The sequence below is a fragment of the Leptonotus elevatus genome, chromosome 8 (genome assembly GCF_054856555.1).
Source record: "Leptonotus elevatus isolate MCC_2025b chromosome 8, RoL_Lele_1.0, whole genome shotgun sequence".
Classification (NCBI taxonomy): Eukaryota; Metazoa; Chordata; class Actinopteri; order Syngnathiformes; family Syngnathidae; genus Leptonotus; species Leptonotus elevatus.
The window spans coordinates 12,779,325-13,064,427 of NC_141246.1; the positions used below are offsets into that span (position 1 = coordinate 12,779,325).

General features: G+C 40.4%; 16 protein-coding genes and 1 long non-coding RNA gene across 48 annotated transcripts; 9 read left to right on the forward strand and 8 right to left on the reverse strand.

Moving 5' to 3' along the window:
* Positions 1–10,276: 10,276 nt before the first annotated feature.
* Positions 10,277–23,421, forward strand: lcorl (ligand dependent nuclear receptor corepressor-like). 6 transcript variants are annotated; one of them, XM_086082894.1, is made up of 8 exons: positions 10,277–10,418; positions 11,450–11,515; positions 11,999–12,087; positions 12,185–12,311; positions 12,604–12,828; positions 13,012–13,099; positions 18,241–23,180; positions 23,274–23,421. In XM_086082894.1, the coding sequence occupies exons 1-8, from the start codon at positions 10,325–10,327 to the stop codon at positions 23,279–23,281; spliced, it is 5,637 nt and encodes a 1,878-aa protein (XP_085939020.1). In that variant the 5' UTR covers positions 10,277–10,324; the 3' UTR covers positions 23,282–23,421. The 6 variants fall into 6 exon arrangements, with proteins under 6 accessions (XP_085939020.1, XP_085939019.1, XP_085939021.1 ...); XM_086082893.1 differs by having other exon boundaries at positions 23,270–23,417; XM_086082895.1 differs by having other exon boundaries at positions 13,015–13,099; positions 23,270–23,417.
* Positions 23,422–25,449: 2,028 nt separating this feature from the next.
* ncapg (non-SMC condensin I complex, subunit G) lies at positions 25,450–34,850 on the reverse strand. Of its 2 annotated transcripts, none has more exons than XM_086083827.1 (22): positions 34,779–34,850; positions 34,386–34,499; positions 34,038–34,271; positions 33,238–33,466; positions 32,767–32,912; positions 32,594–32,678; positions 32,316–32,508; positions 32,102–32,251; positions 31,860–31,997; positions 31,630–31,753; positions 30,968–31,057; positions 30,481–30,669; positions 30,125–30,235; positions 29,879–29,998; positions 28,508–28,768; positions 26,839–27,020; positions 26,593–26,758; positions 26,328–26,495; positions 26,155–26,269; positions 25,926–25,973; positions 25,790–25,859; positions 25,450–25,715 (listed from the first exon to the last, which is right to left on the reverse strand). In XM_086083827.1, the coding sequence occupies exons 2-22, from the start codon at positions 34,491–34,493 to the stop codon at positions 25,586–25,588; spliced, it is 3,057 nt and encodes a 1,018-aa protein (XP_085939953.1). In that variant the 5' UTR covers positions 34,494–34,499; positions 34,779–34,850; the 3' UTR covers positions 25,450–25,585. The 2 variants fall into 2 exon arrangements, with proteins under 2 accessions (XP_085939953.1, XP_085939952.1); XM_086083826.1 differs by having other exon boundaries at positions 25,450–25,718.
* Positions 34,851–37,421: 2,571 nt separating this feature from the next.
* fam184b (family with sequence similarity 184 member B) lies at positions 37,422–69,076 on the forward strand. 2 transcript variants are annotated; one of them, XM_086082690.1, is made up of 18 exons: positions 37,422–38,034; positions 46,613–46,801; positions 48,460–49,101; positions 51,409–51,544; positions 53,025–53,173; positions 54,098–54,643; positions 55,966–56,073; positions 56,428–56,726; positions 57,238–57,382; positions 58,480–58,599; positions 59,870–60,002; positions 60,220–60,350; positions 60,442–60,557; positions 61,866–62,261; positions 62,341–62,455; positions 63,377–63,484; positions 66,009–66,379; positions 68,211–69,076. In XM_086082690.1, the coding sequence occupies exons 1-18, from the start codon at positions 37,885–37,887 to the stop codon at positions 68,281–68,283; spliced, it is 3,927 nt and encodes a 1,308-aa protein (XP_085938816.1). In that variant the 5' UTR covers positions 37,422–37,884; the 3' UTR covers positions 68,284–69,076. The 2 variants fall into 2 exon arrangements, with proteins under 2 accessions (XP_085938816.1, XP_085938817.1); XM_086082691.1 differs by having other exon boundaries at positions 61,896–62,261.
* On the reverse strand, positions 67,265–81,522 carry haspin (histone H3 associated protein kinase). 4 transcript variants are annotated; one of them, XM_086082693.1, is made up of 17 exons: positions 81,249–81,522; positions 78,263–78,379; positions 77,562–77,687; positions 76,932–77,060; positions 74,364–76,116; positions 74,016–74,145; positions 73,875–73,927; positions 73,608–73,793; positions 73,139–73,224; positions 72,953–73,015; positions 72,775–72,866; positions 72,056–72,135; positions 71,788–71,876; positions 71,263–71,405; positions 71,049–71,151; positions 70,522–70,726; positions 67,265–67,897 (listed from the first exon to the last, which is right to left on the reverse strand). In XM_086082693.1, exons 1-16 carry the CDS (start codon positions 81,401–81,403, stop codon positions 70,534–70,536), a joined length of 3,498 nt encoding a protein of 1,165 aa, XP_085938819.1. In that variant the 5' UTR covers positions 81,404–81,522; the 3' UTR covers positions 67,265–67,897; positions 70,522–70,533. The 4 variants fall into 4 exon arrangements, with proteins under 4 accessions (XP_085938819.1, XP_085938820.1, XP_085938818.1 ...); XM_086082694.1 differs by lacking the exon at positions 67,265–67,897 and having other exon boundaries at positions 70,296–70,726; positions 76,932–77,057; XM_086082692.1 differs by lacking the exon at positions 67,265–67,897 and having other exon boundaries at positions 70,296–70,726.
* Positions 81,523–83,374: 1,852 nt separating this feature from the next.
* apbb2b (amyloid beta (A4) precursor protein-binding, family B, member 2b) lies at positions 83,375–134,465 on the forward strand. 3 transcript variants are annotated; one of them, XM_086082468.1, is made up of 18 exons: positions 83,375–83,471; positions 98,179–98,282; positions 100,585–100,652; positions 103,413–104,397; positions 112,395–112,642; positions 114,482–114,607; positions 115,141–115,212; positions 115,518–115,568; positions 118,286–118,371; positions 118,681–118,741; positions 120,198–120,344; positions 120,482–120,609; positions 125,098–125,212; positions 126,018–126,105; positions 126,210–126,290; positions 126,900–127,015; positions 127,198–127,377; positions 129,436–134,465. In XM_086082468.1, exons 4-18 carry the CDS (start codon positions 103,431–103,433, stop codon positions 129,604–129,606), a joined length of 2,637 nt encoding a protein of 878 aa, XP_085938594.1. In that variant the 5' UTR covers positions 83,375–83,471; positions 98,179–98,282; positions 100,585–100,652; positions 103,413–103,430; the 3' UTR covers positions 129,607–134,465. The 3 variants fall into 3 exon arrangements, with proteins under 3 accessions (XP_085938594.1, XP_085938595.1, XP_085938596.1); XM_086082469.1 differs by having other exon boundaries at positions 112,398–112,642; XM_086082470.1 differs by lacking the exon at positions 115,518–115,568.
* LOC147169814 (uncharacterized) lies at positions 121,374–123,973 on the reverse strand. Its single transcript, XR_015095791.1, has 3 exons — positions 123,859–123,973; positions 122,678–122,737; positions 121,374–122,612 (listed from the first exon to the last, which is right to left on the reverse strand). It is a non-coding gene; the product is annotated as an uncharacterized LOC147169814 (long non-coding RNA).
* A 537-nt stretch (positions 134,466–135,002) lies between the features above and the next one.
* On the reverse strand, positions 135,003–155,815 carry LOC147169815 (protein NSUN7-like). Its single transcript, XM_086082077.1, has 15 exons — positions 155,728–155,815; positions 148,824–148,987; positions 147,760–147,960; positions 147,583–147,657; positions 147,329–147,499; positions 146,323–146,381; positions 144,574–144,713; positions 144,344–144,496; positions 144,059–144,242; positions 141,965–142,181; positions 141,743–141,886; positions 141,212–141,313; positions 140,455–140,572; positions 137,793–137,913; positions 135,003–136,514 (listed from the first exon to the last, which is right to left on the reverse strand). The coding sequence occupies exons 4-15, from the start codon at positions 147,617–147,619 to the stop codon at positions 135,798–135,800; spliced, it is 2,163 nt and encodes a 720-aa protein (XP_085938203.1). The 5' UTR covers positions 147,620–147,657; positions 147,760–147,960; positions 148,824–148,987; positions 155,728–155,815; the 3' UTR covers positions 135,003–135,797.
* rbm47 (RNA binding motif protein 47) lies at positions 153,387–186,201 on the forward strand. 16 transcript variants are annotated; one of them, XM_086082079.1, is made up of 9 exons: positions 153,387–153,509; positions 156,046–156,171; positions 156,741–156,891; positions 174,555–175,422; positions 175,504–175,831; positions 176,125–176,148; positions 177,564–177,773; positions 181,378–181,568; positions 183,488–186,201. In XM_086082079.1, the coding sequence occupies exons 4-9, from the start codon at positions 174,586–174,588 to the stop codon at positions 183,734–183,736; spliced, it is 1,839 nt and encodes a 612-aa protein (XP_085938205.1). In that variant the 5' UTR covers positions 153,387–153,509; positions 156,046–156,171; positions 156,741–156,891; positions 174,555–174,585; the 3' UTR covers positions 183,737–186,201. The 16 variants fall into 16 exon arrangements, with proteins under 16 accessions (XP_085938205.1, XP_085938207.1, XP_085938211.1 ...); XM_086082081.1 differs by lacking the exon at positions 156,046–156,171; XM_086082085.1 differs by lacking the exon at positions 153,387–153,509 and having other exon boundaries at positions 155,994–156,171; positions 177,567–177,773.
* Positions 186,202–188,289: 2,088 nt separating this feature from the next.
* zfp91 (ZFP91 zinc finger protein, atypical E3 ubiquitin ligase) lies at positions 188,290–194,770 on the forward strand. 2 transcript variants are annotated; one of them, XM_086083265.1, is made up of 12 exons: positions 188,290–189,136; positions 189,329–189,369; positions 190,329–190,445; positions 190,675–190,705; positions 190,787–190,903; positions 190,995–191,093; positions 191,178–191,360; positions 191,436–191,486; positions 191,635–191,713; positions 192,649–192,763; positions 192,868–192,967; positions 193,051–194,770. In XM_086083265.1, the coding sequence occupies exons 1-12, from the start codon at positions 188,727–188,729 to the stop codon at positions 193,967–193,969; spliced, it is 2,262 nt and encodes a 753-aa protein (XP_085939391.1). In that variant the 5' UTR covers positions 188,290–188,726; the 3' UTR covers positions 193,970–194,770. The 2 variants fall into 2 exon arrangements, with proteins under 2 accessions (XP_085939391.1, XP_085939390.1); XM_086083264.1 differs by having other exon boundaries at positions 188,291–189,136; positions 190,675–190,714; positions 193,051–194,769.
* On the reverse strand, positions 192,014–196,443 carry LOC147169818 (uncharacterized). Its single transcript, XM_086083266.1, has 2 exons — positions 195,652–196,443; positions 192,014–195,476 (listed from the first exon to the last, which is right to left on the reverse strand). Exons 1-2 carry the CDS (start codon positions 195,732–195,734, stop codon positions 194,843–194,845), a joined length of 717 nt encoding a protein of 238 aa, XP_085939392.1. The 5' UTR covers positions 195,735–196,443; the 3' UTR covers positions 192,014–194,842.
* A 95-nt stretch (positions 196,444–196,538) lies between these two features.
* Positions 196,539–206,219, forward strand: cntf (ciliary neurotrophic factor). The gene is made up of 3 exons (XM_086083891.1): positions 196,539–197,050; positions 199,788–200,102; positions 201,026–206,219. Exons 1-3 carry the CDS (start codon positions 196,931–196,933, stop codon positions 201,182–201,184), a joined length of 594 nt encoding a protein of 197 aa, XP_085940017.1. The 5' UTR covers positions 196,539–196,930; the 3' UTR covers positions 201,185–206,219.
* A 4,534-nt stretch (positions 206,220–210,753) lies between these two features.
* On the forward strand, positions 210,754–229,281 carry LOC147169820 (uncharacterized). The gene is made up of 9 exons (XM_086083506.1): positions 210,754–211,148; positions 217,725–217,819; positions 218,074–218,155; positions 220,571–220,922; positions 223,563–223,634; positions 223,835–224,862; positions 226,285–227,111; positions 227,503–227,733; positions 227,837–229,281. Exons 1-9 carry the CDS (start codon positions 211,054–211,056, stop codon positions 228,088–228,090), a joined length of 3,036 nt encoding a protein of 1,011 aa, XP_085939632.1. The 5' UTR covers positions 210,754–211,053; the 3' UTR covers positions 228,091–229,281.
* Positions 229,282–232,353: 3,072 nt separating this feature from the next.
* ankrd49 (ankyrin repeat domain 49) lies at positions 232,354–239,701 on the reverse strand. 3 transcript variants are annotated; one of them, XM_086084006.1, is made up of 3 exons: positions 239,654–239,701; positions 238,623–238,848; positions 232,354–238,100 (listed from the first exon to the last, which is right to left on the reverse strand). In XM_086084006.1, the coding sequence occupies exons 2-3, from the start codon at positions 238,836–238,838 to the stop codon at positions 237,624–237,626; spliced, it is 693 nt and encodes a 230-aa protein (XP_085940132.1). In that variant the 5' UTR covers positions 238,839–238,848; positions 239,654–239,701; the 3' UTR covers positions 232,354–237,623. The 3 variants fall into 3 exon arrangements, with proteins under 3 accessions (XP_085940132.1, XP_085940133.1, XP_085940135.1); XM_086084007.1 differs by lacking the exon at positions 239,654–239,701 and adding an exon at positions 239,493–239,647; XM_086084009.1 differs by lacking the exon at positions 239,654–239,701 and adding an exon at positions 239,147–239,449.
* Positions 239,702–248,593: 8,892 nt separating this feature from the next.
* On the forward strand, positions 248,594–262,527 carry LOC147169822 (G protein-coupled receptor 83-like). Its single transcript, XM_086082050.1, is given in 4 exon segments — positions 248,594–248,992; positions 256,538–256,663; positions 258,876–259,009; positions 261,798–262,527. Coding segments are annotated over 4 exon segments (1,389 nt in total).
* A 12,046-nt stretch (positions 262,528–274,573) lies between these two features.
* On the forward strand, positions 274,574–277,101 carry cdk2ap2 (cyclin dependent kinase 2 associated protein 2). The gene is made up of 5 exons (XM_086083692.1): positions 274,574–274,655; positions 275,310–275,465; positions 275,773–275,864; positions 276,141–276,261; positions 276,585–277,101. The coding sequence occupies exons 2-5, from the start codon at positions 275,411–275,413 to the stop codon at positions 276,650–276,652; spliced, it is 336 nt and encodes a 111-aa protein (XP_085939818.1). The 5' UTR covers positions 274,574–274,655; positions 275,310–275,410; the 3' UTR covers positions 276,653–277,101.
* Positions 277,102–277,187: 86 nt separating this feature from the next.
* On the reverse strand, positions 277,188–281,044 carry aip (aryl hydrocarbon receptor interacting protein). Its single transcript, XM_086083691.1, has 7 exons — positions 280,904–281,044; positions 279,947–280,129; positions 279,681–279,869; positions 278,652–278,828; positions 278,429–278,570; positions 277,922–278,151; positions 277,188–277,837 (listed from the first exon to the last, which is right to left on the reverse strand). The coding sequence occupies exons 1-7, from the start codon at positions 281,000–281,002 to the stop codon at positions 277,832–277,834; spliced, it is 1,026 nt and encodes a 341-aa protein (XP_085939817.1). The 5' UTR covers positions 281,003–281,044; the 3' UTR covers positions 277,188–277,831.
* A 512-nt stretch (positions 281,045–281,556) lies between these two features.
* tmem134 (transmembrane protein 134) lies at positions 281,557–284,684 on the reverse strand. 2 transcript variants are annotated; one of them, XM_086082951.1, is made up of 8 exons: positions 284,433–284,684; positions 283,870–284,126; positions 283,713–283,780; positions 283,492–283,578; positions 283,326–283,402; positions 283,128–283,172; positions 282,222–282,275; positions 281,557–282,109 (listed from the first exon to the last, which is right to left on the reverse strand). In XM_086082951.1, exons 2-8 carry the CDS (start codon positions 284,080–284,082, stop codon positions 282,027–282,029), a joined length of 627 nt encoding a protein of 208 aa, XP_085939077.1. In that variant the 5' UTR covers positions 284,083–284,126; positions 284,433–284,684; the 3' UTR covers positions 281,557–282,026. The 2 variants fall into 2 exon arrangements, with proteins under 2 accessions (XP_085939077.1, XP_085939076.1); XM_086082950.1 differs by having other exon boundaries at positions 284,429–284,684.
* Positions 284,685–285,103: the final 419 nt, after the last annotated feature.

Genomic DNA, 285,103 nt, shown 5'->3' on the forward strand with positions numbered 1-285,103 from the left:
AATGTTCACATATTTCACACTTTCCTATTACAGAAAGGATGAGGTCATTTAACTTAAAGTGCAAACATTTGGCTTCAAGTAATGAGTTCGTGAGAAACATAATAGTTGTAGAGTATATTTTTTTTATGTGTGTGTGCAAAACCAGATCTTGAGATGGGCCTCACTGCAATCTCTGCTCAACTCTTCAAGAAATTGCTACAATTCAAGGTTAACAATTAACTTTATGTCTTTATTTTTACGCTAACGTGGCCAAGGCACTTCAGAAAAATGGCCGATCATAAATTGCCTTTCCTCGACAACTCTACACAGAATAAAGGTAGAGTACTTTTGGGTAAATCATTTTGTCAACTACTGCTTCCAAGCTCCAATGATTGAACCATATGTCCTAGCTTACTATTCTTTTGCTAAATCCTTTTCAACCTGTATTCATTTGAATACACTACAAAGACAGAACATTTAGTGTTCAAACTGATGAACTTTTTCTTTGGCATGGATGAGTTTGGTGAGGAAGAATTTGACTTGAGCCCGGATCTTAATCCCATGACACACCTTTTTTGGTAACCAACAATAGAGATTTTCTTGCAAGTCGGACATCAGTGACCTCTTCTGAAGGAAAAGACAAAAATAATCCCACAGCCACAACCATGTTTAGAAAGATTTTGTATTCTGAAACCCTATAGATTATAGTACAGTATAGCCCATCCTTACAGGATGTCACGCAACAAAAACATCACTTGTCACACATACACATACAAGCAATAACGCTACACATGCTCATATACTGTTTGTGACAGAATAATCTCCAGAGACCTTCTTCTCGCTTCCTCTGGTGAAAGCATAATGTTGCTCTTTAACTGACACATACATCTACACAGAGACACGCCAGGCTTGGTTATTGCAGTCCTTCCTGGATCTCACTTCCTGGTATTCACCAATGTGTGAAATGACACTGCCTGTATTAAGTTCACACACATTCCTGCTGGCCTGGCATTGCTTTGCAACATAATATAGTAGCTCATTTCCAGCTGCAATGCCTTTTCAGTATTTTCACATTATTTTTAATACGCCATAGATACGAAGTTATGAACCAGAGAGGTCTTACAGTATATTCAACTAGTGATTAACTTGTCAACGCGTAGAGGTTGGATAAGAGGAAAGTGCCATGCCGCAGTCTATTAACCAGGAAAACGCTCCGAGCCAATCACGAGCGATGAGTCTATCCGCCATGCACTCCTAACCAATTAGATGAAACATCTGTGCGTGCATGGATGAGCTTGACTGTGTGAGAGCGCAAACGTGGGTGTGTAAGTCATAATCGATTTATTGTAAGAAAATTCTCCTTTCCCTCCCTGCGGTATCTCATTGTTGGCCCGGACTAAGGTAGAATTTATTTTGGCGGTTCTGGTGTTCCCACACACACACACAAAGACACACACATAAATAACGAGTGTGAAGACTGTTTCATCAGAACAGAGGAGAGAATGGGCAAAGCATTGTTGGCATGTGGGTTCGATTCGACGGGCCTGCCGAGCTTTATAACCATTGTTTTTAAATATAGAGCAAATGTGGGTTAAAAATTTGACATATACTGTATAAGTAATGCCTGTTGGTCACTGAAGAAGCAAGAAACGTAGTGTTATTCCCCATAAGCATACGGACGTTTGGGTTATCATTTTTAAATATTGCTGTTTTAAGGCTCCAAAATGGAGTTCTTACTTAAACGACAAAACTGAGTACACATTAAGTTTTCTGATTCTGATCTTGAATTGGGGTTGATTTAAGTCACATCAGGTGTCACAACCAGAAGCAATTGGCAGCTCCCAACCATCGGAATCATTTTGAGCGTGTTTGCCGTGACAGTGATCTTGCACAGCTGAAGCAGAGCTGGTTCTTATGTGACATACACAATTTGCACTTACCTTGCGGGACAAAGATACGGGACCAGTAACAACACCCAAATGTCAAATGTGTTTTACAACTCACGTCTTACACAAAGTGATGGACACTGTTCTCGGAGCACTCCAGTAAGTGTGAGTTGTTGTCAGTGGCAACCTCTCTCTCTCACCTTTCTCTCAGCAGATACCGTCCTTGAATGCTTTTGTAGGTGCATTATCTGAATACCATATTTCCTCAAATAGTGCCAAGACCTTTATTTTCTACGCTGAGGGTTGCCAAGTCTTTATTGGAAGCAGATTTCTATTAGAGGTGGCAAAGATTATTTTCCTTTTCCTTCAGTTGTATAAGAATATGTTCTCATGTTGTAGCACAAAGCCACCTTTTTGATCCTCTGCCATATTTGGGGTGCCAAGGAAAAGAGGAATGCTGGCACCGCAGAAACAAATTGAGAAAAGTGTGAGTGTGAAATCACGGTGGCACGATGTATTTTTCCCTCTGACACCTGTAGTAAAATCCACTCTTTTAGTAGATTATATTCATTATTAATATACAGATTTAAGCAAAAACTTCTCAGGTTTCTTATGTGGAGGGGACATGGGTCTTGTGAAACTGCTACCAAATACTGTATGAGGTCCTATGTTAAAATATAACTTGATCTGTTACGATGTTTTTGATTGAAATAGCTTTTGATTTCAGAAAACATAACCTAATGCTGCAAGTTTAATAAATTACTATTTTCAGTTCTTTACGACCTATAACATGTCTTGAAAACTGCTGTGGATAGTAATTTGAAAGGCAAAGTAGTTTGTTTTACACAATCAAAGACACAACACCTACAAGCAAGCATCAACAAACAAACAACATTCACAAGAAAAGCAGAGGAAAAACAAGCTTACAAAAAATTACTAAAAGAACATAAATTGACAACGTAAAAACACATTGAGAAAACGTTACAAGCATTTAGGAGTAAAGAAATAAGAGATTTCTAAATAATTAAAAGAATAAATACGATTTAAAAATGTTTCGTTTTTAACCTGGATTTAAAAGCATTTACACTCGGGACTGACTTCATTTCTTTTGGCAATTTATTCCATTTGTGTGCAACCTAACAGCTAAATGCAGCGTCACCATGTTTACTTAGAACTCTGGGTTTCACTACTTGACCCAAGTCTGCAAGCCTAAGAGCCCTACTTGTTTTATATTCAATCAGCATTTATTTCATGTAATCAGGACCCAAACCATTCAGTGATTTATAGACCCGTGGCAGAATTTTGAAATGTATTCTACAGCTGACTGTGAGCCAATGTAAAGCCTTTAGTACTATTGGAGTGATGTGTTCTGATCTCTTTTGCTTTGGTCAGAACCGGAGCTGCGGCGTTCTGAATGAACTGCAACTGTCTGATGGTACAGTACATTTTAACTACATTTTTGAAAAAATAAAAATAAAATACTGTTATCATCGGGAGGTTCGTTTAAAAACATTAACAAGTTATTCTGTTCATGAGTTAGTTGACAATTATGATACGAGCCATTTTCACAGATTATTTCATAAAAAATCAGGGGAAAAAAACATTATTTGCATAATAATCTGGAATGCTGTGCGTGTAAAAGTGAGTCATGTATGAATCAGTGATATTTCAGGCATACCGGCAGATGCCCGGTGGGCCGGCATCTTTTGGGGCCGATGCAGTGCTTTTTAGTTATTATTTTTCCTCCATTTTACCACAAGAGACTAGCCCACAATTTAGAGGGACTGGTCCATTAAGCCATTTTCAATATAGACACCAAACCAAACCAACATCAGTCAAAATATCAGTGGCAGAACAATGCGTTAGACAGGTATGGTCAGGTGGCGGGCCGGGCCGGTGGGCATAAGTCAAAATGCCAGGGCCGATTTTTTTGGTGCCAGTCCAGCCCTGCATATCGGTACTCAGAAATATTGTGTGCAAAGGTGAACAGTTCGGTGCTGGTCTACAGAAGAACAGGACATAAAGACCTTAGACTTTACTTGTAAAGTAAATTTATAAGGTTGTGAATTCAACCTGTTTTTGCCACATCTGCCACCAAATATTATTGACCTTGAGCCATGATTAATCCCTTTACCAACTGTGTAGATTGTCAGAGTTCATGGGTAGGGAACAGGGAACATGATACGAATCAAGCCAACCCAATTCTCACATTTATAAGTAATTCTAAGCAAAGTAGTGGCAAACTTATTCCAACTTATTAATCATACTTACAATAAGCAGACTTGCTGAAAGAAAACAGCAAGTTTAACAGATACCCGGCAATGTGGCTTTATTGAACTTTGCTACTGAGTGCACTTGACCTTGCATGTGTTTTCAGTTTGGCTATTTCCTCTCGTCTCTCCCTCCCCCATGCTCCCTAGGGCGAGGTCTGGCCCCGTGCACCCTCACTTAAAAATGGCCCCACCTCCATAGTCATACAGCGTACCTTCAACACCTCCCGTGTGCGTGTGAGATCACAGTCAAGTGCATTATTGTGTGGAGAAATAATGATAATCCTCCATAGTCCCCCTGTGCCTCATAAGCCCACCGAGCTCCTTTTCACCATTAACGTCCAGAACACACGTCAGCCTGAGCCCTCCGGCTTACCTTCAGACTGACCAGATTCACAAATGACAGACAGCTTAGAGAGCGAGCGAGAATGGGGGCAGTCGAAAACCAGCTTGACGCAGCTGAAGGTATGAAACGCCTTTAGATCTGCGAACAAATTCAGGTTGGATTTGTAACTTAATATGCCGTATTTCCGGGGGTAAATTAATACTTATATCCCATTATTGCACACTTTGGTGTTGTAAAATAGTGGCCTTCGTGCAAACATCCTGAATACTGGATGGATTAGCCCACACTCTAGACTATAGACAGTTTGGCTCCAATAAATTCATGATAACTCATTGAATTCTTTAGCGATTTTGACACAGGTTGGTTCGTTACAAACATCAGACATGAAATGATGATACAAGTCATTTTATAATCAGGGCTTTCAAATACAGACCATTGCGGGACTTGCTCAACACGGCAGCCACTCACTATGCCGATGGCCGCTTGCTTGATTAGTGCGTGCTTTGCTTCCTCTTTCTAAATCATCACGTAGCTTTTCAAAATGTCTTGGCGCAGCTTGGAAACTTGGTGCACTGTTGGTGTTTTGAACTAACAACTGGGGGAAAGCCCCCAGTTACCCAATTAGGTCAAAATCACCAAAGAAGAGTGTTGTCAAAAGAACATCAGGTATGATTTCATGTAACATTAAAGGTAACATGAGGTAACATAGAATAGTTCAAGAGACTGGTATATTCTGGCATCTTATTTAGGGCTTTGGCCAGATGATCCTTCCTGAATTCTGCCAAGCAAAGAGGGGGCTTTTCTTGGTTGGGATAATAAAAGGGTATCTGCATAATGGCCAAAATCCAGCAGTGGTCCCCAAGATCTTACTGTAGTGTACTCTACATACTACACTCATCAAAAAACACTCATGTGATCATTTCATTTATTTTTCTTTCTTTTCATGTTTCTCTCCCCTAAGTTTATTTCATAAAATGAGTGCCAAACTTTCCAATTGAGTGAAATAAGTCGTTTTTGGAAAACTCATTTAAATGGCCCAGCTCAAAGGGCGAAGGGCGTCTGCATCATGTCAGAAACTAAACTCTAAAGGATTCACTTGCCAAAAACACAATGAGACTTTGGACGCTCTTCAGTGTGCCGTGACTGAGGTTACACTCCAGTAAAAAAGCTTATTTTGATTTGCTAGATGTACAAATGATTAAACACGCTGGTTCCAAGTATTAGCACAAATAGCATACATAATCCATCAAATGTCATCGATCAACACCTTTTTATAAATAAAATAAAAAAAACTGCCAAACCCCTGCTGTAATCCTGAGGCTTTCACTTTACTGCCTCATTTTTCAAATTTATTTTGCTGCATCTGATTAAACATGATCCACACTGCTTTCTACACACCACAGTGAATTACATTTAACTGGGACGCTTATTTGGGTGCATGGCAGAGGGGGTGAACACATCAGCAAGGCGCCTATAATATGTGAAAAAAAAAATACTAATTGAAAGCAGAATAACACAAATAGAAATGTGAGCTTGAGGGTTTCATTATGAGCCAGTTTAATTGTTAAATTGGGCAATAAAAGCTCTCTACTAATGCCACAAAATCCTGTTTAGATTAAATGTGTGAGGTGTTTCTTTTATGGTATAGGGAGCTCTGGTTCTAATCATTTTAAAATCCAATGGAATGCACCTGTAAATGGAATTAAATTAAACACCCCTTCCTGACAGGCTTCAAACAAGCAGGCCAGTTAAAGCCCCAGAACGAATTGTTGCGTGGTGCTGACAAACAGGGATTTGCTGAGCTAAATAAAATGGATGTTTACGTCGTTGGGTTGTTCATATTGACACAATTAATCCTGTAATGATAGGTCATAATTACTTCATTCTTGTTGGATGACAGCAAAACCGAAAAGTCAAAATGTCTTACAAAGAGGTTCTGAGAAAAAAACTCTTGAGGTTGGGATAAAAAAAAAAAAACTTGATGACAAGCAACCAGACGAGCACTAGTGGTTAGCAGGTCTGCCTCACATTTCTGAGGTTCTGGGTTCAAATCTCAGTTCTGACCTTCCTGTGTGGAGCTTTCATGTTCTTTCCGTGCTTGTAAGGGTTCACTAAATACTCAAAATTGTACAAGTTAGTGTGGCTGGATATTGGTCGATTAAGTACTTACTGATATGTGCTCTTGTCACTTGCGACAATGGTGTATCCCACCTCTCACCCAAAGTCAGCGGTGATAGGCTCCATCTTATCTGCGACCCTAATCAAGACAAGCAATAAAGAAAATGAATAGATATTAGTTTTAGCAAATGCGTAACATTTGAATCACAATTAAGAAAAGTTGCCTTTAGTGCTCGTGTAGGAAATTGTATTGAAATATGAACAAATTTGAATGGGGTTTATTTAGCAATCTGATTTGACAAGGCAGTGAAAATGAGAAAACTTCAAATATGTTGCTACTGTTTCGCACTTTTAAACTACATAACAAGATCCATGTGTGTGCGCGCGAGTGCAAACAAGCACACACACACATACACTACTGGGTGCCTCTGCACCCAACCAGGACTAAGTGGAGTTTGCAATGAGTTATGGTATCGAGGTGTTAAATGTTCCTCTGGGCTGCAGCAGAAGCAGTTGATGGACCGCCACTATGGTACTATATAGCTGTCCTTTTTTTGTTGTGTTTTGCCTTAGTTGATATGAGCATGTGCACGTTTTGCCTATGTGACCCCCTAACCCCTCTTTACACAGGGTACAACAGCAGCATGGTTCTCAGCACTGCCATTTTTCATTACCATCTCCACGGTGAGGCCCCTCTTCGCCCTTGTTGAAACAAACCCCCACTTACTAGCCAACTTTGCACAACTCATGCCCTTTAATGAACCTTTCCCTGGCTGTATTCTCTCATGAAATTTATTTTTAAACCTACCTAGGTGATGTTAGGGAAACATGTTACAAGCCCTATTGAAAAGAGTGACAAACATGTTCTGTGCACATCATCAGACCTCGTTACAATATTGCCTATTAGAGATACAACCTATGAGCATCTTAAGTGATCTGCTGCCCCCATGTGGTTGTTTTACCCACTAGCAAGTAAGTTATTTCTGCACATTGAAAGCAGGCAGACATTAGATTCATGCATCACTTACAAAAAATGTGTTTTTGTTTACATCCATTCATCCATCCATCCATTCTCAATTAACGTTAAATAAATCCAACCATTTCATATAGCGCTTGTCCTCGGTCAGTGGACCAGAACTCCTTCAAAGTCGTCTGGAAGTCTTTCTCCATGACCTGACCAAACTCCTCCCACGCCAATTTGCCTCGGTGACCAGACCACCAAAGCTGCATTCCACTTGGCCAGCCAGTACCCACCAGCTGCCTCCGGAGTTCCACAGGCAAAAAAGGTGCAAAAGTACACCTTCTTCAGCTTGGGTTGGTGCCAGCACAAACACGGTACAGCCATCACCTTAGCTACAACTCTTGTGGGCCGAGTGATGGCTTGACTCGACTTACTTGAAATTTAGTGGATATGAAGTTAAGACTTGAGACTTACTTGCGACTTGTTTGGTGTGTGACTGTGACTTACACCTCCACCCCCCCCCCTTTCTGGTCTTTCCTAAAAATAATGCTCTCTATACTTGGTGCTCCTCAAATTTAATACAGCAGAGGCAGCAAGTCGATAAATTGGCCTAAAAAATGCAGTATAGGAGGAGCTCTAGTGATCTCTGGGCCATTTTAGGATGACCCCTGACCCCACTTTGAAGGTGCACAGCTGTTTGGGTCATGTCCAAACCAACTCACACACAACAGAAAATACTCATTGAACATACTGTAATGAAGAACACATCAAGTAGATAGCTGATACTAAGGCGTGAATGTTGGGCATATGGTCAAATACTTTTACACAAATAGATTTTTCAGGTAGGCTATCTGTACTTTACTTAAGTAATTATTCTTCTTCTAATGTATTTTTACTTTTTCTCCTATATTTGAAAACAGATATCTGTACTTTTCACTTTTTTTTTCAATCTCACTGAATGACGATTGAATTGAATTGAATTGAATTGAATTTGAATTGAAATGTTTATTTTGAATATTTCAACATTTTCAATACATGAATAAGTGACAATAATCAACGAAAGAAAAGAAAACAGGTAATATTAAATAAAAAAATCAATTACAATTCGAAAAGGAGTGAGAAGAAGTAAAACTTATTTACTCACACCTTTTCTCCTTAAGTAAATAACATAACTTCCGTCCTTCTCTTACATACACACAATATGTGAATTAATACATGTTAACATCCACCCATAGCCTAATACATTCGTTTAACATCACATGAACAGTCCCACTTATAAATCTACTACTTCAGTCTATTTACACAATATAAACGTAAAAAAAAAAAAAAAGCAGTCAAACTAACCAAAAGAAGGAGAGAGAAAAACACAAACAAAAAAAGTAGTAACCCCCAAAAAATAATAAGACAATTATCCCAACTCACCTAGTAAGTGACCACTCCTTCCGCATCCTCATATTGTTTGAAAATCCTATTTTTATACTGTATTTTAAACTGTCTCATATTTGTACACCGTTTCAACTCCCCACTAAATCCCTTGAGTAGCCTCACCCCGCATACTGATAAACAAAAATTCTTTCTTAGGTTCTTTAAAATCACAATGCCTCCGTATATTGTAACACTCATTATGGTTCTTAAACAACTGTTGAATATTCTGTGATAGTAACATTGGCGACGCGCCTTGGAAAGAATGGGACTAGAGAGGCATAAGGGCGTTCAGATTTTGATTAATTGAAATCCTGAGGTCTTAGAAGGCACAAAAAAATTACAGAAGCAACATAATCTTTTATCAGTGCAGTCAGACGGGGTTCACACTTCAGACTTACATATGAATAGACTGTCAATGCCGCTTATTCGCCGTTGGAAGAAGTGAAGCCAACGGTGGCCATCTTACGTTGTCATTCACTAAGGCCGCCTGACGTGAATACATTCATTTCTCCATGGTATTTTCACGTTATTGTCTGCCAACGAAGAAAATTCCACCGTATGGGAGAAGCCCTACGTGTGCATTTTTATTGCTAAGAAAAACACTTAATATTCTCTTAGGTACATCACAGGGTGCTATTCAAAGATGAATCTGCTTTATGTTGTCAAAGCCATCAACAATCAAGTGAGCCCATCAGGATAAAAAAAAAATGCTAAACTGCTAAATGTAAACCTAACCTCTGTGAGTCACAATTCAGTGGCTTTCATGACTCCATACATGGATCCTAGCGCAAAACACGCATTGATACCAGTGTTTTCAGCAAAAAATAAATCAAATCAAATCAAATGAACAGAAGTGGTCAGTAAAAGTAGCAACGTAAGACGGCTGCCCTCTGGCTTCAGCAGCAAAGGTCCTATTGACAGTCCATTCATCAAGTCATAACTTTTTGGGGCCCTAAACGACTAGTTACGCCTTTACTAAAAAAAACACACACAAAAAAACAACAGCTTACAGCGTTTAAAATTAATTATCATTCTCATCTAGGGAAAAAATATTATATAGGTTTTTATTATTATTATGTTTATTATTATTATTATTATTATTATATGAATGAAAACAGTTCGACATCCTGACCCCAGGATCAAATGGCTTGCGTCTGTCTCCTCCAAGTGACGATGTGTAAGAATGCAGCTGTGAGAAGAAGCCACCTACCTCACTCCGGAGCTTGCCTTTTCGGTCCGGGAGGCTCCGTCCACTTCTGTTTTTTTTTTTTTTTTTTTTTTTTTTTTTTAATAAACACAGTCGACGTAGGGACGGAGAGAGGGAGGGGAATGACGCAGAATGGCGGCTGTGCCGTGCTCCAAGTGCACGGCAGAAAGAAAGGGCTTTCGGCGGGAACTTGACTCTTGGCGATACAAGCTGATACACTGCGTCGGTATGATTCGCGTGTTGTTTGCTTTCTTCGAAATAAATAAATTAATTAATTGACCGCACGGAGCGCTAGTCTGACATTGTTTGCGCCACCCGGCGATGTTACTCGGTAGCTAGTAACTAGCTGGCTAGCTATGTGGCTAGCTAGCAAGCTAGCGCCAACTAGGTGGGCAGCCTAAACTGACTGGCTAAGATGTACCAGCTGGCTAGTTGACACTCTTTGTGCCTCCCTCAATAACGTCCTTAACACGACTTGTTTTCGACCTGGTAATGTATTTCAGAGAGCACGTTACACGGAGCTTAAAGGTGTGTCGTAAAATATGCCATTAGCTGTATGTAATTGGTACTTGAAACAGTATGCACATGCAATTAGAATCGCGAACACCCTGCTAATATTAAGGCACTTTGGGGGAGGGGATGATGGCTGAGATAAAGCAGCCAAGATATACTCGTTGCATGAGAAGAATATACACTTAAATAGTTGTTCTTGGCTTGTAGCGTTTTTTTTAAGAAGTTGGCAATGCTGCACCGCACGTACATTGCCTGTTAACCGTTTTCGTACTTTTATGTGTTGAAGAATCAATAGCCTAAATATGCCAAATTTAAAAATGTTTGATAAACGTTGATGGTATTGATGTGGACATGGCTTCATTGTTTACCTGTAACCAGGGCTGGATGGACTGGCCATCTGACATACAGGGCAGATGCCTGGCGGGCCGGTGTCTTTTGGGGCCGATGTGGTGCTATTCAATTATTATTTTCCTCCATTTTCCCCCCGAGAGACCCACCCACAATTTAGAAGGAGCAGCCAATTAATCCATTTACAATACAGAGAGCAAAATGAACCAATAAACATCAGCGGTCGAGCTACGTGGTAGCCAAGGGTGGTCAGGAATTGGCAAGCCTAAGTCAAAATGCCAGGGCCGATTTATTTGTGCCAGTGCAGCCCTGCCTGTGACTGAAAACTAGCAGTAGAGTTGCACCAGATGTAAGTTTGACAGAGTGAATTTAGTGTACCATGTTTTTGTCTTGCAGGGTTCGAAAGCATCCTGGAGGGAATATATGGTTCCATGCTGACAAGAGACCTTAATTTATTTGATGGTGAGTTGCCCCACCCCCCAAAAATGCTAACTTGTTTTTTGACAATATTGCGGGCAAATGTGGTTGGCACACTCTTGTTATCCACCAAAGAAAAATACACACTTGACATGTTCAAATGGATTATAGACATGAAAGGGTTGAAAGAGGAGGGGCTTGCGTTGTAAACAGTTTTTTGCGGAGAGTAAAAGGAACATGTCAGAAAATTATTTACTACGAGTAATACATCTTTGTTCATCATCAATGTATAGCGGTCAAAGTTAATGCTCTTCCACTAGATGGCAGAAAATGCATCATTACACTTGTCAGTAAATTGAGCAGAGCTTATCATTATATTTTTTGTGACATTTTTGTTTGGTGGTGTGCCAAGACATTTTTTGAAATGTATGTGCAGTTGCTCAATAAAGGTCGAGAAACACTGTATAGATGGTTCAATACAGGTCTTGGATCTTTTGTTAATTTATTTTTTGTTGTCATTCCTTTCAGACTGTGAACCTGAAGAGCTGGTTGACTGGTCTCCAGAGGCAAACTGCTCTCACTGCTCATTGTGCAACCTTCCTCTGGACAAACTTGGTGTAAGAACTGGATTGGAGTCTTGTTCATAACTTATTATCCAAGTCGTGCGCTGTCATACAACATTTTCCACACCTTTTTTTTGTTTTTGTTTTACAGGAACGAGCACCTTCAACTACATCGCCCCTCTCCTCCCCATCTGATTTCTCTCCATGTCAAGCTCCAACCATCTCTGAGAGCAGCCAGACAGCTCACAAGTTCCTTCAAGCTGTGTTCCACAAGAAAGGCGAGTCTGATGAGTTTTAAGTTTGGACAAACCATCTCATTCAATAGTTAGAGAAAGAAATTTGCCAAATTTTTGTTTATATTCAGTCGGTGCCTTTGGATTTAGACCAACAATGGTGCTGACATGTCATCGGCATTTAAAAGACAGCAGTTTGACTTCTGAAATTTTGTGTGACTTAACTAGCATATTTTAGGGCGAATTCTGAATCGTTTCTTTAGGGACATCTGAATGATCCTGGAATGGCGGCAACATTTTAATGTAATCAATTTGGATTTTCATTCCCTTTTGTCAGATGTGCCTCTGTGCTGTGATGCCAATATTCCTCGGATTGCAGAAGAACTGATGAAGAAAATGATACACCAGTTCGCCATGGAGTATGCATCCAAGTGCCTACTCCACACCACGTCTATGGATGTTACAACAAGGACCTCCTCGCCTTTATCTGGAACACCAGATGCCCCTTTGGACCTGACCTTAAACCGAACTCCGGGAGAAACCGAAAGAGAATCTGATACAGGTTAGTGGCAATCTTTAAAAATCAAACTTATGTTGTGATTGTGGGTGTCATTTTAAAATTTTGGATTCTGTGTCTTTTGACGTGTGCTATCAAACCCACACTGCTTTGTGTGTGTGCATATTTATATATTATCCTATCATAGTAATTTGTGACTAAATCAATTGAATTTGAATTATCCTGCAGCAGATGGTGTGCTCGACCTTTCCAAAAAGAACAGCGCCGCCACCTCAACACATTCATCAACATTGTCATCTAACGTCAAAGCCTCAGGGTAAGAAGTTAATTATAAATCACACTACTTGTTTCTGCTAAATTGATGGTATTGGAGAGAAAAAAACAGTGGAAGCTGTGCTCTTATTTCACAACTATGTAAATACACAGATTTTACATAAGGGTATTTTGTTGATTTCTACTATTTTTAAAACCAAGTGAGATCTTATGGTTGTGCAGCTAATAATGTTAACGATAAGTCGATTGTTGAATGGTATCTTTGTTTGGCTGTCCCATGGCCCATTGAATTTTTAGTAGCCTATGTGAATTTTGGTTAAGTGGGGTTGACTCTTCTATCTCTTGAGCGGTAACGTCACAGCATTGGCACCGTATTTGAAATAATGCCAAAAGCCCAGGATTGTACACTGATGAGGGTTGCATTACAGTTTCCTATCATGAATTTATTTTATTTTCAACCGATCCACTCACGAATCCGATTACTCCACGTAATGTGTACATAAGACTGTCACAGAAGGATAACAAAACTGCAGCAGTTGTTTGTGAGTAACGCCAGCCATTCACAGACTGTCCCACCTGGACGTGAAGAGGCTTTATCGCAACACACTGCGTATGTGTGTAAGAGACGCACAACGGTGTGCGTGAGTGTCCAGACAGACAGACAGACAGACAGGCATGCAATAACAGGCAGTGATGTTACCAACAAGGCATAAAGGAGTGGACCCCTCGCTCTGCACCCCCTTCTACCTAATGCCCAAATCACACCCTCTCCATCATCACCATCCTGACCCTGCTGTTTGGTCCTCCCATCCCTAGGAGGCAGATCAGGCAGAAGGAGTACATTGAGAGGAGCTTGGAGCTGTCTGAGGGGCTGCTGTCCAAGGCCTTGAAGGACATACGCTCAGGAAGGCTGCAAGAGCAGCGTGCTGCATTGCTATATGGAATTCCCCTTCACACCCTGAGGCAAGGCCTGGAAGACTGGTCAGAAGGAAGGTTAGCAGCGCTGCACCCAGCGTCGCAAAGCAACAGAGATTTCAGGGAGGAAATGACGTCCTACAGCATGATGTCATCGATGCTTGGCGGCGAAGCCCGCCTCGTCCTGCAGAAGGTGGCGGCATGGGCTGAGCGGGCTGAAATTGGAGGCGATGCAGAGGAGAACGGAGAGCTCAGTTTCTCTCCGGCCTCACTTCATTTTTATAAGCCAAGCGGTCTACTGAGGACCCTCCCCCACTCTTTTCCCCAGCTCAGGGATGCTCTCCAGCTCTCTCCAAGTCCCACTCCCAGTCTTGAGGCCCCCACACCCCTTCGTATCCCTCAGGTCCGTTCCATGACCAATCACAGCAGGTTAGCCCCAGCAGAGATTCACAATGCTACCGAAAACCGCCGTACCTCACCAACGGAAGGCGCTGCCAATTTACTGACAACTACTGCCAGACCTCCGTCTTATTTCAAAGTCAGATCACCTTTCCTGGCACATGGCTGCACAGGAAGTGCCAACCAGTCACCTCTTCGCCAGGTACAACGCAGCTCCTCATTGGATGATTCCGAGGAAGGAGCAGACCGCCGCGACAAAGACAAGCAGCCGAGAAAGAAACGTGGACGATACCGCCAGTATGACCACGAACTGATGGAGGAAGCCATCACCATGGTGATTGCCGGCCGCATGAGCATATCGAAGGCCCAAGGAGTTTATGGGGTACCCCACAGCACACTGGAATACAAAGTCAAAGAGCGCACTGGAACACTGAAAAATCCACCCAAGAAGAAATCTGCCAGTTTTTTCTCACCCAATTCCACTTCGTCTGATTCCGGAACCATTAGCGGTTCCGCAAACTCAGGGACTATTGCCTCACCTGCTGCTGCGAAAATGTTCTAGACAAAGAAACACGTCCAGAACCCACCACCTCTTACAGATGTTTTCTTGGGATCTTGTTAAAACACAACACATGCCTTTACAAATATATGGTTATATTATTCAGGTTAAACTGTGAGTCTGTTTTTGATAGTCATACTTTGTGCTGTGTTTCTGCAATTTGGTCCTGGACTTGAATGTGGTGGGGAATTTTTCAAGAGGCGTTTGTCCACAACGGCTTGTGTCAACATAATTCAAGGATTTTTCATTTGAGGAAATGAATTTTATATGTTAAGACAATTGTCAAAAAAGCTATTTACGGTGGAATAGATTTTTGGTTTTAGTTCTGACATACATTTTGATTCTGACACTTCTATGTTTTCTATTTCTCAGAAGTCTTGTCCAATCACTTGAAATGCTGTTCTTAAAGGTCTTCTTGGTTATGGTATTCTGGGTCCTAAACCACAAATCAACAAAATACGACCTTAGATTTCCCAGGATCAAATGACTGAAACACAGTAACGGTAAAAAGATGACTCCAGTGTGGGTTAGCTGTTCAGAAATTAGGTTCTTCAGGTTGGACTTAATTCTTAAAAGTCCTTGTTAATGAAGCAATGATGATTGTCATTTGCAGCTTTCTATCTCTCTGGGTACCTGACCAAGGCCATTGAAGTGACTTAGAGCCATCATAACAATAAACTCTCATTGTAATTATTGTTATACACCTCTGCAAACAGGAAGATTGTATATTGCTAACTACTGTGATTAGCTATTTTAATGTGAGCTGTTGTTGAATAGAATGGTGTAAAAAAGAAAAGAAAAGAGAAAAAAAGCCATGTGTTGTCCTTAGTTTTTGGTTCTTTATTTGTAGTGGGAATGCATTTGTGTAGCATGTTTTCAAATGTGCACTGACAAGCTTGGGTACTATGTTATTCTGTATGTGTATTGTTTAAAAATGTTTTATGACCTCAGATATTTACTAATGTTGCTACTGTAGCTGCATTACTGTACAACCTCCTACATGACTGCTGCTTAAAATGTCTATTTTACGGGACCATTTGTTCCATAAAAGCGTTCAGTTTAGTTCAACAATGATGATTGAGAGATGGCATGGAAAGACAAAATGATTTTATGTGTACTGCGTGTAAATCAATAGCGCTAATGGTTGATTGTGATGCTGGGCTGGGCTTGACTCATTGTAAAGGGGCCCCACAGGCTTTTTTCTGTCTTGGAAATGGTTTCACTGAAATGCCGGTTATTTTTTTCTCTCTCTCGTCTTGTCTGTCCTTGAGATGGACTGACCTCCAACAACCACACCAACAGTGCTAATACCAAAGCAGCAGTTCAGTTCAGGGTTACCAACAAGCTGTTTCTTAAATGTCTATTTGATGTGATGTCAGCGTGCACGCCTCTCTTATCTAACCTCATTGCCACATATACCTCTGAACATCATTTGCCTACAGCCCAGTGTCAGGTTTCTTTCACCGCCGTCTGTGTCAAGGGGTATGAACTGGTTCTTTGTCTCAAGGAACGAGGTATACATTTATTCCCGTTTTTGACACATTTTTAAAGGTTTTATTGGGCACTGTGGCATTTACAGATCTGCCTTGTTTTTGTAACTGTAGATTTACATTCTTGTTCATCTTTGTATGTGCTTTGAATTTGAAGTTAAGCCTGATCAAATAATACTCTTGATACTGAATATATCCACTTCTGAATGTTTTTGATGTTTCTTCAACATCAACAGTACCGCAACAAGATTGCTTGCTACTATATGAACAACTTTGTTTGTAAACGAGCCTAAACTCGTCTTGAGAAACGGAAAGCTGAGTGATTTAATTGCAGTGTATTTGAGATCACTAGATTATTTCCCCCTTGCCTCCTGGTAAATATTAGAATCATAACAGATTTCTGCCAGTTATGCATACATGTTATTGCCCTATGGGTTATTCAAATCATGTCTCTGGAAAATTATATTGCGTGGTACAGGATAATTTGTGGTGTTTCAAAGCTGAGTTTGCTTGTTGTACTTGTTAATTTGTAATCGAGCACTTAAATGCAATGTAAAATGTGTATTGTGGAAAATGCATGAATGCTTTTAAATGTTAAGCCGCTGTATTTAATTTAATCCCAAAACGACACACGTGAATGTTGTGATTTAGTGATTGAGTGATTAGTAGAACATCAAAAGGAACAATGTGGCAACAATCTTCGAAAGAAATAGACAACTTGCAAGTCCAGCATGCTCTGTGGTTGTCACGGTAAAGCTTAATTTTTGTGAAAGATTGGAGCCACTATCATGCCGTTGAGTACATAATTCTCTTGTTTTAATTTCACTGTACTATTTGGCTTTTTTTCACTATAGTGTCATAATTAATCAAATCGGTCTTAAAAAAATACTGGTAATTTGTAACAATGGCATTGTACCTCGGCTTCATAAAGTGCTGTGCTGAATTTATTAGTGCGTCACTGACATGGTTGAAGGTCTGGATTTAAACTCCACCTAAGATTTTGGAAATGGTATCAAATTTCAAACATGTTATTATTTGTGTTGTTTATTGTGAAATCTTTGTCATGACCTAATTTAACTGTTGACTTGAACATTAATTACTTTGTTGATCGGTTAAGATTGTTAGTGAAAGTGCTGTTCAAAAGAAAAGAGGTTTGAGCGTTTCTACAATCATTCCTGCTGTGTTTAGCAGAATGTTAATTTGCCTTCTGCAACTCAATAAAACAGCTCTTAACAAACTGCCAACTTGTCATAAATGTTTACCTTTTCAATTTGGTAGTAGGTCTGGTCATCGTGTGATACATTTGTGGGACATTTAAACCTCTTTGCATCTAATTGATGGTTTGACAACTTGTGTTCTTTAGAAAGATATATATATATATTTTTTTTTTAAATCAAGCGCAGTTAAATGCGGGAAAATGCTTTTGAAGTATACTATGCAAAGCTGTACCATCCGTTATTGATTGACAAGTTGTTGGCTTTTTTGAAAAATTGAATTTTAAAGTGTAAAAAAAAAGCTGGTTGAGGAAATTAGTTGGATGTTATTGAAATTTTCCCGGAAATAATATACTCGATGTGCAGAAATGTTTAATATAAACTAGAGCTTAACAGATTTTAACAAAAAAGTGATTGTTTTATTTATATATACTTTAATAGGATGATTAATCTGTTCTCAATTTTAACCCGCAAATATTGGAATTGGCATCGGCCCCTAGAAACATAGTCAGACTTCATACAAGTGGGTACAAATCCTTTATTAATCAGAACGTGACTCATCCAAGAGATCAGACTACTAACTCATTCCTTTGTATTTTGCCCCTAGCTGCCCATCTACTTCAGATAAAGAAGAATTGGGAGATTTAAAGCAACGGAAGCCTCACCAGCAATCTGCACTAGGTGTTGTCCTTAGCTCGCTCTGCCTAGCACATTGTTCCTTACTCTACCAGATGCTGAAGTTGGCACACAAGGAAAATTTGCTCCTTACCCCTGCCCACAAACCCATTCCAACAGAAACGCACTGCTGTCATTGTGGATTACATACACCTGACGTTGTCCCCAAGTGTAAATCCCGAAACAGCGATACATTAGACCCTCCGTCTGATTGTGGTCTTCAAGGCTGCAGAAGCACACCGTGCCGTCCCAGAGACTTGCATTTAAACGGGTGTAAAAGTGTAGCCCCTCTGGACCCAAACAGCTGCTGTATGAAAAGATGTAGGGTAAACAATTACGCTCTGATTTGCCCTAAGAGACTCCAATGTACTTGTAGTCATGGTCTACCAGCAAATAACATCAACGACCTAATGTGCTCTATTGGTCCTTGCGCTTCAGTCCACTGTAAGCAACATCCACACCCTTATTTATGTGTTACAAACCACACCTGTGTGACCCATCGCAAGAAAACAACAGGAGAATGTGAACCCCCTCCTCCTGTTTTGCGAAGAGAGCGGAGCTTGTCTCTTCGACCCCTTTCTCCAATCTTCTCAGATGTTGATATAACCGATGACCTGCCACCTTCCCTCCTTCACCATCAGCAAGAGGAAGAAGCTGCCCACGTGGTTAATGATCATCCAGGACAGCACATTGTCGATGGAGCAAAAACACCGGAACTTGAGTCTTGGACTCCAAGAAATAGTCATGCTGAGAATAACACAAGTGGTGGGACATTACTGCAGGATGTTGTGAACCGCTTCAGTGAGAAACTTGATACCATCAGACCTCCAGAGAAGGATCCAGCTCTGCCCTCGTCACCCATTGATGTTCCTGAACAGGAGCAGCTACAGTCCACCTCAACCAGCCAGAACTTGAAATTTCCTGCCGATGCCCTTCTGACTGAAATTATCACCACCGTGCTTCATACACGCAGTGCCAGCGACTATAACATCAGTGAGCTGTTTCATCGACATGATGACAAAGAGCCCAAGTTACCGAATACGCGCTTGCGTCGTCGCCAGGAAGTGCTTGCTGCCATGGCGACGCCTGCTGATGGTGCTACGAGTCGAAGGCAAAGCTTGCAAATTAAACGAGAGCTCGCAATGCTTGACGTGCCAAACAATAGAAAAAAGTCACCACAGGCGAAGGGATCGCAATTAAAAGATGGCAACGCTGCTGTTAATACAGGTAGCGCTTCGTTGGACTCAAATGTGGTGGCTGAAGAAGAAAACGAAACAGAGTTAAATATGGACTGTCAAAGCGTTACGGGGGTACCGCTCAATATTATCACTCGTGAGCGTAACGTAAATGAAGACAAAGATGATGAGACTGAGAGACAAAGGAAAAGAGGAATATCCATACATGAAGAAGACCCAAACCAAACAATGTCCCATGACCTGCAAAGCAAATTTTGCAATTATTGTTCTCAAGATGGCAGTGAGCAGTCACAGGTGAGGACTCAGTGTGACCAACATTGCCAAAAGGACAAGGTTAGTGCAATATATGATCCCATGATTCTTGAAAACGCCCCGTCAGTACAAAGCTGTGGCACTGATGGGTGTGATAACGGACCAGTTGATGATCAAAGCCATACTGCGATTACAGATGATCATCCAGTCAAAAAATCCCCCTCCAATGAGTCAAGGAGGTCACGGAGAAACATTGTCCCGCCCCAACGCTTCTCCTCTTACGTCACAGAAACCAGGAAAGCCTTCTTTGCAGCTTGTTTCTCTGAAAATATATTTAACCAGAGAACTAATAATGTTTTCACGGCTACCACCTCAGATGCCTTATTAAAGAAATTAGATGTTAAGGATGCGCAGCTTGAATCAAAAACCAAAACATCTAATCTGCCAGACACATTTGCATCAATCCGTAGAGAAGAAAACAGTCCATCTCTTACAGAATCAAAAGAACAAAGTCCGGACGTGACACAAGCTCTAGCGGTCAAAGAAATTGGCTGCGCTGACAAACCTTCAGAGAACACACAACCATATCCAAAAAGCCTATCGGTCTCAAACACTGATTCAAAAACGTTCCAATACGAAAATGTCAGGGTTACTACAAGGTCTGCTACTTGTGCTAAGAATTCTTGCATCTCTCCAGTCCAGTACACAAGCCCAATTAAGTTAATGTTTGTATCACCATTAAATGATAAAGAAGGTATCGTATATAGTCTCAAGTCAGCAAGGTCTAGCTCGAATGCACAAACGGATGAACCCTTTGACCCATGCAAAGAGTCCTCCTGGGCAGGGACACCCGAGAAGAAGCAAAGCCAGATGACTGAAGGTGCTATGCCGCACATCAGGCTTAATCGCAAATCCACTACCTCACCTTTTAAATATGCAGGGCCCTCCACAAAGTCTTGTCCTCCAGCCAAGCAACCTCTCTCACCCCCTCGGTCTCATTCTCCCCCAATGTTGCGTCCCTCACCCGTCAAGTTGTATTCCTCATCACCGGAGTCCGCTTCTTCACCATCAGCGTCTGCTCCACTTGAGTCAAGTTCTTCACCAGCTAAGTCCCTCTCCTCATCACCCCAGTCATCGGGAAAATGTACATCTTCACCTAAGTCTTCCTCCCCTAAAATAGGGTCTAAGAGGTCAGGTGATGTTACGCCACCGAAGAATCAATTCGGAACGGTCGGCCGATCACCGGGTGAATTGCAGTCACTCGATGAAATCTCTCCCCTGAAAAGACGTCCGGGCCGGCCAAAGAAGCTGGGGCCACATCTGGAGCAAAAAGTGAAGAGACCGATTGGTCGACCACGTAAACAGATGTCTGATCATGCAGCAACAGGGAAAAGCGCGGCAACTATTCCTACGGAGACGGAAGAAAAAATCAACAAGAACCTCAAAATAACTGTTGTCTATGGCCGTTCAAGAAAAAACAAGCGAATAGTTTCCGAGAGCTTTGATCAGCTCCAAACAGAATTCCGAGATGCCTGTCGAGCAGTAGGTCTTAAAAACGACTTGAGCGGGACACAAAACTCTCAAATCATTATAGATAATCCCAAACGGAGTTCACCAGAATTTCCTGAGGTGTTACATTGTGCCAACCCTGTCAAAGAGGCTGCACAGCACCTCGGCAAGATTAAATGCCCGAAAACAGAGAAGGCTTTACCATCAAGGAAACCAGGTAGACCAGCTAAAGTGAAAATCTCTGGAATCTCCGTCACCGTTACTACTGTGTCACCAAAGCAACGAAAAATTTTGATTGAGAGAGATTCTCCCGATAAACAAAGGAACAAGAAAGCACTTCTGCCGGAATTTCAAAGTACCAAAGAGGCCAAGACAGTTAGCTGCCCATCAGTTAGCGAAAATTTTCAATTTCAACCGGAGGAACAAAGAGAATCTGAGAGTAAAAACAGTAACCAAGTGCTCCATCAGCCTTTAGCTGTGCGTCATTCCAAAAGAGTAAGCAAGCCCTCTATCTACTTTTTGCACGCCGTTGCCACCGCCACAACTCGGACATATAGTCACAGTAATGCACTGTTACGGCGCTCCAAACAACTTCTGCTGAACAAGGCCTGCAATAAAAGAAAACAAGAAAAACAAAATCCGGCCGTCAACAGGCACTGCTGCGATCAGAAGAGGAAGAACATCTCTCATGATTTGGCTCGAGTAGCTGGTGTTTCTTTAGACTCGATCTTTGCTCCAAAGGAGACGCTCCGTTGGTGGGCGGCATCAGCCGAACAACAGCCCTTGAACCAAGAGCTTGCCAGACGCATTCAGCTCATGTCGGACACTTGGGTCTCAGACCCTGTGGAGAACCAGAACGTAGACGTCCGATTCAAAGTCGAAGGAACCGGTTCATCCGTCGCCAAGTCCAAACATTCTTCCTTGGTCCAAACGCTGTTCAACTGTCCTCCTACTAAACCCAGATCCTGCAGCATGCAGCAGCTCGGCTCCTGGTTTATAGAGACCACAGAGACGCAGTCACTGGATATTGTCAAGAAGACGAGCTCTTGTAATCGATATGAAGTCATGCACTTCCCTCGCTCCGCCAACAAACAAGGGGTCAAGTGCCAAAGTCCTCGGGCGGAACGACTGAGCAGACATCTCAAGAAGTTTGCCAAAACATTGCCAAAGGGCCCTGTCCAATATGAAAAGGCTAGAAAAAGGTTGAGGAAGATTCAACGAGCTCAGTCAATTCGTAACATTAGGCAGCGACTCTTGGCTCACAAGAGTGTCAAGCGTATCCTCAGCCAAGGAACCAGAAAGTGGCAGCGCCTAAGCAAATACCAGACCACACTACTTCAAGTAAAGAGACACTTCCTGACCCAAAAAGAAAGGACGCGTGCAAAGAAAGAAAGAAACACTCAAGTGACCGCATGCGGACCAAAACTGGAAGCATTGAAATCGGTTAAAGATGAGTTTCCTGAAGGTTCGGGGAACAATTCTAAGGCCCGATCTGAGGAGCCTGTGGCTGCACCCAAAGAGCAGAACATCTGCTCTAAAACCTGGAGTCCTGAAACCCTGAAGGAATGCCGGGTATGTTTGAAGAAGATCAACACCCCAGATAACAAATCAGCAGAGGAGTGGGACTCTTATACCGTGACACTGGATAAGTCGGCCTCTGCGTTTGTGTTTGCTGGAAAGGACAGACAACTGGTAGAAGTTGTTCAAGCTGTGAAACGAAAACGGCACACAAATGGCATGGCTGCGCCTACAAAACGGGCAGATTCTGCTTGTAAATCACTCCAGAAGCTGGATGGAACGCCTTTGGGGAGGCAGAAGGACAAATGTGAGTTTTCTGAACCACCACCTGCAAAAAAGTTGCGACAATCGCGGATGAAGGGCCTAAGTGGACCAAAGTGGTGCGACTTTGTGCTTGGTAACTACCTCCTTTCCTTTACCGAATCCCACTTTACAGAATTGTGAAACAACCCTAAATCATCTGGAATTGTGTTTCTTCTCTGGCAGGAAGATAGATGACGCACAAGGCCTCCCTCCGTCCTCCGCGGGAACCGGACTGTGCTGTTTTGTGGTGCCTTTGGACACTGAGCTGACCGTGTGGACTGACCATTACGCTACGGTGCAGTCTTTCCCTCAGCAATTATGTAGCAGTCTAACTTAAGAAAAAGCTTTGATGTTGCACTATTTTTATATGTAGACTTTTTGAAAATACTTTTTTCTTTTGATAAAACATGCCTTGTCTGAAGAGCTGAAAGTAGGACAAAGGTGAACTGCATCATTGAGAGCACTCTGCCCTAGAAATACCTCATCAAGGTCTCCCTCCTCCAACATACCTGAATCAAATAATAATCAGGCTCATTACTGTGATGAGTAAGGTGTGTTAGAGGGGGGAGACATGGAAAACCGGCTGGATAGGGGCTCTCGAGGACTTGACATGGAGACCCGTGGTCTAAACCTTTTACCGGCATGTTTCTTGATGGCAAGTTACAAATTAGAATAGGAATGAACTATTCCTCTCTAATTAGTAGGTCTTGCCATCAGAAAACATAATTGACACAAACTTGATGAAGGAATTGGCATCATGCAGTTGTTTTTTCCTTGCATAGATATTTGTCCCCTTTTGTTATGATATAAAGTGTTTTTGTCACACAGCATTTACTGTCCCAAATGCGACACTGCCAGCATCAGTACTTCTTGCACTAGCCCCTTTGAGATTCGGAATCCCGCTTTTCAGATTCCTCCCCCATATTTTGCACGTCCTACGTTCTATTATCAACACCTACTGTACAGCTAGAGCAGCGTTTCCCAACTTTTATTGAGCCGAGGCTTTTATTTCAAATCGGAAATTTTTCTTCATGGAAAAATCTCTTTTTTGTGTATAATAATAACAAATAAAATAATTGACATTGGATAGTTGCCCACGGCACACACTGGTTGGGAATCACTGAACTAGAGAATCTTATTTTGGTGCAATACAAACCCAGATGTTTTTTTTTTCTTCTTTCTTTCTATCAGAATATAGTCATTATTTTATTACTGACAGATGGATGTACACAATGCCCTGGGATGTCACTTCAGTTGACTAGACTAGGGATGGGCATTGGAATTCGAAATACATTTCCTAGAATAAATAAAATAATTTAAATGTGATGGAAGAAGTGAGCTCCTTTTTCAATGTCAGTGTTGAGTAGAATGCTGCCTCGAGCGGTTGCCCGTGTTGTAGTTCAACTTGTTATAGTGAATATGTTGCTTCGATGGCAGCTAATTGAGACTAAATCAACTAGCACAACTCCATTTGGAACACGTTTCACAAATTCTTAATGTTATTTCAGTATGCCCATCCCTGAACATGAAAGTTTTAGATCCCAAACTAAGGCAGAGAAATACTATTTTTTTTTCTTCATAGCATTAAATATTTTGTTTGAATTTACAGTTTAAGATGTTGGTCTTTCAAGTTTCTGTTCATTTTGCCTTGATTGCAGCATGAGACTTTTACAGAGACTAGCAAGGCCCACTGTGCTTTTCCTCCAATATGAATGACTGATTAACACTAATCTTGGATGGAAGTCAAATTTGTCCCCTTATAGTCAGTCGCTTTATCAAAGTGTTTATTTGTTTTTCTTTTGTAAAAAAAAAAAAAATGTGTGCCTGACTACCCAAGTATTCTCTGTGGTCATTTTATGGTGTTGACCCATTTAGGGGGGGGGGGGGGGGGGGTGTTCAACTAGCCCACTCAAAAAAAATGGTGCTAAACTTCTGTTGTATGTTTTCTTGTGGTTTTATACTGTTCTTTACAGATGCAACTGTGTTGGGCGGAATAAAGGTGTTTTTGTCTAATTCCCAGTGAGCGTCTTGATTAAAATCATGATATACAGCACAATTATAGTCAACTTGGCATACATTCCAGCACCAACTGCAAAAGGTCAAAGTCTAAAATGTTCATTATTTTATATAGCCTTTTTTTATTGCATTTTGATCTTTTGGTTTCAATAGATAACCTAAATTCAAAGCATAATCAACAAAAATCACTATAAATTGCAGAGTTCCACAATATAGCATGGATTTATGTTATTCATTAAACCAAATAAAGTTGTAAAGTGGAAATGAGGCTAGCAAGGGGGGGGGGGGCAGTGAATATTTAAACATACTCTTTTTGATATCTCAAAACTAAAATAAAGGAGGCAATCTACATTGATCAGACCTTTATTGTTAAAAGAGTACAAACTTACCAAATACAAGCAATATGAATATAAAATGTGGCTTACTGTTTTTTGGGATATGTTGGGGAAATATTTGCACAGAAGCGAATTTGAGGGATAATTATTAAGACGACAAATTGGCCTCTTGGTTGAGGAGGGGATTGAGATCCAGTTTTGTCTTCTCTATAGCTGCAGTCTTGGCCCTACGCGAAGGTCGCACTGTAGGAACCGAGTCGGGAACATTTTCTCCATCGCTGCTTTCAAAAGAAAACAGGGAAATATAAAAGAGGTTGATTTGATTATATGAAGAAATAAAGTCAAGTCTCACCTTTCCTCAGAAGACTCGGCCCTCTTGCTTGGCTTCCTGCCTCCTTTGGTTGTGGAGGCCTTCCTTTGACCTGCACGCACGCTCACGTTACAATGCTGAGTGGATGGAAGTTGTGTGAAATGACAGCCTGCATTACCTCTTTTGCTTCTCTTGGCTGACTTTGACGGCTCGTCTGCTACAGTTTCTGTAGAAACAACAAAGCTCGATGAGTCCGTGCCCTTTATTTGCTGCGTGGTACGGCATTTTTCCAAATCCGCTTATCAACATGTTGGTAATAAAACCATAATCCTCTTACGAGAAGAATTGTCATAAACATCACGTGCGCACATAGTGGAGACAAAACGTTTGTGTTTTTCATGTTGTACCGTCCGCGTTGACATCCAGCGGCTGCAGCGCGGACGCGCTGTGGAGCTCTTTCGAATCTCCCATTTGAGAAAGCATCTTCTCCAAAGCGCGGAGACACACGCGGTCCTTCACCACCTGAGGAAGCAGCACGGGTTGGAAGTGGAAACTTTGGGAAGAAGTTGATGTACCGTACCTGGACGAGCTGCTGCAACAGGGACAGCAGGTCCTTCTTGACGGTCTCGTCCCTGCTCATCTCCAGGTAGCTCAGGGTCTTGGCATAGAGGCGCACCTCGGGGGCGGTCGGGTCCCGCAGCATCTCACCGCACATGCGCACCGCCAAGTAGTCGTGGATGCTCACTTCCTGATGACCACAGGACAGGGAATGGATGATTACGACTGAAGAAAGCAGCGCACATCTGTTCTGGCTGACGAGTTAGTGTGTGTGTGTGTGCGCTGACCTCGGTGTTGGCAGAAGGCTTCACGAGGACACTTGGACGGGTCAGTTCCACGAAGAGCTCCACCACGTTGTTCACGTCAACCTCGGCCAATGGCGAAGTGGCAGGGGCGTTCATCAGAGTATGCACGGTTGGAAGGAAACTCTCCTCCACAACTTCCTGGTGGGCCCTAAAACAAAAAGGTCGTCAAAAACCAAATGGTAAAAAAGTGAGGTCATATGAAAATCGAGGTGGCGATTCTTTCCCGACCTGCTCTCACGGGCATAGAGCTGGAAAAAGACACCCAGGCAGTGGCGGAGACGGATGTCGTCCTCAGTGACCGGGTTGTACCACAGCAGAACCAGCCGTGACAGGATCTTGGCACTGGACATGCGTCCCGTGTACATCAGTTTGGCCAGACCCTCAGCCGCCTCCGTGCGCAGTTCCGACACCTGCATGTGACATTTAGGAGCGCGTGTTGCGTTTACATGCTAAATATAACATCATCTTAATTTGAAATATCCTACTTTCTTGACAGTTGTAAACGCATGTCACAATTTTCTTTACTTTCCCCTTTTGCCTTAAGAATTCCCAAACGTTTACTGTTGTGTGCCAAAAGCCAAATCACTGAAAGGTGTTGGTCCCGAATACATTCAAGGAATTCTAATAGTAATAAAATATAAACCCAGTAGGGCTATGAGGTCTGCAGACTCGGGTCAGTGAACTCATTTGCTCCCAAAAACGTATAAATATGTTCTATTTTAAATGTTTTAAGTGTTCCAAAGACGTTTTTTTACGCTAGAGCATACAGAAGGCTTTGATGCAGCCTCTCAACCGTAAAGAACGGTTGAAGAAATGTTAGTTATTACACAAATGGACAGCAGAGCAAAAGAGATCAACCCAGGCCATGTTGAAAAAAAAGCTCATTTACTCACATTTTTAAATAGATTTGTGAATAATGATGAAACTTAGCTATATTCTAATGCTAATTGCTGCAAAATGGAAATAGATACAAATGTACTTTTTTCCTGATGAAAAAAAAGAGACTAATCTTTCTTTTGGTAGGTTCCATGTTTTTATAGCAATAGAACAAATTATTCGGTGGGCCTTGCAAAAATCAGACAAAATCCAGTAACCAGTTTATGCCAGTTATCAGGAAATTCATTGAATGCTTTTTAAGCCGTTTTAAGGCAACTTGAAACTTATTTAGTGCCCATGTCGTACTGCATACACACACACACATATACATAGTATATCCCTCTATGCACATACTGTTTGTATACTAAGGCTGTCAGGCATTACAATTTTTAATGACTGCATGAGTTCCATATAACTCGCTGTTAACCGCAAATTAATCGCACGTTATATCTGTTCTAAATTTACAATAAAATACTTTCTTCAAGTTTTTCATACTTGTTAACATAAAATTGGTCAACTATGGTTACCAAATACAAATGTGGTTGTACACCTTTTGGTCATTTTATATTAATTCATAGCTATAAAAAAAAAAAAACATCCTAAACAATCAAAAGGAGTGTGAAACAATGAGTTAGATTTGTGTTGTGGTAATATTCTAGTAATTGTCATTGTAAATTACAATCAGTCACCATTCCCCACAAATACATATACATTTTTTAATCACATAAATGTGTTATAGTGACTGTTTTGCACAACACTGTATGTAAAATAAAGCATGAATAAAAATGTTTTTGCATCAATTATATTTAACATTGTAACGCCTCTAGACATCATATTCAATTGTTTTTAATGCCATTTATGATCTTAACGTTAACAAAATCCATTTAATGACTTTTAATTGATTTTTCTTTATGACCCACAGAAATTCCGGTGAAGCAAATAGTGTTACCCGGTGTATGAAAGGCGATATGTAAATACAGTTGAAAGAATATGGCAAGTTATGACACGTGTGCACGCTGACCTCATTGTCCAGGAGCTCTGACAGCATCACCAAAATGCTCTGAGCGGTGTCCTCCCCCTTGGCTTCAGCCTGTGTCGCTGCTTTCCCCCCCTCCTCCTCCTCCTCCTCCTCCTCCTCCTCCTCTCGGTCCGGTGATCCCGGCAGCAGAGTCTTCTGACCGCTGCCAGTTTCAGAGAGCAGCTGGAAGCCGAACAGCAGGAGCAGGTCGATGACTGCTCGCAGAGCGCAGATGCGAATCTTGACCTCGTCGAGCTGAGCGATCTAAAAAGTGACAATAGATGGATTTTTTTTTGTAGCCTCTTTTAAACGTATTCACTGCCATCGACAGCAATAGACGTCAAAATGTAATTTGAACTATTTCTATTAGTTAAGCTTTTATTTTATTTTTTTTACATTTTTGTTAAGGACTATGAAAGCCTAGATTTTTTTTTTGTACATTTAGAACAGATATCAAATTTGTTATTAATTGCGAGTTAACTTGTGAAGTCATGCGATTTGATAGGATTACAAATTTTAAATCGCCTGATGCCCCTAATTTTTAACAATCTTTTCTTTTTTTTCTTGGGGAAATTTTTGATAAAAAAAATTTGAAGAAAAGATTATTAAAAATTAGCGATTACAATTTTTTATTGTAATTAATCACATGACTGCACTAGTTAACTCGCGATTAATCACAAATTTTATATCTGTTCTAATACAATTTAAAAAAAATAGGTATTCATACTCTTGTTAACAAAAGGAACAAAAGGAAAATTGTTAAACTAATAAAATAGTTCAAATGAATTTTTATTTTTTTTACATTTTTTTTACATTTTTGTTAAGGACTATGAAAGCCTAGATTTTTTTTTTGTACATTTAGAACAGATATCAAATTTGTTATTAATTGCGAGTTAACTTGTGAAGTCATGCGATTTGATAGGATTACAAATTTTAAATCGCCTGATGCCCCTAATTTTTAACAATCTTTTCTTTTTTTTCTTGGGGAAATTTTTGATAAAAAAAATTTGAAGAAAAGATTATTAAAAATTAGCGATTACAATTTTTTATTGTAATTAATCACATGACTGCACTAGTTAACTCGCGATTAATCACAAATTTTATATCTGTTCTAATACAATTTAAAAAAAATAGGTATTCATACTCTTGTTAACAAAAGGAACAAAAGGAAAATTGTTAAACTAATAAAATAGTTCAAATGAATTTTTGACGTCTATAGCCGTCGATGGCAGTGAATGGGTTAACATGGATCCGATTTTTAACTGCCTAAAACTGAGCCACAAATGGAAAATTTACTTTTTCCATTGTTTGTCTACAAATACAGCGGTATACCTTGACTTACGAGTACTCCAAAATTTGAAGCATCAACATTACCTGTAGCAGAAGGACCATGTGGGTGTTGGCAAGCGCTTTGCTGTGTAGCGCGCATGTACCCAAACATACCACAGCCATACTGCGGACAGTAGGCTGAGCACTTGCGATGCTTGGCAGGATCTGGCGGGAAAACAAGTCAGTTCAACCAGCAATCTATAAAGCTAATGAAAACTGCTCACGTCACCATTTATAAAGATAACAGCCATACATTCATCTAAGCTACGCACGCTAGAGACTCGTTCATACCAGTGAGGACATTAAGGCGCTAATTGTGGGGTTGATTCGATTCTTCATGTTCATCTGCTTGAGCAGCTCAGCGCACATCGTCAGACACCTCAGCAGAGTCTCGGGGTCGTTCTACACAACAAAACAAACAAAATGCAACCATAAAGTTGAGTTGAGTACTGTTTATCCGCGTTGTCACTTGCTCTTCATGCCCCGTGCGCTGATTCGCGAGCTAGCAGCCGATCACAGTGATCAAATGCCCCCGACGCCCGGCACCGATTCAACATGTCGAGTTTGCTGGAAACGCCCCCATGTCTGGGGAAGTGCAGTATATAACTGGAGACGCAGCCTAAGGTGGTGTCCCACACATCAAGTACCTTCTCAGTGCGGATCTCATTGTCGGCTGGCTGGGCACTCGCTGCGAACTCCTGGAGGACCTTGTTGCGCTCATTCTCCAGCTCTGTGATGGACTCCTTCAACTCGGCAGCGCGGCCAAAGTCCTGAGCAGTGATGCACTCCTCGAGGGCTTGCTTAGCCTCCAGGACTCGCACCTTCACTTCTGCTAGCTAAATGGGAGATGGAGGAGCAAGGAGAACAGGCACATGTAGCAGATGGGAGCAAAGGATGCTCATTGAGATTAAGATGCAAGGAAGGAGTATAAATCCTGAGAGGCTCTCACTGATGGAAAATAAAAAATAAATAAAAAAAATACTTTCTGTTTATTCGAGCAGACGGAAAGCAGCTCTGCATACACAGTATATCCAACTTTAATCAGTCAGACACACTTTGCCTGTTCAAATAAACGACAGCCATCTGCCGGGTGGCGACAGAACATTTGGAGGAGGATTGTCGGGATGTTCCCACCTGAACCTGCTGGCGACGGCTGGCGTTCTCGTCCACCGGTTGACTCACTTCCGTGATTGGCGCCCGCACGTCCGAGATTATTTCTGCCACCTGTAGACAAGCAATCAAATTAAGATGTACTCGTAGTGTGAAACACCATATTGCATTTCTTGACAGTGATAATAGTGTTAGGCAGTTGTTGCTATGTGAGAATCCTATTGTTGTTACCAGAAAGATTAACTTATGTAAAATGAATGCATAACGTCATAACAACATATGCCGAACTGGCCACAGCAATAGGTACAACTGCAAAGTTCCAATATAAGAGTTGAGTCCAAAATTTGCACGTCTCGCTACTTGACTGGATTCCCTTGGTGTTTTGAAGGTATTTTGTATAATTTCTACACTATGTTGTAGAGCTGAGGAATACGACCTTAAAATGAAACAACAAAAAAACACAATATTATTTTAATAAATTTTACACCGAAAATGTTTTTCTTCTTGGGGGAAGCTTTGTAGGCCTGGTGGACTGCCAGGCTTCACCCCACCCCCACCAACGATTAATAATAACCACCGCATGTTGCCGGAGATTTCTACACCGTGCCTGGTTTATAGGAGGTATATAAATAAATTTGACTTGCCTTAACAATGTGGCCAATATGTATGACAGAAATGTATCTTACGATCTGAATGCGTCGCTGGTCATCGGGCACAAGTGTTAGGAGCTTCTCAGTGAGCAAGAAGACAAGCGAGGAGGGCGTCTGTGGCAGGGCCAACATCTCCTGAAGCACAGCCAGAACACGTTTCCTGAAAAGATGAACTGATATTAGTCTAGAAACAACAAGCTACCCCAGCTTTCAAACAGTTTCACCCAAAGACTAAATGCAGGATTCTGCTGAGCGGCCTCTCTTACCTACCACCTTCCTCGGTGTCCAAGCAGCCAATGAGATGGATGAGCTGCTGAGAGATGAAATCCTTGGTCATAACCAACTCCAGCTGGGTCAAGTCTGCTCTCTGCTCCTCCGACAGCATCGGAAGCACCTTCAGATACCTGCACCGTGTCGGAGTGGACATTTACAAAAGCAACAGCTGCTACCCCCACAGCTGGTCATCACACGCAATTAAAGATGAATTTTAAAATATATTATCTCATACTCATAGAGGTAGTCGGCGTAAGTGGCAGCATCGGGCAACACCCGCTCCAGCATTTCGTCGCCATCGTTGCCTTTTTCTTTGATGAACTTGCATAGAGCGCGCCAGTAAAGCGCATTCTCGCAAGTCAGCGACTCCACTGGGATCAGTTTCCTGTTCAAACACACAGACATTCAATCGCCAATTCAAAAGGCGGAAAGGAACCTGACAAGCGTACCTGCTATTCAACTCCATTCTGTTTTTCAGCAGCTCATCAGTGTCCATGCCTTTGAAAAGGGCATTCAGCATATCCAAAGCCGTTTGGGCACAATTCTCCACATCGAGCCTGTGGAGAAGCTCCATCACATTTCCATCCAGTCGAAGAAGCCAGGCAGGCAGTAGTTCGAAGCACACCACCTCTTTTACTCCTTCTACAACACATGCAACCAGTCGGGCATCTTTTCTTTTTCTTTTTATGAAGCTACAATTGCTTTAGCAGGCTGAAACCATTGTTACCTGACGTGTTGTGGAGTCCCTGCTCCAGCACGCTCACTCTCTGTGCAATGGACAGAGCTCTAACATGGACCTTGTCAGCAAGAACCTTTAAAAGAAAAGTCACACATTTCACAGATGAAAAATATATTACAATGTAGCAAAGCGCTAACACACACAACTGCGTTGGTTTTTACCTTGTAGGCTAGTTTGCGGACATTTTCTTTCACGTCACGGGTGCGTTTGAGTACTCTTGGGAGGGTGTGAGGAGACATTGCAATGCAGGAGAGGACAGCCCGGCGCACCTCAGGATTGGTGTCATTTTCCAGAATCAGCATGAAAGCTGGACAGAGAAGAGAGAGAAAAACTGTACTATGAGAAACTGCCCTGGGCAAAGGGGGTTTAGATTGATTGTTTCACCTCAATAATGACAAAATGTAACTTGAATGTTGTATTTGTCATTGTGTTTTACGTTCTTGTGTAATCCTGCTATCGGTCTCATATCTGTTAAATACCAAGCCAATTCCAAGCCAAGATTTTTTAGAGTGTCTTCTGTAAATGACACATATCAGATTACAAGACTACTTATGAATTATACTATTCTGTCCTTCAGACAGGTGTCTGTACACATGACTAAGAAGACCATCTGCTCCACGGGGAATACACACCATTGATAGTGGGACAATCAGGATCGCTTGGCTGCTGCAGTCGGGTCATGGCTAAGGCGGCCTGGATGCGCACATTGGAAAACTTGTCAGTGACACGGATCAGCATGGCTTGATGGATGCGGTCGAAGAGGTCGTCGTCGATCTGGGCGTTCTCTGCCATGCTGCCAAGCAGCTTGTTGATGAGCTGGCACACGCGGAAGCGCACTGCGTGGCTGTTTGCCTTATGAGACTGAGAGGATAGACAAAAGATGGAGAACACATTAGCTCGCACAAAAGACAAAAACATGCATGTTGGGGAAAGATTATGGGTGTAGTAGTACACAGATGAATGAATTAGACTTGTGACTCATAAATCCAATCATTTTCTATTGGACTTGTTATCAACAGGGCGTGCTAGAGCCTATATTTTTTTTAGGCAATATCAAGCACTTTTATCAAACTCAGTCCTCGAGGGCCGGAGTCCTGCAGGTTTTGGATGTTTTCCCTGCTCCAACGAAGCTGATTCCAATCAACAAGATCGTTATAATCTTTACGCAGAGCTTGCTGATGAGCTGATCATATTATCAGCTGTGTTGGAGAAGAAACGTACAAAACCTGCAGGACTCCGGCCCTCGGGGATCGTGTGCCCACCCCTGCGCTATAGGCATGTGTTTTCAAAACGACACAAATGAACCAATTTAAACACATCGGAGACAGTATGTGAAATTGTTCAAATGTAGGCCTTATCAATCTAAAGAGTATATACAGCACATATGCACCTTAAAGCAATGTTTCATACAAGTGCATAACAGTAAATGTACCTCCAGCAAGAAGTTGAAAAGGAAACTCAAAAATGGATGATCATCATCATCATCATCCTCCTCCTCTTCTTCTTCCTTTTCTTCTCCATCAGCTTTAGGTGGAGACTGGAAACTTGTGGCAAATCTCGTCGCGAATTCAATGACATTTTCCACGGCGGGCTCACGCTTGTAGACAATCATGGCATGTTTCAGGTAGCTGACAAACTCTTCGTGGAACAAGGTCTTGTCCTCCAGCTAATAAACACAGAAATGAGGGACGTTTGTGAAACAGAATAGACAATGGTAAATAGTCATATATTTATTCGAAATTGCCAGGGGGGTAAAAAAAAAAGTTTTGCTGGTTCTCACTTTGTTGTAGCGGTTCTTCAGGCTCGCCACCAGCTTCGCCTTGTTGCTATGGCCCTTCTGGGCGCACTGAAACGCCTCCTTGACATCTATTTCGTTGTCCACGGCCATATTTTCCTTGAAAGGGGACAACACCGAGCGTTCAATTCCAGTCAAGTGTGTGCACAATCTTCTCTCTGTTAACCCCCGGTGAGTTTTGTTGTCAGTGGTTTCCTCCCTAGTGTATCGTTAGCAAATGCAGCAAAGCTATTCTCCGGAGAGAGAAAAAACAACGTAGCCTATCTGCGTGTAAATAAATTCGTGCCGACGAGACGCTACAAAATCATTTTCAACATAATGAAACAATTAAGTTTATATTGCCATTGTATATCGATATTTTTAAGTAAGGTAAATTACCTTTTTCCCAGTTGTTTGTCGACACTGCCGCCTGTTTTCAAACCCCAACAACCGTTGCAGTCTCGCGAGAGGAAAGCGAATTCTCGGAGTAATATTGTGCCCACAGCTTTGTCTCGCAGGAGTACATGTGGCGCCGAGCTTCCATTTGTTTTTGTTTTTTTTGCAACCGTTAGGCCTCTCTAAAACTGTTTCGTTTCCAATGTTTCCTACTTTCTTTCTTCTTCTTTTTTTAGCTATTTTTTGTAGATGTTGCACAGGTCACGACATTATAGGTACACTTGCACAATATAATGCTGCCAGATATGAATTATTATTGTTACTGTAGGTCAGTAGATACAGCTACATTCAATCATACTGATTTATTTATTTATTATTAGTAGTCGTTTATTTAAATTCTCACTACATTTATACAGTTTGTTGTCTTGTTTTTATTTTGCATCATTTTACTTTGCTATCTACTGCTAGGTCGGCTCTACAAATGATCATCTGTTCTCAGTTTCCTTAACTGGATAAATAAAAGTAAACACATTTTATTATACTGCTTGTGTACGTATGTGTTACTTTTTTTGTAATGCTGCTGTGATATTATTTTGGATACATGAATTTGGGGATGAGTGAATTAAGTCGCTATTTAGCTGTCCGTGTACATACCAATTAAAAACTGCATTCTCTCCAACCAGCAAAGTAACAATTTCTGTCTTTGTAAAGAAAACATTTTAAGACAACTGAAAATATAATACACATTTAAAATCCAGTTGTTATGACAATTAGTGTGTGTGCTGTGGTAGTAAAAGTCTGACTATAGCTTTACTATTGTCTCACTTGATTGGTTGGTTTGCTTTTCTGTTTATTTGTTATCTCAAAATGACACACATTACAATTTCACAAATCTCCATTGGACGACTAATCAGTATTTTTGTTTGTGTCCCAGGCCAAAACTGCATAGAGGTCACACGAAAGACTGCATACCCAAGAGAGTGCACAATATTTGTGCAAACGTCAGCCCTCCATCTCTGGAAATCAATTCAGTAGATTGCAGAATTTCTGTTTGCATTTGACCTCACAGTTGTTTGGGATTTTCAGGGTTTAGATTAGATTATTTGATTAAAATGAATAAGGGCTATACTTTATCCCCTTTAGTTCTTAAGCTCCTCTCTCATAAACTATAAAGGGATGTGTAAAAATAGGCCAAAAGAATTGCTGACCATCAAAATGTTTTTCAAAAAAGGGTAAATTTTATGGAAAATGTGTGGATGTTTGAAAACAAAGAGTTGGGTTTTTGGAATGGCTGCCGACTCTTCAAGTGTGAAATTAAAAATTAACCAAATTATTCAACTAAGTACATCGTTTATCGGCCTCTATTGATTTTATTTTTATTTCTGAAAATATGTATGCGCGTGAGACATTCTGCACTTCCAACTCACTTTTACGAAACCGTGAGGCTAATTTACATAATGACTGGCCCCACACATTGTTTCTCCTCCAATGATTTGTCAGCTTGGCTGGTTGTAGTTCCAGAGAGAAAGAGTCACTTTCAAAGTGGTGGCCAAAACACAATCTTTTCAAAAAACAAAAGATTTAAGCAGAGCTGTGTCCATCTGCCACATAGACACACGAACGTCCCATGGCCCCAAAAAAAGAGCCGGAAAGCGCATTAATACTTACTAGTGATGTCCAGCAAGGTCGTCATGGTAATGAAAGCTATAGTCACCTTTGGCCCAACAGTTTTGCTACGGATAGACCAATTATCGCCAGGTCGACCGATATTCAGCATTTTACGAATATCAGCATCGGACATTTTGAAGAATCATACGGCCGATAATAAATCCAGTTTAATAAAAAAAAAAAGAAGAAGTGTTAACTTCAGGGAACTAATTATTAACATTTTCAGACATGCTGCTGACCCAGAGAACTTTCTGCACCTTCTGTTTTTGTTTGAAATTAAAAATAAAATATGTGAAATTTTATATTCAAGATATTTAAAAATTTTGGAAAACTTTATTTCCTGTAGAAAACGATAGGGAGCTATTTACTTAAGTTTTATTTAACTTTTGAAGACATGCTACTGCCCCTGGGAGATCCCTGAACTTTTTGTTAGATTTTTAAAACATAGGGGTTTTTTTACTCCAATATTTTGCAAACCCTTAAAGTTGTTCAATAAACAAATGCTTACATTTTCAAAAAATGTAAGAGCTGGAGTTTGTATTTTTATATTTATTTATTTTGATGCCAGCATTTACCCTTTTAGTGAGAATGAATATCGGCTCCTTGACTACTAATAATCGGTATGGGCCCTGAATTTAAAAAACACTTTTTTCCTACATCTTATTACAGCAAGCAGGTATGTATATGAAATAATATCTCCAGTGAGTCTTGACATGTTTTTTGGCATGTTATTAGATATTTATTTGGAACTGCTCCAGCTGATTAAATGTCATATGACTGCCTTTGACTAATTCGTTAACATTTTAAATGAAAACATATCTAGACTATTCTTGTCAAAGCACACCTGAAATAACAATGATTTGTAGTCGTAAATACAGTAGTGCTTACTGATGGAGTGCCCCCACCCTTCGGTGATGGACAGTGATACAGCAGCGGCGGCGGTAGGGGCGGGGCTGCACTGCAGCAGTAAACCTCCGCCTGCCTGTGCCTCCGCTCATGTTCGGCGGGTTACGCACGCCCCTCTCCGCCCCTCCGCTCGGAGAGACAGGTGGTTGGCGTCCAGTGCCTCCATCCTCCCGCTGCCGAGAGTAACAAATATCTGCTGGCACCCAGGCAAGGCTCGCTCGCAGCGAGCGCGTCCCCGATGGACTTCCAGCGTGTGACCTCCGCGATCGCCGGTAGGAGGACGACCGGAGCCGGAGTCGGGGGCCGCAACCGGAACGCTCCACGCGGAGAACCCCGCCGATCTACTCCCAAATGTTTTCCACACAATCCCACCGGCTGCCGTTCACGGGAGGGGGCCTACCGACGAAGGAATGACATGCACGAGTGAAAAGTTGACACGATTTAGGTGGGGTTCTGCGTTTGACTGGCGGCGGGATCATTTGTGATTATCCTCCGGGCTTGGAAGTTGTTCCCAGGAGGGAAGGCGGCTGTCATAATGGCTTCGGGCCCCGGGAAAGCTATACAGACCCCCGGGCCGGGCTCTGTCGTGAACGGGAATGCGGCAGAGTTCCAGAACGTCGAGCAGGAGCAGTGCGACTTCCAGATGCACAACAAAATGTGCAAGAAGATCGCTCAGCTCACCAAGGTAGGTGGAACGTGACCGGACGAACCTGAAAGCAGCGCCGCTTCTCTGGAACATCTACACTTGAGGTGCAGCTGTCACCGTCGTGTCTTTCGTGTGCGTTTAACAAAAAAAACAAAAAACGTAATTAAAACGTGCAAAGAAATTACATGCAGTGTAAATGACACCACGTTACATGGAAATTAATGAGAGATTAGAATAAGAGCGCCAACAATTCGAGATGATTGAAAGCTGATACACTTGCAATTAAAGGAAAGCTCTATTGAATTACAATTGATTTACATACTACTCTCAATGCGTGACAGCCCACCCCCAAGTTCATCTTTGATTTGATATTTGTCTCAGATTGGGCAAATTGTAAACCTTTTGTGGTAGCACAGTGTATTGTAGCACATTTTCTTCACAGTGTTGGGGTTTTGGGTTAATTTGGCTCTCGTTTTTTTTGCATGTTTTCGTCTTCCTTCTTTCCCTAAAACATGCATGTTTTAGATGTTTCCGCCTACCAACACACCTGAATCTAAAGATCAGGATCACTATCAGGCATGCTGATGAGCTGATTATATGACTCAGGTGTGCTAGTTGGCGGAAACATCTCAAACCTGCAGGGCTCCGGACCTCGAGGACCGGAATTGGTGAACCCTGCACGAGTAGCCTTTTGATTGAATCTGGCTCTCTTCACTTTGAATTCACAAAGTATGCACCCATGCACCTTAAGGAAGTGCTCTAGGACGCCGACTCCCATCACTCAACTCTATATTTATAGAGCCGTTTTCTTAAAATGGAATCCAGGAGCAGCAGATACAATGAAAACTGCAGAGGCCCCAAAATAGAACCCTGTGGAACACCACAATCTACATGTGAATTCATATTGCACATATTCGTCCGACCACCTTCTTTTTTTGCTCGACATAGTTACTATGAAGGGATTACAACAACCAAGAAATCACGCGACGTACCATCACAACAGTCAAAAGGTAACTACTGAGCACACCAAAGCACAAAATCATCAAGAATAGCCTCTAGCTCACTTAACTCATTCACTGCCATTGACGGCTATAGACGTCCAAAATTCATTAGAACTATTTCTATTAGTTGTTTTTTTTAAATTAACTTTTTTAAAGTATTTTTTTTGTTGAGTATGAAAACCTAGAAAAAATATTGTACATTTAGAACAGATATAAAATTTATGATTAATCGTGAGTTAACTAGTGAAGTCATGCCATTAATTACGAAAAATATTAATCGCCTGACGCTCCTAATTTTTAATAATCTTTTCTTCTTTTTTTAAAAGTAATTTTTTTTCACATAAAAAAAAATTAAGAGAAGATTATTAAATTAGGGTCGTCAGGCGATTATTTTTTTAAAATCATAATTAATCGCATGACTTCACTAGTTAACACAATTAATTACAAATTTGATATCTGTTTAAATGTACAATAAAAAAATGTTTCTAGGTTTTCATACTCTTGTTAACAAAAAAAATTAAACTAATAGATATAGTTCAAATGAATTTTGGACGTCTATGGCTGTCAATGGCAGTGATTAATGAGAAAGCACTATAGGAACTGTATAGATTACCTTCTCTAAAAGTCCAAATCTTACATACATCTTACCTTGACTCTCTTTAGCTGGTGCAACTCATAAAGTATTGAGTGTGTTAATCATCGTCTTATTATAACTTTCAGCCATTTATTAGCAGCAACACATGCAGTGTGTGCATATAAATGAACCCAAAGTGCTTCTCGCAGCAGTATTCCCGTGTTACATATCTTTCTAGGCTTCTCAGTGCTGCACAGGGACCCCCGCGCGTGAGCTCTTCACAATAGTGCTTAGACAAGCAGGGCATGACCCACTGTTAGATGAGCGGTGACGATTACTGATGACGATGCAGTCGCCGTCCTCCCTCGTTGATTCACCTCCGCCTGTTGGGGGAGGGGGGAGCGGGGGGTTGTCAAGGAGCATGTGCTCTTTAGTAACATACCGTATGCGGCTTGTGTTTGCAAAGATGTCCGATGTGTGTGTGTGTGTGTGTGTGTGTGTGTGTGTGTGTGTGTGTGTGTGTGTGTGTGTGTGTGTGTGTGTGTGTGTGTGCGCGCATGGTATATGCATGGAGGTGACACAAAGGACGGGTCAGCTCTTGTGTCTGGACTTGTTAAGGATGTTTGACGTTTATCAAGAGTCAGACCATGGGTCAGCAAATGTTCCTGTCGAAAGAGCCATTTTAGGCCAAATAAATAAATAAATAATGTGGAGATGCAAAACATTTGAACATTGTGATGAAGGAAACGGTGTGTTAGTGTTAGTCAAACGTACTGAGGGCCCAAGAGCTCATTGGGGCTGCACCAACAACACGTTTTATTTATTTATTTATTTGTAATTTTTCATTCTTCATACATTTTTAGACTTCTGCCTTTTTGTCAAATTTCTGACATTTTGGTCAATTTTATATAATAGACCTTAATATATAATGTTTTATATTATGGTCTTTTTTTTTTTTTGCCTCTTTCCATTTTTTTATGTTATATTGCATTTTTGTTTGCTTTTTTTTGGGCAATTTTGTGGACATTTTATGGTACATTTGTGCATTTCCTCTTCCTTTTTGATAGTTTTATGTAGTGTTGTTCCGATACCGATACCAGTATCGGCAGAGGCCCTGATACTGCATTAAAACAGTGGCATTGTAAGCACTAACAAGTAACATGCTGATACCATTATCTCCGATGCTAATATAGGACTTTGGATGCAGCATCTTGTTTCTTGCTTGTGCTCGACATTCACTGATGTGTGACGTGTTCACTGCATTCCAAGCCAAGATATCCTATTGGCCCTTGAATGCTCTGAACCAATGGCAGGGCAGCTTTTTCATGATGAAAAAAAACCCTAGGTATCGGTACGGTATTGGCATCGGCCGATACTGTAAAACTGGGTATCGGAATAGGGGGCCAAAAAACAATATCAGGACAACACAAATTTTATGATCACTTTTTGGACATTTAGTTTTAGTTTTTTACTTTTTCATCTACCATTTGTCTCTCTTTCTGACAATTTAAAAATGTGGAGTGATTTTTTTTTTGTGGAATATTTAATAAAAAAAAATATTTAATGAATTCATCATGAATTCATTTAAAGAATATTTTATCCAAAAGGTAAAAATTAATTTCTTAAAAAATTCTAAATTTGTTTTAGAGATCCACAGGAGAAGGGACTAAAGAGCCACATGTGGCTCCAGAGCCGCCGGTTGCAGACCCGTGGTCATGCCTATCTGCTCCGTCTTGTTTCTGTGGACAAAAGTATGAGGACACATGGCCAAATTAACTGGATGGTTGGATGTTACGTGTTTGAGGGATGCTCAGCTTTAGTCAGGTCTTCCATACCTGGACCGTGCTTTGTGTGCTTTAAACTGAAAAAGGGCCTTCCCCAATCCGTATTGTCCCACAAGTCTTGTTAAACTGCGGAATCAAGAGTCAAAGGGATGCAAGGGGTCTACTGTAATCCAACCCCTTGACATCTGACCTAAAGTATTAATTTATGGGGTTGTAAGTGGATTGCAACAGGAAATGGGGTCAGCACTAGTAACCCTATATATTTAATAACTTGTACTTAAAGTACCTCTTCACGTCTTCTCGGCCAATCACAGATTCACACAACCCCCCCCCACCCCCCCCTCCTCTTCATCCTCTGCCTGCTCCGGTGTGTGCCCTGGTTGAATGGATGCTGCTAAAGATAAACCAAGAGTGTGTTTACGTGCCGCAACAAGCCAATGGGAAGAAAGTGCAAATTGAGTGCGCCGGGGCAGCTGTTGTGGATGTTCACAGGAAGTCTTTTCTTGTGCAAGCGCGCGCACACAATGATTTAAAGTCACAATTTTACACCATTACTCGACATCAAAATAGAAGCACATTCTTGTGGGGTGTGTGTTCACAGCAACATTTTGATTGGCAGATCTAATTTTGTCTACGTGATGTGCTGTTCTTATCCAGCTTGCACTGTCAAAGTGGGTCCTGCTTTGTAATCCAGCCGCACACTCATGTGAGTGGAGGTGTGTACGTGCGAGTGCGTGTGGGAGGCGAGCTGATGCAAGCGAGAGAGTGCATCTTTCTGTCTAACCTCCTCTCTTTTTTTTTTTTTGCAACAGCTTTTCACTCAGCTGCGCTGCTTGATACTATGCACAGAATTTTAATTAAATGCTTTGCTGAGTTGCTGACTATAAAGTTGATGTCAGTAAATACAGCCACTACTGCCCTGTGAGGCTACACAAGTACATAAAATGGCTGGCTAACCGCTACTTGCTAACCTCTTGCGCATCCAAAAAATTTGTTTTAGCTTCCTAGTTTTCATCATTTTAAACCATGTTCATAGAGGTTTCCTGTTTGTGCTCCATTACTTGGTGCTTACGACAGTCGTTTTATATTTTTGACCTCGAGGTTTTCATACAAATAATCATTGTGATTATGACGTTGCTATTGCATTAGCATTAGCATATTACTACAGATGTGTTTTGCTAGATGAAAATTGGCTTGCTGTGTAACAATGCGCAGGGTGGCGCCTCCTTGTTTTTGTTGCGCTTATGCAAAACTGACATCGATGAAGCCTACTATTTTTGTTTTCCTATTACTAAAGGAAGCCTGTAGACTTTCACTTCCTTTGTTGTTCTCCAGTTTTTGCTATTCAGCTGCCACCGCGCGACACTGTGAGCAACCAATAAGAGAACGCAAAAATGCTGACGTTATCGTGATCCAGCTCGCTGGACCTTTGAGCATCAGTTTGAGGTCTGATTGACGTCTCAGCACATGGAGGCTGAAATCTGATTGGACCAAAAATAAATACAAATCCAGTATTCACATACCCGTACTGGACGTAGCGCAGCAAAGACAAATACTTTAAAATAAAGAGAAGAGACTGTTGGAACTAAATACAATTTCATGGAACAAATATTGGAATTTAGATTGTAAATGTTGGTCACAGCTTCTGATTAGTGTTTAGGCCACCAGAGAAGGTCTTGCTGGCCTTGGCCATCCAACACCAGTGCAGTGTTTTCTTGTTACCCTCAGTTTCCTTTCAGATAAAATTCACCTCCTACAAGTAGGTAGAGGTGACCTACTATTTTTCAATGCAGCGAGGGTTTGTTGAATTGGAAAACAGTCCACCCCAACTAGAGAAAAGCAGAGCAGAGCTAAACTGGAACTGCCAAGTGGAAAAACAAAATTGATTGCACTTGTCTGTGTAGATTCTCAGTCAGCCTTCTCATGGTAATCCGCAATGGCAGTTGGAGCTTTTTCGGTTTTATCTCAAACCAAGTGTCCAAAATGTTGGCAAATATGATGTCATGCATGTTGCATGTTAATAGCAGTCTAGTCACGTATAAAACATACAGCATATTGAGTCGAGACAATTCCAGCTGACTACAGTAGGATGGAAAGCAGACAATTATGATTGGGTCATAGGTCACTGTCTTTTGGGTTGGGCCATGGGGCCATTGTGTTATTATGATGTTGGTGTTCAAAGTGGAAGTCAACCGCAAACATTTCTTGACAATAATGTTATATGTGACCTCACTAGTCTAAACATGACATTCTGGTTATAATATTACATTTGTGGAATATGAAGCAAAATCTAGCCATTTTTATCCGTCTCAGGGGGCGGCCATTTTGCCACTTGCTGTGGACTGAAGATGACGTCAATGTTGCTCAGGACTCAGCATCAACCAATTCGATTGGTTGCTACCTGAGACCTGATCAACTGTGTTATCATCTTCAGTCGACAGCAAGTGGCAAAATGGCCGCCCCCTGAGATGGAAAAAATTGGCTGAATTTTGCTGCTTGACTCGTATTCCACTAACGCAATATTAACCAGAATATCATATTTAGACTGTTTAAGCGCAACTAAACCATGTTTGCCATGATGATGATGACCCGAGCAACATTGATGTCATCTTCAGTCGACAGCAAGTGGCAAAATGGCCGCCCGCTGAGATGGATAAAAATGGCTGGATTTTGCTGCTTAACTCATATTAAACTAACACAATATCAACCAGAAAACAATATTTAGACTAGTGGGGCTGCATAGAACATATTATTGTCCCCCCAAAATGGGGGAGGGGTTGACTTCCCCTTTAATGGTTATGCAGTTATTATGCTCATGCAGGTCAGTGGGTCATTGTGTTTTGGATGTATTATGCTTCTGCTGTCACTATATCCCTTGTGATGATAATGTGACGATGATGATGATGTTTTAGCTGTATTAGACACTCTTTATTTGGCAAGTTTTATACAAGTTACTATGTTCCTGTGAGTCAACAATGCTACCACTTCAGCCACTCACAAAGTGCTGCCCAGTGAACCAAATATTCCTAAATAAAATATGGAAGTTGCTGTAACATTATGGGAGGAGCATATGGGATTTAATGTTCTGGTGTGCTGCGCTGTGCTGCTAAATTGTCCTCATTCCAGCCTTTTCTCTCAGCTCATTGCGCTCATTTTCAAAAAAAGAAAAAGGAAAAAAAGTGAGGCCGAGGAGGACATCCAAGCACAGCGTGATTCCCCCTCTTCCCTCGGAGCCTGCCCTCGATACAGCCCCTTTCATGCCTCTCGGTCCAACTCGCAGCGCGTGAGCCAAAGTTCTTGCACCGTGACATGATTGGATATAAGTGTTAGGCTGACAGGAACGTGAGACGGGGAGCTTTGCCACATGTCACATCTGTCATTGATATCACAGGCGAAAAGCAATGCACAGTGCATTGAAGGTGGACTGACACACACACACGCACATATTGACACACATGGGGGGGAATGTCCTGCTGTGTGCCGCAGACAGAGCGGCGTCTGCGTAAAACATGAGCCCGTGTGTCCCCCCTCTGCACACTCCCGTGCACACTCACCTCTGAGAGTGTGTAAGTGAGACACTGTGGGCTCAGCGGTAAAGTGAATAAGAAGCAGGCCATATTTCATCAGTTAGTCACAGTCTATATGGGGAAGAGTGAGATGGACGTTATTATGCTCATGCTTGTGCACCATTCCCACTAATGCTTATACAATTTTAAAAGTGACTCTCAGTTGTTTTTTTGCTTAAAACAGGGGCATCAAACAATTATTATTTTTTGCGGGCTTATCGTAGTCATGTTTTTATTCGGAAGGGCATTATGAACTTTGAAACTATATAAATGTATAATTGCCTAATATTATCACATACACAAAATAAATCTGGCTCCTGTGCTTTGAGTTTAACACCTATGGCTTTGTGATGATGAAGTTGTCAGTTGCTATGGTGTCGTTGTTTCCCTTATGATGTTGTCAGTTGCTATGCAGGTCCTATGTGCCTTGTGATTATGTCACTAGCTATGCAGTTGCTATGTCCCTTTTGAGAAAGTTGTCAGTTACCATGCTGTTGCCATGTCCCTTATGATGATGAAGTTGTCAGGTGCTATCCAGTGGCTATGTAACTTGTGAGGATGATGTTGTCAGTTGCTGTGCAGTTTCTATATCCCTTGTGATGATTATGTCAGTTGCTATGCTCTTGCTGTGTGCCATTTGATAAGGTTGTCAGTTGCGATGCAGTGCTATGTTTCTTGTGATGATGAAGTTGTCAGTTTCTATGCTGTCACTGTTCCTTGTGATGATGTTGTCAGTTGCTATACAGTTGCTATGGTTCTGTAATGGTCACTTTTATTTTGTCTCATAACCCTTGTTTTGTTATACAGTATAGATATTTATTCTGTCATATAGAATTGCATATAAATTGAATTATATATATATATATATGTATATAAAGACTGTTTCCCACCTCCCTTTTCTGGGTTTGGGTCCTAATTCCGTACCTCACGTGACATTTTCCACATTTTTGTGTAGCCCTTTCACATTTTGATCTGTGTTTTGTTTGGTTAGGTCGCAGTTGTCATGTGTCCGTGTTGTCTTCATACCAGTCCACTTGTGTCTTCCAATCAACACCCTCTGCCCCTTGTGTCATGTCCAGGTGTGTGTCATTGTCTTGGATCAATCGTTTGCGTTTCAGAGTTTGTCAGGCGCCCTGTCCTTGCCCTAGTTTGCCTAGTGTGTTTTGGTTTGTTACTTTGTATCTGCTTTTGGTCTTTTGTTAGTGTTCAAAGTTCCTTGTTTTTCTTTTGGTTTTTCTTTTGGAAATAAATCCCTTTTTCTTTGACATCCTGCATTTGTGTGCTCAACCTCCACACACGCGACAGTTAGGCCATTAAAATATTAATACTCAGTGCCCTAAGTATTTTGCACATAAAGCATGTTAATGATCACGTTCCAATATGTAAAAGACTTCAGAGCCAACTTTGGGTCACTTTTGCTGCACACAATTGCAATTTTTTTACATGAGGAAAATTCTGTGTCTCAACTTGTCTCTGTAACATATGATGGGCATTCCGCCAGAAAATTTGCTAAACCTGGTGGTGTGGGCAACAATATCCTGGCAGGCCGCCATGTTTATAAGACACTGGGGGAAACCCTGACATTATGACCGTAGTGAACTAACTGAATTACATTATATCAACAGATGCATTCACTTCCTTAAAAGCCAAATCACCACCAACTTTAATCAGTGTGTTGTTGATCCCCTCCAGGTGATTTATTCCCTCAACATGAAGAACGAGGAGCAGGAGGCGGCCCTGCAGGCCTTGAACCACGCCCATGACAAGGAGCTGCACCGCATCCTGATGGAGACGTGTCAAGAGGGGGAGGGGGAGGTGCTGAGGACACGACTCCTCCAGCTGCAGGAGTCTCTGGATGAGCAGCAGAGGGTCGGAGCGCAGGTACGCGCACGCGTATGTGTGTGTGTGTGTGTGTGTGTGTGTCCTTGAGCCCGGGTGTGTGTAATGACCTCGCCAACCTTATCCCATAATAATGAGCCAACCTCCTTTCAAGGCCATGCTGTTTTTCTGTAAAATGAATGCGCTGGCATGAGAGCTGCAAATGAAACTCGCATCCAGCAAGCCCCACTGTAATCAAAGCGGTGCAAACCGCATGGTACTTAGCCCATTCGTCATGTGCAATTTGCATAATGTGCCTCAATAAAACATACACATTAATCATATATAACTGCATTATTCTAGCATGAGCTTCAGGTTTTGGTGAAAGTCGTTGTAGGCCCTTTTTTTCACATGCAAATTGTGGCTCAAAATATGTGGGATAAACACGCTCTTCATTAGCTACTCATGCACGGTCTAATAAGCGCTAATACCTTTTATCCCCAAAAAATCTGCCATTACAATGTTATCTAGAAATGCATGGTCATAAATGAAAACCAATTGCTTAACAAACACCCAGTCTTAAAAACAAGAGACCCGCCAGCATCATGAAAGGATTTATTGCAGCATTAATGAATTATATAATTAATAATTCATTAAATTAATCCTGTTCAAGATTACTTTTACAAGATTACTAACTTTTTAATACCGAAATTTGAGCCAACTCGCTCGGCTTCTCTTGAAGTCAGAAATGCATCAAGCATAACATCGACCATAATTTCGTCTGGCCAGAAATGCAAATAAATACTACATTTTGACCTATAATAATAATAATAATAATAATAAAAATTTACTTTAATAATACTTTACTTCAAAACAAAATTTGAATTAGGGCAGCAAGTAATGATTATTTAATAATTGATTAATCTTTCGATTATTTAGTCTGTTAATCGATGAATCAGATTAGGAAAAAAAAGTGTTTTAATTTCTGTCTATTTACAAAAAACAGGCTTTTTTTCAATTTGACAGTGCAAAATAATGCACTAAAAAAAAATTCTAATGATTTTTTTTCTCATGATTTATTTACTGGTTTGGTTGGTATTATGTCACAAAGTTGGCTAAAATATTGATCATTGCTTTTCTAAATTTAAAGCAGATGTTTGCAATGCTCTCATAGAGAAGTAAAGAAATCCGACAATATTTACTGTTGAGAGGTTGGAATTTTGAGGATTTGGGCAATTGTAGGTCCCTGAAGTAAAATAAAATAAAATTAAAATAATAAAATTTTTAATAAAATATAAAACCCTTGATCAAAAAGAATCACCATTTAATTTTGTTATCAATTACCTCTAATTTGAATATTAATAGATAGTGAATTGAATTTCAGTTAATCAGGTTCTACATACTGGTGTCATTACTTGACAGCAGCGTAAACAAATATTTCAGTAATTAGCGAAACCGGTGGTGGTCTAATACATTTGTTAAGCACTGTATTATTGTATATGTTATGTAAAAGTAGCATTTAAGTGTTTTTAACTCCTGCTTCAATGCCAGTGTCTTGTTTCAACAGTACCTGCCCAAACAGTGCACTCAAACATGATTAATCGACAGTTGACAAAATCTCAAAGATCGTTCACTTTCCTAATTCCTACTTTTGTAAAGGCAGAACCTTTGCAGCTCATTAGATTGTACCGTGTGTGACATCCTGCCACCTTTGCCTCCAGGTACAAGCCGACTTTCAGTTCTTCCGCATGCAGTCGGAGGAGAGGGAGCGCGAAACCGAAGCCGAACTGAGACGAGATTTTGAGGAGAGGCTCCAGGCGGCAGAGGAGGAGCTTCGAGAGGCCAAGTCCCAGATCAGCGCCGCTCAGGAGGAAAACCTGCGATTGAGCAAACAGCTGGAAGAGGCCGAGGAGATGGTCCGAGACCTGAGCACCGAACGCCAGCTGAGGCAGAGCGCTGATGAGGACGAGAAGAAAGGCACCGAGGGCAAAGGTGAAGATGACGGCAAAGAGACAGAGGAGGAGTCCGAGAGAATGAAAGGGCTTTTGGAGGAGGTGAACACGATGAAGGAGGAAAGGGATCAAAGAGAGGAGGAGAGGAGGCGAGCAGCGGATGCGGAAAAAGAGCAATGGGAGCAAAAGATCAACCGGCTTGGAGAGGAGAAGGAAGAAATGAGGACGAAGATGGAGGCCGAATGGCGGGAGGAGCAGCGCAGGTGGGGGGAGAAAGAGGAGGAGGAGAAGAAAGGAATGCACAGCGCTTTAAGAGAACGAGTGAAAAGGGCCGAGGCCGAGCTGGAGAGCCATTTGGAGAGGCAGGCGGAGAGCAAACGGAGCACCGTCAAACTGCAGGAGCGCATTCAGGTGCAAGCCCGTCACTTCTTGTTCATATAACGTCAGCGGACAAAACTTTAGCGGATCCAGTACGAATGGTGAAAAATTGAGGAAATGTGATTATCTTTACAACGCTGTATGTGCTAATGACGACTTTGATAGATGAGTGGTTCTCAACCCTGGTCCTCGGGGACCCCTATCCAGCCTGTTCTCCATGTCTCCTTCAGCCAACACAGGTGAGGATCCTTATCAGGCTCCTCCAAAGCTGGCTCGATTAACTGTTCATTTCAATCACCTGTGTTAGCTGAGGGAGACATGGGAAACGGGCTGGATTAGGGTCTTCAAGGACCGAGGTTGAGAACCACTGTGATAGATTACATACAGTACGTATCCTGCCAGTGTGTAATGTTGGAAAATCCCATTTTTAATGATACAATCTCAAAATGCAGGCCGATTTGTCTTTCTTTCTTGTTATAAAAGAGACAGTGAACGTCTGTGTATATTAGGGATGGGATTTTATCGTGTTAATTACGATTAATTGATGACAAATAATGCATTAAAAAAAGCATTTTAATCATAGCTTGCGTTCCAAACAACCCTTAGTTCTAGAGGGGTCAACATTAATCACTTAATTCATGTATCACATTATTGGACAACTATTTTAATAATCGAGTCATCGTTTAGTCATTATTTAACTTAAAATGGTCCAAATCCTCTGATTTCAACCTTTCAACAATGCATATTCTCTGAAAGTAGACTGATTATCTTTTGTGTTCAATCAAAATAAGACATTTGCAAACTTCTGCTTTTACTTGAGAAACAATGTCCGCACCAGTAACTGAATCCGTTACGAAAAAGTTGGTGAGTATAATATCAATCTGTCTCATGTGATATTTCTTGATTGAAGTTGAATGTTTTTTTTATTATTATTATTATTTTATTTCATTATTTTAAAGTCACTATACATACAATACCAAATAGTATTTTGTATTATTTAGTATTTGACTAATTTGAACTAAACAACAATAATTGGATAATGAACTTTAATCGGGAAAAATGGTTGAATTACACTTTCATGCAAAAATAAAATTGTATCCAATTATTTGATTAATTGTTGGAACAATTGATTGATTATAATTTCTGGACTTTAAGGCGCACCTGACTATAAGCCGCACTAGCTAAATTTGGGGAATACTTGAGTTTGTTGCACATACAAGTCGCACCCGACTGTAAACCGCAAGTTTTCTAATGTTACCGCATCGTTGGTTTGTGTTACTTTCTTTTCCATAATGAGGTCGCAAATTGTCTCGCTCCCGTTCTGTCTCTCCAACTGTATTTGGGCTCACTTGGTTTGCTTTGCTTTGCCGGACGCTCTTGCACTTCCTTTATAGTGTGAACTGATGGATAAGCCGCACCTTTGTATTAGCTGCAGGGTCGAATGAAAGTGGAAAAAGTAGCGGCTTATAGTCCAGAAATTACTGTAATCGGTGGAACAATTGATCAAATAATCAATTCTAAAAAATATTCCATATACCGATAGCCTATTTGCCATTGCTCCCATTGCCCTTTACACCAATTACACTGATGGACACATCAGAGCTCGGCTAATGACTACCAAAATAGAGGAATCGACCACTTGGCTGTGACATTGAAAACAAAACAAACTACCTGATGGAAACCTTGTTAAAAGTGTGGTTTTGTGCAAATTGTGCAAAAATGAGCTTGCATCCCACTGGAGCGCTTTTGTTGAATATGATCTCAATGCACGTTTTTTTTTTTACTATAGTCAGAACGGATTAAGTAGAAAGGAACGCTTGATTTGCTCACTGAGAAATCCCACACGACCGTTTATTATGAGCGTGTTCTCGGACTTATTGCGATGATGTCTTGATTCCTAATATATCTTGCCAAATTGTAACTATATTTCATAGTCTAGAGTGTCACAGCCGCTGTAACAGTAACAAGTTGATGTTTATGCCGCAGCCTAGCGTCTCTGATGTTGCCAGCTAATGACCGTCGCTCGAGTTTCCCCGGTTGATGGAGACGGGAGAACTTGCTCGTCTAACCACAGGCTGTGCTCGCTGAGTGCTGCTTCCGCTGTCAGCTCCGTCCTAATGAGTAGTTTGCGAAAAATGGTATCGTTGCAGTATTTGGACCCCCCGCCGAAACGAGGCACACAGCTGACATAATCCCGTAAAGGGGACCATTAAAGTCTGCAGCTGGGCTACATAGCTAGAAATGTTTACTTGCTTGCTTTTTAGCCGTTTCACTGCATCTGCATTATATTTGTCAAACTTTCTCCTCTCCTCTCCTCTCCACTCCTCTGTCCATTCCTAGAACCTGGAGGAAGAGCTGGAACTGGATGGTAAGCGCGTGTCGGAGGCCGAGAGCACGGCCAAACGGGCAGAGGAGGAGCTGGCTGTGGCCAAAGAGAGGCTACTGCTGCAAGAGGATGAACTGCAGACGCGAGCAGGTAGTTAATGAGACTTCCATCACATGCTACATTTACATTTGTTCATTTGGCACTTGTCCTTAAGAAACCGAGCAAATTTGATGTATTGACTGTGACATAAGCGCCAGGCTTATTCCAACACTGCGGCGCTAAGGGGGTGATGACGTTTGTAGCGGAAAGAGAAGCTCCATTTGTCAAGCTTAAGCTTAAGGCCGTTCGCTGACATCCAAGCATTAATGTCTTGAAGACATGCAGGGATGTGTCTCTCCAATTGATTGTCAGAAAGGAGCAGAGGATGAAGTTGGGGAAAGGCCATTGCATAGTTCAATATTTTTGTGAAAGACTTAAGGAGCACTTACAGGGACCAGATCAAGCCCACATCTTAAGATGATGAGCTTGATAACCTTTGAACTAGACAATTAATGAGAGCTGTGGAGACTAAAGGTCCTGTAAGGTGACTAAACAGACAGACAATAAAACCTGAACTGCCTAAAAGCACTGTTTTTGGCAGTACAATGACATACGTTAGCTATTACTGTAGGAATTTGTAAGTGATTTTGGTTATTATCAAGAAAAACAATGGCAAATGCTGAAGTATCAGCTCTTAAACCAAAGTCTGAGCTATTTTTGTTGTCATTATTAGATTTGTCCAAACAAATGCAGGGTCAGTTGTGCCAGGGATTTAAACTAACTAATAACTGAAAAAGTTGGGTCAGTCCAATTTGGGTTACTTTTTTGACCCAACTGTTTTTAGAGCGTGTAAGAGCATACTAGTGATACTCGGCCAGTATAAATATTATACAGTGTTTCTCAACTCTGTGAACAAGAAGTCCAACAAAAACACAAAGAAAGGGAAAAAAAACACAACCTCGTACTTTCATTCATCCTTGTCCAAACGTGCCCATATTGAGATTCTATCAGTGGGCGAAGGATTGAGCCTTGAGGAACACCTGATATGTTGGTACACTGAGAAAAATAGGCAAGGTTTAAACATTTTCACGGGCCAAAAAAGGGTATAAGTGAAGTGTACAAAAAGCATTGATTTATAGGTAGGCTACCACCTCAATCACAAACTATTGTACCTCTACAAAATAAGATCCACTTTTTTACTGAGTGTGAAGGTTCTGAATAGTTAATAAGGATGAACAAAACTTCCACAACAAAAACGTAAAGATACAAAATCTCCTGTTTTTATGCTCTTATTGAGATTGTTTCAGTGGGCCAAGGATTGAGCCCTGAGGAGCACCTGGCTTGTGGGTCCATTGAGAAAAACAGGGAAACGAGTATAGTAGGAATTCATTCATTCACGTATGTATCCGGAATGACTGGTTATTAGACTCCAAGGCAAGGTTCAACATTTTCCAGGGGCCAAAATGGTACAAGTATGCTTTGTCAAGTGTCCTGCTGCCTTTTATTGGCTAACCTGACTTCTACCCAGTCTTTTGGAATGGCAATTTTCAGTGATGTTTGTAATGTGTGTATTATTCTGTGTGGGCTTTAGAAGAGCTGCTGAATGTGGGCTGCAAGGTGTGTGCGTGCGCTGACGTGGAGGACCTGAAGAGCCAGCTGAGTCGTCTGCAGAGCAGAAACAGAGAGTTGGAGCTTCAGACGAGCGGCAGGAATAACGACCATGCACGCCAGATCCGCCAGGTAACACGCATCCTGCAGAATGTCTGTTTTGTTCATTTTCTGTAGCGCTTAACATGAATTCATTGTATGGGTGGGAACATTTGAAGCAACTGGGAAATCTTATAAAGGCTGAACCGGCAATATAATTCTGGACAGTGCTGGTGATAATGTACTCACTGTCTTAATAGCGAAAGTGAGGTAAACTTTCATTCTTCTTCACAATCTTCTACAACTAAGACCTAAGCACAAAAAAATGCAAATCATTCAGACCCAAACATTTTTTTTATGTTAGAGCATGCAGAAGGCTTTGATGCAGCTTCTGACCTGAAGAGGTCGCTTAAAGCAATGGTAGTTAATACAAAACATGGCCAGCAGGTGGCAGCAGAGTATAAGAGATCAACCAGGGCCATGTTGCCACAAGCACTTTTCCCCAGTGTTTTCAACAGTTTTGGGAATAGTGATGAAACTTAGCTATATTCTCATGCTAATTGCTGCAAAACGGAAACAGATACCAATATACTTTTTCCCCTGAAAACAGCCGTAAAACAGGCGGGAGCGAAGGGTTTTTTTTCAGTGAAAATGGCTGGGAGTGAATGAGTTGACATCCAAGAGACAAATAAGCATTAATGTGAACATGTTAAATTTAATTTTATTTTATCCTGTAGTTTCTGACTGTCTTCACAAAGCAAGGTTAATTCAAATTGGATTTGATTCAATTACTATAAAGCATAGTAGATTAACCGTTTTAAATTGAACAACAAAAGTGGATTTTCATCTAAACTTAATGGAAACATTATTGGAAGAATACCTATGTTTAAAAAAAATTAAAAAATCATTGAAAAAAAAAATGCTCGGCTCTCTTGTTGTTACTTTGTATTTCTGAATTATTGTATTGGAAAGTTTATGCAGGCGTACCTAATGAAGAGTCTGACTGATGTATTTCAGCACGCGGAGGCCCTGTCCAGTCTGCGTTCCGAGATGGTGAGGGCTCAGACAGAAGAGCTGCGTCGCATCCAAAAACATGCAGATGAAGAGCGGGACAAACTGCAGAGGGAGATGGACAAGGAGCGAGAGAGCCTACAGAGGGAAAGAGAGCAAGAAAAGAGCCATCTGGAGAAAGAGCGAAACCGACTGCGGCGGGAGCGAGATGAGGAGAAGGAGGCCATGCGGAAGGAGGCCGAGGGAGTCAGGGAGCACGTGAGGAGGGAAAAGGAGGAGGAGGTGGAGCGCCTGCGCAAGGAGCTGGACGTGGAGAGGGTCCGCGTCCGCGCTCAGTTGGACAAGCGCTTCGAGCAGGTGGAGGCGCAGAGGGCGGGTCTGCAGCAGAAGCTGGAGGAGGAGAAAAGAAGGCTGGTGGAGAAGGCGGAGGAGGACAGGAGGCGGCTGAAGGAGCAGGTGCGCAAGGCCATTGAGGAGGTGATGCGGAGACATGCGGCTGAACTACACGGCGTCCAAGAAGCTCTTAACTCGGAGAAGAAGACCAACCAGGAGGTCAGACTTCTTCTTTTTTTGTCACATGACACAATGGGACTGATTTACAAAAAGATTGAGCAATATAGCTGAAGAAGGGGGGAAAAGCAGCATATAGCGATGCAATCTGAAATCATTCAAGGGCTGACTTACAGGCAATCACAAGAAGGAGTCATGCCATATCGCCTGTGACATAATATAATATAATATATCCAATTCCCGTGACTCAGGGCAAGTTAAATCAAATAAAACATTGCTTTTATGAGGTTTCTGGCTTCCCCCAAATGACGGGTTCTTTAACATAGTAATTGTTTGTCTTCCACTAACACTTCCTATTCCATCCCTTCCAACTTCATTGTGTGCTTGCAGTGCTCTCCCAAATTTTCCATGGTGAAAAACGTCGGAACTACCTAAATCGTTAACAACACTTTTTAAATACGCCGTACTTTTAAACCTGTTCCTGACAGCAGCACACAATCTAGCACCCAGCTTCATTGCACAGTGTACATACAGCTCAGCAGCCATTGAGCAACGACTATTTGGAAACTTACTAAATCAGGCCCCCCCAAAAAAAATATTTATACCCTGGCCAAATTTTGACTGAAAGTAAAATTGTATTTATCGTTTCACTGAAATGAAACCTTTTTACTTTCTTTCTTTCTTTTTACATTCTGAAATTGACTGATTTATTGCAATCTTCTATCATCAATGCTCTAAAAGAATCTAGAGTGGGTAGTTTTACTTTTTGTGTTATCTTAACGTTTAAAACGTAGAGGTAAAAATAAATGAACAAACAAACCAAGAAATTTAAAAAAAGATTTGTAAGTCAAATATGTTTAAAAATATATATATTTTGATTAAAAAATGCCATTTCTTATTTTATATTGTTTATAATTAACTGGAGTATAATTAATTAGACAATTATTTAATAAGCAAATAAAAATTTATGTAAAATAGTTTTTTATGTTTTTGTTATTTATAATTAACCAGTAAACAAATTATTTAATTAGATAAATTAATAGAACATGCAGAAATAATAATAATAATGTTAATAATAAAAATAACAATAAATGGAACTTTTTTCAAAATGTATGAAAAGTAAAAACTACATTAACAAGTCTGCCACAATGCCACAATACAAGGTATGGTGAAAGATACAAATCAAAAAAAAAAAAAAGTAATTCAATTTTCTTTTTATTTTCTTCTATTATTTATTTTGTATTTGTTTAGTTTTTCTTCTATTATTGTTATTTTTACATTTAGAAATAGGCCAAAAGCTTCAAGTAGCATGTCATCTTTTTCATTCTTTAACAAAATATATTTTTCTCTGATGTTTTTTCAAGGTATGTGCACATCTAGAAGAGGAGAGGAGAAGAAATGGGGAGCTTCTGGACAGGCTGGAGAGGGAGAGACAAGAAAATGAGATTAAACTTAAAGATGCAGACAATGAGGTAAAGTGCGCATTATTATTATTATTATTATTATTATTATTATTATTATTATTATTATTACTACTACTATCAGAATGGAACTACAAAATTCGGCACTGAAATTTTACGATTCGGCACTGGAGACACATTTTGGGGAATGCATCCGTATAGTCACATCAATTCTCAATGGAAACTAAGATTTAGGATGGTGGACAGATTTAGTCTATTTCCATTACTACACCCCCCCCCCCCAATTTTTTTTTAGTTTTTTTAATCAGACCTCCCCAAATTGCAAATTTTCCCCAATTGTGCGCCGGTCTGGAATGTAGCACCCAACAAATAACTGACTCATCCAGCAGCCACACGTCTGTTCAGATCTTTCGTTTGAAGACGGCCGTGCATCATCAAGAAGAGAAGGACAAAGTAGCGCCAGAGACATCGTCCCCGTGCGGACCGCAGTACTCCCGCCTGCAGGAGGACCTGCAGCAGACCCAGAACCGCCTGACGCGCATGCGGGACGAGGCGGAGAAGCAGCGGGAAAGACAACAGAGAGACATCGCTTCCCTCAAAGCAGACAAGCACCGGCTAGAGGAGAAGATTTTGGAACAGAGTCGGCTGAACGCGGAGAGGAACCTTTTAGAACAGAGCCAACGCAACGCTGAGGAACGTATCAGGTAGCGGAACAAAACCAGGCCTGCTTTGGCTGCCATCATCATAGTTGAAATAAATACAGAGGGTATAAAGAAAGCATAAAATGCAACAAATGAGTATTAATTTTACATTTTAATCATCAGTGTCTCCTTTTGGTGATTATATCTCTTTATATTTGATTCTGGATGTGATTATTGTTATTATTATAGCCCAATAAAACAATGGGACACTGCAGTAATGAACAAAGGAGGATAATAAAGAACACCTTCTCGTTACATTTTGTGTAATTACTGTGAAAAGGTCAACTGGATAGAAAAAAATAAATAAATCAGACTACGAACCTCATGTATTATTTATTTAGTTTTGTGGTAATATGTACAGTGCTTTGTGACCGCTCCAAAAATAAAGTTGAGCCGAATGGAGTGGCAAGTGGTTGTAATTCCTCTACGACGCAAAAGTTCCACTTGGCTGTCAGTTAGCAAGTATTTCCTGTCTACTTTGCACTGACGCACCTGTGTTGCCGTGCTCCTCCAGGGCCGAGTGCGAGGATCGCCTCAGGGCGGAGTTCCGGATCGAGATGAATGCCGCCGTGGCCGAGAGCGAGCAGAGGTGGCAGAACCAGGAGCAGGAGTTGCAAACACAGATCGCCGAGCTGCAGAGTCAGCTCGATGAGCTGCAGGTGAGCCCACTTCACGGATGTCCCCGAACGCCACTGCAGCCAATGTGATTTTTGCCTTTGGCCTCATTCGGAGCCCATAGATTGACTCCTGCAATGACTACAAAGTAATCTAAATGTACACTTTTCAAATTTTATTTTTCTGAGCTGGTCACTGTATAATCTACATAGTGTTTTACGTCATTTTGCGATGACAATCACACAATGGCAACATCATTTAGCAATTTCTACTTACAAACAGACCCACCCTTAGCAACATCCTTTATTTGTTGGCAACACTGAAGATCAGAGACATACTGCATATTTTCTATTTTTTAACTCATTCACTGCCATAAATTCATTTAACTATTTCTATTAGCTTAACATTTTTTTCCACTTGTGTTAACGAGAGAATGAAAACCTAGAATTTTTTTTATTGTACATTTATAACAGATATCAAATTTGTGATTAATCATGAGTTAACTCCTGAGGTCATGCAATTAATTACAATTTAAAAAAAAATCGCCTGACGCCCCTAATGTTTAATAATTTTTTATTTTCTTTTTTAATCTTTTCTTTACAAAAATGTACTAGTGAAGTCATGCAATTAATTACAGTTAAAAAAATGTTTTATTGCATGACGCCCCCAATTTAAAAAGATACAAAAAAATTAAAAAATATTTTATTTTATTTTTTAAATAATAAAACTAACTACAATTACAAATTGTAATCGCCTGACGCCCCTCGTTTTTTAATATTTTTTTCTTTTCTTTTTTTAAAGAAAATTTTAATCGCCTAATCCCCCTAATGTTTAATAATCTTTTTTCTTTTATCTTTTATTTTTAAAGAAAATATTAAAAAAAAAAGTTAATCATAATTAATCGCATGACTTCACTTCATGATTAATCACAAATTTGATATCTGTTCTTAATGTACAATATTTTTTCTCTAGGTTTTCATACTCTTGTTAACAAAAGTGGAATTTTTTTTTTAACTAATAGAAATAGTTCTAATGAATTTTTGACGTCTATAGCCGCCAATGGCAGTGAATGAGTTAATTTCCTGGAGACATCAAGTCCTCGTGTCTCATTCCTGATATCCTTATTTTTCTCGCCACACAGACGGAGACAAAGAAGGGAGTACCTGAAGACGATCCCCATGGCAACGTTGAGTTTGACAAGCTCAGGAAGGAGGTCCTGGAGACCAAGGAGATTAACAAGAAGCTGAGGGAGCTGCTGCAGGTACTTGCACACGTCACATAAGCGTCCAGAGTTTCCAATCTCACACCACATCACCAAACAAAAATGTTACACAAAGTATATACTGTACTGTGGTTGCCTGTATGTGCCACAAGATGGCATCAAAGAGAAAAGATTAAAGCCTCGTTTCCACCGATGGTATTTTCCCTACTCTACACCAAAAAGTAGAGAATGAATATTGCAGCAACCAGAAGACTCAGACTGCATTCAATAATGTTAAAAAGGTTTGCGCCTCCTCTGTTTGGAGGCCATTGTTGTTCTTTCTTTCATCGTTAATGGCAGCTGCTTTCCCGGGGTGGTGGTTTGCGCAGCTGCACATTGATGACGACACGTCTCGAACCAATCATTTGCCTCCAAAATAATTACGTCACGCTTTGGAACTGAGATCTTTTTTTTTTTAGAACCGCAAAGGAGGAGGTACCAGAAAAAGCGAGTAGAGTCGGTGGATTTGTTGGTGGGGCTTAATTGAAGCTCCTCAACTCACTACACCAGTTCCTTGGTGCCTAGATGCCACCAGATGGCGCCAAAGACAACTTTTATTGCTTTTGTCTGAGCACAAAAAAGCAAACGTGTGTTTTTTTTTGTAAGAGAATAACAGAGGACCCCCCCAAAAAAAAAATCTGAGAATTTGCTAATGTTAAACTTCAAAAACGATCTGTTTAATTGAACATAAAGTCTGTTGTATAAATGGCAACAAAAACGACACTATATGTCGGTGGCATTGATACCAGAATAAAGATTTTATTTTTATTTTAAAGAACAAACCAAACAAATAATTTGGTTGTACAAATTAAATGAAATTTGATAATTTCCCACAGGGTCATAATAGTTTAGGAGTTTTCATTATTGTTAGTGTTGATTTCTTTTTGATGTTTAAAAAAAAAAAAATAATAATAATAATTAATTAATTAATAAATTTTGAGAGAGAGAGAGAGAGAGAGAGAATTTGTATTGAATTTACATAAGATGTAGTTTCAGTTAGTTTTCATTTTCTTAAAAGCATTTGTATTTTTACTTTGTTCCCGAAAATGCTTTTCCAGTGTTAGTGTTAGTCATTATGTCAGTTTTCGTTAATGAACTCCAATAACCTTGACTTCCCACCGCATACCTGACTCTGTCACAACCGCCACACGGTGATTTGGAGTCGCTGCTCTTTTTTTTGGACGTCAACTTAAATAGCGGCACTGTTAGCACACGCCCCCGTCACCTGAAAGCTCGCATCGGTCGTGAAAAAGATTCTTGTGTGTTGGAGGAGCCGCAAAGCCAGTGCTTCGCCGAGGAGAGGCGCAGCCACGCCGTGCAGCTGCAAGCGTTGGAGAGACAAGCCAAAGAAGATGTTCTGTCTGAGAGGAACCGACTCCAGACCATGCACCACCTGGAATTAGGTAACACGTGCGCATTCGCACACCAACGTGCATTGGCTCGGATGAATGGCCACGCATACGCACGCAGCGATTTGACATTATGTATTCAACAGCCAAGTTCTTATTGCCATGGATACATTTCACCATGGCAACAAGCAGAAGGCTACCTGTGACAAAGGGCTGAGTGGATGTTTTTTATTTTTTCCCCTTTTGCATGTGTGTGTGTGCGTGACGTCAGATAAGCAACGTGCAGAGTTGACCCAGCAGCACACCGAGTGGAGCAGACAGATGACCCAGAGACACATGCAGCAGATCGAAGACCTTCAGGCCCAGCTGCAAGCTCACACGCAGATGATGGCACTGCAGCAGGTAACGCACACTCATTTCCATCTCGTCCCCCTTGTGCGTCTATTGACCTCAACACTCTTACGCGTGCGCGTGCGCGCGTGTGCGCTGTCAGGACCTGAAGCAGCAGAACCAGAACCAGGTGTTTGAGCGGCAGCTGGATGAGAGTCGCTGCGCCATGCTGGAGCTGCAGAGAGAGAATGCCACACTCAAGAAGCAATTGCAGGAGAAGTAAGTGGAAAAATAGACTGCAAAAGAAAAAATATTCAATTGATTTAATGGCAGTTTGTGTCTGACCTTCAGCCACATTCCTAAAAATGTGCATGGGTTCATTGAAGACTCAAAATTATAACGTATAAAAGTGAGCATGAATGGTTGTTAGTGTACCAGTCCTGACCCGTGTCCAAAATCAGGCGGGATTTTTCTATTATTTGTCAATAAAAGCCTTTAAATTTCTCATGGGTACAAATGTGACTTTGAATGGTTGCTTGACTGGCGACCATTTCAGGGGTTTACCCCGAGACTCTTGTCCAAAAAACGCTAGAAAATCCCATTGAAGCGCTATAGAAAATGGATGGCTAAATATACACATGCTGTCCTGCCCTGAGGCTTTAATACGTTACCAAATTTTATAAAGTGCTTGCATTGAAAGGGATTATCTAAAGCAGGGTTCAGAAAGTGGCAGCCCCAGCGTTAAAGAAAATTTTTTTTTAATTTTTTACAAACAAATTTATTGGGAAAAAAACGTTGATGAATATACAACATACATTTTTCACAAAGAACGGAGGGAAACGTGAATAAAAATCCAAGAAAAATCTGGAGAAATCCAAAATGTGAAAAAATATATAAATAATAACAAAAATAAATAAATTAAATAAAATATGCAAGTCCAGGGGTGCCAAACATGAACATGCAGGGATCGAGTGTAGTTCTTAAGTTGTAATATCATTAAGTATCACTAGATGGCAGACATGGTTTAATGGTGCTTAAACAAGGGTCTTAGGCTGCAGACAAATCGGATTTCTCCGATCTGATTGGTCATTGCCATGGCTCAGGCAATGACCAATCAGATCTCATCTGCTTTCTGCAGCTGAGCTGCGATTGGTTGTTACCTGAGACCTGAGCATCTGTGATGTCATCTTCAGTCGACAGCAAGTGGCAAAATGGCCGCCCCCTTGAGATGGATTAAAAACGGCTGGATTTTGCTTCATAACTCAAATTCCACAAATGTAATATGAATCAGAATGTCATGTTTAGACTAGTGAGGTCACATAGAACATATTATTGTCAAGACATGTTTCAGGTTGACTTTCCCTATAAGCGCATGTATTTTGTCCATATCTAAAATAGCATTTTTGTCAAACATCTATGTAGTCCTAAGTGTCTGCCCAGTAGTAGTAGTTGTTTTTTTCCCTTTAACTTCCTATTGTACTTTGTTCAATTCAAATGTTGCTGCCAGTCAGGTAATTGAATGCAATTAGTATCCTGTTTTAAGTGACACTTAATCAACCCTCATTTTAATGCAGAATGAATTTGCAGGGGTATATCCAGCCATTTCTCTCCTCACAGGTCCATTCAGGTGAACCCTAAAATCGAAGCGAAAGAAGAGAAGAGCTCAGACTCGCAAAAGACCCGAGATGCCCATCTGGAGGACGAAGCGCAGCGCTTGAAGGAGGAGGTGGAGAAATTGAGGGTGGAGATGGAGACGCTGGAAGAGTCCCAGAAACTGTGGGAGGAGAGGAAGGAAGACGAGGACAAGGAGGAGCAAGGCGAGCAGGAGAAAAAGAAGAAGCCGCCGCAGGACGGGGACGAGGGGAGGAAAAAAGAGCTGGAGGAGATCAGGCAGGAGCACAAGCGGGAGATTCAGAATTTGGTGTCTGAATACAGCAACGCGCAGATGCAGCTGCAGGCTCGTATCGTGGCCTTGGAGAACGAGTAAGTAACGCGCGCGTGACTTGCGCATGGCGGCATGTTGATGGCTATTAAGATTGAGAGCATGTACGGTTTGCTCCAGGCTGCGTGAGCGGGAGGAGCGATGCAGGAGGAGAGAACCTCGATGTGATGACCTCCAGTTGGGGAAACTTCAGGAGAGACTGACGGAACGAGACCAGCTCATTAAACGATTAGTGGTACAAGAACACACACGCGCAGTTCCACTCCAAAATGGCAACCGCGAGGTTGATTCTTCTGGATGTGTTGTGTCGCATTTTGGTGCAATCGTGCCAAACAATCCCCCCCCAAAAAAAAATAGTAACCAAAACTTGACCTTTAGCTACAAGTGACCCGGTTTGCAAGTTTTTTTTAATTAGCTCATTCACTGCCAGCTCATTTCTAATTGAACTTTGACGTCTATAACCGTCAATGGCAGTGAATGAGTTAGAGATACAAGCCATCATTCACTTCCCTTCACTATAAACAGCACTTAGAAAAAATTATAAACAGTTCTCCAAAAAAAGGCGTCAAGCTGTTTACAGGGGAAGTCAACCCAAAAATGTTCTTTACATGTCGTATGCCCTCCAACAGTCTAAGCTTGGAATTCTAATTAATATTTATTTTTTATGTGGAATATGAATTAAGCAGCAAAATCTCAAGGGGGCGGCCATTTTTCCACTTGTTGTTGAGTGAAAATTACATAATTCAAATGATAAAGCGTGACAAAAAGTTACTTACTTTATGCTTTTCTAAAGAATAATATTAGGAAGTGCTATTTTTCCCCATAAAAAAACCACTTAATTTTTTCCAGTGTTTGGCGATGCTGGAACGGATTAATGGTGTTTCCATTCATTTCAATGCGGAATGATGATTTGACATAATTAAAATGGTGTGGATGAAGCCTTTATAAATCATAATGAGTAGGCAAATAGCACGGTAAATAAAAAATACAAAACAATAATAATAATATATATATGCATATGCATATATTCAAATGACTATTTTCGATCTTCTGCTATGAGAGGCAAGCAAGCAAATAAATCGGATTTTCAGACATGTCGACAACACCAACTGTAAACAAGCTCCTTCTTCATCCTCCTTCCCATCCCTCCATCCAGGAAGAACGGCATCAGCTGCAACTACACCCCCCTGTTGTTGGGGACAACAGTGGCCTCAGGCTCCGTGAGAACAAGCCCCGCCCTGGGAGCACCACGCCGACCATGAGGGTGAGAGAATGTGTGTGCGTGTCCTAGACATAATGAGTTCATCAAAATGTACTCCTTCCTGCCAGAAGGGGAAGTTGGACTCAAGCCAAATTTTATTTCTGATGCAGGCACTAAAGTGTCCAATCTGGACCCCTGTGTGTGCGCGCGTGTGTGTGTGTGGAGATTTTCATTTTGAATTGCACATTAATGTACTGTTCCAATCATTAACTGTTCCTCGTAAACACATTTAACGACTTGAAAAACATTTAATGATCTGACTCTTGATGCGAGGATGTATTGTAAGTGAATTGTGAATTTTGTCACCTGCATTCACTTTTGTTTTTCTGCATAAACTGCGGTATACAAACAGGGAAGTGGATCTTAAAATAACATTCCCAAAGCAAGGCTGGAATTTTCGTTTCTTTGCGGAGCAGTTTTGCAAATCAATCAACTTTGAAATTTTGTGTAGCATTTTTAATAATTCCTGAGACCATAAGCAAGGGTTTTAATAAACAATAAATATATAACAATATGAGTCCATTGATTATTATTATTATTTTTAAATAAAATCAAGAGTTTCTATTTCTTAAATTCACATTGTATATAGCAGCAAATTGTATGTTCATGTCGGCAAAGCTTAAAAAATTTTTTTTTTTTAAGATTTACTGTAAAGTAATTTTGTGAACATTTATTGTGCAGCCTTTGAAAGTCTAAATCAAAACTCAGAATCGAATGTGAAAACAAACAAATAGCATTACTGATATGATATTGTATATATTTACACTCATCTATTTTAAACTTAAAGGCTGATGCGTAACGTACACAGTAATTAATTTTCGGCTTCCTGTTCAGTTTAGCGAATAATTTTTTTCTTTCTCCACAGTCCAGACATTTATTAATTTGCCTATTATTTTACGGTGCAAAAGTTGGATATACGCTCCACTTTAACGCAGTCCCAGCCAGACATCTGTGAAAAGTGTACTCAGTCACTCATAAGCACTTAATTCCGGTGTTAAACGTGCTAACCGTTAAATCTTAAATTATCTTAGAAATTAGCATGGCTTGTAGCTTATGTATGGAGGCAGCGATTATGGTCAGGTTCAAACCGCAAAAAAAAAAGTTTGCTAGTCAACCTGGTGACTGACGGTTGTGTTATTACTTTGACTGCTAACTCACCAGATAGGCACACACTACACACTCGCACCCGTCGACGGGAATGCGCAACCAAGGGGCACAAAGGCAGAAGGGCAAGAACTGGGACGCCCAGACGTCGCAAACAGGAAACGGAAACAAAGCTGATGTGTGAAAACCAGGAAGTCGGAAGTCCCGCCTCCTCCGTGGCATATACCCCATTCCCACGCCTGCTCCTTTTTAGCTCAGTGCTCACAGACCGTAATGATATTGTCCTACATTGTTTTTATTTCACCACGCGCACTGCGGAATAAGAGGACTTACTCAAGTGGCCGCACGACTAGCCAGCCGAAGCTCTACTAGCTAGCTGGTGCGGGGGAAGTAGCTCTGACTACCCGCAGTAGATGTAAGAGACGCTTGTGAGTCAAGCCAAGCGAAACATTTTGGAACCATCTCCTCTTGATTCTCAGTTTTGCTATTCAATGTGTTTTGATGAGCTGCTAAATGCTTTTATTGATTTATTTATTTTTGCGAAACCACTTTTTTCGAGTTTGCCAAATTAAAAGCTGCTTCTGTTTTAACACGTCATTCTCTAACATATACTTTTGGATGATGGTAAAATCAGACATTGGGTAGGTTTCCATCTACTTATTATTATTATTCGAATTTTCAAGAATTGCGAAAAAGAAACTGAATGGAAACGCAAGAAATTCTAAAGAAAGGCCCAAAATGGAAAATGCGCATTTTAGCGATTGAAACGGGTTTTGCGAATGACTACAAGACCGGATATTCGTCGCACGTTTTGACCGATATACGTCACACGCACATTTGTAGTCACAATAAATGGCGGATGATAAAGTAGGATATGTTTGGGGAGACGAAGAAACACTATTCTTTTTATAATTAATTAAAGAAAAAAACATTAATGCAATTTTAGATGGCTTTATTAACATCAGCTCTCAATGTAACGACACACTTCCCTTACATGCGGGAGGGAAGCCAACAAGACAAACTACTTCCGTTCAGTCCGTCAAAACCAACATTCCCACCTGGAAACTCCCCATTGTCCCAAAAGTTCCGTCACAACAACGTCGTCTCGCTGCCCATATTTGCAAAAGAGGAGCGGACGGAAGGGGCTCTGGGTGGCGGAGTGGTTACCATCACTTGCCTTCGGTGCAAGTTGACGTGAGTTCGCTTCCTGTCTGGGAGACTTTATATGTGTGAGTGCACCAAAAAAAAAAAAAAAGGAGATGGTCCGTTTTGCGCATTTTCACAAAATTCGCAATTTCGAAACATTTGGATGGAAACCTGACTATTATTAATACAATATAAAAAGAAAGACAATAATGCCCACAAAAAAATATTAATTATTAATTCTATTCACCATTTTCTATTCATTTGTTTGTGTCCACAGAGGAAGCATGTGGAATCATCTCCTCGTGGAAGCAGCATCTCCTGCTCCGGTGCTTACGACCGCCTCCCTCCCTACTCATCCTCGTCTTCCTCATCCTTCTCCTCCACGCTGCCCCACCAGTCCACCTCCCACCCTCACACGTCTCCCCAATACTCCACCTCGTCTCTTCCGCACAAGCACACCTCCCTGTCCTTCAGCCAACACTCGCCCCCGTCCCTACCTCGCTCCCCAAGATCCCGATCCTCCTGCATCCCCCCCACGCCGGCGCCCACCGCGCCGCTGCCCGTCTGCCCCTCGCCGCAGACAGGCATTCGCTACGTGTCGCCCTCCTGCCAGGAGCCATATGCGTACCTGCAGGCGCAGTCAATCAGGTACGATTTGTTTTTAAAAATATATTTTAAAATATTGTTTGAAGTCATCAGACAGCATCAGCGACTTTTCTTCCCGCACGTCAAACTGGCGTCCCAATATAACATTTGCAATTGTGCTATTAAACTGCATTATTTATAACCTACCTTTCTAACAGACGGCTTTGTTCCGGACCTTTTTGCGGTGACAGTGACTCACTGTAGTTGGTTCACTTTGGAAAAAAAATAGCGGCCCTGTATTCGTCTGTGCTAAATAAAGATACTAGAGAATGCAAAAATAGGTCAAACATTTACTTGAGTGAATACAGAAAGCAATAATGTGCACGTTTGATCACTTAAACAGCCGAGTAGGGTATTACCATACAAAAAGTAATGCAGTGTAAGTAGGAGGGGGTTAAATGTGCACTTGTTTATACTGTATTATTATTTTTTATTTTTTTTATTTTTAAAGAGCTCAGTATTGTTCATTCGGAAATGTCATCATCATTGCTCTTTTTTATTTATATATATATATATATATATATTTTTTTTTTGTATGTGTATGTGCGTGCGTGAGTGTTTATACTGTATTATTAATGAATGCAACAAAGATAAATTGCCTAATACAGAGGTGTAAAAACAAATTTTCATTGCGGGCCACATCGTAGTTACGGTTGTAATGACTGAAAAATGTGTACATAAGTTTCCCTTGAAATGACCAATCACGGCTCAGCTTCAGAAACCAGGTGATCCGTGACAATTGTGATGTCATTTTTAGTCAACAGTAAGGGGCAAAATGGCCGCCCCCTGAGGTGGATTAATATTTTAAAGAAAATTCGACATTAACATTTGAGTGTGTTTTTTTTAACATTAAGAATCTCTGCTTTAAACCATACAAATACCACAAACTATCATTCCAAAACAGTTTATTTCAAAATTATATCACATTATCCTACAGGTGATTTGATTTTGAAAGAATACATCCGAAGTGTGTATGTACATGCTATGGATGGTGCACATGTATTGTTGTGACGTAGAATACAAAATGCTAAAATTACAATCTGGGAACAACAATGTTTAAATCCCAGCTTCATGATCTGGTTTGAGATCGCTTCTGTAATGTTATCACAAAAAAAGTCTTTGAGAAGTCTTCACTGAGCTTGATTTGACTTTTAAGTACTTGTTTGACTGAAGGCATCAACACAGAATGTAAGAGCAAAACAGAGCAATTTGATGCCTACAACATTTCAAAGACTCGTATTCAAAAATACAACAAAAAAAGGTAATCAAAAACAAAAGATATGACAGGAAAATAAAAAACATGAAAATTAAGTTAATAATGACAAAAACATGACTAACCCTAGACAAGAAAAAAGTTACAATGTAGAGTAAGCTCAAATTTGATTTATTAAAACGCAGCAAGCAAATCGAAAGTTCTTCAGAATTGGAGAAAACTTGCAGATTTGCGGGAGTGTGTTCCAGATCATCATCACCAGATAAAATGTGCTGGAACGAAAATACACAATGGTCCTCCAATGGTTCCTGTGGACAAAATGAGCCTTTTGTTTAAGATTAAAAACTTGACCTGTGTTAACTTATACCCCCACCCTTTAGTCAATAAGCGATTGAAAATGAAAAAAACAAAAACATGGCTGATCGTTTTTTTTACCAAGACAAAAAAAAAGGGGGTGGGATGGCTTCATTAGGACTGAATTAGTTTAGTTCATGTTTGGCTTGGAAGATATTTTGTAATGTTTTATGTGTGATAGGAGCCTAAAATTGAATTATGAAACAGCTGTCACCTTTCTAATTAAAACCTATACACATTTCAATCTCCAGTATGTTTGTGTTTCAGGGGGCCTTATATGGAGCAGAGAGGCACCGAGGGGCTAAAACAAGAGTGGTTCACCAAATATTTCTCGTTCTGAGCACAAACAACCTTCCCGACACTTCATCGCTTCTGCTTGACGTGCGCATGCGTGCGCTCTCCCCCACATATACACAAACGCTCGACTGGGAGCTCCACCGATTTTTTTTTCTTCACATGGTCAAGCACAAGGAGACACGGGGTTGAAGAAGCTACAAAAGTGTACTGCATTGTGGACGTGATGGAACGACAGCGCCATCGGCTCGCTTGGCTCAGAGCTCCATACAAAGAGACACCCCCAGTCGCGGTGTTGGTCATGTACTGTCAAATAAGGTTGCATGGATTTGAATGAAAATATGTTAATCTGGTTCAGTTGCATTGATATGAATTCCTTTTTCGCTGAGTGGTATGAAATCGGTGGAGTGCTCTTCCAACAGACTCGTGGGCTCATCACCAGCAAGGCCATCTCCAACATTGCCTCAAAGCTCAACCAAAAAGTGCTTCTCAAAACACATGCCTGACCTCGACTCGGCCTCCTGGATCTTGTTTGTGTAGTCTGAAATGTCTCCATGTTTAGTTTTTTTTTTTTTTTTTAGTTGGATCTTTTTAAAAACAGTCTTCCTTTTTTCAATGCAGCATTTGCTTGAATATGATCACATGGTTATAGAAGGCAAATCTGGAGATGTCGTCCACCAAGTGTCTCTTCAACGATGGAGGCATTTGATGTATTCAATCAAGATCCTCATTAATACGGACACACACTTTTCACTTCCCATACCAAAATGAAGCTTGTTTTGATGCAAAAATGTACAAAAGTCTTAATGAACAAATTGAATAAATATTTTGTTTTTGTACTCAATTCTTCTCGATGTGCTCATCAGTTCAAAAGTGCAGCGAGGATATTTATAGACGTCCCCTAAAGAGTGCTTATTAAGTATGTAGTACTGTACATCTATTTTTGGGAGAGGTCTTAACACATTACCATAATGAAACTGATGGTGAAGTGAAATGATCGGATTTCCAGTCAGTTTCATGAATTAATAAAAAAAATAGTCGCGACATGACAAACAGATTATTTGCTTATTTGGGCCGTTTTGATACGTTACAAAGGAGTTAAGAAATGCAATTTAAGAAATTGATGCTTGGTTTTTGAATTGCATTTAACTCATTTGCTCCCCAAAATGTATAAATATGTTCTATTTTAAATATTACCATGCTCCCAAAGACGTATTTATACATTTATTTTATTTATGCTAAAGCATACAGAAGGCTTTAACGCAGTCTCTGAACTGAAGAGAATGGTTGAAGCAACGGTAGTTATTACAAAAACGGAAAGCAGAGTATAAGAGATCAACCAGGGTCATGGTGCAAAAAGCTTTTTCACCACTGTTTTAAACAGATTTGTGAATAATGGTGAAACAACTTAGCTATATTGTAATGCTAATTGCTGCAAAACGGAAACAGATAGAAATTATTTTTTTCCCCGATGAAATGTTAAAATCTACAAAAGGTTTGAATACAGAGTGTAAAGGCCTACTGTGTTTAAAACGTTAACGCCTATCTAGAAAAGTGCATTTATAAAGTGTGTAGTGAGGTGTTAGCCTTAAAACATATATAATAAATGGAAAAAGTCTAGTATGAACAAAAAACATTTAGAATAAACGAAAAATATATATATACACTGTGTTGTATAAGAAGTAAATTAAAAAAATACTTTTAATGGAAAAAAAAGATTGTAAATGAAAAAAGAACATATATGATAAATGAAAAAGCATTCATAATAAACTAAAAATCATACCAAAAAGAATAAATATATATAATTAACGGAAAATAAATAATAAATACATAAACGTGGATTTCCTTTATCGCACGTAGTTTTTGGAACGTAACACCTGCGAGAAACGAGGGAACACTGTATACTTTTTTTTCCTGATGAAAGAAGAGACTAATCTTTCTTTTGGTAGGTTCCATGTTTTTTATAGCAATGGAACACAATATTCTGCGAGCCTTGCAAAATCAGTCAAAATCCAGTAAAACAGCCGGGAGCGAATGAGTTAAAATAAAATAGTCCAATTACACACACAAAAAGTATTTATTTACAGTGTTTAGAAAATACTGTAATAACCAAATAACATTTTGTCCTTGCTTCACAATTGAACCAACTATCTTGACAGCAATTTTTAGATCGTATCGATTAACTAAATTGGACAATTTTGAAACAAATCTCTCTCTCTCTCTGCCTCGTTGAATTGGCAAAACGTGCAAATAAACATGCAATTTTGGGACAGAAAATACTCACAAAATGTGCATGTTAGCAAAACATGGGACATGTCTGGAGTGCCTCCGTTGCAGACGTGTACCGCAAGATGTCATCATGAAATTGTGAGAGCTCCTTCCGTGCGTCCTTGCTGCCCTTCCCGCGGTATCTCATGGCGAGCAGCTTGGTGCACAGGTAGTGAAGCCACAACACGTTGCTATGAGGGTGGTAATCGCTCCACTTGTTACTGCCACAGACAAAGCATGGCAAACCTTTTATGAATGAGACTCTCCATAAGCCTGGGATGTTTTCCCACATTCATATCATTTTAGTCACTCTCGACCACAATGCAGTGGCCTAAAGAGATCGGGTCAATTTACGTAACTGGCTTGAAAAAGATTTTCCTCTCTGTTTATCCATCTATGCTAGCAGCATATAGTCACACGACAGGCAGAATAAATAAATTAAATGCCTCTACTAGATGACAGAAGGAACAGTTAACATTCACACAACAGAAGAATCGCACACACTACTACTAAGAAACAGTAAAAAAATAAAAATAAACTGACCCATTTTCTTCTTGCATGAGTCTATAGATTTCGAATTGATAATCGCCCTGACCAAGGAAGAGCGCTTCATCATTTGCGATGTCGCAGGACACTGTCAGACCATCTGGATAGAATAGAGCTTAGTTTCATTCAATTAAACAAAAAAGAAAAAAAGAAAAAAAGAGAAGCTCAGGCAGGAGGTGAGTTGACGGCTAAAAGGAGAAACGCCACTGACCAATTTCCAATCTGGACAACGTGTAGTCAATGATTCGGACACACACGCCTTTCGTTTGTAACGAATGGGCTTCTCCGTTGAGGAGGAAGCTGGCCGTCTTCTGTTTTGTCGTTTTCACCAGCACGTTGCCCCAGTGGAGGTCCCTTCAGAAAAGGAGTCAAAGTAACAAGTGACAAATCTGGCATTCAAACAACTTGACTTCCAAGTCCCGACATATGGTCAATAGTGTTTGTATGTAAATACGTCAAGTCAAGCACTCGGCCCCCAGCGACAGGAAAGTATTGAGTCATTATTCATTTCAATATGGCAAGGGCTTGTAAATAAATAATGGTGATAAATGTATCATTAAGAAGGAAGAGATCAAATGCACTCAAGCCGCAGGCGTAGTGCGTACAAATAACTGATGTTAAGAATATGCTAATTCAGCATTTACAGTAGGCTATACTGTACCAATGTATAACTAGGCATGAAAAGAATGACCCAAATTTTTAATTCAGCCCTTTATTAAAATGTTTTAGTGTGTACCTGTGTTCAAAGTGCAGCTGCTGCTCAGCCACAGCTAGCGCGGCGGTCACTTGATGAAGGATACTCTTTGCCACAAGCACCGACGACAACTTCAAGACACAACACATGTCGGAATTTGAGATTGCTAAGATTCACCTTACAACGTAATGTGCTACTTAACTCAGGATCTCTTATTTCCTGTTGGGTCTAACTTAAGTAGAGACAGGCAATGGCAGATCTGGGGTGGGGGGGGTATACTATGAATGTTCAACATCAGTAAACTGAATACCTTTCCATTGCTGTTCTCTAGGTCGACACCACCAAACTCAAACTCCAGGATGAGAAACAACTGGTCATTTTCGAATAGATCTGCACAACACACAGAGACAAGCAGCAGTGTGAAACGTGTAAAACGGCATGTTATTTTCACCTTACAATACAGTGAACCCGTCATAGCGCGATTCATCTTTCATACCCCCCCACTATAGTAATAATTTTTAAGTGGCCATTTATGGGTTTTAACAAAAGTTTGAATTGAGAGTTATGTGCTTTGAGTGTAGTACCACAATGTGCCTCAACATGCCGGGCAGCAATGAGAGCTACTAGAATAGATGTAGTGTAATTAGAGAGCAAATGTATTCATATTATTAATATTTGTTTCCTCCTCCTGGCACTCTTGGTATCAAGATGCAGTGGAAATTTAATCAATTTCCATTGCACTAGTCTTTAAATTTAAACCAAAAGCACCATCTAAAGGATGAAATTGTGTTTCCTGAAAAATCTGGGGGAAAAATTACATAGGCGATTATTTTAAGAAGGCCTCAATACGAAGGTCTGGATGGGGGGGGGGGGGTGTCACAGTACTAAAAATGATCACTAAAACTATTCTGCGACAAACACCGTAGAATATATTCAGTAAAAATATCCTTGAAGAGCGTGTGAAAGCAGATTTGGACTTTCTTGTGTTCATGTTGCTGGATTCAAAAGAGCGTTCAAGACAACAAAAACCTGGTCTGTCGTTCTCAGAGCCCTTCTTCCTATCAAAGGTGTCCCAGGCCTTCAGGAACTCAGGAGGGTAGCAGCCTTGGACACAGTGGAGACTATGAGGGAACGAGGCAAACGTCAAGAAGCGCAGCGGGACGAGCAGGAGGAGGAGGTGAGAAAAGAAAGTAGAGCGAGCATTTACTTATCAAGTCCAATGAAGCAGCTGGTCTGGTTATATTGCTTCTCTTTCAGGCTGCTCAGCTCCCTGTAACAAAACAATATGGTTTACAAACCCGATGCTCAACATTTCTACAAAATTATGGAGGGTAAACACCATATATGTGAAACTTATATTATATAGTGCGCCACAAATAAAACGACAGATTACTTTGAGATAATAATTTCATGAAGGATCTCCCCAAAGGTCTTCTGGTCTTCACCATTCACTTTCTCACCACCCTCCAATGGAATGACCTGGAAGAAGAAGAGAGTCCTCAGTGTTCAGTCATCATTTTCAATGCCAACTGCAAACTTTTTTTCTTTCTTCTTTTAAAGTATTTCCAAGCTTTGCGAATGCCCAGGGTTGGGGAATCTAAGTCCAGAAAGTAAAAACCCTGCCACAGATTGGCTTTAGCCACAGGTGCTTCTACTTAACTGGCAGGTAAACGAGCTCATCGAAGCACCTGTTGAGACGGCGGAAACACATTATACTTCATTTTAAATGGTCTTCGGCTTTCCCAACTTTCAGAAATTATTCTACCCTACGATTGTAACGTTTTTTAAACCAGGATAATGTGCCTGTTTAGTGTGCAAATTAGCCAGTGACACATAAAAATCATGCATATGTGCACACGTACTTTAAGAGCAACCGTTTCTCCTGACAGGTTGCTGGTGGAGAAGACCTCACCGAATGTGCCCTCCCCAATCTTGACACATTGCCTCATCTGTAGCGCAGAAAAACACTCCTTCCACGGCAGCGGCGCCCGCTGTCCGCACTCGGTGTACACCTTCTCGGCATCTGACAAACCTGGGTCATACATTAGCTGCGGAGTTGGACATTTGCAGTTATTTGACAAGGGTTTTTTTGTATGCGGACGGGAATACGATGACGCCTTCATTCATACCTGACTGAGGTCTGTTGGCCCCAAGTTTTTAGAACTCTCTGGTGTGATCAGCACTGGATAGGGACCAAAGACAGTGATTAAAAGTCGGATGAAGACAAATGAGGACAAAACTCGGGTTTAATGGGCACATGTGAGCTGTACCTTTGCGGTGTATGGAGAGGGAAGATTTAAGTCGATTCCAGCTCGGCGTAAAGTCGGCCAGCAGCGACGACAGGTTGAGGGGACGCGTCCTCACTGGGGTGGAGAAATTCATTGCGTGTCCCTTAATCCCCTAAACATCAGCACAGATGGCCCAGTTCGTCACTGAGGAAATCAGCATCGTCGCTATACATTTTCAATTTGATCTATTGAAGGCCGTTGCAATCTGATGTTTTATCACAGCAGTTCTCGACCCTGTTTGGAGGTACTGATGTGAACTCCAGCAGTCTGCATTTTTAAACATTTGCTCATGGCTGCCCTCTCTTGTGGTTGTTATGGCGTCATGCTTACCTCCAATCCATCAGGCTGAGCTGGGATCAAATCGTCGATGGTGCAATCGGCGGCCCTCCTTGGACTCTTCCTCTTGAACGCGCACGGTGCTTGCAAGCTGCTGTCGTTCTTCCAGCGACTCACGCTCAGACCACTGACACATGCCTTGCGGGTGGTACCGGGGCGGCTCATGAAAGGGTTCTTTCTCGTCTTCTTCTTTTTACCATCCAGGCCAGAAGCTTGCTGGTCAACTTTTGAGTGTTTGTTTGAGGCTTCTTTTCCCGAGTCCACAATCTCGTCAGAATTAGACAAGCCCTCTTCCACACCCTTGCATGAAGTGTTTTGATCACGATTATTTTGGCGCTCGCTACTTGTCAAATCCTCACTGGTAACATCTGAACCGTTTGTGGATGATTTACACGTCCTTCCTTTTCGCTGAAGCTCCTTTACTTGTGGTGAAGTCAGTCTCTGTATTCTTACTATGAGTTTGTAAGTTCTGCATTTTTGGATCAACGACATTGAGAGGCTTTCTGCCCTGCACTGTGTGCCAACAGCGATGCTTCTTGATCGTCCAACAGACAATTTTTCCAATCGTTTAAGCGCAACTTTGGGGCTTTTTCCTTGAAATGAATCATAAGCACCCTGTTTGCTTGCTGACATTTGCCCGGGAAAGCTGCCTGTCAATTGTTCACAACTGAAAAACTCCAAGCTACTGCTGGTGTGCTGGGTAGACTCGGTGTGTGCTGATGTTGACGCCTCCATAAATTCACTGTCTGCCAACGGTGGCTGTGACTGTGACAGTGCAAGGCTGATGGGAATATCTGAAGCCACGGACTCCAGCTCACTCCTTGTGGTTGACCGCCTGTCAGTTTCATCTTCTGTGGCAGCTAAACAAGACTCGTATAACAGTTCTGGTGGTAACACATTACCCATGAAAATCGGCTGCTGCTCAGCAGGTGGCCTTCTGTGAGCTGAGTTTAGATCAGCAAGGCAAGAGGAGTAAGCGTTCTGGCTGCAAAGTTGATTTAGAGTGAGACTGTCTAATCGCTTCACTCTCACATTGCAACGCTGGGACAAACACTTCTCCTTCAAAAGTTCTGCCAGTGACAGCAAGTCTTCCACTCTGGGCCCGAAACAGCTGCCATTTTCACAGTCTGCAGTCAGCAGAGGTAGGCTTCCCGATGTTGCATCATTCTTCAAAGATGTCATGTCCATTCTCCTTGGGTGGATAAAAAGATCCATCGAATGTACTTCATGGACAGGAGGGCATGTTTGGTCATTCAGTTGCTGCTTCTTGTCAGAGTGGAGCACGACTGGCGATGAAGAAGATGGCTGATTTGGAGAGTTCTGATCGTCTTGGCACGTGCGTGCATCTATGCGGCTGACGGACAAGGATGTTGGGTTCAGGGACTGATTGGTGTTTGGGAACTGAACAATATGGGGACGTTTGCTCGACAGGCGAACTGAGGGCGTAGAACAAAAGATGGGCTTCCTGGGTTGCGGCCCGATGCTGAGATCCGCCGAATCGTTCAGGAGCACGTTTCGCACGGGGTTGGTATCCAAGTCGCTGCTGGAATTCTCCACACTTAAATCTGCATTTGCCAGCGGGGCTGTTTTTTTCTTGTGAGGAAGACATTTTTGACTTTCCTCCCCAGAAGTGAAGTCATCCAAAGAGTTGAAGGCATTGCCTTTTGTATTTGAGACTTTAAGTTTAGTGGTAACAGGGCGGCGCGGACGACAAGTCACAAAACAGCCCAGCGGAAGATGAGGAAGACTGCGGAAAACAGGAAGGAGAGATGACTCAAAACATTTGTGAACCCTTTGCATTTAGCACAACAGAAGGAACATGATGACTAGGGATGGGCATTTGAGTCGATTCAGTGATCAATCAATCAATCATTTTTGCAATCATTCTGTTGATTAATTGAAATACATTTTCAATTCATCAAATCTTGAAGCAACTGAAGCAAATTTGATTGCACTACTTGGCCACAACCAGTCTCTGTTGATTCAGTTTCAAATAGTTTGCTTTTTAAAAATACACCATGACATCAGCTTTGGGAAACTGAACTGAGAGGTCACTACTCCTCTGGGCAGAATTATTCTATTCCCTCTCATGTAGGGCTGAACAATCCATATATAGCTTTGGCAATATTTTCTAAAAATAATAATAATAATAATGGTTGACATGTTTTTTCCCCCCCAGACACTGGCTAATAGTATAGAAGGGTCGGGCGATTATTGAAAAAATAATCACGATTATTTTTGATTGACATTGAAATCTGGCTTAATAAAATGAAAATTCATTATTTCAAAACATTATTTTAACTACTAAAACTCAACAGGCAAAATACTTTGCCCATTTTGTTGGAAGGGTGTTTATTTAATCTTTCAATTCACAATTTTGCTTGTTTGACTTTTTCATTGTTGTGTTCATCTCTTTTTAAAGATTAAATAATATTGCAAAATAAAATTCAGAATTTTCATCTGGGTCCATATTTTGAATAATAATAAAAATAATTATGGATATTGACTGATATGAAAGACAAATATCATGATACTTTTGCACATAATAATACAAGGACTTACTTGGAAGTAGTATTGATTTGAAGTGAACTTTTGTGTCTTTTCGCAGGAGATGAAAGGTCTTTGCTACTCTCGCTGCTGGTCGGACAACATGTCATCTTCCTCTTTGATGTGACTGCCGCTTTTTTCCTGCTAATGCATCGACAAAGATCAGGTCAGAAACAATTTTGACAGAAAACCTCTGCCAGATCATGTCATGGTTTGTGGTTAAATAGCATGGGATGACTGCTGCTTCAAATGAGAAGAAGCTGAATAGAAATTAAATTTAAAGCGCTGTATGCTCCACACGTATAGGGGCTGTTCTCGGAAATGGTGGTCCGCTCCGAGCTGTGGATGTTGACCCAGTTTGAGTGTTTTTTCCCCCCACTTTAATATAAATCTCTTGGTTGGACTGGTGCCAGCAATATTGCATATGCAACGCACTATTTTGTGTGTGTGAAGTGTCTGTATTCTTGGATTTGAAAGCCGCAGTGGGAGGTGATCAGTAGCTCAAGTGCCTAGAAATTGAACCTGCGTGCTGTACAGCCCCTCCAAAAGACCTTACAGAGTGAGCATCCGCCATGGGCATAATACTGTAAATGTGAGAGGCAAAGCAGAAATTGCTTGTGTAAATATTTGTGTTGGTGCACAGACCGGGTTGTCCTGTCCCGCGGAGCAGGCTGAGGACACGAGGCGAGGGGCACGATGACAACATCTTCATCCGGGATGTTCTCTTTCCCCTTTCTCCTAGTTTGGCGTTTCTTCTTTCCATTTTTTGCTCTAAAAATTGAAAAGCATTTTTCAGTGACATTTGAACAGCTTCTCCCCTGGCTCTTTAGAATAATGTCATTATGAGTGTTTTATGACACGATATTTCACATCTTTAACTGTCAGTGTTGAACTTATCTGCATCCCTTAAAAAAAGATATGCAAGACCGATTCTTGAGGATACTACACTGACCAAAACTTAAATGTGGAGTACAGATCCAGACAGCAGCGACCCCCCGCCCATTGTGAAACTCTTTGCAATGATGGATGGCTTTCACTTGCGGTGATCACAAAGCTAGATGCTAATGTGACCAATTTTCTTCCACCACAATAATTGGCAAGCTATTACCTTATTACACACACTTCAACTGTTGTTAAATGATGTGCGGTAGCAGCTGAGCTCAACGACATTGGTCATGTTGGCAACGTTCCCATCAAAGGCAGTGCATGCACATTGAAAATAAGCCATCACTTGCTAATTTCTCTACCGATTTTCATGAAGCTTCTTTTTTCTTCTTCTTTTTTTTTGTCAACGCCACAGTTTAAGTATGGCTGTTGCTTTTGGGTACAGTAATACAATGACTTACTGATTTGTCTGACATTCCACAGAAAATGACAGATTGTCCTCGCTCTCAGTGATGATCAGACACTTCTTGTTCCCTCTCTTTGTGACTGCGGCTGCGACTGAGACAGGTTTTCTTTTTCTGCATCAAGAGAGATCAAGTCAGAAACAGTTTGGACTTTGGACAGAAAATCTCCGCCAGGTCGTGGCATTCATTTAAATGACCCAAACTACAGTAGTAAGCAAGCACACCATTTCAGTTGAATTACAAATTCACAAACTTACAAATATATCAAGCATTTTGGAGGGCTAATGCAGAGGGCGGGGATTGGTGGTCACAAACCTCGTTGAAACTGAGAACTATTTCTTGTCCACTTCGAAAGATCTTATGAACTATGGATATGAATTATAGTACCACAATCTAGCCGAAGATTCCAGGTAGCTGAGACCAGGTAGCAGAGAGCAATTTTAACAAATACAAAAATCAACAACCAACGGAGTACAGAAAGAAATCATTCTCGCAGTCGGACATTTGAGCATTTATGACCTCACCAACCACAGTAACGCGTCGTCATATTGAAAAGGGGGCATAACACAAGCAGTTGCTCTGTCGTGCATTGGATCACAAACGCGTCAAACTTCGGTCTTATTTGCAATCTGTTGTCCGTCGGAATGACTAAAAGTTGCTGTGTTGTGGGTTGTAAGACAAGGAAGAATATGGAGCCGCATCTGCAGTTCTTCAATCTTCATTATTCCTCGTGAGAAGAAAAGGAGACACAAATGGCTGCAAGCAATCAATTGAGGAACAGTGAAAGCAGGCGGTACTGTGGACGATTTTCGCCTGTGGGAACCTAAATCCAGGCACACTTACGTTTGAAGCCAACATTTTATTACTAGTGAGTAAAAGTTTAATCGATTTGTTGCCCTAATCAGCTGCTCGGATTCATTTTCATTCAGCCTTATTTTGCCGTGAACTGCTCTGATTGGTCAATCGCCAGAGCGATATATTATTGGCCTGGCGGGAATTGGTTATTTTGCCGTGACGCGAGTCATGCACTGCGTGGTTCCTGCCTGGTAACACCCCACTTTGTTCTACCGCAATTCACGGCAAAATAACGCTTGGAGGCAAATTGCTGGTTACGGCAAAATAACCACTTTGTATATACTACCAGTTTGCTCACTTCCACACAACACATATTCCATGTATTATTGCAAGTCATTCTTGTGGTTCCCAATTAAAAATCGTCACTTATTTCTCGGTGCTAAGGTCAACATGGAGAACCACCCAGATTATGTACCCTCCATCTTCCCAAAGAAAGAAAGAAAATAAAGTCCTGGCTCTGGGTGTAAGGTGGCACGATATGAGAGAGCATCATGGAGATCTCAAACAGGTACATGATTAATATATCATGCATGACAGGATACAGGATCTTGAAGTAATTTTATTTTATTTCTTAATGCATTACAGTTCCTGTCAGATGTCAACCCTTAAAGTGCCCACAAAGAGCATCACTCAAAGCCTGCATGTTTTCAACTCTAAATGAAACAGAACCTTGGTTTCATGATTAAATTGCCTGACAGGGAAAATATTCATCAAATCTACCCTCCAGTTTTTCGTGCCAAATTTCCTACACTAACCACATTTGTTGACCGTTTCGAGAGCTTCATCGAATCGCCAATGACCTGCTAGCCAGAGCTCAGTGCTACAGTAGCTACAAAAAACATTGTACTGTTAAAAGTATTTGTTGCTTGCAATCCATTGGGAAATGTCACATTTTTGTCTAGTTGTTGGGGTCCACTCTAGCGTTTACAAAAGGTAAGAAACAGCTACCTGCCAGGGAAGTAACGATCTCAAGGAAAATTTCCTCCATGAGGATGCATGTTGAACGTGTTATATAAAATAGATTTAGTGTTCTGAACGGTACACTGCCAATTCGATGTGTGCAGAGTTTGAAAGAGCTGGGATGTACTTTGTACTTTGTGCGAGTGTGTGCCATTTTGAGTAACATTGGAAATGATGAACAGTAAATTGAGATCATCTAACAAATCATTGTGATGTATTCATCGTATTTGATTTTGGTCATTGCAGTCTTTTGATTGTTGCAGCAGATGTGCTCTGATTTGTTTTGTTTTGTTTTTAATTTACATGAATAAAGTCTTATGACAGTAAATGGTACCTCATTTGTTTTATTATTTATTTTTTCCTATTATTTGCAATGAAACATAAAACATGATATAAAGTAAGCATACATTTTGTTGCACAAAGATGAAGTAGAATATAAGTCAATAAAAAAAACTGTGCAAACACCATAAACAATATTTACATGCTATGTAAGCAAAACAATGCAAACAAGCTCACTTTGTTTTACGGCAGTCTCGACAATAGCATTTTCTTGCTTTTGGCAGCATTTTAACTTTCAAACATACCAGGTGAAACCAGTTGTCGCATGAGTCACATCCCACCATAGGCCCTTCTTCTGAGATGGTTTTACACACGCAATAAAGTGTCTGGCAGTGACAATTATAAGTCATGCTGAACGAGTTTTTTATGAAAAAAGGTGCAAAACACAGCTGAAATATATTAACTTCGGGCAACATTTGCCTAACGATGTTTACCTGTGCGTGCCCCCTTTTCAAAATGACCAACACGTTGCCACTCGAGATGACGTCATCATGACATCACGCCGACTGCAAGAATTATGGTGACGGGAAATTATCCGATGTCACTTAAATTTGTTTGACATTTTTTTATTGCTTACAGGCAAATGTAGAACAATCGAATGCTCTTCCATTAGATGACAGAAATCTGCCCAACATAATAACATTGTGATTAACTAAACAGGCTCAGAATTTTTTTATTATCTTTGTCGAACCCTAAGCAAAAACGGGCGTTTTAGCTGTAATGCTATGCCACATAGACATGTATTCGTGTATTTCTTCAAAACAACTAAAAACTAAAGTGAACCCTTGAACTTATTTAAAGGATTGTGCGCTTATTTTTGTTTGTTTACCTGATTTTAGTGTATTTGATGTGTTCATCAAAGGAATCGTCTGTAGAATCGGAGCTATCGAAGGCCTGTCTGTGCTCCTTTGGTGAAATCCAGCCCGTCAACTTGCGCCTTTTCTTCCCGTAAGTCCTCATAAATATTGGCTTCATTGTGGTCATTTTTCTGAAAAATACTTTCTTAGTACCATTTGCCTGTATAAAATATTAGATTGGATATCGGTGGCTTGCGTCGCTAGGACAGTTTGTTGTAGTTGTACCCGCTCCTTGTTCAAACTACAGCGATCACCCGCCGTCTGATTGGTTGACAAGGTGTAGGGCTTTCTATGTAGCGCCACCTCTCGGATTGGAAGATTTGCTACTTCACGAATGAAGCGCCCGCCAAGTCACTTTTTTTTTCTTTCTTCCCTTTTTTGTGATGATGAAAATATGTTAAAATATAAAAAAATATTAATGAATGGTTCATTGGTACCGCTTCGAACTGAATGTTGTAATAAACAACAATAAACATTAAATAACAAGAAAAATTTAACTTGACGGTATAGCCGGTATCAACTTGAAGTAACACAAATAGCCGCTAGATGTCAACAAAAGACTGCATTATAGTGAGACACGCAAACACTCTAAATTATATGATGTATTGTATTATACAATTAATTTTAATTAAAGAGTCCTGTAAAGTAACACACATTACTTGCTTGGGCCCTTTTATCGAACCATTTTGCACTGATCCAAATGGCTATTGCCTTCTTGCCAAAACTGACTCGATAATCCACATTTCAAGTAATCAGTAATTGCTTTGTGGTTTGGCACACACTTAAGTTTTGCCAATTGTTTTTTAAGTGAATGCACAGCATCAGCATCCAATTTGTTTAATTGCATTCTGCCTATTTCAAACACGATTTGCTCCTAGTCGTGGCAATCATCTTGCAAATGATCAAATGTGTTGTACAACAGACGTGTTCTGCTTCTCTACAAGACTTCATGTATTTTGTTTTCATGTGCGGCAGTTTGTGATGTAGACATAAATACAACTGCATAGCAAAGTACAGACACAGTAGGTATTCATTGTTAATTCCTCGACTTTGTGTGTATTTTTTCCACTAAGTACATGATTATGTACTGTACCTGTACCTTATATTCATGATTAACCCCAGACAAAACTCAGCTGGTCTACTAGACCTTTTCCGATATGTTATTGCTTTCTGGCAGAAGTCTTAAGGACACGGCGTGTAGATTTTTTTTTTGTCATCTAGTGGTGAACTAATAGAATGCGAACAACCTAAGTTTGAAGCTTGCGCATTTTGAAGCACACCCACTTCAGTGCCCCAGAGAGTTCACAATTTGTCTCTTTCATGTATCCGTAGCAAAAAAAATATGGCAGCTTCCTGTAAGGTGAGGCTCGACAAATGAAATATAATTAGTGATTACTAAACCTACGATTAAATAAATAAATATATACATTGTTTGCATATTACTGAAATTAATAGTGTTTTTTAAATACATGAACAGTGAAAAATCAAATATTTCTACACACTGTCCTGACTGCTATTTGAATGTGTTCATAACTACTTCCACCTTGTCTTAAGCCCCAGTTCCATCTTAAGATAAACACCCCCAAAGCACAATGCTGCCAACACCATGCTCCACTGTAGGTTTGCTGTTCTTTTTGGTTATAAGCAGTGTTATGTTTGCACCAAGCATACCTTTCGGAACTACAGCATGGCCAAAAGTTCAACCTTGGTTTCATTGGACCATACTACATTTTCCTCACATATGTTTGGGAGCTTTTGCTTTGATTGGTTTACCCTAAACACAGCCAAATATCACTTATAAGAAGGTGTGCACATTTATGGAAAAATATTATTTGAGTTTATTTTTACTCTCCCTATCTGTACAATTGATCTATATTCTATTTTAGTATTGATTTATTTTATTCACAATAATGGTTAAAGAAGTTTGGAAATTATTTTATGTGTTTTTAATTGGGGGGCATTTGAACAGGCTTGTGGAGACTTTTGTTTTGTGGGGGGCAGTTCTCGAGAATGGGGGAGGAGCCTTTGCTGTTTTTGCTTCCGGAGCAGCGTCCCCGAGTTCCCTCTGGGAACTGGGAAGAGCGGCATCTGGATGGGCGGGAGGGAAATAGCAAGACGCGGAGAGGAAACAGAGGAGAAGAGAGCTGGAGTGGGAGAGAGAGCAGCGAGTACGACGTAAACGCACCGGAAAGGAGGTGAGTGAGGAATTGACACTTTTACAGCGGTCGACCGGTGTCGTTCTCTTGTCTTTTGGATACATTTGGCTCTGAAAGGTGGAAAAGCGGGGAGTAGTGGGTTACGCGCCCTTGCGCCGATTGTGGCCGGCCGAGCTGCGGACGGACGGTTCGCGGCCGAGAGTCGGGAAGCTGGCGCCTCGGATGGGGCGTTCACGGACCACAATCGTGGGTTTTGTCCACTTGTCACACTGTGATTGAGTTTTCCCCTTGAAAACAAGCGATGGATATACCTGGGCTCTAACGTTGTGTTCACGCAAAGGGTGCTTAAATGACCAGTATATTTGAGAAGCACGCTTTAAGCATTTACGTTGCACATCATAATCAACTAGCGGGTGAAGCTAGCCATGAGTTGGAAGTTTACAGATTACGTGAATGAAAACCCAATGAGTACCGGACGCCTATATATTTATTTCGTTTGCTTAATCTAGTCTATTGAGGCCAAACATAAACGAAGCGACGTGACTTCATCCTTTGTAAGCATGTGACATTAGTTTTGGATATTTTTAGGGGGCTGTTAGAATAATCATCATGCCAGTTTCAGATAGTTGTTTGAGTTAAGTTCATTTCAATGTGTAATGCAAATTCACAGCAAATACAACTCAATTTATTCATTAAAAATGAACATCCACCTCTCAGTGCAGAGGTCGTGGGTTCAAATCTGGGCTCTGGCCTATCTGTGTTGAGTTTCCTCCGGGTACTCCGGACCCAGTTTCCTCTCACATTCCAAAACATGTATGTAGCTTAATTGATTACTATAAATTGTCCGTAGATTTGAATATAAGCATGGATGATTGTTTGTCTGGTGTACCCTGCCTCACACCCCAAAATCAGCCGGGGTGGGCTCCAGCACACCCGCAACCATGTTGTATTCAAAACAATACATTACACACTAACATTTCAACACCATCATCTTGTGGCTGTCATCCAGAGAGCGTGTCTCACGTACGTCTCTCGTTTCAGGGCAAACAAGGTCTTTGTGAAACAAACACACAACGTGTGACATTCTTCTTGACTTTGCTCACATTGTTGTGTTCAGACTTCAGGCTCTTATATTGGTGCACGGCGCTGGCTGGACTGAGCAATGCCAGCCTATCTCCGGCTCGATCGACCCTTGAGAGAATACATATTATGCTTCTTTGTTTTTGCCCACACATGGAGCCACTGACATCCCTGTTTGTATTATAATTGAGAAATTTAGGGATAGATTATTTCCAGTAGTTGTAGATTTGTTGTATTGGTCCTAAATTGAATCTTGACTTCTATATCTTGAGCAAACAAATTCTTATTATGATATGAGCATTTGTGGGTTACATTTTTTCTTTCTTTCTAACACTTTCCTCTGAAGTTTTGGGAGTTGCAAAGTGGGCCAGTTAAATGGCTCTCAGACTGTATATGGTCCATGGGCCATAAGGATTGCCACTCCAGTTGTCACAGGAAAAATACACCGACATTGTTGACAATAACAAAAATTGCCAAAGGACACATTTTGCTTTTATTTTTTGGGAGAGTTCCACTGAGGTTTTTCCTTTCCGTTCCTTCCTTGCGACCTCAGTCTTATCGTCTAGTTTGCATCCAGCAGTTATTTATAAATTTCAGTGAAAACATGCATGCTTTCCTTCAGCAGATCCGATATGTCTCTTTAATGTGTAGATGTCATTGTAGATGAAATGGTGCAGTGTCATCCTCGCATACTACCCCCCCCCCCCACACACACACACTCACATTCACAGTCATATTGCATCCTTCTCCCCTGTTCTCTCTTTTTTTTTTTTTACATAATCATAAAATACATACACACTCACTTTGTAGCATGTCTACAATCAAGAGTGGCTGACTGGGGGGGGGGGGGGGGGGAGTGCCTCTTGCATTTACAGGCCACCTTTTGTGCCAAGCACTGCTGCACTGTAGCTCGGATAAAAGTGCATCTGTTTAATGCGACTAACACTTTAACTGACAGACCTACACTGTCTACCATTGCACACAAAAATAGCAGATTATCTCATGCCAGCTGCCACCGTGTGAATCACAAAGCATGTGGATGTTACTGCTCCTGCAGTTTGGATGTAATTATGTCGGCCATACTTTAAATGAGTGCAACTGTGTGTGTGTGTGTGTGTGTGTGTGTGCGTGTGTGTGTGTGTGTGTGTGTGTGTGTGTGTGTGTGTGTGTGTGTGTGTGTGTGGTTAAGCTTGTGCACAGCAGCTGATGAGAAAGGAGTGTGTGTTTGCAATTTTGCATGTGTGTAAGAGCAATCAGATAAAAAAACAGGCTGATCTGTTATCGCTGCCCTGCTTCCCTTGCGAAACAATACAGCTTGTCCGCCCTTGACCAAACAAGCGTGTAGATGTGTAGCATGTGCACATGAGTGTGTGTGTGAAGACCCTGACCAGACAGGACAGATGAATGATGAATTAAAAGACAGCAAAAGAGTAGATTTGTTGCAGGCTGTCATCTTGGCAAAATGACCACATTGCAGTTTGTTGGTGCAGTGTGTTTCATTGACTCTCAATAGGCCTGTTGTGTTAGCCAGTAGCCACTGTTAGCCAGGCCGCATAGTATATATGTGTCTGCATTGTTGTTGCAGGGAGCAGACACCCGTGAGGTGTGTTTGAACAGAGAAAGGAGCACAGAGGCCCCCCCTTCATCCTGCAGGGTGGGACACTAAATGACAGGCGGGGACCATTTTCTGCTTCCATCTGCCTAATAGTCTTGTCCATTCTGGCAGCTTTCATCCACATGTTCCTAATCGGTGCATTTTGTCGGTCGGCTGCCTTCCTGTTGTCGACAGGAAATGTCATTAGATCATGTTTGATAACTGTTGTATAATCTTTTTATTTTTATAAATCCACAATGGAAATTTGACATTTGAACATACTGTAGTTTAACGTGTAATCAGGTCCCTAAATAGTGGCACATCAAGACAATTCTAATCTTTTTGGCTTAAACACCACCACAAGGGATTGGTAATAAAACAAATGATGCTTGAACTGCAGAATTTCAGCTTTATATACTAAATATACAGCTGTATATATGCCTAAAGAGATGTCAAGGGTTCCTCCAATTTGTCCGTATTTTCTTATGGGCAGTTGCCATGTGTTGGCAAGCTCGTGTGGCTAAACATGATGCACAGCCTCCCCTGTAAAAGTCAGTAATCATCAGCTCCATGCCTGCGAATAAGCTCCAAGTATGGTTATCACAAAAGGAGGGTGAGAAGTAATTACCGGAGAAGCCATGCTAAATCGCAAAGCTATCGTTGAATGTGGTCCTGAAACCCCAAAATAAGTACTGGGTGATAAAGTACACGTTTTACTGAAGTCGGACTGAAACTGCTGTACAACAAACTACAAACAGCAAATGAATGTGTCCACTATCTTGACAGACAATATAATACTCATACTCGCATAGTAGCATCCAACCCGCTTTTGTAATATGCTTCAGGTTGTTTTCCATCTGCGCTTTAACGCACCGTCCATCGAGTTCTGCAACATTTGTCTTAACATGAGCAGATAATATTGCCCAAAATATTCCAAAATTCATCCTGCTGTTTTTGCCAGCACATCGTCAATAAATACGAAGGAAGCCGTTCGATTGTCAGCCAGACATGCCCACGCCATGGCTCAAGTTGATCTTTGTCTCATCTGGCTGTAGGATGTTGTTCCAGAATAGTAAAGACTTTTCTTCAGATGTTGTTTGGCAAACTCAAATATGTCCTTCCTGTTTTTGAGGCTCAATAATTGTTGACTTTTTGTGATGAACCCTCTGTATTCGCTGCGGGTGAAGTATTCTCTTGATTGTTGTCTTTGACACGCATGCCGTACAATGTACCTCCTGGAAAGTGGTCTTGATCTGGCCAACTGTTGTGAAGGGGTTTTACTTCACTAGGGTTTTTTTTTTTCAGTCATCTTTCACCATTGTTTTTTTTTGGTCTACCAGGTCTTTTAGTGTTGCTGAACTCACCGTTGCATTCTTTCTTTTTAAGAATGTTTCAAACAGTTAATTTGTCCATATCTAATGTTTTTGCATATGATTAAACACATTGATGAACACTTTATTTATTACTTTATTTCGAGTTGTGCATTCTTTCACTTGTGGTGGCCGCTCTCATATTGAAATTTCTAGAACTTTTGTCTATTCTTTGTAAATGGGATAATGAGGGAATAACACACACCTGGCCATGGAACAGCTGAACAGCCAATTGTCCAATTACCTTATATCCTTTAAAAAGTTGGCACATATACAAACGTTTGTAATTCCTACTCCGTTCACCTGATTGGATGTAAATACTTGCAAATTAAAGTCAAAAGGCTGCAGTTAAATAACATCTGGCTTGTTTCAATTAAAATTCACTATGGTGGTGTTTAGACCCAAAATGATGAGAATTGTGCCAGTGTCCCAATATTTATGGATCTGAACATGTAATAGAACCTCATCGAATGCCGTAAACCATAATTTTGCATAATGACTTCAGCTCATTGGTGTGTACTCTCTCTGGCTTTTTGTGTGTTGCCGTCAAATATAAGCAATGGCAAGGAGTAAAAGTTAAGAATTTTGGAGCAAAGACTGGAGAAACAACCAGGCTTAAACAGGAAGATTACTTTTCTTCAGTTCTTTTGTTAATCATTGTATTTGATGGCCATAATAATCAATTGTTGAAAAATGAGTTTAATTGTATGGAATTGTATTTTACACATTGCAACACTCCTAGTTCTGGTGCATGCCCCCCCCCCCCCCCCCCGCACATTTCTTGCTCTCTCTAACCATCCCTTTCCTACCACATGAAAGCTGGAAAGTGATGAGCGAATGTGTAAAAGCCTCAGGTTTGTCTGCAAATTGGCACTCTGCTGCATGTTGTTGGGTTTCTTCAACATGAAGCTCCTCCTCCTCCCTCCTGGCTGTGATCTCCAGGAACATTCAAGCTGACTGGCAAATGTTCAGCTATTAATGGGCACCTCTAATGCATACAGAATCAGCAGGACTGTGGAAGTAGACCTTGCCAAGTGATTTTCAGTACCCTGCTAATTAGAAAGCATGCAGGAGGCTATTTACTGTATAGATTAGCGCATGGCATTTTGGCCTCCTGGCATCTTTTTGTTGCTGCTTGGATGTTGCTTTGGTAAGCTCTGCATCGACTTGTGGGATCGAAGCATTCGCAAAATGATTAAGTCAGCCTGATCATTTAAACCACTCAATGTCACACAGTTGCACCAACTCTGCAAAGTCGAAATATTTTCGGTTTGGAAGGATAAACCAAAATCTGGCTTGTGTTTCCACTTGTGTAATGCAGGTATCTAATCTAACAGTACATAGAGGCAACCCAGTGTTATTGAGGGCGGCATGGCACAGTGGCGGAGTGGTCGTCTCCAACCTGGAGGTTGTGGGTTTGATCTCTGGCCCTTGTGACCACGTCCAAGTGTCCTTGTGCAAAATACTGAACCCCCAGTTGCTCCCGATGCTGTGCCATCATGAGGTGAATGCGATGAAAGGACGTACAATGTCATTCAGAAAACCTTAGTTCAAATTCCAAATCATCAAAGGATTAACTAGTCATGTTTTGAATGTGTTATTCCGTAAATGCGTTAAAAAACTAACTATAACATATGCTGAGAAGTTACTATTTTCCCCCTCAAAAAGGCATTATTGTAAGGGAGTCATCCAAACATCTGTTATTCCTTTAAGACCGTCCTGAGTTTCAAATGTTTGTATGTCTTAACATTGAGAGGTGAACTTAATTAATTTCCAGTAACTTAATAAGTGAACAGTTAAGAATGTTAAAATATTGCCTAAAGTTAATAAAGGTTTTATGCCGGAGACAGTTTGACTATGGTTTGTTTTGTATTTCAATTATTTACTATGGGCGAAAGAGTTTCTAAATCCAAGTTATAGCAGAGAAGACCTACATCCTCACTGAGATCGCATTCTTGTTGGGTAAATGAACACAATGGGATTGGGAAATGATCGTGGTCGTTTGGGTTTCTCACCACATTCATTTGTTGTGTTGTCATATCCTGTCATGGCTCAAGTAGTGTAAGCAGACGAGCAGACCGTTTCATCAGTTTGTTTGTTATCCTGATGACTCGAGATCTAGTCATCTGATTGCCATGAAACTTTGTCAAACGGTGGCCCTTTCCCCTTCAAGGTATGCATCTGTGACTGTACAAACTGGTCATGATCTAAGTAGAAGTTGGTCAGCCGTGGCGGAGGTCTACACTCTATTGAGTGCCATTCACATAATTAGTCATAAACCCCCATTTAGTCATCTTAGTGACTGTATCAGCATTTGGATTTGGATTTTCCACTGGCAGGGCATGGAAAAAGAGTTTTGAGGAACGCTTTGCTCGCAGTGATAGGACAAAAAGAAGACATTGGTGGAAAAATGAAAAACAAGAGCTGGGGGACTGGATGATTGAAAGCACGGGAGGGGGGGAGGGGGAGGGGGTGACCATTGCAGCGGTGTCTGTGGCTCCTCTGGCAACGACAGGACATTCCTTTTCTGATGAGTCACCCTAGCGCTCTGATCCACTTTCTTCCCTCCTCACGTCTCGATTTTACTCTAGTACCCATTTTGATAGCCTCTAATATCAGGACATCCTTCGCCTTTAGTTCACGGTTGTTTCAATGCTACAGCCGATCACATTGGACACGTTTGCGGTAACGATAAAGCTTTGTGACATTTCACACTTTCTGGTGAAATGTTGAAGCAAGGCAACATTGGGGATGCATAAACACACACACACACACACACACACACACACACACACACACACACACACACACACACACACACACACAAATGTGTTGTTCATGCCCAGACTTCCTTCTCCCCTCGGACATCCTGTCACATTTCAACTATATATAGGATATGACTATTCTTTGCCCTGCTTCCTCCCTCGCCTGCTCTTGTATTCATGTTCATGTTTGGCGAACTGACCGTGAGATTTTCTTTTTTACAACAAAGGTTCTTCTTTTCCACAGGGTGGATGGATATAAAAAGTCTACACACCACTGTTTAAATGTCAGGTTTTTGATTAATTAAAAAAAACAACTAGACCAAGATAATTTAGTAACTTTATCCACCATTAATGTGACCTTAAACATGGCCGACTCAATAAAAGGAAATGTGTTTTTTGAGAGCGGAGCTTAAAAATAGATAACTGAGATCATGTGATTGCATAATAACACACTTTCCTTCATGCATTTGGGAGATTTTAAGTGTGTTTTTACAATATTTTGAAACCAAATTAGAACTTTTTGGCCATGGTTCCAAACTATGTGTTTGGTGCTAGCACAACCGCGACTGATCATCACCAAAAGAGCATCTTACCTAGAATAAAAATGGTGGTGGTAGCATCAAGCTTTGGGGCTGTTTATCTTCAGTTGTTATTAGAGGTTGTGCACACTTCTGCAACCACATATCAAAATGTTAATTTTTTTATAGTTTTTTTTATTTGTCACACTAATGGAAGTATCAAATGATTAATTTTGGTCTCTTTGTTTATATCACAAAAAGCTGCCATATGAAACAGGTGTGTGTGGACTTTTTTTTTTTTTTATTAGCCACTGCACATGGAGCACTAGAATAACGTGCCTAAAGATAAGAACTTAAAGAATCATAATTTTTGCTCTAACAAGAAAGTACATTTTTGTCAAATTATAGGAGCTCACTTTTATTCATGTCCGTTTGGCAAGGTATTTTCCTTGTCTTAGCAGTTTGTTCCCCGAGTTTGTGTTTGCCAATTCCAATGTTGGCTCTACATGTTGATCTTTGAGAAAATGTCTGGCAAAAAAAAGCAGTTCGGTTGCCTTATTTATAGACAAAAATAACAATTGGTAGTTTCTGATGGTAAACTACTGCCACCTGATGGTCTTGCGACTTACACCTAAAAATAAATTTTCCGTGCTTACGAAGTTAGAGGAACAGTTTTGAGTTTCAAATACTGTACTGTATGAACATTTTCTAATAAACAACATGTCTCATGGTTTTATAACCTTAATCTGCGCTGATGTCATTTCATGTAATGACCAATAGAAGCGTGACTTTTACGACGAGCTACTAGAGGAGCACTAATTTTAAACATACATCTAGGAACGAATGTACGAAAAAGTCAATCAGCGATGTTGCTTTTTCAGGTTTTTGCCAAAATGCCCTTGACACCTGACAAATGTGCTCTTGTATCTACAGACACTGTTTTAAATAAAGCCCTGTTTTGGGTGGATGTAGATTTATTTTTACCCCAAAGGTTAGAGATACTTCTGTGCATGTGGTTATGAAACTAAACTGTGACTTCTTCCATTAACTTTTTGCTCTCACTGTTTTTTCCTCTTTTTTTTTGAATGCAGAGATTCACAAAATAGTCGGGGGACATCCTTTCTAGTAGAATGTTTAGCTTGGTCTCAATGTGTTCATGGTGTACTTTTTCCTCTGCTCCTCCACCCTCCGGAAAGAGAGGCTGGGTAAAGCCGGGGAGGAGGCCTGGAAAGGGTAAGGGGGGTTGTCTGGGAACCCAGGAAGGGGTTACAGCGTACTCGAAGTCAAACCCCTTCTCACTTGCTCCTGAAGGTCCCAAATGCAGAAGAGTGTCTTGGCTTGTGTTTCACAAATGTCTCCTCCACATCACTTGCTTGAAAGTCTGGGAATGTGTTTAAGCCACCCTGTTTATTGAAGAACTTATCAGGGTCTCCCTTTTTAAAGTAGCTCAACAACTTCCTGTGTCATAGTCGGGGAAGTGTTGAGATTGCAATACGATCCACAGTGACACATCATCATGCACATCACAAATGGTCAGCCTCACCACTAATTCCCAGGCCTGTATGTTAAACAATTATTTTCATGCCCCCAGTCATCCAAAAAAAAAGGCATGCCTAGGATTCTTTGGCGCGCCCTGAAAATTCCTGCTTTTCTTTTTCTTTGTGGTCATTTTCTCGCCAGCCTTCCCGCCCACAAAAAAACCACCCCAGTGGAAGTGTAATGTATACAGTGCACACACACACAACGGTACATTCATGCAAACAAAGTCCTCGGGTGTTACTTTGTAGGTTGATTATACGAGTTATTTTAGTTTTTCCTTCACACTCTCTCTACACCACAATGTATAGCCAAGGCAACATTCTGAACGTGTGTGCATGTGTGGTGTTTATAGTTAGACAAAATTGCTTGTTTAGGCTTCAGTTTTAGTCAGAGTGCCGTTTTGTCTCTTATTATTTCCTGCGATTGAAACTACAAGGATACACACACATGCACACACATTTGTTGTGTACAAGTAGTTGCTTTGTTGTATTGTCAGTGCTTCGGCAACATTTTTTTTGTAAAAGGGCAGCTATTCCCATTCCCAAGGCGGTCCTGTTTTTGATATGTGAAATTCCATTGCCCCTACTCAAGGAATATTATAATTTTTTTGCGAAATGGCTCCCAATATGTGTTTTCTGTCAGTAGTTGTATCCAAATGAGCACAGTACCAACACAGGAATGTTTATCACTGACGCTAACATTTTCACACATGAAGTTCATTTGTGTATTATTTTAAAGTGTTGAAAAGGGAAGTGTGTATTATTTAGCGCCATCTAGTGGTGAACTAATTTATTCATTTTAAAAATCCATTATTAATTTCAATAATATGCAAAAAAATGTATGTTCTATGACAAGCTTCGCCACTATCTTTCTGCTACAGATACCCGAAAGGAGAAGAACTTCACGAACGTAGTTAGCCTCTGGTGGTGCTTGTAGCTAGTTTCGGACCCAATAATCGACCGCCGCTTAACTTCCACAGCTGGAGCCTGCAATTCAGGCTCCCGCCTCTTGGTTCCCTCTGCATTGCTCTCGCTAGCTTTTGCTCGCTTCTCCCGCTAGCCGCTCCAGTTCTTGCTAGACGCTCTTGCTCGCCGGGCTGCTCACTCCAAATAATAATTGGTAGTAATTGGTGGCTGCGTATGTGACAAATCAAAGTCTGTAAAAGAGGACGGAATGTACATGCGTGTTAAGTGGCATGTAGAGTATGTGACATGTCAAAACAGTAAACCAGTCAGAAAACAGCGCTGTCATCGCATTTGTGCACAACTCTTCTCTATCAAAGTGTATATTCCTTTCGTTTCATCTTATCTGTCTTCCGCTTGATTCATATATCACATATACATTTATATAAAGAAATAATGGCATTATTATTATTATTATTATTTTTTTTTAATCGTAGCTTTATTTCCCCATCTTGTAGAGAACGTGGCATCCATCTAAATGTAGAGGACCCGGCCTTCGCTTTAGCCAATGAATACAAAGCCAAGAGTGATCTGGGAATGTTGCCTGCTGTTGTGTAACTGCCTTTACACATTAACATCCTAACTCAAAAGATAGAAAAACAGCCTGCTGCATCTTTCTAAGCTGCGTGCCATGCCTGCGCACCAAAATTTGTCAGTCTGGACGTTTATGTCCTGGCCCGCTTCCTGCTCAGTTATGCTTTCTTGTCCATCTTTTTGATACCAGATGGGCTTTGTCACGACTTGCGGGGCGAGACTGGCAGCAGCGAGGCTGTAAATTAGGGTTGTAGAAAGAAATGGGTGGTTTTATGAGAGTTTACAGACCTTCACTTTTAATGAGAAAGGAAAGCAATTGTGTTGTAGACAAAGGGAAGAGTTTATAGTCTGTTGGGATCAGCGGGAGAACTGGAATGACGAGAAACCTTGAGAGGGAAGGGCAGGAAGGAAGGATGGATGAGAGGCCGATCAAACTGCTGGCAGGAATCCACAAGCTCTTTGGATTTAAAAGCTCAGTCCGCCGTCTGGTAAACGTCAGTGGCTACACTGCACACATGTAAAATGAACCGGGGGGGTTGGTTTTGTTCATGTTGCAGCTGTTCCCTTCATTCATGCCTATCCGGACCCCCCAACTAACTAGCGACATTTGCACACGCACAAACAACAGCAGACACTCGCAGGCTTGGCGCATGGGTCAGAAGTCAGATTTTGCTTGACACAACCTGGATCTGATTACCACCCCTCCCCCATGTGACCGTCTGGGCTTTTAACTGTTTGTAAGTGTGTTTGCATGTGTCTGTGCGTGTGCTTACGCGGCACCCTCATATTTGCAACACTTGTTTGTGTTTGAGTGCCAGTGGTTCTATGCCCACAGCGGGGCTCTGTAATTACAACAAGACCCCTTAATCCACAGCAGAGACGACTACGAAGGGGACTCAACCCTACAGTTTAAGAGCATAAATGCTGTTCTGCTAATGCACCACTATCGCTCCACCCGGTTGTGGAAACTTCGTTTTGGATTTTTCTTTTTGGTCAGTTTTTTTTAATACAAGCTACAGTAATGATGGAAAATATAGAGGAATCTGTAAGTGTTTAGTAGTTGGTTTGACTTCACTTCCCCAGAGCTCCGGATTTGGACTTTCACCACAAAGTACAAACCTTTAACTTTAAATTGAAAGTGTTTACTCTCATTGGTTGAACTTGAGTGTCTTTTATGCTTAGCAGCAAAAGCCTCCAATTAGTCATATAAATATATCAGTTTAAATGTCTGCATGAACGTATTGTATATTAAAGGGGAAGTCAACCTTAAACATTACTTGACAATAATATGTATGTGACATTCACGAGTATAAAAATGACATTCTGATTAATATTACATTTGTGGAATGAGCTATGAATCAAAATCCAGCCATTCTTATCCATCTCAGGGGGCGGCCATTTTGCCACATGCTGTTGACTGAAGATGACCTCACAGTTGCTCAGGGCTCAGGCAATGACCAATCAAAGCTCACCTGTTTTCTGAAGCTGAGCTGTAATTGGTTGTGGTCATTCCATCACGATTAATTTGCACCAACTAAGCATTTCATTGATATTTGAATACACTTGAATCCGTTTGTTGTCCTTATAGACCGGAAAGTTTATAACGATGAATAAGTGATAACTCGTTAGGTAACCACGTTCTCTGCACGTTAGCCTATTACATGAAACTGAGCAGAAAAATTAATTAATTCAAATTTAGGTGAAGATTGGCCTTATGGGTGGTTTGAATAAAAAAAAATGTAATGCCTGTTGTAATTAGGGCAAAGTGTGGGCAGTGCTCACTACATCCAGCTGATATATAAAAATGTGTGCTTATATATGCTTTGAGGTAGTATTGGCCAGCACTATTATTTTTCAATCAAACCCATTTAGAACTGTTAAACCATAACAGAGATCAGCTCTTGATCAGTTCCTTTCTACTTTTTCTTGTGAAACTAAAAGATTAGTTAATCTTAGGCGTTTTGGCAGATCCATATAAGTGCTCACTGTTGAAGTTTGTTTCTAAAAGTCTCCCAAGTTTGCACTGTTTTGATTCCTTCCTGTTAGTTTCTCGCTACAGGAAGCATGTGGCTGCCTCCAGTTGTGTTTATTTGTATAAAGGGTTGGAGTGTCACGTCAGAGCTGTAACCTCGGGTCGGGAGAAATGTATGTTTGGAAATGTTTAATGCTTTTTGTTCAGTAGACGTCCCTATAAACTATACCTTATGTTCTCACACACTTATGGTATGCAGACTTGTTGCAGCAGGATTCAAGGGACCACACGTGCCTTGTAATTTCAGTCCCAGAATGCAACTTTGTTTTGATTGCCAATATTCCAACGTTTCCCTTGTGCGCTACACTAATTGGCTAAGGTACAGCTGCAGTCTTATGCGATCCAGTTCTTACAATGATGGATCTTATCAAAATCCATAACGTGCAGATGTACCTAATGTTTTGACCATGAGTGAACATAACATTAATATGGGCTTGAGCTTTGCTACTTGAAGTTAAATAGTTAAAAACACATTAAAGTACCAGCTAAACATTAAAATACATGTTGCGTTATTTTATTGACAGTTGAATTTTCACTTGCGTGAATACTGAAAAAACAGATGTTCCTCGTCTGTTGTCAGTAGAAAGTGTTGACACCCACACTCTATAATCAAATAACCTCAAATACCATTGACTGACAAGAGTCCATTGCTATAGTAGTAAACACGGTCCAGTTATTTGTGTGTGAAAATGTTACGTAACCCGTGATTCATCATTCAATCTTTGTAAGTCCTTTTTAATGGCCACATCTGTGTAATTTGAAACTGCTGCATTGGAATTTGCAGCTGGGAAGCGGTTTCTGCCTGTGGCTTGATGTGAAAAACAAAAGCAAAAATTTATTCCATGACACTCTATTATACTGGAATGACATCCAGCCAAATAAATTGTTCTTGCATATGCTCAATGAATATCATACTGAATGAAAATAGAGTATAAAAAAAAGTAGAACAGTGCAAAACGTGCAGTTTGTTGATTGCCCACTGCTTGAGCTCGTTTCTTTGTCCATCAGTGTTTAGTATCGGAGCATTTTCACAAGTACTACTGAGCATAGATGTGCAGTATCTAGCAATTTCCTTGACTGACTATGGGGCAATTAACAAGCAAAGCAAGTAGGTATTATTTTTAATGGTATGGGAAAATATGGCAGTATGCGGCATAGTGGTAAACCTACCACTAGGCGGTTATGCAATTCTGGGTTTAAATCTCACCTCTGTCCCTCATATGTGGAGTTTGCTTGTTCTCCCTGTGCTTTCATGGGTTTCCTCTGGGAGCTCTGGCTTCCTCCCACATTCTAAAAGCATGCATGTTAGGTTATTTGAAGATTCTAGATTGCCCTTTGATATGAACGCAAGGTGAGCTGTGCCACAGCACTGTGACTGTAGCTCAATTTCTCATGGCTGACGTCATGTTGGGCTTCTTCAGACGGCAAACTAGAGACTGCATCAAGAGCACATCTGCTGGCTGCAACAAAGCAGTGCAGGCCAACAGGCATTTAATCATCATTTCACGCAATCGACCGGATTCTTATTGTGTAATGAATGACTAATGCCTATAACTAGTTTCAGATTTTGATCAAACAGAGCATTTATCCTCATCCTTAGATCAGTTGTTGATATTTTAAAAGAACAAACTGAACTCTGTGATCGTGCAATAGAGATTTTTAAAAACTGAGTGCAGGGGGAAAACTGATGTCTGTCTCTTAAGCTGCGAATCTGCATCTTGTTTTGTTGTTGAGACTAAACATATACGTAATAGGTTGGCAAAATATGTAAGCAGTAACTAAACATTATACAAGTAAACATTTGTAGTTTTTTGTTTGCTGCGATACCACATAACTTTTAGGTGCGGTCAAATATTTAAATGGTGCCTTTTTGTACAGTTATTATTATTTTCTTTTAGTTTCCATTACTTTTTATATCAACCGTAGCTTCTCATGTGGAGATTTTTACAGTCCAACTAAACAGTAGTTTAGTGTTAGAAATGTGATTAAGTATAGTCTGCACTATGCAGTGTTGATTGTTAGGAAGCATTGCGGTGGAGAGGTGGTGGTGGGAGGGGGTGAGTTCACAATCCTCCTGTGACATCAAGTTTATGATAGTTCCAGTCAGTGAAGGCTCTGCAGCAAAGAAAGACACTCTGAGCTTTATACATAAATGAGCCTTGTTTTCTCTTCACACAGCCGCACGCAAACACACACATATTAATGTTTGATCGTGGCTGTGAATAATTAATGTATCTTTATTTGTCCCTCCGGTGTCCTGCAGTCCTTTTTGCTTCTCCTTTTCAGTCACCTCCCTCCTACTTCTTTCTCGCTTGCTCATAAATCCCATTTTTATGTTTGTCCCTCCCTCAGGACGCCACTGCCTCGCTTAGGCCCTCGTGATTGGATGAAGAGAGAAACGCAGACTACCGGCATGGACGTGCTCCATCTATATTTCGCATAATGCTCGGCCGCTGGTAAGTAGAGCAATTGTTGGAATGTTTTTCACAAATAGTATAACATTTACTTGGGCACTATTAACTCATTCACTCCCATTTTCACTGAAGCAACCCCCTTCGCTCCAGGCTGTTTTACTGGATTTTGACTGATTTTGCAAGACCCACAGAATATTGTGTTCTATTGCTATAAAAACATGGAACCTACCAAAAGAAAGATTAGAGTCTCTTCTTTCATCAGGAAAAAAGTATATTTCTATCTCTTTCCGTTTTGCAGCAATTAGCATTAGAATATAGCTAAGTTTCATCATTATTCACAAATATGTTTAAAGCACTAGCGAAGAGCTTTTTTGCAACATGGTTGATCTCTTATACTCTGCTGCCACCGGCTGGCCGTTTTTGTTTTTGTTTTGTTTTGAATAACTACCATTGCTTCAAGCGTTCTCTTCGGGCTGCATCAAAGCCTTCTGTATGCTCTAGCATAAAAGAAAAAATATTATTTTTTAAATACGTTCATGGGACCATGGCAATATTTAAAATAGAACGTTTATATATGTTACTTACTGAGAAAAATAAATATGAAGTACACCACAACAGACAAACTGCAGCCCTGTGGTTTGGCTAAATAATAGTATATTCAAGGTGAGCAATGCAGTTCAGCAGCTTCAAGGTTATATTTTGATGATACTACTGTAGTTTGTACTGCAATTCGAATGGTTGCCTTTTCTCTTATTGCCATTGATTGTTAGCGCAACTCGACATGGCTCCAGTCTTCTCAATTTTGAGAATTTTTATTGCCATATCCAGGTACTACCTGGCTTCCAGTCTGACACTATGGATGATGTAAACGGCTCCTGATTGTGTCAAGATTTGTCCCTATTGCTTCATGTTGAAGACACAAAGCTAGAAGACAAAAATAAACACACACGCTAATCTTAGTTTTGCTTCTTTATTATAAATGTAGGCCATCTCTAGCTTTTAGTTTAATTACCCTTTTTCATAGCAGTCATTTTAAGACAGTTTCTGCTTAGCAGGCTTACACAAAAATGCTTAACAGAAAACCTGGGACGCTGCATAAAGAGAGAATGAATAAGGCAATCAATTTGGGTTTAAGATTACGGTATAGATACTAGAAAGTATTAATTCTGAGTCAATGTAGCATAACAGAATCATAATTGCACAGTCCTTCAGTTCATCATCCCCCATGAACCCGAACGCAGCAGATGAGCAAACTGTGAAAAACAATGCAATGATTTTTATTCTTTCATTAACACTTCATCCTTGGTGGAGGTCAATATTCCACTTACTCCACTTAACCATCCTAGTTATATATGGTCATTGCAGTGAATTAAAACTAATACATCTAACAACATGAAGTAAGTTGTATATTGGATATTCGATATTCAAAAGGCATTCAATACTCAGTAAATTCTGAATGAAAAGAGTCCTGCTATTGAAGGTGATTAATCGCTGTACCCTCTGCGGGGATTGTCTTCAGACAAGCCAGAAAATAATTTCATTCCATTGCTCGCAAGACGGCATTTTCCTCAAGAAGTCTTTTTATTACTTTCTGCAAGGAAATTTTAAATTCATGCCAGAGATATGCACATGCAAATACACATACAAATTGTGGGGAAAGGACTGAAAGGGGAGGTTGTTAGCGTGAAGATTTGGGGGCTTCGGAGATTTCCAGGAAGCTTTTTTTTTTAATCCAACCATGTCTTGCTATGTATTGTAAGTGTGGGGTCCACATGTGTCTGCATGTCTCTGAGTGATTCATAGCACTATTAAAGCTAATCTTCAGGTCCCCTACCTCCTCCCTTAGCCAACATATGGTCAATAGTTACTAATAATAACAAATTAACTAATCTCACTCAACATGGTATTGATTTGTATTTACCGCAGTGGCTTAAATGACCATTACACCACGCAATGGTAGGAATCTCCTAAATATAAAGATTGATTACTTTTTTGTCAAATAAATGTTTTTACATTATGAATTGTCTGCCTACCAGCCTCCACTTTTATTTTGTAATAAAATGCACAGTTTTGCTTTATTGCCATCGGCAGGGAGAAATCGTTGTTGTGCACGATATGCAGAACAACGATGCAAAGAGGTCACCTTGGATTGATTGGTACTTCATCCTCTACATTTTTAGATGTGCTATTAAGAGCTGCTGTGCCTTCTCCATAGAAACCAGCTGTCGCTGAGGTTTCGCATTGATGAATTTGGTCTCTGAGGGAACACTGAGACTTAAGAAGATTCTCCACATTCTTCTCCTGATCATTCCTTCTTTGCTTTTTCCCCCTCGGTGGTGTTCAGATGTGCAGCTGAGTGTGCTGAACCCTGAACCGTGACCAGCGCCTGCTCTATGACTGACCTCCTGTCAGGTACACAAGACATGCACACACACGCACACACAGACGCATACTGGCACACATGGTTTTTCACACATGCTGTGTTTGTGTTAGGGATTTAAATGAAATGAAAACCTCCAGGCTCGCACCCCCACTGCTGAATGTTTAAGTATACAGATAATGATTCAGCTCCAGGCTGTAGGGTAAAAGTACATCAGTAGTTACTGAAACAAAAAGAGTCAATGATTTTAAAAAGGGGGAAAAAAACAATTAATTTGTCACGATGGACAGGTGAGCGTTTCGGTTCGGCACTATTAACTACTTAATCTGCGGCAAATAAATCTCAACATTTTAATGCAGCGTCGGCGGAAACATAATAAGAAATTTCTCGGTTGCTTTCATCTAATAAATCTGTAGTTAATTATTTAGCTCACTGCAAAGTTTGTGGAAGTACTGCACACAATTCTGCGAAGTTTTATCAGCACAGAATAACATGAATATCACATGAGAACGGAACAAAGCAATCATGGGCCGTTTAAGTATGCATTGCGCCATGAAAAACATGAATATTGGAGTAAACTGTTTTATTTTTCATGTTCCTTTCATTGTGTGATGCATTACATCTGAAAGTAATTTGTGTAATGAGGTGCCACCCCAAAAAAATTTATCCCCCCCCCATGTAATTGCACATCCACTACAGAAGTTGGCAGTGGCGCACTCATTGTCAGAAAGTACGCAAGGAGCATTAGCTCCTCTGCAGAGATGTACTTAGAACAATTTGATAGACAAATTATATTATAGTATTTATGTGGGTACAAATTATTTTCTTCTTCCTGGGGGGTGTAACAAAAAACTGACAAGCACTGTTTTAACCCCAACTAAAAACTACAAGTCTACAAATAAATCCTGCAGCATTGTCTCTGTCCAGTCACAAGTCCAAAGACATGAGCAGGACAATTTGTGGATGCCTCACCATGATAACAAGCCTGCTTGCAATGCTCTGACTGAGCAGCCGACAGTTCCTGCCCAAGAAGACCTTAACCATGCTGGAACAACCTTCTGTCCTTACCCGAACAGGCTCCGTGTGATTTTTTTTTTTCTCCATCTTTTGAAACCTCAAGGAAGTCATCAGGTTTGAAGTCCTGGGTGACATCATGTTGGCTGTGATGACGGAGCTGCAGAGAATCCCAGAAGAATCCTTCGGGATTACTTTGAAGAAGAAAACTATTAGCTTGTATTAAAATTGTATTTTGTGTGGCACCAGTTCTGGTCTGGAACGTTGACAGACCTCATATTGCTGCTTTTGAACTGTAATGTGTTTTACTACGTCTGCATTGCTTTGAGGTTTTTACAAAAGTCATGCTGTATTTATGTAAGGATGTTACCTTTGTGGTGCATTACTCCCAACACTGCTTATTTTGTTGCAGTGTCTCAACTATTTATGGGTTTTAAAACACCTATTGGTGCACATTACTCGTCCCAGCAGGTTTACGAACTTGGCGACCCCTTAAATTTGATCGGCAACACCTAGTGCAAGAGATTTCTACACTATTCCCCGCAGTACCCGGTGGATTTATTACCTCTGCCAAGGAGGTTATGTTTCCATTGAGTTTATTTATTAGTTAGTGTGCAACTTCGTGCCTAGAGTTTTTGATACAATATATTAACCTGGATTGTTTTAATAATTAGGTAATCTTCTAGTTACAAGAAGCCTTTATACATAGAGATCTAGTTTTGATGAAAATGAGAGGGTCTCCGAGTACCCATTTTTTTTTCTCTACAGTTTTTTTTATACTTTAAAATCCCTTCAACGGGAAACACAATTCACACTCTGTCTGCTGTATATTTGTGTTGAATTTATTGCATGGAAAATAGATTACAAGAATACACACATTCAGTTTTCCTATATATGAGATGAGGCGTTCTGCAGTTGACGTTTACATTGAGCATGTGGGGGAAGTCAAAAATTGAAGATGTTTCCCACCACTGCTAAATGACATTTGTCCTTTTTATGCCGAATATACACTAGGGTGACCAAATGTCCTCTTTTGCTTGGACATGTCCACTTTTTTACATTCTCTCTGGCCGTCTATGGAAAATGTCATGAAAAATTCATGAAAATGTCCAGTTTTCAATCTTTTCAAAGTACCAAACAGCATGTGTTGAATTTGACTGACACTTTGCGTGACAAATGGGGGGCAGACTGCACCATGTTGTTGCCGCGACTAACTGACTGCGCTCTACTCCCAAATCGATCGCGAAGTGTCTAGGGGGGAAAAAAGCAGGTTTTGCGTGTGCGTATTATTGTTGTTATATATTGATTTTTTGTTTTTTAAAGAAAAAGTAGGTCAGCTTTTTACGTACAGTGCATCACTTCCTGAACGTTCAAAAAAGGTGCTGAGCCGTGTCGTGCTCTGCGCTCCCATAAGAAGACTTGGTCATGGCGTGGGTTTGAATTTGAGGTGAACATAAAAAAGAAATCAATCTTCGATCTTGATTTGAACAAAAGTTGCTAAATTTATGCTGGGGTAGATTCATTGGCAAACTAAAATTATTTTTGATTAATCCAGATCGGACTGTTTGCAATTTAATTAGGAAAATCCCAATTCAAACTCGAGTATCTGGGTCAGACTCATTCGTTATTTTTTGTACTGTATGGATGTTAATGGATGAATAAAGGTAACGCTCCATCCCGAATCAAGGGAGTAACTATATTTTACAAGTAGCAAATGTTTCAGCCTTGGCGGAGGTTTCTTTTAGTGCATTCACTTTTGACGTTCTTTTCTCTTTCAGTGGATCTATCTGACTGCCATGATGATGTCAGTAGACGTGACCAATCGCAATGGCCCCTCTGCCAAGCCTCCAACTTCACTCAGCCTGCGCTCCTCCCACAATCAGCTCCTCAGCAGTGACGTCATCAAACAGGGCTCATCCACGCCGCCCAAGTGTCGCAAAAAGTACGCGCTCACAAATATCCAGACTGCCATGGGCCTCGGGGAGGCGCTGCCACCTTCATCATCACCCTCTTCATCGCCTTCACAACTGCTGACCCCCAACAATCCCAAACTGGCCAAGAACGGGGTCAACCAGCTCCGTAAAGCTGGACAGGATCACAATAAAAATACGACAGACCTTGAGTGTAACTCAGAAATCATAACAGATGATCTGAGTGTTAACACACCTGAGGAGCTTGAAAGCCACATGGAGGATCTTGCCGAGTTGCACCCAAACGGTAACACTGACCCTGAGTCGGACCAAAGGTCAGAATCGGAGAGCGGCTGCAACGTCAACTTGACCGTTGATCTCAAACTCAACGGCAACTCAGGAGACATCGTTTATGAATTGAACATTGAGGCGGAGCAAAGGGACGACATCAGCATCCTGTCCGAGAAGGAGCTAAAGTCCTTGATGAAGGCTGAGGACGATGAGGCGGCGGAGGAGCATCAAGATGATGAGAAGAAACCATTATTGTTTATTAAGAGCGAGTCTCCAGTGAATACTTCATCCACTTTGGAGATCATCTCAGACCTCCGTTTGAAGGACTCCCCTGTGCCCCCTCCACCTTTCCCACCTAGACAAGCCAGCCCAGAGGACACACCTTTACTCTCGGTGGCCTCCTGCTCCTCCTCTTCCTCGTCCTCTCCAGAGACTAAGAAAGACAGAAGGACCGGCGCAAAGACGGACTGCGCTCTGAACCGTATCCAGAATTTGAACCCGAGCGATGAGGAGTTGAGTTGGACCACTTTGTCCCAGGAGAGCAACTCCCCTGAGGAGACAGGTACACACGCCTTTTTGTTTTAGATTTACTGTGTGTCTTTGTAGGTTTGCTTTGGATTCTTCTTCTTTGGCCCTTCATCCATTTATGGTGACTTTATTAGTGCACATATACCTAATTTGGGACATTGCTGAAACAGAATAACAAACACTCCAGTCTGCAGTAAATCCCCCACAATCCCTCTGGGATAGCAAGTTCTTCCATAGCCTCATGGGTGGTGATCCATTTAGACAGCATCCTGTTTCAATCTGTGTCCTGTTCCCTGTGTGTGTCTGCAAGTTAAATATGTAGCAAACTTAATCTCTCATTTACTTTTTTTTTCTCAATTGCCAAATGTTTTTTGTTTTATATTCCTTAGAGGTAGGCTATTTTAGATCCTGATAATCTCAATTCATCCATTTTCTATACCGCTTGTCCTTATCAGGGTCACGGGTAAGCAATCCCTGTTGACTTTGTACGAAAAGACTGGATTGGTTGTCAGTAAATCACATACTTTAATTAGCATCTATTTAATCATACTTTTTAAAGAAATAACTTACTGAGGTTTTTGAGTTACAACTTGGCTTTGTGCACAAAAACCTCACATTAATTTTGTATGCGAACATGGGCAAGAATGCAGTATACAGGAAATCCATCAATTTTCTAGACCGATTTTCTACATTTTGGGTCGCTGGTAACTGTAACCCATCCAAGCTAAGTTTGGGCAGTTAATCGCACAGCACATACTGACGAACAATTATTCAAATTCGCAGCTTTTAATTGACGTCATGGAGGGATGGCTGTGTCACAATGTTTCCCAAATCTTAGTTATCTTTTTTTTTCTCATCTATTTAAAAACATCTCTTTTTTTTTTATCTCCCTGAATACTGACCTCCTGTTTCCATGCCAGTGTTGCATTGAGCGCAATAATATAGCGCTGTTGTGACATTGTGAAGTTCTACTTGGATGTAGCTCAATTAAGCAATACAACATGAACACAATACTAAAGATATAGTGGACGCCATGTTGTTTGTGGTACTTTAGACAGTACTAAGACTGAATCAACGCTGCTTCTGCCGGTTTCAGCTAACTAGTGCACTCCCTGCCTTACAATTGTCCCTAATCAATTACACATAACATTCTTCATGATCAATTTATTGACTAACTGATTAGGACGCCCATCCCGAGTGCCCATTTAATCTACGAAATTACAGGATGGCTGTAGCAGCTTGATGCTTTATTGCTTTTCTCTTCCAAAGGTCCGTCCACTCGTGTTCGTCAGCGTTGTGTAAAAATCTTGCCATTCATGTCAGTCGGGCCTTTAAAAGCCTCTTATTGTTGTCAATCTCATCCATCTACTTCTGAGTGGCCTGTGACATGAGTGCAGTAGTACACCAAGCTTTCAAGCCTTTGTGAGTTATGAGGCTAACTAGCCGTTTAATTTCTCCCAGAATACGTCTCATTTTACCCTGTGTGCCTCCGTGGATTCTTTTTCATTCAAGTGAACCACAAAATTGTGTAATGCTATGCGGTGCTGAGTAACTGCTTGTTACAGGGCCATATATGCTGTATCATGCACATTACAACATTATAAAAAAAAGTCCTTAATAAGTCATCACTTTATAGTCATTATTCTAATTTATTCCATTTTTGTCACTAATCAAAATTAATTTGGCCGACATGCGGACCCTTTCGTGGGAGGAGGTCACATATATAGTAAATTCCTCAGCTTCTACTGCTTAGTATCAACATATTAGCATTACCATAGCTCACCGTTTATGTTGATAGGTAGGAGTTAGCTGACATTTTTCTAGCTAGGAAACATTACAGGTGGTCAGATAATACCAGTATTCTTTTTGAATAGCAGTGAAAGAAACACACTTTTGGCATGTGAATGTGCTAATTTTGCCAAGGTGTTACTGGCAAGCTAACTGACATTGTTTTTATTTATTTAGTCATATTGTGCACATTTTTTCTGCCGACTAAATGCCGCCATCAAATGTCAGCAAACTGTCAGCACTGCTAAATGTCTGATCCTAGAATCTCCCCTGCTAAATTTCCACAATTGAGTATGACATAGTTCTCCATCCTTGCACACGTTTTCAATAATTATCTTCAAACACGTTTAAACTCTTTAGAAACAAATTCACTTTCTGGAGTCTTTAAGACGCGTATGACCTCCAAAAGCGAATTTAGCTCACAGCATTTCCCAGAAGCTGAGCTGAAAGCGGTTAAAAAGTAATATCTTTTCGCTGTGTGTTTCTTATGCAATCCCTAAAGTTACACTAAAACATCTTGGACCGAACTGTAGATCCTGCCCCTGGTGACTTGCAAACATCTGCAAATTTAATGTGTTTCAAGTTTATTTAACATCAACTTGGTATGGTGTCTTGTTGCTGCCTTGTTTCTGAAACCAACTCAATTCTACTTTCTACATTTCATTTTTCTCTGATTCTCTCTGGAGTCGGTATATGAGATCAATATGTGTAGCAATGGGGAATCAGTGTTATATTCTCAAAATTCATCATCCTCTTGTTTGTTTCCTGAATATTTCTTGAATTTATCAACATTTAACCCATAGTTGTCCGTACTTCCCATCTGCCTGCCGCTAGTGCTGACAAAGCAGGGTTGTTTTCCCAGGTGTGTGTCAGATTCCTCGCGGGATGTTGCGGTTTCGAGGGCCTGTATGACAACGCTTTCGCACTAGGGAGCCAAAACACGCAAGCGCGCTCACATAAACACTCGCACACAGTCGTGCATGGTTGAACAAGAGGTCTGAAAACATTCTATAACATTCCGAAGAAAATTGGAGCTGAATATTTGGCTTTCCTTGCTTAAACAGACAGATTTGAATCTTCATCACCTCTTTTCGATGACCTGAGGGTTGCTAGGGCAACCGTATGAGGTGAAGACATTTTGCAATCAACATTTCATGAGGATGAGTGAGACAGATGTTTTGAGTGTAGTTCAGCAAACCGAAAACATACTGTATGTAACCTGGCATCTTTTGCCATCTCTCTCGTTGGCTTTTCTCCCCCTTTTGTCGTGTCCTCCCTCCCTCACCTCACCTCTCCGGCTCTCGTCACCCCCCTCTCTCTCGCAATGCGCCCCCCACCCCTCGCCGTCCTCTCTCCTCTCTGTCGGTTGTGTGTGTTTGGCAACAGCTCTGGGTTTTCATGCCGTACAAGGCAGCTGGCAAACTACAGTATGATGCTGGGGAAAGACTACATGCTTGCTATTGTCATTGTCAATTACGAGGGTAGGTGTGTTTCTCGGTCTCTCTGTGACTGTGGGCTAGTTTGAGCTGTGCATGTGTGTGAGTGAGGTAGTGAATGGGATTCCAAGTTTTATTACCATGACAGTTTTCTGAATGTCTGCCATTTGTGTGCGTGCTGTTGGTGTAAGTACGTATTGATCGGATTAGTGCAGCTTGTGTGTGTGTGTGTTTGCATTTACCAAACAAAATGTTTGTGTATACATATTTTTTTCAGTTTTGCGACACAAGCTCTCCCCTCCCCCTTACACTCAACTAGCCACAGAGCTGGCTGCATGCTAACTGTAGCTAATGTGGCTAAATGCAAATGAGCACATATTTGTACGAGCAAAACAGGTGAACGCTCAGTTAGCCTCGCTTGCGTCATGCTAAGACTTCTAATCCTGTGACGACTCACACGGAGCGATGCTGCCCGAGGGTGACGGTGCAAACTTTGAAGCACGATGCAGCCTTCCAGCCAAGGCTGCTGGAGTTTTCAGTCTCTGACATTCTCTTGCTCTCTCTCTTTTTCACTCTCACTCTCTCACTCTCTGTCTCTCCTGAGTGTTTATGTGCCTAATCCACATCCACTTGTCTCCTCATCTCACACCAGCACCCTCTCTGCCGACACTTGTAGTTTGATGCTCTGACCTATTTTTGCTTTAGATAGACTGCTGCCAGAAGCTTCTACTTTCCTCAGGCCACCTTTCATGAATCCAAATCAGCACAAGCAAAAGTCAAGAACCATGTTTTTGTGGCTGGAATTGGTCACAATGTTTTTGTGAGCATCCTTAAGTTTCCATTAGGCTCATGCTTGTAAAAATCTGTAAGCACTTTAGAGCAGACTTGTTGGGGACCTTGATGAAGAAGTTATGGCGAGACAGCGAGGAGTGAATAATTTAATATGATAGACATTTCGAGGTCTGCTCTGCCGTCAGTCATCGTTGTCCTTCATTTTATTGGGAACCATTGAGTGGCCCGTAGGGTTCTCACCAGGGTTCAAGTTACAAGTTTTCTGGGGGTCTTTAATTTTAGTATTGCATGCAAGGGTGTATTTGTGTTTGTGTGCACACACAAATAACATTGAGGGGGGGGGGGGGGGGCTATAACTGGATGGTGTACATCTTAACACTAGCATTGTTGGTGGGGGGATCCTCTTACTGGAAACATAGACCAAAGTTGTGAGTTACACAGTACTGGAAAAAAAAAAATTCAAAGCAAATTCACTCTCACACAAAATTTCATTAGCCTGTTATTTTTTTGGGGGCTGTATCATATGCATGGTAAATACTATATATACATTACTGTTGTACATAGGGAATGTGCTACTTTGCAATTTTATATTTGACCTCATTGGTGAGTTTACGGTAATTGGCGGCTTGGTGATGAAGTGTTAGCAATGCTGTCGTGCTTGAGTGAAAGTAGTGTGTTTTCTTAAGTCTCATTAACATGAATAGTACCTTTACATTGAAAATGCAGGCGATATTTTTGCAGGAGAAAAAAAGCTTAACTCAAACCCTGGTTCTTTTTGTATTAGCATGTAGTGGAGATATTTCAACACAATTTATATGAAGTTAAACATTGAGACTCGGAAAGGCCCCTCAATTGATTTTTTCCCATTGAACAAAATACAATTTTAAACAAAATAAAGAATATTTAGTACAGATGAAATGTGTATCATGTTACGTTTAAGTCAATGAATGTTAATATTCTTCTTCTGTTTTAATTCTTCTGAGTGAGTCACAGTGTCATATCAATGGTATGCTTTTTTTCAAACAGATCTGTGGGCCCCGCATGTTGACCTTAGGTCTAACTAGTACCGGCTAGCATGTTTTGTTTAGTTTTTTTAACAATACACAATCGGAGAAAAAAGGCATCTGTTGGCAGTTTCCCGTTTTGCTAACTCCCTTCTTCATTATGACCTGAGAAGGAGAAAAAAAAGTTAATTGGAAGCAATTAATTTCAGAGGCGGCTCATTTACTCAACTCTGCAAGTAGCCAATAATATTGTGTCCTGCAGAAAAGTATTGCTCATCGCTGGTGATAGCCAGTATTGGAGGGTATTAAAAAAAAAATTGGGGTCAATCCATACTTAGACCCCCATTTTGACCCTAATTGGGTTATTTTTGACCCAACTATGTTTAGAGGGACCCGCAGTTCGGAGTCGTAATAATGTTGTTTAACACTGGATGGCAGATATCACGTTGTAACGCTCCTGGCACTCTATCTATTAGAGTGAAGGACACTTTACTATATTATGGTGAAACGCTATGTAATGTTTGCTTTAACTGTAATTGCACGAACCTTGGCTTTTACTGTATTGCACACAACTCGCGTCATGGTTTCATGTTTACAACGTGCAACCAAATGTTAACCCAACAGTTAAGGTACACATCAACAAACTATGGGTAACAAAATCACACTTTCAACAATAATGACTACTGTCCTTACTATGAAAGCAAGTTCAGTATTTCACAGGAAGAGCTGACGGTCTGTAAATGGGTTTGCACTTGTATTGGGCTTTTCTACTTTAAGTACTCAAAGCACTCTAACAATGTCTCCTCATTTGACCTACTGATGACGCAGCATCAGGACCAACTCGGGGTTAAGTATCAGTCTCAAGGGCACTTTGACATGGTCACAAGAGTTGAAGATCAAATCCACATCTTTGGGTTGGGAAGACTACCTCTGTACCACCTGAGCCATGTCGCCCCAACGTGCATGACGAGTGACCCGTGTGTCCTCCAATATTATGGACAAATTTCGGCCCCACTTAGGTGGGTGTGACAATCAGTGGTACTTTAACTTTAACTTTTAATATTTAACGCTGTTCATAGTGTTGTACGTGCATACGGAGACTTGAATAAGCAGCTTGTTGTGACAGCTGCTGATGAAATTTGTGCCCCCCCTCCATCATTTGAATTACTCATACTTGTTTAGATGATTCTATGCTTCCAACTTCCTGGGAACAGTTTCAGGAAAAAAAAAAAATAATTCCAGCATGAATGTTACCGGAGACAGACAGAGGATGAATAGAATGAGTGTCTTTGAACGCACTCTAATGCAATATCGAGAGCTCCAGGAGACGGTGTCGTACAATTGTTCATACCTTCAAGTGATTTCTTTGGATAAACACTAAGTGAACACAGCAGTTTGTGTGCAAGTGCCTACATTTCATTCCAGCCCAAGACCGTTAAGGCCATCACTATGACATATCACCTGCTGTCGCGGACACGGCCCCTCAGGCTGCGCTTCATCAGCTTGGTCAGCACATTAAGGACTCTCGCTCTTGCGCCCTCATATTCTCACTCACTCTCTCATATTCTCTCTTCCATGCAGCTGTGTTGAGAGAGGAAGGGGTCTCAAAATTTCTGCCTTTTAGTTGGAATGGTGTAGAACTACACTGCATCATTCTGAGAGTTGTTTTGAGTGTTTCGGTCGGGTTACTTAACAAAATGAGAAAAACTATTAGAAAAACACTGTAAAATGCAACCACAATAATAAACGTGTCGTTAAATGCATACTTTTTCCGACATCATATTACTCATTGCTTTGTAAAAACATTTGATAGAAGTTGCGCTCAATCTTATTTAATTGGTATAACTAATGCAGTTGGAGTTTGGAGTTTTTACCATCTTCTCAAAGTTCACTTGCACCAAAATCCTATAAACAGCAATGAGTGTGTAAATGTTGTTTGCTACTTTCAGACGAGAAGACCTTTTTATTAGAGATGTGAGTGCTGTAACAGTGATTTAACGTTCACATTTCATCTTCACACCACGTCAGTGTGTGCGTTTGTGTCATCTTGGTACCTGCCGTATTTCCTCCAAATGTGTCGCTGTCAAATAAATTACATCAGCCATCTGCTCCGCGTTGTGTAGTTGTGCTCTTTATGCTACTGAGATGTTTAAATCTCAGTGTAAAAACTGAGCCTGCTCTGACATCTGCAATAAATCAAGCTAACTTTTTTTTGGGACATCCAAAAAAGAAGCAAAACAAAAAACAAAAACACCAGATGTCCTCTGCCATCACTTGTGCTGCATTCAAGTTGCGGTTTGCAAAAATGATGTCATTTCCCTTTTGCTTATTTTGGCAGGTTTCACCAATGGAAAGAGAGGCTGAAAAAAGCGAGAGCTCATGAGCGCATAAAGAAAAACTTTTCAAGTAGTAATCTTGTGTAAAACAAGCTTACGTTTGCTTTTTTGCTTTTTTGCTTTTATTAGCCGCACATACAAATGACGTCTAGAGAACATCATCGTGTTTGTTTGCCTTGCCATTAAATCAGTCTGAGTTTGGCTGTTGCTAGCAATACAAACAGCTAATTGTTCATTTCCCTTTAATAAATGTTAGACATAATTTCTTAACAGTTATATGTTCTACGCAGCCCCGCTAGTAAACACAGTATTCTGATTGATGGTGCATTTGTGGAATAAGAATTAAGTAGCTAAATCCCCTCTTTTTTTATCCATCTCAGTAGGCGGCCATTTTGCCACTTGCTGTTGACTGAAAATGACACTACAGTTATTGAGGGCTCAGATAACCAATCATGGCTCACCTGTTTTCTGATTTTGGTCATGTGACATTCGTAAGATGAGCCGTGATTGCTCGTTACCTACCAGTATTTGCTATACATTCTATACTATTAATTAGTTTATTTATGTTCAAAAACATTTACAATGTGTTTTAATAAGTTTAAATGTATTTGTGGGAAATGTAAAACTTGAAGAAAAATGTTCATTGCTGTTAAGTAACATCTTCCCTTTTCTTAGCAGATATCTGGAATGAGCAGTCGTTCCAAACGGACTTGGACCTGCCGCCTGGATGGAAAAAGATCACAGACATGGCGGGTATCTACTACTGGCACATTCCCACGGGCGCTACCCAGTGGGAGAGACCCGCCTCCCACCTTGCACCCCCTGGACAGACGGAGCCCAAGGCCCCGGGTGACCACACAAGCTCGACTCCGCGTAAACAGTCATTGGGTTCACTCAGCCCCTCCCCAACTCCTGAGCAAGAGGTGAGAGGTTGGGTAAAGCAAAAGGAAACAAATGACAAATGAAGCTTAGTGCAAAATCATCAGTGCAGGCAATGGATAAGCCTTTGAGAAATATTAAATGCAATGAGACAAATTATTGTTTTGTAGTTTTAGCTTCTGAGTGTGATTAGTCAACACTGCATGCAGTCAATTGAACATAGTTCTCTATTTATCATTCTTCCACAGCATACAAGAGAATATATACTGCATGTGTGATATATTTTCACCAGTCATAATAGCATTCGGTACACCTGCATAATTTAAATTCCAGTTGATTGTGGTTTGCTGCACTTAATCTCTCTAAGATAATTTGCTTTACGTATTTAACAACAGTAAACCCCTGCCTATTTGCGGTTTGCTATTTATTTACAAATCCAGCTCTTGTTTTCTGTAGTACCTGTATTCAGCACTCTGTAAAAAAAAAAAAAAAAAAAATCCTCACCTATTTGTGTTTTTTGTCCTTTCTACTACGCCCCAAAATACCAGAAGATGGTGCCAAAGCTCTGACTAATAGGAACATTAGTATTTTATGTTTAGGAAATATGTTCAAGTACATCTTGGCTGATTTTTGTAGGTTTAGCGGAAAATTATGGAGAGTCTTCACTGCATGTTTTTGCACTGCCGAGTGGCTTTTAAAAGTTGAAGTTAACAAATGACAAAGGTCTTGCTGTTAGTGCTTGACAAGTGGTCTTTTATCTGGCTGTGAAATGGCGACTTCCGACACTGAAAAAATGTAAAATTAAAAAAAATTATGATTAGATATGTTATTTGCTGATTAAAACTAAAATTGGCAAAATTGCAGTCAATTTTTTTTCTAGAATTTTTTCTCTCCACAGTTTACCCTCTAAATAAGCAAAATTACACTATAGTAAGATTGTAGTAAGAAGAGCTGATTATGATTGGACTCATCTAGAGCCATGTGGCAACTTGTTTGTGCAGTCACAATTGAGTGTGGTGAAAGGTGTGTCGCTCCCAATAGGTCCGTTCTGTCAATCTGCAAACAGAAAGCTGGCATAGTAGGAACTCCGAGGATTAGTGCTGGCTTTTCTCTTAACCATTTAACCATGACCTTTGTAAATGTTATTTCATTTTATAGTTTTTTTTAGTTTTCAAAACTTGTAACTATTGCTTCTTCGTTTTATTTACATACATACTCATTTATCTCATATTCTTTAAGAACACCGGGATCCTATAGCTTAAAAACTTGACGTGATAGAGAAAAACTGAGATCATTTTTGGATTCCGCATCCAAAAATTAGTTAAAAACAGCTGTCAGACCGAACTCAACAAAAAGAAAAGTGCTCCTCAGTGTAATCTATAATCCCTTTATTTTGAAAAGTAATGCCATAAAATGAGTTAGAAATTATATTAGTGTTTTGGGTTCATAGTTTATGGTATATTTATAGTTAATTGAAACTATTAATATTGAAAATTATATATTTTCAAATAATAATAGGGGTTTAACAAGCTAGCTTGGGCCCTATCGCCACACATACAGTAGTAGCAGTGGATAGATTAGAAAGGCAAAATATTTAAAACGATTCTCAGTACTATGCAGTGCAGTTCTACACTACACTACTGTAAACTAAAATCGTATAAACACATTATTAAAAATTCCCCGTCTGACAATGTTGATCAAAACTCACCATTGTCTTTCTTAAGACAGAATTGTTGATACAGCTATTATAATTGATCTCCTAGATTGTGCACCTTCACTTAATGATTTGGCGAGTTAGTGTGTGAAGGCTAAACAGGATCTGCTGACATCTCATCTCTTTGATTTTGCTTGTGCGTGTGGTTTTGTTTCTTGGGTGTCTGTAGTCATGTCAAGCTGAGGTCTTCTTCAGGGGCTCCACTCGTTCTGGGAGCACCACCTCCGACAGCTCAGTGGAGCCTCTTCACGAACACATCCTGCCCACGTGTGGATTTGTCAACAGCTGCTATTTTGTAAGTAACCTGCATGCGCCTCTTTTCCTGATCTGGAAACATGCGGAGAGAATTAGTCTTCATGATGTGATCTATAGTTTCCTGTATACCTGACAACAAGAAACAACCTAACAAGACAGGCGAGCAATGAGTGCAAGGCAGAGAGAAGACTGTCAATAATCCGGTGGCGTAGTAGAATACGTGAAGAGTGAGACAATCAATCAATCAGTCAGTCATAAAGAATGATGGATAGTCACGGAGAGGAAAGGTGATTGATAGAGAGATGCGGCTGGTAGATAAAACATTGACTTGGATGGGATTGACTGATGTTGGCAGATAGATGGGCCACAATCCATCTGGTGGAGGTGTCAATCTTTACTGCCTTGCTTCTCAATGCGCTATCATGTGCGTGCTACATTAAGTTGCATCTTTTTACGTTGTTGGCATGCAAACGGAATTTTGAAAAAAGCGATTCAGGTTTTACCGTTTATCCAATCTGTACTCTGTATATGATATGCTTGACTAGAACAGATTTGTTTGTTTTTCCTGTTCAGCCTCGATCTACATCTGTACAGGGGATGTCGGATCAAGAGTGTACCCCCCAGAATCAAGAAGACAAAGAAAAGGTGGGAAACTGTCTGAATTTTCTCCTTTTGCCCTTCTTTCAGGCCTTCCCCAGTAAATGAAATTCTCGCCGATTGTCATGTATTTTCATTTTTTACTAATTCGAAATGGAAAGGTGAATGTTCAATAGGAGCAAGAAACTTTTTTTGAGCTTAATATTTGCTCCTCATTGTAACAAACACCAGTGTGCAGTGAGCAAGTTAGTTAACAGCTTTGTTCTGTCTCTCTCTCTCTCTCTCCTTGACTCCCCCTCTCAACCTTGACCCCCAACTATATGTGCAACTTGTGTTTTAAACGCCATCTGTAGAAACACATGTGGGGTGATTTTGGCGGAAAGATTGATAGTGAGGTGTGGAAGGCAAGTATCGTGCATTCAAATGAGCCTCATCGCCAAACTGTGAATGTGTGGGTTCATTATCATTAGATGCTCCCCATTAACTGCCTGGACAGCATGTGTGGGCTGAAGCTCTAACATCGACCAGCCGAGCACAGTATTGTGCATATGCTTTATGAGCAAAAACATCTTGTGGCTGTCTTTTTTGTCTGTTCACTCAACTTTCCTGCTGCATAGATATGAATGTGTTTGCACAGACTGTTTTTTCATCCTACGCGAGCTCCCTTTGCCTGATGTCTGAGCATGTTCTGTTGCATATAAGCGCACCGTTGCTATCGCTCCATCCAGCCAGAGCACTCTGCTATGCACTTTGGATGCATGTTGGTATTTAGACGTTAATGGTTTGTGATGAGTTTGTGTCCTTTTAGCCCTTCTCCCACATGCGCACATGACCTGTGGGTCAAAATATTTTTGGGTGAAAATTCACATCCATCAAATTATCATAAAGCCTGGTTAAACCCAGTGCACTGGAAATTAGGGGTTGAACACACTGTTCGACGCATCGACTTTAGCGCTACGCAATGCTGGCTTGAAGTTGATCGAAAATCACATTTTGACTTTAATCCGTGGGCAGTATTTTATATTGAAATGGCTTGGTCAGAACTATCAAAAAGCCCAAAACAGGTCACAAGTGTGTAGTCCTTAGCGCTATCTCCTAGTCAAAGAATAGCATTTAGAAGCACGCAGGAGCACGCGCACTATGGTGGCTCAGAGAGACCACATTTCATAAGCTTACCACCAATTATTTTGCAGCCATTGTTAAGTCCGGCGAGCGACGCAAAAAGACCGAGCAAGACGGAATTAGCCAGAGCAGCTAACAAGGGTGGCTAGCGGGAGTTAGTCGGAGCCATAGGCGAAACATGGCAACTCTAGTAAAGGCCCAATATCAAGACATTAACATTCAGTTTATAAAATGAATGAATTATTAGTTCAATGAATGAAATTATTAGTTCATCATTAGATGACGATAGGGACCACTGATTGTCACTTTAAATGTACATATTTTAGTAAAAATTAGACTGGCAGTTATTAAGAACAATGTATTGGTATATTAACATGATAGAAGTAATAGGGAGTAGGACTAGATACATTTTTGTACTTTTTCCTACTCCTTTTGAACATATAAATTATTTTTCTTCCTTTTTTTCTTTACTTCAATTTTTATTTTATACTTGTCATGTGTTTATGTTTATATGTTCAACAAACCAAACCAAACAGTATAACGAAGGCAACCACTAACCATATCTGACGAACAGCCTGAATCCTCACGCTTGCCATCAATTAGCAAGTTTACCAAATGCCCTCCTATAACAGAAAATACATTGTCGACGCGAAGAAAGACCTGGCAGGCCACCAGGTTTATAATGCGTTGGGGGAAACACTGAACTTCATTTAGTAAATACTGTTGTGCCTTAAATTTTACAAACCCTTGGGGTGCTAATTATAACACACAATACATTACACAATAATTTGTACAGATCAAGGCCTCCTCAGACGCCTTATTTCTGCATCTGCAGTTGAGTGAATAAATCCAACTGGCCATATTTAGTGGAAATACATGAAATAACACTATATTCATATACAACTTTAATTACAAACCAAATCCTAAAGCAATCATAGTGTGTGTTATGCATAGCACCAGAGGTATTTGATACAATTTGAATTTTTTGGGACCTATACAGTACTATTAAACTAAAACCACTCGACATTATTTTGTTGGATAGTAATTTTGCAAACTTTCTTTAATTCATTCACCGCCGTTGACAAGTATACTTGTCATTTACGTTTTTTAACGGGGAACGTCGGACAACTATAAATTTTCAAACTTGGAAACAACCTTACTGATGCACAACCACCAGTAGCGGCTAATAGGGCTCACATCAGTAGCTTGGGAATGGCCAGAGATGTAGTGATGCGCTTTTGTGATGACGGACAGCAAAAAAATTAAATTAAATACAAATTTTAAAAAACACATACACACACACAAGGGTTTTTTAAGTGCTTTAGTGCTTTGCTAACTTTCACATACCCTGGGCTGGATGGAATTAAGCAATTGCAGTACATATGTTTATTAGCTCCGAGCTCCTTCCTCTGCTTCTTCCTCTGGAGAGGAGATGAATGAAAATGAGCGGAATTAAAACAAGAATGGGTGGAGGGCAGTGACTGGTGTATTGTGGCATAGAAGATTCTTTTCTAGGATGGTGGGGACAATTTATAAGACAGTGGCGCTGAAGAGACAACAAGAAGCAGAGCTGGAAGTGGAGGAAATGAAGATGTTAAGGTTCTGTAAGGAGTGATCAGATTGGATAGAATTAGAAATGAGCTCATCAGAGGGACAGCCAAGGTTATAGATGCTTTGGGGACAAATCTAAAGAGAGTGGACTTTGATGATTTGGACACATCCAGAAGAGGGAAAGTGAGTATATTGATAGAAGAATGATGCAGATGGCACTGATTTACATTGAGTGCTAGGCACGTGAACTCCACATGAGAAAACGTGTCTGTAATGTCCTGGGAAAATGTTTTTTTTAAAAAAGAAGTGATTTTTTTTTTTTCATACCCAAAGAAGTAGAACACAAGATAAAAATATTGACTCAGGCTTGCATGTGTGAAGGGGCTTTAAGGTCTTATGTGTATCTTGGTTGTTTTCCTACATTCTGACTGTTGTTTATACACACCAGGACTTGCAGGCGGCTACGGTGAACCCTGACCCCAGTTTAAAGGAGTTTGAAGGTGCAACGCTTCGCTATGCGTCACTGAAGCTAAGGTAAAATAATAACATTACGTTTGCAAAACCACCATAGTTTTAAATTCTCTCTTTGCTCTTGTGACCCAATTACCCGAAGCTCCACCTACATCTGGTTAGTTTCTCCTATCTAGTGTTTAATCACTGTTAAATAACTTCCGACAAAGCAGGAAATTTACTCTCCCAATCAGGAAATGGGTGCCTGTTAGTGTAATGACTGCTGTGGTAGATTTGTGTTCTGTGCAGCTAATGGTCGCCAAAGCAACACGCCATTGCTAATCTTATAACAGCATCACTATATTCCATATTTGCTTTTGCCGGTTATTCCAGGAACCGTCCAGCAGTGGAAGAAGACGACTCCAGCTGTGGCAACTGTGACCCACAATCAAAGGTGAGGACCGAGCATCACATTTAAAATGTAATCGTGAATCATGTGTCTGTTTGGAAGGATTAGACCTGTTTGGTAGCACCACCTGGTGGAGAAAAAAAATAACACCTGTGCCGCATGCTTTCTGTATGCATTTTTTTTTGCTCTTATTGATTGTTCAACCTCTTTGGGCCATGCATGCATTTAGAAACAAGGGATTCAGTGTGGATTTCCCTAACTTAATCCACCTCATAATGTCGCCACTACCATGTCACAATCAAAGAAGCCATTAAAACTGTACAAAAAATACAATATAGTGGCACACAAGCCGTTTGGAAATACATTAATAAAATTTCATAGAATAAAATGTATTAACACTTTTAAAATAGATTTATTTTATGCACCTTAACTGTTACTCTCGTGTATATCCCTTGCTTATTGAAAGAATGACAAATAGGGCCATCTGCTGGATGTGGTGTTGCACTGCATCCTCTCGTCCAAATGCACAGTCACCATGCAGTGACGTTCAGACATTTTATCTTAAAGATGGAATATTCCATACGGTTTTTGTACTGGAGCTCATTAGCGCGTGCAGGTCTCCTTATATAGTATATGTGCATACCAGACATTGCATTTCTTTGCATATTTGTTCAAGTCAATATTGCCTGTCTACCTGCGATGAGTGTTTGAGTGAAGAGCGTGCCAGACACTCAGCAGGCCCACTCACCCAAACATGCTGCATAGAAAATGTGGACTATGCGTGCCATAAATAAAACACCATGCTCTACTTTATAAACTGGGTCACACTAGTGCACACAATATTCATATATGGAACATTCGTTGTGTTTGCGTTTTTATCTTGTACATTTTCTGTCTGCAGAGGTTTTTGCACTTAATCTTTTGAAACGGTTAATTACTCAAATGAATCCAGAGAATGGATGCAAAATTGCAAGGTGATCGTCTCTGTTGTTGGGATTGTGGCTATTTGCTGGAGCAGGTTGGACAAGGTGACAGAGTCCTGTCTGAATGGGCAATAAATATTTGATGGAGACATGGCTCACTCTATTTGCTGTCTCCTGTCTGTAGCAACCAATATTAACACTTGTCTGCCTCTGATTACATTGTGGAATTGTTTCTTTTTCTATTTAGCTGCTTGATAAATAGTATGCATGTTCTACTTTTTGAGTTTTCCAATATTAATTTGTCTTGAAACTTATAGTCTCACTTTATGTCATTTATATGCATACATACAATTTATTTTATCATGTAAAATGCAATCTTTTCAGTAAATTAATCATTTTTAACTAATATAAATAAAAGACCCCAACAGATCCTGTCTTTTTGGAGCACTCAGGTGCCGTTTGTGGTGTTTGGCCACGTGACTCAATAGAATGTATGCAGAAATAGGACATGGCACAAATTTGAACCATAATGCCTATTTTATCTTATTCTTATTTGTGTGTGTGTGTTTGTGCCTCAGTGTTTTGCAGTCCGCTCCCTGGGATGGGTGGAGATGGCCGAGGAGGACCTGGCACCTGGCAAGAGCAGCGTGGCTGTAAACAACTGCATACGGCAGCTCTCCTACTCTAAAAACGACATCCGAGACACAGTTGGCATCTGGGGCGAGGTGAGGGAGGTGCTCGTTGATTTGTGGAAGTGATACATTCACATTGAGAGCCGGAAGCCAGCCAATTAAGTGATGAAAAATAGCAGCAATATTATGAAGTTGTTTTTCATAACGTGTGCGTGTGTTCATGTGCTAAGGGGAAGGATATGTACCTGTTGCTGGAGAATAATATGTTGAACCTGGTTGACCCGATGGACCGCAGCGTCCTTCACTCTCAGCCAATCGCCAGCATCCGCGTCTGGGGCGTCGGCCGTGACAATGGCAGGTAGGTTACCATGTCAAAAGAGCAGCCCTATGCTCTAAAATGTCTTACTTCTGTGTTAGCCTACTACTTGATGTGTGAAACAAGCCGGATGGCGGGACGACAGGCCGACAGAAATCATTAAATGATTGATAACGAAGGGAAAACAATTCAGTTACTTATTCACTAAAAAAAATGCACACCTCAGACCAGCTGCCCTTCACTTTCACCTCTCTTTATTAATTGCTGACCAGCATGACCACTGTCCATCCTCCTTATTGTAAGAAAGGACAATCTAAACACTAACACTAACAAGCATGGGAGCCAATCATGGATAATCGACTCGCCTGACAATGCGGTGGTGACGGAAGATAACCAGTAGAGGGTGCTGTGTCCCACAGAAGGAGACTGAATAGCAATGCGGTGTTTTAGCCAAGTGAAGAGTACTGTACATTTATGCCATTAAATTTAATAATTAAACATGTGACAAAGTAAAGATAGGACAACAACAAAAAAAAAAAAGCATGGATCTTCAATTATCATTCTGAGGGATCCGGTTGCAATGGATTTTTTAGGGCAAGGGTCCAAACCTAAAAATATTTGGATTTATATAATTGAACCAACAAATGATATCAAAATGGCACATTACCTTTTACAATACTTTAACTTTTATTTGTGATTTGTAAACACTGTACAATAGAAAAGTACTGGTCCATCCATTCATATTTTAAACCTTTTTTGTTTTTTCTGAGTCAACTTTCCCAAACTTTCGAACAAATCATGCCGTGTCTTGAATCCCTCAAATAAACAAATGGTTCGATTGGCTCATTATGGTTACATGATCACAAAAAGAGCTACCGTAGTACTGAATGTAGCGGCGTACACAGTCTGTGCTTGCAACATGTGTAAGGAAAAAAAGCCACGTGACAATTTACAATTGTATATACTTAAGCTTTGTTTGACAGCGATTGACCGTGGGTCTGCATAAAACCTTCTAGTCTGTTACTTTTGAGTATGTATGGCCAAAATGCATATCCTGGCTTAGTGAGTGTCGTGGATGAGAGTGTAGTGTTGGCTGGCTGTTAACTGGCTAACCCATTTTAGTCAGTCTGTGTTTTGAGTGACCCGGCCCTAAATTGCGGCAATCTGCAGCTCGTGTATGAATTTGCTTATTGCACATTTTGATGAATTAACGGAACCCTAAACACAGCAGCTCTACATACATTTTGGCTTTTGACATAATTGTGCTTCTGTAGTACAGTAGTAGTAGTAGGAAGACTCTGGCCAATCACTTGAAAATGGCGTATCTTGACCTAGACTGGCTGTCAAGTCATCGTTGGAGAAACTCAGTGTGGGTGCAGTTTAATGCAAATTTGAATGTAAATTAGTTCAAATGGAGAATGTCTGCTTGCAGATAGTTTTGGGGAAATAAACGGCTAAGAAATGACTGACTTGGTTGTTCAATTGCATTGTTCACACAAACACAACTATTTGTGTGCAAGCAATTAAAAAGTCAGTTTTTCATAATGCAATATGTCCCCTTTAATTAATCACCAATTAGCGTCGCACAACTGACAGAATCAATTATTCACATAGAATACCATAATTTGAATGATCTCCTTCTCCTTCATTGTTGGAGAGTTTTGGCTCTCTCACAAAGGAAAAACTATTGCTCAATAGCTTAAAAGATTTAATTTGCAAACTTTGCCAATCAGCCTATTTCCCCCTATTTAAAACTAATTAAGTTGTGCTTTGCAGAAAGGCCCTAATGAGTTTTGATGTTGTCATGGCAACATTGCCACGACATTCAGATGCAATACTGCAGAGTGCAGGGTTAGAACACACACACACATACATACTATGTTTAAAGGAGATATCCCCAATGTGAGACAAATCGACCTTGTGCTCCTCAAGTGTTTAACCTTTATTTGTAGCATTCTTTTTTGGAGAGGTGATAACATCTCGGTCAGCTGCATGAGGGAGGAGGAGGAGGAGGCACGGAAGAGAATGATACTGGAGGGGGTTGGCTGAAAAAGGGGGAAGAGGGGGATGAGGCTGGTAGGGGGGGGGGGGAGGTCTGCTTACTACTCACTGGGTCTGCAGCATGCAGGTTGGGGAGTGTTCACTCATATGCAGAGCGTCTCAAAGATTCCTTCCCAAAACAGAGGAACAAAACCACTGTGAGTATCTTTTTATCCACATTGTTTTTGTAAATGATCAGACCAGATACTGAAATCCTTTTTTGTCATGTAGGTCTTTTTGTTCTTCTTTAACAGGAGCTTGTATGGGAATCGGTGTAAAGATACATAGAAAATTGAATTGAATTGTTTTGAAAATATTGTTTGATTGTTTAAATATTTGCCGTATCAGCTGCCACTCCTCCTCCCATGGGCCGCTAAACTCATTATCACAATAGAAATGACTGACTCCCACGTCAATGTTTTGGAGAGCATTGGTATGAGTTGATGAGATTGTATTGGAAATGACAACACGTGTACACACACTGTAACTTTTATCTTGTTCACAACTTCTTTTAATGTCTTTTATGATGAGTTTTGATGGACAAATGAAGCTTCATGAAGCATGGCGTTCTTGACTTATAAATACAATTGAAATGTAATAATTTTACATTGCACTAGCCTTTTTCTTTAATCCACTATCTAAAGGAGTAAAAAAAAAAAAGGTGCTTCATTTTCCCACCATTAGAAATGGAGTGCACTTATATAGCGCATTTATCTACACCATATGGTGATCTATCAATACTCGTTTTCACAGAGCAGAGGGGATATATGCCTGATAGTGTTATTTTATGCTCTGTGAGCGTTAAAGTAGCAGTTGTTTGAAGGTTAATAATTACCGTAGCATCTACGCTAAATTCCGTTTCTGATGGAAGAATGACTTGAGAGCTTTTATTAAGACATTGGGAAACCTGTACACAAAGTCTCCTTCAAAAATATATAAAATACAAGTAAAAAGTTTCACACTTTAAATCGTTTCAACTAAATGTGATCAGAGTCAGAAGTTGCAATACTAAACAAAGTTGCATGTTCTGATTCAAACTGTTGACAGCAACTATTTTAAGATTATTTGTTTGTTTTTTTGGTCAAACAATGTTTGATCCTACACTACGTTTTGGGCTGTCATCGTCTGAAGGCAACTTGTTTCATTACTGGATATGAATGTCGTTTTTAAATATTTGCCATGAAAAGGCTTGCCTGTTTGACAATCAATACAACATTTTACCGTATTTAAAAACGTTTGTCATCTACTAACCTTTTCGCTTTCCCTCTTGGCTTCCGTGGATTCAGAGAGAGGTAATCGCATTCCTTTCGTCTCGATATCATCTTCGACCTTTCTTATTGTTTCATTTCCTCTGCGTCTCCTTCCTTCTGCCCTCTTCAAAGTGACTGTGTATAAAATGAACACATTGTAGACATCTAGGAAATGAGGGTGACCCCCCCCCCCTCCCCCCCTCTGTCCTTTTCTGTCTACAAGCATGTTTTTATAGTATGCACACAGACAGAGAGAGGAATGAGAAGATCATCCCAGAGGGAGCCAAACTCTTTATGCTTGTTAACGGGCAGACCTGCGTTTCCTGTTTCATCAAATGCATTGGAAAAATAAATAGAAAAAGCATAAAGCTCAAAGGCGGTTATTGCAAAGTACCTTTCTTGTATAAATGTGTTGGCATGTTGGTGCTTTTCATGCTTTACTTGTGTTTCTGGTGGTCCAATTCTTTGCTCCATTCTTCCCTGTTACTTTATGATTCATGTATTCCTTCTTTTCAGTGCTGCCGCCTGCTGTCTCTCTATTCATCTCGCTCTCACGTCACGCTGCGCTATCGATCTTTAGGGTCTGTCGACCTGCCGCATGTGTATAAGTGTGTGTGTGTGTGTGTGTGTGTGTGTGTGTGTGTGTGTGTGTGTGTGTGTGTGTGTGTGTGTGTGTGTGTGTGTGTGTGTGTGTGTGTGTGTGTGTGTGGTGTGGGTGTGTGGTGTGTGGTGTGTGTAATTTTCAGACAAATAAAGGTCAGCTCATCTCTCGTCTGTTTCGAAGGCCTGTCAGTCACCAGAATCACGGAATTACTGTAAATGTTCAAATTGTGCATAATGTTACAGTGTCTTCAACTTTGCACAATATTGTTAAGTAAAGATGAGTTGTGTTCAGTACGCTTTCATTCATAATTGTTTTATTTGTTTGTTTTATTATATTTTTACAAATATGTAGTTTGGTAATTGTATCTCTTTTATGCAGCACATTAAATCATTATTTAGGTACTGTTTTTTTATTCTCCTATATGTAAGGAAGCGTGTTAAGGTTCAAACTGTGCAAATCAGTTGACATAAATAATCTTGATCAATTCAAAATATTTTCGAAGGTCGAAGCTGTTAAAACTGAGGAAGGGAATCCATATGAACTTGCATTTTTCCCTCCTGCATGTGTAATGACCAGTCATGTTTCTTGTTTGACTGCTTCCACAAAATAAATGTGCTATTCTTCTTCTTTTGACAGGGATTTTGCATACGTGGCACGGGATAAAAATACAAGGATCCTAAAATGTCATGTGTTCCGCTGTGACACGCCGGCCAAAGCCATTGCCACCAGCCTCCATGAGATCTGCTCCCGGGTAAGACAATGGCATTCAAGCAATACAATCATTAGAACCTGGCCAGATTTGGAGATAATGTGCATTTTTATTTGGTAAATGCTTATTTTTTTGTTGAAAATAACACATTATACTGGAATGGGAAAATAAGCCATTTTCATTATATTTTAAATCCTTAAATCGATCAATGGTTTTAATCCTATCGTATCCTGTTCAAAATGTAGTAATTTGCCATGTTCTATATTATGCTAGTTATCAGAATCAACAATCAGGAATATGATTATGTGTTTTTTAATGGAATAAAACAAGCCATCCATTTTCTATAGCGCTTGTCCTCCTTAGGGTCATGTGCGATCTAAAGTCTAATACCATCAGATTTTGGATGAGAGACCTTTTATACCCTGGACTGGTTGCAGGTCACACAAGTAACCATTAGTTTTCACACTTATGGACAGTTTGGGGTCTTTAGGTAACCAAACATACAAATTTTGGGACTATGCGAGGAAGCCATAAACCAATAAATGTTAAATATGCTTTCATTGATATCTTAAACCATAAACATTGGGGTGGATTAGAGCTTTAGTGGGTGCAATTTTCCTATCCAGATCAAATTCAAAAGTCATTTGCGCTTTCATATGTCTTCCATATTAATATAATAGGCTTTTAATTCACCGTTTAAATGTTTACATGGAAAATTAGATATATAATAAAGAGGCTGCGTCTGTATTCATGTTGAACACTCACACATGCCTCTGCCTCACCCTCCTCACCCTTTCTTCACCCTTTCTTCCCCCCCGCCATTCCCTCATCCCTCACACACATCCAGATTATGACGGAGCGAAAGAATGCCAAAGCAATGGCAGGAGGTTCTCTCCACGACAGGATTCAGGCAGGACTAGATCTCCCTTTACAAGGTCGGTTCATTGTCAACATTGTCACTCAACACCCAACCATTTGCTGTAATTACCATTCAAAACAAACAAACTGTTTAAATACTATTTAATTGTTATTTTGGCAGAATTCCCAACACCAAAGACCGAGTTGGTTCAAAAGTTTCAGGTGCTCTACCTCGGAATGATGCCCGTTGCCAGACCTCTAGGTAGGTGTTTCTTACAAGAGCTGAGCGTTTTAATTTATTTCAGGCAACAACTTACAGTTGAAAACAGGAGCAACAATTTATACTGTAATTTCATAATAACAATAGGAAAAAAATGAGAGAGAATAACTTACATTTTGAACAGGTTTGTGAAAAATGATGAAAGTTTAACCAGGAAAATTTTGGGGGGGGGGAGCTCTTTTACTCACATTTCGAAATAGATTTGTGAATAATAATGACATTTTGCTATATTCTAATGCTAATTACTGCAAAACGGAAACCGATAGAAATATATGTTTTTCCTGATGAAAGAAGAGACTCTAATCTTTCTTTTGGTAGGTTCCATGTTTTCAAAATCAGTCTAAATCTAATAAAACAGCCGGGAGCGAAGGGGGTTGCTTCAGTGAAAATGGCTGCGAGCGAATGAGCTAATTACGCCGCATCACTTCCAATACACCTCAGTGCTGCCAAGCAGATTGCGGCCGAATGTGGCACTTAAACTGCAGGCCCACAATTCTAAATTCAGACTTATAGCAGTATTAAAAAAAATTATAACTAAAACATGTGTTTGTACTGTACTTAAAATGTGACTTTTAACCCTTCTCATTGCAGGCATGGACATACTGAATGGCGCAATAAGCAGTTTAGTCAGTTCTTCCAGCAAAGAGGCCTGGACTCCAGTGGCCCTCAACGTGGCCGATGCCACAGTCACCATCAGCAAAGACAAGGTCAGTCACTCGTCTGACTTTGAAATGTTGGAAAAATTGCAGCATTGCAGAATGAACCCCGCATTGTATTCATTAAAAAAATAACAGCTTATGGATTTAAGCTGTAACACCCAAAGCTCATCTGCTCCAGTGGTCCGATTTATTAAGAGGCCGCACTCCGTTTTACATGAATCTTGACACAGGAGGAAGAGGAAGTGCTGGTGGAGTGCCGCGTACGTTTCCTGTCGTTCATGGGCGTGGGACACGACGTGCGTACGTTCGCCTTCGTCATGGACGCTGGCAGCCATCGCTACGACTGTCACGTGTTCTGGTGCGAGCCCAACGCCGGCCACGTGTCTGAGGCTGTTCAGGCTGCTTGCATGGTGAGTTGTTGGAGGTCAGACAGAAGAAGTCTCACGGCTGTGAGTTCTGCCTGAAAGGGCGTGATGCCTCTCATGCACCAATTTGCCGTAAAGGGAGTGTGAAAGTGGCTTATGCTAAAATTAGGAAGATATAAAGCTATCTGCCTTGTAGGGCTTTACTACATTCAATTTATTAAAAGTGAATGGAAGAACTGCATTCAGGCTTTTATGTGTGCACTCAAGTCAGAAGAGAGAAATTGCTTTACATGCAAGGCACGGTTACAAGCAGCCAACCTTGAAATAAGTGGCAGACATTAGCTTTGTTGATTGGTAAATGTAAGTTTTCAAATCCAAAAGAACAGCATATTTTAAACAGAAACCAATGGCAAATTGTTAACAGAGACTTTTAGAATCTTCCTTCTTTCATGTATTGTGTTACAAAGTTAAAAAAAAATTCTTGAGGTGAAGATTTAACAATCAGGGAGGAACTTAAGAATCTGTTAACTACTAATAGATGAACTTGTTCATTCCCAGCCATTTTCACTGATGCAACCCCCTTCGCTCCCAGCTGGTGTACTGGATTTTGACTTATTTTGCAAGGCCCTTAGAATATTGTGTTCTATTGCTATAAAAACATGGAACCTAACAAAGAAAGATTAGAGTCTCTTCTTTCATCAGGAAAATAAGTATATTTCTATCAGTTTCCGTATTGCAACAATTAGCATTAGAATATAGCTAAGTTTCATCATTATTCACAAATCTGTTTAAAACTTGGGGGAAAACAGCTTTTTTCAACATGGCCCTGGTTGCTCTCTTATACTCTGCTGCCACCTTCTGGCCGTTTTTGTAATAACTACCATTGTTTTAACCATTTTCTTCAGTTCAGAGGTTGCATCAAAGCCTTCTGTATGCTCTAGCATTAAAAAAAACATTTTAAAAAAACGTTTAAATACGTTTTTGGGACACTGGTAATGTTTAAAATAGAATGTATTTATACATTTTTGGGAGCAAATGTGTTAATTACATTTGAGGTATATCACAAGACATATCAACTCACATATGGCATATGACAGAGAAGTTAGTTTTAAGCAAAGGAATGAAGACTTAATGCACTTTTTTGTGTATTTTTTCTTGGATCAACGCGTGAGGACAAGGCTTGACTCAACAAGGAAGTCATGTTTATCTCGTTCTACAAATTGTAGTCGGCTCCTTCAGCAAAGACATATCTATCTGTCCCGTGCTTCAATGTTTTTCTTGATATATACTAACTATTCATTTATTCATTTATCTTTGAACTGCAAATATGTATGCAAACTTGGTTTAAGGTTTAAGTGAAGGAAGGGGAGATGATGTAAGAATGAACGAATAGAAGGTGAGTCAGAGGAAGGAAAGAAATGCAGGCAGGCAAAAGACAGACTGATAAAAAAAAAATCAAATAAATAATAACCTGAAGCGAGTCAAAGGAAGGAAGGCAGACAAAACAGGTCTGAAAAGAAGGAGGGAATAAGGAAGGAAGGCAGAAAATAGGCTTAAAGTGAAGGAAAGTAGAATTTAAGGATGCATGAATGAAAAGTGGGTCTGGAGGAAGGCAGGAAGAAAGGTCAGGAAGTAAAAGATGGCCAGAAAAAGAGGATCGGAGGGCAAGGGGACGTAAGGCAGAAAAAAAGGTAAAAACAGAAGGAGAGAGAAGGTCAAAAAGGTAAAAAAATATTTTTTTCAAAACTAAGGAGAGAAAGTAGCAATAAATGAAGGTAGCCAGTAAAAGTAAGGATACAAGAATAAAAAGCAGCTCTGAGAGAAGGACGAAAGGAGGTCAGGAAGGAAAAGAGGTCAGGAAAAAATCTGAAAATGGACTAAAACTTTTTTCCCCCATTGACATTTCAAAAAGTATTTTTAAAAATATTGTCCCTACGGTTTTCTGTGATTTTAAGGTGATAATGCAAAACTTCAACTAATTGACAATGACATGAGTCATCAAGTCAGTATTATTGATCAGCTTAACCTTTAACATGCATAGGGCTGCACTTTGCTGTCATGTACATTCCGTTTGTTGACCCCTCCCCCTCCTCACCCTCTCAGCTGCGGTACCAGAAGTGCCTGGTGGCGCGGCCGCTCTCCCAGAAGGCCTGCGGCTCGTCACCGCCGGGCGACTCCGTGTCCCGCCGGGTCTCGACCAGCGTCAAGCGAGGCGTCCTCTCCCTCATCGACACCCTCAAACAGAAGCGACCCGTCACAGAGTTACCGCAGTGACCGGGAAAGCGCCAAGCGCTACCGACGTCCCCGGCCGTACCCCGCACCCAGTCGCCATGGTAACTCCCCGCACCGCTGCAGAAAGTACCATAGACTCCTGTAACCATGGTAACAGACCCTCCAGAGTTTGGTCACGTTTTTTTTTTTGCCCGCCTGCCAAAAGCAAACCACAAGACTCAAGCTCATGAGCGTCAGTGTGCGTGTTTTCGACGCGAGACGGCTAATTGCGAACTGTGTACATAGAAGCGTCTCGCATCCCCCTCAGGGCGGCGCAACAAAGACAGCACGCCGTCGATTAGTCGTCGTTATTGCACGTGCTGCAGCATGCCTGTTTACGCACACCTTGTCAGCGTTTAATGGCGCCTCCCCCGTAGACGTCAGTTCTGTATAGACACCACCTTGAGCACTCCATTGTACGTCGAAAAGTGCCGACGAAAGTTGCTTGAATAACTTTTTCATACTCATGTAGTATGTAGGCTTCCATAAACATACTGTAAAAGGGCTGAGAAAGTCGTTAGAAGGGAAGACGGTTTTTGTTTATACTGTCTGTGGTTAAATTGACATCAACCACTTGTTAGTCAAAATGAGGTACATGTAAATGTTAGTGCTCTTTATTCAGAAAATCCACATCACACATCTACATATCAGGATTAGGTTATTTTTATATTCATATTTAAATTATTCACTCCCAGCCATTTTCACTGAAGGAACCCCCTTCACTCACCGCTGTTTAACTGGATTTTGGCTGATTTTACAAGGCCCACAGAATATTGTGTTTTATTGCTATAAAACATGGAACCTACCAAAAGAAAGATATAGTTTCTTCTTTCATCAGGAAAATATATATATATTTGTATCCGTTTCTATTTTGCAGCTATTAGCATTAGAATATAGCTAAGTTTCATCAATATTTACATTCCTGGTGAAAACACTGGCAAAAAAAGAGCTTGTGGCAACATGGCCCTAGCTGATCTCTTATACTCTGCTGCCACCTGCTCGCCATATTTTTTAATAATAACTACCATTGCTTTAAGCCACCGCTTAATGTCAGAAGCTGCATTAAAGCCTTCTGTACGCTCTTGCATAAAAAAAAATATTTAAAAAAACATTTTAAAAAATTTGTAAATACGTTTTGGGGAGTGAAGGACAAAGTATTAAAAACGTGTTTATACGTTTTTGGGTTTGAATGAGTTAATATCAATATTTCAATATCATCACAGTGAATGTGTTGCATATACTGGTAGTTATAAACTAGGGATGTAACAATATCCAAACATCACGATACGATAAGTATCACGATATTGTAAAAAGAAAAAGAAAAAATGAACTCGTACAAACAAACACCACAATATTGTGCTTTTGTACATTACAGCATTAAGTTCCCCTTCATCTGACCATTAGCGAGGATTTTACACATAGAAGGGCCAAAACATGCCTTGTGAAAATTAAACTGCACCAAAAAAAACAAGCCACCAGAGGGTGCTAGAACTGCACAAATGGATAGCAACCCGACTTTTTTTTTTAAACAAATGCGCTGCTTTTAATATCGTGACTTGACGATGATATATTGTGGCAGTTTTAATATTGCAATATCATGATATTACCAATATCGTTACTGTAAACCAGGGATGTCAAACTCATTTTATTTCAGGAGACACTTTCACCCAATTTTGATCTCAAGTGGGTATAAATAACAAAAAACAAATATTCCCAGTTTTTTTGGTTGCAAATAATTACAGCACATTATTAAAAGATTACTTTTTATTATCTTATTATAGAGTAATATAAAATAAAATAAAAAATGGTGCAAATTTTTTGCACCAAATCCTGTGTACCAGCCACATTTCAGAATGTCATTTAGTAGACATCTGTGCGCGCTCCAGTGGAATCAGTTCATCCAAGTGGGAAAACTGATGTGAGTGTTCTGTCCACGGGCCAGATTGGACCCTCTGACGTGCCGGTTCTTGCCCACGGGCTGTATGTTTGACACCCCCGCTGTAAGCACTCCCAAAAACACACACAAATATAAAGAACTGTATATCCTAAACAATAAGTACAAAGTTTTAGTTACCAGATTAAAAGTTACTTCTCATGGAAAGAGTTCCATATCAGCCACATCCAATATGGCGTAAAGAAGCAAAGACGTAGGAATGGGCCAACCTGCTCAAGTGTGGTGTCTATATATATATATGTTTACGGTCTCTCCCCCTTGCTCTCACTCGTAATTAACACGCTGGAGACTCAAATGTGCTGCGAAAGGAAGTATGACAAAAACTTCAAGAACGAGGACGTGAGTAAATTAACGTAAAAGCGTGCGTCGCTCACATGATCCCGCATGAAACTTCCTTTCCTGAACAAAATAATACACTAGAGGCAATATCAGTACATCACTGCTGCTTTTTTTTTTTTTTTTGAAGGAGTTACAAAAGACAGATGCTTGGCCCGGATGGTCAAAAAAGAAAAAAAAAAAAAAACGAGCGGTGACTGTTCACCCGAAGCATCCCCATCACGTACTCGCCATTTTGTCACCACTGGGATGCTGCTAGATGATAGCCATAATGGCGGAGGGCGCACGAGACTGAGCAGGGGTGACGTTTAGCTGCCCCAGGCAGACGAGAGAGAGACCGCTGCTGCTTTCACACTGCGCAGATGTGGGCACGCTGCTGCTCTGTGATCCACATGCTGGAGGATGTGCTGCTCGGCGTCAGGACCCCGCAAATGTGCTTGTTGTATACCTGTTGCCATCATTTCTATTCACATTGTAAGAAGGAAAAACAAAAGAAAATGTTGCATTTTTCATTGGGTGTGTTGACTAATGTCATGTCTGCATGAATATGGGTTGTTGTTGTTGTTTTTTATGTATTTTGACAAATAACATTTATCAAGTCATCATTGCAGCCCTAATGAGAGTTCACATTTGTTATTGACAATGTGCCTGGCTAAAATGGCCTCATCGTTATGGATTTTAGTACCACCTGGCATGCATTTGACAAGCTGCAATTTACTTGCGTCGGGCTGAATCCTTGTGCTTCCAAAATTGTCACTTTTCAGGAAGTCCCCTAAAATGGCGTTAAAATCGTCAAAGTGCGCAAACCTTTTTCGACACTTTAAATTGGTCATTGGTTTGTAAAAGTAACCACCTACATGTGTGGACTGGCCAATGGTATAGATGTGTGGAATTTTTTTTTACATTTATCAAATAGTTACCGGTTTGACGGTTTACCGTAGTCCTAAACCCCTCCTGTAATGTTGCGGGTCAAAATGAAAATTTAGAAAAAAATAACTTAATTTTTGCTGTGTCTGCTGGCCTTCATTATTTATTTATTTTTTAATAATATTAAAAACATTGAATTGATCATTTTTGATGATTAAACATTACAACGGTCAGCAGGTACTAGTTAGCTCCAAGGACAACATGAGTAGCCCACTCAAGTAGCTTAGCAGTGATGGGACACTGTGATTTACTAAGAAAAATTAAAACTGAATAATGCTAATGTTATTTATTTAAACTTGATACACCTTTTTTCTGTACTAAATATTATATATATATATTTTGTTTAAAAATTATATTATGTCCAATAGGGAAAAAAAATTACCCAAATGTTGTTGTTTTTTAATGCCATTTTAGAACTGTAATTTTAATTGATTCCGTGGTATTTTGGGGACAGTTATCATACCGTCAAAATCGACCCAACGCCTACATCGGAGGTTCCGGCCCAATGCAAGCGAATTGTTATGTTTTTAAATGTAGATCTGCCAAAGACATTTTGTTGTTGTTGTTTTTTTAAAACAAAAAATACCCGTGTACGTGTGAATATTGCCTCAAGCTAATTGAAAGTTATCAATGACTGCTATTGATGCATTTCCTCCAGTCTTGAAAACATTTTTTTAACGTATACATCCTTCCTTGGTGTCTTTTTGTTTTCACCTGTGCCACACACTCATAACGTTACTTATTTGTCACAAGAATCTCCAATTGTTTTCTTCTTTTTTTTATATTCAATTCTGTATTTATACCCACAAAATATCATAAAGCAACACACTAAATGAGAAATGAGCACATTCTTACCGTTGACAGGAAAATGGCCTGGCAACAGTAACGAGCCCTTCTCGCCACTTTTTTTGTCTGATTGAAATGTGAACGGGTTGACAAATGTATGTACATAGTCTCCATGTAAGGTAACATTTGCCATTTATTGTTGTCATAAGCTATTCCTTTTCATTTTGAATGTCTTTACGTTTCTATTTTATTGAAATGCCTTTTTTTTTTTTGAAGAAGAACTCACCAAATGGCCAAAGTGTAACATAGAACTTGTAGATAAGAAAACGAGGAAAGCAAATAATGACTTTTTTTCCCCCCCACAGTTGTCAATTAAGTTGACGCCTGATAAGCGATTATCTATGCATTCTTTTCATGGCAAGAGTCTTTACAATGCCTTGCATGCCCGAGGACGACGGAGAGGAAGACTGTATGTACTGAACAGAAATATTTTTTATTTTATTTATTCTATTTTATAAAGCTATATACTGATTTTATTCATGGAGACTGGTGAAGTCTCAGTTTGAGTCATTGTTCCAGTGCTAGCAACGCTCCAAAAAGGCTCCGCTTTGCAGAAAACAAAACCACCAAAAAAGTGCAACTATACACCAAGAGCTGAGAATCCTCTGCTGAGGAGGAGGAGGAGGAGGAGGAGGAGGAAGAAAAGGCTGCAGAGGACTCCCAGTGTCTCATAAACAACAATAACAACACACGCTCCATTTCCTGCCGATGGATGTGTAGGCTCCTGTTTGCTGCTCACTGATTTGTACACGTTATCAATGTAACCAATTGTGAGAATAAAACGACATCTTAAAACGGACTCGTCTGTCTGCATCACATCTGCAACTTGTGCACATGCTGCTTTTGACGAGCAGTTTTAATTTAAGACGATATTAAATCCTTCTCTTATCAGAAAATTAAACTTCACTTTTATTGATTTGTTTTGGGAGGGTGAAATTATGTGGTGAAAAAGTGTTATTTCTCTGACCACACTTGTAACTTGTGGCCACGAGGGGGCAGTATAATGCCAATGTTAAACCCTAACCAGTAAGATGCAGTAATAATGGTCATTTTTTGCAGAGGATAAAGAATAGACACTCTTGATTATATTGTCTTTCTACATATGGTTGCGTTTTCATCCACTGCTTAAAGAGTTACAAAATCATGACATCAATGCTATTTGCGGGCCCGTCTATGGCATTTTGCGCTAGCACTAAGCTAGTTCGCCAATTGATGGAAGAGGCTAACTACAACGAAAGTGCTCCTTATATAAATCAATAATTGTAGAAATAGAGTTAAAAAGAATGTTATAGGTGGAAAAGTGGGAAAAATACAATTCTTGACATTTTAAATTATTTATTGTTTGTTTATTACACCACAAAAAGTCCAGTTTTAATTGACCCCCATAGATTTGATTAACACTTTTTCAGAGTTTGTATAGCTACACACACACACACTCTACAGTTAAATCAATACTTGTAAAATAGTTACATAAAGAGTAAATTTTTAACTCTCTAGAGTTAAATTAATAGGGCTGGATTTTTTTTAAAATAGAATATTGATAATTAATATCAAATTTATTTTCCTTTCCGAGCCCGTTACATAAAACCATAACTCGATTATTTTAATATCTCTTTTTCCAATAAATTCATTAAAAAAAATAGAATTTTAAAGGCCTTTTTTTTACTTGACTGTTTTCTTTAAATTTACTGTTCACACACATTTTTAAGTACGTACTTACATTTATGAAAGACCTGACTTCATTGCACTTTAAGACAATTCAGAATGTTTTGAATTTATATTTACAATTATTGAATTAGAATTATGAAAATATTTTCATCTCCTCCTTGCTGACGTCAATGTTCGTGTAACACGTGATTATAACACGGATTGAAAGCGAAGTGAATCGAATCGAACTGAACTCTAGCGAATCGCGATCGAATCGATACCGAGCCCTATCAATTCACACTACAGGAGTAGTAGACAAGTAACTCTTCTCAGACAAATGTCCCCTCTCATTCAGTATTGCTAACTTTGACTCTTTAAAAGTTCGATCCGACTGGGACTTAGTCCAGAGTATCCAAAGTCGTCATGGTCCACACTGAGCCATCCCAGCATCACCGTTCTTGCTGCACTATAACGGCGATCAACTTTAAAAGTCCACAAAACAGTGGAATAATGATGATGATGATGATGACGACGAAGTATGAGCGTGCTGGGTTGTGGAGGCTGAAGTCTTCTCGAGGTAGGTCTCGCTCTCGCTGTTCAGAGAGCTGCAGGTGAGTGAGCAGACCAAATCCGACTTAATATCCACTGTGGAGGCCATCTCCTCCATGTAGCTCCTCATCGGACTTCCTGTTTCACTCGCCGGTGTTTTAGTCGCCTTCTTGGTCTGTGTGTTTGTTTCCGTTTGTCTGGCGGGAGAGGGGTCTTTTTTCGCAGAGGCGGTCGTTGACTCACGCTCGGCGGCGGCTGCAGCAAACACGCGGTTGAAAGGTTTACTGGAGGATATCAGCGCGAGTGTCAGGCGAGGAATTGTTCTTGCTTTGCACTTCCGCCTCTTGCGATGCGCGTGTGTTGTGACTTTTTTCTTCCTCTCCTTCTTGTGGTCTGTTGAATGTTGCTTGGAGACCACCTTGCCGTGTTTCGGCTTGATCTTTCGCTTGCGCTTTTTCTTGCGGCGTCCTTCCTTTCCCTCCTCGTCACCCTTGACCTCTCTTTCACCTTTGTCCTCTTCTTCGGAATGTCCTACCGGATTCTTTTTGCTTTTCGACTTATTTTCCGTCGCAGGGAAAAGTCCGTCCAGGAGGCCTTTGGCTGCTGCCCTCGCTAGCACTTCCTGGACTGTTTCGACCTTAGTTGGATCCGCCTGGAAAGCCAGTGAGGATTGGATATGTTAAGGTGCAACTTATTAAAACACACGGAGGGGGGGCATGGAAATAGAGGAGACGTATACAAGCAAACGTGACACATAAGAAATGAAGCAAAGCTATAAAGAGGCAGGACAGTATTTTTCAGCATTTTTAACCCACACAGTGCCAAAGTAAACATGAGGACGTCGTAGCATCTAGCGATGGGATTTTCGACTCTTTTGGGTGATCCGGTTCATTTGGATTGGCCCAGTGAAAAGAGACGGCTCTTTTTGGCGCCCAAACGGCTCTTTTAACTTTAGCTTTTCTTTTAAACATTTACGACAAATTTAGCTTACATTTTTATAGATGACTAGGTGAATTAAGTATTGCGCTCTACTGACTGCTAATAGCAACAATTATCAAGCAAAGAAAAATATTTTTGTTTATTTTATTGAAGTTTAAAAAGGCTACAAACAATAAATAAGCAACAAAATTAAAACTTCAACCAATAACAATCAAATAAAAATAGTGAATAGTCATTTAATTGCAACAGCAGCAGCGAACAAAACAAACATTATAAGCTACTCACTAAGTCCAGGATTAAAGACCTTATTTTATTTCAAACTGGCATTCAGAAAAACTAAATACTTCAACTCTTCAACTCTCTTTCAACTCTGTTTTCTCATCCTCCTGTCGCTCTCTGACTGGCGGAGAAGCGGAGCACTTACCCCTCCCCTTTCTCTTCCCGTCTCGCCCTCTCTGAGCAGCGCAGCCAAACCTTCGCTTTCAGACACGTGAAAAAGAGAGCGCGACATAGGAAGAGAGAGAGGGAAAATGAGGGAGGGAGCCGGCTCTCATCGTTCACTTCTTTGTACCGGCTCGTTCGCCAACGACCCATCACTAGTAACATCTTTAGTCAGCACAAATAAATATGTTTGACGACGATGCCCCATGTTTTCTACATGTTCCGGACTATTCCTGCCGTACACATTTTTCTATATTATTCTTTTGTGCTGTTATTGTCTACTTATCTGTTGTAAAATTGGAATCTCGCCACTGTGAGACTAATATTATTTTATTGTATCCTATTCTCTCTGAAATAGACAAATATTCATACCTATCTCTGACATTGTTATTGAATTGGTGTGTAAATTCAATGGGCCCTTTGCACAAATCCGCTACTTCCTGAACTCAGTACCACTCCTTCATTTCCTGTCTTTCATGATTGGACAAACTGATTAATCCAGGTGTGCCTGACCTCAGTAGACGGATGGTAAATAAGTTTCACTGTCTACCTGTCGAGACAAACGGGCCACAAAGCAGCCGTTGGTGACCGGAGAAGGTTCCAGCCTGAAGAATTTGCAGCCTGCGGCGTCTTCTGACTGAGTGTCTTCAGGGAAAATGCGTCCATTCACCCTGACGGAGCAACACAGTGACCAGCGGCCACGTGAACGGTAAAAAATACAGTCATCATTGCCGGAGAATGAACATGCAGTACTGTATATGTATATATATCACAGAATCATTTAGATTTAGGGAAAATCTGGATAATTTGTTCCTCAGAATCGTTTTTGGCCTTGGAATTGAAATCACGGGTATCAAACCTGTTTACATTCGTGAGCCACATAGTAATTATATTTACCCTCAAGGGGGGGTGGATTATAACTATAAAACTACAAAAACAGATAACACTTGCTCCTTTAATGCAGCTCACCATTGAATCTGCCTTATACATAGCAGTGAACCAGAGCTTCACACTCTCATTGCTGTTCTGGGGCACTGCCAGCTGTTACTGCTGGTTGCATTAGTGTGAACATCTGGCAACTTGAATCTGCTTGTAAATATTTTGCTACTCTCAGCACTTTAGGGTTCAGGTCAAGGAAACGCCGTGGCGGGGCCGTGCATTTGGTACCTGGGCCCTTAGGGTCATACCCAATGTTATCCACCTCTACTACCACTATCTGATCGCAAAACCCACTAATACTATACTATACTAAGAGATCAGAACAGACTGTATTATTGCAGTCCTAAAGGTAAAATAGATTTTAAAGTTCTGCTACTGGTCTATAAAATCAGTGAATGGTTTAGATCATGAGTACATTAAAGAAATGCAAATTGAATACCGTCTGCCCAACATACCTATGATTAAGGTCTTTTAAACCAATTTTAAAAATAATTTGTCCAATATCACCATCTTGCGCTGTTAAGTGATTTTAATAAGGTCGTTTTTATTTCTTTAATTTCCCCATTAATACCTTTCATATATTTTGTTTGTAATTTATTTATTTTTATTATGTGAAGCACATTGAGTTACATTGTGTATGAAATGTGCTAAATAAATAAAGCTGCCTTGCCTATACACAAATGCAATATTACAGCACACACTTGTTCCACATTTGAAGAAGTCCAGAATCAATATTTACTGTAATTAATAACATGACAAAAAAAAATACAATAAAACATTTACATAAAACTAGGGGTGTCAGGCGATTAAATTATTTTAACCGTAGTTAATCGAATCACTTCAATGGTTAACTCACGACTAATCGCAAATTTGATATCTGTTCTAAATGTGTGATAAAATGTACAAGAAGTTTCATACTCTTGTTAACATAAAAATGGAGAAAAAAAATAACTAATAGAAATATGGCTGCATCTTTTAGTCATTGATACAATCATTTCATAATAATTCGTAAAATTTAGTTAAAATTAAAAGATGTACTACTGATATTGATTTGTGTTGAAGTCATTTTCTACCACTAGATGGCATAACTGCATTTGTAGGAAGTTGTTGAGCTTAGTGCATTTTCTTTTCATATTAAGAGCTATCTAATCTTTAATATAAAGTAACGTGTGAAATTCTGCACATTTTTAAAGTTGTAAAATACAACTTGACCCCATTCTCTACAAATATATCCATTATTATTACATTTAGTACTAGAAAATTTTGACGTGGACGTGTCTGCTGCGTTGCGACTATAATTGCCCCAGTACAGGCTTTCCAAGTAAGGGGCGGTCATTAATCGCGTGTTAAAAAAAATTGTGCCGTTAAAGGAACTTTAAATTGATACGAACACTGAACTGACACCCTACAAAAATCACATCAGCAGAGATTCTGATTATTAAATTAGTTTTACTCTGATCAACCAATAAGAGGAGGGGGAAATTATGTCAACAAATTTGAAATCTATTTGGTTAAAGAACAGCGCATAGACTTAAATCTGATTGGACAAAAAAAAAAAAAAAAGGAAAAAAAAGTAACATCCAAATGCTATGATATGAAGAGAACAGCCTGTTGGTAATAAATACAATTTCATGAAACAAATATTAGGATTTAGAATAGTTTGTAAATGTAGCTTCGTGCTTCTGAGAGTGTTTTGGCCAGCAGAGACGACCTTCTTTTCACATTTGAATTATTAATGAAAAGCAGACATATAGTCAATGCCACTTTAGTCTGCAAATAAGTTTTGTCGAGTGAACAACAGAAAAATAGGACATTGCCCTCATCTCAAGCACATTTTCTTCTATGCCTTGGAGAAAATCCATTATTAAGGCGACTGCTCCATCACTTTCATTTTAAATGTGTGCCCAATGGTTTTATGTAGAAGGTAAAATCATCGTGAGTGACAGAATCCAACTGGCCGTGAAATCACAATTATGCTGCTTGAAGCGAAATGTGAGGATGCCAAAGGCAGAAGAGCTTCCCTGCCGATGGTCGCACACACTTGACAGTGAAAGGAGGGACGGCATGTTTGCATTCAAACCGCGCACGCTGCCTTTGGCCTTAACTTCAAATTGTCATTCTTCTACTAATTGCAACTTTTTTTTCTTTTTAGATTCAGCTGCAGTGTGCTAGCACCAAAAGTGGTCCTGAACAAAACCGTATTTTGTTGATTTGAAATGAAGAACTAGCGATTGCGCAAGTGTTTACTGACAGAGCCACATGACTGTGTTTACCTGAATGGCAGCAGTTTGGAGGGAGTGTGTGTTTTTTCTAACACTCTATTCACCAGCTGCTCATTTTCCTCCTCGTACACTGAGCGTGTGCAGTAGAGCACAGTCTGAACCTGTGGGACTTGAAGATGACAAAGGACAAAATAGGGAATAGAAGTATACCATTCAAACAATGTAGCATTTGAAATTGACAATTGAGGTGTGTTGTGCAAATGTTGGAAGAATAGAAAGGATTCTTCAAGGATTAGTTCCAATTGTGACATAGTGTGGGGGCAGTTGAATAATAACGGCGCCAACTCCCATTGTGTACATTATTTACTGCTGTGTTGTCACTACCTTGTGTTGACACTTATGGAGTTATTAATGACAGTATGTGGACCTTGGTCTGCACATGTGGGTTGTTTCATGTTTTCAGTGAATATAAACAAAATCATTAGATCGACAGTCAGTATGACACTTGAAATGTATGGAAAATTAGAAGGAAAATGGACAAACATAGGCATTCAATTGTAAGTGATCATTTGCATCTTAAATTCATCCTAAATTACTCACAGACCACTTGCTGTTTCCTGGGGACCACTGATGCGACTTCAAGTCCCATAATCCCGTGCTATTTCATACTGAGATATTTATTTGGTGTGTGTTTGTGTGTGTGTGTGTGTGTGTGTGTGTGTGTGTGTGTGTGTGTGTGTGTGTGTGTGTGTGTGTGTGTGTGTGTGTGTGTGTGTGTGTGTGTGTGTGTGTGTGTGTGTGAACTCACAGGTTAAGGCGCGGGCCAGTAGTCTTGCTTGCTGAGTTGTAAGTTTGTTTATGTTGCTCTGGGATACTAAACCACGAGACAAGTCTTGCAGTAGATTCCAGTCTGTCAAGAAAAAGGAATCTTTTTTTTTTTTTGTTTATCGCCTATGGTACAATGTACTGTTTATGGATGTGTAGTTTAAATTCCTGTCTGCCAACAGAATGTATGATCATGATCTATCTGTCTGTCTGTCTGTCTCTGTCTGCTTTGTCTGCCTAGCTGTCGAACTACAAGCTATCTAATCAATCTAGCTAGTTGTCGAACTACTAGCTATCTAATCACTCTAGCTAGCTGTCGAACTACTAGCTATCTAATCACTCTAGCTAGCTGTCGAAACTACTAGCTATCATAAAAAAAGATGAGCTTGATGGCTAACTAGCTTTCCTTTCCTTAGATTTTCGTGGTTTATCTTTTGCTCATCTCATCAGGGTCATCCCTGCAATTTCTTTGCTCCATGTTGTCAGGACCTTCTCAATAAGATTCAGTGCACACCTCCATGTTCACGGTGGATGGTGTCCACAGGATCGCTGAGGGCAGACAACGAGCACTGAGGAAACACCATGATGACCTTTAGATGTTCAATCGCGGAGTCCCGCTCATCCAGACTGAAGAACGCATCAGGCAGGATGCGCACGTCTGCAAGGTTTGAGCCTCACATCAATATTTATTTCATATTTATTTACCACACAGATCCGGCCTGATTTTTTGCTTAACTTTTCACATCCATTTGTTTCAGTAGCTCCTGTATGTCTTTATGTTGTGATGTGTTATGATCACCACCGCAGACCAGCACGCTGCCTGAAAAGGCAGCCGCCACAGTGGTGGCCACACGGGCCACTGTCAGGGCTGAGATGGAGCCCGCCACCAGGACGTCAGCGCTGTCGAATAAGAGTGGGCGTAACGCACTTGCCACCAAGCACACGCTCCTGTCCTGCACAGAGCCACGCAACAGTGTGGTGAGTACCAAGTACACAAAACTGACTGTCTCTTTTGTTGTAACATAACATTTATTTAATTCACACTTGCCTAATATCAAATACGCTAATTCTAATAAATCCCATCATGCCATACCTCCTGCCAGTGTCAATCAACATTATTGGCATTTTAAAAGTAACATTTGGGGATTTTATTAGCAAAGGCCTGATTCTCTGATAGCCTATCTGAAAAAATATCTTGAGTGATTATCCTTTGGTGTCGGGTGCTTGATTAAAAAAAGAAAAGAAAAGGGGGCTAATGAAGAGAATCTTCTGATTCAATTTAATTATAACTGTTTAGATTTAGTCATAACTGTTTTAATTTACTCAGCAAAGATTGATAAGTGTAATAATGTGACCAAACGTTTGAAGATTCTTCCTTCCACATTTTATCACTTAATTAGCCATCTGTTTCGGGGGAGAAAACGTGTTATAATCAGTTCCTTTGTAAAGTTTTATGATGTCTACAAAAGTGCCAGGATGTCTGGCAAACTGTGTTTCCGCCTGGTTGATCAGCTGCGGGGTGGCCGGATCGTGGCCGGGCAATGTTTACATAGCAATTGACCATTTGTTATTGTCTTGTGACTCAGAGGGCAGAGCAAGGGGAGTGGGCTTGGGGGCAGGAAGAGGAAGGGGAGGGGCTTTTTGGGATACTGAAAGTATAATGGCGGCTGCAAGTGGGAGGAGCTGGACAGACGCATGGGGAGATAATGGCGTTTGGCCACACATGTGCTTCTGTCCAGAAATTTCTGAATGAATAAAACCTTTGAAGGAAATGTTCACCGATCTCAACTCTGATTCTGAAAACAACTTTACGAACACGCGGAAAACTTAAAGAATCGTTTTCCAACACTAACAATCGTAAACCTCTTCAGTATTTTTGCTCACAAATCCTTTTGTATGCGGTCAACAGGTGAATTGGTCTGAGTTACAGACTCTGTGATTATGACATGAAACAACGATGGCTAATTGGGAAGCAAACTGCTGTGTTGCCTGACGCAAATAATGAGCAAGTAATTGTGTTGAGTTTTTGGACAATGTCTCCCAAGTCATTTACCACATTAAAACAGTGTTGCCAACTCCCAGTAAGGAAAGTAGCTTATTGGCTGTCCTAAAAGTTGCTATAAGTCACTAAATTATGTAATTTCCTAATTTGCATAATTGGCAATTTGCATGTAATAGTAGTGTACGCTACAGGAGAGAGGAATAATGTTGTGGGAAAGGCAAAATATAATAATAATAATAGAAAACGCTAAGAGGCTTTGTAAAGTCGCCAGATTTAGCAATAAGGTCACAAAGTTGGCAACACTGCAATAAAATGAGTTTGCCACTGTAATTTAATTATCAGGTAAGCTAAAAGTTAGCCTAGCTACTTCCATTTCTTCTTCTTCAAATACTATTTTTTTCTTCCTTGTATTTCCAGTAGTACCATGCTGCTCCTCACAGGTCGGATTTGGTACTGCAATAGGCGAGCAGACTTACTAGTTGTTGATGGAGATATCATTAGCGAACTAAAAGAGCAATGAGCACACTCTTGATTGTTTTTCACATATAGAAAAGTGTTTAAATAAGTTGAGTTAAAAAAAAAAAATATATATATATATATATATACAATAAATAAAAATGAAACTTATTAAATATAAATAAATGCTACGTCTGCCTCGCCATGAGTCAAACTTTTAGGTGCAATAGTGAGTACTATTAGAGATTTGTAACATATTTATTATTGACTCATATTTAGCTAGTATTCCAGCACACACACACACACACACACACACACACACACCCCCCCCCACACGCACACACACGCACACACACACGCACACATTTCTACCTGTACGTTTAACGTGTGTGTAGCAGTGAGGCGTCTGAGCTGCATGGAGGCAGGCAGCTTTCGGGGTAGGATGAGTGTGTCGACACAGAGTGGGTCTCTGCCGAATGCGGATTCACTGACTTCAGCCACGTGGTCCACCTCAGACATCCCGCTGAGCCGCAACTCCTCACAAACTTCCTTCACACTGTGAAGGTGCAAGAGTGATGATTGTGGGAGAACAGTTGTCTCGCAATTTCTTTATCATTCAACTTGATGCATGGATCTGGTATTGAAGTCAAGTTGGACCTGCTTCTGAGAGTGTTGACCCATGCATAAAGAGGGAGAAGTCTCGCTTGCTGTTGTTTGCTCCTCACAGGCTCAGGCAGGATGCGAGAAGCACTGCGCAGGCCGTGTTTGACCCTGCAGCGAGCCAGAGAGGCTGCCAGCTTGGTTTTACATCTGATACGCACACACGTGCACGTACACTTTAGACATATTTTGGATTGTCAGATGTGACCGCTTCATTGCGCACATACTTGTGTAGCTTGCTTTCCAGATCTCTCACGACTTGCTGAGGCTTGTCCTCTTCATTTGGTGAACGCTCACGCGGCGGCGTAAAGCTTCGGTCACGGAAGTCACACAGCATCACCATCGTGAGTGGCAGTAGGTCATGAGGCTGAAAATAGATCATCAATTTTAGATGGATGTTCTCATTGGCGCATTCTCTGAGCACAGTATGTTGAATACACACATACTACTACATTATTATTTTTGATGACGACTCGTGTGCGGTTGATTCAATGTGATTAACACACCACGGACATATAACGATATCTCAGTTATGGTTATGTGAACATTCTCCAACACAGCTGATAAATGATCAGTTCATGAGCAAGCTCTGCACAAGCCTGATAATGATCCTGTTGATTGGAATTAGCTACATTGGAGAAGGGAAACATCCAAAACCTGCAGGACTCTGGCCCTCGAGGACCGAGTTTGCTCACCACTGCTTTAAATGAATGAATGATTAGATAAAAATAATAATAATAATTAGTCCAAAATTGTAAGTTGTCATGAAAAAGGTAAATGAAAGGTAGATAAAAAATAAATAAATAATTGCCTAAAAATGACCTAAAAAGTGACCATAAAATGTCCAAAAATAGAGATTAAAAGCAGAATATTACCATAAAATGTCCACAAAGTTGCTAAAAATGTCAGAGAATTGAATAAAAAAGTAACCATAAAATATCCAAAAACAAAAGAAGGAAGAAAGTTACCATAAAATGTCTTTGGAATTGTGAAAAAAGTCAGAAAATTTATTTTTAAAAGTCAGAAAAGAAAACATTAAAAAACTAACTACAAAATGTCCAAAAATAAAAGAAGATAACCATAAAATGTCAGAAAATTGGTAGCAAAATGTCCCAAAAATGAAGAGAGGCAGAAAATCGCCTCATGTCCGTAAAATTGCCGAAAATGTTAAAAATTTGACGGAAAGGCAGAAAAGTGTAGAACAATTACAAAAATGTAGAAGAAAATGAATTGTATGCTGCATATTTTTGTGTTCTGGTGCAGCTCTAATTATTGGGACTAACAGTATTTTATGCATCACAATGTTCAAATGTTTTGTGGCTAAAGACAGATTTTAAAAAATAAATAAAAATGGCTCTTTTGACAGTAAAGGTTGCTGACCATTTTATTGCGGGGTATGGGGGGCAAATCAATCTTAACACACCCTACATCGTGTATTAGTGTTGTTGGACAGAGAGCATTTAATGAAGAGATCCACTCGTCAACCCAAAAAAAATCCTCACTGTTGTTTTCATTTCCTTGGTTCTGTGAAGTCACTTTTTTTTTTTTTACTTCCCTGGTGTGCTTGTTTGCCACTTTTATGGCACCAGACTAACGACCTGTCAGCTTGTTAGGTGTGTTTCACCCCCCACCCCCCTTCAATGCAGTCATTTGCACTCTCTCTCTCTTTGTCTATGTATGCGTGTCATCACACATGTTTTATTGTGTCATTTACAAACTCCCAGTTGCTTCTGTTACCAATGCATCATTTGGCAACTATAACTGGGCTGACTATATGCACAGATGTGAATACAAATGGCCTCTTAAGTTCACCCTTCTTTTCCCCCCATTCTCCCATTTTCTGATAGTGCACCAAGCATATGGCGGAGAACGACTGCGCATGGCTACCTTATGAGGCAGTTTAATGGTCAGTGAGAGTGTCGTTAAAATTGTGTTTGGACTCGGACAGGATTTTTGTCGCACTGGATGAGACTCACAATATGCTGCGACGTGTGGAAGCGGCTGTCCATCATTATCTCCTCCAGTAAATCTTGGTCTGGTAGCAAAATAACATGGAAGGTTCTTTATGAAGGAACATACTCAGAATGAGTGCTGTTTGCAATATTTTGACTAGTCAGCTTACAAATTTGTCAATAGTTGTTAATTCATTCACTCGCAGCCATTTTCACTGAAGCAACCCCCTTCGCTCCTGGCTGTTTTACTGGATTTTGCCCACAGAATATTGTGTTCTCTTGCTATAAAAACAACCTACCAAAATAAAGATTGGAGTCTCTTCTTTCATCATAAAAAAACAAACTATATTTCTATCTGTTTCCGTTTTGCAACAAATAGCATTAGAATATAGCTAAGTTTCATCATTATTCACAAATCTGTTTAAAACAGTAGGGGAAAGAGCTTTTTGCAATATGGCCCTGGTTGATCTCTTATACTCTGCTGCCACCTGCTGGCCGTTTTGAGAATAACTACCATTGCTACAAGCATTCTCTTTGGTTAAGAGGCTGCGTCAAAGCCTTCCGTATGTTCTAGCATTTAAAAAAACTTATAAATATGTCTTTGGGAACATGGTAATATTTAAAATACGAGGTATTTATAAGTTTTTGGGAGCAAATGAGTTATACATGGTTATTTTTTTCATGCTACATTTGATATAACACTGGGAGTCTTCTGGCTTTTTTTTATGGAATATTGCAGTATTAATGGAATTAATATCAAGCAAAACATACATTTACTCATCTAAATTAAAAAAAAATAAAAAATTCTAAAATATTGTTCTGTTTCAATTTTGTCCACTTGAAGTTTAAATGAGGGCAGCACAGTGGATAGTGGTAGCACTTCATACTCCGGCTTCCTCACACATTCCAATAAATTCTTTAAATATTTCCAGGTATACCCCAACCCACACACACATACATTTAAGATTAGAGTAGAGTAAATATGTTTTCTTAGATTATAGAATACTGAGACTATCCTAATTTGACGTACATTTGAGCGTAGTGAAGGCCAACTGCAAGGCCTGTTGCTCAGTTGTCTTATCTCCACTCTCTGGCAGAGACAGTGTGTCCTTCTTCTTCTCATAATGCACAAGTTGATGCCTGAGCGGCTTCTCCGTACGTAGATGTTGGAAGATGGCCGCCGCCTGCAGGAAAGCTTGATCTGATGGAAGAGGGATGAAGCGGTAGAAAAAAAAAGAAGAGGATATATAGATAAATAATTAATTATTCTCAGCTCGATCTCACCGGGTGGAAGAGAGATGAGTGCCTCCTTGTCCTCCATTAGCCCTTGACGTGAGTTGACTATTCTAATTTCACATCCTTGGTGCGGCCATGTAGACGACAAAAACAATACTTGTAATCGCTCAATTGGCTCAATAAGGATAGTAAAAGTGAAACAAGGTCCAGAGAAGTGCTTTACACCTTCCACAATGCATCTAAGTGAGTGAAACCCGAGGACTCCTGATTATCCTGGTTGAAATAATCCACCTTGAGTTGTTTGTGAGTGTGAGACTCGGGCTGCAAGCTGCTGAAGATAATTGGGCTCTTTCTGTTGCAATTAAATACCCTCTTGGATTGGAGCGGCATCAATAAGTAATGGTCAGCGGTCCACCTCTTTGTGACCTGTTTAGCACACACAGTATTGATGACATGACTTGACAATGAGGCTTAAATTCCCAAAACCATTCGCTTCTTATTAACTCATTCACTGCCATTGACAGCTATAGTCATCAAAAATTCATTTGAACTATTTATATTAGTTTAACATTTATTTTCCATTTTTGTTAACAAGAGTATGAAAACCTAGATTATTGTTTTTTTTTTATATTTAGAACAGATATCAAATTTGTGATTAATCATGAGTTAACTAGTGAAGTCATGCAATTAATTAAGATTACAAATTTTAATCACCTGGTGCCCCTACATTTTAATAATATTTTCTTTAAAATAAAAATAAAAATATATATTTTTTTAATAATCTCTTCTTTTTTTTTTTTAAAGATTATTAAAAATTAGGGGCGTCAGGCGATTACAATTTTTAATCGTAATTAATTGCATGACTTCACTAGTTAACTCACAATCACAAATTTTATATCTGTTCCAATACCAAAAAAATCTAGGTTTTCATACTCTTGTTAACAAAAGTGTGGGGAAAAAATGTTAAACTAATAGAAATGGTTCAAATACATTTTTGACGTCTATAGCCGTCAATGGCAGTGAATGAGTTAAAGTGGATTAGTATTAATACAGAAACATTGTGGGTCTAATAATCTTTTAGAGCCTTCGGAATGGACCAAAAAATGACTCTAAAAGTGTGTGCATGTGCAAAAAGGGAAATTAATGAATATCAAATTTTTATTTTGAGTCATTCCAATGCCGCATGAGAAGCTTTCGTTCTGGAAGAAAAGGCTATTGGAGATTAGTGTAAGGTGCATACTGTAAGTGATGATGGGCTGTTTAAAATCCCATAGCTGGCTTTTTTTTACCTTTTTGTCATCTGCAGTCGTCCTCTCTGCGGATCAGCACACTTTCCTCATTGAGGTCATCTGCAGGCAGTTGGTCACAAACAACTTGTCTGCCTAAAAGGAGCTCCTCGTCTGCACTGTCCTGTTTTATTCCCTCCCTTTGCTCTGCCATGCATGGGTGGATGCTAGAACATAGTGGTAGAGTTCGTAATGCCATGGCAACAATTATGATAATGAGCAGGAGACCTACCATTTCAGACGGAGAGAACATAATACATGATGATCTTTATTCTTTTAAAATAAAATAAAATAATAATAATCAGGCAAAGCTTGGATGTTTAAATTTATAAACACATTAATTACATACTTGTATTTATTCCATTAGAAGAGAACCTAATGAGAATTGTGACTGATCTGTCATACTGTTAAATATACATGCACATTTTTGGTTTGGAGTGTGTCACATTTTGGGTATCACTACAAAATCTAATTAGATAGAGATCGCATACAAAACCTGTCTTTATTTATTTATTTTTTAAATATAATAAAAATAACGTAATGCTCAGTGTGTGTATTGTGTATTATAGTTTTGGAATTTTTCGTTTTTATTTCGTTTGAGTTTTTTTTTTTTTTTTAGTTAGTTTTCAGGGTGGTTCTGTTAGTTTTTATTAGTTTTAATTATTTCATAAATGCTTAGTTTTAGTTCGTTTTAGTATTAGTTTAGTTTTAGTTAATTTTTTTAAGTGTGTAGTGTGCACAATATTAAATAATAAAAAACCCATCATGGGAGCAATGTCATTTGAAGGGGCTTTTCTATTGGCTGCTGCTAGATGACGTCACTTTTGTGTGACACACTTTCAAATGTCCTTATTCCGGTTAATATCAAAATAAATCATCCCCAAAGGCTCATGCATTAAATTGATTACCAAAGACTAAAACGAAGGACATTTTTGCTATAATTATAGTTACTTTTAAGTTTTGTAAACATAGAATGTAGTTTCAGTTAGTTTTCATTTTTTTTAAAAGCATTTAGGTTTTTATTTTATTTCGTTAACGAATTTGTTTTTTTCAATTTAATTTTTTTCCTTTTAGTTAACTAAAATAACCTTGACTGGGACTGGAATTTGTATTGAACTGAACTGTACACCATGACTGTCTCTAATATTTTGATGACACACATTTTGCTACAGAGCAAACACGCTGTGTCATGCAGTAGTCAAAAAATTATTGCACACCAAAAATTACAAACTTTTATTTTTTTTAATGATACAAAATGATTACCTCTGTAAATGGTCACTTCTTTTTAGACAGCTCTTGCGTTGCAACTTTATGCATTCGGGTTGACGTGCACTCATTGAGACAAATAGGACAAATGCTGCCACCTGCTGTTCACAGCTCCACATCACACTTCAAATATTTTCCAAACTGCGCGTCCGCGCATATTTGACAAAAAGTACATATACGGAAAGATCTTAACTCACTTTATTTTTTCTGTTAGTGTATTCTGTTGTATGAAAATGATTATTAATATAATTAGCTGTGCACTATACGTATGCGTATGTTGCTACTCTCCCATTAAACCAGCAAAGAGAAACATTTTTTATTCATTGGATTAGGCATAGACTACATAAAAGGTGATCCTTTAAGATTACAGTTGGTTCTGTTTTTATTCGCCCTTGTTCGGTGTCAAATAAAATCGTTACTTTTTCGAAAAAGGAAAGGCTTAATCAGTGAGTGGAGAAAAAAAAACATGGCATGCCTTTCATCCAAATGAGCCTCATTTGTCCACGGGTGGGAATCCAGCTGGAGAGATTATCCCGTCCAACACGCGTCATCAATGTCGCCTCACAACAGGACTCTGCTTGCTTTGTACAGTACGTGTTGTGTTTGTGTGTGGCCACGTTTGTATGTGTGTGCGTGCGTGTGTAACACCATATTCAATAATCGGCCCAGCTGGAGATGGCGGCTCGTGCGGGCAGGCTTAAGCCGACCTGGAATTTTCTCAATAAAGTTCTAATCTTTACAATGCTGCTTGCTTCAGTTCAAACGTTCACATATTATATACCGCATCTGTTATTCAATGAGTTAGTTTTATGACCTTGATGTGTTTTGGAGTCCTACATAAAGCAGGGTCGCACCTGATTTCTATAATACGGTGATCCTATTTCTATTTTTTACTACAAATAATGTTTCTTTGTCCATCTACCTATGCCAGCGATTTATAGTGACAGGCAGAACTGTTAAATATTTTCCACTAGATGGCAGCAGATGGTACACTTAATCCATTTTGCCGGTTTATACAGCAGAAAGATTCAACTCAATGCATTTAAGAGTAAAATGGGGCGAGATCGCTAATACAGTATGTCATTCATACTTTGTGTGACATTTTTCTTTGTGCTCATATACCCGGTAAGTGTTTTGTGAACGACGAAGGATGAGTCGGTAAACTTTTACTCCATTTCAATCACAAGGGCAAACCTCAAGTGTGTGCGTGCGTGCGTGCGTGCGTGCATGTTGGCGATGATAATCAGTTTGGATTTGATCTGTCTCACTCATCAAAAGCCAATTACAATGTATGAGACACCATACCAACACACACGCGCACACACACTGGCTCAGAGTGCCCTTCAAATGACTTTGCATGAAGTCGCACATCTACTTACAGTTGCTTAAGTGGAAAAGTACCAGGTAAGAACTTTGACCTTATTTATGCGTCACAGCTCATTTGTTGGCGTTTCCTTGTTTATTCATATTTGTTATGACAGAAAATGGCGCATGGTGTAGCAGAACAATTTTCAAACAAGGCCAAAAGCATTGATAAGTGTCATGTCAATAATGTACAATGTGCACTGTGAGGCAGTTACACTTCCTAGCCCCTTACCAATATTTCGTGTGGGAAAATATAAATGCAATACGTTTCATTACACCGCCACATTTTAATGCCGCCCACTGGCACGGAGAACATGTCAGATTTTGATTGCCCTCTATTGCCAAATGCATCAAATTTGATACAAGCATTTCCTAGCCTTATTGCATCACCATTCGCTGCCATTGACGGCTATAAACGTCATTAAAACTATTTCCATTTAACTTTTTTTCCCCATTTTTGTTGACAAGAGTATGAAAACCTATAATTTATTTTTGTACATTTAGAACAAATTTGTGATTAATCGTTAACTATTGAAGTAATGCGATTAATTACGATTACACATTTTAATCGCCTGATGCCCCTAATTTTTAGTAATCTTTTCTTTTTAAAAAAACAAAACATTTATTTATTTATTTATTTTTAATGTTTTTTTTTTTAAGAAAAGATTATTAAAAAATTAGGGGCGTCAAGCGATTACAATTTTTAAACATAATTAATCGCATGACTTCACTAGTTAACTCACGATTAATCACAAATTTTATATCTATTCTAATACCAAAAAAATTCTAGGTTTTCATACTTTTGTTAACAAAAGTGGGAAAAAAATTTAACTAATAGAAATAGTTAAAATGAATTTTTGACGTCTATAGCCGTCAATGGCAGTGAATGAGTTAATGTCCTATAACTTAATTAACTGTGCCTCTCAATGCATTCTGGGAACAATAGATATGCAGAATAGCACGCCCAGAACTCATCTGGGCCAAGTGTTGCCGCGTCTCATTTGCATTTGTGGGTTTTTTTGGGGGTACAATATATTTACAGGCCTGCACATCTGTGTATAACTGATGCAGTGACGCCAATTGTTTTTAAGATTTTCATTACAAGATTTCACCGGTCTGGCCCACTTGCTAAAATATTTTCCTTCCATGCCTGAGATAATATGAGTTTGACACCCCTGATTTAGACCAAATAACTGTACTCAAAAATGGATAAACTTATTACGCGTTCTTGTCAAACATTGTGACACATTAGGTTTCCCAAATCACCCCAGTCCGATTTAAGTCCGATTGACAAACTGTCCTAAGTGCATGCTGTTTGTGTGTGTGTGTGTGTGTATCAAAATGCTGCTGCATTGTACTCGGGTTAACTGCAGCAATTGTATTTTGACACTTGGCCCCTTTTGAGAGCGTGTCGGCAAATAAAAAAACAATAACGTTGTCATGTTTCTCCTCTGATTAAACTCCCCATACAGTGTGTTGCCAAAATGAATGAAACCCAAACTTCCATGTCAAATGTTGGCCAACACTAACATTTATTAGACGCTTACATTGTCTCGATGACAGCTTGGGAGGAACTGTTGTTTGTTGGTCACGGTGTAAATTGAGTGTTTTTACTCATATGCTTGTGCACACAAAGCCCAATAGATGTTTTAAGTAAACAAAATATGTGTTAAGTAAGCATTTGTGCATTGAGCAACGCATCCAACGGCCTCAGCCTCCTCCCAGCGCAGAGTTCAGCCACTCTGTTGAAACGTTACTTCTCTGTGTGAGCACATCTGACTCAATCTCAATTTCCTATTCACACAAGTTCCCTACTGCGCGTGTGTGTGTGTGTGTGCGCGCGCGCGCCCTAACCTATGCATGTGGATGTGCGTTGTCGCTCTAAACCGAAACCCGGCTTCCTCTCTTCTATCCCTCGGCATTGTCGGTTGCCTTAGTGCTCGGAGCGGCTGTGGCTGGCCTCGTCTCCATGACGACAAGGTGTTTGCAAAGAGCCGGAGAGAAGGAAGAAGGAAGTGCGCGGTCCCGCCCCCACTTTGAGTCCTGCGAGATCCTCAGGTAAGTAAGCACACACACACACACACACACGCACAGGGTTGAGCGGAAGGGGAATGCCGGTGTTGAAACTACTCTGCATGATCAAACATGACGAGATTAAATAGTGGGTGCGGAAGCGATGAATAAAATACATATGAGCGACTGGCGCGGACGGAGAAAAAAGTTGAGCAATTTCACATGCAGCCAGAATGTTGTATTTTTTTTTTTGGCCAATCAGATTTCAGCTTCTTGGTGCTAGCATATCAAGCTAATCTCCCGAAAAAGGGCTCACGCCATGTAAACTAAACTTTTTTTGGCAACATGACTTTATCCAATCAGATTTGAAATAGAAAATTGAATTTTATTTTGAAATTTTAGGGTTTTCATCAGTATTTGGAAGATGTTAACAAACAGTTTTTACTTGTCGCAAAGACATTTCAAACATTTTAAGACAAATTTTCACCGTCTGCAAAGATCTTCTGAAACCTTTTACAAACCTTGACAAAAACCCAAATTAGCTACATTAGCAATCATTTGTCACTCAGTGAGATACAGGGAACTTTCCATTGGTGGATTTATTCAAATTTACACTTTATAAAAAAATGATGCTGAAACTGGGAACTCCCTACACTTATATTTATTTTTTTTAATTGGAAAAATAAAAATAAAATTAAGAAATTATGTTGAAAGTCTGGAAACTATTAATTTGCTTAGTTTTTAATTTAGCTTAACACATGCTGATGACCCTGGAAGCTCCCATAATATATGTTATAATTTTTAAACAAAGCTGTCAATTCTTTATATATTTAAAATTAAAAGTTGTTTTTTTATGCTAATATTTTCTCTTTTGCTGCAAATGAATATCAGCTTGAAATATTGGTTACCGCTCTCCTTGACTACTAATAATCGAGTATTAGTCTATCACTAATATAATGTATGTGACACAGTTGTGTACTGTTTTATTATATTTTTGTACATTATTAATGAGTATTATGAATGTGACTTGGTATTAACATGCACACACATGCAGAACCTTGCTCAACACGTAATACAAGCTCTAAAAAGTGGTTGGCCGGTCTCTTGGTGGGTTAAATGGAGGACAGGGGTAATTAAGTCTGGTAAGTCCTTATTAACTCATTCACTGCTATTGACGGCTATATACATCAAAAATTCATTTGAACTATTTAGTTTACATTTTTTTTCCACTTTTGTTAACAAGACTATTAAAACCTAGATTTGTTTATTGTACATTTAGAACAGATATGAAATTTGTGATTAATCGCGAGTTAACTAGTGAAGTCATGCGATTAATTACGATTAAAAACTTTAATTGCCTGACGCCCCGAATTTTTAATAATATTTTATTTATTTTTTTTTTTTTATTCATTCACTGCCGTTGACGGCTGTAAACATAAAAAATTCATTTGAACAATTTCTATTAGTTTCACTTTTTTTCCCACACTTTGTTATGAAGAGTATGAAAATCTAGATTTTTTTAATTGTCAATTTTGAACAGATAACTTTTTTGATTAATTGTGAGTTAACTAGTGAAGTCATGCGATTAATTACAATTTTAAAAAATTAATCGCCTTTTGCCCCTAATTTTTAATATTAAATTATATTTTTTTATGGCAGTGAATGAGTTAAAGGCCAAGGTACCAAATACACCTGCCACTGGATTTGTGGCCCTTGTAAAAAATTTAATTAAATTAAAAAAATTAAAAAATAATAATCATTAGAAGTTGCATATTGAAAATACAACTTTCTTTAGCCCCCGTCAGGACCATTATAATTGTACATAACATTTTCAAGACATCTGTCCGTAACAGCTACAGGAATTGAAAACAGATGAAAACACAGCTCCTTTGCAACCTGATTAATTAATTAATTAATTAATTAATCGAAGAATAATAATCATATACATTAAAACCTCAGGGTTTGTTGGGCCCATTGCAGCTGTACTCGCTCCAAAATCTGCAGAAACCCCCACAAGGAACGAGAAACTGCCCATGTGAGAGTTTTCCATCACCTCCCACCTCACCCCCCCCACAGTCGTCGGCGGCCATCTTCTCCCTCAGATCACAACAGGGAGAGAGAAACATGAGAGTATGTGAATTGTTCTTCCTGAAAGTTGTCATTACAGCGGGATCGACGTCACGGGAGGGAAACCCTATAGCATGAAGGCAGCGTGCGGTGATGACCTCGCCGGTGTAAACATCAGCGAGTGTGTAAAACTCACCTGTGGCCAATAGCATTGCGGCGGATGTGATCCTTAGTGAAGGCTTGTACTAAGGTGTGTAGCCCTTAGGTGGAATGTTGCTCTGGCGGATACGATTCAGGTTTTTGCTGTTAGGCACGCACACACACATAAGCACACAAACTAGGACAAAGATTGGCTAGTGCCACACACACACACACACACACACACACACAAGGATAGCATTTCCCATCCGGAGCGATAGCCGAGAAGGGAGGGAGGGAGCAGTTTGGGGGTTTGGGCAGTCCCATTCTGGTTTGGTGAGGTTTGTGAAGGAGCCAGTGTGTACACCATACACAGGTGCAAGGAGAAAGAAAGACGGACCGAAAAGACGGGCAGACAACGCATGGAGGGAGAAGTGTGACAGCGGTGACGTGTGTCTACCTGACGTCCAAACCTGAACGCTGGAGTGACGAGTCAGTGATGGTGTGTTGTGAGGAAGATTTTGTTCTCTCTTCGAGCGCTTGCGTCGGTGTTGGCTTGTGTGCGGAAGGGTCCTCTGATGGGTTCCTGGGGTTCATTAAGTGTGCTGGAACTTTCCCCCTCTTTTTTTTCCTCCCCCCCCCCCTCCTTCTCTCCTGGGTTCCGAGGAATGCGGGGCTTATGTCAGTGAGAGTCAGGTACAAACTCACTAATTACCGCTGCTCTTACTCCCTCCATCCCTCCCTCCTTCACCTTCTGTACTCCCTCTCTCCTCCATCTGAAGACCTTGTAGGCTTTAATACCCCCCCCCCCCTTCTCTAAAAAAAAAAAAAAAAAAAACTTCTGCTCTCGTCTCCTGCTGTTGCGTCTACAAGAAGTGCTGTCGTGACTGGAGCAGAGGCAAGCAGAGGATCTGAGTCACAATCCAAAAAAACACCAAAAGAGGAACAGAAACTGTTGCTTGTCCTCTTTTTTTTGCCAGTGCGCCTGTTTGATACTTTGTATGTTAGCGGTGTCGGAGAACATTTCTGACTGTGCTCCTGGTGGTGGTGGGGGTGGGCCTGTCATTCAAGACAGGAGGTGCCAACGAGAGACCACACAGAACCTGAGGGACAACACGAGGTGAGAAGGACCAGGAAGTGAAGATGAGAACGTGACCCCGGACTGCTGGCAGAAGAAGCAAAAAAGTACGCGAGACCACGACACATCCCCGTCATCCTCCAGGTTGGTGCGTTGAGCTTTTTTAGAGACGTGTCTGTTTTTTTTGTTTTTTTTGAGAGACGCTCACAGTTGGGTATCTGGAAGGACATTTCTTCAGCTGGTCCAGTGTTCACACTGACCCAGCTGACGGCTCTAACCTTCACCACAAGGTTATGGGACAGCGACTGTGTTTATTTGTGCTGAGGTGTGTGTATGTGTGTGTGCGTGATTCGGTGTTGTCTTGTCTCGTCATCTTGTGCATGTGTTTTTACAAAACTGGTTAAGCAGGGCGCCGCTTTAGCCTTGGCCATCTTGTTGATGTACAAACGAGATTGGTTCTGTGTGCGATGCCGCACGTTTGAGGGTCACAAGGACATTGGATGTCGAAGGTAATAGCATGCATTGGACTTTGGTTAAATGGCTGTGGATTTTGAAAAGTTGATGTATGATCACGCAAGCCGCTCCATTCTATCCCATTAGATCAGATTTATTATAGACAAGGAATTTGTAGCCGGTTTTAAGTAAGTCAGTTAAATCCCCAAAATTTAAATTGTTGATCACCGTAGCCAAACTGTGAGTTAGTGATTAAATTTTTTTATTTTTTTTGCTAAGCAGGAAATAAAAAAGTGACGAAAGACAAAAGTAGCGCTAGCCATTAACGAAAAATATTATCGGTACTTACAACAGCCCTCTTGTGGCAGAGTTTTATAATCAGGAACTAGACATGTGAAATGAGAAGAATCGAAAATTGCCATTCATTTCATGCAATTTTGTGATACAATAGGACATTTTATGTATCAAAAGTACGAGTGGTATCGTTACTTGAGTGGTATAGAACATCCCTAAAAATAAAAATATTGACAATTTTCATAGTTTTATTCATTCGTCTTCCTGATTTGAGAAGACAATTTGAGGAACAACATCGATCAACTAATCAACTATTAGTAGTGGGTAAAACTGTATTAAGCACTCACTTGTGAATTTTGAGTTAAAATCCTGAATTTTTTTTTTTTTTCCCCCTTTAATTTCTCATTGTTACGGCCTGACTACTTCCTTGTACTCTAATACTGGTCAGACCTGATGAATAGAAAACACAAAGATGTAGTATCTCATCTCACAGGATCGCCATTCCATTGCAAAAGGGACACGGTCATTCAAAACAGGAATTCATATCTCAAGTTTTTTTTCTTAAGCGCGGTATCAGCAATTGCCTTCTAGCCATGTCAAGTTTCGGGAGAGGAAAAAAAGAAAAGAAGAGCAGTTGGTATTAAAAGAAAATTCAGTGTGAAAGAAATGTGCATACAGTTATACATTTTAAAGAGTTGTTATCATTCAACACAGAGAAACAGCATAGCAGCTAAATGTCACATGACCGTCACATGACCATCTCATGTTCATGATGGGGAAACGGAACACTAAGTCTGGTGTGTGCGAGTGTATGTGTGTGTGGGTGTGTGTGTGTGTGTGTGTCATAAGCCTAATCCAGTAAGAGTGCTGCAGAAAAGTTGCCCAGTAAAAGACTATTGTGTTGTTTATGAAATAGCTGTAAGAAGATCTGATCTCTCCTCATCGCTGCTCTCTGTGTTTGTGACAAACACACACATACCTGAAAAGCACAATGGCGCCATTCTTTCCCCTTATTGGCCTCCCTCAGTGGCTCCTCTAATGTTCAACCGAGTATTAGACGCCGGCGTGATGTAGCTTCAAGAAATAATGTTGAATGGATCATTTTCTCCATCGGCACTTACGTGAATGGCATTAAGATGGTCCAGAGTAAACCGTTCAGCGCACGGAATGTTTTATGTCACATTTTAACATTCTTAATTTTCATAAAAGTGTATCAAACACAACAAAAAAGTTGCATAAACTAGAGCTGGGTCTCGCACACTAAATCCCAATTTGCTATTCTGTTGACAGTAATGAATGACTTCCCAATGGAATTGAATGGTTATTTATTGTACTTTTCCAAAATAAGGATGACCTATTTCAACAAATGGAAAATTCAATTTGATTAAAATGAGAAATTGAGTGCTCTTTTTTTATTTTTATTTTTTTTACACCTGTTGATGCTGTAAATAAATCCTTGTTGCCTCTGACTAGCCCAATGTTTCCTAGCTTGCTAGCTAGCTAGTAAACATAGGGCTAGCTAGCTGGGGCTGAAGTTGGCTAACTCCCTTCTTTTGTTGCCATGCGTTATGGAATGAGACAGAATCAACAACATAGGCGTTGATACGCTGCCGAGATGAGAATCACTGACCATACTACTCAATACACATCTTTTATTTTTATTTTTAAATGCTCATTAGCTGGCTAACTATTTCCGGCTACTGTCTTGCTCAAAGGCAGCACGCCTTCACAACACGTGCCCTCTCCACATATCTACGCCACACATACTGAGCTCACCCATCACATTTAAGTGTAAACACAAGAATTTGGGTGCTCACGGCATGTAGTGGATAACAGTGGATAATGATTTTTAACATTCTTAATGTCCAGAACTTTATAAAACGTAGTTAACCACCGCTAAGTTGTTGTTGTTGTTTGCTTGATTATTGATAACTTTGGCAGGTACTTATGTATTTCTTTAGTCACATTTTTGACTCCACAGCAATGTCATTTTGGTTAACGAAAACTAACAAAATAACAAAAACTAAAATTCCAAAAACATTTTTGTTAACAAAGTAAAATAAAAACAATGTTGTTGTTTTTTTAAAAGCGAAAACTACATTTTACGTTTACAAGACTAACTAAAACTACCTTTAACTATAGCGAAAATGTCCTTCGTTTTAGTCTTTAGTAATTAATTAAATACGTGAGCCTTTAGGGTTGATTTTAAATGTGCTTTTAAGTATAGTTATTTCGATATTAACCGGAGTACGGAAGTTTGAAAAAGTGTCACACAGAAGTAATTAACTAACTGAAATAACTAAGAATTTTTTTCAAACAACTAAAACTAATAAAAACTAACAGGACTGCCCTGAAAACGAATTAAAACTAACAAAATCAAAAAAAATAAGAAGAAAAAACTCAACAACAAAAATAAACGAACTCAAATTAATTTATTATAACCCTGCTCCAGAGTTGTCGTTGCATTTGTCCTTATTGCTCATGTTTCTGGTAACATTATATATAAAAAAATCAAAGAAGCAAAACATGACGTTAGATGAAAATATAAGAGTTAAATTTGTATTGTCACTCACTAGGGCATTTTTGGGCATACTTATATCGTGTATGTCAATATTCTCATTCATCTAATATCACGCTTTACTTTTGTGTCATTTCCAATTAAATTCTACTCATTATTGCACAAGCTCCATCCTCTGTGATGCAGTGCGCGGGTGTGTAAACAGGTGACATCCACCCATTGTGAAGGCTGCAACAACAGTCCTTCTCTCCGCGTGCCCCCGTCTTGCATCGTCCCACCTTTGACCCCGGCGTAACCCGGGACCACCTACTGTGTGGTGATACAGCTGAACCCTCCTCTCCTCTCCTCTCTCCTCCTAACGCTGCCTCTGTTATCATGCTTCATTTCACTGTGTGTTTCTTCCTCCTCCTTTTGGATGGGGAGGGTAAAAAAAAAAAACTGTTTTAGATCAAGAGGAGACATATTAGCTTGCTCGTTGGTGCTCACACGCATGCTTGATGCACCTGATTGCCCAATGTCTTTGCCGCATACTTGCTACGGCACACAATGGGGTAGTTGTTTGAATTGCAGGTGGGAATGTGCGATTGTCAAGATATTGCCCATGCACAACTGCATTACATTTGTTGTGTGACATTAAAGCTCAAACTTAAATGACCACAAACGTGTGCTATAACTTCATTAACAACTCTCCAAATCGATGAGGCTGCTAAGTAAGAGGACTTGTGAGACCAAAGGGAAACAGCGCAGTGCGCTTTTCCCGTATTGGGTTTCACAGAAGACTCGAATCGCGACGTTATGTTACCGTTCATGATTGTTATCCTCCGTCATCTAGGTTGCTAGGCAACGGAGGTGTGCTTTTGTGACGCAAAAGTTGGTGTTGGAAAGAGTTGCTGGAAGAAGTTGTCTGCGGACTTGATCGTCTTGTTTAACAGCTCAGTTGGGTCTGGGGAAACATAAGTTATTTTATGCCTTAAAGCAATAGTCTTACCCCTTAAAGCAGCAATAGGTAAAAAATAATTAAAGCTTGCTTTTAAAGTTATTTGGAGCATGGCGTGTAATTAGAAGAATAGTGTTCCTATGTCATTGCAAAACTCATCCACCCACTCTGTAACCTCTTGCTTTGTGAGCGGTTTCAGTCCGTCCTTCACAAGATGGAGAGCAGGTGGAACTGTTTTTCAGCTTTTTGTTTCTTGTCATCAAATCCCTGTTTCGTGACACTGCTCAGCAGCTTAGTCATTGTGTGTTTAGGAATCTGTATTTAGAGGCTGCTAAGACTGCAATCCAACCGGCTTATTTTCACTTGTGGGTTGGGGGGGTTGGGGGGGGGTGACTGTGTGAAAAGAACAAATTGTCTCTCAAATAAATAAAACATTAAAATTTGTTGCAACCTTACATCACATCACTCATTTTACATTCCCAGGGGTTCATAAAAGTGGCATTCTACTCACAGGGAACACTTTATTAGCTTAATTTGGAATATTTCATGATTCAAATGCAAATATTGCAAAACGTAGGGCGCGCGGTCATAAGGTCATTAAAGGGGAAGTAAACCAAATATTTCTTGACAGTAATATGTTATATGTGACCTAACAAGTCTAAACATGACATTCTGATTAATATTGGATTTGTGGAATATGAGTTATCCACCAAAACTGTGATGTCATTTTCACTCGACAGCAAGTGGCAAAATGGCCGCCCCCTGAGATGGATAAAAGCGGCTGGATTTGGCTTTTTAACTCGTATTCCGCTAACACAATATTAACCAAAAATGCCATATTTAGACTAGTGGGGCTGCGTAGAACATATTATTGTAAAAAAAAAAAACACACAAAAAGTTCTGACTTCCCCTTTAAGGTTGCACTAAGGAATTTTTCAACCGTAATAAAATATTTTCATAACTTTTTGGATAAAACATCGACTTAAAACTAGTTGGATGGTACCTTTGCCATGGCCTGAGGAGGCACTAAGCAACTTTTGAGGAGGATGGTAGGAACATTGCCACCCAAAAAACTACAAATGTGCTGACTGCCTTATAGCAGACGTCAAGAGCTACCACGGATGAAAGGACAGTCAAGGATCAACATTGGCCCGGATTTCACTCGCTGGAGTGAGCTACAAAAAAAACTACGCAATGCGCTTGTCTTCTTTCAAACATGACAGTACCGCTTTTGTCCATATGGCGCCGTCATATTTAACGTAAACTGAAAGTTCCTTAGTTGTTCCCTTAAGTCTCCCTCTTTTGGTAGCAGTGAATTGTAAGGAATGTAATAATCTATCATTACACTATGTCATATTTCTTAAAAAATAAAATAAAAAATAAAATACAATTAAAAAAAAGACATATTTCTAATAGTACTTGAAGCGCTTTATAGTACATGTACTTTATTATGCAAATCTAAGGCCAATTATGAATTTTTTAATGCACCAAGTTCTCTATAAAGCACAGGTGTCACATTATTTTTTGTGACCCACCAAAAAAAAAATTGTTTTAGATTTGTTGGTCATTTTGGCAGAACACTTAAATATTTGAATCTCACTATTTTCCATGACTTCCGATTTCAAATTATTTTGTGTGTGTGTGTGTGTGTGTATGATTACAATGAAATGTAGGATATGTATATTATTGAGATCCCCTATGTCACATTCCAAACCCACTCGTCAGGTTGTCTCATCATCACACAATTTGTCCTCCGATGCGTGTTGGAGGATGTTGTGCAAATAGTGACACCACTATTTCATGTTCAAGTTGAGAATATGCGGTATAACCGCCGTGTCGCGCCATCTCGGGTTTCATTGTCTGATAGCATGCGGACTCACATGACTGTCCTCCATATTGACGACTCAGCGGTTAACTGGTCCGTAGTCAGACGAGTCATATGCATTTATTTGACTTTATGCTTTGTCTGAGTCATTTAGCTCTCCCAGTTTGTTATTTTTTCTCTCTCTCCTTCCTTGTCCTTGACCTTGGCAGTGATTGTGTGTGCTCTGCTATTGGTTAACTGCAAGTCACATGACTGAAGTGTCAGCTGACAGAAGAGTAGGCAATAGAGGACTCAACTCACACCAGGTTTGAGAAAAAAATCTCAGATCCTGTGTGTGTGAAAGAGAGAGTGAGTGAGTATGGGGCAGAAAGGCACTAGGATTGTGCTGAGTCCTTTTTGTTAATGATAAGCGGGACATTGCGATTGGCGGACTCCTGTTTCAGGATGTGAGGTGAAATCTTTGAATGAGGAAGTGTTTCAACTGAACACTCGTTTCCCTTTTGGGAAGTGTTGTTTTACTGACAAAGGCTTTTTGGCATCAACAGAATTATATATTTTTTAGGCCCTGTCTACACATAGCAGGGAGTTTTGCAAACGGGAAATATTTTTATACATTTCGCCCTGTCGGTCACACGTCCCCGTTTTTTTTTCCATTAAAAACATAGGTTTAAAAAAACTCCGGCCAAAGAGAAAATTTGTGGGGTTTTTCCTGATCCGCATTCACGTAGAACAGTCGTAAACTGAGTTTTGCGTCATTGCTCCACGCACACACACACACACACACTACCACAAGCAACTCTAGCCATTGTTTACAGCGGGTGTACTGCTCACCTGCTCGTCTGACGCAAAATTACACGGCTCCACGTTGGACGAGATCAAAGAGCTGAGCGAGTGAGCAAAATTGTCCAAGTCGTTTGTTTCTATTTCAGAATGCATTGTGGTAGTGGCGGGGTCCGTATCCAAAAATAGCTCCCCGAGAGCTTTCCAACGATGTCGGTCCCGTCGCTGCACGACATTCCGCTCCGGAGATAAAGGGCCGACATGGTCCCACAATTTACCCAGGAGAGCAACCACCGTTGCCCGGGTACATTCTTGGAAATCCTCTGTCTCCTGGAGGTCCTCCTGGATGGCTCTAGGAGGCCGATAGCTGCCTCCTCGTACCCGGGCGGCGAACCAGGGATCCTGGGGAAGCAACTGGCCGCTTTTGGTGGTTGGAAGTGCTCTTGGAAGTCATCCATGAAAGTGGGAAAGTGCTCAATTTTTACCCGGTGAACGCTTGGTGCTCACTCTGCTCTGGGCGGCAAAGGGGTCTGTGCCAGCGGGGGAAATATATATATATATATATATATATATATATATTTATTTATTTTTGCTTAGCGGGGGAAATATTTAAGAACATATCGGGCACAGAACACCTCTTCGGGCTGGCTGCAGGTGATTTTAGCTTCTTGTAATGTAGCCTTCGTTTCTGTGGCGTTGGCTCCAGACACCAAAAGTTGTTTTTGTTATTGTTTATTTTTTACGTTTAGTGGAAGGAGAACGTGTCAGGACAGTAAACCCCCAACAATCTCCCCCCATGTCCTAAAAGCTTCCACAATGTGTTTTGTTATTGTAAGTTGCATGAATAAAGCTGTTAAAAGACAAGTGACGTTTTTTTATTTATTTTTAATTATTTTTATTTTATTTTATTTTTTTATCCTCTACGCTCCTTTATGATGTACACACTCTTTGTGTGTTTACATGTTTGGTTTATAAAAAATCTAAATAAAAACTTGTTTGCGCTGACAGCCTGTGCTTGTGGAAGTGACGTCAAGAGACGATCACTATTTGTCTAACTACTGCCACCTAGAGGCTTGGCATGCATGTAAATGAGCTTATAAACGCACGCTCCGTTTGTGTGCAGTTTTGTGGCTGTGTGTTTTTTTTTTAGACAAATGAGACAATGTGGACAGACTTTTTTTTTTCCTACACGGGGAAGGGGGAAATATTTGTTTTAAAAATGTGTATGCTATGTGTAGACAAGGCCTAATCTCTGTGCACACTCACGTCGTTGTATCCAGAAATTATACTTTTATTTTAACAATGTTGAATTTTCTTTTTATATATATATATATTTATTTGTATAGGGCTATACATTCATACGGAATTGTATACTTTTGTCTGACTTTGACCAGCCTTAAATGTGCATCATCATCCAATAGGAGAAGAGTATCTATTCGTTATTTGACGCATTTTTTCCACACACTGGCCAATCGTCACACTTTGTGTGCAGCCTCATGTGTGGGTTCACAGCGGACCTACATGGCCAGTTCCCCCCATGCATGATAACTATCACCTCCATACCCGTGTCTCATCCACCTGTTTGTTAAAAAAAAAAATACTTGTGTGGTGTGACAAATGAGCTTGATTGGAAGTGTATATCCGCTATTTAGCATGTCTGAATTGGGCTCTCCTCCACCTCTTAAATGGCTTTATGCCTTTGCTTAGCCTTTACTCCTGATTTCACCATGTTGACAGGAAAACAGATTGTGTCCCGTTTGCAAACTTTGCTCTGTCTTTCTGCGCGTGTGTTTGTGTGCACGTGGGCGCGTAGGTTTGTGAGTGAGTGTGTGTGCGCCTACCAAAAACGGAGAATCAGTGATGGCTTGTCCTTTATTAACAGAGCCATTGGTTAATGTATCACTTGTACAATGGCAATTGCACCGCATGGCACGTGATAACAGTGTTGTGCGTAAGGATTGTTTAAAGTGGCGTTTAAACTGCCTCTCTCAGCACTGTCTAAAATGCTGACTTTTCATTTCAGCGTGTGTGGCTAAGTCAAGTTAGAACTGAAAGTAAATTGTCAAAAACACTTTGTATATCTAACCTGCTTTTGAGTGATTTTTTGCTTAAGACTTAAGGACAAACCTGTTGCTGCATTGATAGATTTTAACTTGAGATATAAAGTATGTTGCTCATTGGAAACTAAAATAATTTCGAACTGAAAAATCTGGAACTTGCAAAAAAAAAATGGTTATTGACAATCCCTAAAACTTTGGGGACTGAAGGGACAACTTTTTTTTAAGAAAAAAAAGTAAGCTGAGCTGTAAATGGCACATTGTCTTTTGCAGAATTTCATTTCTAACTGTGGAGCACCAAGTGCTACCACGGTTATTTCAATCCTTTTTGACAGTAAAATTAATTTTATATTCACTCTCTGTTTTTGTTTAACCTTTCATTTAAGTAAAGTAATTTAATCAGAGTATTTTAGTACGTCAATTATGAGTTGGTGTTTTTATTTTTATTTTTATTTTTTTACATTGACAGATGACCTGCATAACAATATTCTTTAGCAGTGCTGTGAGGCAAAAGTCCAGATTGTAAGCAACTAATGTTAATTTACATTCAAAACCCATTTGGCTAACTTTGCACAACTTTGAGAAAAAAACTGCGCACAAAATAGTGTCACTAGTGGATACATTTTTACAGGATAATCTGGACTCGACTGACAACAGATCCTATATGAGCAAAGCAGATCCAGTTCTGTTGGATTAGTGGTAAAACTGTATTTATTTCTTACATGAGACACAAATGCTTGAGGTTTTTAGGCAAGGCCAGACAAGGCAGATCATACATTATTATTGAAGCCGACAACAAAAAATTCAAATAAGACCATGGGTGGAATCCTGTGCGCTTTGGCTCGCTTTTTTGACAAAGCCCATGTAGTTGAACAGGAAATATGTAAATTCAGCCATTTTATTCATTTTAATGATGACATCTTTGACATCGGATTGAAAAAGAAAATGACTATAAAGGATGAAGCAAATAATTAAAATGGAAAATATGTCATCATTATTATTATTTTTTTTATTTTACCCTTCAGACACAGTGGAGGCGACAGGGAGGCTCTGCCTCTCCTGCCTACTCTGACCGCACAGCTCATCGGGGTGCACATCGGCTTACTGTGGCTTGCCAAAGTGACATTGTCAACCCATGGCCTTGGCCTGCACATTATGTTGCATTTGTTTTTGCCCATGTGACGCGAAATAGTTGGTTCGATTGTACTTGATATGTTTCAAAAGCATTATCTTTTTTTTCCTTGATCATTTTCATGAAAGCATTTCCTTAAAAGGACACGTGTGCGAGATAGAGCTGTAAACATATCTACACGCTCTGTGACAAGCTGATTACTTCCACTCCTCATTTCTTGTCACCCCCCCCCCCCCCCCCTGCACTTTTCTGACTTGCCCTCCCCTTTGTCTTACTTCTTATCAGCTGATAGAGAGATACAAGAGGTGGTGCTGGTTTGTGTGCGTGTGTAGGGGAGGGGGGGGGGGGGGGTTACCTGCACTGAACTGCCCCACCTCTCTTTTCTGCCCATTTGAGAATGAGTAAACACAAAAGCACCTTTACTTACCTCCACGCTCAGAGTGCCAGAAGCAAGCAAGCAGGCAGGCAGGGAGGGGAGCCGCTCTATCTATCTTATCGGCAGAGAAGAAAAAACCCAAGGCAGAAGTCGCTTCTTCGACCACCTGTTTGTTGACATCTGCGCCCCTCAGTGTGGCCCACAGGTACGAGTGGTGACTTTCACCTTCAAGTTTGTGTCTTTTTTCGAAATTTGAATATGATATCCGGGACCACAATTTGTGAATAAACATTCAGTTAAGAACCGTTACGGGGTAATGAAATGAACTGCTTTTAGATTTTGACATGTGGTTAACATACTTCATGTAGAAAGTTCCGCAGTGTTGAGAGGAGTGTTGATTGCTGGACTTCCTCCTTTTGCCAGTCAGCCGATGACAAATGTGTGAACCTGGAGCAAAGCACTGGTGAATTGAACTGGAGCGCATTATGTCCCTTACAATGAAACCAGTGGAACCAGTGGAGTGGCATGAGGAGACGTGTGTGCGTGTGTGTGTGTGTGTGTGTGTGTGTGTGTGTAGGGAGGGGGTTGAGAAAAAAAACGCAATCAGCTGTAGGTTTCCGGGTTCGTCATCATATAATCAGTGGACTTTTACCCCACTAAAGAGCTGTTTGTTGTGTCCATAAACGTGTGTGCGTGTGTGTTGTGAAACAGTGTGCTCTATATCTGATACAAAACCAAACATGCCACCAAAACCCTTTTCATGTGACTTCTTTGCGAGAAAGGCTGTAAACATGGTGTTGCAAAAATGAAGTTGTTCATGTTTCCTTGTTTAAGGGCGAAGTCAACCGTAAACATATCTTGACATTAATATGTTATATGTGACCTCACTAGTCTAAACATGACCTTCTGATTAATGTTATGTTTGTGGAATATGAGTTATGAAGCAAAATCCAGCCATTTTTATCCATCTCAGGGGGCGGCCATTTTGCCACTTGCTGTCTGCTGAAGATGATATCACAGTTAATCAGGGCTCAGGCAACGACCAATCACAGCTCACCTGTTTTCTGGGGCTGAGCCGTGATTGGTTGTTACCTGATACCTGACCAAGATGGATAAAAACTGCTGGATTTTGCTGCTTAACTCAGATTCTACACAATATTAATCAGATAACCATATTTAGACTAGTGGGACTGCATAGAACATATTATTGTCAAGACATTTTTGGGGAGGATTTACTTCCCCTTTAAAGTCGCACAGTGTTTCTTCCTAATGACCTCTTTGGTAGTGAGCGATGATGTCGCCGTCATCTTTAGTAATTGCCTGATAGTTTTTTTAAGAAAAAAAAAAAGAGAGAGAAAAAAAATAAATGAATAAATAAGTAATTGCCTGAAAGTTGTTGTCGTTGCCTTAGTGGGGCCAGCTGATTAACTCGAGGAATGCGTTTGGCCAAGAAGGCAGAGCTCCTGTTGGCCGGAGCCAACACAAAAGCAGTTCTTATTGACGACGTGAGTTTGCAAAGGGCACAAACAGCTGAGATCATAGCATCATTCAAGAATCTTTTATTAAGGTTTGAATCAGGGTTCAAGTGACGGCTCAGTCAGACAATCCGAATGCTCTGTTTTGAGCGTACAGTTTCATTGCAGTGTTTTTTTTTTTTTTTTGAGTGGCTCCTAAAGGCAGGGGGTGTCTTAGGGTAAATGAGCTGGAATCATCCCTCCGCGCCGAAGTGCATGGGAGCGGGCTGCGGGCAGTCGCGTACACTCCGTCTGACCTGAAATTCTTCAGGCCACCTTCACTTTTGAAGGGCTCTCAAGCTCCGAGGGAGGCCTGACGAGATCCGGGGGTGGGGGGCAACAGTCAGTCCAATCTTTGCTGTGTTTGCTCGTCTTCCTACATATTTTTACGCCATGCATCCGATCGTCACAGGTCGTCTGTACATTACGTTGAGCTTGAGTGAGCCGGTGGACAAATACACACGGGACATTTCATTAGGTACACTTGCGCAATCGAAGAAGATCTGATACAAGAGTAGTAGTCAATATAGTATAAGCATGAAAGGCTTGTCAAATGGTCACATGACTAAATTATCAGTGTGACTGTAGTCTTCCTTGAAAGTGTTGACAGACTCACTGCGTGAACCTGCGCCATGAGGACATTTATGTGTCCTGAAGGGTTAGCCGCAGTTCTCACTTCTCCTTCATTGTTTCACTTGGATAATACACAAAAAAAATAGTGGACTTTATCATCACTTCTTACTAATAAATCTGTGCTCTAAAGGACTGACTGGTTTTTGTCAGCTGCTATATGTGTTGGATTGAAATCACAACAGGAAATTGTCTTTTTTTGAAAGCAATTTGTCTGTGTCTGCATATGGCTAGGAGGAAGCGCTTCCTGGAAAGTCCAATGTGAGCTTAAACACGGCACTCCTGCAGGTCACGTCGCTCTCGACGACCCCTTTACACATGTGACACGCTACTTATTTACTTTCATGGATGACTTGCAGGACCAAACCGGCTCACAGGCCAAGATACTGATTACCAGCACTGTTTTATTGCTGACTTTATTCCTGCCTTTTTGTCTGCTTGGCAGATTCTTGTGTGTGTGTGCGTGTGTGTCGCCCTGGCCTCGACAGAGAACAAAGTCATACAGTGACAACTTTAACTCAGCTTATGGAGTTTAACTGTTGTCCCATTACAGGTTTTAGGTGTCTTTTTATGAGACATACTGAAAATTAATCATTATAGATATTTGCAATAACATTCTGTGGGACCTGGTACCACATTGTTGAGGTTTAATTAGACTTAGCTATTTTGTTAAGCCATTAAAAAAAAAATTGGGGTGTCAGGCGATTTAAAATTTGTAATCGTAATTAATCGCATGACTTCAATAGTTAACTCACGATTACTCGCAAATGTTATATTTGTTCTAAATGTACAGTAAAATGTTTTCATAATTTTGTTAACATAAAAATGGAAACAAATGTTGAACTAATAGAAATATGGCTGCATCTTTTAGTCATTGATACAGTAATTTCATAATAATTCAAAAAATTGAGTTAAAATTAAAAAGATGTACTGTACATAATTGCATTTGTAAGACATTGGTGACAGCTCAGTGCATTTTCTTTTGATATTAAGAGCTATCTGGTATTTAACATGAAGTACTGTAACTTGTAAAATTCTGCACATTTTAAAAATTGTAAAATACAACTTGACTCCAGTCTCCACAAATAAATGCATTATTATTAAATGTATTACTGCTAAATTTTGACGTGGACGTTGTCTGCTGCGTTGCAACTGGAATTCCCCCAGTACAGGCTTACCAAGTAAGGGGCAGTCATTAATCGCGCGTTTAAAAAAATAAATAAAATAGTGGTGTTAAAGGAACTTTAAATTAACTAAAAATTAATGCACTAATTTTGACACCCCTAAAAAATAAAATACAATTAATTAAACTTAAATGTTTAGCCTAAATGTAACAGCTTATATATTGTAATTTTTTAAAAATATATACATATATTTTTACATGATTTCAACAAACTCGTGTATTTTGCTATTTTAATGCACATATTGAAACTTTTCAGCAATTAGCAACATAATATGCGAAGAACAATAATGGTCCTAAAATTCAACTCACCCCAGAACACTTGAAGCATTTCTTAAATTTTTACTTTTATTTTATGTCGACTCATGTGCCCCCCCCCCCCCTATAAAAGTAATACATGAGCAGTGGGCACTATGAAATATGTTTCATTGATTTAAAGCTGTGCTAAAGAATTTTCCATCTGTTCACTTTGTTCTTGATGCTGTTAGACTTCCTTATCAGTTTGTTTTCCCGGTCGTTAAGGAGTGGAGGCAGTTTCAATAGCAGCTGATACTCAAGCAAACTGTTGACCACACACTGAGACTTTAATCTCGCCCACTTGATTTCACCCCATCTGCTCTAGTTTGTCCTTCACTCCCTCTTTTCCTGCTCTTGAGGGCACTTTTATTTAGACAGAAACTACAAGAGCAAGGCAAGTCCTCTCATCTGGGACTTTGCACGCTTCTCTCTCTCGCTCGCTCTTTTTTTGCTCTCTCTGCTCTTTTAGCTGCCCAGGAAGGTGTGTATTGTTTGCTTTAGTTCAGCCTGTGACAGTGGTGGGGGGGGAACTACATGCCCAAAAATGCTTACATCTTGTGCAGACAGGACAGAAATCGTCCGGTGAAACCCCCCAAAAAACCAGAGGATGTTTCTAAAAGCTTCCTGTTATTTTCCACCTTTCCTTTTCTGCATCTGTAAGCAAAAAAAGACAACTTCATTTCCCATCAGCCATCTCTCCTCCCCCTCCCTTCTCTCACACGCACATATCGCACACAGACGTGTACCTGTTGAAGCTCCACCCTGATCAGCGCTCATGCTTGCAGTGTTTGTGTAGAGGAGGCCGGCCCGTGTGTGCTCAGTGCCCCGCTGTACCTGTCTCTCATGGAGGTGGACCGGCACTGGTAGCTATCCTGACTTCTCGGCATTATTCGCTTCTCTTTCTTCTCTTTTGCATCCATCTCCTTCTTTATTAGGCCTTCACCTTGCACTTGCTTCGGTCAGAATGACTTTTGCGCAAACCCAGGAAGGGAAATTTGAACTCTTGACTGTGGGAAACTGCATCTAATTGGGGGAAATTGCTTTGTTCAGTAGGTGCCTTGGAAAAACTTGCTATTGTAATCTTTGTAAAGTGAGAATTACTAATATAGTTGTTTGATCAGACTAAATGATGGCTAGCCTTAACATCCTGTACCTCAGGAGTCATTTCAGTGTTACCACAGTAACCTTGAAAAAGTAACTTAGTTACTTTACTGATTGCTTGCTTTAAAAATAAGCTGAGTTTCTTTACTGATTTCTGGATTTTAAAAGTAACTAAGTCAAATCACAAGTTACTTTAATTGTTACATTACAAGTGTTACCGGCAACCCTGTTTTGCCACTTAATTGGAAGTGCTTTTATTATTATTATTATTATTATTATTATTATTATTATATATATTAAAAAATAGACAGCAAACTTTTTGACTTACAATAATTATTTAAATAAAAAAAAATAAAAAAATTGATACTTGTTTTTAATAAAATAAAAAAAAAAAGAGGGGGCCTTCCTAGACTTCATTTCACAAAAATATATTTTAAAATATTTTCTCAAATGTCTTATTAACTATTAATGTTGTAATGGCAAAACTCAACACTTGTTTTTCAATGTAACGATTACATTTGGGGACCTCCTGCAGTCGCACAATCTGGTGTGACTTGGGACGTAGCGTTATTCAAGCTACGTAGACAACACTGTCTACTGGACAGGGAACAGAGTGTGCAACAAAACGTTAATATTTTTGTTTTTAGCTGACACAAACTCAAAATAGTGAGTGCACTTGCATCTTGAAAATGCAATTCTCTCTCCTTCCTCTTGCCGTTTACAGACACGGGAGTAGTCGATGCGCTGAAAATGATGACGTCACTCCCTTAAGACGCATTTCCCTACCACGTGTTCTGTAACGATATAAATAATGATATGTATCATTCTTTCCTCCTATAGAGTATTACTCATGAACCATTAGTTACCCTTGCTGGGAAGGGTGTGCTGTTTATTTAAGTCTTGACTTGCATCCAGCAAACAGTCAACTGCAACTGCTTGTAATATTACTCGTCACTCTCTGAAAAATGCTGCTGTCGCTTGTAACTACAAATATATGCATTCCGCAAAGTAACTATCAAAGGGATTTGATGAGTAACTGCCGTCTGATTACTTTTTGGAAAAAGTAACACATTAAGAGTAACGCGCTACTTTGTTACTGACATCACTGGTTTATTATACAGTATGTTCTGATTCTTTATTCATCTTACTGTGTGGAATTCTGGGTCATGGTCAAGGCTTGTGATTAGTAATGTAAGATGATTCCGGGTTTATGGCTTAGTGCAGATGATGCTCGTAAAAGCCTTTTCTGCGCTCGTAAAACAATGTGGCCCTCTAAAACACACTGTTAATACACAAGGAATCGGGCGCGTCTATCAATTATAAACACGTGGCTGATCTCTCAAAGCCAATTCGGTGACTCTTTAACCTAGCAGATTAGCCAATCAAGTCATTGCCCTTTAACTTCTCCCCTGGTTCATTCACAACCTTTAACCGGGGGAAGCTGTTGAATGACTTCGTCTGGTTTGTCTTGAAAGTTTGACGTGATCCTCCTGTGTCGCAAAATCAGGACAGAAGATATAGGAGAGAGTTCAGTTGTTAGAAAATAAAGATATTGGCGCAGAGACCAAAGCTCACTTTGGAGTAAAAGCTACAATTTGTGGTCGTAGGTTAATCATCGACCCGCTGCTGCTCTCAACCAACACGCACACTCGCACATGCACACAGTGAGTCGTGATTGGATTAGAGTGATGTCAATGGTCCATACTTTTTACGTTTCAATAATCCTATTGACTATTGTTTGTTTTAGGCTTATAAAGCACACTCACTTCATCATCAAGAAAAGTAGCAGGAACAGGTCCATTAAATATGTCATCATGACCTCGTCATGCTCTGAAAATAAGCAACACCCGTTTTCATCACTCTTGGCTCCTGCGCTTTTTTTTTTTTTAATTAACTATTCTTATTGACAATCGAGGGAGTTTGTAATTCGTATCCTAAGTAAGGTAACAGCGAGCAGGTGTGTGTGTGTGTGTTGGTTTCAGGTCAAATGAATGCTTGCGTGTTACCATGGTTGCCTGGCTTTGAAGAGTTCCTTTACCTTTTGTTGACTGCCTCGCGTTCACCATCAAATGTCCAAACGGTCGAAAGAAGCACAACACACGCCCATATACGCTGATGATTTGGTTGCCTCACAATGTGGTGATTAAGGATTTAATGCTGTGGATTTTTGCTTTCTGAATGCCGGCAGTGTTGAGAAATAAGAGGTTTACACTTAGGGAGCTGATTGTTCTCTGTTCAGGTGCAGTATTCATAAAGAATATGCGCACAGACATACACTGTGAGCAAGGGTTTGAATATCCAACAGCCTCTTGCAGCCACAGTGTGCTAAACAGTTAAATGCGCATGGAGGTACAATGCATGTAAGATCAGTCCGTGCCTCCACCCCTCGGTCCTAGTGAACATGTGACCGGGCCGACCTCAGTGAACCTTGAACGAAAGTTTCAGGGTTTATGACTTGCCAATCTCTCTTATGGGGGTCAGAGATCAGGAAAGAGTCTCAGGAAGCAAACAAAACAGGCTCGTAAAATCGACAAGAGCATTTATAGATGATTGTCATATTAAGCGTATCAAACGACCTATTGTTGAGGTTTCTATTCATCGTTGACATAACTGAGTTTTAATTCAGGAATATGTGCAAAAGATGCTCAAATGTCGTTCAAGTATTTGACAATAACCAAAGGATGGTTTCTCCCAATCTCTTTGCCTTCCTTAGGCCACAGATCTAATTGGACGTTTTTGTCAGAATGACAGCCGAAGATCCTGCTTCCTCTTCAACCATGAGCAACAATACCGCCCCCTCCAAGCCCTGCAAAACCAGCGGTGCCTCCCAGCACGCTCTCCTTGGACAGATCAACATTCCGGAGGGTGTTGCAGGGACTCCCAATGAGGTGGCACTGGTGGCCCTGATGGAGCGCACTGGCTACGGCATGGTCCAGGAAAACGGCCAACGTAAATACGGGCCCCCTCCCGGTTGGAACGGCCCATCCCCACCGAGGGGATGCGAGATCTTCGTGGGCAAGATCCCAAGAGATGTTTACGAGGACGAGCTTGTTCCCGTTTTCGAGTCTGTGGGACGCATCTACGAGATGCGCCTGATGATGGACTTCGACGGGAAGAATCGAGGCTACGCGTTCGTGATGTACACCGAGAAACACGAGGCCAAGCGGGCCGTGCGGGAGCTCAACAACTACGAGGTGCGGCCCGGACGGCTCCTCGGCGTCTGCTCCTCCGTGGACAACTGCCGTCTTTTCATCGGCGGGATCCCCAAGACCAAAAAGCGCGAGGAGATTCTGGAGGAGGTCTCCAAGGTGACCGAAGGCGTCCTCGATGTGATCGTTTACGCCAGCGCCGCCGACAAGATGAAGAACCGCGGCTTCGCCTTCGTAGAATACGAGTCGCACCGTGCGGCCGCCATGGCTCGGAGGAAACTCATGCCTGGGCGTATTCAGCTCTGGGGCCACCAGATTGCTGTGGACTGGGCGGAGCCAGAAATTGACGTGGATGAAGATGTCATGGAGACGGTGAAAATTCTCTACGTCAGGAATCTTATGATGGAGACCAGTGAGGAAACAATTAAACAGGTAGGTTTAATGGAACGCTTTAGCTTAGCCGACGACGTTGACTTTGTTTACAGAAACAACCGTATTTTCTTCATCAACCAGGTGTTTAGTCAGTGGAACCCAGGTTGTGTAGAGCGCGTGAAGAAAATCCGTGACTATGCCTTTGTTCACTTCACGTCCCGCGATGATGCCGTGCTGGCCATGGACCACCTGAATGGAACAGAGGTGGAGGGATCCTGCATTGAGGTCACACTTGCCAAGCCCGTTGATAAAGAGCAATACTCTCGCCAGAAGGCCTCAAAGGGGGTTTCTGCTCCTCCGGAAGCTCCGCAGCAGAACTACGTCTACCAGTGTGACCCTTACACATTGGCCTACTACGGTTATCCCTACAACACACTCATCGGACCCAACAGGGACTACTTTGTGAAAGGTTAGAACTCTTTCTTGGCAGACATGAGTTTCTTAATGATTTTGTAAATGTTGATAGTTGATATAAAAAAAAAAAAGAAGAAGATAATTACGTTAAGTCGTCCACAATGCATTGAAGACTTTAATTAAGGGAAACTCCATCTTGATCAAGATAAATTTGAATTGATGAAGGTCTGTCGGTGATGACGTCATGAATATTGATCCCGTTATCTTTGATGATTGATTGCATATGGTGGAAGCAGGAAAATCTATCTGACTTTCAACAATCATTGTGTTTTGGTTTTCTCTCCAAAGGAACCTCATTGATACAGAACAATGGTAATCGCTCATTTCTACTTATTCTCTCAATGAACAATGAGCCTTCTTGCTATGTGACAAACTATACATTCTCTAACACCATCCCTTTCCTGCTGCGCTGTCCCCTTCCGCCATCTCATGGATGAATATCCACAACATGGAGTACATCACAGAGCCCAGATACAATTTAGGAGGCAGAAATGAGAATAACGTGGCCCTTCAATAGCTACCAACTGAAGTCAAACCAACATTGCTTACATTATTCAATTTGCACCAACACTGCACCATACATTTTGTAGAGTACATTTGACTCTCAATGGAGTCTATTTAGTCTAACTCTAAACTGAGTAAAATTTACACTTGGAAGAGAGTAAAATATTCAGAGTAAATTTGACTTTAAGTACTTTTACTGTCTACAAGATAATTGGCCTATCACATGACAAAAACCGAGTAAGGTTTTTTCACTCGGAAAAAATAAGTAAAGTAAATCTTAGAAGGCAGTTTTTTTTAGTACATTTTACTAGTTAAATAAATAAATAAATAAAATTAAAAAAGGAATGAACCAACCAACCAACTCATGACCAGCTTTGGAGACGACCACCTGAGCTGCCACTCCTACTGTTTGCTTATATCCAAAATGTGTGTGTGTGGGTTTTTTTAACAAGCTCGTAAAATTTAGTCAAAATCAAAATTTTAATAAAAGGAAAGATTAGAATTTCTGAGTGAAAAATAAGTCATTCACTCCCAGCCATTTTCACTAAAGCAATCCCCTTCACTCCTGGCGGTTTTACTGGATTTGGACTGATTTTGCAGGGCCCACAGAATATTGTGTTCTATTGCCATAAAAACATAGAACCCACCAAAACAAAGATTAGAGTCTCTTCTTTCATCGGAAAAAAAAAAGTAAATTTCCATCTAATTCTGTTTTACAGCAATTAGCATGAGGATAAAGCTAAGTTTCATCATTATTCACAAATCTGTCCGAAAGAGCTTGTTGCAACATGGCCCTGGTTGGTCTCTTATATTCTGCTCCCACCTGCTGGCCATTTGTGTAGTAACTACCAGTTCTCCAACCGTTCTTTGCAGTTGAGAGGCTGCATCAAAGCCTTCTGTATGCTATAGCATAAAAACAAAAAACAAAAAAACGTAGAAATACGTCTTTGGGACACTTAAACATTAACAACCGTTTTTGGGAGCAAATGAGTTAATAGGTTTTTACTTTACTTTAGTCTGACTATTTTACTCTCTTCCAAGTGCACATTTTAGTCTGTTTAGAGTGGGACCAAATAGACTCTAGAGTAAAATTTACTTTACAAAATGCACTCTGTGCATCTACAACTTAACCTTAACCGTTAGCATGTTCTCTCCATCGCAAAAATTCCTCTAGATATTCCCAAACCAGTATCCCAGTAATCCGATTACTCGTTGTATTCAAGCAGGTACTGTGCGAGGTCGTGGTCGCGCCGCCACAGGTAACCGTACCCCTGGTCCTCGGGGGTCGTACCTGGGGGGTTACTCTGCCGGTCGTGGCATCTACAGCCGCTACCATGAGGGTAAGACCAAGCTGTCCGAAAAGTCCTATGAACTGATGCCCAGTCTGGAGCTTGCTGCCTCCGTCAACCCAGTTGCCATCAAACCAGGCACAAGTCAGTGAGATAGACATAGCCATCCCTACCCTCACCCATCTCAAAAGCCTTTACTAAACCTGTTTCTTCTTCCCGCGCTGTTCTGGCATAAAATACAGGCAATGACACTGATGGTCATTTCATGTATTTCTGTAAGAACTCATTCTTTCTGTCTCTGTCCTTTGTGGTTTGAATAACACTTTTCTAAATCAAAATAATAGCTGTTGCTGGATGGTCATGCTAAAGGACTGCCAAGAAAAATTATGTCCTTTCTTGCATGATCAGATAGTAACTACAATTTCTTGTTAACACTAAAAGAAAATTGTTCAGACTAATAACAACATTCTGCTATTAACCTTACAAGTTTGCTGCACATTCAAGAATAAGGGTTTGTGATCTATCACTCCAAATCAAATCAAATTATCAATCAGCATAGTTTTTGATCTCCAATTGAGGAATGGAACACTTATCTTGATGGAAAGGATACTGTCACTCTGCCTCCCTGTCAAAGTATCAATTTTGAACCTTTAATGTATTTTTTTTTTTTGTAAAACGGGCCATCTGGAATTTTAGGTTACTAAAGTATGTTACTGGCTCACAGCTTGGCTCCATTGTAATCATCATTGCGTGCTCGCATGAAAAAATAGGATCCTGGAAGTCCACTATTAACTTTTTTTTTTTAGTAAATTGTAATCCCTAAAGCTGCTGAATGCAGGAAATGTAATCTAGAATCGCTACTGCCATCTGTGGCTGAAAAATGAAACTGCACACTCCCTTCTTTACGTACACAAAGCGCGCATGACATCACCTCCGCAGACAGAAGTCAGGAAATTCAAACCCGAATCCAATCTGAAAACTATTGGCCACAGGCTTGCAGGAGTACCCATTGTGAACAGCTGTGGTGTTAATCTGCTAATTAGACGATGTTTTAGTCATAAATGATCAAATAAAAATGCTATTTTAAAGATATTTTGGGGCAAATTTTGCTTTAACAAGTTAAAAATAATAATTAACTACTTGGTGCTGTTGTCTGTCTGAACATGGTCTTAAATAATGTGTATCGAGACCTGTGCTTCCATAACATTTTCTTTGTATACTTGCAAATCCAGCTTTTGACTGAATTGTAGTATCATATCCAATCAGAGTCTAAAACATGATTTTTTTTTTTTTGTAAAAAAGAAAAAGATAAATTACACTGTGAAAATTGTGGCTTTTGGCAATCACCTCACAGCCGTTTCAGTCAAAACCGGAATCAAATTTCAAACCTGTCTTTCTGGCTAAAAAACCTTTTTTACGTAATTTATTACTATGTGTCCACTCTTCTGATTTCTGAACTGTAACACCAAATAGTAACATAACATTAGCGGGTGTGTTCAGCTATTGTTTACGGATAAACAATAACTGATTACAGATAAAAAAAAAAGAAAGCATTAACATTGCGAACCTAATTTAAACGGGAAACAAAAGTACTTTCATATGGTGCGTTTCCTCGAACAGCGGCCAAGAGCGTGAATTTACTCAACTGTAGAGCGTGCCTGTATATAGTTGCGTTGGTTTTGCAATGGCAATGGAATGTGTTACTGCCAAGCAGTCCTTTAATTCTCGGTTCCTATCAGTAAAGTACAAAACTACAGTATGTTATGCCCCCCCCCCCATATTATAGACGCAGACTTGAATATGTCTAATTGAGTCAACTGAAAACCATGCTGATATGTATTTTGTTTGACTTTTCAACTCAGGCCTGCGTAATACATATAAAACCCCATCTCAGGGGTCGGCCATTTTGCCACTTGCTGTTGACTGAACAACATAATCAGCTCACCTGTTTTCTGAAAATGGTCATGTGACATTCACAAGTTGAGCCACCATTGGTTGTTATCTTAGCCCTGAGCATGTGTGATGTTTTTTTTTTCAGTCAACAGCAAGTGGCAAAATGGCCGCCCCCTGAGATGGATCAAAACGTCTGGATTTTGCTGCTTGACTCATATTCCACAAACGCGATATTAAATCAGAATACCGAGTTTAGATGTGTAGGGCTGCATAAAACATATTATTGTAAAGACAATTTTTGTGTTGGCTTCCGCTTTAAAATTTTAGTCAAAGTGTATGAAAGTAAGTGATTTTATATATAAATATTAGACAATGTGCACCATTATTAGCTAATAGGTTTTTAGCTGACTTGTGGCGAGCGTGTTTCGGGAAAACTGCCTCAAAATAAAATAATCCAAAATTCCTTGCCTATAACGTTCTTTCACAAATTATTTCTATTAATGCACATAGCAATCAATAACATTTGAAAATACACCATAATCTGACCCTCAAAGACAAAATTGAACAGAAGACGCGCACCGTGTTGCCTAGCAACGACAGTTAGGTCAATGTTGGGATCGGGTTTCCAGCGACAAATATAGATCTCATCTTCAGATTCGGGATCTCCTTTTATGAGTCTATTTCTCCTTTTAGGTGAATGCACTGAAGCAAATCATGTCGCAATTCAATCACAACGGAGATGAACGTTGGTGACTGACATTATAGCAAGTGGGCGGGATGAAGCGGAAGCGTTTTGAAATGCCGATGTCGTCATTTCGTGCGACGTCTTTCAATGACGACACGCCACATCCCAAATGAACCGCCTTATGCGAGTTATAACTGTCACCACAAATCTCCATTTTCTGTTTTTTTTTTTTTACGTGGCATGAAATTAATTTCAAAGATGAACACTGGTAAACTTGTAGATGAAAAGATGATCTTGATTGGTCTCCCCTTGCCCACGATGCGCACTGCTCATATTTGGAATGACTAGTAAATAATGTGTGCAATTCTATAATAACAGAAATTGCTGTGGCAGCGAGATCAGATTTGAAGACTTTTATGCTTGTCGTTTACAAATATCTTTTCACTGGTAAAATTGTTCTTCTTTAAATAATGTCATGCTAACTACACACAATGCAAAGGCGACCAATGCTAATCAGGTTCTTGTGTAACAACTGTCGCGCTTACATTGAAACATGGTCATTGTAATAGCATGTACTTGTAAAATGTAGGATAATTAACTAACTCGCTATTGGATAAAGTCCATTATTATGAAGCAAGGCACAAACAATACCTCACCTGCCACATACACGTTTCTTGTCTTAAATTGGTATTCTAAGATTTGCCTCTTTTTTTTAAAATGGAAGCTTTGTTAAGTGGCTGAAGCTTTGGTGTGTAAAAAAGAAGAAAAAAAGAAGTTGATCCCAATGTGTAGTTTAGTCGGTATGGAATCACAAGATCAGCCCCCCGGATTGAAAAGACTTTTGTCCATGTGAAACAATGACGGCGTTGTGCTCATGGCGTTGCGTTTGTGTGCGTCTGTGTGCGTGTTAATCCACAGTTGAGAACCATTCTATTCCAAATCACTTTAAAACACTACCTGCTTATCTCATTCTTCTCTTCTAACATGCCTTCTGCCCTTTAGCGTCTCCTTGATCTCATTTCTGTCGCATTTTCGTGTAACTTGTAATCAGCGCGTCTTTTTGAGCATGGGTGGATGTACCGAATGCGCTGGTCTTCTGCTGTTCGATAGATGATACGTCGCATTCTTCCGTTATCCAAACCCGTCAATCACGCCTCTGTCCGTCTGCAGTGGCATTGCCGACTCTGGCCGGGCAGTATCCGGTGTTCAGTGCGGCCCCCGCGGCCAAGCTGATGGAGGAGGGAAAAATGCACGCAGTGGAGCACCTTATTAACCCACTGGCCATGCAGCACCCTGAACACACCACGGCGCCCGCTGCCGCCGCCACGGTTCTGCCCGTCTCCACTCCTCCACCTTTTCAGGTATGCACGCCACCTTTTGTCTCAAATCAAGAATGTCCAGCCACGTGTTATAGACTTAAAGTAGTTCCTCCTTATTGCTGCGCATTTCCTTGCTAGCTTATTATTAGGCTTCTCTTCTGTTTGAGGGAGTTGAATTATGATTGACATTTTTAGTGTTGCTTATTAGAGATTTATTTAGCTAAAATCTTAGCATTGACTCCAGACTTCTTGATTAGAGTGTAATTTGTCCTTAGGAGAGAGTTTAAAGTGTTTTATTGTATTAATATTGTACACTTAAGGATGTTAAAGGGATACTTGACTCATTGAGCCATATTCTGCAGTAAAAAGTTCATATTTAGTCCAGAATGAATTGATAACTTCATTATTTTTCATGAATACCTTTTAAAAACAAAATTTTCCACTTGCTGTCGACTGAAGATGACATCGCCTGTGCTGAGGAAGTAGGTAACGACCAATCAGGGCTCAGTTTGTTGACCAAACCGTTGACCGTTACCAACTTCCTCAGCACGTGTGAGGTCATCTTCAGTCGTCAGCAAGTGGAAAAAAATGTTTTTAAAGGTATTCATTGTACATGAAAAATAAGGAAGTAACTTTTTACTGCTGAAAATTGCTCAATGAGTCAAGTATCCCTTTAAGATATTACTTGATATATATTGCTTGGACAGTTGACAACTGGGCGGTTTCTTTCCGTTTTTGGGAAGCATTGGAGTATAATTTCCACAGCTTTCTCCAAATAAGATTAGAAAGTTGCTCTTCAAATTTTGTGGAGTGTCCACATCCCCCCCCCCCCCCCCCCGTGTAATTCCAAGGCAACGGTTTAAACAATAAAGATATGAAATTATAATGAATGAACTATTTTTTCCGCATGTTTTTTTTTTTTTTGCATTGTTTATAGCAGCAAACTGTATTTTCTTGTTGGGAAGCAAAGCTAAATTTAATGTTTTTTATTAAAAAAATAATAATAATTTGATCTGCTGTAATCAAGATAATAATAATAAATAAATAAATAATAAATATTGAGAACATATTGCTCAATAAGTCACAGTTTGGCAAATTTCATATTTAAGAAAAAAAAACTATAGCCTATTTTTGGTCAGTCCTCATGTGTGGGTTTCATTTTTCTGAATTATTGACCAATCTAAAGTGTTGAAAATGGCATGCTCTCTTTGATGATGCAATGTTAACGGATGAATAATTATGACGTTTTTGGGGTCTCCTAAAAAGTGACGATTTTGCCGCTATAAGCTTTTGCTTTTAGCCCGACGCCAGCGTTATATCATGCAGACCTCAATTGTCAAAACTCAAGGCTCTGTTGCTCAAACAGCATTACTGATAATATAAATATTTGACACCAAATTCATATACATTTAAACTAATACTGTCATACGGTGTAGGCGTACCGTTTAGCTGCTATTTTGCTTTTCGAACTTCTCCACTTTAAGGCAATTCCAGCCAGACATCCGTGAAAAAGGGGACTCAATCACCCAAACACTCACTTCGGTTGTTAAACACGCTAGCTGTGTCAATCTTAGTTTAGCTTAGCAGTTAGCATGGCTTCTCCATCTTTTCTCGTCATCCTCTTCGTGAGAAGGATACGTGTAGCTTAGGAGCAACTCCACTTTGTGTTTAGGCGCGCTAGTAGCCAGCTGAGGCTCGTTTGCTAGCTAGTTTGCTAAATGCCTAAGTAGCCCAAAGATTCCTTTGACCTTCAAATACACGTAGTTGATGACATGGGCCCTGCGAAGCTTTTTGGAACCGTCTCAACGGTTCTTTTTCTTTTTCTAGTGATTGTCTCAGCAGTTGAATGTCAGTATTGCTATTAGGCACAAAAATGCTAATTTTGCCTCCACACTGCTATGCGAAATCGCTTATTTTGGTTCTTGAGCTTCCATTCATCTTCTTTCCCCTTCACTCCCCAGGGTCGCCCAATCACTCCCGTCTACGCTATGGCCCACAACGTCCCGCGCATCCAAGCAGCCGGCGGCCTGTACAGCGCGGGGTACGTCCCCATCACAAACTATGCGGCCAACACGGCCACTCTGGCCGCCCTGCAGAAGAACGCGGCGGTTGCGGCCGCGGCGTACGGAGGCTACGCCGGCTACGCTGTGCCGCAGGCCTTCCCGGCGACGGCCTTCCAGCTGCCCATTCACGACGTCTACCAGTATTGACGTGTGGCGGCTCGCCCCAAACCCCACCCGCCCGCCCGCCCACTCTCCCGCGTGACGTACACACGAGCGTTATTCTGCCTGTGACTGATCCAGCGCTGTAACTTCTCGACAGCGTGCATTAAAAGTAAACACCTGTGGACTCGATGAACCTCTGAGCACACCCAAAGTGCGAGTGACGCTTGACGAAACGATTATGAGTGGTGAAATAGTGTGCCCCGCCTCCTGTGTTCAACTTTAAACAAAGGCAACTTAATTGCACACTTGTTGATGCAAATTAGATGATGATGGAAGAAGTCTACTTCTGTGCGAGGACGGCCTTCTCTCAACTGTGAGCAAAACTAACAAAACAACGGCATCTTGTCATCGACACGCGGCCTCGTCATCGGGTTGCTATAGCAACAAAACCCTGAAGGTACATTCAAGTATTTATGAAGAGAAGACATATATTTAAGGTTCTGTACTGTAGGTTTAGCTTTGTATTTTAGGGGGTAAGGTTAACCTTTTTAAGTAAAAGTGGGGGAAGAAGAGTTCAGAACTACTGACGAGAGGATACCACTGAAGTCAACTGTTTTGCATATACTAATGAATGTTTTCGTATTTTTTTTGCCACTCGTATATTTTAGTATTCTTTTCTTGTCGAGTGCTGTCGGTGATGCTGTCCGTCCATGCTGATTGAAGGTTTATGCTTCAAACATACATGCCTGTTTGGTACTCATTTAGCTGTATTTGTGCTGTTGTGGTTATTTTCAAGTGAAGGTTTTCAAGTGGTGTGTTCAATGGCCTCTAACTGGTTTGCTCCTTTCTGTGTCGCTGCTTGAACTAATTGAACACACTTCTTGGTTTATTTGATTTGAAGAAAAGTCCCCCAGGTGAATGTTTCGTTTTGGGACAACTTAACAGCATAGAGAACATGGCGACATCGTGTATTTAATTTTTTTTTCTCAATGGGGACTAAGACTGAACGTTTCTCATTTATATCGACTTTTTAGCGTTATTGTCTGATTGGTGGAAAGTGAACAAATATGCAGAAAATTAGAGGATACATGCTAACTTGGTAACTTACATACACTGCAGTCTGAGGATATTAAAAAGAGGCCTCACCCACAGTGCCTTACACATACTTTCATATGCAACCCTGCGGCCTTTTTTTTTTTTTTAATCTTCCACTGTGCCTTTCATAATAAAGTCGGAAGTAGAAAGATTCTTTAATGGTTCTGGATTTAGTTGCAGTACTGGGGTAACATGACAAGGCTACCTCCTCCATACATTGTCTTCAATGCAACAAACGAAGAGATACATTCGGGCCACTCGATCGTTCCATTGTCAGTCCTCCGAGGTCACACTTGTCAATGTTTTAACAGGCACTTTTAAAAATAAACTGCACATGTGACATCTCAAACTGGAAACAACTGGAGCAATACCTGATCTGGTGCTGATGAAATATACAAGTTGTCAGTCACGCTAGCTCACAGTGGTCAACAGCCACATGACAGGGCAGCCATTTTTATGGGGCGCATTATCTTAACTGTTTATTATTTTAATGAAGGACATGCTATCAGTTTAAGTCAGGGTTACCAACACTTTTGGGGGGGGGGGGCTCATGACCTAATTAAGGTATGAGTTTGGCTCCACCCCTCAGGACCAAAACGAGATGAGCTGTACTGTCAAAAATGAAAATCAATATATATATGCATGTAAACCAATTTGAAAGAACAGGAGACACATAGATGAAGTAAGTTCAATCGAGTTTGCTCCAACTCACCATTTTAAAAGCCCACAACTGGTGACAACTGTTTTTTTTTCTTTCTTGTATGATGACAAAACATCAGGATATATTTAATTAATATATGCATGTATGAAGTGAAAAGAAAAGGTCTAATATATTTGAAAACTTTTCTTTATTAACATTGTCTAGAGATTTTTCATAAGTCTGAGTAACAAAAGTAGATTTGCTTTTCCTTGCCAAAGTGTCCAATAGTTTAAAGCATTGATGTTATTGTATAATGTGTGATATTATCTTTTCTTATTTTTTACTATTTTTGAACTGGATTTGGTGTTTTGAGTGGGTCTTTAAGCTTCATTTTATCATAAGCCGAGACGACAACTTTGCAGTGCTTTTTGACTAAACCGGAGTTGAGTCTTGGCTAAGCTATAAGAAGAAATATGGTCCAACAGCCATTAAAACATGTTTGTGTGTTTGACAAAAGTCACTTCCTGGTTCTCACTCCAAACTGCTGCTTTTTCTTTCATTTGCTTGCATTTCACTTGTGGAGCTACAATACACAGAAGCCGAGTTTAACCATACCAACTCTTGAGTATGTGCCTTATTGCCAACATGTGCTTTACCTTTGTAGACCTATGAAGACTGACTTCTATCTGAGAGGTCATATTAAAAATACTTTTTTTTTTCCTGCCTTGTTATATTTATAGTAAGAAATAGATAAATAAAAGCATTTTCAAAAATAGTCATGTGTCATTTCGTGCTCCTCTGTATTCTTTTCTTCTTTTGACAAAGAAAAAAAAGGACAACAATTGTGAAGTTAATCCTTACGAACCTCAGTGAGGTAAAATCTCAAGCAAAATGATGATTGTCATTGATGTATTTTTTCATAAAACCTTGCCAATTACACCCTTATAAAGCATTACAATTGGAGGTTCCATTCAGTAGGAAGGCTGTTGTGGATTTTTGATCCCTTCTTGTACCCTTTAACTGGGGCCACAGTTGCTTCCAAAAGCTGTAGGATTATTTATTTTTTTAATATGACTGCCACACTTGAACTTTTAACAACATCCTTGTGGAAAATTCCCAAAAGAAAATGGTGGCGTAGGTGGCGGGGGGTGGGGTCATAAATGTTTTGCAAGGCAGAGGACTTTAGCACCAACCTTGGTGAATGGACACACATCCTTGACTTTGTACATCAACTATTATCAAGCACTTAGACGAACGTTTCATAAATGTTCCGCTGCGGGTCAACTTTGCCCTAGAAACATGATGCACCCCACCAAAGGGTGCAGGGAGGATTTGGGAACAGAAATAGAGCAAATTATGCAAAACAAAAAGTGCAAGAGGGCATGGGGTTCTTTAACAATGTCGCCACCTGTCAGCTGACACGACAGACTTGTGTTAACATGGGAAACCACAAGAAAACACGCTGATTGTTAACACTCAAGACAGGAACATGATATAATTTCCAGCACGCGCACACCTCCATGATGTACGACACATTTTCCGACTGCATTTTGCAAACTGTTGGACAGAGGTGAGAAGTATCGGAACTTTACTTTTTACTTGTGCTCTCCATTTGAAAACAGATACTGTCCACCTTACTTTATCAAAATAGGTTCATTTTTTCAACATGAATTGATAAAAGACACACCATTAAATAAAAAAATAAAAAACGTTAACGAGGGGAGAAGTTAACTGCAGTTGACATCTATAGCTAGACAGTGAAAGTTTATAATACAATAGGCTAGCTAAATATACATAGCTAAAAAAAAAAAAACCTGATAGCATAAACGTTCAGATGCTAGCACTCATGACCCAACACATGAGATTTTTCACTTAAATAAGGCCATGGATGACAAATTGCTTGTTGCTGCCATAATGCAACCTGCTTATCTAACTTATCAATTTGGGTATTGTATATATTCAACAGTAAAAGTTCGTTTTTACCATTTACTCAGGCATATGTACTTGAGAACATTTCAGGCACTGGTAAGTTATGGGTACATGTTGCTGCATTTAACACAGACAGCACGTTTGATTTACAGTCAGTGAGTGCCCCATTGCCGGTCCCAAGGACAGATTCAAAATTGGGTGGATGGTGTCAGGAAGAACCAATAGGTTAAAAAAAAACAACGAGAAAATGCGAGTCATTTGCTGCGGCAACCAGCTGGCAGGATAAGTCAAAACAACAACAAAAAACAATTTCTGCCTGCACTTTCTTTGTTTCATGTAGCAGAGTTGAATCAGTGCTTCTATTTTGCCACAGTTTTCCGCCACAATTCTATCAGTACTTTTAAGTACAGGTGCCAGCAATATTATTGCTACCGCTGCCTGTGTCACTCCACTGTACTTGGCTGAAGGTCACGCGCTAACAGACAAGATTTTATAGTCAGTGCCGCCATCTAGTGGCTACTAGCCAATACTGCAGTAAACGCTATTTGTGAGAGGGGCAAGATTGGCGCAGGTTGCTATTGTCAGCCATTTTGGCTCCACGGATATTAGTCGATTGAACTGTGGGTAGCAAATATTTTATAGGTAAATTCAACACAATATTGCTGGACGAAATACAGAATATATATTTGACAATGACAATGTATGGGTAGCTCTTTTCTCTACCGCGCATTAGGTCAGTATTGATAGCAAATATTATTATTAAATATGACAATATAAACCGTGGAAGAATAATAACAAAAACATTGTAAATGTCTTTAGAACGCAGGGGGAAATGAATTACTGTCGCCACAATTTGAACTCCAATTCCCACAATGCTCTACGGTCCTCGCGGCTGCTGAGGTTTTTCGCAGATCTATAATCGACGCCATTTAACTGAGAGCTAAAGCTAAACGGAGCAACTGACTCCAGGTGATTTGTATGGCTGCTAAAGCACGGCTGCTCTCCTGAACGTTCCCCCTTCAGTTTATGTTTGGCTTAAAGGAGACGCAACAAAGCGCACAAAATGGTTGCGCTGCGAATAAGTAGGTTTACTATAGCTTTAAGAACGCGAAAACGGCGGCTGCTTCTTTAAGGTTATATCGGGTTAGTTCTGAATAGATAATTAAGAAAAGTTTTCATTTTTGCAATCAATAAATCGATGTGTATAATTTGCGACGAAGCTGGCGCATTTACAGAAAATGCTCTACAGTCGGATAAAGGCCTCTCGACATCCAAATGTCTGTATACTAGATGTGCGCTATTCTTCGTTTTACAAGTAAACCATCTGGACTTTCTGTGGTACTGAAGACGGGCTGAAGTGCGTTTTCGGTGATGGAAGCGACCAGCGACCAAAATGAGGATGTAAATAAAGGTAAAGAGCTGGTGGAGCACAAGGCCGCAGAGCAGACCCCGGCCCCTGGTGCCGCCGTCACCCCGCGGCGAGGGCTCAGGGAGCGGGGAGCCAGCCGCACGAGATCCGGCAACCCCGCTTCACAAGCGGCCGTTAACGGAGCAACGCAGGGCTCTGGGAGGGTTCTACGGGACAGGTCGACTAGGGCTGTCCCGGCCTGGCTGAAGGACAACAAAAGTGAGGAAGACGAAGACGAGCACAGCGCCGACGCTGGGGCCAGCAAGCGGAGGAAAGTTTGCAACTCCCGTCGGAGGAAAACCGGTGGTGACTCTTCGGGGTCGGTGGAAGCTGGTGATGGCGTCGCAGGTGACAATTACCTGCAAGGCGTAGAGTAAGTTGGCGCGCCACTATTAATTAGGATATGTAAGTAATTACAAATGTATCGGTGACAACGTTTAACGTCAACAGCACGTCTTTAGCATCATGTGCGTTTCCTTCTCTGCATGGGGAGGGTGGGGCGTAACTTACCTTGCTTATTAGACACTTTTAATTTGATGAATGACAGCATCTTCTCTTTATGTAGATCTGCAGAGGAAGCCAAGAAAGCCACCACAAATGCTGAAGGTAATTCGTTTTTTTGTGACATAAGCCCAGTGTTTTCATTCAGATTTATTCTGCATTCGGCTTTCAGGTGCAATTTCATTATTTACTTGAAATGCACTATAATCTTTCCATATGAATTTAATTTGATTTCTAAATTTTGAAATTCAAGTGTCCAACTGGTCAGTGTTTCAGTGCAGTCTCTAACAAGGAGTTGAATGGCAAAATTCACAATGGGTGTTTGAATTGAACAATGCATTTTCAAGTTTCAAGACTCCTCCAGTCTCTCTAAATCCCAATTGCAATCATTCATTGCATACTTCCTTATTGTTGTAACAATGAGGATTTTAATATAATGGACTGAATAGTTCTCGCATCAGTAAAGTGAAAATAGATTTTGAACATTACTTGGCAACAGAATATTATTTTCCTTTATTGACACAATTTTTCACTTTCCAGAACCGTTGTGGGATACATGTAAGGCACTCTATAGGAAATAAAATAACCAACACTCACTAGTACAACAAAAGGTCAAACTGGCAATGTAGGGCAGTATTTAGTTGATAAGTAGTGATACCGAACCAAACACATTATTGAGACACTGACTTATTTAGAAGAATTAAAATGGAAGAAGAATGTGAACATGCATTTTTTTATTTGGCCAAATATTTCAAATAAGGACATTTTAGAGCTATAATTTTAATAGTTTGGTACCACAATATTTTTGCTCATTATTATCATACCGTCAGAATCTTAATATCGGCCCGTGCTCGATGAAGAAGACGACTTGTGCCAAAAGCACTGAAACGGTGTCCAATTGGACAATGTAAATACAATTATGCTGACCTGCAAAGGGTATAGTGCATTTTAGGTTCATCCCAAAAAATTCACCTTTAAGCCAAAAACATCGCTAATTTACATGCCAACCTGTGACATGACGGGCATAATAATAATGTTGAATGGTTGCTCCTCCTCCACCCAAGCTCCCCTCTCCAGGCTCTCTCCAGCCCAGAGTCGAGCCAAGCCTCCATCTGCCAGGGCCGTCCGCTGCTCTGCCAAGCCAGTGTGCAAAACTGAGCTCGGAATAGAGAATCAAGCTGGTGAGCAACCTGTTGACAGCAAGTCATAACAATGCGAGCTGACGGCCGTGGAACTGCAACCTTAAGCTGACTGCTGCTCCAAATATGACACGGGTGTTGAGTCGACAGACTCGACAAACAGATTGATGAATGGAAAATACTAAAATGCATTGGGAAAAGAATGCGTGTTTATTAAAGACAGTTGGACTGGAAGTTGTATTTATTGTTGCCTTCTCTTTTTGTTTCTTAGCCGCTTCAGGAGAGGCGAACGTTAAAGAAAAGTATGACATGTAAGTTTCTTTGTGGTACGAGCCAACATGACATATCTCATTATTGAGTTGTTGTGTTTTCTCCCTTCTTAGTAAAAATGGAGAAGAGAAGAGTGAAGGTGTTGAAAGTCAGTCTTTGGATAAGGAGGACTCTCAATTACAGGATAACTCAAATGACTTGAACGCAGCTTCAGCCTCACAGCCCGAGGGGTAAATTTGGCTTAAGTGCATCACTTTGCTTTGTTCGCATAATTGTTGTAATTTTTTGCTCATAATGCTGTTTTTTTTTTTTTTTTTTTAGTGAAGCAGACGAGGAAGAGGTTATAAGCAGTGATGAAGATGTTCCCTTCAGAGACGATTTAAATGATCAGAGTTATGACCCCAAGGCAGAAAAATTTGTGTATGTGCTGCAACATGCTGTATTTTCTGTATATGTTCATCTTTGACTTTTGTCCAATAACATGCTGTCTCTCATTTCTCTCAGGGATGCGCCCAAGCCAAAGCGCCGAGTTCCTCTGAGACAGAAGGACAAGAAAGAAAAAGAGAAAGCGCCCAAGAAAGAGGAGGTGGAAGAGATCAAAATGGAGGGCTCAGACAACTTGGAGAATGCAAAGATGGAGGTGAAGCTTGAAGAAGAATTAGCGGACGACCCCGACGGGCCGAGGAAGTAAGATGCAAAGTAGCTTCTTAAACTGTATTCATTTTTTGAAATGTCATTTTTAAACTGTGTTTTTCTTTATAGGAGGGGTAGACGGAAAAAAGATGATAAAACGCCACGGTTGCCGAAAAGAAGGTATGGTTAGCGTACGGTCATTATAAAGGTCACACTTTTAAAGGCACACAATCATTCCTTTCACTATGTACATACATTTCAGTTCATACTTGGAGATTGCTTTTAGTATGCCCAGCCCTGATGAAAGTGATGTTGTTTCCCCATCCAGAAAGAAGCCCCCAGTGCAGTACGTCCGATGTGAAATAGAAGGATGTGGCACAGTCCTTGCTCACCCTCGCTACCTGCAGGTAAATGCAATTTTCTTCCTATTCATTTCTGTTGACTTGTTTAGATTGTGATAAAACAGCATGAACATTTCACGTCACAATTTATAGTGACAAATATCAATTACCTATGTTATTAGTATTTATTTCTTATACCCCCCCCCCCAAAAAAAAATACAACAGCAGCAAGTCTACACTTTTTTTGCATATTAGAAATTGTCAGTGTGAATTTTTACCCATGCAAGACCCCAATAAAATGAGATGCTTTGGCTGGTATCTAGTTATGTGTTCAGAAAAAATTCCAAGTGCAAAAATCCAACACAATTACCATGTGACATTGCGCTCTTCTTTTATTGGTCATGAGAATGTCAACAGAAAGTAGGTTTGTTGTACGGACCAGTGAGTGATAAGCAAATATTGTGACACAAATGAAATTCTAAAGTAGAACAAAACTGGCATTTTTTGGTAACAAAGCTACTAAGGAGCAGCAAATGGCCGATTTTTTTTTATGGGGCACGCTTCAAACCTGAATACACATTCTCGAGGTGAAAAGAAGACACCGGCATGCTAAACCAAATAGCAATCCTTTGAGTGAGTGGTCTTATGTTAATAAATCCACATCGTCATCGCCAATGTTTTTGTGGTAACTCGGAGAAAGGATGTGCGATAATGTATTGACGATGATCACAATTTAATATTACTAACCATTTAGAATTTCATCACAGTTTATTGCTGAAACCGAATCATCCCTTGTGCAGTACATAAGGTGAACATTTAAATATCTCAATTCTATTTACTAGACTGTATATTCTGTATTTCACGTCTGAGATTGAGGAGTGTACTTGCATTCAAATCAGGTTGATTTAGACAAGACGATGCTACAATTTATTTCCCCTAAGTTCCCTGTTGAGGGCCAACCTTCAATTTTGTAAATTGTACATTTCTGTTTTGCACACCAGCACCATATCAAATACCAGCACTTGCTCAAAAAGAAGTACGTGTGCCCTCATCCTTCTTGTGGAAGACTTTTCCGACTTCAGAAGCAGCTACTTCGTCATGCCAAACACCATACAGGTACTCATTTGGACGTAGAATATACTCTGTGCGAGTGATAGTTATTTGAGTCTTGCCATTCATGATGTGATTCTTTTTTTTTTTTGGTCTGTTTTCTTTTTAAGACCAGAGAGACTACATCTGTGAGTTCTGTGCTCGTGCCTTCAAGAGCTCCCACAATCTGGCTGTGCACCGCATGATCCACACAGGAGAGAAGCCCCTCCAGTTAGTGCCTCCACAATTTCCATGAAAACTTAACATCACATTTCTGGAATGCGTCAACCGGAAACATATTCTTGTGCTAATAGGTGCGAGATCTGCGGCTTCACCTGTCGCCAGAAGGCATCCCTCAACTGGCACATGAAGAAGCACGACGCCGATGCCAGCTATCAGTTTTCCTGCTCCATTTGTGGCAAGAAGTTTGAGAAGAAGGACTGCGTGGTGGCTCATAAAGCCAAGAGTCACCCGGAGGTACTCATAGCCGAGGCGCTGGCAGCCAACGCCGGTGCCTTCATCACGACCCCCGCGTCCTTGCTGGAGCTGCCGGCGGAGATGGGAGGCGGCGGCCTGGAGGGGAAGGTTCAGCCGCTGGGACAGGAAGGACACGTCGGGCCGCATGCGGCTCAAGTCGCCCAGGTAGGTCACTTGACCCCTCAAGTCAGCCACCAGGTGGTTCTCCTGGGACAAGAGCAGGCACTCCACACCATGCAGGTGCCGGTGACAATCGCCCTTTCCCCCATCGACCCCACGTCGCCTGGCGACCACCACCAGCAGCAGACTCAACTCCAGCTTCAGATGCCCGTCCAGTTTGTTCAACAACCGCCGCAACTCGCCCTGCACTCCCCGTCGGTGGTGACTCGGCCCCAACCCCAGCTCCAACCTCTTCAGCCCTACGCCTCCCAGCAACAGAGTCAAGGGCAAATCGTGCAGATGACCTTCCAGCCAGTCAGCCAGTCCCAGACTCCCATGCAGCAGATCCCAATCCTTGCCACCTCTCAGCAGCTCACCACCCTGCAGACCACCCCCTCCGGCCCCCAGCTCCTGTCTCCTTCCCAGCCTCAGGAGGCGTCCGACAACAATCCTGCACTGGCGGCCTCCTCTCCACCTGCAAGCTCCTTCCATCCAACAGAAGGGGTGGGGGCGAGCGGCATGGCCTGGGAGCAAATGGGCCAAGGGGACGTCCTGTCCAACAGCACTGAAGCAGACGCGCAGCGGATCGACATTTGAAATGAGGGCGCACACAGACTAAAGAAGTCACATAATGTTGCCTACAATACTGTAATGCAAAGTTCAAAGGTTCATGTAGGATAGTCATATTTGTTAGCTTTTTTAGAATAGCGTATCAGGGAACCGTACGCGTGTGTGCGCGCGTGTAACTTTGTACAGTGTTCTTGTTAATGTCACTAGCTTTTTGTGAGTATGCTGATTGATTGTTGTAATGCTATTAATATTAATAGGCACGATGAAGGCATCATTTTAAATAATTGACGTCACAACATATATTGTCCAGTATGCGTCCTTTCATATAGAAGCTTGAAAATTTAATTACACCCAAAACACACTGTAGAAATATAGCAACCGGACAGGTTAGAATATGTGTTAAGCCATGTGTTTATTTATTAAATCCACATTATATATATATATATATATATATATATATATATATATGACTATTGACAGTAGGGCTGCCACTAACATGTATTTGCGTTTAAGATGTACTTTTCACTTAGCCGCTAAACTGTTAATTGTTAAACATCTTGTTTTGTCTATAACAAAGTCTACTGTCAGGATCAAAAACAGAATATGTCTATTTATATAACATGACATTTGACTGTCCTTGTACTCATTAAGTAAATTAATCAGTCAGCTTTCTGCCGAAGTGATACCTTGTACAGATTATTGTTTACAGTTTGGCCTTTGATGAAGTGTGCTGCACGCTTTGTGGTCAGGAAGCTGTTGGAGCAGATATGCCAACTATTCATTTTTAGGATGTAAATAAATGTCTTAACAACAAACTCTTTGTGTATTGGTAGTCCGGATGAGAATTAGGGGTAGAAAGCCACATTCTACCTTGTTACAATGTCACAGCTAATGTTTACATCAGTGCATATTGTGGTGTTCTTTTCTCCTCAGCATGTTGTACTGCTTCATAGCTTTCTTAGGAGGGATCAGCGTGTCGGTCACACCAACCCTCCGCTTCTTCAACCGCTGGCCTTCGGACTCATCCGCCTCTTTTGGGGGCTTCTGGGAGCTACCAGTGCGTGACCCAGTTTTCCCCTCGTCACTCAAAGGTGCATGAGCGTCATTTGGAATAACTGCAGTCTGGAGATCGCTGTCGTGCGCAAACTTGCACTTGATCCCAAATCGACATCTTCCACTTTTCCTGTAGGTGACACATATCCTCTTCCCTCCAATCTGAGAGGGTTTTGCCTGCATTGTGAGGGGGACATGTTTCTGCAAGGCACTTAGCTTCTTCTCGGCCTGAGCTTTGAAAGGGTTGTCGAACACGCTGCTTTCTGAGCAGCCATGCAGACTAGGAGGAGGCAGTTTGTGAGGGCTGGTCGTGGAGGAGGCAGAAGCTAGGCTGGACTGGCTTCTGTTTAGATGGATGGATTTGTAAGGCCCTGGATCTCCGTGGTCAGATTCATCAGACTCGCTGGTGGCAGAACCAGTCTCCAGCAAAAAGTTGCGGCCCTTATTGTCCGTAGCTCCATCAACGACATCCGTTTTCCTTCTATTTGGTCAGGAAGGTGCAGAGAAAATAAGCCACATACAGGATAAGTGATGTGATCCACAATCAGAGGGAATGTGCACGCATATTATTTAAAAGCTAGCATCGACTATCCAATTGCAAAAATACATAAAAGACAACATCCATACATTTATTGGTAATGAGTTAATTTACTTACCCCCCACGACCACTGTTTACATTCTCAGAGTCTCCATCAGTGTCGGACCCCGATGACCCGCTGTATCCGACAAGAGCGTTCATGTCTTTAAACCAACTAGCTATATGATACACACAGCCTCACCTACTAAAATCAACTTAGATACATTTAATACTAAAAAACCAAGTAGTAAATATTAAAGCGATTAGGTATAAGCAGCTGTAATCGTCGCCATTTCCTCATTCAATGGGGCGTGCTAGCTAGGACGTTAGCTGCTAATTGCTAATTTCTTGTTCTACAGTTGTTACATTCCAGGTGCCTTGACTGACATCTACAGTGCGCGGCTGGTATTGCTTCCTCGTGTCACAACACCACATTAAAACTACTGAACAGGGGTCCTCTGTTTAGTTTGGTTGACGGACTGCCTGGATTAATGTGAATTCATAAATACTGTACAGCAAATATACGTAAGAAAGCCACTTCTAGGCCGTATAAGTACGGCTATAACTGAGCCCCACGGATGTGCTGCATTACGACGCATTCACGCGGCGTTGTACGTTTGCAACTACGAAACATTGTACAAAATCGGTACGGTACTATTTACTATTTGCAAAGCCTGTATTAATTTTCAGATATAATTAATTCATTGTTGTTGTTTTCTCACAAAGAGATGATCAAAAACAATCAAACGTGATTGTATTCATAAATACACAGCTTTGTACCACCTATCTGGCTGAGTCGGATTTTGAAAGATGGGGGCGCTGTTATTAAGGCAAAAAGTTCAAAGGTCAGAAAAAAAATTCTCAGCAATAGACCATATGGATAGGAGCAGCATATAGCCAATTAACACTCATAACCAATAAAGACTCTTCTCCCGGCAACACCGTACTTTTTTATTTAGACGGTTACTGTTTGAAGAGCCTTTGGTCAGCACCAGTAAATCAGCTAAATAAAGATGATAAATAAAAGCTTTGTGGAGTAAGCTGCGCGTCTCCTCACCGCCCCCGCTCGTCCTTCCAAATTCCTTGTTGCTGGCATCAGGTTCCTGGGGGAATGGGCGGAGTTGACCGTAAATCCTACAGTGCAACACGGAGCGACGGAGTCGGGAACGTACCGTGTTGCTTCCCCAAAACACGCAAGGGGCCCTTTAAAAATTTGTAACTGACGGAAGTTTCGAAAAAGGCTGAAGTAGCTTGGGAATGACCGGGAATTCGTTGCCAGAGTGATACGGGCGTCATTCAGTCTGTCCTCGTAGTAGACGGGTCGAGCCGTTGCGTCTACTGGAGCTTCCGGAGGTCGGATGGCAGACCGGCGGAGCGGAGTGACCAGGCCGCCCGAGCTAAGCAGGACAACAGCAGCCCGAGCGGCTGCTATCGCCGAACTTTTGCTTCTAGAGATCTCTAACCTACTGGAACTTTTTGTGAGTACGATCGAGAGAGCTCACGTTTTCCACCACTTTCCACTGTGTGTGTGTGTGTGTGTGTGTGCGTGTGTCTACGCGTGCCTGTGCTGTACGTGTGGGCGTGCGAGAGCAGGGTTGAATGGAAAATTAACACGTTTGCCATCAGTGTTTGTTTGTGTGACATTTAACGTGTTCGTGTGTGTTGTCCAGAACACGTCGGTGAGGCCCTCAGCAAAATTTGAGTTTGGAGTTATTCTGCCAGTAATACTAATTATTGCTCTTTCATTGTTGAGGGATTATAATGACTATGATAAGACGTAAAAATACAAAACAAAAAAGGTCAAATAAAATCAATTAGATACATAAAAATAACTTTGAATATACAAAAACTGTCTAATCTTAATCTATTCCTCAAATACCCCACCGCCGCCCCTGAAAAACTCCCCAAAAAATAAATGAAAAATAATGACTCTTAATTGCAATTGTGGTCATGTCCAAATCAATTTCTTAATCGACTAATCCTTATAATTTAAAACAAATAAAGCTAGCAGTGAATGAGTGGCCAGAAATCTTCCTCAAAGTTCTCAGTTTCTCGTTCAAATCTTGGCTCTATATGAAGTTTGTTTTCTTTGCCTTCTTATTTTATGCCACCACAATACATGAATAAAATTACTCAACCCTAAAAATCTTAAATTTATCAGGTTTCACAAAAATATGACATTGAACATTTATTTTGAGTAAGTGAGAGCAAGTAGCTGGAAGGAGCCATGGCAAGGATGCATGTTATGGAGAGATTAAGATAAAGAGTTTTTGTGAACCGGACATGATGCGTTAAGAAACGTGGGTGTGTCAACACCTCCCCCCCCTTGTGAAAAGCTCACCAATGCCTGGGCATGAAACCTTTACCTGCTATCCTAACCACACATTCTTTTTTTTCTTTTTTTTTACCTTTACAATAAATTCCATCTTGGTTTCTCTCCAGTTCATTGCATCATCCACTCTACTCACGCATCTGGCTTGCGAGCAAGGGAGCAGTTTGAAACACACCCTTGTCTTTTATTCTTCGGATATCATCTGACCCTTATTTGTTTCGTGCTCTTACCTCTGACATGGGATCCAATTTTAAATGTAATCCCAAAGCTATTTACAAATAGACAGATCACTTAACATATCATTGAAATCCCAGATCAGATGTAATGCATATACAGGGTAAGGGTGTGCCAAAAAATAAATTTGCATTTACTACGATTCAGAATCGATTTTAAATGTCCCCAAATCGATTTTATTTAAATTGTTTTATACTGTCTTTGTCTGTGTGCGCCTTTATTTGGAGCGCTGTTCATGTTGTACCCAATTTGGCCACTTAGGGGCAGTGTGGTTCCACGCGGTCTAATACACTGTTAAGTTGTAGCCCCATCAGAGAGTAGAAGGAAAAAGTCCCGATCAAGTTATTCCAATAAAAGTTGTTGTTGTTTTGCAGTGTGGAGCCGTTCTTTTGAGTGATAAAAGTGCCGCGAGTAGCGCGCTAATTGGAATTAGCGAGTCAGACTGGAGTAGATCATTACAATTCCTTGCACAATTCCTATAGATTGAAGCAAAAATCATTGTCAATCAAATCATTTTGAATCAAAAATAATTCTTAATCGAAAATGTATTCTGAATCGAATCGCACACCCAAAAATCGGAATCGCGTCGTGAGACATTCAAAGATTCCCACCCCTAATACAGGGGGTCCTCAGTTTATGTCAAAATACCATTCCTATGAATTTGTACGCAAGTCGGAATGGGTCATAGTTTGTCACTAACTACACTAAAGTCACAATTACAGTACATATTTGCATGGAGAACACTTCTTACTAGCCATGTATATAAAACAATCATTTGTAAATTGTCGAACAGTATGTCGGGACTGACGTAAATTGAGGGCCAAAACTATGCTCCCTGGGGGGCTGGAATGGGGTTAGGTGTGGTGTGAAAGGACTGTACCATTTTTAATCCTGGGGCAGGCGGAATGCTTCTTTGTTTTTATTGACAGAGGGTTTTTAATTTAAAGCTGTTGTGTAACAATTTGGCCAAAAATATCTTTACAATAGCCTTTTTTATTTGACCATTTATGACTGCTACATCGATTAACACCTTAGCTGTTCACAATGGGTACTCCTGCAAGCCTCTGGAAAATAGTTTTCGGACTGGATTCGGGTTCGAATTTCCCGCCCTCTATCTGCAGATGTGACATCATGTATGCATTATGTATGTGAAGATTGTGTGCGCAGTTAAATTTTTCGTCAACAGGTGACAGCAGTGATTCGAAATAGAATTTTCTGTGTCTAGTAATTGTTGGTTGAGTTTTGCAAAACTATAGAACTGTTTACTTATCGAGGTACCATATTTAGCTTTGCGAGAAGGGGAAAATATAAACCATCATCAGTGTAATTGTAGTGATTGGCCATCAAAATCCGGCATTGTTTTCTTTGTAAATATAGAATATGATTGGACAAACATTCATAGAAGAAAAAAGAAAAAAAGGCTTCAGTTTCTAAAACTGTTCTCACTCGGCTCTTCATGGGTGAGCTGAACTTTGGGTGAAAGGCGAGCTACACCCTGGACTGGTTGCCATCCAATTGCAAACAACCATTGACATTTATTTATAGAGCACATCGACTATAATTAGAACTGACTGGAAAGAGTTCCTCATCACTATCTTTTCCTCTCTTTTTATTTCCACTTTGTTTGTGTTCACCTATTCCACATCAAGAGCAAGCGGGAGACCCTCACTGCTGATGTCATAGCGGAGGACAGTCGTTTGGTGTCCGTCCCTCCTCCGTCCTCCCAGCTGGACATTCCGGACAAGCTGTGGCGCTTGCACGCTGCTCTGCTCCAGTGCCGCGGCCTGGTGGAGAGCGCCATCGCCAAAGAGGACGAGGAGATGGGCACTGGGACGGGGGAGTACGAGACCCTGAGGAAAATGGTGAAGGAGAGGCTCACGTTCCTCGTTAACACCACTGGAGAACTCGTCAAGGCTGTGGACGGCCCGGCGGTGGTGACACAGAGTTTGAGTGAGAGCTCGGAGGTAGGCCCCCCCGATGGTCACGCTGACGCAGGATCAGGGGTCAGAGGTGGCAAAAGCAGGCAGAAGTAGCAAGACTACTTTGAGAAAATAAGAAGTAGAAAGTCCGTTTTTAAAAGTCAGAAAAGCAAATACTCGAGTAAAGTAGTTGCACAAGAAAAATCTACTTGAATACTATAGAGTAATGAAAGCGGAAGTTAACCCCCACCCCCCAAAAAAATCTTGACAATATGTTCTATGCAGCCCCACTAGTCTAAAAAAGGTATTCTAGTTTATATTGCGTTAGTGGAATATGACTTAAGCAGCAAAATTTAGCAGTTTTTATCAATATCAGCGGGCGCCCATTTTGCCACTTGCTGTCGACTGAAGATGACATCACATTTCTTGACAATAATATGTTAAATGTGACCTCACTAGTCTAAACATGACATTCTGATTAATATGACATTTTTGGAATATGAGTTATGAAACAAAATCCAGACGTTTTTATCCATCTCAGGGGGCGGCCATTTTGCCACTTGCTGTCGACTGAAGATGACATCACAGTTGCTCAGGTCTCAGGTGACAACCAATCACAGCTCAGCTTCAGAAAACATGAATCACAGCTCAGCTTCAGAAAACATGAGAGCTGTGATTGGTTGTTGCCTGACCCTGAGCAACTGTGATGTCATCTTCAGTCGACACAAAGTGGCAAAATGGCCGCCCCCTGAGATGGATAAAAACATCTGGATTTTTTTTCATAACTCATATTCCAAAAATGTCATATTAATCAGAATGTCATGTTTAGACTAGTGAGGTCACATTTAACATATTATTGCCAAGAAAGGTTTAACGTTGTCTTCCCTTCGAAGTACTTTGATACTTCCCACCGCTGTGAAGACTTGCTCCGACAGTGACGTGCTGACGCGGTGCCTTCTCATCCCCAGCCCGACAACCTGACCCTTTTTGAGTTGAAGCTGTGGGTGTTCCGCGTCTTCACAGAAGTCACCTATTGGGCCAAGACGGCTGTCACCATCTTGCAAGCTCTCCCCAAAGAGCGAGTGAGGAACACTCGCTACAGGAGTACCAGAAGCTCTCGTAGATGAGGTCGCATTGTAGCAAGAGAGGAGAGTGGTTACAAACAGGTAAACGGACGAGTATCTGTGTTATTTAGGCAAACAGTGCGGTTCAGTTCATTTCGGTATACATTTTATGGCACTTTTTTATTTTTAAAGGGTTCCAAAAATACTCAACCAATTAAAGTTGCGTGGATTACGACATAATGAGTGAAATGAGTGATGAGCATAGCTGCTTCACAGTTCTGAGGTTGAGGGTTCAAATCGGGTGCAGACTTTTGTGGGAAATTATTATTATTATTATTATTATTATTATTTTAATTGTGGCCCTTGGTAACAAGATTTTGGTCTCCAAACACTGTGGTGTAAAACACAAGCCTGATCAGGAGTTAACAAGCGGAACCGGATCTTGGCGTACCGAACTGAACCGGACCGCTTGGGGCAACCATTCGTTCATAATGTGCTATCAAGTTGAAAAACTAGTGAAAAGATCCCGAGATGGGATCAATTCTTTCTTTCAAAGTTATTTCTTTCTGTGTCAAGGGACACATTTTGAGAAGAAATACAGCATATTATGACAGGGCTGTATTGCAACCAGCGTTGAACACTGGCTATAAATCATTCCAAAGACATTAGCATCTTGGGACAACATAAAAAAGGAGCACTGAGGGAATATGTGTAACAGCACACTCTAGTGGTTACTTGATGGCATTGAATCATTTGTGCTTGCTTGAGCCCATGCTTTTTATTACCAATTAGCTGGCCAACACCTCCGTGAGGCCCTCAGATCAATTTGAATTTGGGGCCCTCTAGTTCTGCCAATAATATTGATTATTGATTCATCATAGTTCAATTTAAGTATTTATTTATACTTTTTGCACCTTGTACCACTTTGAATTTTTTTTTTTTTATCCAAGTACCGCCATCATGACCAACATTAAAGTACACTGTAGGTCCAAGTGTTCATCAAAACAAGGCAGAGGTTTTGTTCCTAAAAAGTACATTTGAAATTGGTAGTATTTCAAGCCACTGGAATGTTATGCAGTTTGCATAAGGAAACGTGTTCTAATGATTCAATTCAAATGTGCAACCCATGAGCTAAATACAATTTGTACCTAAATAAATGTTTGAGAACAAAAAAAATAATGCAAATTTATTGCACAAAAAAATGAATAAATACAATTGAACTGGACTTAACAAATGTAAAGTGCTGGGCTTTTCAAGGGAAGTCAAACTTAAACATTCCTTGACAATTATATGTTATATATGACCTCACTAGTCTAAACATAACATTCTTATAAATATTACATTTGTAGAATATGAGTTATGAAGCAAAATCCAGCCGTTTTTATCCATCTCTGGAGGCGGCCATTTTGCCACTTGCTGTCATCACAGTTGCTCAGGGCTCAGGTAACGACCAATCACAGCTCACCTGTTTTCTGAAGCTGAGCTGTGATTGGTTGTCACCTGAGATATGAGGAACTATGATGTCATTTTCAGTTGATAGCAAGTGGGCAAAATGGCCGCCTTCTGATAGTGATTCAAAACTGCTGGATTTTGCTGCTTAACTCGTATTCCCGCAATGCTGTATTTAGACTCGTGGGGCTGCATAGAACATATTATTGTCAAGATTTTTGTTTTGGTCGCCTTTAAAGCAATACATGTTTGGTCATGATAGAAGAGTACTCATTTATTAAGTTGAGAAGTGGCTAAATATCAAAGTTATTACAGCGTGATTAATATTTATATGACTTGTTTTTATATAATGGCAAGAAACCAACGAGAGTAATAATTTACAGTTTTATAGAACTACACAGACCCTAAAGTTTGAATTTTTAATTTTTTTTCTCAGAGGTGACTAATGCCACCATGTTTGGGCCAATGAAGCAATAACTTGGTATTACTTTGATGCTGCGCGGCATTCAGGCAGGTGCGCCTCGGAGCGCGCGTATCGGCCGGCATGGCCATGTTGTGTAACTTTGTCTGCTCTGCTGACTTGACTGTATTAAGAAAATGTTATGTTTGATGTTTATGTGCATTTTCTTGATTTCTTGGTGCACAGTTACTGTTGTGTGTTTATTCTCTGAATGTAGTTTACTACACTGCCTGGTGACTATTTCTTATTGTATGGAAAAGACAACGCTCACTAATGCTATCTGAGAGCCGTGTCCAAAAAAATGTCTTCACAAAGATCATATTGCTTTCAGTTGGAGTATTACATACTGTACATTTTGATGTTTTGATTGTAAAATTTCCATGTAACTGCACATATTATACAGACGTATCTTATTTAAATGAAAGGGTCTGTGAGTGTATTTTGAAGACGGATGCATAAAAGTATAAAGGGATTGTCACATCATAAAGATTGTTATCATAATTAATGTTTGAGTAACCACTTTTATCCACAATGGGCGCCTGAAAAGGAACTTATTCATGAATGGGAGTATGTATCCTCACCCTCCATATTTGGAGTTTAATGGTCAGGAAATGATAATCCCATTCCTGCAATCTAGTTAACTGCCATTGACGGCTATAGACGTCAAAATTCATTTGAACTATTTCTTTAATATATACTAAATTTGTGAAGTCATGCGATTAAGTCATGCGATTAATTACGATTACAAATTTTAATTGCCTGATGCCCCTAATTTTTTATAATCTTTTATTTATTTATTTTTATTTATAATAATCTTTTTTTATATAAGGAAAAGATTATTAAAAATGAGTGGCGTCAGGCGATTACAATTTGTAATCGTAATTAATCGCATGACTTTACTAGTTAACTCACGATTAATCACAAATTTTATATCTGTTCTAATACAAAAAAAATCGAGGTTTTCATACTCTTGTTAACAAAAGTGGGGAAAATTTTTAAACTAATAGAAATAGTTCAAATGAATTTTTGACGTCTATGGCCGTCAATGGCAGTGAATGAGTTAATAAAACTCCAGTGACACCAAAGTGACGTCAACATTAATGTATTCAGGTTAGTGACGTAGTGTCAATTATTTGCTTGATTGTCAACAGTAATATGTTGACAAATATGTGAATTTGGGATGGGCTTCATTCTCAATTTGTTGATAATGCTCATTTTAATTTAACAAAAATGCTTGTTTGTTTTTAACATTAATGTGTTATTTCCCTCGAGTCCATCAAGGAAATACGGTTTGACGTATCCCTAATGTGGATATAGTGGTGAACTCACCCACAATGCTTTGCGTTATGGCTGACGACTATAGGCCAACATGGCCTTTATTGTATATTCTTCATTTTGTACACAGACAATACAATGGTCACTCATGAAAGATTTTTTTTTTTCCCATTTAAAATTACCACACTTAACAGTATTTGTATTCCAGTGCTGTGGAAAAGTCTACTTCTTAGCATCGTTGTTTTAATGAGTTTTTTCACAGCTGTCCATTTGAAATACAGTGCGTGGGATTACACATAAAACATTGCAACGTTGAAAACTGTCCGTCAACATCCATCACAGATGGTTGAACAAACACAAGAGCGGTGCCTTGAGATATGAAGTTTTTCAAGATATGAGCTGTTTGTTGAAAGTCAAACAACGGCAACATAACTTTGCCTCTCAGTTTGTATCTGAATGCTAATTCTAAGCATCTTTAACCCTTTAAGCAATTATTTGAACACAAACAATGACGTCATTTTTTGTTTTGTTTTGACCAATTCTTGGTCTCTTAGCCGATGAAATGCATCAAAATATGCACGAGAGGGTGGCGTGGAACCTCGTCGCATGGCTTGGATTTTTATTCAAGCATTCATAGCTGACGCAGATTAGTGGGAATTATGAAATGAATGACGACGGTGCGGGAGGACTTCGAATCAGTGTCATCAGTTGACAGTGACGTATTGTTAAGAAATATGTTTGCAGACGATGAGGATGTTGACGATTTCGACGGCTTTGTAATAGAATGGACGAAGAATAATTACTCGATTCCCTGAGGTTTTCACAACTGCAACTAAATATATCTGCAGATGTGACACAGTTGTTTATTTGATTTTGTAAAATATATATATATATTGAAGGTTTATAATAATAAATGTAGGTTTGTGTGAACGCCGCAGCATGTAAGCTCTGAAATCAGTTAAATGTTTTTGGAATTATGCTTCTATATGCTTCAGGCGCTGAGATATCAATTATTTGTATTTGATTTATATTATAAAAATGTACCTTCAGCCGTCACTTTATGTTAGCGTAAAAAGCAGGATTAAAAAGGATGTGACGTTCAATAACCTTCAGCAAAAACTAGGCTGAGCTGAAGTCATATTTTCGTTCTTCTTCTGTCAAATTTCCCGAGTCAAACTAAAAAGCGTGCCACCATCTAGTGGTTGACAGTGGAATTATACCCAAAATTTGGCAGAGCAAACTAATTTACTGTACACACACACACACACACAAATATCTGTGAAAGAGTGACATTCTTAACCCAGAGCTTGTGATGGAGGGGGGGGATTACTGTAATTATATTTCATGATGCCAATACTGTATGTGTTCTATGTAAAGGGGCAATCGACCCCGTATACTTGCAGATTCACATATTCATTGATTTATTTAATTTAAAAAATGTATGTCATTGGATGTCACTTATATGCGGATTTTCGCAAATCACAGGAATAGCGGGGAATCCACTGTACAGTATAGAACAATATTATGGAGTGCTATTTTCCCCCCTCATTAAAATACACATTAAGACAGTTTTTTTGGGGGGGGTGGCTAAGGTTGGTGCAGATATTAATGTCATTGTTATTCATTTCAATTGGAAAATGTGATTTGCGATAATTTGATTGTTTTGAGTTACGACCGTGACCACAGGACAGATTAAACTCTTACCTCAAGGCACCGCTTTACAGCATTCAACAATTTGGTTGAGATTGATGTGACGTTCGAAATAGTCATAAAGCAAAAAAAAAAATCAGATGGTGGAGACTTTTGCGCAGTACTGCATATCACAGATTATACTTTGAAAATAAATGGTATTGTTTGACATTTTATTTATTATTGATTGTATTTGTATGGGCTGAAATAAATCAATCCATATGATTCATTTGGCTGGCCTCTCATGTGTTGGGTGTTAAGAGAACAGCATTTTCATTTTTGTTTCAATATGCTCCTGCTTTGACCCAATACAAGTTCCAGCGTATTTTTCAGTGAAAGGGGCGGAGCATAGCCGCCATTCAAACAATTTGTGGATGGACCATCTCTGACTGACTTGAAGGAAGTTTGAAGATTAAAAAGACTTCTTCTAGAGTTGAGGTTGGAATGAGGTTGAGGTGAGGATGATGGAAGGCTTTGACTTCCGCACCAGCACCACAATCACGTGAGTGTGTTTGTTTGCATTTGTGTGTGTGTGTGTGTGTGTGTGTGTGTGTGTGTGTGTGTGTACTCCTCTATCTTGTCAGTTGTGTGTGTTGTTCAGAAAGGAGTGGCAATCAGAGTGCCTGTGGAAGAGGGGGAAGTATTCGTGTGTGCGTGCGTGCATGTATACCGGGTTAGAGAGAAAAATGTGTGTGTTTCTCTGCTTCTGCGCATGTCAGTGTGTGCTGTTGCTGTGGGTGTATGTGTGTCAGATAGAGAGATGAAAAAGTGAGGGCAGGAAAGAGTGTGTGTACGTGTGTGTGCGCGCGCATGTGTGAAAGACAGACAGACAGGCAGGCGGGCGGACAGACAGGCAGACGGAGGGAGGGAGGGAGGGAGGGAGGGAGGGGGAAAGAGCAACCAGGATTGTGTGTGTGTGTGTGTGTGTGTGTGTGTGAGAGAGAGAGAGAGAGGGAGGGAGAGAGAGAGAGAGAGAAAGCAAAAGAGAATGAGCTAGTGAGGAAAAAAGTGAGAGGACGTGTGTGTGTGCGTACGTGCGTGTGTGTGATTGTGAGAGAGTGGGGGAAGGGTGTGTGTGTTTGTGAGTGTGTGTGTGCATGTGTGTACATGTGTATGGCAGGGAACGTGTGTACGTGTATGTGTGTGTGTGCTTGTCTGCGTAGGAGGGTGTGTTCATGTATGCGTGTTTGCGTGCGTGTGTGTGTGTGTGTGTGTGTGTGCCTGACAGAGATAGGGGGAGGGGTGTGTGTGTGTGCGTGCAGTAAGAACTGGGAGCAAGCTCTACAAATGGTGTGTGTGTGGGGGTGTGTGCGTGTGTGTGTGTGTTGCAGCAGCACAATATGCGCCTGTGCTGAATGAAAGGGAAATGAATGCTGTGTGTGTGCGCGCGTGTGTGTGTGTCATTTGGTGCTGTATTCCTCTCCAAAAGTATTGAAACAGTGAGGCCAACTGCCATTATTTTTATTTCGATGTATCTAAAACACAGTAGACTCATATAAATATTTAAAAGTTTTTGACGCAAAGCACACTAGTTTCTTTTTTTATTTATTAGTAAAAGTTTTACAACATATACTGTACACACCCTCTTTCAGTTGCACCCTTCAAGCCTTTAGCGAGTTGAACGCATGCTCCATAGGGTTCAAGTCTGGCGATTGACTTGGCTAATGTAAAACTTCCGCTTCTTATCTTGTGATCTCACTTTGTGTCACCAAAGTGACGCTCCACGAGGCGCATCTCCGACGCATGCCTTGTGCTGCGCCGACCCAATCCAGCTTGTCGAAGACGCAAAACCTGCATCTGTCAGCCATTGCAGGGAAATTGAGCCCAATATATTTCTCGTGACATGATCATACTTGCACTGAGCTTCTATTGAACCACAAAACATGATGTGATTGTCAAGGAAATAGATTTACACAAAGAGAGGAAATGGGTGATAATAAAGAAGAGAGGGCGGCTATCTGTCAGTTTTAGCAATGATTGATTGTTCCGTTCACTGACTGCGCTGTGTCGTTCAGTGGCACAGACTCTCCACTCTTTGCTTTCTAGCCACAAGAACATACTGTCTGTTGTATGTAGTTGAAAATATTACTGTGAAACAATAAATATACTGAAGATGCCATTCAAGTTTTTAATCGCAGCAAAACTGCACTTACGAAGCTTGTTGCGATAGCTCAGTTGGTTTTCGTCACGTTGGTGTCCAGTAGCCCCCCGAGTTGCTTTCATGTTTTTATTGACGGCTCTCAAAATGTTTACGTCATCTGCTTTGTTGTCTACTTGGAGCTACCAATTTGACGTCTGTTACGCAATACATTGGGTTTTATTCATTCCTCGGGGCATTCCGAATAGTGGTGCAGTAATCAGTGCAATAGAAAGACCAGTCTTGTAGATAACACTTGGAAATTTTACTTGAGTAAAGTGTCGAAGAAAAAACTTAAAAAGTCAACTTGTAGATTATTACTAGAGGAAAAGTCTTGATGTATCTGAAATTCACTGCATTTAAGTATAGTTTTTATTTACTTTAATGAGAGAGAGAGAGAGAGAGAGAGTGAGAGAGAGGAAGAAAAGGGGAGGGAGAGAGAGAGGGGGGGGAGGAGGGAGAGAGATTGGGCTTTTTAAAACAAGTTTATTTCTTTACATTCTCCTTTATTCTGCTTTCATGTTGTGGGGGCAAATGTATCGGAGTACAAGAGTACATTTAATTTATGAGTAAAAGTGAGAATTGCAAGAAATATAAACAATAAAGTAAAGTACGGGCACATGAACATTTTACTTAAGTATAGTATTCGTACGATGTTACAATTAGGAAGGTTTTCGTATCATATTTCACCTGTAAAGGTAATTGCCAACGAGGGTGGGGTCTGCTGTTGGGGTTTGCTGACATCTAAGTCCCCCATTGGGGGCGTTACTGGGGGGCTGACGCAGATGCATATAATCAGATAAAAAAAAAGTGGTCCTGCCTCTCTGTGGTCTCTCGGTGGTTAGGACCCCTGCGCTGCGTTCAGTACAAACTGAACTCTTGATACCTCCTATTCATCTTGAATATTGAGATAGATAGATAGAATTCAAAGTAAAATGAACATTATTACAAAACACTTTGGCCTGATCGTGGGCTACCATGTATGTAGAAACATTCTTATACAGTTCAAAGCTTTCAAAGCAACAGGTGGTACACTTTGAACAACCTCCCGTGAGTTCTTCGTTTTTCAGCAACAACTACCAGTTAATTATTTAAAAGGCAATCAGTTGCAATGACGCAGAATGACCCCCCCCCCCCACACACACACACTTCCCCCCAAAAAATGAAAACAAAGCAAAGAACAAAACAAAAGACAACCCAATACAAAAAAGAAGGATTCTGTTTAGCAGTTTAAATATCCCTTATTTAAATACGATATGAAAGTCAGTATTTTAGCAGAAAATGTGCTACTTTTAAAGATTTATAAAACTTAGAAACTGAAGTTATCTTTCGTTTCGTTCGGAAGTTTGTCTATTATCATTTGTTTTCTTTGCTGCTTGGTTGGGTTTTGAGTTAATAGCCCATTTTGACCATGACAACGTGTTAAGAAGTGAATAACACAAAGCATAATGAGCCATTTTGTATAATACCAAACAGCCGTTGCATCCATCATCAAAATACTGTAGCCATCAGAGCGGCAAGGTAAGACACAAATAAATGCTATCATTAGATGAGCCATTGAAGCAAATCAACTTTCTTCATGATGGGTTTGTGATATTATAGTTGAGATATGTGCACCAAAATCAGCTTTAAAAAAAATCAATTTGATCTCTCTTAGCTAAAATATGCCAACTTTAATGCAACCTACTGGGGTAACTGTTACATTAGCAAGTAATTGAAGTTTCTATTTTGTCTGTACTATGAATATGTATGTAATTAAAAGACATTTCTAATACATTTTGGATGTTGGTTGTCAAGATTTCCAGATGGTTGTGGAAATCGTGAACTTAACATGATTTCGTCATCCTAATTTGTTTTGTAAACAGCACATACTGTGTGGAGATCCACTGTGATCTGTAAATTGCACGTGTAAATGAAAACACTGACTCATAATATTGTTGGAATGTCATTTATTTTTATTCAGAAATTTCAGATTGCTCATATGATTTGCAACAGGATAATCATCAATAAATGTGAGTATTTTCCAAATTCCAAGTGTAATTATTTTCACCCCAAAAAAGGGGGGGGGGGTGGAATTGTTGTTCTTTAAAACTCATTAGGCCACGATTATGCTGGAACACTTGTGAATTTGGGTGAATGTGGCCCCAGAATCGAAATGAGTTTGACGGTTTCTGATTCATTCTACAGGCCCTGGGCAGACTAGAATGAAATGGCAGCACATAAGGTCAAAATTTGATTGGACATACATAAATAAAATTAAATAAATATATATATATAAAATAATAATAAAATAAAATAAATAACATAGTACAATCTAATTATGTGTCTAGAATGATTGGAATCAGACCAAATAAGCTTGTTTGTAATTGAATAGATTTGAAGAAACATAAAGCATTAATGACTGTTGATATCCAAATCATAAAAGTTGATGCAACGAACACGTTCTATAAAATAAACAAAACAAGGAAATACGTGTTACCGTGCCTTTGCTAGTTTTTAGTCTTATTAGGGAGACTGTGTTTATCTGTTCACATCATTTTATTGTGACGATTCATTGAAAAGCGTACTTGCGAATCAGCTTCGAAGATGCTGTGTACTCACTCCCCCTCCCCTTCAGCTGCTTTGTAGGCGCGTCCATTCCGTCACGGGGGTGACGAGGACCTTCGTCTGTCATATACGACTTCTTTGTTTGCTTCAGTGAAATGCTGTTTTGAGTGTTCGTTGGTTAAAAAGTCCCTCTCCAGATTTTGGCTCACTGAGTTATGACACTATTTTAAAACGAATCCAATTTCCCCCCCGGGTATGGGCCTTGCACTACCCCCCTACGCTCTGCCACAGTGGACTCGTCTGTAATAACCTTGGTGAGAGCCAGTTGAGCAGCTGAAGAGCGGCGACTCGAGCGAGAGAGGCTGAGCGGCAGACATGGCGGAGACCGAGCGGTCGCCACACGAGTACCGGGAGACACACGCTCATGACAGGGACGGAGACGGCGTCAAAGCGGCAGCACCGCTGCGGGGGTGAGTCGGCCGTTTAACCGTCACCGTAAGGACCAAAACAAGGGGACAACATTTCATAAGAGTTCCTCCTCACCAATGACAGCGAGACCCGGTGTGGGTGTGTATCGCGCGTGTACGCGGGAGAGTGTCCCCTTTGTGACAACAAGTTGTAAACATATATGACTTGTTGTGGTCGCTTGAGAAAGTCGCCTTTTTGTGTGTGTCACGCTCGTTTTTTTTACGACTTTCATCGAACGCACCAGCGAGGAGGCTCTCTCCGCGCGTGCACGTGCGCGAGACAGTGAACTTAACACACAAACTGCCCTTCCAAAACAGGTCACATGTGCCTCTTGTGTTACTTTTACCAGTTTCAATACGGAGTTTTTTGACAATCCAGTGTAAATAAACATTGTAGTTACCGTTATACAAAATAAAAAAGTTTGAGAAATGTTTGCTATTACTATTCTGTGTGAACGTGTGTTTGGGTGTGAGTTGTGTGCGTGCGTGCGGAAGTGCGTGGTTGTGTGTGTGTGTGTGTGTTGGGGAGTGGGGGGTGAGCATGTGTGTGAGTTGGAGAGGACACACGCACACAGAAGGGAGGGGGAGAAAGCGTGAGAGAAACGAGCAGCTTTGTGTGTGTGTGAGTGTGAGAGAGAGCGCTAGAGAGAAAGAGAGAGAGAGAGAGCGAGAGAGAGAGAAGAGAAAGAGAGTGTATGTTATTTGTGTGTGTGTGTGTGTTTGGTTATCCCTATGTTATGGGGACATCAATCTGTTTACACATCACATCTTATGGGGCCTCATCTGCCTTTTGGGGTCCAAGAGCAAGTTGCTATGGCAACAACGATGATGATAGCGGAAGGTGGCGAAAATGCGTTGTGGTCAAAGGTCAAGTCAGAAGTGACTGCTTGCCAAGAAACAAGCCAGTCAACACTATGTCCTCTCAAGTATGGAAACGTGTGTGTGCTTGTGTGTGTGTGTGTGCATGAGAGAGAGGGAAGGGGGGGGAGGGGAGGGCAGTGTGTGTTGCTGCATGGATGTGTGTGCGAGGGCAGAGGAAGGAGGAGGGGAGTGTGTGTAAGGGATGGGAGGGGGAGTGAGTGTGTGCGTGACAGAGACAGACACGTGTGTGTGTGGTGAGTGTGTGTGTGTGGTGAGTGTGTCTAAGTGAGAGAGAGAGAGGGAGTGAGATGGAAGGGGGAGCAGTATGCAAGGAGTGTATGACAAAGCGCTAGGAGTGTGTGTGTGTGTTGTTTGTGTGTGGTGAATGACAATGTGTGTGTGTGGGGGGGGGGGTACTATAGGTGAGTTTGCCATGTGTCAGAAGGCATACAGAGACATGTGACGTGAAGGACGTGTGTGTGCTTGTGTGTGAGAGGGAGCACATATATGGTGTGTGTGTGCGCATGTGAGAGAGAGAGAGATAGAGGGGAAGTGTGTTAGAGACACAAGGAAGGGGAGGGAGAAGTGTGTGTTTGCACGTACATGTGTGTTAGAAGAGTGGGGGAGGGTGTGTGTGTGCGTGAGTGAGTGAGTGCAAGAAAGTGAGTGAGAGAAGGTGTGTGTGACTCTAAGGGACTATTTGTTTAATAATTGTATGATTATTAGCGTATAGTGCATACCTGTTACATACGTGTGTGTGTGTGTGTGTGTGTGTGTGTGTGTGTGTGTGTGTGTGTGTGTGTGTGTGTGTGTGTGTGTGTGTGTGTGTAGACAAAATTCAGCATCAAGTAATGTCAAAAGTGCTACCTGAAGAGTATACTTATGTGCAATGTGTGTGATGGACACACAAGATCGAGTCTGTGTCTGTGTGTGTGTGTGTGTTTGTGTGTGTCTGTGTGTGCGCGCTTGTATGTGTCTCAAAGAGAAGATGGAGTGTGTGTGTGTTGCCGTCAGTACAGTGTGTGTATGTGTTTAAGAGGAAAAGAGAAGGGAGGGTGTGTGACGCGGTGTATGTGTGCGTGTGAGAGAGTATTTGTGTGTGTGTGTGCGGCGTATGTGTGTCTTGTGTGCGTGCAAGCTTTTGAAGGGGAGGGTGAGCGTGTGTGTGTGTGTTTGTGTCTTGGAAACAGAAAAAGAGGGCTTGGTAGCTAGTGCATTTGCTGTGTGTGTGTGTGTGTGTGTGTGTGTGTGTGTGTGTGTGTGTGTGTGTGTGTGTGTGTGTGTATTTGTTCTGCTTGTGTGTGTTCTGCAGTCAGGAAGAAAGTAAGGTGCGTGTGTGTGTGTGAGGGGTGAGACAGGCACAAGGTTTGTATGTCTCTTAGACAAGGGCAGTGTGTGTGTGTGTGTGTGTTTGTCAGATGAAGGGACTGTGTTTATGCATCTACTTTGTTTATGAAAGAGGGAAAGGACACTGGTTTTTGCTATATTGTGAGGTCCATATTCCCGGTTTAACTATCACTGTGGGTACCGACATTTTGGTGGGGCCCACAAGTTCTATTTGAGGGTCAAGACTTTTTTAGTTTAGGTTTGAATTGGATTTTGGTTACGGTAAGGGTTGAGGTCAGGCCATCAGTTGTGATGGTGAAGGTTGGCTTTGAAATACATGATGTCATTGAGATGTCCCCACTAAGATACAAAGACAAGCACGTGTGTGTGTGTGTACGTGTGTACCTATGCTCCAAGCAAAAGTTGTACGTGCACGCCTGTGTGTGTGTGGGTGGTGGTATGGTATATGTGAAAATGAGGGCGGTTGAGTGTGTGTGTGTTTTCCTGTTATATTATTGACAATTTTGTGTGTATACATGCGTGTGTGTGTGTGTGTGTGTGTGTGTGAGAACAAAGTGCACAGTACATGAAGCTTGCAAAGTGAGTATCTGTGTTTGTGTTCAATCTTGACATATGTGAAGCGAGCGCGTATGAGTGCGCATGTGTTGTGTGCGAAGGTGTACACGTAAGTGCGCGTCCGCGTCGTATGAACGAGTGTGTATGAGAGGAGAGTGAGTAGTGTGTATTAATGAACACGACTACACAATTTATCACAGCAGTTATGTGTGCATCTGAGAAAGTGCAGATTGTGTACGTGCTCACTATTGTGTGTGTGTCAGAGATGGAACATGAGACTGTGGGTTTGGTTATTTGAGAGAGAGAGAGAGAGAGCGTGTGTGTGTGTATTTGTGAGCTTTAGTGAAGGGGGAGGGTGTGTGTGCGTGCATGCAAGCTTGGCTAGAGAGAGGATATTTGTGTGTGTGTGTGTGTGTTTGCGTGCCTGCAAGCCTGAAAGGGAGGGGTGTGTGCGTGTGTGTGTGTCGCTGAGTGCCTGTTTGCGTGTGAGAGTGTGTACGTGAGTGTGTGTGTGTGTGTGCGTGCGCTTGTGGGCCAGAGAGGGGGAGGTGTGTGTGTGTGTGTGTGTGTGTGTGTGTGTGCGCACGTGTGCAAATGTGTGTGTGCATGCGCACGTGTGGACTGTGAGCTGTGTGTGTTTGCGCACGCACATATGAGTCCTGAGTGTGGATCAGTGTGTGTGTGCGTGTGTGTGTTGGGTTAAAGAGGAGAAGGGAGATAAATGTGCAAGGACGGAAGTGAGACAGAGTCAATGACGAGCTTGAAGGGGTTCGAGTCATATAAACGCAGGCACGAAAGTTCACCAAAAGTCGTCGACGCGCAAGTGAAGTGGGCTGCAGCTCAAATGTTCTTCTACAGGTGACAAAGGAAGCGACGGTTGCATCAGTGTCTCCCTCTACAGGTCAAAAGGAATGAGACGGACATTTGCACGGAACATGGTCAGGGCTTCTTGAACGTTTCTGGGTCCGTGTTAACCTTACTGGGGAGTCATTTTTTTAAAAAGGATCTCTCATGATGTTAATGTCATGCGTGTCAAACTGTCATGTTGCATGTCCATGACGATTATTTATTATTCAAACGCATTTAATTCCCGCTCAGAAACCAACCATATGGCTGATATTAGCACTTTTCAAACCAAAACAAATTGCCCCCGCCCCCCCACATTGTATCAAATGACAAATAAAAAAATAAAATGTTTCATGAGAAGGGTTACAAAAATATTTTTTCAAGGTTGAAAAGATTCTAAGTTGCTGTGCACACTCCTCAAATGCAGCATTAGACCCGCCATTTTGACGTAAGCTCGGAATTGTCAATTGTAAAGGATTTTTTTGTTTTTGTTGACTTCTTATTTAAGGGACGGAAGAAGTGATTTTATTCACTGTATTTTCTTTTAATCGATTAATCGGTTTTCGGAACTTTGCCAAATAGTGGAATCGAATCCACATTGATCAAGCTCTACTTTTGAGTCTTGACCTGAAGTATTTGCTTCCAAGTTGCAAGTATTATACCAATGTCGCCTTGCTTCACCTGTTAAGCTAGGTAAGAAAAAAAAAACAGAATTGCTGCACACATGCAGGGATGTAAACTTATATGACCTCACGATCACATCAAAGCTTTTAATTGGCCCAAAGCTAAAAGTTAGGGTAAGGAGTAATTGGCTTTATTGGTAATTTTATTGGCGCACCGGTCCCATGAAGTCAGCCTCAGGAAGTGAACTGGCCAAATTCCAACAATTTCTATACATTTACAAATGTTTAGGATTCAAAAACACATGTTTTCATGTACCGTAAGCAAATAGTATGACACGCACGCACACACAAGCCACACCCACACATTGGCATGACATCACAGCAGCCCACTTGAAGGAGGGGCGGGGGGGGGGGGGTGTTATGCTTTTGGGTGCCCACTCTGGAATGAAGCCCATCCTTATCCACGGATGGCTTTACATGGATTTGCATATCACATTTGAGGTGGTTAATTAAAGAGAAAATCCTTTCCTCACACTGCCTGAGGGGGCAGTAGAAGGACGCTATCCAGATTGATGTGGTCAATCGCACGCACACACGCACGCACACACATAGTATCATGAGTCCAGATGGGAGTGGATTGGATCAATGCGAAGACTGTGGGTCTGGTTGATATCTGTGCCGAATGACACTTTCTCTTCTCTTCTGTCTGTGCACTTGGTGTTCTCGCTTCCTTTTTCTTTTATTAACTCATTCACTGCCATTGGCAGCTATAGACGTCAAAATTCATCTGAACTATTTCTTATTAGTCTAACATATTCTTCCATTTTTGTTAACAAGAGTATGAAAACCTCGATTTTTTTTTGTACATTTAGAACAGGTATAAAATTTGTGATTAATCGTGAGTTAACTAGTGAAGTCATGCGATTAATTACGATTACAAATTTTAATTGCCTGATGCCCCTAATTTTTAATAATATTTTCTTTAGAAAAATAAGATTATAAAAAAACAATAAAATAAAAATATTTTATTATTTAAAAAAAGAAAAAAGATTATTTAAAAATGAGGGCCGTCAGGATTTTAATCGTAATTAATCGCATGACTTCACTAGTTGACTCACGATCAATCACAAATTTTATATCTGTTCTAAATGTACCAAAAAAAAGTCGGTTTTCATACTCTTGTTAACAAAAGTGGGAGGAAAATGTTAAACTAATAGAAATAGTTCAAATGAATTTATGTCGTCTATAACCATCAATGGCAGTGAATGAGTTAAATACCAAGATAAAAAAACTTTTGGAGACAAACATAAAACACAAGTTCTTCATTACAGCCTAATGACTGGAGGTATTTAGAGTTAAATAATAAAAAAAACAAACACCTAATTGTGAGCAGTTTGAGTTTTTCTATTTAATCAAACTACAATTCCTGCGGATTTTTTGTTCTGGTCTGTTGAGGAAAGTGTTGGTGGAAAATCAGATGATTTTTTAAAATTGTTTTAATAATCTTTTATTTTTCTTTAATATTTTTATTTTTATTTTTAATAATGTTTTTTGTAATAAGGAAAAGATTATTAAAAATGAGGGGCGTCAGGCGATTATTATTTTTTCATTGTAATTAATCGCATGACTTAACTAGCTAACTCACGATTAATCACAAATTTTATATCTATTCTAAATGTACAAAAAAAAACGTTTTCATACTCTTGTTAACAAAAGTGGGAAAAAATGTTAAACTAATAGAAATAGTTCAAATGAATTTTTGACGTCTATAGCCGTCAATGGCAGTGAATGAATTAAAGGACCCCCCCTCCCAAATATTTTTTTGCAATGTTTTTGCATGCCGCTACTTTTCTGTGACTCTTATGTCTGCAACATGGCATCATCAGGACAGTAAAGGATACTTGTAAATCCAACGCATGATCTTCTTATGGCCTACTTTAACGAGGCTTCAGTGTCATGGAAATGAAACAACGGGTGACACGAAAAAGGCAAAAGGAAAACCGTACAGAGAGATCTGTGATCAGAACCGATCCAATATCGGGGGGTGGTAAAGTTAAGTAACGATTAAGGAAGTCGGTGTGTAACCTGTTAGTTAGTTCTGGTAGGTTCATATACAACGAAGGTTACTTGTAAATGGGTTTTGCTTTGCCTTTGGGCTCGGATCTCACATGTTTTATTTGTTTTGTTTGCTTTACTCATTTCGTTCGCTTCCGAGACGACCGACGACCTGTTGTATCAATCTCTAGGCGGCCGACAGTTTTATCGATCAATCTCCGATCTGATTCATATGAAGTTTTGGCCAGCACGTCTATTGACTAAATGATAATGACGTGCGTTTGTTCTCCAGGCGTGGCTGTGGAAGGAAACGGAAAGGGACACCTGTGAAAGTCTTTGTTACGTCCGCTGAGGAGGAGAACAACCCTGAGCAGACACACTGCAGAGGTGTGTGTACATGTGGTTTTCTTAATGTGTGTGCGCGCGCGCGCATCTGTCAGTGGGATTGTTATGGAGGCGGAGCTTGTGCAATTGAGTGTGACCTACTTCTGTGTGTGCGATTCTGTACATACACGCAGCAGCGCACGTGACTAGAGGAATGGCGTATGTGCGCGCGCGCGTGCATTAGTGTCGTCGTTTGTTTGCGTGGGTGTGTGCGCACTTGTAATCCTTCTGACAAGGATTGCTGTTTATTCTCTCAGGTGATCGTAAGGAAGCAGCCGAGAGTAAACGTCCCACACCGGATGGGTCGCTGCACAAGACAGAAGCATCCACCAACAACTGGTGAGTTGCGGTTACCTAATAACGACGATCCCATCGCCTCCATCCATCCGCCTGGTTTCCGATCGCAGCTGACTTGAGGCAAGTGGCAGGGAACGCCTTGGTTTCTGTTTCCAAGTCAAATGGCGGGGCGCATGAAGACAAACAAGCATTCAGACTGTTTTGAGAACGTGTCCTGTGAAAGAATGAATTGTACTTGAGGAGACTTTTTGTTTGAGAGCAACTTATCAGAATCCTGCCGATTCCGACACACTTAGCCAGACTACTACACCTCTTGGTTTGCATTAGCGGTAATTGGGCACTAAAAAAACACACACTTTAGAAGAATGTGTTGGCCTAAAGAGAATGAAAAAAAAAAAACAGTAGCAGTGTCCTGAAAATACTGCACATCCCCGGACATTTTATCGTAGTCATACTAGCACTTTATTGCTGAAGGGTTTAAATAGGACATTGATGAGGTCAAGCACAAAATTCGATTGAAAATTCCACCATTACAAAGATAATTCTTACTATGAATTAGCGCAGTCACTGAGGATTTATTCAACATTGTTTGTTGTGGTTCTATTGGGATAAAACTACAGTGCTGCCTTGAGATACAAGTTAAATTTGTTCAATGATTACACTCATATCTCAAAACATCTTTATCCACTGAAATGAACGGAAATGCAAATGATCACAAACAGATAATGCAAACACAACACAACTGTACCTGATAGGGGTGCACCGATCACAATTTTCTAGCCGATCGCAGATTCCAGATCTTTTAAAAAGTCTGATCCGCCGATCCCGATTTTTTTTCCATAACAAGCAGCATACACCTTCAGGGTTCCAGTTTTGTTCTAGTGGAAAACATTGAACGACAGCTGTGAAATAATACAAACGTGTCGTTTTAACCGAGCATGAAGTAGTTCTCCCAAATAAAAATGAAAAGCCTAATTCGTCATCTCAGCAGAAGAGGACAGCGGCTGACTCTTTCAGACCTCTGAGGGTGGAAAAGATTGATTTATTTTTAAGTGGATCTGCCGATCACCGCCCCCCACCCCCTAATTAAGGAAATCGGGGCCGATAAATCGGTGCACCCCTAGTACCTGATGTATTGTCCTTGGCAAACTAGCTTATTATTATTATCGCCACCAAGGTATTGAAATGGTCCTTCCACTGCAAGGAATCCAAAGTGAATTTGATGGTGGCTTTATGTTGTGAAGTGTGCTGCCGCCATCAAGCAGTGGCGGTCTGAAGCGCATTCATGTCTCAAGACAAAAAAAACCTCATTTGTCACGACACTATTAAAGCACCACTGTATTGTATCATACTACGGTACTGTTTGTATATTTTTATTTTAAATACCTAGTACAAAAAACAACAACACAAGAATCTGTACCTAAAATAGATTATTCTTCAAGATGTGCAATTAGAATTTCATACTTATCGGTACGGTTTTGACATCTAAACATAAGGATAACCCTATAGAAACAGCTGTAGTGAATTGCAGTTATGAAATCAGTGAACTGCTACAGAGAATCCAAAATTTAGTTTCTATATGTTACAAATACATTTTAAACCCACTTTAAAAAAACGCTTGATTGGCGCTTACGTTGAAATAAATCGGTCAATGTCTATTTCTGTCCTCGCATTCATGAAATTAAAGCCAAGCTTAAATTATCCACCTGCAGGGAACCAAAAGTCCGCTTCTTTGTTCTGTCACCATTTCATCACGCGTTGCAGTTCGCTGTCAACTTGAATTGAAAAGAACGGTTTCAATTAGCAATGTCAAATGAAAATGTGCAAAATAGCAATTATGATATTTATCGTATCTGGTTAATGTGATTTTTGCTCCTGAATTTCAAGAGTACATTGGCGGCACATCAGGGATGGAGACATTGCCATCGTTTTCGCACCTAATTGTAAACTGAGATCTGTGAGGCGTGAGCGATGTTTGTTTGAATACAGTAGAATTAAACATTCTGTTTTCTTCACACACACACACGCACAAATCATGGTTGGCTTACCGGGGATTGAATAGTGCAGTCAATCTTGGCGCCAGGTGTCGCACATCTGCTCTTGTGATGCATATTTTGAGTGACTCCAAAAAATAATAATTTTGTTTTTAATATTGCAAGAGCACCATGATCTTCCAATTCCAAATTACATTACATTAAACAATTAAGGAATTTACATGGAATATTCATTATTTATTTTCCAAAGTCACAGAGGCACAGCAGAAGAATAAAAGAGCCACATGCAGCTCTGCAGCCGCATGTTGCAGACCACTGTACTATACTGTGTGCATCATTTACACATATATACCCCCAAAATACGCGACTTTTTCGGTACTGATTTTTTTATTTAATATGATTTATTTACATATACTGTTTATAAAAAAGTTGCATATTGTGCCTGTGTTACCTTTTCTTCTAGCGGTCCATCAGAGCCAACTCATGACAAAATCTCCAACGCATCCAAGGCTAGCTCCAGCTTCGCCTCCACACCAGCTGCCTCTTCAGCTCGGACCCCAACCCCAGTGCCTGCCCCTGCCCCGGCGACCTCTGCTCAAGCCCCTTCTGTCACCTCCACATCTACAGCACCGACTGCCCCAGTGGCCTCCACAACCGGCTCGGCAACCAGCTCCTTCCCACCTTCCCCTAACTGTCGCATCAGGGAGGTTCACTGTGGCAGCCAGGTGCGACTTGTGGTCATTGCCATCCGAGACATTACCAAAGGGGAGGAGATCACTGTGGACTACAGTCTGACCGAGTGGGGCGAGAACCTGGTTAGTACCTTCAAATACTTAGGGAAAAAACAAAACAAGTGTAGAAATCTGTTACTTAAACCCTTAGGTCCACTTTTCTGATATTTTTTCAATGAACATGCTTCACAAAGGAAACAAAATGGCCAACACTTTCCTCAACAGACCAGAACAAAAAATCCGCAGGAATTGTAGTTTGATTAAATAGAAAAACTCAAACTGCTCACAATTAGGTGTTATTTTTTATTATTATTATTATTTAACTCTAAATACCTCCAGTCATTAGGCTGTAATGAAGAACTTGTGTTTTATGTTTGTCTCCAAATATTTTTTTATCTTGGTATTTAACCCATTCACTGCCATTGACGGTTATAGACGACATAAATTCATTTGAACTATTTCTATTAGTTTAACATTTTTTTTCCCACTTTTGTTAACAAGGGTATGAAAACCTACTTTTTTTTTGTACATTTAGAACAGATATAAAATTTGTGATTAATCGTGAGTTAACTAGTGAAGTCATGCGATTTATTATGATTAAAATCCCGACGGCCCTCATTTTTAATAATCTTTTCTTTTTTCTTTTTTAAATAAAATGTTTATTTTATTTTTTTTATTTTTTTTTAAATTAAGAAAAAAATATTAAAAATTAGGGGCATCAGGCGATTACAATTTGTAATTGTAATTAATCGCATGACTTCACTAGTTAACTCACGATTAATCACAAATTGTATATCTGTTCTAAAACAATTCAAGGTTTTCATAACTTGTTAACAAAAGTGGGGAAATGTGAAACTACTAGAAATAGTTCAAATGAATTTTTGACGTCTAAAGCCGTCAATGGCAGTGAATGAGGGTAATAGACAATTTAAAACACCCTCTTGCCGTCCCTGTACATTTTATGGACATTTTAATGTTTTTGATATTTTCAATCAAAGAGAAAGCATTGTAAAAGCTTTGTGAGCTCACATTTTTCCGGATTGTGAAAAACATGTAGATGTTCAAAATGGCACTGTGCTGTAATTTCTCTGTTATTGCATATGGGAGTAACATAAATACTACCCAAAGTATGGCACAGGTCCATTATTAGGATGTATAGACACCCATTATAATTTGTATTTTTTTAACATATTTTAAACCTGATGTATTTCAATGCATTTTTCGGGATTATGGCATGTATCAATTCAGTGTGGTGTTGTAATTAGACTTCAGTGAAAATTTTATTATTGAGTGTTTACACCCCTACAGCACCAGGTGGCGCCACAGACCAATTAATGATTTTTCTTGCACTTCAATTGAAGCCGGAATTTTTTTTTGCAAAAGGCGAATAAAAAAAATAAAAATAAAAACTATATATGGATACGCCTAATGCCACTGAACATTTTGAGTGGTTGAGAGTAAAGAAAAAAAATCTATAAATGACTGAGTTATCACACCTCAAGTATCACGTACAAATAATGTACACTGTGCCAGAATGTGTCACCAAAAAAAAGGACGGCACTTAATTAATGTTAGTTCTAAAATAACAGCTGAAAACTCCCTATGCTCACTGCCCCTGGGGACAAATGCATCGCCCTGCCAATGGGTCACCTACAATGGTTTGGTGGTTGCATGTGGATTGTAACATGCATTTGTAGGTTTTCAGCAAAAAATGTTGTGTGTGTGTGTGGTGGCTCATGGACTGAAGAATTAACCTTACAGGCAGATTGCCTCAGGGAGGCAACAATGGGTATCGTCACACAGGTGCACATACACATACACATTCACACGACACACATGCTCTCATGCACATACACGCAAAGCTGGGGCATGTCGTTACTATGGTGATGACTGAGCTCCAACACCTACCTATAGCGCTTAGGTAACTGTAACCATTGTTAGTGGGTGACATCTGTTCCTCTCATGGTTTCCATTCAATTGAATCCTTTTTTCGCCCCCAACAAAATGTCGATGAGAGCCACTTCCATTTAGACTAAAGAAAGTAAATTGACATACTTAGATCAGAGGTTAGAGGGAGTGCACGATATCTTCCAAAGCCACATTTATTATTTAGTCTTGGAAGAAATCCAATGAGTGATAAGCATCAGTTAAGACTCCATGCATCTTAATCAGATGACACCCGTTCTAAATGTCACCAAAGGATGATTGTTTTGACAAACATGAACTCATTCACTGCCATTGACGGTTATAAACGTAAAAAAAAATATTTAGACTATTTCTATTAGTTTAAACATTTTTTTCTACTTTTGTTAACAAGAGTATGAAAACATATACGTTTTTTTATTGTACATTTAGAACAGATATAACATTTGTGATTAATCGTGAGTTAACTATTGAAGTCATACGATTAATTACGATTCAAAAATGTAATCGCCCTCATTTCTAATAATCATCTCGTCAGGCGATTACCTTTTTTTTTTTATTGCAATTAAGCGGATGACTTCACTAGTTAACTCACGATTAATCACAAATTTTATATCTGTTCTAAATGTACAATAACTTTGTTTTCTAGGTTTTCATACTCTTGTTACCAAAAGTGGGAAACAAATGTTAAACTAACAGAAATAGTTCAAAAGATTTTTTTTTACATTTATAGCCGTCAATGGCAGTGAATGAGTTAATAAGCATTATATCTCTATTTCTATACCGGTTTGTGTTCCGCAGGGTTTCCGTGGTTCCATATCTCCAGCACAAAATGAGTGTAACTCTGACACGGAGAATAACAACATCAAAAAGGTAGATGTCCACCTGCTAGTGTTGACTTAATTCACCATTTTGAATCATTAATGTTGTAAATTGTTTGGATTCATGCAAATTTGTACCTCATTTAGCAGTCCAGCTACTTTCTCTGGTTTATGACTCCTTGAACCATTACCTTGTGATTGTATATACATGGAAAGTCTTTATTTATGTATTTGCTGTAATTAAACTCTCAGGAGGACGAACCCATGTTGACCACCCAGCGACCGAAGACGCAACATCAGTACCAGGATTACGTCACTCCCTCTTGGTCCCTTTCCCCCTCATCCTCACCCATCTCACATTCTGACGCCAGTGAGTCCGACGCAGGAGATGAGGACAACACAAGCCCCCGCGGGCGCACGGCACGTCGGCGCAAGAAGCGGCGTGGCACCTCCTCGAGGAAAAAGACCCCCCATCGGACTCAGTCTGGACACGCGGCACCCGCCTCGTCCAGTCGTCCTCTCCCGTCCTCCCACTCTCCTTTGCCCTCTTCCCCCAGCTCCTCCTTCTCCGCCTCAACCAAACCTGTGTTTAAAGCTCCCGCCGCTCCTCTCAGCCCCAGCAGCACGGGCAACACGGATGGCCCCCGAGGAGGCGTGTCCATAGACTCCATGCGGCAAACTTGTGACTACTGCGGACGCCACTTCCGCTCATTGGGCCGCCATTTAGACAAACACCATGCCCACCAGCCGGACGTGTGCTCTGCTCTCGTGGAGCGTTACACTCAGATGCCCCGCCTGCACACGCATAACACAAATGTCGCCGCGGCCCACGCTCATCACAACGCAAAGACGTCACCTGTCGCGACACACGGCGATGTTCAGGACCTCTCCTTATGCCTTCCGACCCCAGCCAAACAATCGCCGGCCCCGGCGTCACCCGCAGTGACGCCTCCGCGAGAGCAGAACGCCGTGGCGGTGTCGGTCCTCAAGAGGAGTCCGCCCCCGGTGGCTGTGACTCCGCCCAGAAAAGGAGGATGGAGGAGGCTGAAGAAAGAACGACCGGATGAAGAGGAAGATGAAGATGTTGTAGAGGTAGTGCAGGCAAAGAGGCCCAAAGAGGAGGACGTGGAGGTCAGGTGTGCTCAGTCCTTCAGAAACGAGTTGTCCAAAGAGGTGCCCAAACAAAAAACCGAGGAAGAGGAGGACAAAGAGGAAGAGAATGGCGCGATGGATGTGGAAGATGAAAGTGGGACTGAGGATAAGGAAAAAGACTCGCTAAGGTAACGCTTAACTGCCTTAAGGAATTTTTGCCAATTATTGTCTCACTCCCCTCATTGCATTGCCACTCACCTAAATCAGCCTAAATTATACGACTCATGGGCCACATCCAGCTGCCAGTTGTTATGACACAAAATCCACATGATGTGCGTTTATTTTGAAAGTGCGCAAGCGAGTAGATGCAAAAACTTGGTATGTTGATTAAATAGTGATATAAAGTTAATAGGTGTGCTATATGCAATTTTATTTGTATTTAAAATTGTTATACCCTATTCATAAACTATAGCTACACGAGCATATTTTTCTCAAATCAATACAATTTACTAAGTAACGACATGAAATAAGCATGTTGGTGTGGCCCTTGATAATCAATACCAGGTGACAGGTGGCCCCTTTGGAAAAAGAATTGCCTCCCACTGGCCAATTTTGTACTTTTTACTCAAATTCGCCAGATTTATTGAATCCAATGTACCGTTCAATACTGTAGCTTTATATAAAAAACATTCAAAGATAATTATGGTCTGTTTTGGTAAAGGTCTAGCTATCTATTTAGCATTTAAAGTAAATACTATGACACAGGAGGGAGTGTGTGTGAAGGGGGGGTCAACATAAATCATAATTTCTGAATGGGCCCCAGGCCACTTTTTTTTTTACAGGAAAAGTTGGGCCCCAAGGTAAAAAAATAAAAGGTTAACTCCTGTTTGGTGACTTTTCAGCCAATAATGGAGGGTTGAGTCCCCCTCCCAAAAATGTGTGAATTTGTGAATGTCAAACTGAATATGTGGGGTCACTGTTTTTTTATGCACAGGCATAGTACACACTCAAATTAATAATTAAACACTTCTTTTTATTTTTAGGAAACTTATTTTGAGACCAAGAACAGTAGAGCTCGGACCGGCACCCTAAATCCCTGTTCCCTGATTGTGTTGACGGCATAGAATGAGCTTTAGTTTGATTCAAAACTAACGCTTCTAACTGTCGAAAGGTTTTCTTTTTTACACTTTGAAATGGCTTACCTTACCTCGAATTCCCGTGTCACATTGCAGCCGAAGGTAAAATCCTGACTTGGTTATTGCACCTTTTGGTGCTTAAAATCCTTGTTGTGGCAGATGCTGCATTATAAACAAGCTGGCAGCAAAAGTATTTTCCAAATGGCAAAAGAAAATTGAAGGAGAAACGTAACTAGTAGTCATGGCGCAATAACCAACCAGGGTTTTACCTTTAGTAACAATCTAAGGTGGGATTCTACTTAAGGTAAGCCATTTTAAAGTAATAAGAAAAAGTTTTCCGTAGTTAGAAGTGGACATTTTGAATCCAACTGAAACTCATTCGCCGTCAACATGATTAGGCAACAAGGTTTTGGGTAGGCTCTTAATTTTAATATAGATATAAAATGCTCATTTTGCTGTCTGTCCTTTCTGCAGTTCCGGACGTCACCAGATGCTGCCCCTCCTGTCGTCCTTGTCGTCCCTCGTTCTGTACCTGCGCCGGCTGCAGCATTCGGCCTTCCTGTCGCTGTCTCGCCAGATGCAGTCAGCCGAGGCCTGGCGCCTCCTCTGCCACTCCAGCCTGGCGCTCCTCATCCTGTACAACCGCCGGCGCGAGTGCGAGGTATCCAAGTTGTCCATCACAGAGTACCGAGCGCGCGTCACTCCTCAGTGCCCCGTTCCCGTTCCCCCTGGCTCTCCCCCCGCTCTCACCCCGCTGGAGGCCTCCCTGTCTCCCTTCGAGAGGCTGGTTCTTTCCCACCTGCCGCGGGTCGGCGTCCAGGGCAAACGTGGACGCATCCAGCCTCTCATCCTCCCCCCTCACTGCGAGCCCTGCCTGGAACTCCTCCTGCAGACGCGCCAAGACGTGGGCGTGGACCCGGTCAACCCTTACATCTTCGCCAGGCCCTATCACTCCCCGGCCACGCCCCTGCGAGGCACAGACCTCCTCCGAAGCCTGGCCCGCTCCAGCGGCACCCGCAATCCCAGAGCCCTCACCCAGACAAGGGTACGGCGACAGGTGGCCATCTTGACGCAGCTGCTGCTTCTCGGCGAGGGGGAGGAGCAGGGCCAGCCGGGAAGCAGCGCAGTGGAGAGGCTGGAGCACTTCCTGGAGCGGGAGTACCATGTGACGCAGAACTGCGCCGGAATTGGCCAAGATCCGGGCCTGATGGGCAGAGTGGGCCGGGTTGTGCTGTGCGGAGAGAGAGATGGAGTGCTCTTCAGAGGAATGAGCCTGAACCACATCTGCTTGGAGTTGGATGGTGAGCTGGACGGACGAGCGACACTGATGTTGTTTCGTGTTGTCTTTGTGTAAATGGAAGGCGTTTGAATGCGGTGCCACGGGAAATTGTGCAATTTCACTTCATTGGTCTACTGACAGGCAGAACAATTAAATGTCATGCCACTAGATGGCAGTGTTGCCACTCATACTGCAGAATAAGAGCTTTTTGTTCAACGAAATAAGCCCTAATTTTTTTGCATGTGGCAAGATAATTTCTGACTAAATTGAGACAATATCATCATTTCAGTGTATTTACTTTTTTTTGTGTTCTGTAGATGGTTTATAAAATATGTGCCTTGGCTCACTAATGGTGGGAAATACTGCAATAAGTAGACTAATGAAGTCTCCCCTTTCCTCCAACCTATTCACAGTTATGTCGGGAAACTCTGCAGACTCTTTTTCGGAGGGAGAATCTGAAGGGGAGCAAGTCAAGGAGAATCCAGAGTCCCCCACACTTGCCCCCACTCCAAAACCCACACCTACCCTGCTCTATGTCAGGAAGGGCAAGAACAACGGCCGAGTGGGACGACCCAAGAAGCTCAAAAACACCCAGTCGCTTGCTCCGCCTCCTCTGCTGCCAATTAACCGACGGAGAGGCTCGGGTAAGACGACATTTTGTTTGGGTTTCATAAGGTTATTCCAATTACAAATAACTACAATGTGAACCTTTAAATGTTTATTTTATTTGATGATGTCTTCTCCCAGGAAAGCGCGGTGTGCTGAAGCGTCCATGGTCCGAGGCGGAGCGGGCTGCAGTGGAAGAACACCTGACCCAAAACATCAACGAGCTCCGAGTTCCAGCCAAGGCCGACTGCGAGCGCTGCCTGCAACAGTGCCCCCTGCTGGTCAGCAACCAGCGGGACTGGCGGGCCATTAAATTCTATTGCCACAATCGCATTCAGCTGCTGAAGAAGAATCAGCGGCGTGAAAGCGAGCCGCTGCCCCTCACCGTGTGCTGAGGAGGAGGCGAGGGGGGTGATAGCGGTCAGCAGGCGTCCCTGATACTCAGCTATTAACATTTCACAGCTGTAGATTTCACTGACCGTAGAAGACATTTTAAGACATTTCAAGAACAAGTACTTTTTTTTTTTTTATTATTCTTTTTTTTACGTTTCTGGTGGTAAGACAGCATTCTGTTAAGGTGCTGTGTTGGACAGTTACGTGACAACGACTGAAGCATACACTGTGTTTTATATGGACGTCTCAATGTGCAAATGTGCGGCATTTAACCCTTCGTGTTGTGATATGGAGTAGCATTAGAGGTCCATGTGCCTGGCGGTTTTACATCAACCACATTTCCGTCGATGGAGGCAGAGAAAGACATTTAATGCGAGTGCAGAGGAACCCAAACACTTTTTTTTCCTGCTATTTGTGCAGTTGACCTCAGTGTTCAATTTTGTATCATTCAATTTACATTCTTGTTCTTCAAGGTAAGTTGAGGTACGAGCTCGTCTATGAAGATCTCGCAATGGCGGTACATTTGTCCAGGAATTCCAGAGTTGGAGTTGTAAATTTCATGTATATGTGACATCAGAATGTTTTCTCGTAGCTGCAATGTTTTGTTGACATTTCCACAATCAAAAGCGTTTTTTGGTCCACTTTACCATGTGCAGTCCTTTCATCAAGAAAATGTGTTTTTCCTGCGTGTCACACTACAGTATCGACTGGATCACTTTATATGTAAATAGGAGACTCGTGCTCGTGTGACGTGTCTTCAAAAGTAGGCGGTTACAAACTCTGAAACGTGATTGTTCTGTTTCCATGTTTGCTCCATGTTTGCTCCAATGTCGTATTCTCCCATGGCTGTTCTTTTTTTCCAGCTACAACACATCCTTGTGTTGAAAAATCTCTTCATCCATCATTCAAAAGCTTCTATGAAAACCTAAGATGGATACTTGAAGTTAATTCAGACTTTTAGCCGAATCTGTAATGTTAGTTCTTGCTCTAGCCTTGCCATTTACGTTGTATATAACAAATATATGATCACTATAAAAACTGGTAGACTATATGTAGCCTCTTTCATTTCTGAGTCAATACTATCTGTATATAAACCTGTTTTGTAAATCTCAGAGAAACAAAAACAGTTTGACTTGCTTTGGTTGGTGTTATGTTTTTCTTTTTATAAGTCTTATAAAATTTTAAAATCCCAAGTCTTGTGATATATGTATTGTGGTTGTCCCTTTGTGACCAATTTTGCTTTCTTATTTGGGACGAGTTTCACAGGGAAGCCACAGTGGGTGTCATGTTTGTGTCTTTAGGGCCTCATCTTTGTTGATTTTCTTCAGCCAATCTGCAGGCCGCAGAATTTATTATTCATCCGTTTCCCCGCCGCGCCACAGTGACGACAGTGAATATTGGCGGCAAGATGCACCTCATGTCCGCAACGCAGCCAGGACTCCTGAAGGTACACACTTAATACAGTGTAATGTTGGTCTGCTGTGGTATGGGTTGTAAGTTAGATATGTCATTTTTTTTTTTAACTTGTAATTTTGTAGACTTTAAGCCACTTTTCCACCCCAAGTTCAAAACAAAACCAAGTGTTTAAATTATACACTGGTCGCTCCTCTTAACTCACTGCACTAGGTTTGCACAATACACTTTTATAGATATATAGGGCACGTAACACAGACTCTTCTTTGGTCTCTTGAGGTCTCCCTGATTTGTTGGAATTTAGATGTTTCTGGGGTTGGTGGCCCGGTGGGTGGTGTCTGGTCGGTGCTGGATTTCACCTTCCTTTCTTTTCTTTGGTCCTTCCTCGGGTCTCCTGACGGCGGTGTTCGGTTTAGGTGAACGGTATGTTTTTTTAAAAATAGGTTTTTGGTGAACTAACGCACGCACGCACACACATACTCACCCACATACAAAATAAAAAAATATATATAAAAAAAAGAGCAATGATGATGACATTACCGAATGAACAATACTGAGCTCTTTAAAGATTTTTTTTTTTTTAATTTATATCCAATGGTAAAATAAGCATGGCATTTGTGTTACTGAAACCTAATTGAATGTTCCAAAAACACGTGATGTGAATTGTCGTCCTGGAACTACAAGGTAAGGATCACAGGTTAAATGTGGTCCCTTTTTTAGACAACCTGATTTAACATTCAATGTTATTTTTATTTATTTTTTTTTTTTATAAAAGAGCTCATTCGGTAATGTCATCATCATTGCTCTTTTTTTTTTTTTTGTATGTGTAGGTGTATGTGCGTGCGTGCGTGCGTGCGTGTATTCATTAGTTCACCAAAAACCTATAATAAAAAAAATCCCCATACCGTTCACCTAAACCGAACACCGCCGTCAGGAGACCCGAGGAAGGACCAAAAAAAACAAAGGAAGGTGAAATCCAGCACCGACCAGACACCACCCACCGGGCCACCAACCAGAGTTCTTCACCAACCCCAGAAACATCTAAATTCCAACAAATCAGGGAGACCAAAGGAGAGACTGAGGAAAGGAAGGAAGGACAAACGAAGCAGAGTGAGATCCACAGACACCAGCCTCCACCGATTCAATGACCTGAGGAAGAAGCATTCAACATTCAATTTTGACAACTTTCATTTCCTTTAATTTTGGTTTGTTATGAATAATATGTTTAACATCTATACGACGTGGAATGGAGTTTTAATTTGGTATAAAAGTTGACGTCTGGCAAATATATATATATATAAATAGACGTCCATTAGCGGTTATTTAAACGTCTAAGAATAGACGAGGGGTCTCGACGTAGACTTCAACTAAAAAATGTTGGGTGGGTATTGTCAGGTTGCAATTGGCCAACAATGACCACTTTCTATATTCCAAGCAAGGGTTGTATCCTTTTCATAACAACATCCTGCGGTGAAAGCTGACATAAGTGGGAGGACAAATGGAGGTGAAGGAGGTGGACGGCCAGTGTGAGATTGCAGTGCTGAGATGACAGCTGTCTGACTCATATCAAGTACAGCGGCAGAGGCCATTGAATCCCAAAAAAACGTTTAGGAAAGGTGACTTGAAGCATGCATTCAGCCACCTTCAGCAAAGGTTACTGCTGATCAACACGATAAGGAGTTATGTGACAATCATCGATAGCAGGGGTGGCCAAGTTCGGTCAGGCTGGATAGTGGCTCTCGAGGACTGAACTTGGCCACCCCTGATCTACAGTGATGGGGTTGGAAGGAGGCCTCTAAAAACGCATTCATAGTGGTGATTTATGAATCCAATCCACTATGCATAGAATCCGCTGACGTCGCGGGGTCGCGAGTCCGCCCCCTCATGTTGGGGAAACTTTGCAACTAAGTCAGCTTAGCCTCTATTGTGTTTACACCGAATGTTCTTTTATTGATGAATGTCACCCCCGCCTTCCTCTAACGTTTACACGTACGCGGAAGATTTAGCCCAACATCCATTTGCCGATACCGCCTGGACCGGACGACATGGCAACGTACACTCGATGGTAGGATGGCTCTCAAAAGCAAAAACACGGACATTCTTGCGTCTTCTGTACTTTCAGCTTTTATTTGTTGCTCTGCGCATTTATCATTTGTAAATTTGAGTTGAAGAATCTCGGGTTATTTAAGTTAGCTAGTTCCCCAACCGCGCTAGCTACTAGCGCTAGCATGTTACAACAAAAACAACAACAACATTGTTGATTCATCACTTATTTTTGTACACTTTAACAACAATATCAACTTTTGGGCTTAAATATTAAATACCCTCTATTTGGAGATATCTCAAAATCGAACATCTTGACCACAAATCTTTTTTTTAGCCAGAGCTAGCCACTCCTAGCGGCTCACATATATCTCGATTGCATTATGGTAAGCGCATTTAATCAAAAATGGTCAGAACACACTTGGGTAGACTTTGTCGGTTGGAAATCCCTTTGATGCATTTTTGTAATTTCCATCACATATAAATTCAATACAAAATCTAAAATAAAAGTGAAAGAAAGAAAATAGAAGTTAAAAATGAAAAGAATTATTAGTAAAGTCAGAATTTCCATGTTCAAAGGGAGCAGGAAGAAGTACAAGATCTTATCTAGCCCCCGCTAATGTATATCATGATAATGTACAGTAAGTTATTATATTTAATAATATATCATTTAAATAGAAAAGAAAGCAAATGACGAAGAAAAAAACGAATGAAAAATAAACAGAACATGAACTTTTCTTTGTTTTTATCGTTGTTTTTTTTAAGTCACTTGTGCCCCCCCCCCACCCTCTTAACCCAAAGCAGCAGCCCTCTTTGATTTCAAACAACTTCTGAATACTGTTTAAAAACAATTCTATGCGTCTGTCTCACTTTCATGCAACAATTACAATTTTACAATGAACCTGACAGAAGCACAAATAATATATAACGTTTGAGAGAATGTGCACTGAAAGGCTTCAGAGAGTGCATTATGAATTTCAATTAAGGAAATGAGTGGACACACACACATAAACAAGGCTGCTAACATGTTTTCATGCAGACATCATTTCTTTCACTATCGTCTGCTGACACGCAGACCAAGCGAGGCGGTGCTCAAAGCAAGGAAATCACCTGGTTACAATCAGCGCCTTTTTGTTGCATGCCTGCTAATTGATAAAGTCTCACATGGAGGCATTCCTGGAAAGAAATGTCGTGATGTATTTGCGAAACAACATATTTGTCTTTTGTGTGTGACATTATGCAGACATTGTATTTCCCTATAAACCATAAGGATTCAACTCCATCATTGAAGCTTTTCATTAAATGAAGCCCAATTAAGTGTTTGTTTTTCAATTAGAAATGAGTCACTCAAGTGGAGATGACACAGATCAGGTGCCACAAGAAGAAGAGGCAAAATAAGGGTCGAGCATTCTACAGGCTACCAAAAGAGGAGCCAACGGATCAGAGCAGCCATACCAATATGGTCATTTATTGTTGGAGGACTTGTTGGAGACGTGAAGGACAAGACGGAGGAATTGTGGTGGATATCGCCTGTGTAGACAGCGCTTCATATCAGGTGAGTCAATTACTCAACCCAGCAAAATTTGTTTTGATGGTGCTTTTCACCGACAAGTCACAAAGTGCTCCACAAAACTAACATCAGTTATTTTTAGTATAATTTAATTTCTTTACCCTTCAAATGTCCATTTATTTGTTGTTGTAAATCAACCCGCAAAATGACGTTTTTATATATTGAACCCCCAGTTAGGAATCGCTCCAGCAAGCCATTAAAAGCCATCTTTCAGAAACTGAGCATCAAATTGAATCATCCTCCATTAACCCAAATTGTATGATTCAATCATGTAAGTGATGTAAGGGATTAAAAAAAAAAAAAGTTTTCATGGATTTCATTTGATTGAGCCAATACAGTAGGCAATGTTTCATATAAACAGTATAGGCTACTATTGACATGATATTTTCAAAGAGCTGAAGTTGAAAACTACAAAATCTGAATCTTAGGGAAGTTACAGCAAAAAGAAAAAAAAGAAGCCCACTAGTTCACCATGCTGCCCCTCTTTATGCATCATTAACCATTATTCCAATGTGTCCCCGAAGCAGAAGACTTTCCAAAGCTGTCTTATTTGCAGATGCGAGGTAATAAAAATGCATGCAAGGTTGTTAGAGCAAGTGATGTGCGGTGAGGTTCATGGTTGGTCGCGCATGAGTCCGATTTACACATTGATTATGTGCCAAACACCATGAGATACTTTTAGTTACATTTGTAGCCAGACATGAACTCGTTCACTGCCATACATTTATTTGAAAAATATTATGAAAAATTAGGGGTGACAGGCGATTAATCGCATGACTTCACTTGTCAACTCACGATTAATCACAAATGTTGTCTGTTCTAAATGTACAAGAAAAAATTCTCGGTGTTCATACTCTTGTTAATAAAAGTGGGGAAAAAATGTTGAACTAATAGAAATAGTTCAAATGAATGTTTGACGTTTATAGCCGTCAATGGCAGTCAATGAATATATATATATTTTTTTAAAGATTATTAAAAATTCAGGGCGTCAAGCGATTAAAGTTTGTAATCAGAATTAATCGCATGACTTCACTAGTTAACTCACAATTAATCACAAATTGTATATCCGTTCTAAATGTACAATTAAAAAAATCTAGGTTTACATACTCTTGTTAACAAAAGTGGGGGGAAAAGCTAAACTGATAGAAATAGTTCAAATTAATTTTTGACGTTTATAACCGTCAATGGCAGTGAATGAGTTAATTAAAAAGAAGATAATGACTTGTTGACTTCAATTGCCTGTTTCGAGCATCAGCTACTTTTCTGAGTTGAAAATAAAGTGAGAAACTTGACTCTCTTTGGGAGTCTTTTTCATGAATTTATCAATTAAAAACCCGGACGCTCAGACAGATGTAAAAAAAAATAATTGGACATGTCTGGGCAAAAGAGGACATTTAATCACCCTACTGGAATAATAATAATTTTTAAAAAAGCTCTGCCTCCCCTACCCACACATCTCTAGTCACAGCACGTGCTCACATCAGAGTAAAGATATGCAAAATATATTCCAAATACATGCAGTGGTGGCTGCCTCTAGTTTAGAGTCCCTGCTTTAACAAATAAATTGGAACGCTTGAAAGCGCATCAGTTTAAAATTCACCTCACAGTGCAAAGATGAGGAACCCTCATAGCAAAGTCTCACGTTCAATTTCCTTCCAGATCTGCACAGGAACAGTTTGCAAATCATTTGAATGGTTTAAAGTGTCATTTCCATAGTAACCGCTTATACCATGGCTAACACTGCCATTGCTGATGTTACTATGCAGGGGTTGTGTGCCGTGTTTTGGGACGTGACTAATGTCCATTTCTTGTGATTTGCCATTCCGGTTTAAGTCCCACCTGCTTGCAGATCTACTGAAAAGACTCGGGTTCAATTGACACTGCAGCTCTCAAGTGACTCCTTCATTTATTGCTTTTATTTATTTAAATAGCTGTTCAGCTACACATAGACTCTAATTGGACATTTATAACCTATTGAACCACTTAGCGAGTGAATGCCTCCATTCTTGTGGACAATCAATCCTTGAGTCAACCTGCAAAATACGCTGGTTCAAAATGTCCTAATCCAGCAACGACACAAATGTTTGACTTCTTTAACTCATTCACTGCCATAATTTCATTAAAAAAATATTTTAAAAAGATAAAAAATTCGGGGCGTCAGGCAATTAAATTTTTTAATGGTAATTAATTGCATGACTTCACTAGTTAACTCACAATTAATCACACATTTTATATCTGTTCTAAATGTAAAAAAAAAAAAAAAAAGAAATCTAGGTTTTCATACTCTTGTTAACAAAAGTGGGAAAAAATGTGAAACTAATAGAAATAGTTCAAAATGAATTTTTGCCGTTTATAGCCGTCAATGGCAGTGAATGAGTTAATAAAAAAAGAAGATAGTGACTCGTTGACTTAAATTGCCTGTTTCGAGCATCAGCTACTTTTCTAACTATGAGTCACGCCGTCTTAGAACAACCAATGGCATGACTCACTTTTAACCTTGCCTAGTTATGTATGCTTTTAACCGCAATTAGACATTAATTATGGCATTGCACTTTTTCCACAGCATTGGTCCTGATTCGTGACTCCAGTCCAAAATCTGACGAAAGCCAGTGCCGCGAGTTGAGGCGCTACATTTGGCAGATGCATTAAATGGGAGCTCATCAGCAGGCAAGCTCAAGTGACCTTTCTGAATGTTTCATACTTTTCACCGCGGTTGCAAACGTCAAATTGCTTTCACATTTGCTTTTCGAATGCACTTCAGCAGACATACAAAGGTTGCCACAACAACGAACCAATCAAACATACTAAACTGTAGATAAAATGGTCATCACTGACATTCATCACAGACGGTCACTTTCTCTGAAAGGAGTGCATAAAGGTTCGACTTTCTGAAGCACAATGTAAATGGCTGTGTCTCTCATCTTTGTGATCGACAGGTGGTCCGTCCCGAGTAAACCCGCCGAGAAAGCATCGAATCAAATATTATAGTTCAAATATTATCCTGATCACAAGCCTTGAACATTTTCATTGCGCATGTATAAAAACGACCAATGACGTACCTAATCGTTACAAGCTGCAAAAATAAGGTCGCCTACCTGCAGACTGACTCACCCATTTGCATTTGTGATGAAAATGCCAGAGGCAAAAATAACCCCCCCGCCCCCTCTTCATCACTCTTCAGTGGCCCCTGTGGCCTTTTAACAAATTGTAATGACAAAAACAAAACAAAGCAATTGATTGTCAAGCGCACGCGAAAGAGCAGTTAAATGCTTCGTAACCTTGACAATATGCTTTAATGTGAGGGGACCCTCCCCGGGCAAGACTTATCATATCTGTCATTCGGGTGTTCCGCGGGCCATCGTTTGGGTCGTGACTCGTGAGTACTCAACAAGTCTGACTGTTGTCCAAAAACGCTAGGCTACCATGTGTGCCATAGTGTAGCGAGATACTACAAGTCCTCCAATCAGACGAGGATTTCAGTCAACTTGGGTGATGATCGGGTAAGGGCGTGTATCATTTTGCTTACTATGCAAATTAATCATTGGAACTGTCCGACCCCCAGAATCATAATCAGATTTATTGGCCGTCCGAGAAATCCAAAATATGACTCATTAAGCACCCCGAGTTTCTTAGATGGAGGCACCTCCTGACTATACAACATTCTCCATGTAGCCTTCCATTTCAACTTACAAACGGATGGGGGGTGGGGGGGGGGGGTGAAAGCAACATAGCAGGTGCTCTTGAGATTTGTCGGGGATTTTTTTTTTGATAAAAAGCCTTTTTTAATTAAGCGATTAATCGTGATTAATCAACTTTCTAAGATGTGATTAATCAGATTTGAAAAATTAATCGTTTGACAACTCTAAAATAAACATTTGAAAAAGACAAATGTGTTTGCTGTTATAATCAGAGCTACAAAAATATCAGTTTTTCCATTCATGGATGCACAAATTGCAGATTATATGAAGACCATATTAAATATATAAAGGTATCGACAAGGGGTGTTAGAAAATATCGATTGGGCAATATATCGCGATATTACAGCGCGCAATTCTCGAATCGATTCAATATGCGGCCTAATAGATTTTGAAAAAATCAAATTTTAATGGAAATATTCAATAAAACGTCTTACTTTGGGTTAGGATTCACACATTAAGCGTGGAAGAATGTTATATTAATGGAACATTAAGCTTTAATATTTTATTTCAGTGCTGTTCAGACATGAAACAGATTGCAACCCGAATTTTCAGATAAATACATTTTCATACAAATCTCACATTGTACATGTACAAGTTTACTGATTTGTATTTTCTAAACTTAAGTAAAAAAATTAAAAAATAAAACGCGTAATCAATTTATAGATTTGTATCGGGGATTAATCGGTATCGTGACCTATGAATCGTGATACGAATCGAATGGCATGCAGTTTGACAAGAGCCCCAAAATGTATTACTAAATCCATTTTTTTTTTTTTTAACAGTGTTACCTCCAAGTTCTTGAAGAAAATACTCATAAGCTGGGAAGGACACCTGAACAATCTTCTACCATTTCAAACAGGAAGTGATAGGGGCTGCTCCGTCTCGCCAGCTCATTGGCGCTCTCCCCGCTGTTGCTGCGAAGTCCCGCCTTCAGGTGGCGCTGACACAAGAGCAGCTCCAAAGTGTGGCGCCACTCACTTTTGGACAAACTGCTGTGCGAGGCCGCAAGGTGCAGCGGCGTGAGGCCTCCGTTGGTCTGCGCGTTCACGCCGGCGCCGTGATGAAGGAGCAAGGTCGCCATGGCGACGTGCCCCCAACGGCAAGCGCTGTGGAGGGGCGTCCAACCGTCGACGGTGCGAGGATTCACCTTCGACCCGGCAGCCAGCAAGGCGGCCGCCACGTCCACGTGGTTGCCGTAGGCTGCCCGGTGCAGGGGAGTGTACGCGTCCTCGTCGCTGCTGTGCACCAACGAGGCCTCTGCGGCTAATAATCTACGGACTGCGGACGCCTGCCAGGTAAATCGCATCGGTAATCAATGATGGATGGTTTACTCTATCTTGACAGTAATTGCTCTCAAGCAGTGGTACGAAAAGCACCTGCCAAATGATTTGACTCCACAGAATTTGTGTCACGCGTTGTTCAGAAATTGATTTAAAAAATACAGTCCTAACGTGTTTTTACAGAAGTGTAGCTTTTTCGTTTCCATTAGCAACTTTTACGATGTAGAAAGCAGATACAAAATGCACACTTGTTTAGCTACGTTAGCGATCCAGCCGGAAAAAAATGTGTTCATCTTGAACAGTTGAAATCATTTTCAGTAGGATACTTGAATGCTAAAATATTTGATAGCTGCAACCCGACATTAAATTACTAAATATTGCCACATTTTTTTTATTTGGTAAAGCCCTCAAAAATTGAAAGTTGCTGCTCAAATGAAGTCATTGATTAGCAAAAAGAAAAAAAAAAAAAAGTGGTGCCGAATTATCATGAGGTGTTATACATGGAGACAGTTCAAAACGTGTACACTTACACGGTTGTTTTCTGCAGCCCAAAGAATGAGCTCCGCTGGTTTGTCTTGGAGACTTTCTTCTTTTTGGAGGTACCACTCCTCACTTTTGACCTCTTCATCCTCCATTTCTCCCTCTTCATCCTTACTCCCAGTCCAGAGGCTGCTCGCACCTCGCGGGATCAGGTGGCTCTGTGTATTTAGAAGCTCCAGTTGGTTCAAATCATCTGGAAACTCCATGCTGACGCCTCTATTGTCCAAGAATCCACAAACAAAAGCAATGAGAGAGACATAGTGGCACACAGTATCCATCCCATCTTGTCTATAGTCCTTATCAGTGTTATGGTTATGGAAGTAATGCTTTTCTAATAGCTTGCCCATATTTGGAAGTGATTCCTTAATGTCCAACCAAGAAATAGCGTGGATGCTTATCCCGCTGGTTGGTCTATTGCGTTCAGTACTCGTAAAAAATAAATAAATAAAAAGTGGCACATCATATTCCCAATTGGATAGTCATTTAACAATTGTGCATCACTCAAGGTTTTTACCTTCCTTCTGAAGGATTACCAGGAAGCAATCTATAAAAAAATAAGAGAGAGAGAGACTTCCTTGTCAATTTTAAAGTCTTCCCTTTGATCCCTAAACCTTACACATTACACAAGCTTTTACACAACGCAAAATACCACCATTGGTAGGCTATATAGACAAAACACAGGAGCTATCACGTCCTGCTCCTGGTTTCTTCCGGGTTTTCACTGTGCGCACGATCAAGCAGTGGGAGAACTGTTAGAGCTCACAAGCGATTAAAAAGCATGGACCTAAAGATGCCCAACATGCAAGTGCAATGCTTGTACGTGTTTCATTTCAGAAACGGATGGTTCTGTGTCGCGCTACCTGTCATGCTTTTTAAGGCTTTACGTTAGATGACTGCTGCTACTGTTTATTGGCGTTCGAGTAAAATACGGACATTGTAATGTACAGAGCACGCGAGAGTTATAGTCATAACATTAACTATTTTTAAAGAAAGTGCACGCAAAATTAGAATTGTTTCTCACCCCACGGGTTTTCGTATTCAAAAACAAAAACCCGAGAGACCATCTTTTAGATGTGTTGGGGAAATGTAGTTTTTTAAGACTCAAAATTAGTTCAGAATTACATTTAAAAGACTACATTACCCAAAACTAGTCACGGTGACTTTTTCTTCGTCATCTTCTTTTATTGTTTTTTTTGGCGCTGCATTCTAGTGTTGCTACATCTAGCGATTATTCTGTGAACTACGAAAATCTCAGTATTTCCCAACCTTTATTAATACAAACTACATTCACGAAGACAAATGATAGATAGATAGATAGATAGATAGATAGATAGATAGATAGATAGATAGATAGATAGATAGATAGATAGATAGATAGATAGATAGATAGATAGATAGATAGATAGATAGATAGATAGATAGATAGATAGATAGATAGATAGATAGATAGATAGATAGATAGATAGATAGATAGATGCATGCATGCATGCATCATCAGTTCAGTGTCTCATCACTTCTAAAGTAAATAACTATCATATATAAATAAATATAATAGCTGAATGTTTGTCTCTGCGGAACTTTTCTTGTTTATCTTGCCCGTTCTGTACAATATTCCGCTTGGGAAAACACGCACGATGCCATGCTCTACCACCATAATTCATTTTCTTATCTCTTCTGAAAGGACGATCCATCCATGAGCCTATTCCAGCTGACTTATAGTAACCCCTGGATGGGTCGTCATCCAATTGCAAGGCCAATGGGAAAAAATTACTCAATTTGGGGTTGTTATCAAATCTGGATTGCATCATCCAATAATACAACACAAATAGCCAATTTATATCACAACAATCTAATTGGTCCCACTTCCATCATGTTATTTGCCAGTTCTGTTAATGACATAACCATGTTGTGCGGCTTTTATTTGTGTACATGTGTTATTCCATTTGGTTTCATTTTCCATTCATTCTATTAATTGTCATGGTCTGTGTTTTGGTTCCGTTGTGCGTCTCCCTTTGTCGATGTCTCGTCAGGTTTTATCATGTCCTCTTGTGCTTGTTATCCTGGTCCCTGGTGTTACCCAATCCGTTCCCCAAGCCACGTGTGTCTTGTCCAGGGGTCTCTCGTTGTCTCTGTATTTAGTTCCCTGCTTTCTTTCAGTCCCTGCCGTCATCATTTCCTTGCTTAGTCGTGTTCCTGTTTGGTTTGTTGCTTTGACTTGTGTTTTTGGACATCGTTGGTTTTTGTTATTGTTGCCAAGTACCTTGTTTGCCTTTTTTTGTAATTAAATCCCCTTTTTGACTGCATCCTTGCATTTAGATCCTCAATCCCATGCCCCAACCTGACAAATTGGACATGGGGCAGGAATTCAATGTTCAGTTTGCCCTGCTGTTTTATACACAGCAAAGAATGAAATTATTACCATGTGTGTTCACTATAAACAGCTCAGAATAGCAATCACATTAAAAAACGGCTTCTTTTTTTGGGGGGGGGGGGGGGGGTATTGTTTGAAATATCAACCTCACAGTTGAGTGGTCCAGTGTTTGAGTCTTGCCGTAGGTGGAGTTTGCATGTCCTCCTCATGCCTCATCTCCTACTTGCTCGGGTTTTGTCCATATGATTCAAATAACATGCTGGACAGTCTTTGCTGGACTTTCTTGATCTGCTGAATGTTGTGAAGTCTAAGAGACATCCGTCACGGTGAATCTGATCTATTAGAAATCCTGTTGCCCTCGTTTCAAGGTTTAAGAGACATCTGGATTCACACTTGAGACATTCTGCAAAATAATAATAAAAAAAATTCTATGCTTTATTGATTTCAGTTTGGAGGATAAAATTATATTATTAATGGCTCAATATTATTTTTTAAGGCTGACCCTGCTTTGGAAATTCTAAATTGTCAAACTGTTGGATTATTAAATGGTTGGAGGACTGCAAAGAATGTATGATAGATACTGTGATATGAATAAATGATATGAATTTTCAAGGCAGCATGCTTTTCAACCATATGTCATCAATAAGTTTAGCCAGACTCATGACTCATGATGGCCTAAGGCAAGATACTTGGTGAGATTCACATTTTTGGTTTTTGCTTCTGATAAATGCTCCGATGTTCAAGTCGTGTTTGACTACGTAGGGAGAGATAATTATCTGTATGTAATTATCTGTAGTAAGTAAGAATTGTGATAATGACTGAGTGTGCTGCAGTACACAATTCCCACAAAAAAAACACCCTGCTCAGTCCAGAAAATGGTGACATCCTTTTCATTTTCAATCTAGTCTTTGATTTATATAGACCAGGAATGGGCAACTGGTGGCGGCGTCCTATGGTGGCCCCCTGATTAATAAAAAAATTATATATCTTTTTTTTTTAAATGTATATTTTTTATTTCATTTTTATTTTTTATTTCATTTTTATTTTTTGCAAATCCCTGATAAACATTCAATATGTGTTCTGCAAAAAAACAAAAACATCGTTAACATTTTTGGAAAAAATGATTTCAAAAATACACAAATTCACGTAGGCGAACTGTGAATATGCATCAACTGCAGGTTTAATTTGTAATATCACCATTCACCACTAGATGGCAGACATGGCTTAGTTGCTCTTAGCTAAAATTACACAAATGGGGCAGTAATTATTGACTAAAGTACAGTCTCTAGATTTGTAAATAGGAAGCACTTTTGCTATAATAAGATATTTTGGGATTATTCCACATTCAAGCGATTTTGTGAAAATATGGGTTAGGTAAATGCTTAATAACAGAATACCTACATTTGATGATTAATCTCCACCTGACTTCATCACGGCCAGCAGCTGAAGCTCTCAAGCCTTTAATTATTTCCTTCTCAAAAGATTCTCTGGATTGTGGGCTAATGGCTTTTCAAAAACTTGGATGGCGAATCAACAATAGGTCTTATCGCTTCAGAGCAGGCCGCTCCAATATGAACAAAACGGCTGTTGAAGACAATATCAGAAAGATCCCAGTAAACTTTATCATCACCATTTAACGCGGCAGGAAAACTGGTTGAAACTTTTATTTATTTATTTACTTTAGCTGATTGATGACTCACCACATGGTTTGGATGTTATTTAAGGCCCAATTAGGCTAATCTGAAAATGAAATGAATACAAATGTTCCATGTTTGCATCTGTTTTTGTTTTTTTTAATGCATCATCACATTCACATTTGAGAACAAAATCATTTATTTGCTTGAAAATCACACTGTTGGTAAATAGATACACCACTACTAGATATTAACTTTCTTTTGTGAAATGTTCGAGATTAGTCATGTTGCATTTATACTTGATCGATATGAAAACTTTGAAGCTTTGGAGGAAATGCGAGCAATCCGGTAGCTTTTCCTGTTGTTTTGATCAATGCGTGTACTCGCGCAATCTGCTTATTGAGTGGCAACTGCCGACACACACAGCAGCATGCACACGCACCCACAAGTTTGTTTTACTATCTTTGTGGGGCCATCTCATTGACATAATTTATTTCCTAGCCCCTTCCCCTAAACCCAACAATCAAAAATGATTGCCTACCCCAATTCCTTACCCTAACCTCAACCATAACCCAATTCAAACCTAAACTCTAAAACCGAGTCTTGACTCTCTAAAAGAGGTCTAAACACGTGGGGCCCAGCAAAATGGCCCCACATGGACGGGTGGGCCCCACAACTCTGTGAAATCCCGAAATGTTGGCCCCACTATGTAACAAAAACAAGACCACACACTCACACACACACACACACACACACACACACACACACACACACACACACACACACACACACACACGCACACGCACACCCGAGCACTTATAAACAAGAAAGAAGCAACAGCTTAGGAAAAGAAAAATAGAATAACAACCTGGGTAAACACAGTACAAGGGGATTTAATGCCACTTTTATGTCTGCAAGTCTGACTTGTTGCCTTGGTAATGTTCATTTATATTTTAACATGATCATTTCACCAGTTGTGGCTGAATCAGAGCCAACAATAATTCCATTATGCATCTTTTTGTTATGTGTTAATTAAATTGGTAATAAATGAAAGCGTACATTCATTTCAAAACTATTTTTCAATGTTTTTCAATGACAAAATCACACAAATCCAACATAATACAACCGCAATTACGACAATTATTTTAATCATAATTCTAATTCTAAATGTGACTCAGGCTGTGAGGAATGATGAAAATGAATATTGGTCATGATTGCAAACAAAGCACACATTTTTAACCAGCAAATTTGGTTGGCTCAATTAGTAAGTGTTTGTAGCAGTTATGACTTGAATAACAACACGGTCACAGATAAAAATCTTTTCTTATTAAGCAAGTACAAAGGTCCGTTAGCGGACATATTAATCATACTCAGAGCCACTCTTCCCTACATGTAGAACACACATTATGCAAAGGGCCCCATTCTCTGTAGCGTTGGGGATTGGGGATTGGGGATTTGGGGGGGGGGGGGGGGGGGGGGGGGTCATAGGCTATTTTGTGCGAGGTCTTCCCATTGTGAGGGAACTCACCAACATGCACTTGACAGTAAAAGCATCACAACAGTGGAGGCACTTCCCTCGGGGCTTGAGCAGAAGGGACGACCAGGGAACTATTGACATTGTCCTCTATCGACCTTGCAGTGCATCAAGGTCCTCTTGAAAGCTGTATACATTGGCACTGAAATCTATAGTTCTAGAAATCTTATTTTGTATTTTTCGCATTTTTTGAATGAAAAAAAAATCTAGAACTATAGAATTATTTTTTAATTTTTAATTTTTATTTTATTTTATAGAACTATAGAATTATTCTTTTGTTCATTCAAAAAAATGAACAAAAAAAACGAGAGTTTTGGAATTAAAACGTTTTCCCCAAAACAGACTCAGTAATTTTAGGCTTGATTTCTGATACTTTCCAAAAAATGTGATGTTAGCGACAGACAGGGCTGGACTGGCCATCTGGCATTGAGGGCAGATGCCCGGTGGGCCGGTGTCTTTTGGGGCAGATGCAGTGCTTTTTGATGATTATTTTTCCTCCATTTTTACCCCAAGAGTCTGGCCCACAATTTAAATGGGCAAGTCCATTAAACCATTTTGAGTGTCTCCACCCTACCCCACCAACTCAATGAGTGTGTTATGTGCCCTATGTTTCTATTTACAAAGTGTATTGTGCAAAACTAGTATAGTGAGTTAAGAGGAGCGACCTGCGGGGCCTCTCCTAACCCGGCGGGGGCCGAAGGCGCAAACCCCCCCACCCAATGGGACCCCGTCGGGCAAATGGAGACAGCACAGCGGGGCGATAGGACTTGCCCCCCAGATACCGAGGCCCGCCCGAGGAGGCTCACTGGAGCGGGGCAGGCCACAACACCCCCAACCGCCCGCCCGGCCCCCGGCCTAGGGCAGAGGGAGGAAGGTGGACACGGGAGGATGACGGGACGGGGGGAGGAGACGACAAGAAGGGGAAGGGGCGGCGGCGGGGCAGCAGGGAGAGGGGGCAGGAGAAGAAAGGGTGACGAGGGAGAAGGGAACTGGTCCGTTAGCAAGGGCTACAAGTGTAGCTTGAGATTGTTTACGTGGAAAATCAGTTGTTGTCAGGTCACCCAGCAAACACAAACTTGGAGATAAAGGTATCCTACAGTCCAAGATAGCGGAAAGTTTTTCTAAAACTTCAGATATTAGTATTTCCCAAAAATCAGAAAGAATACTTCTATTAATAAGTATAGGTATCTCTCCTTTCTCAGGCACCGTCCAGACGGAAGCAAAGCCAGTTTCGTTCCTCAAACAAATCTCGTACACACAGAAGCTTTTCAAGACTTGTGTGTGTCCAAAAGAAGAAGCTGAGGACGTTTAACGGCTGTAATGTATATGCCAAGTCTGAAGTGGCGCTGTAGCGCAGCCACAGGGAGTTAACGGAAAGCGTAGAAGAATAATCTAACTTCACTGCAATCTACAGAACAAACATGGCTTTGCATGTATCAAAACAACATGAAAAAGACAAGCAAAGGAGAAGTGACAATGGCGGGTGATTCAAGTAAAACATCACTTGTTGAACTTGGGAATAAAGACGCAAAATGGTGTCCAGACGGAAGCGTACGGGGCGCGTTTTGAAATCTTTCCACTCTGGAGCCCGCTTTAAAAAATGATCGGTTTCAAGCTCCGAAACCGTCCCATCGTGTGGACAAACGGCCTAAACGGTAAATAACTTGTGAGGATACATTGAAACTGGCTTTCGTGTGGGCTGGGCCTCAATAGGGGCGACCTTTCAAGGTCAATGGAAAAGCCATAAACTGGGTGATGCTGTCCTCTAATGGATTTTCCGTGCAAGACGTGTGTCAGATTATATACGTCAGGGTTTTAATGGGGAAAAAAATATTATACTCATGAAATAGAGGGCTCAAAATGTCTTGTATTGAATATGATACGTTTGGCGTTATTAAGAATCACAGAAGTTCACTCAACATTGTTAGCTAACGTTAGATAAACAGCAGAAGTGCTCATAAATGTTAAGGATGTGTGTGGGTGTGTGCAAAGGTGTGCGTTTTGGATCCCACAGAGCAGACAACAATCGTGTTAAAAAAGGTTCAATGCTAACACAAAGTGCAAGGACAAATCCAAGGAGTAAAAAAGTATCAAAGTAAAACACAGAGTTAGTTAAACAGAAAGCGCATATAACAAGCCATGGAGAAAAAGACAAAATAACAAAAAGTCCGAAAGTACAACTAAGAATATTTGTAGCCAAAATACTAATAACGAAAAACACGCAATAGGGCTACGCCGCTGCGGACAGGAGGGTAAACCCAAAACTAGAACGAGAGCAATATTAAGACAATAGATGCTAACGCTAACAGTTAGCTACTAGCCACGAACGCCGGGTACTTGTACCGTATCGTGCAATAACGGCGTAATTAATTTGCGGTTTCATCCTAAATTCGCTACTTTCGGGTTTGCATTATGATAATGGTGGTAGAAAATATGTAATTTCAATAAAAACGTTGATAATACAAGACAAAATTTCAAAGGGAAGTAGTCAAGCTGGCGTTCGCACCACCATGAAAGGCAGACTTCAAAGTAAAATCCGCCAAGGCTGTTGCATTGGTGTCAATGTATTATTTGGTCAGCTTTATTTTGAAGTTTGTCTTAGCGTTTCTGTTTGCGCCCTCCACGGTTGGCACCTTGATGACCACAAATTGACCGTCGTGGTAGTATACTTGAAGTTCATCATTTTCATCGGGGCAGGTTAACATTAACGCAAACTTTTGGTACACTAAACATGTTCACATTAAACTTCAAGTTGTTAGTGCATATAGCTGTTCATTCATGAAATAATTAATGTAGATCTCAAATGTTGAGTATTTGTGGCACACACTCTATAGCATTAACATACCTCTTGTACAAAGTAATTTAAGTAAGTAAATCACCTCATGGCTATTGGTTACTTAGTTTGCTTTCAGGGTTGGTTGTTGAGTTATTTGTTATTTTACGAGTCAATTTCATGAATAGGTTGTATGTAGAATTTTCCAGATACTTTGCGACCTGTTACTGCTATCGTAAAAGGGAAGGCTGCTAGAAATAAGTAACACAACATGTGAAGGAAATTCATACAGTAAAGGATTTGACGTCTGTCCTCCGTTACATACAAGACTATAGGGAGACTGGGAATAGTCGTTATCACCGGTAAGTTGTCACATTGCAATTTTCTTCTCCACCAGGAGGCGCAACTAAAAAGTGGAATACTAGTTTTCTTCGTATAATTGGCCAGGGATTGTGTCCTGTCCGAGAAGACAATAGCACATTGTGAGCTGAGATGAGTGCCAGTTATCTGTTTTGCACAACCCAAAGTAAAATATTTCAACGTCATATATTTTGAAACCGGTGTCGTACATAGACAAATTCTAGCAGAAAATCATGTAAACTCGTTAGAGGAGAGATTCAGGCATCTTGTCATGCCTCGGTCACCACTCTGTTTTATGCTAACTTTAAACTACTGTAAAGCTAGTATTAGCCAACATGGTAGTTTGGGGCAACTTGTCTCAGTCATTTCGAGGTATGTTGTCACAGAATGGGCCAATGAAAAATGCAGCTCTGGCAACGCGGTTTACGTCTGCATGAATTGCCCTTTGGATGATAAGTCTGAAGAATGAGGAAATTAGTTTGCCAGGTTATTGTTTAAAAATGGATTTTCCAGTTGTTGTTGTTGGAACTACAGTCTATCCACATTTCAGGACTGGTTTAAGTTTCATGCGGAACCATCTATCCATCTATGAACCGAAATTTATTTATTTTAAATTACATTTTAACTCAAATTTCCAGTTTAAGGGAATCACAACAGAGGCTAAGAGCTAAGACCTACATGCCAGCAGTTCCTATGGATTTTAACCCATTGCATCTTTCATAATATTTTGTCAATGGCTATGGTAAATGTTCAAGATCAGTGATAAGTAATCATAAAAAAACAGAACAAGGATACATTTGGTTGCAAAATCCAATGTGACATCTTACCCCATATAGTGTGAGAAACATACCCGTTTGCTGGGGCAAAATGTCACAGGTTCACTCCCTCTATTTGATGACTTGCACTGACACAGAATGACATAAATACAAAAATATATATTTAAGACTTTGGTCTTTCATCTGGTGCAAATGATGCATTGATTCCAAGAAATATATAAAAGTATACAAAGTGAGACAACTAGCCCCGGTCTCCTTCCCTTAAGGCATGGAAGTTGTGGTCGGAGCGAGCATTACACCCGAGGCGGGGGCGAGCGCGCGCACATGCTGCAGCTGCTGAAAAAAAAAAAAACATTGCGTCTCGCAACTTGTTGCGCGCTCCACCTTCCGCGCAAGTCATCATTTGAGAGGCATACAGTGGACACCTGTACCCAGTCAGAGGAGTCAAGCGACCAGAGCTGCTTGGTCAAAATGAAGTCTGGGTTTGTGTGCTTGACCGCAATAGTGTTCTGCATGGCCACGAGCCCAACAGCAGCATCGGCACTCACCAAAGTCAACCACAGCTCACCGGAGGCCAGCGGGATGCTCTCTTTCGCGAAACTTATGGCCAACATGTCAGGGAAGTTGGGCAACAGGACTTCGCCTTATTTGCTGCTGGACTTTGACGAAGGCATGCTGGAGGACTGGCGCTCCCTGGCCAGTAGCGACGGGAGGCGCGGCGGGGAGTCGGGTGTCAAGGCGCTCCTGGTGGCCGCGTACTCCGTCATCATCGTCATCTCCCTGTTTGGAAATACGCTGGTGTGCCACGTGATCGTGAAAAACAAACGCAGCCAGTCGGCCACCAGCGTGTTCATTATGAACCTGGCTGTGGCCGACGTGTTCATCACTGTGCTCAACACCCCTTTCACGCTGGTAAGTGCACGCTCGCCCCTATTACGGGCTACATTCCAACTAAAATGAGTCTCGGGGTGGACGGACCCAAGGGGGTACCGGGGATTTCCGTCATAATAATAATAATTATAACTAGAAAATGCAATTTCTGGAGAAATTGTGTGTGAAAGCTGTAAGGCTGAATGAAAACCTGTGGAATAGATGTGAAATGTAGAATCTCCCATTAAGAATGAGTGGGGAAAAGTAGGGTACAAAATGGGGAATTGTGGGTAAGGCGTGAATCCTGAGAATGAAAAAAATAAAAGCGGCAATGGCGTAAATATTAGGAATAGTTTAAAATTGGAACAGAGTGAATGGGATGAAAAATGTGGAAGTATAAATGTGAAATGTAGAATCTCCCATTAAGAATGAGTGGAGAAAAGTAGGGTACAAAATGGGGAATTGTGGGTAAGGCATGAATTTTGGTACTGAAAGAAATGGAAGCGCTCATGGTGTGAATTGATGGAATATATTGAAGTTGGAACGAAGTGAATGGGATGAAAAATGTGGAAGTAAATGTGAAATATAGACTCTCCCATTAAGAACGAATGGGGAAAATAGGGTACAAAATCGGGAATTGTGGGTAAGGCGTGAATATTGGATATGTATATATAAAATAACGAAATAGGAACAACGCATAGATCCGCACTAGTGGCGTGAGCAGGGGCTGACTGATCATTGGGGATTTGGGAAAAATTCTGACCGGCGTTTATTATTATTATTATTATTATTATTATTATTATTATTATTATTATTATTATTATTATTATTATTATTATTTTGTGTCCCTCGTGTTTTACAATACACATATGAATCTCTTAAGGAAATATATGTGCAGCCAGCCCACTACTTTATAAATACAGGTCGACCTGGACACGAAAGTCACAACAAGCCCCCAACGGCCGCGCAGCCGCGCCCACCGGCCGCCACTTGCGAGGAGCGCACACACGGCTGGCGTCTTGCCCAAGTCAGCGTCAAACACAAACTCAGAGCAATGTGTGACCAACTGACCGTTTATTATGGAGGTAAATTTGGTGCAAAACTAACTTGTGCAAAAAATTTGTACCTGTAGAAAAAAGTCTAAATTTGTATCTGTAAAAGTCGTGATTTGTATCTGTAAAAAAAATGTGTGCCTGTAAAAAAAAAATTTGTGTCTGTAAAAGAAATTTGTACCTGTAAAAAAAAAATGTGTATGTGTAAAACAAATTTGTATCTGTAAAAACAAATTTGTACCTGTAAAAGTCATGATTTGTATCTGTACAAAAAAAAATTCGTACCTGTATTAAAAGTATAAATTTGTATCTGTAAAAGTTGCGATTTGTACCTGTAGAAATGACAACTTGTAGTCAAAGAAGTCGCCACTAGGAGTCACAAGTGGGTTTTCTGCTGCTGTACTGTGACGTGAGTTTTGCCCCAATTGTTGCGCTACAAATGTAGCAAAACTAATTTGTACTTGTAGAGCGCCTGATTTGTACTTGTAAAGAAGGGGGCGGGCTCTGGTGCAATGAAGGGTTGTTTTGACCAATCAAGTGAGAAGGATTTGAGCGGATTGGAGCGCAACCTCATTGGTTTAGCGAACGACGGTGGTGGGACTCGCGGAAGGATACAAGCAGGACACATCGTCGCCAACCAACATACATATTAAGAATACTTCTTAGTATGTATGTTGAGGAAGAATACTTCAGTATTCTTAATATGTATGTTGAGGAAGAATACTTCAGTCGACTGAAGTATTCTTAATATGTATGTTGGTTGGCGACGATGTGTCCTGCTTGTATCCTTCCGCGAGTCCCGCCACCGTCGTTCGCTAAACCAATGAGGTTGCGCTCCAATCCGCTCAAATCCTTCTCACTTGATTGGTCAAAACAACCCTTCATTGCACCAGAGCCCGCCCCCTTCTTTACAAGTACAAATCAGGCGCTCTACAAGTACAAATTAGTTTTGCTACATTTGTAGCGCAACAATTGGGGCAAAACTCACGTCACAGTACAGCAGCAGAAAACCCACTTGTGACTCCTAGTGGCGACTTCTTTGACTACAAGTTGTCATTTCTACAGGTACAAATCGCAACTTTTACAGATACAAATTTATACTTTTAATACAGGTACGAATTTTTTTTTGTACAGATACAAATCATGACTTTTACAGGTACAAATTTGTTTTTACAGATACAAATTTGTTTTACACATACACATTTTTTTTTTACAGGTACAAATTTCTTTTACAGACACAATTTTTTTTTTTACAGGCACACATTTTTTTTACAGATACAAATCACGACTTTTACAGATACAAATTTAGACTTTTTTCTACAGGTACAAATTTTTTGCACAAGTTAGTTTTGCACCAAATTTACCTCCATAGTTTATGCTTCGTCGGATTGTCGCTTCGTGACCAATTAAAAGCAGCGCTGGAGCAGCCAATTAACTACAAACACTAGCGCACGAGCTCATCAATCCACAGGAGCGCCTGAGCCGCACCAGCCCCCGCCACTGGGGATGCCGTAGTGGCACGTGCCCCTGCTCAAATGAGATTGGACCCCGCAGGCGCTAAATGATTGACATAACACCTTGCCAGTGCAGCCTTCCATTTATTTATTTTTTTTAATCAGATGCCTACTAATTGCTATGTCCCTCCTGCACAGTAGGTGGCGCTATGTACCACAATATGTTGTAATCCACCTATATAAAAGTCTGAAGAAGAAGAATCTCCCGAGTCCCATCAAGTAACTTCAGATCAGTGCATCAAGATGACACGTTTTTGACAATGTCATGTTGGTTTCCCCGTGAGATGTGAGTGACTTTTTAAAATATTTTATATTCAGATTATATTGTTTTGAACGGACATCAATAAGTTAAAGTTGTTTTACACAAGCTAAAAATAAATCCATGTGTCGAATGACAAACGAAGTGAAACAGGAAATAGAAGTACGGAGCGGCCTTCCAAATTAAAAGTATGGATTTCAAAATAAGACATTTAAACATCACACAAAACAGCTTGAAGAATACAGCTTAGCACTTACTCACTTAGTATATATGCCCTAACGTTTTTAGTCTAGAAGTGGGGGCTTTAATAGCAAGATTTAATAACATTATTAAAAAATAATAACATTAGTAACATTATGTGGTTGTAAATAAAGTGCTAGGAGTAACAAAATTAAAACAAAAATGTCATAGGGTGTGTAGAAAATGAAGCAAGAAAATATGACTTGTTCCTTACTTAAACAAAACAAATTTCAAATTTCATTCATGTTAAACACTGGTAATTGTTTATTGTTCAAATATTGTACATTTTGTCCAGCACATTGTGGGCAAAAATCTCCTGTGTGCTATAATCCATCCATGCACAATATGTACTTAAATATATTTCAACATTTAGAGACTCCGTTTGAAATTAATTGTTTATAAAACAAAAGTATTTGGCATAATCTTTGGATATGCCTACTAAGTGTCCTTGGCTCCTCCCTATGTGTGTGTGTGTGTGTTTTTCTTACATGGATTTCCATGTGTCTTAAGAACACAATAGTTAACATTACATATACATTTATCATTAGCAGCAGAAACATCAGCTGTTAAGGCCACTAGTGGAGGAAGTATTGAAGGACTGGGTGACTCCAGTCATGGTGGTGAGGAGGTGGTGCCGTTCTTGGAGGAGAAGGAGGAGGAGAAGGGGGAAGGTGTGTTAACCTCATTGAAGAAAGAGGTGGAGGAGAAGGAACCAAATGAAGCAGAAGCTACTAGTAAGCAGGCTTGTACAGATTGTGTTGGGCTGTTGTACTGGGTCGTCAATTGTCCTGCATTATGCGTAGAATTAACTGTTACACAATCATTTTATGTTTATGTTCCAAGTACAATAAAATCGGAATTAGGAGCCTAATCCCTATTGTAGTAGTTTTGATGGCCTGATGAATTAGACGTCTATGTTCCTTTTTAATGTTATTGATTAGGCCTACAATGTTTTTGCTCATCCAGACATCCTCACAGTCGTGTCACCAGAGACAGAGTCCAGTATTGTGACAGCTAAGCCAATAAGCCAAATTTGATGTGACTCTCAAAGAGCATGTTACAGAAAAGCAAAAGCTAACATGGCTACACCAGATTTTGCTTCCTGAGCTTCTAAATAACCCTTTTCTGATGTTAAAGTTTTTGAAAAGTAGTTCACATTTGAGTACAGTCACAGTAGCTGGTTTGGTTGATTCTGTGTGAATGTTACCCATAGGCTAGGATTTTTTACGTTACCATTTTTATTTCAAGTTTAGTAAGGCAGGCATCAACATGGCATCCTAAAGTGCTTTGAAGGTCAACGTCATAAGATTCTCTTCAGTTTGTACCACAAAAATGATGAGTTAAATTCACTGTCACCGCTTTTTTTTTTTTTTTTTTGTATTCGGAACGTTGGAACGCGGCAGGAGAAAAACAAATTTGGCCTTTGTTTCGTTCCCATCAAGGGCCTCTCCAACTCAAATTCCTGGGCTGAATTTGAAGCCCAGTCTGTCCCTGATATCACGTTTGCATGAATCGCATTCGTTTAGTGCAATGTTTCACAAACCTGCATTATTGATCCAAAGCGCATATTTACATTAGAGAACAGAAATCACACTATCTACAACCAAACAAAAATGTACAGTGTTAAAAATTGAGTCACGCAATTTCAAATCAAATTTCTCACTTGAAATTGAAATGTCATTCATTCGTTCCAGTACCCCAAAAACCACCACAATTCCTCAAGAAAAACGGCACTAGTCTGTATCGTGAAATATGAAACCAGGATCAAAGAGAAGTTATAGAAATAAACCGTCACAAAAAGTGTAAACCAATCTCTCTCTCTCTCTCTCTCTCTCTCTCTCTCTCTCTCTCTCTCTCTCTCTCTCTCTCTTTCTCGTTGCTGCAGCCGTTCTAGTTTGAGGGCCCCTTTAGATAAATCAAAACATAACCTACACCATCTTTCATGAACCTTTTGTGGAAAAGGTCATCTGGTCAAGGCAAGATGAAGAGTTGCTTCCTTTGAAAAGAGTCAAATAACACGATGTAGCCTGAAGAATTTCCCTGCAGTAACAGTAAAATACTGGCAGCAGGGGTGCCTATATTTACAAATTAATGCACTATTAGCATCAATGTTTGATATTTTTTCTATACATCCATCCATCCATTTTCTTAACCGCTTGTCCTCACGAGGGTATCCCAGCTGGCTTCGGGCAGTAGGCAGGGTACACCCTGAACCGGTTGCCAGCCAATCGCAGGGCACACAGAGACGAACAACCATCCACACTCACAATCACACCTATGGACAATTTGGAGTCGTCCGCCTCCCAGTACAGAGGACGTGAAATCGGGTCCGGGCTTCGGCCTCCCTGGGTGGTGCTTGCTTGGGTTTTCTCCGGGTACTCCGGATGCCACAAATGGAACATTGAAACGGTTGATTCACAAAAACAATCGATCTTTTGGAACGTTCGAACACACACAGTGACATCTGGTGGCCAAGTGTAAAATCAATCAAACAGTAAGGAAACTAACTATTGGGTGTCTGTCATCACCTAATTTACACAACTGGCAATCAGGCTACAATTGCAGTGGACGCCATAAGAGAGAGAAATAATATCATGGGGAACAAAAACTGAATAACCCCGACCCCGTCAAAATTAGTATAGAAGTACAAATGAGCTTTTTGTTGCTGATACTTGGTTTGTTTTAAATTTTGCCTCTCAGCATGACTTAAATGCTTTGATGAAACCCCCAGTGATATCACATTGAATCCAAAAAGACATTTCAACAGGCTTTCTTTTGTCTTTTTTTTTGCGACAGGGCATCACGTTTTGACAGAAAATATTAGAGAGGAAAAAGAATGACCGGCAAAAACACGACCCCCCGTAGCGGGAATCGAACCTTGGTTAGGGACCTTTTTGTCAGCCCATTGTGCATTACCACTAAACCAACCGCTGCGTTTCAGAGTGACCAAGGGGATGTTGACATTTTATCATACTAAGTATACTTAGGTTGGATTTATTTCAGATTTAAGACATTTTAATATAGTGCAATGGTCGGATTTTATTTAATTTTAGAAAAGGCACTTGATGAAACAATTTGGAGGCGTAATGGAACGCGAAAGGCAACTGTCACGTGACATCCTGATTCTGAGACAGATTTAGGAACGCGATTCGAATCACGTTCCGTCTGGGTTCCGGTACGTACCAAAACGCAGTTTCGATTTTGCCATCACTACTCGTCGTCCTCATCAAAGTCAAGCCAGCCTCCTCTCGTCCAGTCAAGTCTTGGCGACCAGTCCTCTCCCAGTCATGGCGTCCAATCCAGTCACTGCCAGTCCAGTCCTTGTCCACTCACCTTACTTGCTATATTTTAATAAATTACCTGTTTTGTATAAAGACATAATTGCATAAATATGATTATTAAAGAATAAACCGGTTTTGTAAAGTGTTATTAGTGCAAACCTTTTCATATCTGATTGCTGGATGTGCGCATTGGAGGCCAACAATGGCCGAGAGCTCGAGTCGGTTAGTTTGCCTACTGCATTTTGTGTTTGTATGATCTTGATTGAAAGTGCAATGCAACTGGAGCTCTCCTTGCCTACAAGCGCATTACAGTACTTAAAATTCACCTTTTTTTTCCCCACTTTATTCGAGGTTAATCCGAATGCAATATTTAAATGGCAAAAGCAGACGTGGTCACGGTAGGCAGGAGAGGCAGAGCCTCCCTGTCTTGTACCCTGCAAGAAAAAACAACAACGAATGATGACATTGAGAACCCACGTTTTTTTTTTTTTTTTACAAATTTAACTTCAAAAGTCCAGAGTGCCCCTTCTGACCCCTGCATGGGGTCATCTAGTGGATGAATATTACACTTACATGAGCCAGAGTGGTGGTGACAAGATGGCTGGCAACATGCCAATTATGTTGAGCTGGAAATCAATCCAAACAAAACCATCTTCTCAGCAAACCATCAGATGGTAAAATTGTGTTGTTGTTTTTTTGTTCATCTATTTCATATCATGTTGCTTGGGTTCTCCACGGTTAATTATGTGGTCCGTGCTTCACAATGCTTTCATCATTAAAATAGCTCCATTTTTATATTTCCTGTTGAAATGCATGGCAAGAGGAGCTTGGAGTGTCAAATGAGATGAATTACGACTCCCTTCGTGCTTCAAGGCACTTATAGGCTCGTAATCTCACACAAGAGTGAATTATGTTTCTCATCACAGTGCCAATAATATACATGTTTTATCACACATGCACATGCTGACATTATTGTATGGGCCCCTATATATTTTTAATGAATGCGTGCGATATAAACTCTGTTGCATCGACCACAAAAGACCCCCCAAGGTTGCCATGGCTGCTGGGAAATCAATGTAAACATAGCATAGTGCATCTCATCTCCACATTTACTGATGTTAATTAATTTACTACTTTCAAGGGCAACTTTAAGTTTATCTGTGTGTGTGTGTGTGTGTGTGTGTGTGTGTGTGTGTGTGTGTGTGTGTGTGTGTGTGTGTGTGTGTGTGTGTGTCTCACAGGTGCGCTTCGTAAACAGCACGTGGGTGTTTGGAAGGACCATGTGTCACATCAGCCGCTTTGTACAGTACTGCTCCCTGCACGTGTCAACGCTCACTCTCACTGCTATCGCCCTGGACCGACGACAGGTTGGTGAGCGCGAGCTGGACCAGGTCAACTCATTAACATTAACTAGTGTCATGGCATTTCATAGTGCTCAATATTATATTCTTCTTTTTTTCATGGAATAATGGAATGCTGTTTTTTTGGAGGGGGGCTGGGGGGGGGGCATTTTGTGTATACAGATTTTGTCATTTGTATTGAGAACAGACATAAAAATGTTTTAACCACTGTTTGGAATTTTGTGCAGTTCTCCTCACATGTGATTTTTAAATTTAAATTAAATTTAATTTTAAATAATATTGTGACCTTGGGTCCTAAATATGTTATTATTATTTTTGTGTTGTTCTGATACCGTTTTTTGGCCCCCGATACCGTTCCGATACCTGAGTTGTTGTTTTTTTCCAACATGAAAAAGCTGCCCTGCCATTGGTTCAGAGCATTCAAGGGCCAATAGGATATTTTGGCTTGGCATGCATTGAACACGTCACACATCAGTGAATGTTTTGCACAAGTAAAACACAAGATGCTGCATCCATTGTCCGATATTAGCGTGGGAAATAATAGTATCAGCACGTTACTTGTTAGTAATTGCCGATGCCGATACCACTGTTTTTATGCAGTATCGGGGCCTTTGCCGATACCGGTATCGGAACAACACTATTATTAAAAAAAAAAAAAAAAGTTATGTTTTGTTTACCCCATACTCATATTCTCTTATTAGTTTTCTTTTGTAATTTACAAAAGAACAGGCTTCACTGAAAAACACAGCTTTTCAATTTGCGCTATTAATCAAATGAGGTCTAAGATAGCGGATCTAAATTAATGTGTTTAATTGCGGATAAAATTGCATTTTTGATTACAATGAGCCACACTGCGCTTTTAAAACCCAGCAAGGAACTAAACCCATTTTATGTGCTACACAGTGTTTGTATATCTTCCAGTTGCTGCAAATGAATTAAGATGTGATTCAACTTTCCTTAAAATATAGCATCAGTTTGCCCATGACGCTGATTGTTCCTATCGTTATTCTTCTACGGTAACCTTTTAAAATTGGGACAAATTGGAATTTTTTGGGGGTCCAATCAAATTTCACCTTCGATGTGTTGCCACAAAAATACTATCACACACATATACAGACACGTGTTGAAAATTGCAGTGTCTTTTTTTCTAATCTATCAGATTTTAAATCACACCAAAGATTGATTTACAGGAAAGGACAATGTCGGACATGATTACAATTTTATATTCGTTTTCAAGGCAAGAAAAACGGGAGTTTTTGTGGCTTGTTTCAACCTGGAAATAGATTTTTTTCTTTTTATCACTTTCAGAGCAGTACACGAGAGAAATATCAATTGGCCATGATTACAATTTAAAATCCCTATTCAAGGCACGCTTTTCAAAGAGAGAGAAAAAAACTACTTAATGTGGCTAGGTCAATCAACAGTCATTGCTGGCTGGCTTGATTCAACCTGGAAATTGATTTCTTGGATCACTTTCAAGGCAGCGTGTATGAGAAAGGAAGAGTTAGATTAAACAGACAAGCATTAGCGAAAGAAAGGAGGTCTGCTGCGTCTGCGTCTCTGTTGAGATAGATGTATGTTCTTTAAAGTTTATATAGCGTGTTTGTACATTATTTTCGCAACGTAATGGCGCTATTATTATGAGGTGGATTAGATCGCTTAAATACCCACTGAAGGTCTAAAATTCACCGCACACCACTGTTAGTTAGCCCGAGTGAAGTATCACAATCATGTGGTTTGACAGTGATAAAGTTAGGTGTCATAGATCTGGCCATATACCGTCTTCGTGATCGCCTTAGCAGTATTTCAAACGTAGACAGGCAAAAAAAATGTTTTTATTCTTGTAGTTTGAGGTCAAGTCTCATGAATACTAAATCAGAGTTAAGTTGAGTCTTTCGTAAGCAAACGCTTGCGTTTGAGTAGAAGCACATGTGGCTATAAAGCCAAAAAGTGGCTGGGTTTTACTTTCTAGATCTGGATTTCAGACCTGGGTTTGAAAGTTTACAAAAGCTAGCCAAAATTTGAAAAATATTACCACACATTCAATATGAAAATCTAAACTGAAGGAGAAAGGCAGCAGGGTGCATAGCTGAGATTCATAATGATACCATGTGGCGCATATTTCTGAAAGATCTGTGTAAGACACACACATGAAGAAAGTATGATGCTATACATTTAATGAGGCGCTCCATGTGTGTGACCCCCCTCCCACCCACAGGTGATTTTACATCCTCTCAGACCCCGCATGTCGTCCACTCAGGGCAGTGTTTGGGTGGCTGCAATCTGGATAATGGCCAGCTGTTTCTCCCTCCCGCACGCCATCTACCAGAAACTGTTCACTTTCAGGTTCAGGTAAAGACACGCACTCACAGAGACACATCACAAATGCCTGGTTATGCTTCATCTATGATTCATCTTTATTACATTGATACAATAATAGTAGCATGCCCTTTTGGTCACCATGGCAACGGAGAGGCTATTAACTGAGATATCAGTTTATGTTATGATTGTGGCATGATCACAAATATGCATTAGAAGATTGATGGGGTTTTAATTGGAAGGAGGGAATAAAAAGGTGCGATGCCAACCTCCACCATTTTGCCTTCTAGTGTAGTTTTTAGTACTGTACTTCAAATATATTGTCGAGGCAGCACTAAACCTATACAGTGGAGTGTACAATGTTCTACAGTGAAGTTTAAAACACTCCAATTCGGATTATAAAATAAAATAAAAAAACAATGTTACATAAGAAACAAAGAAAAAAGTCAGTTCCAGGGGAATAGTTTCACCATGATAATTTTTTTTTAAATTAAAGGCATAGACAATGTGTGGTGTACATTATTATTATTATTATTATTATTATCATTATTATTATTATTATTATTATTATAACAGTCTCGAGTGTAAATGTGTAATAAAATGGTGGTGGGTACGTCACATTGCACACGTGTAGAACACAAAACACTGCAGCCTTTGTTACTGTAACAGGACATTATTTCTTCATTGTTCTTTGTAAATATATTTGTGCTCTTTTTTTGTGTGTGTGGGGGGGGGGGGCAGCAAATTGATGGCCATTGCACCTTTTGTTTCTCTATTTGATGTAATAAAATACAGGTTCATGCAATACATTTGAAACTTGCCCCAAAGTTGTAATATTTCAGTTGTTCTTTCAAAAAGCTAAATTCATATATTTGATAAATTAATTAAAGAGCCTTTAAAGTAATTTAGTGAACTAAATTTGGTAGAAGTGCTCAAAACCTGTGCAAAAAGAAAAGAAAAGAGAGAGAACAATTTACTGTTGACATATAGGGCCCTATTTTCATGCCCAACACAAGCCAGTTTAACCGTCTTTCTTGAGGTCATTTTGTAGATGGGCACAGTTGGGGGCGACGTGGCTTAATGTTGGAGTGGGTGTTTCGCAACCCAGAGGTTTTGGTTTCCAGTGTGATCATGTCGAAGAATCTTTGAGCAAGATATTGAACCCCCAGTAAATTCTGTAGAGTAAATTGTAGGGGTGTGTAAAAATTATTTTATACTGTCTTGCCTTTGTCTGTGTGTGCCTTTATTTGGAGCGCTGCTCATGTTGTATCCGGTTTGGCCACTGAGGGGCAGTGTGGTTCCACGCGGTCTAATACACTTTTAAGTTGTAGCCACATTAGAGAGTAGAAGAAAAAAGCCACGATTTTTTCTCAGCGTGGAGCCGTACTTTTGAGTGATAAAAGTGCTGCGAGTAGCGCGCTAATTAGCATTAGCGTGTCAGACTGGAGTAGATCATTACAATTCCTTGCACATCTATATATTGAAGCAAAAATCATTTTTAATCAAATCATTTTGAAGCAATAATCGTTCATCGCTTTTCATTTTATAAACAGTGTCCCATTAACCACCTACGAATCCTCACATAATTAGATTATAGCTATGCTACGTGTATTTCTCGTTTCTGAGTTTTTTTCTCGGAATATTGCCTGTTTTACTAGATCGTCAAGCTTTAATAAATTAGATTCTGGGAACAGTGCGTTTGTTTGGGCCCTCTATCCAACATTGTGCATAATCCTAACCGCTTTCTTCTGTAGTCTAAATAGCATTACCAAGTCGTTTTATTTATTTATTTATATTTCCTCAAACCTCAAGACAATAGTTTAAATATGGAAGAATAAGTGAGCAATAAAGTATGTGGAGAGATTTTCATCAAGCAGTATTTTTCAAGCAGTAATATTTTTTTGCTTATTTTGAACGGATACTAAATTAATTGTGCTTCATTCCAATGACTTGTTGAAACAAAATAAAAACAGTAATACAATAATAAAGTGCACACACATTTATTTCAACGAACACAATTTGGAACCAAAGTCAAGTAAATAAAATACATTCAATATTAAAGTTGCTAAACTGTGCAAAAGTCAAAACTTGGTTGATTCAACATCGATTCAACATATGGCTTGTGCAAAAGCAGTTGTTATATGTTCAAGATCTTCTCACTCCAGCCATGAAAGTCATAAACTCTTACGCATTATTACACTCACCACTGTCTTGTTTTCTTTTCTCTTCTTCTTTTTTTCTTTCGTTTTTCGCTCCCAGATTGATAGCTCGTCTTTCTTGTCAGTCTTGTCGAGAATCTCCTGCCACACTATCATTTGTTTATACGAGCTGTGACTGAGGAGCAACAAGTGGGGGAGGGGCGAGTTTGGCTTTTAGGGAATCTAGAGACGGTCAGTTGTCATTGCACCTTGGCACTCCTAATGTGAAAGAATAAAATATGCCGTTTGTGTGAAATCTGTTGGCCCTCTGGGGGCCCCTCTGACTAGCGAGCCCCAAGCAATTGCCTGGTTTGGGAAACTACGCCGATTTTGGTGATGTCCACAGTAAAAGGTGCGTTCCAAGGGTAATTAGTTGTTGAGCACGGATTGATATTGAAAATGACAGCCGGTTTCATGTTCTTGGCCAAATAAATACAAATGCGAATTTTCAGCCACGTGGATGCTATGCAGTTGGTCCAATAATGGTTCGTTCTCAGAGATAACACATTTGAAGACGTCTCAATTCACTTGCATGAAGATGACCTCCTGATTGATTTATTTTTCTTTTAACCCGCACAGTTGAGACGAGTTAATGTCATCCTAATCTCCTTTCTCCTCACCAGCCAGGAAAAGGAGCGCAGCCTGTGCGTCCCCGACTTCCCCGAGCCGTCGGACGTCTACTGGAAGTACATTGACCTCCTCACCTTCATACTCCTTTACATGCTGCCCCTTGTTATCATCACAGCGTCCTACACCACAGTGGCCCACTGGCTGTGGCACCACAACGCCATCGGCGTCGCCACAACGGCTCAGCACGCTACGCAGAAGAGGAAGCGGCGGCGTACGCTTGCCATGCTGCTCGTGGTGGTGGTGGTGTTCGCCATCTGCTGGTTCCCGCTCAACTGCTACGTGGTCCTCCTGTCCAGCCATGCCATCCACTCGTCCAACGTTCTTTTCTTCTGCTTTCACTGGCTGGCCATGAGCTCCACCTGCTACAACCCGTTCATCTACTGCTGCCTCAACCCCACCTTCCGTCAGGAGCTACACCTTCTCCTCAGCGTGTGCAGACGGAGCCGGAGAGTGGCGGTGGAACTGGAGCTGGAGCGTCAGCCGGCCGCCGCCTGCCCTCCGTGCCGCAGGGCCGCCTGGCAAGACGACAACGGGCCGTCGGGGCCGAGGCAAGCTTTGCCACAGCCCAGCCGACCGTCCTTACGTAAGAGCCACACTTTATCCAATGACTCGCCTCATCTTAAGGACACGCACTCTCTCTTCGCCGCCAGACGGGCACTCGCAGCGAGGACTGATATCATGTCTGTCGAGCCCATTGTGGCTGTGAGCTGACTAAACACGTAGCAAAAAGTAATTGGGATTACTGCATTGTGCTCCAAAAATGATTGAAGAATCCACTTGTCCGCTCCTTCAGTTTTGTTACAGCATCACGTCATCAAGAGTTTTTTAGTATTTGCTGTTTTTCCATGAAGCTCTAGTCCATTATCCGAAACGTCACACAAACCTCTTGGCAGGCTATTGTTACTTAGCAACGTACATATGGCTGCTTCCCCAATCTATTCATCGATGATTCAAATTCAAAATTCTGCTATTCAACTGATAATGTGAAAGAGGAGGTCATTCAAACAGACCTTCTTTTCTTTCTTTTTTAAAGCATTACCTGTGTTTCTATAGCATCGTCACCACTTAGGTAGAGCCCATTCGAGCTAACTTTGGGCGCTTACATCCGTGTTTCCCAACCTTTTATAAAGCCAAAGCTCAAAAAGTCTCACGGTACATCATTGAGCAAAAATGTCACGAGAATGGAGGTTGTAGGTTAATGATAAACATTCTGCCATCCAGTGTTAATTGTTCTGCCTGTCACAATATTTCACTGCCACGGAGAGATGAACGAGAATACATTATTTTTAGAGCTGCAGAGATGCGTAGTAACGAGTTACATTTACTTGAGTAGCTTTTTGAAATGTTTTTACTTCTAAGAGTAGTTTTACCATACTTATTACTTTTACTTGAGTAGATGTGTGAAGAAGGAACGCTACTCTTGCTCCGCTATATTGGGCTACACGAGAGTCGTTACCCGCCGCCCCATTCATACATTAGATTTACCGTATTTACACGTAAGCGCTCTGCTTGTGGGAGCAATTCCGCGGACACATTGCCTAGACCATGGGTGTCAAACTCCGGTCCTCGAGGGCCGCAGTCCTGCAGGCTTTGGAGGTTTCCCTCTTCCAACACTAGCTGATTCCAATCAGCAGGATCGTTGTCAGGCTTATTGCTGATGAGCTGATCATATTATCAGCTGTGTTGGAGAACATCCAAAACCTGCAGGACTCCGGCCCTCGAGAACCGGAGTTTGACACCTATGGCTTAGGCTATACACAGGAAATGCGGCCCTGGTTTCAGACTGGCAGGCACGAGAACCCAATAGACCAGGGGTGGGCAACTTCGATCCTCGACACCCCTATCTTGCCTGTTTTCCATGTATCCCTCCTTCAGCGCAGCTGAATCTAATGTCCAGCTCATCAGCACGCTTTGCAGAAGCCTGATAACGATCCTGAGAATGAATCAGGTGTGTTAGTGGAGAGAAACATGGAAAACAGGGCTGGATGGGGGCTCTCGAGGACCGAACTTGGCCACCCCTGCCAAAGACTCACATCATCTTTCAGTTGAGTCTTTCGGGTTCTCACGCCTGCTAGTCCTCAACCAGGGACAGATTTCCTGGGCATAAGCAATATGTTGGCACTGCTGATATGAATATATTGCTTACATATAGCCGATAGACCATGCAGCCCCGGGCAAGCCGTTGAAGCGAAGGTCGGCTTACTCCTCCCATCTCGCGAGCAGACTACTATATAAACTATACGTACAGACAGACACGGCGCTCGGCATACTCTTATCACGCACTGCGCGTCGGGCATCAATTGCCTAAGGGGGCACAAAAAAAACATCTAGCTCGTAAAAAATCACAATAATAGTAATTATAATAATATCAGTATGTAATATTTCAAATAAAAAATTGTAAAGCATACATTTTGTGTTCCTCTTCTTTTGCCCATATTGTGTGAAATTAAATACATTTCTTGGACGTATGCGGAGCTAAAGGCAAAGGCCGAGAGTGCCTGGAGGGCATGCGAGAGCCCCGAGTGCGTATAGTCGGGATCACTTGTCCGTCCCCCGAGTAAATTTGCGGCCCTCTACTGGAGCCCATATTGAGTGAAATTAAATCAATTATTTCACGTACGCGGAGGTAAAGGCAAGTCGAGGCCCCACAAAGCGGCGGCCGAGAGCGCCCATTGCGCAACAGGTGTTGTGTCAATGTACTTCCCCCCGAAAAAAATCGTATACCCTGCCGCGGAGCGCGCACTCAATGACGTCACACTACGCGCGATTATTACGACCCGTCGTTTCATTCAAAGACACGAACAACATGCTTATATTTCAGTGGCTCATATTTAACGACCGATAGCTGCGTGGAGAAGCAAAAGAAAAGCAAGTACTGTACTCAAACTTGCGTTTGGCAGCAGACTCAAAGGTTCAATGACCACTCACACAGTCGGACATCTCAAATTTCCGTAGAAAAACTCATTCAGTGCACCAAACAGCGATGACGAGTCCTACGTGAGCACATTGCAAGGGGGTACGTGGAAACATTCTATTATTTATTTACCCCATCATCACTGATGAAAATACAATAAAAATGCTATAGCAGGTCTGATTATTCCCTTTAGTGTTCTGTTCATGCTGTTTATACCTGTTGTTTACAGGGAACTTATTCAAAGGAGCTCCAGAGTTTTTGTGGTGAATGTGATGAGAATTACACATTATAAATGCAGGTTTATTTTTATTATTATATAGCATTTGAGAAACAAAGAAGACAATGCCCAAGAATGAAATGCTCAAATTAATGGGATGGGGGGGGGGGGGGTGGGGGGGGGGTGGGGGGGGTGTAACCCCCCCAAAAAAAGTAAAGTAAAAAAAATAATAATGAGAAGTGGACGGTATGTGCTGCTTTAAAGACCCCCTTTTTTATCACTCATTTCTTTAGATTTGGCAGAGGCATCTTTTATTGAATTACTGTTATAATTCTTTAATAAAAAAAATATATATAAAAGTTTCCTCCTGTAAACGTCATTAAGCATATAATTTTTTTTACATGTATTTAAGGCAAGTTGTAAAATGTCTGAAGTCCTCTTGTTTATGTTTAACAAATCTAAAACATAAATCATGCTGTTTCTACTAAGTACTGTCTGAAATGTTTTCCAATTTCGATATTGTAAATGTATAGGATCGTACGCCGAGAAGCGTTTCTTGGAAGGAGCAATATGGCGGCTTTTCGGCTTCAAAAGACTCGGCCTATCGGTTATCCAGTCATTTATTCAGATCAGTGGTCGTGCTCCCACACAGACGGTCAAGCGGACCGCTTACCGAAGTCGCGCAACATTTACAGTTAAGTGCGCCTTATAGTCGTGAAAACACAGTACTCAGTACTTGAGTAGTCTTTTCAGCGAATACTTTTTTACTTGTACTTGAGTGATTTTTTTTTATGACTACTTTTTACTTTTACTTGAGTAATATTATTTTTGAAGTAACGCTACTCTTACTTGAGTAAAATCTTTGGCTATCCTACCCACCTCTGCAGAGCTGTCAAAATGAAACTCTGGAAATTAATGTATGTTCATTAAAGCATAAAAACAAATTAACTTGGCGGAGTCACTAACAGGAAGATGAATAAACATGGACTATAGTTAGTTTTACTTTCTGATTTACTTGCTTGATGCTTGTTGGAGAACTCTGAAGTAATTTGTGTACTTTTCAGAGCCAAATTCAAATAGCTTATTAGTTGTACGCCTTTGGCGTATCATCTCAGAGCAAAATTCCCTGCTCCCTCCACGGGGCCTCGCAAACCAATGCTGCTGGAGTGTGGTGCTAGTGAGTAGAACGAAACATGGACCGTATTGTCAGGACTATAAGTCGCTCCGAAGTATAAGTCGCACTAGGCCAAAAATGCAAAATTACCGGGTAGGTAGAAATAAACATACATAAGGCGCACTGGCGTCTTAGTCAAATTTTTTTGTGGGTAACTACTTAACCAAAAACAGACTTGTTTTGGAAGGCAAATTATAACATTAACTCATTCACTGCCATAAATTCATTATTTCAAAAAAATATTAACTCATTCACTGCCATTGACGACTATAGACGTAAAAAAAATTATGTGAACTATTTCTATTGGTTTAACATTTTTTTCATTTAATTTTTATGTTTTATGAAAACCTAGATTTTTTTATTGTACATTTATAACAGATATAAAATTATCATGCGATTCATTACGATTAAAAGGCCCTTATTATATTTTATTTTTTTAATTAGGCCCATCAGGCGATTACATTTTTTAAATTGTGATTATCACATGACTTCACTAGTTAACTAACGATTAATCACAAATTTTATATCTGTTCTAAATTTACAATATATTTTTTGTCTAGCTGGCAAAAGTGGAAAAAAAATGTTAAACTAATAAAAATAGTTTAAATGAATTTTAGACGTCTATAGCCGTCAATGGGAGTGAATGAGTTAAAAATTTGGGGCAGGAGGCGATATTTTTTTTCAATTGTAATTAATCACATGACTTCACTAGTTAACTCACGATTAATCACAAATTTTATATTATGTACAATAAAAAATTATAGGTTTTCATACTCTTGTTAACAAAAGTGGAAAAAATGTTAAACTAATAGAAATAGTTTAAATGAATTTTTGACGTTTATAGCCGTCAGTGGCAGTGAATGAGTTAATAAAAGAATAAAGAGCAGGCAAAAAGAAAAAAAGTGAGTAATCGCGATTAATCATGATTAATTACATAAAAGTGTGTTAGTATAAAAAAAGTAATCGTTTGTCGGCGCTGATCATTTTTACATAACTAATTTTCGGATCAGTTACGTGAAATTGAACAATTACACCTTAAGATCTCTTGCAACATACTAATGTGCCACAGCACAATAATTAGCAATGACCGAAGTGTGCTGCACTGTAAACGACAACCACATAAATAAACATGAAATTAAAACGTATCTGGCAGTGTCAATCCAAACTCTGTATTATTATCTTTGTCAAGGCTGAATGAAATTGGCTTGTGATCAATTCAGGTTGTACCCAGATGCTTTTTGAATTTCTTATTGTGCAAGTGATCATAATGTGTCTGATTGCTGTACGTGGGGGGGGGGGGGGGTGCAAAGGAAACTAAGTGTGCATATTGATTACCTTTGGCTACAAAAAGATGTCTGCCTTTAAACTACCTCGACATGCAACATGACATCATGTGTTGCTTTTTTTTAAAATCTCCACCGACATCAAAAACGGTTTTTGTGCTTCAGCTGTCATGTATTCAGGAGCACAACTTCAAAACTGTTGGAACCTTTTCTTTTTTTTTGTTCACCTTTAAGCTATCTCAAATCAAAGCAGTATTTTTTTTGACTTGACATTGTTCAAGCATGAACAGATGATTTAATTTTCCTATTGCACTTATCCTGCGCAGGGTGGCATTGAGTGGAGAACGTTCATACATTGACGAGTGAGAACTGAACACGGTAACTCGGTATTGATCTGTAATTATGTCTGTCTGTCTGTCTAAAATACAAGACGCCAGGCGTGATAAATTGTGGTTGTCTTGGCCAACAATGCAAAATTACTTTGACACTTTTTTTTTTAAATATATTTTTAATACATTTTCTTAAAAACGTCTTGGGTGGTGGCCCGCTCAAGTATTAACATGGTGTGAGAAACACTGTGTTGATGTATATAAACAACAATTTTGTTCCACGCGCCACAACAGAGTTCTAAGATGTGTCGGTGACTGATTGAAAGTCTTAACTAGTGCTGATGCATCTTGTTCACTTATTATATTCCTCTAAAGATTGACTGACGCTGGTCAAGCAAAATACGATAAGGTGGCGAGCTGGACTAGTTGCCAATTCATCACAGGGCACATATAGACAAACAACGATGCCCTTCATAAACCGCCCTGTAGACATGAAGTCATAAGTAGCTGATGTTTATTAACTCATTCACTGCCATTGACGGCTATAGACGTCAACAATTATTTTTAACTATTTCTATTAGTTTAACTTTTTTTCCCCACTTTTGTTAACAAGAGTATGAAAACCTAGGGGGAAAAAATATTGTACATTTAGACCAGATATAAAATTTGCGATTAATCATAAGTTAACTATTGAAGTCATGCGATTAATAAATATTTAAAAAAATTAATCGCCTGATGCCCTAGTTTTTCATAATATTTTATTTTTTGAAAAAAGATTATTTAAAATAATCTAGTTTTGAAAAAAAGATTATTTAAAAAACAAAAGAAAAGATTATTAAAAATTAGGTCGTCAGGCAATTAATTTTCAAAATCTTAATTAATCACATGACTTCAATAGTTAACTCATGATTAATCACAAATGTGTTCTAAATGTACAATACAAACTTTTTATTTAGGTTTTCATACTCTTGTTAACAAAAGTGGAAAAAATGTTAAACTAATAGAAATAGTTACAAATAATTTTTGACGTCTAAAGCCGTCAATGGCAGTGAATGAGTTAAAGAGAGAAAGACATTCATGCATGCTTTTGATGTTGCCTTGTTGCCTATGAAGATGATCATCATGCAATCTGTGTACTAACTGAGACAAAACAAAAAAATTAAAGATCAAATTGCACATTAGCACCCTACACTCATTTTGAAGTCTGTATGCATCAACATCAATTTTAAGGTCTTTGCATTCCTTATAGAGTTTTAAGGTTGATGTCTGGCTCATTTGGTATTCAGTGGGAGGAAGGTGCCAGACTTGTCTTGTATGCTGTTTGATTTCGCCTCTTACCTGTTGGATTTGCTTTTCGTCCTTGCCAGAAGTACTTAAGGTTTGTTTGAGGTATTAAGTACTTCTGTGGTTGTTTTTGTTAACCGTGTTTATAGCTAGTTTTCTATTTCATTCCATATATACTGTATATACTGTATATATACATACATATATATTTGTTAACCTGTACTTTCCTTCCACTGGAACCGTTCACCTTCTTTTGCTTTCACCAAGTGGACTTGTTTTCGCAACTACTGGATGTCATCACTGTTTTTCATTTGCACTACTTTTATTGTTGCACATCATACTTGTGTGTTCTTCTGGTTAATTAAAAAAAAATTACGAGTTATTTGCCTACCTTTGTCATTGGATCCTCGGTTAATTTGTATCTGGTCCCTAGTAACTAGTCGTGTTTTCAAAACCCTAACATTCCACATACATCCCACTATTCTATTTTAGGGTTTATCAATTGTAATGGTTAACTTTTTACATTTATGCATGATGGGCTCGGTTTCAGAAGTAGGGTGGTGTTTAGATATATGGGTACAGCGCACACACACATCATCGTGGGGACATCTCATTGACATAATGCATTTCCTAGCCCTTTCCCATAACCCAACCATCAAAAATGACTGCCTACCCCCATTCCTTTACCCCAACCTCAACCATAACCCAATTCAAATCTAAACTCTAAAACCAAGTCTTGACCCTCAAAAAGAGGTCTGAACTTGTGGGGACCACCAAAATGTCCCCACAATTTTAAGTCGGTCCCCACAATGGTAGTTAAACCTGGAAAAACATGTGTGTATGTACGGAAGCATATTGCATTCACTTGAGAAAAAAAACCTCCTGTTTTTCAAACAAATTTTTGGGGGGAGGGCTTTGTTTTTTTGAGTTTTTTTTCTGTTTTATTGAATTTTATTTTTTTTATATATATAAATATTTTCCCGTTTTTATGATTTATTTTCTCTATTTTTCTGAGTAATTTTATAAAATAATTATTTTTCTGTTTTTCTGAATATATATTTAAAAAAAATGGGGGTTTCCGTCAGAGATTAGTGAGCAAACCACAATACAGTATACACATTCATTCCTTAATTAAGAGCCAGTAAGTAAACATGACCCATCTTATTTAGTTGAGTTTAGTTTAGCAATGACGAATGGTGACATGGCTACATGCTTACCCTACAAACAGTGATCCGAAGATAATCGCCGGATACTTTATTGATGAGGTGTCATCAAGGGATGGAACTTGTGCCCGAATTTTTTCAGACCTCGGCACTGAGAGGTGTTATATTGAACAAATGCAGATGTTCTTGAGGCACGACCACCTGGACAACTTTGCGCACAGATGCTATGTGCATGGATCAAGCAATCACAACCAAAGAATAGAGAACTAGTGGAGCTTTTTTTTACGTTGACACTTGACACTTTCCCCCACCCGTTCCAGCCTGCCTCCATACGCTACTTCATTTCTTTTCCACACTCTCCATTGCTCTGGACTGCTGACCCTTAAACTCCTCCACCTATCAAATCAATTATATATATATATATATATAAAGTTGGTAACTTGCGTTCCGTGCCTTTAAGCAAACTGTTAGCTTGCTAAACTCATGCCGACCGAATGAAATGCACGTATACTTACATGCTCCATAAAACGATATACCTACCTTACACTAAAACATTAATAATACTGTGTTTGTTACTAAATAAGGTACATGCCTTTCCTTAACTGAGCCAGAAGGAACGTTGGAGGTATGTCGGAAAGTGTCCGCTTTTGCTATTATGTTACGTTCACACCACAACCAAAAGGACGATCTGAAACCCTTCCTTTGCTAGCGTTTCACCGCGTAGAATTTTTTGGGAACGATTTCCTCTCATTCATGCATTCGCGCACACCGGAGAGGAGGAGGCGTGTCCCTTGGTGAACAACAACTAAAGAGCACTTTGGCAAGTAAACAAAAGAGAGCACCGCTGACTACTTCTATTTCTTTCTTGGGACTATACAGCTGGGGCACTATTTTCTCCAGCAGGCGAGAGGTTTTTGAGGTACGTGGTAACACTTCCGCTTTTTTTGTGGAAATCAGGCGGCCGGAAGTTGCGCTAAATAACTTTGACGTGGATGACAAACACTGCTGCTACAACAGCAAGTAAATACACTTACCAGCACTTGTATGCTACTTCCTTGCTCACCTTTTCGGTCCCGGTTAGCCGTGTTGTTGCGCTCGGGGTGACAACAGACAGAATGTTCAAGTTCAAATTTTTCAACTTTGGCGAACACGAGAGTGTGCGGATTTTCGTCACGAATGTGCGGATTTCGCTACATCGCACCGCTCCAAACGCGTCCTCCGCGCAGCCTCACGCACTTTCGTTCCGGTCTGCGCGAAGTACATTGACTACAATGCAAACGCCTCCCCTCGATTTTGGTGTGAATGCAGCATTAGCGAGTCTGCAACAAATCACTTGGAGTTCAGAGGTTAAAAAAATAAATAAAAAATTAAATAATTTTTCTGAATATTTTTTATGACAGAAAAAAATCTTCTGTAAAACATAAAAAAAAAAAAATCTGAAAAACTGAATAAAAAAAAAACAAAAAAACAAAGCTCCCCAAAAAATTTGTCAGAAAAACAGGTTATTTTTTTTCTTCTCCAAGGGAATGCAATACGCTTTCGTATGTGTGGGCCCCACAATGTAACCAATGTACAAAAGCACGAACACACACACAAAATGATACAAAATAATCTGATCAACTGATCAAAAGATCCTTTTAACACCATCCAACATGTACCATTGGTTAAAAGAGACAAATATTTCATGTTCCAACATATAGCCAACAACTGATAAAATAGCAAAGCGAGTCACACAGCAAACCTAACAACATTGATCCTGAAGGGCTTAAGAAACACTCCATACTATAAAAAGAAGAGATGTTATTTTTCATGTATCCATCGTCTCGACTGCTTGTCCACTCTATAAGGTTGCGGATATGTTTCAGTCTGTCCCAGCTGACTTTGCTTGATCAACACTGATGACATCCATCCATAAGACGTATTGACCACAGCTACACGCATTATTGCAGCACATCCACAGTAACAAGGTGACAAATGACAACATATACATTCTAGCGAGCTGGATCATATTGAGTCACTATTCCTTGTTTGATCTCCACAGAGCATTTCTAACGAGGAACTCAAACCTGCTTTGCAAAAAGAAGCATGAATATGAATTCCTAAGTGTGTTTATTTCGTTATTAGTATGCTAAGGCTAAGATATGCGTCAAAACTCTTAACTCGGAATGCAAATGTGCCCATTGTGTGACAAATAAATGTTATCTTATCTAATCTTAAATTGCAAACAAGTTGTATCAAAAAAAGGTCCAGGATTGGTGTGGTAAGAGGTTTGAAACTACGACTTTTCCCTTTCACTTGGGGGAATACTTGTAGCTTAATTTGATCTTTTATGATACCAATCTAAGGGGGGGATTTGAGTTTTAAGAAGTAAAAGGTTCGAACAACAATTTGCATATCAAGGTGTGGTGGGAATTTGTGGAACACGTTGGAGATTAATATCAAACAAAGTAGAAATATAAATGTGTTTAAAAAGAAGTATAAGAGTACAGAGAAGAGGACATATGTTTGACGTGACTGAGATGCAGGTATAAACAAAGCTGATAATAATTATATACAAACTTTTGTATTTATACGAGTGATTATGTCTTTCATAGTATGTTTGTGTTATTCATTAATAAGGATATAATTGGTAAATTATGTTTATGTTATTTTTCAGGTTTTTACTTGTATAGTTGTAAAAGATTAGGAGTTAAAAAGGTTTATACTTCTTTCTACTCTTTTTCCGAGCATGTGTAAGTGCTTTGTGTTGTTGATGTTTTTTTTTTTTATTTAATTACATTTTTATATTGTTTATATACATGTTCAAAATAAATTAATTCACACATTCAAATCCAGTAATTTTACGCTATTGTCACAGCACTCACACTTTGGAATGTGTATCTCTTGATAATTATGTTATATATATATATATATATATAACATAATTATTTTCATTTCTTTTGGTGCCAAAAACATATAGAAAACAGGACCAGGTACTGAAAGTGCATGCAGCAACTGCTGGCCTTGGTGAAAATAAATGATTCCAGCAGGAGGAATTCCTAAACAGGCAAAATTGCTGCTACACCTGTTTTAAAGAAAATAAAACTGACATGAACTAGCGAGAACTGGAATTTTGCAAAATGTCTATTAACTCATGAAGTTGTGTTTTGTTTGTAAGTCGATTACATTACATTGCATGTGGTTAAACGATGCCATGCAAGTGTGTACAGTTTGATCGACTTGCCCTCTTGATCTGATTTTGTCTAACAGGTTACAATGCACCTACAGCGACAGTCAACATAACAATCTTAAGCCATTCAACCATTGATTTTGTAAATGACAAATGTGGAAGCCTTGTCAAGGGTATGTGCTCCCTGAGTGCTCCTGTCCAATCTAAGCCTCTTTTGTGGGTGTGATTTAAAAAAAAAAAAAATTAACGGTTGGGTTAGAACAGTCATTGTTGCAAGTGCTATGACGTCACTGGCTGACAGGTCCCAGCTGCCATCCTTCTGTCCTTTTCTTCCGACACTCACGCAACTGAGCAGTTATGCTGCTACATCGCCAGTTTGGTTTCTGCTCAACAAATAACAACAAATGCGGATGTTTAAGTCAGGCTTTAACGCAACAACAACGATATTATATAATGCCGGAGGCATAAAGTTTAAAATCATTATTTTAATTCGCTTCCTTCTCGCTGTTTTTTTGTAAAGTGTAATGCATGCTATTGTTAAGTCTGCTGGCTGCTACTTGCAAGTCGGAAATGTAAAAGGGCAAAGGTATTTTATTTGTCACATAACATTCCTGATGGGACGAGGAGAGCTAATTTGTTATGCAGTGCATCTCGTCTTTTTGAGTCAGACTCGGAACATTCTTTTACTTTTGCTTTATGTTTTTCACACTATCTTCCATGGCATTAGACTTCAATACAAAAATGCTCCTCGTATCATTACAGATATTCGGCAAATGGTAGGGGGGTCGTGAAAGTAGGCTACTGCCAGTGCTTGCAGCGGAACTAAACCCACAATATTTCAAACTGCACTCTATGAGGAAGCACTAGTCAAAACATGGTGCAGTACCGATTAATGTTACGTTGGTGGAATAACTTAGGATAAAATAGCAATTAATCAATTTAAGCCTTTATGACTATAGTCATTATATTTGATTAATTTGCTACTGTGAGCTAACATACCGAAATTTGTATAATATGTGAATGTGTATTTATTAAATGACAATAAACTAAAATGATATATATTTTTTTGTAATGTGCCTTGGCTCAAAAAAGGTTGGCAGATCTGCCATAGATGCCATTTGTCACTTCATTCATTATTTGTATTATCTTTGGAGCCACACCATTGGTCAATTTATTGTCCAATGGTGTGGCGTAATAAATAAATAAATAATAAAGGCAATACGCTTCAGCTTCCTTTGGCGCATGCGCAATTGCGCACTTCTTTACTCACAGGAAGAGCCCTCTTGTCCCACAGAGGATATTAAATCTTCTTAAAAAGGTACTTAAAGAACATAACGTTATGATATTCTGCGCTCTTCACAATCAACATACATGGAGCTTACCAATATATGTTGTACCTGACGTGTCTTTATTTGTAGAACTGCGCCAGCTCCGCTTTTCTAGATCCCTCTCACATTGTTGTGCTAACCGGCGAGAGCTAGCGACGTTTAGCATTGTACCATCCTGTTAAGCTAACGTCCGTCAGCTTTTGTTTCATTCGGGCTCCTCTCGAATTAAGTCCAGTTTGTCTTCAACGGTTGCCTCCACACAGGAAAACGCTCTAAAGTACTTTTTAAAATGATAACATTACAACTCAATTGCTTAAACGTTGTGTTTATGTAATTAATTTGACGAGAAAATCGTCCCAACAGACATTGCGGCCATTTCATCAACTAATAATCAGAAGCTCCCCCCAAATAGTCAGCCTACTAGTGTTGTGTTTAGTTGTGATTTTGTCTATTTTAATGCATGTAGTGAAATACTGTACCCTTTTTAGCCCCCCTAAAATGCCCCCAAACACCTCAATACTGGCAATTGTTTTGAACATTAATAATTGATTTGTGTGCACTGTACATACAGGCATGAATGGACAACATCCATTTTGTTCTTCTCCAGCGAAGGCAATCATTTGATAATGCTGTCCTGTGTTCAGCTCTTAGGAGCTCATCTTCAGGAGTAAAGCTGTATAAGCACCGGCTCGACCGGAACGAAGGAAGCGGCGCGTCGTACGGGGAGCTGCCAGCGGACATCGTCATGAGTTACAAGCCCATTGCTCCTGCGCCGTCTGGCTCCAACCACACGCCGCCTGGTTCGTCTTCAAACCAACTCTAACCCTAATGCTGTTTTAGGTGACTTTGGTTGACGAGCTGCCAGGAATAGTATTGCAAACTTCATACACATTCACTAAAATCATATGGCAACATGGCGATCCCTCTGATGCTGTGGAGTAAACTGATGTTTAATTGTGATGCTTTTTGTGAAGTTGAAGTCTCAAGAGATTTGCTGACTTTTTGCGCACATTTGGGTTGATTTCAAAATTCTACAACACAGTAAATAGAAATAATAGCGAACAAAACATCTACTTGGGTTATTGAATTGCACACATTTGCTTTCAGGCTCCTCCGTGCCCTCGCCTTCCCTCCCGTCGTCATCCAATTTCCGGCCGGCTTTCAGTGACTTTGGTCCGCCCTCCATGGGCTTTGTTCAGGTAGACTTGTGCTTCTTTGTCGTTGGAGACGATCAAGTGAACAACAACACCCTTTTGTTCAGCATTTGTTACTTTCACTTAATGGCTGAGAATTTGTGGTGCCATCTTTATTTTGAGTGTGTGTGTGTGTTGCATGGCAAACTGTGAGGTATGAGCAGCTTCATATAAGGCAACTGCCACGCAACTTAAGTGAAAATTAGTTAATTAGTTACTGCTATTATAGATGTTTTTGATGCATCTTTCCCTCTCTCTCTCTCTCTCTCTCTCTCTGAAAAGCCCGTCAAAGTCAGTCAAGGATCCACCTACAGTGAACTTCTGTCAGTCATCGAGGAAATGAGTCGTGAGATCCGACCCACATACGCTGGAAGCAAAAGTGCTATGGAGAGACTAAAGCGAGGTATTAAACATTACTTGGACAAAAGCATTCTAGGCACGTTCTCCAAGTAGCAATTATTTACAACTCGCTTTATGCAGATTTAAGACCGGCGATGGGTGCTACTTGAGGACACCCAGATGGAGACTTAATTGTTGGAGTGAAAATAAAGTCACGCATTTCTAGTCTATAATTTGCATGGTACCACCTTTTAACACTAAGCCTAATTCTGTGTAATTGCTTAAGACATCTTGATATCTAAGTTTGATTTCCACAATATTAATATTAATATTTTTTAGAAAACGATCATCCCATTATTCCATGTTCCAATGTTTTATCTTTTCTAGGTATCATTCATGCGCGTGCACTGGTCAGGGAGTGTCTGGCAGAGACGGAAAGAAGCGCCCGTACATAACCTTTTCTCCCCCTGGCCCATCATGTTTTAAACTTTTTTTATTTTTTATTTATCATTTCTGGTTGGCTTTTTACAGTTGCACCGTCTTTGTCATTCCACCAAGCCCTTCTCTTCAAACTACAAGTTTCATTTTCTATTTTTGTCAGCCGGCATGCAGAGATTTTAAGTAGAGCCGTGCATAAAAAACATATTAAACCATTTTATATTGGTCATCACAGCCAGAAAAGACCAAATGATGTCTTCTTTAAGTTATAACCAAAACTTTTCAAGTTGTGATTTGAGCATCATGAATAGAGCCTATTTGCTTTCCTGCTCACCTGCATCGATCCTATTTTATAGTTGACGTTCAACAAGAACTACTGTACATCTCAAGTCAATTTGTTATTGTGGGAATTTTGTAAACCAAACTTTTGCAGTCCAGTATGTAAATCTTAATTAAATGATACAAAAAAAAACTGCGCTTATGTCTTTCTTTCTCATTGGTCCAAGATGAATTTCATTGTTGGACCACACGGGAATATTAAAAATGCTAATGCATGAATAAACACATTTATTTGGATTACACAATTGCTGCTTCAGTGACATCTGACAAAAGTTCAACCCATCCACAGCTTCACGTTCAATAGTTGTTTTCAGAGTGACAGACAGAAAGTGATGAAGCAGTTTTTTTTTCACATGTGAAATAGGAACACAGAAGAAAACAACGTCAAAGTGTGCCGTTTTATGATTGTCAACGTCTCCATCTGCCAGCCATATCGACCAGGACAAAGTGGTCCGATGCTAATCCCAAGACTACTAATAAGGTCCAGAGGGACAAAGGAGAGCTGTGTCTGAGTAAGATTCCCAATTTAGCTGTGATTACAAGTGGATTATAACATTTAATGCAAGAAAGCAAGTGACTGCAGCAAAAAAGCGCATGTGGCATTTTACAAGCCAGCATTCAATGTGAGGCAACCAAAGGGCGCATAAAATCGAGACTACATGATGGTGCTTGAGGCTTTGAGTTGCTACTAGCAGCAAGTCACTCAAGGGGGAGAAACAATGCATACTTTGGGAACATCGTGTGTCTCGCGGAGGACGAGTTGTCTTGTGAGCGTGGCTCAAACTGAAACACCAGCATGTGGTGTTTCCTATGCTTTCGCCTTGAAATTCACAGGTATCTTCTCATTGCACACCTCTTCAACCCTGATAGAAAGAGCAAAAATAAAATAAAAATAGCCGTAGCAAATACAACTGAGAAGGACGGACAATGGGGAAACATCAACTGACCGTGGTAGCAGTCGGCGGCGGCGAGTTGTAGTTGAAAAGGCCTTTGTAGCGCCCTTTCTCCTCCTTCTCCTTCGAGCGTATGCGCTCCTCCATGGCCCGCAGCTCCTTGGTGACCGACGGTCCGAGGGACGGGTCCAGCTCCAGCACCTTGGCGAAATCTGCTCGGGCCTCCACCTCGTTCCACACTGCGGCGTGGGCCTTCGCTCGCTTGTAGAAGGCCTTCACGTTGTCTGGCACGCAAGGACCAGCACGTCAAATCGATGTAGAATCCCGTTACACAAATGGTAAGACATCAAATTGAAAGATCTTGACAAATTTCAAAATAAATATTTTTGCATTTACATTTTTACAAACCACTGTTGAAAAGTTTGGCAAGTTCGGCTTCAACCAATCATTTCATCAACTTGTTGTCTTGCTTGTTACAGCGGCATACACAACACAGGAAGTCCCTAGCCCTAACGTCTGCCCTGAAGCGCAGGCTGTAATCGAATAAATAATGAGCCTTACCCTCGTATTTGAATGTGAGCGATGAGCAGTGTTCAATGACTTCGTAGTAGTGGCCTTGGAGTAGCTTGCACTGGCAGTAGTTGAGGAGAAGAGGTGTGATCATGTGGTCCAGCTTGATCCAGGCTTCATCTCCTGGTTGCTCCTGAAATGAAATGACAAGGAAGTGTCAAGAGACACTAGGAAGGTGTCGATAGGGAACAGGCAGGCGATAAAACTCCCTGACCTTCATCTGCAGATTTTTCAGGCAGGCGATGCCGTTGTAGTATTTGTCTGTGGCCTCTTGGATTCGCCCTTGCTTGAAGAGCCTGTTGCCCTCTTCGTGGATGTGAGGCACGAAGGACAGCTTCTCCTCGTCCGTCATGGCCCACACATCCAGCTGGAAGGAGCCCGGAGGAAGAACCTGCGAGCACACTAGAGCTCGGTGGCAGATACGACGACTGGATGCTACTTTTTGAACATTTCCAGAATATTCTAATACACTGGTTGGTTCTCTTTTTTTGTTTTTGTTCTTACAATGTTCGTTGCAGTAATATGTTGTATGTACCCTCACTAGTCTAAACACAGCATAATATTTATTACATTTGTGGAATATCAAATAACTAATTCGCTGCCATTGACGGCTATTGACGTCAAAAATTCATTTGAACTATTTCTATTAGTTTTTTCCACTTTTGTTAACAAAAGTATGAAAACCTAGATTTTTTTATTGTACATTTAGAACAGATATAAAATGTATGATTAATTGTGAGTTAACTATTGAAGTCATGCAATTAATTACAATTTAAAAAATGTAATCGCCTGACGCGATTAAAGAAAAGATTATTAAAAATTAGGAGCGTCGGGCGATTCAAAAATTGAATCGTAATTAATTGCATGACTTCACGATTAATCACACATTTTATATCTGTTCTAAATGTACAATAAAAAATTCTAGGTTATCATACTATTGTTAACAAAAATTGATTTTTTTTTTTAAACTAATAGAAATTGTTCAAATGAATATTTGACGTCTATAACCATCAATGGCAGTGAATGAGTTCAGCAGCAAAATATACCCATTTAACCATCTCAGGGGGCGGCCATTTTGTCAATTACTGTTGACTGAAAATAGCATCACAGTGTTGAAGGGCTGAGGTAATGACCGACACCTGTTTTCTGAATTTGATCATGTGACATCCACAAGCTGAATCAGGCTCAATAACCACAAGTTTTGCGTGTGTTACTTTTTAGATGATGACGCTATCCCACACACCTCCGTCAGCTCAATGGTGAAGACAAGCGGCTGTGGGTCAGCCTGAAGGTGGTCCAGGTCTTTGTGGCCCAGCGAGTGGTGGGAGTGGATTTGGGCAATGCCACAGCAATGCCTCTGGCCTTCCAGGGGGTCTTTCCCGATGCTGATGTTCCTCAGCGACTGGGACACCAGCGGGTAGAGTGCGGTGTGCTGAGAACAAAAACAGACCATCTCAGTTATAACCATGTACAACAACAGCTGGCATCCTATTTAAGAAACTCGCTCACTTTGGTGTCACATGTGAATTCGGCAATTTCCCCCTGTCTCATAGTGATGATCACTCGTTCCCACACAGCCAGTTTAAACTTCTTGCCCAGGATGAGCTCCATTGGTTTGCTGCAGCCCCCCATGTTCCTGGAATCATCCAGCACGGTGCCATCACACATGCAGGTGCGGTAGTGGAAGACCACCTGGAAGAACACACAGTTGGTTAATTAGGTGCTAAATAATCATTCTGTTGAAACACAGGATTACAAAGCAATATGGCCTTTCAAAAATGTACAGGCCATGGTGCCATTCCGCTAGTCAACAGAAAAATACTTTTCTGATTGCCAATTCGAAATTATAACCTTGATTATTTCACATATATTATTGTTATGATATCGTTATTTTCGCCATAAATATCACGATTAAAGAAAATATTTGAAAATTAAATATTTCACTTTATAAATAGTCTACACAATACACGAGTTTCACTTTTTGAATTTAACTACATAAATATAACGTTGTCCAGTATAATCTAATTTATTCATATTCTAAAGTAAAAAATAAAATATCTACACAAGGCCGACATACTGTCTGCGGTCCATTCTGGCCAATCACAAACTGTTGCCACTGTAAACCAGCCAATCAGCAGTCATAAACACAACACTAGCTGTCCCGCCCATATCCGTCCATCGGATGGGGGGGAAAAAATGGAAAAGGGGAAAAAAAGGAATGCTTACTGGACTGACGTTTTTAAACCATGAAGCGATTAACAACCAAGGTTCTTCGGTGTGCATCGGTGGTGGTACTTGAATAAAGAAATGCGTTTATGTAGCGTAAATGAATAATCAAAACGTGTTAGCCAAGATATGACAGCAGATACGACAAGTTAGCATGAGCGAACGAGCTTCGTCGCGTTTGCCAAGCATTCCTAAAGCCCCAAATTAGACGTAGTTTCCCACAAATTAGATTCGTTTTACCTTTGTTCCATCGGGGAAGGTCGAAAGTTGTCCTTTACCCGGGCTAACCAATTTTTTACTGATCCCTTCTTCCACCAGCCTTCGTGCCTCTTCCTCCATCCTTGGCCGAGTAGCAACTCACGACAGAAAACGATGTTTACCGAAAACAGACGATTCTAGTTAGTCACGTTTTGGCCGAGCAGCGCCCTCTACAGGTAGGCGGTATTGCAGTCTGTTGTGACCAGTTGACTGAAGCGTATTCTCCATTGAGTTGAGCTAGATTAGAAGATATCGTACATAGTTGTTGTTTAAAGGAATGAATGCAAATATCACAAGTGAGGAGAAAGAAAAATCAAGTTTATCTGTATAACACTCATTACCTTAATCACAAAAAAGTTTGAAAAGGCTTCAACTTGTGTTTATCTGAATAACACGTGTTACCTTAATCACAAAAAAAGTCTGAAAGGGCTTTTTGATCTACTGGTATATTTTGGAATGTGGGAGGAAGCCACACTACCCAGATAAAACCTTCACAGGCACAGCGAGAACATGCAAACCGCATACACATACAGCAAAGCACAACATTTGAAGGCAAACCTCAGAACTGTAAGCCAAATGTGCTAACCACTGCTTCACCGTACTGCCCTGCATTCTAAGTAAAGTATGACGAGAGATGAAACTTTACAAATGTTTTTATTGTAATTTCACAGTCAGTATTCACATATCATAAAACACTCTACAACAGTGGTGGCCAAGTTCGGTCCTCGAGAGCCCCTATCCAGCCTGTTTTCCACGTCTCGATCCCTCAATGCAGTTGAAATCTAATGATCAGCTCATCAGTAAGCTTTGCAGATAACAATCCTGATCATGAATCAGATGCGTTAGTGGAGAGAAACATGGAAAACAGGCTGGATGGGGGCTCTCGAGGACCGAACTTGGCCACTCCCTGCTCTACAATATGCCCACAGAAGTACACAGGTAAAATCGTGTAGTGGAAAAAGCCAAGGAAGTGAATGATTGAATTGTCAGTGGTCATCGCAACAACAAGAAAAGCAATACAATATATAACGTAACGTCAGTATGTTGCCAATGTATCGACAACAGGACAAAAGTTAAAGTGGTTCATGTGGTGTTTGGCGAAATCTTATTTTTCAAAATAAGGCAGGTAGAACAACTTGAAGCCTCTTCTTCCACGGACAGCACAGCTGATGTATATCACATGATACACTGGATAGAGTTCATACAATAGTAATGTTATTATTCACATAACACTCTGGAATGTAAAAAAAAAAAAAAGTTCTGAGTGAGACTCCTTCCTGCACAAGGGAATTTTTTTTACCTCCAGGGATGAAGAGCAGGAATCCAGGCACAAAGAAGATAGCACTTGAAACACCTGTGAGAAAACACAAAGAATTAGTCTGTAATAATAATAATAATAATAATAATATTAAACTACAGGAACGTTTGCTGCTGTTTGAACGTAAAATAACAATGGGCTACAATATAAACGTTTGGGGGACATTGGAATTAATGTGCCAGGAACGAAAAACTGTTGCGAAAGAGCGTCGGTAACATTCTCACTCCCACACAGTGAGTTGGCTTCTGACTTGTCAGAACAGCACCACCCAGTGTTGAAACGAAGAAATACAACGCAGATAAGAACGCTTAGCATTCAGACCAGTTCATCGATTCCTTTATTTACTTTGCTAAGTTTGCTTTGCTTAGAAGACCCCAGCTGTACATCAAACAACACGTTATGTTTTAATGATAAAAGTGTCTTCTAGTCATTGATTACAACCCTCTGAATTTGTCCAGTGGGTTTTGAATTTCTTTCAACAGTTGAGAATAAATCACCAAATAAATTGCAAAGCATTTGTTCTCAAGAAAAGGGAAACAGGGAGTCATTTGGACTAAATATAACTGCATTTTGAAAGTTGCACAGATGGGAGCACTGATGATGAAAAGTGTTTTCATCTTTCCAAACCAGCAGCACTTTTCTGTTTTTAAATCAACAAACAGAGGATGTGTAATCTCTTGAGGGTAATGTAAATAAACACTGTGTGTTGCTGTGTGTGATTTTTGTCAAAGAGGAATTTCCACCTCCTTTGAACAGACAATACCGTTTCTATATTCTACTCCAACATTCTTGATATTATAGATGTTGCCACAGATGCAATTAATGGTTAAAACCAGCAACAAAAAAAAACAGTATTCCTAACAAAAAACAGATATTGATTTTTCTTACCTGCATTTGGATTCAGCTGTACGACGACGCCAGTGAAAATAAGAGCTATAAAAATAGAGTATTTGTAGGTTAATTGTTTTTGTTTCATTTTATAACCATTTCAATTTACAGCATTTGTTTTTAGAGTGACGGTCCAGCTCAAATGGAAATGTGTGTGTATATTGGGTCCACGTGCTGTAGGTTCGACATCAAACTTACCAACTCCAGTGAACAGGAGGAGGAAGGAAGCAAGGACAACTCTTCTGTTTTTCTTCACCAGCGGATGAGACACCCACCTGCCCAACAAATTCATTTACAGTGAGGGTGGGACCAACTTGAGTTTACTGTGTGTGTGTGTGAGGGTGTCTAAGGGTGACGATCTCACCCGCAACAATGTGCTGAAAGTTGTGTGACGGAACTCAAGGTGCTGAAGGACCACTGAGAGCTGCAGTAAGACAGAGTGGCGGGGTCACTGGAAAAAAAAGAAGCAAAAAGTCAAAGACATACAAAATAATAATAATAAAATAAAAATCCCATTGTTCACAGACACATTTTCAGAATTATTATTATTTTAAACACATAGCCTATTTCTACTATTGGACCAACCTGATTTTGAAGAAGTTGTTAAAAGAGGAATTGCCATTGTTGGCAAGTGGGTCTTCATTTTCCAAATTCTAGAATAGAACAGAAAATGATAAAGGAGGGTGTGTTTTTGTCCAGAAAAAAAACAAAAAAACCCAGATGCATTCAAGGTAAGTCTTACTTGATACTTGAGGTTACTGTGCTCGGGCGATGCAAGCAAAACGGGTGATGGGTGAGGCTGAGGTTTGGAGAAGGTCAGAGGCCCGAACGTGAGCTCTGCTTCTCTTTCCTTGTCCCGAGAATTCCATCCCTCGGCGTCCACGCCAGGCACGACTCCCTCTTCATCATCGACGTCCAGCACGAAGGCGTCGTCGATATTGAACTGTGTTGCCATGGTGATTCCCTCTTACGCGTGGATGGCTTGTGGTTTGAGGCTCACTGTGGATGTGGGGAAAATAACAACAGATGTCATCACAACTACCGTGTACGGTAAAAGCATACAAATAGAGAAAGCATTTTTAAAGCAAATTTTAACTTTTGAACCAAAACGTTAGTAGAAAAGTAAATATAAGCTACTCCTGATTTAGTTTGTGATCTAGTTGTGGCCAGTCAAATCATTACTTACGAGCAGGAAAAAAAACATGTAATTTCGATGTGTTAGAGTAAACAGGAAGGCTAAGCTGCTCTGATCTCAGCCTTTGTTTCCGCTAGTCGATCAGATGACCAAGAGGAAAACTTACTTACTATCTTCAGTCTTTTCTTCGTAGTGGTTCAGCTGGACTCCAACTGGTTTGGCACAAGGCTCACATATCGCCTCAATTGCTAGTAACAGCAGCGGAAGCTGTTTATAACAAGATGCTAACCTTTTTGGGAGCGACACACGTTCCCAACTTTCGACTCTCGCTCTTTCCAGTTTTTTTTTCACCACCAACTCTCCAGCCGGCTATCGATTGCACATGCCTGATTACGCCCAACGGAGGTCCGGGAGTGCGCTCAACCGAGCCCCGATTTATCGATGGGGCTACTCGTCTGGTTGACGACAAGGTACAACCCCTGGCATTTCGCTATTTATTTTATTTTATTAATAATAATAATAATAATAATTTAAAAGTACAAGACGTCAGCAAAGTTATTATTATTATTTTTTTTAAGCTATAAGTAAATGATGCTGTAAAGAGGCTAACAAGTGATGGATTTGTAAACTTTAGACAATGAATACGGAACATAAATTGAATAACTGAAAAAACACATCTAGTGCAATTAAAAATACGAACTAGCTAACTTTTCAACGTTTTCGTGTAAAATGTAATTCAATTTATTAATATAATATTAAACCTTTAACTATAGCTTCCCTGACTGAGTTTGACTGACTTTGTGGTTGTTTCATTGGATTTGCAGTCTCATGTCTTGGACGC

What these genes read in the sequence shown, in the direction of transcription:
- lcorl (XM_086082894.1), top strand. Translation starts at nt 10,325, where the DNA reads ATGGCGGCTGTGCCGTGCTCCAAGTGCACGGCAGAAAGAAAGGGCTTT. An exon ending in AGACCTTAATTTATTTGATG is followed by an intron (nt 11,516 to 11,998) that starts GTGAGTTGCCCC and finishes CATTCCTTTCAG; the next exon opens with ACTGTGAACCTGAAGAGCTG. An exon ending in TTCCTCTGGACAAACTTGGT is followed by an intron (nt 12,088 to 12,184) that starts GTAAGAACTGGA and finishes TTTGTTTTACAG; the next exon opens with GAACGAGCACCTTCAACTAC.
- ncapg (XM_086083826.1), bottom strand. Translation starts at nt 34,493, where the DNA reads ATGGCCGTGGACAACGAAATAGATGTCAAGGAGGCGTTTCAGTGCGCC. An exon ending in ATGAGATCCGCACTGAGAAG is followed by an intron (nt 30,236 to 30,480) that starts GTACTTGATGTG and finishes TTTGTTGTGTAG; the next exon opens with AACGACCCCGAGACTCTGCT. An exon ending in CTCTATGCCCGTGAGAGCAG is followed by an intron (nt 26,759 to 26,838) that starts GTCGGGAAAGAA and finishes TTTTTGTTTTAG; the next exon opens with GGCCCACCAGGAAGTTGTGG.
- fam184b (XM_086082690.1), top strand. Translation starts at nt 37,885, where the DNA reads ATGGCTTCGGGCCCCGGGAAAGCTATACAGACCCCCGGGCCGGGCTCT. An exon ending in AACGCTGAGGAACGTATCAG is followed by an intron (nt 56,727 to 57,237) that starts GTAGCGGAACAA and finishes GTGCTCCTCCAG; the next exon opens with GGCCGAGTGCGAGGATCGCC. An exon ending in AGCTGAGGGAGCTGCTGCAG is followed by an intron (nt 58,600 to 59,869) that starts GTACTTGCACAC and finishes TGTGTGTTGGAG; the next exon opens with GAGCCGCAAAGCCAGTGCTT.
- haspin (XM_086082693.1), bottom strand. Translation starts at nt 81,403, where the DNA reads ATGACCACAATGAAGCCAATATTTATGAGGACTTACGGGAAGAAAAGG. An exon ending in GTGGAATGTCAGACAAATCA is followed by an intron (nt 77,688 to 78,262) that starts GTAAGTCATTGT and finishes TTCAATTTTTAG; the next exon opens with AGCAAAAAATGGAAAGAAGA. An exon ending in CATGAAATTATTATCTCAAA is followed by an intron (nt 73,016 to 73,138) that starts GTAATCTGTCGT and finishes GTTTTGTTACAG; the next exon opens with GGAGCTGAGCAGCCTGAAAG.
- apbb2b (XM_086082468.1), top strand. Translation starts at nt 103,431, where the DNA reads ATGATGATGTCAGTAGACGTGACCAATCGCAATGGCCCCTCTGCCAAG. An exon ending in TCCATGAGATCTGCTCCCGG is followed by an intron (nt 125,213 to 126,017) that starts GTAAGACAATGG and finishes ACACACATCCAG; the next exon opens with ATTATGACGGAGCGAAAGAA. An exon ending in ACTAGATCTCCCTTTACAAG is followed by an intron (nt 126,106 to 126,209) that starts GTCGGTTCATTG and finishes TTATTTTGGCAG; the next exon opens with AATTCCCAACACCAAAGACC.
- LOC147169815 (XM_086082077.1), bottom strand. Translation starts at nt 147,619, where the DNA reads ATGGAGGACAAGGAGGCACTCATCTCTCTTCCACCCG. An exon ending in ACTCATCTCTCTTCCACCCG is followed by an intron (nt 147,500 to 147,582) that starts GTGAGATCGAGC and finishes CTCTTCCATCAG; the next exon opens with ATCAAGCTTTCCTGCAGGCG. An exon ending in CTGGAAAGCAAGCTACACAA is followed by an intron (nt 144,497 to 144,573) that starts GTATGTGCGCAA and finishes TGTGCGTATCAG; the next exon opens with ATGTAAAACCAAGCTGGCAG.
- rbm47 (XM_086082079.1), top strand. Translation starts at nt 174,586, where the DNA reads ATGACAGCCGAAGATCCTGCTTCCTCTTCAACCATGAGCAACAATACC. An exon ending in GTGAGGAAACAATTAAACAG is followed by an intron (nt 175,423 to 175,503) that starts GTAGGTTTAATG and finishes TTCATCAACCAG; the next exon opens with GTGTTTAGTCAGTGGAACCC. An exon ending in CCACTCCTCCACCTTTTCAG is followed by an intron (nt 181,569 to 183,487) that starts GTATGCACGCCA and finishes TTCACTCCCCAG; the next exon opens with GGTCGCCCAATCACTCCCGT.
- zfp91 (XM_086083264.1), top strand. Translation starts at nt 188,727, where the DNA reads ATGGAAGCGACCAGCGACCAAAATGAGGATGTAAATAAAGGTAAAGAG. An exon ending in CGGAATAGAGAATCAAGCTG is followed by an intron (nt 190,446 to 190,674) that starts GTGAGCAACCTG and finishes TTTGTTTCTTAG; the next exon opens with CCGCTTCAGGAGAGGCGAAC. An exon ending in TCATGCCAAACACCATACAG is followed by an intron (nt 192,764 to 192,867) that starts GTACTCATTTGG and finishes TTTCTTTTTAAG; the next exon opens with ACCAGAGAGACTACATCTGT.
- LOC147169818 (XM_086083266.1), bottom strand. Translation starts at nt 195,734, where the DNA reads ATGAACGCTCTTGTCGGATACAGCGGGTCATCGGGGTCCGACACTGAT. An exon ending in GTAAACAGTGGTCGTGGGGG is followed by an intron (nt 195,477 to 195,651) that starts GTAAGTAAATTA and finishes CTGACCAAATAG; the next exon opens with AAGGAAAACGGATGTCGTTG.
- cntf (XM_086083891.1), top strand. Translation starts at nt 196,931, where the DNA reads ATGGCAGACCGGCGGAGCGGAGTGACCAGGCCGCCCGAGCTAAGCAGG. An exon ending in CTAACCTACTGGAACTTTTT is followed by an intron (nt 197,051 to 199,787) that starts GTGAGTACGATC and finishes TTCCACATCAAG; the next exon opens with AGCAAGCGGGAGACCCTCAC. An exon ending in GTTTGAGTGAGAGCTCGGAG is followed by an intron (nt 200,103 to 201,025) that starts GTAGGCCCCCCC and finishes TCTCATCCCCAG; the next exon opens with CCCGACAACCTGACCCTTTT.
- LOC147169820 (XM_086083506.1), top strand. Translation starts at nt 211,054, where the DNA reads ATGGCGGAGACCGAGCGGTCGCCACACGAGTACCGGGAGACACACGCT. An exon ending in TGAGCAGACACACTGCAGAG is followed by an intron (nt 217,820 to 218,073) that starts GTGTGTGTACAT and finishes TTATTCTCTCAG; the next exon opens with GTGATCGTAAGGAAGCAGCC. An exon ending in TAACCGACGGAGAGGCTCGG is followed by an intron (nt 227,734 to 227,836) that starts GTAAGACGACAT and finishes GTCTTCTCCCAG; the next exon opens with GAAAGCGCGGTGTGCTGAAG.
- ankrd49 (XM_086084006.1), bottom strand. Translation starts at nt 238,838, where the DNA reads ATGGAGTTTCCAGATGATTTGAACCAACTGGAGCTTCTAAATACACAG. An exon ending in GGGCTGCAGAAAACAACCGT is followed by an intron (nt 238,101 to 238,622) that starts GTAAGTGTACAC and finishes TTTACCTGGCAG; the next exon opens with GCGTCCGCAGTCCGTAGATT.
- cdk2ap2 (XM_086083692.1), top strand. Translation starts at nt 275,411, where the DNA reads ATGAGTTACAAGCCCATTGCTCCTGCGCCGTCTGGCTCCAACCACACG. An exon ending in CCTCCATGGGCTTTGTTCAG is followed by an intron (nt 275,865 to 276,140) that starts GTAGACTTGTGC and finishes CTCTCTGAAAAG; the next exon opens with CCCGTCAAAGTCAGTCAAGG. An exon ending in TATGGAGAGACTAAAGCGAG is followed by an intron (nt 276,262 to 276,584) that starts GTATTAAACATT and finishes TATCTTTTCTAG; the next exon opens with GTATCATTCATGCGCGTGCA.
- aip (XM_086083691.1), bottom strand. Translation starts at nt 281,002, where the DNA reads ATGGAGGAAGAGGCACGAAGGCTGGTGGAAGAAGGGATCAGTAAAAAA. An exon ending in TGAAAAATCTGCAGATGAAG is followed by an intron (nt 278,571 to 278,651) that starts GTCAGGGAGTTT and finishes ATTTCATTTCAG; the next exon opens with GAGCAACCAGGAGATGAAGC. An exon ending in GCTCACATTCAAATACGAGG is followed by an intron (nt 278,152 to 278,428) that starts GTAAGGCTCATT and finishes CTTGCGTGCCAG; the next exon opens with ACAACGTGAAGGCCTTCTAC.
- tmem134 (XM_086082951.1), bottom strand. Translation starts at nt 284,082, where the DNA reads ATGGCAACACAGTTCAATATCGACGACGCCTTCGTGCTGGACGTCGAT. An exon ending in AACAACTTCTTCAAAATCAG is followed by an intron (nt 283,579 to 283,712) that starts GTTGGTCCAATA and finishes TTTTTTTTCCAG; the next exon opens with TGACCCCGCCACTCTGTCTT. An exon ending in CCTCCTGTTCACTGGAGTTG is followed by an intron (nt 283,173 to 283,325) that starts GTAAGTTTGATG and finishes CTATTTTTATAG; the next exon opens with CTCTTATTTTCACTGGCGTC.